Source organism: Bacillus rossius, chromosome 1 (genome assembly GCF_032445375.1).
Source record: "Bacillus rossius redtenbacheri isolate Brsri chromosome 1, Brsri_v3, whole genome shotgun sequence".
Classification (NCBI taxonomy): Eukaryota; Metazoa; Arthropoda; class Insecta; order Phasmatodea; family Bacillidae; genus Bacillus; species Bacillus rossius.
The window spans coordinates 345,350,444-345,564,896 of NC_086330.1; the positions used below are offsets into that span (position 1 = coordinate 345,350,444).

At 38.5% G+C, this 214,453-nt stretch overlaps 4 protein-coding genes and 1 long non-coding RNA gene across 11 annotated transcripts; 2 read left to right on the forward strand and 3 right to left on the reverse strand.

Moving 5' to 3' along the window:
• Positions 1-2,385: 2,385 nt before the first annotated feature.
• Positions 2,386-10,204, reverse strand: LOC134528154 (uncharacterized). Its single transcript, XR_010074357.1, has 2 exons — positions 9,379-10,204; positions 2,386-7,133 (listed from the first exon to the last, which is right to left on the reverse strand). It is a non-coding gene; the product is annotated as an uncharacterized LOC134528154 (long non-coding RNA).
• Positions 10,205-14,325: 4,121 nt separating this feature from the next.
• Positions 14,326-35,159, forward strand: LOC134528168 (uncharacterized). The gene is made up of 5 exons (XM_063361540.1): positions 14,326-14,624; positions 21,137-21,348; positions 23,888-24,039; positions 31,575-31,762; positions 34,281-35,159. The coding sequence occupies exons 2-5, from the start codon at positions 21,137-21,139 to the stop codon at positions 35,064-35,066; spliced, it is 1,338 nt and encodes a 445-aa protein (XP_063217610.1). The 5' UTR covers positions 14,326-14,624; the 3' UTR covers positions 35,067-35,159.
• Positions 35,160-42,611: 7,452 nt separating this feature from the next.
• On the forward strand, positions 42,612-100,236 carry LOC134528171 (lipase member H-like). 4 transcript variants are annotated; one of them, XM_063361547.1, is made up of 8 exons: positions 42,612-44,073; positions 53,291-53,349; positions 76,536-76,653; positions 94,990-95,126; positions 95,701-95,946; positions 97,237-97,425; positions 99,577-99,733; positions 100,067-100,236. In XM_063361547.1, the coding sequence occupies exons 2-8, from the start codon at positions 53,301-53,303 to the stop codon at positions 100,119-100,121; spliced, it is 951 nt and encodes a 316-aa protein (XP_063217617.1). In that variant the 5' UTR covers positions 42,612-44,073; positions 53,291-53,300; the 3' UTR covers positions 100,122-100,236. The 4 variants fall into 4 exon arrangements, with proteins under 4 accessions (XP_063217617.1, XP_063217615.1, XP_063217618.1 ...); XM_063361545.1 differs by lacking the exon at positions 42,612-44,073 and adding an exon at positions 48,408-48,465; XM_063361546.1 differs by lacking the exon at positions 42,612-44,073 and adding an exon at positions 49,413-49,684.
• A 2,897-nt stretch (positions 100,237-103,133) lies between these two features.
• Positions 103,134-134,732, reverse strand: LOC134528166 (dymeclin). Its single transcript, XM_063361538.1, has 15 exons — positions 134,367-134,732; positions 134,025-134,199; positions 132,122-132,268; positions 126,191-126,318; positions 125,735-125,816; positions 125,555-125,659; positions 124,985-125,124; positions 124,197-124,385; positions 122,961-123,142; positions 121,117-121,242; positions 116,631-116,744; positions 116,325-116,531; positions 112,102-112,284; positions 107,496-107,609; positions 103,134-103,416 (listed from the first exon to the last, which is right to left on the reverse strand). Exons 2-15 carry the CDS (start codon positions 134,162-134,164, stop codon positions 103,258-103,260), a joined length of 2,016 nt encoding a protein of 671 aa, XP_063217608.1. The 5' UTR covers positions 134,165-134,199; positions 134,367-134,732; the 3' UTR covers positions 103,134-103,257.
• A 20,948-nt stretch (positions 134,733-155,680) lies between these two features.
• On the reverse strand, positions 155,681-206,425 carry LOC134528155 (zinc transporter foi). 4 transcript variants are annotated; one of them, XM_063361501.1, is made up of 11 exons: positions 206,234-206,425; positions 195,211-195,288; positions 189,625-190,045; positions 188,595-188,671; positions 187,790-188,018; positions 183,768-183,937; positions 181,293-181,466; positions 172,815-172,932; positions 170,791-171,204; positions 162,023-162,210; positions 155,681-160,299 (listed from the first exon to the last, which is right to left on the reverse strand). In XM_063361501.1, exons 2-11 carry the CDS (start codon positions 195,211-195,213, stop codon positions 160,153-160,155), a joined length of 1,941 nt encoding a protein of 646 aa, XP_063217571.1. In that variant the 5' UTR covers positions 195,214-195,288; positions 206,234-206,425; the 3' UTR covers positions 155,681-160,152. The 4 variants fall into 4 exon arrangements, with proteins under 4 accessions (XP_063217571.1, XP_063217569.1, XP_063217568.1 ...); XM_063361499.1 differs by lacking the exon at positions 206,234-206,425 and adding an exon at positions 205,981-206,218; XM_063361498.1 differs by lacking the exon at positions 206,234-206,425 and adding an exon at positions 205,977-206,218.
• Positions 206,426-214,453: the final 8,028 nt, after the last annotated feature.

A 214,453-nucleotide genomic window follows, 5' to 3' on the forward strand; every position in this document is an offset into this window, starting at 1 on the left:
GAGGGACATCAATATACATTTATATTTCTCTGTTTATTTTAATGTAGCTATACTAACCTAACTAACCGTCCATAGAGTTTTAAAGTGATTTAATGTAGCTAACCTAACAGACCACTTTTAATATTTGAATTAATTTTCCTGCGCAAAAATAAAACAAATCCCGAGGTTGGCCGAAGAATATTCGGGCATGTTCGGGCAGGGACAGAGCTTGATGTACATCTTAGGCTTCTCATCTAAGTATGCTCAATGCGCAGTGCGTGCACCTTGCAAAGATTGAAGACTTCGATAACGAAAGGCGTGGAAAGAGAACACCGATACCTTTTTTCGACTACGAAGAATGTAGAATGAGAAAACTGATACCTTTTTACGACTACGAAGAATATAGAATGAGTAAACTGATACCTTTTTACGAAGAACGTGGAATGAGAAAACTGATACCTTTTAACGATGGTGATGACGGGACGGAGGATGTGTAACCTGTAACGAGAATGCTGATACCTTGTTGCTTCCTGGGACAGCTACTGCTTAGCTGATACAGAAGTATCAGGCGGGGTCGGGGTCAGCCCCATGTATCAGGGTCAGTGTGACAATAAAACCAGCAGTCGCCCGTTGAACTTGGACTTTGTCATTACGAGCACCAGGTTAGCTTTCCCCGGAGACCATGAGGACTGAACCCCCCTCTACCACGAACAGTCGGGCAGCTGTACCTTTCTCAGGGAATAGCCTGGACGACGACAGATTGATAGAGTTAATTTGACATATTTTCTGGACAAAGGCCTGAGGGCCATTCCATACCCTCCAAGCCTCTTGGAAAGGCCTCTTTTCAAAATATTATGCCCCCATAAAAATTAAATGATCCAGTGTCCTGCAAAGTGTAGGATTGCTACTGGTATGAAGTGTTCTTAGGAAACCGAGAAAATATTGCATCAGTATATTTAGTATTGCTTTACTCCGCACTATTTACATGATTTGCTAACATTTTAATATACTGTTTTTAGCTTAAAGCTGCTTAGTACATTTGAGGCATGGGCATGGAATTGCCTGCATACACTGAAATGGCATGCAATCTTTATAAAACATGATAATGGTGGTTCTGTATACCTATAATAATTTGATGTTCTAGAATCTAAAATTTCTTAGTCAGTTAGGGTTTCCATTTAAATAAACATGTAAATACATTTATACGAGCAATGGAGAAACTGGCAAAAGTTCATATAATGCACAGGACTGTAGACTGTTACTGAGTCCATTCCTGTAGTTGATTGACAGAGTTAATCCTACAAGTCTTTACCAATGTTTTGTGGTTTCTTAACTTTTACCACTAATGTATATGGAGTGTATCCAGCTCAAAAACGAAGGAGACCATTTTCAGGAATTAAATCTCTTTTGTGAGGTAGTAGGGTGCATGGTGTCATACAATAATTGAAATAAAATTATGAACATCACTTACTAAAATAGAAAGACTTTTTGAACAGTAGTTAGTGAGAATTAGTTACAAATTTTCTAATTACAATTACTTGTTACTCGTTTTTCCTCTGTGGAAGGGGTTAGCTGCTCCCCTGGCCAATCCCCTCTTGGATATGTCCGTAGAGACTTCTGTGTCTTACTCGTTCTTGAGGGATTGCAAACTGTTGTTCTGATATTATGTATTTTCACTGATACAAGTGGAATTCGTGTGACCTATGTGTAAATTTTCATTGGCAGTTAAGGGCACCATCTGCTCTGGCACACATACAGTGTGCAGAGCTTCTGTAAACACAACACAATTTCAAAACTACTCAAGTTATCCAAGTGGGGTCTTCTAACGAAAATCATTTAATTATTCGTTGACAGCCAAAAATTACTTTTGATATCGGATTAAGTTTTTAAACTGTATTTTTAGAAGAGTGAAAATGACTAAAAACACGTTTTCAGAGTAATTTTAGGTCCTAAAACAACCGGTAGTTACGGTACAGATTCTTGAAAGCACTCAAGGGCCTTGCATTACACCTTTATTTTAATTTTTCCACCATGTAATGTTACAGTCTCCGCTCAAATTTTATTATTAATCTTGTGATGATGAGAAGACTACGCATCACTATAGCTGTTTATTTATTTTTCAAACAAATTTCGGTTCCATTCGTGAAGTTGACACATTTTTAATTTCCTGCCTACTGTAAAAACTGCCGTCCGCCGCGGTCTCGTGTTCGAGATCGGGCGCAGGTCCTAGCGGGGTGGCTGGCTTTCTTAGAGATTTCTGTTCCGGGAGGGCGCCAGGCTAGCTCGGTGTCTAACCGTGTGATGGTCGTGGGTTCGTTGCTCCAGCGTGGTCCGCTAGAACCGTCGGCGGTGATGGAATTTGTTTCCTGATTAGGTTGGGTTGTTTAGGTTAATTTACATACACTGTTCTGGTTGTTCTACGGGTCGCACGTCGCGCACGGGGGGTGCGGGGTGGACTTTTTATTGTTCACGATTGACACTGGTTCATTACATTGGGCGCGAGGTTTACTCGGCGGAACATGACTGCCAATGAGGCGTCGGAACACGTAGAAGTTTTGATTACACTATTATTATAATTACACTTGATAAAACGGCACTCGGTGGTGCTTTTACGTACACGATTACACTGCACACGTTATCTGAGAGGGACACCTGCGTGCCTCTACGTGCATTTACTTAAGTCCTCACGCCAGTTGCAGTCGAGGGAGAGCGTTCGATTAGCATCGGCTAATCTCGTAATCTGTAACTTGCGACGCGCGGGCCCACCTGTGCGGACCGCGGCTCGCTACTAAATTAAAAACACGTTTGAGTTTGAATGTAGCCTGTGCCTGTGCACTGGGCGATTAAATAAAGTTCTGGGGTGGCGGGAGACGGCCCGTACCGTATACTGCACGGCCCCACGTAATGCTTTGTGTGGGGCGTGTTAAATTGACGTGGCTGGGTTAGGCCCTTCACCGGAAAAGGACCCGGCGCACACGGGGAGTATTAAAGAAAAGGTTTTGGTTGTGACTATAATTACCAGATGGACGTTCGGTGAAACAAAGAGATGCTGGCTCCCCGTGGGACGTGCGTCCGTCCCGGTCCGCGAGTCGCGCTGTACTGGCGTGCAGCCCTGGCACGAGGGGAGGGGTGAGCTCCCTGTCGTGCCAGAGTTTCTAAAGTTCCGTTATTCGTAAAAATCTATATAACTAACTAAATTTAAGTGGCTCTAAATTCACATAATAAAACATAATGATTAATTTAATATCTATATATGTTATAGAATTGACATTTAATAAGTTTGTCTAAAATAAGTTTGAATATTAGAGTCAAGCTGGAGACTGTCTGTTTCTTGATAACTACTCCATTGGCGAATGATAATGCTAATTTGGGGCGGTTTGCGTTATGTCACACGTTTCACTACTGAATTTAGGCTGAAGGCCGCAAGGGTTGCACTCACAGCTGTTTTAGTAGAAAACTACACGTGAGTGACGGGCACTCCTACGTCGCACTTTATTAATTAGGGGCTTTTGTTTGTTTTTGATTACGTTATTATTGTGTGGGGAATTTTGTAGGCACGGGGAGTGCATTGCATGCGTAATTAAAATGGTTCGCTATTCTCTACCTTGGGCTGCGGTCCGCTCACTTGACTCGGGTGGGCCATGGCTAGGGGTGCTTTCCGTTAGCAGAGCCGAGTACTGGCGGGTGCAGGTCGGGCTTTGGGGTGGCCTTCGGTCATACGATGTCAAAACCGTCATTTCATTTAGTTTGTAATTCAGTAGCTTGGAGTGTTTTACGTTTAGATTTCATTTATCTACAGTACGTCAAAAGGACTTTCCAGGTAAAATATTTATTGCAGGTTCGCGTTTTACATTTCGTTACCCCTCAATTCTAACTCCGGACCACACATGAGGTACCTATATATTGTCACGTGCACCTAGCCGGTGCCACCGCCATTTCTGTCACGTGCACCTTCAGAGGGGGGAGAGAATCGTAGCTCTTTACATAGAAACAACTCGCTTGGCATCAACTAGTCTTAACTTCATAAAATACTTTACTGTACCTAGGATCATAGGTTCGTCATCCCGTACAGGATGTCTGGTGAGAGCTGAACTAAGGAGATTTTGCAAAATAACATAATACTTAATTAAAATTATTTTATTCTTAAAGTCAAATACTCAACATCATTTTAAAGAACATTTAAATAGCGGGATTACAATTTAAAACAATAATCTCTTTACTTCCTTAACGATTGAACGACCTTACAAGAGAGAGAATGAGAGAACTTCACTAAACACTTCCCTAGTCCTTCCGAATACCTCAAATCATAATTAATACTTAAAATTAAAACAAAGATAAGTCCATACTCACATTTTCCGAAAAGCCTTTCTTGATCGATTACTTTAAAAAAATAACGTAGGGGCCTCTCCTGCCCTTGAAATCCCGAACGAACATTACATTTTAAAAACTATGACGCGTGACCCCTGACGAGGGCCATAGCCTCCGCCCGAAAGCTTGACGACTACATTATGACCTAACTTAAATTAAACGACTCGTGGCCTCTGGCGTCGACCATAGCTTCCGCCCGAAAGCTTGAATTCCTACATCACGAACGAACTAACAACTCGTGACCACAGGTGAGACGCATAGCCTCCGCCTGAGTGAGCCCCGAGTCACCACTCACTTGCGCTTAAATTCGCGCGCCCTGCCGCGCCTACCATAACAAAAGCTCGTTATTGAAGTCAAATTTACTAAACAACTAACTAGAACATCTGGGAAGACTACCCCCCCTCTACCCCAATGTGCAGGCCACACCGCGCGGCTTGTTACGACAGCGCGCCCCAGTAACTGCGGCCCGTGGCTGCGCCAGCGCGCGGCCAAACAAACAAACAAAATTCTGCAAGCCCGCAGCGCGCCGCGCCGGCCCCGTGCCCCAATTACATGGTCACGCCACTTGCGCTGACGAGTGAACAGAGCAGCCAGCCCAGAGTCCCGTCAGTAAAGTCCCTAAATTTGATTTCAACAACCCTGCAAAATTTCAACCCGCGACATAACCCTCCCCTCACAGAGCTCGAGCCCCATCGAGCTACCTCAAAATTACAAATTGTCTTTTTCCATTAAACCATAACTATAAATTCCTCATTTCACAAAAATAATAATTTTCTTAGTTCCTTGCTGTCTGAACATACATCTAGATTCTGCATAAGATTTATTTTAAAACAACAAGTATTCATAAAATTAAATGTAAAACTTTTATCTGGTTTGTTCTCACAGGAACCTTCAGAGGCTCGAGTTCTCAATTCTAAAAAAATTGTTCTGTTAGTGAAGCTCTCTTTACAAATTAAATTACTGTTCTTAGTTTCTCAGTATTCGTTAAACAATGTGCAAATTCTTGATAATTATTATTATTTTTTTTTTTTCGGTTTCCGTTTATTACCATACTTCTTTCGTTCTTAAAAAAAAATTAAGTGTCCTTACAGTGTTTCAATTAATTAAACTCTTATCTCGTGAAGGTTGGTGCAACTCCTCGAAGTCAGTGTTGTCGAGAAGAGTAGCTCCCTGGGCTGGCCATCAGCAAACACCACTCAACTCCAACAGCTACTGGACTGGCTTCCAGGGCAGCTCACAACTTCTCCCCACATCTGCTTCGGAGTTGTGCCATCCTCATCACGAACAGATTACAATTCTGAAACATCATCAACAGGCATTACCATCACGCCTGACAAATACAAAACTAACTACTAAACTGCAATCGATGGGCAAGGATGCAAACACACAAAAAAATAAAATTAATTAATTCAACTGCTAACATAAAGTATCCCACCCTTAGCATAATCTAATCAGGCAAATAATTTGATAGGAAAAACTTAAGGAAGGGAAACATGACCTCCAATGATTTTCCCTAACTCTTGAGTCTTGATCTTCTCTATACAGCAAATAGTCCCCACGAAGTAACTGGGTTGAAGGTCAGTTCACATGACCCACCCATAACCTCTTCTACTCTTCTTTTCTTCTGGGGGCAACCACAATGCCCACCAATCTCTCTCCATGGTGCCGAACCAGCTATCCCATGAGAGTAAACAACGTAGTCAATAGAAGCGCAGAGGGGAAACACCAATCTCTGGCTTGTCGAGTCATAAAACTGCTTTATCTTCTTCTTCTTCTGAGTAAAAATATCTGACTAACCTTGCTTCTATTCTTCCAAACAGTAAAAGTTCATCAGGTATCTTCATGAAAGAAACATTCTAACTAATAATTCTTCATTTTTCTTCTTCTTTATTTCTGTTAGTTGTAATAGAAGGCCATGTTAGGGAGGTTATAGGGAAAAAGAGTGGCCAATTCCCACCCCATCACCCACCTAGATCATGACTAATTAACTTTTAAACTTTCTATTTCAAACAAATAAAAAAAAACCATTTTTATTCAAATTTTTAAATTATAGCTACTTTTCCTTCATAACCTCAAAAGCTAATCAATAATTCTAAATGAAATTGTGATTTACTGCATCCTTGTTCCATCCGATCTGTTTGTTTATAACCTTTCTTGTAAAGTATAAAATTTTCAAACATTACTAATTCAAAAAAAAATTAAATTCTGGTGTCCTTTGAGTTACAATTAACTTTACTATTTCTTAGCTTGAAATAATTTAAGTTTTCAGAACTATTTCATTGTCTAATTCACAACACTTAAAAATCAACTCAAAACAACAAATCATCAAAATCAATAAGATCATCTGACCTACCTATCAGTACTGTGAACTTGAACTGTTCGTACACATTTATAATAAGCTATTGTATTTAAATTCCAACCTAAATAAGGTTTTAAAAAAAACTACTAATCCCTCTGTAAATTAAGAAAATTAACTTTAAAAATTAAACTTAAGGTATTAGTTCTTTTTGACAGCTACCACAACTCACTAGTTCCATTACATTACTATAACCTAAAAAGTTCTGTAAATAATGTTTATAACAAAAAAAAACTCCAGTTACTGTCTTCCATAAAAAAAAATAAAACTTTACATGACCTTATTAATCTCCACTTGTAAGTCCATGGCTGCCAGCTTTCTCTTCTCTTGAATCTTCAGTCTTGGCTCTTGTTTCAGTGATCTTGTATCTTGTCTCTCGAACTCTTGTCATCTTGTAAACTGGACTGCTGCTCAGCTCATCTTAAGGAATCTGTAACAGTTTCAAAAATACATGTTAATTTAAATTACATAATTCCTGTTCTTTGGTCCTAAAAAAAACAATTGTATTATTAGTACACATTACCCTGAAACAACATTATTATTCATTGTTTATTACTTAAAAAAAATGCTTTACCATAAAATCCTTTTTTGTTCTTTTCATTAGGCCTATTTATTTTCCTTCTTCTTAATTAAATTCTGCTTCAAATGTTAATCCTAACTTAAGACCTACCATCTATTTATTATTCATTACCTACATTATTTATGTTACCCTAAAATTCCCATAAGTTTCTAATACTTCCTATCAAAGACATTCTCTCTCAAAAAAAATTTACTTATGACTCTTAACTTAACAAACTTAAAAAAAACTTTTACACTAGACTTAACTTATTATTCATTCTTAGTTACTAAATTTCTATATGTAAACTTTAGTACTTACAAACAAAAACTGCCTATTTCTCTCTACCTCTTAATCTCTTTCAATTATTACAATAATAATGTTACCTTGCATCTTTAAACTTTCTTCTTTTCAATTAAATTAGACATCTCATAACAATAAAAATTCTGCCTATACTCTTCTTATGGGTGTACAACCCAACAACAAAATTTCAAATTCTCAAGTTTCCTTATATTTAAATTATGCAATACAAATAACCTCTGTGGTGCCTGTACCCTTTTAGGCCTACCACCTTCTCCTCTCACAGCATGACAACTCTTATTCCTCGGGGTCTGTATTCACTGTTACAAATCAAATATCTCAAAAAAATTAAAAACAAATTTATTATTTTAAGAAAACAAAAATTTACATTGAATTTACTATGGAGCCTGGAAATCTTAATGTCTCACAGCAGCTAACATGACTAAATCCCATGGAACCCCAGGTTTACATAACCTGTGCCCAAAAATTTAAGCATACCAGGCTTTCTCTGCACTGGTTTTACAGCATCACACACTATTTAGGGCCCCTGATCTGCCATCAGTCCCAAGGAGTTTTCCCACAACCCCTCTCTACACAAGCGCCTACCGCATTCCTCTCAATTGGCTATCGGTTTTACGGCATTCTTTTGGGATCCGACCATCAAGTTAGGGCTAATCGAACACTAAACCTCCATACTTCCAAACTAATGTAAATCAATTAAATTTTCTCTGTAAATTCTAAAAATCAAAAAAAATTATTCCAACATGCCAAAGAAACTTCCAAAAAAAATTCATAATCTTATCTTCAAACCATTAAAATAAAAATAAATAGATTACTCTGTTTTCTCCTTAATAACTGTAAACTGTCAACAAATATCATGTCGTAAATTTTAACTATGCTTACTGACTCTTAATCAAAAAATCTCATTTGTCCTAATTAATAAACAACCGATTTCCTTAAAATCTCACTGTATCTCTCACACTCAAACTTCACTGGCTGAATATCTCAATAAATTCAAAAACAATTATCTAAACTCTTAAAGAAACTCCTCCCCAATTATTCAAATTACTTCACCTTATTTTATTTCATTACTTAAAACACCTTACTCAAAAAAAATTAATTAATTATCTAGCTATCTTCCATTATTATTTATTTACCGAACAAAACTTTCTCCTAAATTAATTTAGTAAAATTCAATTTCACATTAGGCAAGTACACTAACTCTCTACAGCAATGTTTCTCATTTCCCTCCTTCCTAACTGAATCCAATCTTACTTAACCTCCAGGGAATTTACCTCACAAAATAACCAAAAATTTCACTGTAGTGCCTATCTGCTATAGGCCCACTACACAGCAAGGGACTCTAACCCCACCAACAAACTTCATTGAAATGGTACCCTATCCCATACAGGATAGCCACTTCGGTACTACCATGGGGAACTCCTGCCCCAAACTACTCACAACTCTCAGGATTCTCCTGACCCTTAATTCCGTAGTCAGCCCATCTCCTATGGTCTGCGCTACAATTCCCTTTCTTCCCAGGGACACAACGCCTCACCTTAGGGTCCCTCGCCCTAATGAAAACATTAATTTTGTCTCTCTGTTCTTTTGGAGTAAATTCCCTCTACACACAAAATCTAGCCTTCCCAGTTTTCTCAATGCTTATCGATTTTATAGTGTACCTCCTTAATAATGTTTACAAATCCCAAAAAAAATATTTTTAAAACCGAGGTAGAATTTAACTAACAAAAACATAAACAACTTACAACGAAACACTTCTAGCCTATACATCATACACTTCTTAAATTAAATTACTTACATACTGAAAGTTCCTCTTCTCCTAAAACACACTTAAATTTAAATTTATTTAACCAATAGTCTATTTTCTTATCGTTAAGTTACCGTACAGCTGATCAAAACAAGGTCACGGCCTGTCCACGTCTCCGTATGAGCCCGTGACGTCACCGAATTCCATCAGGTGCGCCAACCCTCGCTTGCGGTTCCTCCGTTCTCCGCTAGGTCTCAGCACCTCCCCGTCACGTGTTCACTCTGCCACGTCCACTGACGTGTCGTTCTGAAACAACTCTCAACATTTTTCTAATTAAAACAAAACATCACTATAAATTCTATAACTCTCTTTTACATAAACTCTCGTTTTCTCTTTAATTCCTTTCTAACGTTTATCCTTCCCTCGACTGATTTAATTCGTACGTCTCGTCTCCTACGCGCACGACAACTAAACAAACTTCTCTTGAAAATAATTCCTATTTACGACAAAAAACTTTATTTTAAATTATAATTCTCTTAACCTACAATCTTAAAATGAACTTCAATTAAATTAAACCACTTGCATTATCTCTAATAAGCATTTAACTTATAACGTATTCTCCTCACGTAATAATCCCCGATATAAATCTACAATAAATTCAACGACTTAAAACAACTTATCACTATAAACTTTATCCTTACAAGTATCCTCAAATAAACATCTGTTACGTCAAAAAAAAAATCTCAAAGACTTCCTCCACTATAGACTAAAATTCCGTAATCCTCTCCTCAAGTAAACTCTTAATAACCTGCTATCAGAAGCTGAAACTAACTTAATAATAAACATAAAAATCTACCTCTCTCTCTCTCCAGAAATAGAACCTACCCGGCGCCTCCACCATTTCTGTCACGTGCACCTAGCCGGTGCCACCGCCATTTCTGTCACGTGCACCTTCAGAGGGGGGAGAGAATCGTAGCTCTTTACATAGAAACAACTCGCTTGGCATCAACTAGTCTTAACTTCATAAAATACTTTACTGTACCTAGGATCATAGGTTCGTCATCCCGTACAGGATGTCTGGTGAGAGCTGAACTAAGGAGATTTTGCAAAATAACATAATACTTAATTAAAATTATTTTATTCTTAAAGTCAAATACTCAACATCATTTTAAAGAACATTTAAATAGCGGGATTACAATTTAAAACAATAATCTCTTTACTTCCTTAACGATTGAACGACCTTACAAGAGAGAGAATGAGAGAACTTCACTAAACACTTCCCTAGTCCTTCCGAATACCTCAAATCATAATTAATACTTAAAATTAAAACAAAGATAAGTCCATACTCACATTTTCCGAAAAGCCTTTCTTGATCGATTACTTTAAAAAAATAACGTAGGGGCCTCTCCTGCCCTTGAAATCCCGAACGAACATTACATTTTAAAAACTATGACGCGTGACCCCTGACGAGGGCCATAGCCTCCGCCCGAAAGCTTGACGACTACATTATGACCTAACTTAAATTAAACGACTCGTGGCCTCTGGCGTCGACCATAGCTTCCGCCCGAAAGCTTGAATTCCTACATCACGAACGAACTAACAACTCGTGACCACAGGTGAGACGCATAGCCTCCGCCTGAGTGAGCCCCGAGTCACCACTCACTTGCGCTTAAATTCGCGCGCCCTGCCGCGCCTACCATAACAAAAGCTCGTTATTGAAGTCAAATTTACTAAACAACTAACTAGAACATCTGGGAAGACTACCCCCCCTCTACCCCAATGTGCAGGCCACACCGCGCGGCTTGTTACGACAGCGCGCCCCAGTAACTGCGGCCCGTGGCTGCGCCAGCGCGCGGCCAAACAAACAAACAAAATTCTGCAAGCCCGCAGCGCGCCGCGCCGGCCCCGTGCCCCAATTACATGGTCACGCCACTTGCGCTGACGAGTGAACAGAGCAGCCAGCCCAGAGTCCCGTCAGTAAAGTCCCTAAATTTGATTTCAACAACCCTGCAAAATTTCAACCCGCGACAATATAGTACTCTCTACTTATTTCTTAAAAAATGACATTCGTATTGATTGATGACTTTCCTTGGTACCCCTGTCCATGGTGACTGGTTATACTGACGCCGACCGCCAATGCTCCCCTATGTCGCATAGACCGCTATGCCTCATGAACATCTCGCAAAGGCGTGTGCACCGAACGCGCTCGTGCGCGCATTAAAGTGTAGTTCGTGCAACGAGGCGAACGCCAGGCAACGAGTGCTACATCGGTGGAAGGATCCGGCCAGGTGTGGCATATCCCTCCGCCGAACTACAACAAATGTAATTGTCGTAGCCACAGATATCACCCCCCGTAATTTAGCTGGTTATGTCCTATTCTCGGGTCGGGGTTCAGGCCTTGTGGCAGGGGGAAATTATCACTACCCGTGCTACAATGAAAGTTCGTCAGTTTGTGATAAAATGTTTTACTTAATCTTTCACAAACTCCCTTTACATGGGCTGCGCGCGGCTCAACACCCTTTCTCTCCGCGGAGTGAAGCTCGGCTACACGTGTTTCGGTGGGCAGGCGCCAAGTGCGGGCTGCCCCTGTGGTCTCGCGATACGTGCGTTTGAAGAACTTATTATGCTCCTCCTGAATGATAGCGAAAAACAAAGTCAGTCTGATTGCCAGCACCGAAAACGTGAAGACCGTCTCGTTGCGGTATGCCCGTGTCCGCTGATACGCGCAATGTCTGAATTCACGGAAACAAGAAAAACCCTTATATACAATTTAACTATTTACAGAAACGATAAGCTGCGTAACCCACGTGGTCGTGAAGTTGCAATTCCCCTTGACACGATCTCACCCGTCGGTGCTCTTGGCTCTGCGTCTCACCGTGCGATTGCCTTGTCCAGCCGCCAGATGCCAACTGCCCCCTCCTGCCGCGTCTCTGCCTCTCCGCCCGTCCCCCCCCCCCCCCCAACATAGCGAAACACGTGCAGCACTCGGAGAGATTCCGGGTGTTGGCCTCGGCTTCGACGCCCGGTGACAGTTAACGTAAAATATCACATGATATTTTAGTAACACGCATAACAATAATTACAAAAGTTTACAGAAAAAATAATACATAAAAATAATACACATGACTCGTTATTAAATATAAAAGTATGTTCCTTAAAACACACAATCACTGCACGGGGCAGGGTTTCGTAGCCACGGATATCACCCCCGTGATGCGGGTTGCGTAGTATTCTCAGGGAGGGTTCAGGCCTCGTGGCAGGGGAAATTAACACTATCCGAGCTACAATGATGTTTCTTCGTCAAGGGGAAGATCAGAGGTTGGCGCAGCATAACGTACTTTATGAGCAAAGGAGACACTTGAGTCGACGTCATAATTATGTATATTCTTCCACAGGTTTTTATTAGACATTATTTTCATCATATAATATTTCAGTCCTTTCAAAATTATGTTTCACTGTGCGCCTTGTCCCGAACCTGGCCGGTTCAGTTTCCCGCGAAATTCACACGTTTCCGCGTGAGGGGTGGCGGGCGAGGGGGGTCGCGCCCGTAGAGAGCAGCAGTGTCCTTCAGGAGCTTGGAGAGGCCTGCAGCTCCGTGCAACACTGAACCAGCTACTTTCGTTATCACCAACATGTAGTTTCAATAGTCGTAATGTTTCTCAATCTTTTTCGTACAGTTCTGTGGTCGGCCTCAATTTACCATTAGGTATTTTACTTAAATTAATCAGTGTTCTAAGACGAGTGTTCAGCATAATACGTAAGTACTGTGGGGAGTCTACGAGATGTTACGTCGACGCTTCAGAAACAACCTAGCCGACCGGCTAAATAGTTTCAGCCCGCTCTGGGCAGCCAATAGGCGACACGTGCCACCAAACTTATTAACGAGTCAATATCTGGGACAAGTCTAAGAGTCATGTAGAGGTACCGGAGTTACGGGCCTACGTGTCATTAGCCCAGTGTAATACGTAATATGTAGTAGTGAAGTGTTTTTAGTCGTCAGGGTAAAATATGTCATGTTAGGGTTTATTCTGTAACTGCCGCACGGTATCGTGCCAGCAAACTTACTAACGAGTCAATATCTGGGACAAGTCTAAGAGTCAGGTAGAGTCGCCGGAGTTACGGGCCTACATGTCATTAGCCCAGTGTAATACATAATGTGTAATAGTGAAATGTTTTGTCAGTTAGGGTTTAATATGTCATGCTAGGGTTTATTCTGTAACCGCCGCATCATGTTCAAGAGTACGTCCTTCACGCGTAGTAAAATCGTTAGCCGCCACTGAGGAAGTGGCTGCGCATGTGACTATTCAATTCGGGACAACTGTTACGGCCAGGATGGGCAGCACTATGTACAGGGCTGTGCCGTAATAAATTCATCAGGCATCAATCAGTAACTTTGTGTTTTTCTTCAGGCGTCCCGAGTGGCCATAACAGCTCGGGGGGCCCTGCTGCGTTAATCCCTACCTCTAGCCACTAGGCCGAACCTTCCCTGAGATCACGAACTGTATAAAAATCACGTAACAATCAATGGAGGTAGAGGGAACATCGTCAATACATACTAATGATCCTACTCCATGGCCTAATCCTACAATTGGTCAACAGGTCTCGACCACCAAGATAGGTAGTCGTTAGTTCTTTTCAGGTATTCCTATTCTTTCCCATAAAAATACTTAAAAAAATTGGCTCCGTCCATTGCTCGTTGCTCAGTTCCTGTTAGTGAAAATGCTTGTTAAAGACCTGGTAGTGTTAGCTCATCGTTAGGCAGTTCACTCCAGTGTCGTCGACCTTGTTTGCATCTAGTGCTGAGTGTGGGCTGAACCCAATAACCATATAACCACTTGAAAAAATAATATTGCAGGCAGGCTTACGCCCCCTTACTTTGGTTATAGCCAATCACTAGCAACTTCAAACTTTGAGTTAAATTATTTATTGTACCTAGATTTTACGTGATCAAATATACTATACAAACTATGAAACATTTGTTATGACATATTTATGAACAAAAGGTGTTGATTTAAAGATGGCTACTGATTTTGTCTCCTCTTCCAGAGTAGTAGTTTGATATATTATATACAATTCTAAATATTTATTATTGTCTGAAAAATTTTTAGACGTTTATATTCCACACTTGTTTATATGCTCATTACGAAGTCCGAACATACTGTGATTGTAAAGTGTTGTCATTTACATTATCGTATGTAATATAAAATATTTTCTTAATACTTAATTTATCTGCTTATGTCGGCATAAGACCTTCAAATTGACCGTTAGTACCATATAGTTGCAGTTCTGATAAAAACGTAAGTTGTCCTGTAAAAAAATTGGTTATCTGTAAAGTCGGTTTACGGACGATAGTGTAACGTGACAACGTCATAATTATTCATCATCATTTCATTTCATTTCCGTTGGGCTATGCAGTTTCCCATCCTGCCCCTCCCTCCTTCTCCACATTCCCATCACCCACCTAGCCGCTCTGCGCTGCACCCCTTCCAGCTCCTTCACCTCAGTCACCAGGTAGGGGTCCCAGACCGCCGCCGCATACTCCAACATTGGCCTGACCAATGTGGAGTATGCCTTCTCATTTGTCCTCCTCCCAGCTCCCTGCAGGGTCCTACCAAGCAACCCCAGCGCCTGCCTTCCCCTCCTGACCACCCCCTCTATGTGCTCCGCCCATCCTAGGTCATTTTTCAGTGTCACCCCCAGGTACTTATATCCTGCTGCCTCTCTTATCTCCTGCCCCTTCCAGTAATATACATTTCGTGTGACTTTCCTCCTCTTTGTAAATCTGACAACTTTTGTCTTACCAACATTCCAGGACATTCCATTTTTCTCCGTCCATTGCTCCAACCTTATCAAGTCCTCTGCTAAACATCCCCCTTCCCCCACAACCTCATACACTACACAGTCATCTGCAAATAGCCTCCATCTGGCTTTCATGCCCTCCCCCAGATCGTTTATCATAATTGTGAACAACAGAGGCCCCAGCACACTCCCCTGTGGCACCCCCGACGTCACTTCCCCCTCCTCGGAGCTTTCCTCACCCACTCTCACTCTTTGTCTTCTATTCCTCAGGAAATCACCCACCCAGTTTACCACCCTTCCATCCCTCACCAGCAACTCAACCTTTTCCATTAACCTCCTATGGGGGACCTTATCAAACGCCTTTTCAAAATCTATAAAGATTGCATCTATCTGCTTCCCCCCGTCCACCGCTTCCACCAGGTCTTCCAACAGCCCAGCCATCTGGGTCTCGCATGAGAACCCCATCCTGAATCCATGCTGCCTGTTATCCACCCACCCCAGATCTTCCATTTCCCCCTTTACGTACCTTCCTACCAACCTCTCCATCACTTTTCCTACACAGGACGTCAAACTGACCGGCCTGTAACTTCCTGGCTCCGCCTTATCATTTCCCCCCTTGTAGATGGGAACTACCACTGCCTCCTTCCATTCCATTGGTAGTTTCCCCTCCTCCAGAGACTGCTTGAAAACCTCCAACAGGTACTTCCCAATCTCCCTATCACCCAACTTATCATGAGGACATTGTAATACTTGAGGTAGTTTACCATTGTAACAAGTTATTAGGTTAGCAATCTGGTGAGTAGGGGGCAGGGGAGAACTGGTAGGAATGGAGGGGACTAAGCCGGGCTTGGCTTCCCCTGGCCTGTTGCTGCCGTGAAGTATCCCCACAGGTATGCTGCCTGAGGCTCCCAGGCAGGCTGGGTTGGGCCTGATGTGGGTACCTCGACGAGTAGAGTTGCCTTCCGCCGGGTGCGGCGGCAGCCGGAACGCTTCCTCATCAAACTCACGGGAGGTAGAAGGAGGAAGGTGCCCATGGTCTCGCTAGGAGTCGCTAGCGGGTTAGAAGTAGGAGAGAGGGATGCCCACAGTCTCACCAAGAGTCGCTAGCGGATGGGTACAAGAGAGAGGGAGAGAGAAGGGAAGTCCGCGGTCTCACTAGGAGTCGCTAGCGGAGGAGGAGAGAGAGAGAAGTAAGCCAATAATATCACTATTTATCGTACTGGTCTTTATTCTCCCAGATTGGCCGGGAGAGAGTAGAGCTGCCTAGGGTTGTTAGCCCGTATAATTTATACAGTTCTTTTCTACATTTGTTCATGTTAAAACTTTACATATTGTTATCCCTTCGGATGTTTTGCATTTACAATGTTACTTACAAGGCTACGAAACGTACTTACACTACACACTTAATAGTCTTCATAAATATTTACAATCATAACATGTACCTTTTAAAGTAACTATAATACATTGTCTGTTAATATTCACAACTGCCATCTCGTTACGAGTAGTGGCACTACAATGGCCATGGCCGGAATGTTGCGCAGCAGCCAGGACTGTGACTTGGGTTTTAGTTTAAATAAAGAGGAGGTACGACGTCAACCTAACCCCATGTTGACTTTTTTTTTTATGGATCATTCCTAACCTAACCACTTGTTAAACAGTAGGTATCAGATAAGTACACTTCACACTAAAAACAATTCTAAAACTCTGGAGAAGGTGTTACTTACTTTCCGTAATTATGCCGGATGATTATGTGATAAGGAATTGTGATATATATGAAGTATTTATACCAGTAGTTAATTTTTTTTTAGGTTATGTGGAACTATTCTAGAATATGATACCATACATTTTTCAGCATGTCACCAAAATGGTGTCACTGACGTCATTACCACTTCCTTTCAGGATAAGCGTGGACATATTGTATTCCCTATTTTTCGCATATGTTGTTTATTCTATATTATGATACCAATAACAGATTTCCTTGAAATTTAGGATTTGTTTACAAACTAAAAACCGGTATCAATATTTTGTTCATAATTAAATACTGATATCACAAAATAGAGTAGCCCAGGTTGGACTGTACTCTACTTCACAATTTCAAAAAAAATATTTTTGTACATTTTTCACACATTTTAATACCGGTTTCGCCAAATAGAGGTAGAACTGTATTCTTACTTCACAAAACCAAGAAAAAAATTTTTTTGTACATTTTTCACACATTTACTTAAATACTCTATCGCCAAATCGAATACACGGTGTGGGACTGTACTCTACTTCATGATACAATGAAAAACATTTTTGTACATTTGTAATACATTTAAATACCTACTTGTATCGTCAAATAGCATACACCGGGTGGGACTGTTACTTTTTGATTCCAAGAAATTTTTTTTTATACATTATTCACACATTTAACTTCTTGATACCAACAAAAAAAAATTTTTTACATTTTTTACACATTTAAATACCAGTATCAACAAATAGAATACACCAGGTGGGACTGTACTCTACTTCGCCATACCATGAAAAAAATGGTTGTATGTAAAGTCGGTTTACGGACGATAGTTTAACGTGACAACGTCATAACAAAACATTAATGAAATGATTGCATACTTTTATGAATAAAATTGAATAATTTTTATGGAATTATCACTATTTATATGGATACAAGGGAGTGAAATTAAATCTACAATTTAATTGATAAATTTACTTTTATTTGCACTTATTAATTCAAATAAGTTTATTACTGTAACGAACAGATTATTTTAACTATAACTTTTATACAAAGAAGGAGTAAAATAAAATCTACAAATTAATTGATAAATTTACTTTTATTTGCACTCATTAATTCAAATATGTTTAGTACTTTAACGAACAGATTATTTTAACTATAACGTTTATACATGTTTGCTATTTAACTTCTTTTAATCTGTGTTATTCTGTTAAGGATAGGACGATGATAGGAACAGTAGGAAACAAATGGGAGTGTTTCAAGTTTAATGTGCTTCGAAAAAGTCAAATCGATGGTGGTTCCAATCGAGTGGAAGAGAGATAGATGCGGCGCAAGCGTACAATGAGCGTAATGGGACAATGTGTGTAACGGGACAATGAGTCATCCTTTTTCGTACGTGCAGCCAGCATTCATCGATTTATTAGACGTCACGTCAAAAAACGCGATAGTCGAATGAACAAGGTGACCTATCAAAAACGGGGCGCTCCGGTATCGTGTATCGTATTGTGTTCGTTTCGTGTATAATTTGTTATTACTGTTGTAATTGTTACAATTTTTTTTTCTTTTTTGTAGAATTGTGTATTGAGTGGTAGGATAATTCGGAGCAGAAAATTTGTTTCAACGTTATATATCTCGGTTTGCAAACGTCTTGTGCAGTGTGAGTTTTGTATGCTGCATTAACACACTTCTAACGTTTCTTTTCTTTTCTTTTTTTTTCAAAAACTATATCTAGGTAAGTTCAATATTCACATATATTATTTTCATATATAATTATAATTGTAAGTGAAATAACTCAGATGTATTAGATGTGCATAGAATTTCTATAAATTTTTGGTTATTGATTAATTATATGTTGTTTAATAATTAATTATTCTTTATTAATAATTTGGTTTCAATTAGTATTACTTTATTATTGGTTAATAAATTCAAGAAATTAATTTTTTATTTTTAAATATTTTAATCAATTTATTATTTATTTATATATTATTGTTTAAAAATTTATTATTTTAATATAATTATAATAAATTATATTAAAATTTTTGATTGTAAGGAATGAATTTTTCATTACAAAATTTGCATGAAGTTGAACGTTCTATGAGCTATTTTTTTGTTGATATTTTAGGAACGTGGATACATTTTGCTCCGCTTCTATTTTACGTGTGGTTGACACGTGGTTCTCAAAAAAATTGCTGTACGCACATGTTTTTATATTGTAAGCAGGACCTTTGTATATTCTGTTATGTCTACAATATTCTAGCCTAGACATTTTATTTATCCTGTTTATTTTAGTTTAGAAATCTTAAAGTTTCCAAAAAGAAAATTGGTTGTCTGTAAAGTCGGTTTACGGACAATAGTTTAACGTGACGTCATAACAAAATATTGATGAAATGATTGAATACTTGTATGAATAAAATTGAATCATTTTTATTGAATTATCACTATCTTGTATGGATACAAAGAAGGAGTGAAATGAAATCTACAATTTAATTGATAAATTTACTTTTATTTGCACTCATTAATTCAAATATGTTTAGTACTTTAACAAACAGTTAATTTAACTATAACGTTTAAACATGTTTGCTATTTAACTTATTCTGATCTGTGTTATTCTGTTAAGGATAGGACGATGATAGGAAAAGTAGGAAACGAATGGGAGTGTTTCAAGTTTAATGTGCTTCAAAAAAGTCAAATCGATGGTTGTTCCAATCGAGTGGAAGAGAGATAGATGCGGAGCAAGCGTACAATGAGCGTAATGGGACACAGCGTAACGGAACAATGTGCATAACGGGACACTTTTTCTTGAGTGCAGCCGGCGTTCATCGATTTATTAGACGTCACGTCAAAAATTGATTGTCTGTAAAGTCAGTTTACGGACGATAGTTTAACGTGACAACGTCATAACAAAACATTGATTAAATGATTGCATACTTTATGAATAAAATTGAATCATTTTTATTTTAATAATGAAAGAATAAATACTTTAAATTATTCTAGTAATCAGATTATTAAAATGCAAGAATAATTAACCTTTATTGCCGAAATTGTTGTTGTAATAAGCAATGAAAACCACATTAACTTTTCACTTCACTTTATAAACAGTAGACGAAACAGTTCACGTGTAGATGACTTGTAATTAATTTTAAAAACTGGTGTTTAGCTATAAAGTTAAAATATAATTATGAACAAGTTTTCATATAAATAAACTGTAATCAAATAACTATCATCAATTATATGAATCATCATAATTTTTTAGTCAATTGTAACATAACCTATTATTACTGCACTCGCCGACAGCGTAACGGAACAATGAGCGTAACGGGACACAGCATAACGGATCAATGTGCGTAACGGGACAATTTTTTGTGTGTGCAGCTGGCGTTCATCGATTTATTAGACGTCAAGTCAAAAATTTTTTGTACATTTTTCAAAATATTTAAATACTGGTATTGCCAAATAAAATACACCAGGTGGGACTGTACTCTACTTCACAATACCAAGAAAAAAATTTTTTATACTTTTTTTCACACACTTTAATATCATGACCATCTTTCATTAGCTTTATGTACATTCAGAAACTGTTGTTGTTTCTCTTAACTTGATTGATGTTTGTTTGTTTATTACTCTTTAAAAAGTCTACCATTTTATTTACTTTTTTCATGTCATGAATAGGTTGCCAGTCAAATGAATTTAAAACCAAATATTATGAAAGATATTCCCCTCTACTGTAGTCATGAGTTGAATATTTTATTTTATTTTATTTTGTTATTTTGAAAACATAAGTACCTACAAATTTCTAATTATTATTTTGGCTAATCTAATTTGTTAGCTTGAATGAAGAGTGGACCAGAACGAGTTCTAGGTTTTTGAAGTACCAGATTGGAGCTAATCAAGAGTTATTTTTTGTGTTAAGTCTTGTTTATGTTATTGTAATATATTTATTTTAATGGAGCTAGCATTAATTATTTTATGTTGTTTACTATACATGGATTTGGCATTGATATGTTCCTGGAGCCTTGTCTTAGAATAGGGCTTCCATGGAAAACAAACAAATAAAAAAAAATACTTCTTACATCCCTACACTATTTTATAAAATGTATGATTTTGCTAACTACGAAGCAAGTTGTGTATGTTTTAGGAAGGAATGATTTAAAAATTCTTTTGAGAAAAATGTAAGGCTATGGTTCTGAGCGAGGTAGCCCAACGTCGCAGCAGGACCCTCAGTGGTAGTTACCTCGAGGGAGTTGCAGGCAGCCGACCCCAGTGCGCTGTGTCTCGCTGCAGATGAACACGGTGGGACGAGGCAGGGGCTGGCTGCACGGAGAGCCGGACCCGGTCCCGACAAGGCGTCCTGGCGGGCTTGGGGACCGCGACCTGTGTGCTCTCCTCGCCTCGAAAGTAAGCGCCCTGGACGTGAACGGCCCGAGCCTGCCCAGCGACTTGGGCTCTTTCTTGGAGGATCTGCAGCTCCACTGTCGCGACAAGGACTCGCTGAAGTAAGCCATTTCCACATGCCTCGTGACGTTCATGGGCTTTGTTATCCTATATGTGAAATTTGCTCTTAGGTTTCCAAACATGAAGTATCCAATGAAACTGTTGTTGTCGCTATTCATTCTCTCTGGAATAAGGTTCTATTTTGTAAAATGAGATCAATTAAAAAAATTGAAATAGATAATTTTTTTATTTGGCATAATGTTGAAAATTTTGGTCAGTATTTCGTCTAAACATTTTTTTTCAAGACTTCATACCTATAAGAAATGTGTTAAAATAATTTTATGCCTAAATACCTAAATTACCCATTGCTAAGAGCTCATGAAGTTGGACATGGCTGTGTTTTCAGTGTTAATTAGTTTTTATATTAAGTTAAGTAATTTAAGTTGCTTTTTAGTCATGGATCTAAATGGCTCTAAATGTAACACAAAATTCACAACAGTTAAAGAAAATATTCTTCTTTAAAAAGCTCCATCTGAAGTACCTACTTTGCAATTTAAGAGCAAAGTGTATATGGTTCTGAACCCTCAATCTTTGAATTTGTTAAAAAGAATGAAAGCGGTGTAGGTACCAAAAAAATAATACCTTACTCTGTTCAGTAAAATGTAACACTATTCATGAAATATAAATCTCATTCTTCTACAAGTATGACAAGTACACAGTCCCCAAGCACTTAAGTTTAAGGTCTTAAACTCAACTTTATATGGTTCAGTACGATCTGTAATTAATTCGACACTAATCGAGCTGCTCACAATCAGATTTTTCGGGGTGGATTCCGGCTGTTTACCTGTACTGCCAGGTCAAATTTTGCGCTGCTGGCAGTTTTAGATTGCTTAGTTGATCATTACTGCCAGTTTTCATTTCAGTACATTGTTCTCTGTTTTCTTCAGGGTTAAATTTCACAATTTCACATTTTGCATTCCTCTTAAAACTATAATGGTATATTTGATAATCTAACAAGATCGCTAATCAAGCATGAATGTGGTCCCGAATCTAACGTGTTAAAGACTGAACTATGAACTATGAAACCGCAATTTGAAAAATATTAATATGATTTTCTGCTAATCATTGGTTATAAAAAAACTAAACTATGTCCGCTTTATTATGAATAAGCAGGTTTCTGTCATAATGATATCTCAGAAACTTGTTATTTTCACATCCTCGTACAGTACACATGAATAGTTTAGGACCATTATGAAATTTACAAAAGAGATTCAAGTCAAACATTTAGTGCAATCATTTTCATATATTTTTACAATGTTGTAGGAGTTAACACACATTTTTATAAATTAAAATTACTGAGATTGATTTATTAGTTTGCAAGTTGTGATACTGTACAGATTAAGAAAGATTTCTCATATGGAATAAAATTTAGACGGAATCGTTACCTCTTGATATGTAATTCAAAGAAAAATTAAAAAAATTAATCTAAAAATACTTGAAAAAGAAAATTATATATATATCATATCAACTAAGCCAGAGAGATGAGTTTTTCAGTGTTCTTTAGTTCTTTTGTACTCAAGAAAGTACATTAAAACCTATTTCACTAGTTCAGAAACATATATGTACAAATTTTGTAATAATCCTAAATTATTGATGTGCACTGTAGTCAAAAAATATTAATTCATAGAATTCACTATAGTAAAGTTAATCTAATAATATATATACAACCCCACATGCGAATCTTTGCTCACTCACTCACTCACCGACAGACAGACAGACAGACAGACCGACCGACCGACCGATCAACAGACAGAGCGACCAACCGACCGACCGAGATCTATACAAATTCTAACCTACTTCCAGATGAACTAGTTACTTGAAATTTTCAGGCTCATAGATCTCAGTCTGTTATTTTCAACTCTGAAAAAATATTCCAAATTGCAATGCACCTTTAAAGTTGGTGCAGACCTTTTTTCGGAGGCATGTTGTTGCTAAACGGTAGGCCCTTTCAAACTACTGACTGAATCATTTTATCAGCTGTTACTATGTCTACAGTTTTGGTACTTTTACTTTGTTTATTGTATCTTCATCAGTTATACTTTAGAATACAGTTAGAAACTGAGTGTAAATTTTCACCAATTCTTTTATGGTTTTCCATACTTATATGGCTGCTGTAAACCATCAAATTGGCCATTGAATATGTGAATATGCCTGCCAAATTGTATTATGCTAGCTGACGTAGCTGTAAAACAATTACATTTATATCTAATCTAATATATATACTTAAAATTTAAAATACATCACACATTTTGACATTTAACATTTTATATCTTTTCTAGGGAATTCTCCCCTAGGAATATTTTGAAGGCAAAGCATTCATTAAGAGGTAGTTTGGGGGTGAATTATTCTGAGGGGGTCTTAGGGGATAAAGCTACGCCAGGTCAATCTTGAGAGCATTTATGAGGTCAAAGATACCAATGGGAATGTTACTGGATGGCATAACCCCTCCCTACTGGAGGTTTAAAGGCGAAGCCTCCATTGACATTCTCCTTGAAAGTGGAGCGAAGTTAATTTTTGTTGAAATATAATTGTACATTGCAGCTCCATTGTGAAGCAGCTACACGACAGAAGTTTGGAAGACAGGCAGTTTGGAATCAAGGCAGCGAAGGCATTTGCTGCAGCTTCAATGTTTGAAGTGGACGACACAAAACTTAGAGTCTCAGTTCTTTGTTGCGTGCAGAAGGATTTTGAAGGTATTGTGAAATTAGCTTTTTCATGCAATTTATGAAACTCAACATTAACATCCCAAATGTTTAAAGATAAAATATTATACAAATTCTTACAAATGACACACACTTTTTAAGTGATAAAAATATATATATTTATTAGTCAAATTATACATGTGCATGTGTCCCAGACGATCTGCAAAGTATGAATGTATGTTATGGTATAAGTATTGTCATTTATGACTTGACAACGTCTAATAAATCATTGAACGCCGGCTGCACGCACAAAAAAGGATGACTCATTGTCCCATTACACTTTGTCCCGTTATGCTCATTGTACGCTTGCGCCGCATCTATCTCTCTTCCACTTGATTGAAACAACCATCAATTTGACTTTTTCGAGGCACATTAAACTTGAAACACTCCCATTCGTTTCCTACTTTTCCTATCATCATCCTATCCTTAACAGAATAACACAGATTAGAAGAAGTTAAATAGCAAATATGTATAAACTTTATAGTTAAAATAATCTGTTCGTTAAAGTACTAAACATATTTGAATTAATGAGTGCAAATAAAAGTAAATTTATCAATTAAATTGTAGATTTCATTTCACTCCTTCTTTGTATCCATACAAAATAGTGATAATTCAATAAAAATGATTCAATTTTATTCATAAAAGTATGCAATCATTTCATCTATGTTTTTTTTTATGACGTCACGTTAAACTATCGTCCGTAAACCGACTTTACAGACAACCAATTTTTTTTTAATAGAGAGTGTAGTTGTGTAACGATACGTCTGGAAGTCAGTGTTGTTTCTTTCCTAGTTCAAAGGATACATTTTGTAATACAATTCTGAATATGTTCAATCAATGAAGTAGCATTTTTGAGGCATTTTGTGTTGGGGTATTTTACAGATTAACATATTTTATATCATATTTAGATAATAAAAAAAGTGAGGCTTGCAATTATAAAACTAGAAAAATTAGCATTGATGTTGAAAATTATTTAAAAATAGCATCTAAAGCAAGTTACTAATTTTTCCGACCCTACAAATACTGTGGATACCAATACTGGGCAGTTAAATGCTACCAACGCAGGCAAGTGTGTGACAATAAATAACCAAGTGGTTGTTATGAGTAACGCTATGATGATTTTTTATTAGTTAATAAATACATACCTAATGTATTAAATATCTGACAACAAACATATTTCATTTTTGTAGAAAATTTAAAGCACTGGAGGTTTACTTTTACAAAATAATTTGTATAATGATGATAAAAATATGTTTTGCTAAGAGAAAAGCCAGTTTTTTTACTGTCTTTAGGTATCTTAAATTTTAAAACAATACTATGCAATATTCTGCTTGTTGGACTAGTGTGACACACAGGCAGATTTCTCACTGAAAAATCATGAGGCTATCCTGTATTGGTTTCAGGTGTAATATCTTGTATTTTGTCTCTTCTGTGCTTCAAAAAATATTTGAAAATCATCAAATAAAACTAGTTTTTTTTTTTTTGGTGTAATGTGATAGAAAAACATTTTGTGATAATTTTTTTTAAATTTATTACTGGTTTATTAGCTTGTCTATTTAGGTAAATGTGTTGCAGAGTATGTACAGTATAGCATACAAACGTTGATATTATTGAGAATTAGGAAGTTTTTATTATTATTGTGTAAGTATAAATAATGGAAGTATTATACATATTTATGCTATATTTCATCTTAGCTTTATGCTTTTTAGCTTCTAATAATATATGTGTGTGAGTATAGCTCCAAACCCTATTGATTGATATTAAAAAATTGGGGTAAATTGGTGCTCAAACAACCAAAAACTTTATATAAAACACACATTCACTGGGGAAATTTTTTAAAAAGAAATAAAGAACAACCCATAGCTAAAAATGATAATAGGCATTATTTTTGAAAGATTTGTGCAATGGGAGTGCATGACTTCATGTAAGCTTTTGGACATACGCCATTGCTAAGCACATGTATGTCTGTAGAAGAAAACTAAAAAATACCCAAAAGACAAAAACACAAATTAAGCAAAAAATTGCTGTTGTCAACAGGATATAAACACCACGTAATATTCCATAACAGGAATATGGTCAACAAACAAAGAAAAACAAAGAAAAATGGACTAAGAGAACGAAAAAATCCCCACAAATGATGACAGCACAAAAATATTGAACCCAAAAAAAAAAACAAAAAAAAACACTGAAAATAGAAAACAATGATACCCTGGTGAGTTTTGACGTCCAAAGCCTCTACACTAATGTGCCAGTAGCCGAAACACTCAGCATTGTCAAGGCAAGGCCAAATTGGAAGCTGATCCAACCCTAAAGGACAGAACTATAATACCAATCCCATCCATCATGGAAATGATTACCCTCTGTGTCACCACAACATATTTCCAGTGCAAGGATATTTTCTACAAACATACCGTTGGCATGGCAATGGGCTCTTCTCTTTCACCATTTATGGCCAATATATTTATGGAAAACTTTGAGCAAGAAGCACTTAGCAAAAGTAATAGCCCTCAAGTCTGGCTCCGTTATGTGGACGACACCTTCACTGTCTGGCAACATGGACTTGAAACTTTGGAGGAATTTGTGAACCACCTCAACTCTCTGTGGCCATCAATAAAGTTCACCTATGAAAAAGAAACCAATGGTAGCATTCCTTTCCTGGATGTACTAGTCAGCAGAAAAAACAATAGCCTGTAAACTAAAGTATACAGGAAACCTACGCACACAGGCCAATACCTTAATTTTGCATCCAACCATCCCAAAACAACAAAAACTGGCATAATTCACACACTAACCAACCAAGCTGAGATTATTTGTTCTGATGAGAAATCTATTGCGGTTGAACACAATCATATAAAAAAGAAACTCATAGCCAATGGTTACCCTGTCAACACCATCAAACAGCATATGAAATCCAACAAAACACTCAAATCCACAGAAACAGAGAAACCAGCAGGAACCCTAGTCATTCCGTATGTTCAAGGGCTTTAAAAAAAAAATAAGACGCCTGGGAAACAAATATAGACTTAAAACAGCATTCCGTTCTAAATCTACTATTAAAAGTATTGTTACCAAGGTGAAACCAGCCACAGAAAAATTACAAACCCACAACTGTGTGTATCAGATCCCCTGTGAATGTGGCCACATGTACGTAGGTGAAACTGGCAAAGCTCTGTCTACCCGAATCAAAGAACACAAAAACAACTGCAAGAAGGGTGAAACCCTAAAATCCAGACTTGCTGAACATACATACATGGAAAATAGCCACAAAATTCTCTGGGAAGACTCCACACCACTCATACAGGAACCCGATAAAATAAAAAGGAAAATCAAAGAATCAGCTTTCATTATTAGCAATAAAAATATTTTCAGCCAGCAGAGCATTGAATTAAAAAATATGTGGATCCCTTTGATTAAGAGAGAAACATCCCTGCAGCACAAAACAATAGGCAATACTCAACCTACCTGTTTGATGTTGTGTATCAATAATGGTGATGGACAGACTGTACTGGCAGAAGAGGGTCAGGCAGGGGAGGATTGAAACCGGTTTTGAAGGGTAGCGGACAGAGGGGTGCCGTGAAGCGGGAGCGGGAGAGCTCGCGAGGGGACAGTGTGTCTGTAGGCTCTGCGTGTGACTGCACACAAAGATGCCCAGTAAATATTGCAGTGAACAATGTTGTTATCATTTCACAGCCCTGCATTACAGTAAGCTTGCAACATTTTGGTCCTCCGGGCCGGATCGGTACGACAAGTGAGTGTTTACCGGTTCCGCGCACTATGAAAACACGACTAACAATACAGTGGCGTAATTTATACAAATGTAACGAACAGTCAATGTGTTTGTGTAAGAGACTTGGTGCAGTTTGGGAGCTTCCCGTGTTACGTCATCGCAATCATTCCCGGTCGCGTCCGCGCATGTTTCCGGCGAGGCACGAGCGGTAAAAACGCAACTACGCGCGCATCTGAACTAGCGTTCATCCGCGACAAGTATTCCCAGCAATAAAGTGCAGATGCCAGCGAACAAGCATATGGGGCCTGTCTGTACCTAAGATCTGTTTCCAGTTGTGGTAACGTGGCAGTGAAGTTACTGGTTTCCAAATCTCGGGTTGCTCCAGTTAAACACACAACTCTTCCTCGATTGGAATTATGTGGTGCAGTACTACTTGCAGACCTATTAAGCAGGACATTGCCAGTTCTAGAACTCAGTGTTTCCAGTATCACACTTTGGTCGGATTCCACAATTGTCCTGTCCTGGTTAGACTCACCAGCTGCAAGATGGAAATCATTTGTTGCAAACAGAGTAGAACATATTCAGGATTTAACCAATGGATGTCAATGGAGACATGTAAGATCGCAAGACAACCCTGCTGACTTAATCTCTAGAGGAGTTGATCCAGTGACATTGCATCACTTACATCTATGGTGGTATGGTCCATCATGGCTTCTGCAGCAACCAGATGCTTGGCCCTGTACAGCCAGCAAGGATCAAGACAAAAATACTCCAGAACAACGAATGCCAGTGATCTCTGCAATGGCAACAAAACCAACCATGAACTGTTTTCAAAACACTCTGAGAGACTTTTCCTCACTAGCTAGACTGAAAAGAGTAATTGCATACGTCCAAAGATTTGCATACAATGCAAGACATACAGTGAACAAAAAGACAGGCTTCTTGACAGCTGAAGAGTTACAGAAATCTTTGCAAACCTGCATCAAGATTGCACAACATGAGGAGTTTCTAAAGGAAATAAATGACTTAAAGGAAATTAATGTAGTCAACTCTAAAAGTGAGTTAAAGGACTTTAATATCTTCATTGCCACAAAGGGGTGCTTACGTGTGGGTGGACGTTTACATCATTCGGAGCTGCCTTTCGGTAACAAGCACCAACTTATCCTGCCACCCAAACACCACATTACAAGACTCATAATTACAGCTGAACACAAACGTCTGCTACATGCGGGGCCTCAACTTTTGATAGCATCATTGCGCCAGGAGTTCTGGATACCAAAAATTCGTCAAAATGTGTGCTCTTTCATCCACAAGTGTGTGACATGTTCAAAACTGAAGGGAGTTGTTACCCAACAACTGATGGGCCAATTACCAGCAGCAAGGGTTCGGCCTGCTCGTGCATTTCTGAACACTGGTATTGACTATGCAGGACCCCTGGCAGTAAAATCTGGTAGTGTCAGGAGCAAATCTGTGGTCAAGTGCTACATAGCTGTTTTTGTCTGCTTGGCAACAAAAGCGATCCATTTAGAACTGGTCAGTTCTCTTACGTCAGAGGCTTTTATTGCGGCACTCCGGCGGTTTATAGCTCGCCGAGGCAAGGTGTTAAATCTTTATAGTGACAATGCTACCAACTTTGTTGGTGCTAACAAGGAACTACAACAACTTCGGAAACTTTTCTTTAATGATGAATCCAGCCAAATGCTACATGGGTTTGCATCATCAGAGGGTATCACATGGCACTTTATTCCCCCAAGTTCCCCTCATTTTGGTGGGCTATGGGAGGCTGGAGTGCGATCATTGAAGCATCATTTGAGAAGGGTGGCAGGAAAATCCCTTCTTACCTTTGAAGAGCTGACTACATTGCTCGCTCAAATAGAGGCATGTCTCAATTCCAGGCCACTGACAGTGTTGTGCGACGACCCTAATGACCCTAGTTAACTTAGTCCTGGACATTTCTTAATTGGTTGTCCACTCATGTCCTTTCCTGAGCCTGATGTGTCTGACTTACCAATGAAGCAGCTATCTAGGTGGCAATATGTTCAAAGGTTATCTCAACAGTTGTGGACCCATTGGTCTAAAGACTATCTGAACTCACTACAACAAAGAAGTAAATGGCAGTCTAAGAATGCCAACATTCAGTCAGGAATGGTGGTCCTTGTCAAGGAAGACAACATGCCTCCTCTTGGATGGCGACTAGCAGTTGTCCAGGAGACATTTCCTGGAACTGATGGTGTAGTCAGGGTGGTGAATGTGAAAACTTCCAGTGGCATCTTGAAGCGACCTGTTCAGAAACTTGTGATTTTACCTACAGACTAGTTTTTTGTGAGTTTGTTCTCAACAAATTGTGTGTGTACTTAGCATTTTAAATTTGAAACCAATGGTTTCAAGGGGGTGGAGAATGTTTGATGTTGTGTATCAATAATGGTGATGGACAGACTGTACTGGCAGAAGAGGGTCAGGCAGGGTAGGATTAAAACCGGTTTTGAAGAGTAGCGGACAGAGGGGTGCCGTGAAGCGGGAGCAGGAGAGCTCGCGAGGGGACAGTGTGTCTGTAGGCTCTGCGTGTGACTGCACACAAAGATGCCCAGTAAATATTGCAGTGAACAATGTTGTTATCATTTCACAGCCCTGCATTACAGTAAGCTTGCAACACTACCATAACCAATCCGCTTTAACTCCATGGTGCAAGATATAGTCCATTCTCCGTTAAATACCCTCATTTTTCCAGCCCCTACTCAGTCGCACCTGTGTTTTCGTACCATGTGCGTCTCTGCTTGAGGACGGGAGCAGATAGCAGTTCCCGAAACGTCGCTTGTTTCTGTTTTGGAAAACTATTGTGTTTGTTTCGTCTTTTCTTTTTGTCGTGTTTTTGTCTCGTTTCAACTGTTGTGCTTAATTATTTTGTGTTCAATATTTTTGTGCTGTCATCATTTGTGGGTTTTTTTTTTTTCGTTCTCTTCTGTTTTGGAAAACTATTGTGTTTGTTTCGTCTTTTCATTTTGTCGTGTTTTTGTCTCGTTTCAACTGTTGTGCTGAATTTTTTTGGGTTCAATATTTTTGTGCTGTCATCTTTTGTGGGTTTTTTTTCGTTCTCTTAGTCCATTTTTCTTTGTTTTTCTTTGTTTGTTGACCATATTCCTGTTATGGAATATTATGTGGTGTTTATATCCTGTTGCCAACAGCAATTTTTTGCTTAATTTGTGTTTTTGTCTTTTGGGTATTTTTTAGTTTTCTTCTACAGACATACATGTGCTTAGCAATGGCGTATGTCCAAAAGCTTACATCAAGATAATAGGCATTATAAAAAAATTATTTACTAACTTTTTTTTGTCAATTATATGGTGGATAACTGAACAGAAACTTAATTTTTGTTGCCAAATGTATAAGCAACGATTTAACATATTTTAAAATTATCTAAGCTGTATAATGTACATATTTTTGCTTTTCATTTTATTTTTGATTCACCTAGCATCAATTAACTCCATCCTATGCTAAAAGTATCTCTCCCTTACATCAAACAGCTTGTTTGCCACTACAACTGTCGGAACCATGTTTCTGGTGTACCCCGCTTGTAAGTGTGGACATTATGATATTGCATAGTTTTTTGTATAGTCGAGTTTCAACCTTGCAAGAGCTTCATATTTCGTCTCTTTTCCAGTGCTGGGAGTATAATTTCAGCAGAGCGTGTCTTTTGTGGGCAAATGTACGTGTCATTTGCTTACATCGGCTGCCGTGAGTGGTTCCGCTGGCAGTTGGCGAGCCGGCGCTCGCACTTGATGCACCGCGCTTGTATTGGCAGAGCGCTCCCAGCTGCAGACGTCCAACAACGCCAAGTTCCTGAACTCGGTGGCGCTCATGGGGGAGGTGTTCCGCAGCATGCGCCTGCCGGGCGACATGCCCATCCACATCCTGGTGGAGCCCTTGCTGGAGTACCAGGACATGCTGCTCGCCGGCGACGAGCACGAGCTGGAGGTCTTCACGTCGCAGGTGACCGCCACAGCCTGTTGTTGGGTCGTCCGGGGGAATTTATTTCAAGTCCTGGAAAAGTCATGGTAAATTCCCCAGTGATAGTTACACAAAAATAATGTGACCCCAAACTTTTTGATCATGAGTTTATGAAAAAAAAAACCATGGATTGAAAACCACATTTTGAGTAATCGAGTAATTCAAGTATTTGGAAATTATTTTGAGTTATTAAATTTATTCCGTATTTACTAGACCCTTTCCGGTGCCACTTTTGTTTAGTAGAGTGATTTATATGCGTGGTCTCTTTTGAAACACCAAGCAGTAGTTAGAAAAAAAAAATTGTTTTTTATGACTGTAGTCAAAAAGTGGCCGTTCAGAAAGCAAAGCCACAGTAAAGAGCAGGGGTAGCTCCAGGATTTATTTATTGGGTAGAACCATATTAAATCGCAGGGGCATGTGCACAGTTTTGGGAGCCAGAGCTCTACCGGGGGCCTGGGAGTATGGAATACCCCCATATCAGAGGAGGGTCTGGTGAGTATGGAATACCCGCTGTATCAGAGTAGGTACTGGGGGTATGGAATACACCCATATCAGAGGAGGGTCTGGGGAGTATGGAATACCCCTTATATCAGAGGAGGGCCTGGGGTTTATGAAATACCCGACAGAGTAGGTACTGGGGGCATGTAATACACCCATATCAGAGGAGGGTCTGGGGAGTATGGAATACCCCTTATATCAGAGGAGGGCCTGGGGTTTATGAAATACCCGACAGAGTAGGTACTGGGGGTATGTAATACACCCATATCAGAGGAGGGTCTGGGGAGTATGGAATTCCCGCTGTATCAGAGGAGGTACTGGGGGTATGTAATACACCCATATCAGAGGAGGGTCTGGGGAGTATGGAATACCCCTTATATCAGAGGAGGGCCTGGGGTTTATGAAATACCCGACAGAGTAGGTACTGGGGGTATGTAATACACCCATATCAGAGGAGGGTCTGGGGAGTATGGAATACCCCTTATATCAGAGGAGGGCCTGGGGTGTATGAAATACCCGACAGAGTAGGTACTGGGGGTATGTAATACACCCATATCAGAGGAGGGTCTGGGAGTATGGAATTCCCGCTGTATCAGAGGAGGTACTGGGGGTATGTAATACACCCATATCAGAGGAGGGTCTGGGGAGTATGAAATACCCCTTATATCAGAGGAGGGCCTGGGGTTATGAAATACCCGACAGAGTAGGTACTGGGGGTATGTAATACACCCATATCAGAGGAGGGTCTGGGGAGTATGGAATACCCGCTGTATCAGAGTAGGTACTGGGGGTATGGAATACACCCATATCAGAGGAGGGTCTGGGGAGTATGGAATACCCCTTATATCAGAGGAGGGCCTGGGGTTTATGAAATACTCGACAGAGTAGGTACTGGGGGTATGTAATACACCCATATCAGAGGACGGTCTGGGGAGTATAGCATACCCCTTATATCAGAGGAGGGCCTGGGGTTTATGAAATACCTGACAGAGTAGGTACTGGGGGTATGTAATACACCCATATCAGAGGAGGGTCTGGGGAGTATGGAATACCCCTTATATCAGAGGAGCGTCTGGGGTGTATGAAATACCCGACAGAGTAGGTACTGGGAGTATGGAATACACCCATATCAGAGGAGGGTCTGGGGAGTATGGAATACCCCTTATATCAGAGGAGGGCCTGGGGTTTATGAAATACCCGACAGAGTAGGTACTGGGGTTATGTAATACACCTATATCAGAGGAGGGTCTGGGGAGTATGGAATACCTCCCATAGCAGAGGAGGGTCTGGGGAGCATGGAATACCATGACATGACTAAGCAGCATTGTGATAAGTCTAGTGACTCGTAGGCTTGCTTCAAACAAGTATAAAAGGTGTAATTGTTACATTGTTGGAATTATAAAAATGTGGCCATCACACTTAATCTTACACTAGTGTACTTATGATGACTTAAGGATCTTAAATAAGATGTAATCGCTAAAAAGTGGTTAGAATCTTGTTTTGATTCGACTTTATTCGGTTAGGACCTTAGGAGTTCAATTGTATGTGTTCAGACGGGTTGAACCTGGATATTTCGCAAGTGAGAAATGTGAATGGTGTTGCAATGTGCCAGTGCTGCTCCATTCTTGTTGCTTCACCCCTTATCATCTTTAATGTCCTTGATGTCGACAAAACATTAAACCGCAATTTATGCATTTATTCCGTTTTACCTGTATATGTTGATGGCGATGGCATATTTTGTCACTGTTACTTGTTATGACCAATCATCAAATGTAATTTTTAAAATCGTAAAACATAAAATAATTTGCCAATTTAATTAATATCCATATGTATTCCTCCTCTTATCTCATCCTGCATTCTCCCATAATATACTTTTTTTTACTCTAAATAATTATGTAATTCTCTTGGCAAAGCTATGAAGTGTTTCCAGATGTCGTTAACTGTGTGGCATCCGCACAAGACTGGGCACAGCGTGACTGTTTCCTGTGGTGTGTTGAGACAGCTGGCGGTGAACGGGAAGGCTCTGCGGGAACGCGAGCCGGCCAAGATGGCTGTCCTGATGAGGAGGGTGCGCACGACCCTGATGTCCCGCAACTTGTGCGGGCGCAGTCGCTGCTGGTTGCTGGTGGCCCTGGACCTGGAAGCAGTTCAGTACGGCCAACTGCCCGGAGACCTGCTGGAGTACTACCAGGTGCACCTCGGCCCCAGCATGCTGTCGCAGCTGCTGAGGGTCAACGTGAACCAGCTGCCTTCGCCGGTGCCCCAGGATGACGTGCCGAAGAGGTTTCCTCCCGCCGTGGCCCCGCCCAGCAAGCGGTTCCCTCCTGCATCCCCCATCAGCAACGGAACGCCTACGATCGTCCCTTTCAGGGAAAACCTGAAGACTGCCAAGAACGTCAGCCCGAAGGAAGCGAAGGAAAGCATGCCTGTGGCAAGGCGGGAAAGCTCCAAGTTCCCGTCCTCTGCCAACTACCCCCCGAGGAGGAGCGGCGAGCGACGCTGGGAGGAGGGCGAGACTCTGGAGTCGGACAGAGCCGCGTGGGGCATCTCGCAGCCGAGGAGGACTGGCGCGTACGAACCCGAGCATGATGATCGTCTCAGCAAGAACTATGACGGCGGAAGTGCCAGAGCGAGGGTCACCTCCGAGAGGAACTGGAGGGAAAAGAAGCAGGAAGACTCGTCATCCAAGTTGGACGGCAGGAATACCTACAGCAGGACCAACAGCAAGAAGGAAAATTCACCATCGAACGTGTCGTTGCCAAATGACAGTGAGGAGAGTTGGGACTAATCCTCTCATTTACTGTTTATGATTGTTCACGTTATAAATACTGGTTATGTACTGAACTATGTAGGGTAAGTGATAAATGTTCGTTCTTTACAATTTTCCAGGTTTTTGATTGCATGGCATTTCTTTAAAATGTACTATGTTAAATAATTAGACATTTTTAATTTAATGTGAAAGCATGACTTTTAAAAGTGTGCCTAATAGCAAAACAAACTGCAAAATTAACGGCAATCAGAAAAATAGTTTGTTGCTTTATAAGCAGCATGATGCCTGGGAATTAAGAAGTTGACTTTTTCAAGTAAGGTATCATCAGCAATTTAAGTTTAGTAATAAACATCAAAAAGGGCTGTTCTTTGATAAATATTGAATATGATTTCCCATTATTAGGTAGCCATTATTGAAACATAAATTAAATTTTATATTTAGTATATAGTTAATTAATGTCTAATATTGAAACTCTTGTTATTTTAGGTTAACATCAAATATCAGTACAAGATTCTGTGTAGCTTAAAATATTGAATTTGAATTTATCTTCTGAAAAAGATGCTAAATTTAAGCAGATCCTTTTATTAATCTCATGTAACCAATACACAAAAAGAAATTTTCTGAAAAGTAAAGTCAAGAAACTAAAGATGCAGTCACTGGTAAATTTATGTTAGGTTCAGAAACAAAGTTCAGTAGATACTTGTAGCAGCCCTCCTGATTTTCATATATAATCAAAACTAAATTCATGAGAAATAAACCTGTCGATAGATAACTTTTTTGTTTGTGTTAGTTCATTGTAAGCTTGCGAAAGTAATAAGTGTGACGGAGAATTTAAAAGAGAATCAAAGAGGGAATTTCAGAATCACAAATACTTGCATCTAGTTATCTGAGTTTTACAGGCAGTTTGTATTGTTTTTATGAAGTATGTATGTATAACCCCTATTTAAATTGAAATATTTTAAATATTTTAAATTTTCCTGCTTTTTACACCATATTTGCATCCATGCAAGTGCAGTATAAATTTCTTTTTCCCCCAAAGTTTCCATTTGCAACAAGAAGTGTATTAGATAAATCCTAATCACATTGATATACGTTCAAGGAGATAGGCTGTGTTTTGTCAAAAATCTGTGAAGGCACCTTGTTATTCTGCCAGGCATCGCTAGCCAACAGTCCTGTACCTTGACAGACTGGCTGTCTGCAATGCATTCATGGAACTAATGAGGATGTACCTTCAGGCTCAGCATTTGAAGAACATCTTGGTTTTCAAATCAGATGAAAACTGTACAACAATTCCCCTATCCTTATGAGTACCGTGTTTTCTCGCATAATCGTCGCACATTTTATTCTAAAATCAAGTTTGAAAAGTAGGGATTCGACGATTATGCGGGAAAAAAAAATTTTTATTAGGTAAAGTTATTCATAAAAAAACTTGTTCATGAAAAGTAAGTTTATTTAAAAAAAAATAAAAGTGGAGTATACAAGAGCACGCCAAACAATTTATGTTAATAATTCATTAAACAAAAACCTTTCTTCAACTATATATAGAAAACCCAAACTGTAACACGAACGCAGGCCACTTGAATCTGCGACGTGAACTAACGCGTTATTGCCGTAGTACACATTTACCACGACAGAATGCGGGCCATCAAATGTAGTTAACTCGGCACTCGACAGAGAGAGCGCGTGCTGCATGCAATCGGCGAGATATTGATATTCAACTATGTGCGCGCGCTCAATACGGGAAGCAACATAACCAAACATGAATTATGCCTACTAGCGCTGGCTACATGTTCATAAGCGGTACACCGCAGCTACGCAGACGATCTGATAAAGGAAATAACGTTTAAAAAGTCTTTAAAAGAAAATTTACACGTCAGACAACTTCGTTTTTCCGTTAATTAAATAAGTAAGTTGTAATGTCCGAATAAATATTAGATTTCTACTTTAAAATACATCTTTTTATACGGAAAATATATCTACACTGGTACACCGCGGCGACGCAGACGATCAGATAAATATAATAACGTTTAAAAACGTCTTTAAAAGAAAATTTACACGTCAGACAACTTCGTATTTTCATTAATTAAATAAGTAAGTGGTAATTTCCGAATAAATATTAGATTTCTACTTTAAAATACATCGTTTTATACAGAAAAGATACCTACACAAAGCACTCGGCATCTAATAGCGGGACCAAAAACATCATTCGATGTTAAAGCGAGAAGTTTTTTTATCCCAATTTTGACGGCCAAAAATATAGGTGCGACGATTACACGCGTGCGACAATTATGCGATAATGTGACATTTTCAGTCACATTAACTTAGTGGCACATCCTGTGGAAGTATGATAATGTTATAATGTAATTTTGGAATTTTTATGAAGGTACAATAATGTTATGATGCAATTTTTATGCTATTTTAATTGTGTTTTATTGTGAAAAAATCCTAATCCAGCTTAAATTTTATATAAAATTGTCATGGTGTATCTTCTAGTTTTGATATTTTCAATGTGATTTTTACTAGGCAAGTCTTCTGTATTGTTAGCTAATGTAATGCACTTATAATATTGACAAGCATCTGGTAATGATTCAGTGCATGTTGGTTTAAGTATATTTTATTTGGACTACATTTACATTTTTGGGATTTATAGGAGGAGGAATTTGCTCAGCCAAGTTTTAAAAAAAGTTATTGTGGAAGCAAGGTTTATCAAAGCTGGTTTCTAACTGTTTGTAAATTTGTAACACGAGTTACTAATGGAATGTTAGAACTTTCCACCACACGACTGTGATATTTTTTTTCTTCATAACATTCTCATTCAGAACACATTTTATGCTTTAGTGACGTTCCAGCTTTTCTCCGCCAAAATAGTTAGGTTAAATGTTAATTTGTTGCTAGTAATGAAGTCGTCTTTAATTATTATTTGATACTCCTCTACATTATGAAGTTTCATATCATGCAAAATACTCGTCTCATCTGAAGAAAGTGTAGAGCCATGGTTCTATTGAGGTCATAGAGTGCATACGCAGATGAGGATCCGTATCGGTTGCTCACTGACTCGCGACCACACAAGACAAGGTACCTGCAGCAGGCACATGCTCTATCACTCACCATTTAAACTGCATTTTAAATTAGTATGCTGCGTAATTCAGCCATGCTCTTATTGTGTGTATGTTTTTAACTTTATTTAAACGTTATTTCCTTTATCAGATCGTCAGAATGAATGGGTGAAGAAAACTGGAGTAGTGACATCCGCCTCGTTTCCCACTTGCGAAAAATCAGTGAGTCGAACACGGACCACCTTGGTGGGAGGCGAGTGATTTGACCAATTGCCAACTGTTGCCTCTATCACACATATATCTTAGATGTGCAGTGCCATTTTCCCAGCCAAAATGTTTGTATCAGCTAGTCCCTTTGAAAAAACTATAAGTAGGCCTATGTACTGTAATCTAGTTAGTTTGAATACATTTTAATCTGAATTTTTTCCCTTCCAAAATGTAAAATAAATGCGGTGGGAACTATGTGAGTAATATTTTAACTTCCGTGTATAGTATAGAAGTGTAGTAAAACGAAATTTCTCTGTATAGTAATCTGGACATTCGGTTACGTGAATCACATAAATTTGTTTGAATGTAGAGTTTCCTCTTTGTACAGAGTCTGTAGCAAAATTCAGGGAAGTGTGAAAAAAAAGTTGGAAAACTATACTGTATGTCTATGACCTATGAGTATCGCAAGAGACTTTTGAAAAGTGACGTGTTAAATCAGGCTGTAAATAAGGAATTTTAGTGTGTGCTTTTCACACCATAAAATCTAAAGTAAAAAGAAATTAGAAATTTAACGATACCAAATTTTGCTATTCAATATTTGATACTGTTTTTAATTTGATACTTTTGATACTTCTAGCCTAATAAAAAAAATTTCATTATGCATTCAAAATTTATATTTTTATTGAAGAAAACGGAACATTCAAATTCTCTCAGGATCAAGCTTGCTTCTTTTCTTGTCGACAAGAAGTCCAGCTGTTCTGAACAACTCTTCAATGGTAGCTGTTGGAATGCTCAAGTCTTTCTTGTTAGTTTGTTTAAGGGAAGAAATGCATGTTGGTTCTTCCAATACAACCTTAGAATGGGAAATTTAAATTGATACACTGGATTATAAATTCAATGAAGATTCAGTAGGTATTGAGGAATAAAAAAAAAAACTTAAATTTGTGGTGAAAAGTTGATTACCGCCTTTGTAGTTATTTCTTCTTGCCATCAAATTTAAGTCTTCAAATTTATCTACTGAATGCATCTTTAGACCTGTTTTAATTGTGACTCAGACAAATATTTCTTACTTTGATATATCATAATAAGTACCAGGTATGGAACTTTTTTTCTAAGACTGAGGAAAGAGTAATGCTTTTAATTTAAAAAAAAGTATTTTGTGAATATGTAAACAATTAAAATTTAAAAACAGCTTTTTGAAAAGTGTTGGACCTGTAGAAAGTGTATGTGCAGAACATGTGAACCCACTTGTTATGAGAAGGTGAAAGTGCTGCTAATGAGAAGTTTAATTCTGTATTTATGTCTATTGTTTTCTGGCCCTTAACATCTTTGGTTACGTACTAGTATCTACCACCATATTGAATTTTAGCCTTTGTGCAGGAGACATGATATTTTACCATGAGTTTTAGCTTTAAGCTGAGAACGTATTTTATATTTCTTTACATTATTTTTTTATTTATTAACATTGCTTTGTAGTTACTGATACAGCCAGACAAAAATTTTTTTTGCAGAGGAGTCATTGTGACAAAAAAAAATTAATATTCATCCAGATGTGCATTATGTTAACAGTATAATATTTTTGCCTAATAATCACAAAACAAATTGGTTAAACAGATTTTATTTTTACTATAAGAACTTTTATTTTTTGCATTGCTATATTTATCATTTTTAGGCTAAAGTTTTAATTTATCACTTTATAAGAGGTAGGTTTTTTTTTTGTTTGGTTCTTATTTGTTGGAAATATGTTCCTAGTAAATTTTAGTTGCACTATAAACTATAACTATAAGCTGTGGGGTCACACACAGTCATTTTTGTAATGTACGAGATTATTTTTAAGCATTGGTGGGGGGGGGGGGGGGGGGGGGTTACAATTCACAGGTACTAGGCCTATGCAAATATCAAACTTTTAGTTTCTTTTATATTCAAGTACATATATCAAAATATTCTCGAATATGAAAATTTAATTCAAATAGCAAGAGTGGGATTATTTGATTATTTTGCATTTTTTTTATGGGTAGAAGTCAGATTTTTAAAAATATTGGTATGCTTTGTATTGGCAATATTTATTACTTATTATAGTTATAAATAACATTACATCACAACCAATAGTAATTTTAATTTTTAAAGACATTGAAATTCCTCATCTTTAGATGTATTGAAAAGTGAAATTTCAGTATGAAATGAAATGTGCATGCACCAGTCAACAGAACTTGTAATAGATTGTTGTCTGATCCGCATGTGATTTTGTTCACTTGTGTTCAAACACAAGTTATGCATTGTTGCATGTGGTTTATTTCCAGAGTATATGAAAAATAAATCATGCAATAATTTTAAAAACATTTGCTAGTACTATCTATTTTTAATATTGAAGTGTTAGGTACAACTACTAATATCAATTTTTCATAATGCTAAAACCAGTGAACACAGTTTTTGTGATTGGGTTTTCCATATACTAATAATATACCAACTGAGAAAATTGTGTTAGTACGTAATGACAAAATCTGTCCTGGTGTTTCTTTATTTTGATGCACGAAGACTGGATGCTTACTTGGTTTTCTAATCATGCCAAAGAAGTATATCTTCCGAAGTGTGTACGTAAGTGCTTGCACCCTTTTTTTTTTTGTAGTGGCTGCAAACTGTTTATAGTTAGCTGTTTTCAACTTCATAAAAAAATTTACATATTGCAGACTGTCCTGTCGTTTGAACTTCAGTCATTGTACACATGTAGAAGTGAAGTACACTATTAAAGTTATGAATGAACACATTTATATTGTTTAACAGTAACTGCCAGCCTCACTGTAAAGAGTTACACAGGGTGATATGTAACAAGTTCACTGCTCTGCGAATACCGTTGAATATTAGTCATTTAATGTGTGATTCCTTGAAAGTCGAATTTAAATGAAATAATAAATCATTTGTTTTGTTTGGTATTTGAGGTTTTGAATACCTGCACAGGTCAAACGAAAAGACATTTTAATAGTGTTGACCTGCTGATTTACTTCTGTTGGCTGTGAGATTTATTTTTGATTATAAAAAAAATATTAGTTTGTATATTGACTTAACGCTATGGACTAATTTTACAGCTTTTATGAACTTCTGTTAAGTAACATTAATAAATACTGGCAGTCATTTATTGGGTTTGATTTTTGTGTTGAGGGAAGCACTGGAAGTAATTTTAAAAAATGTACATACCAAAGTACACAATAGAACTTATACCTATGCTCAGAAGTGGCCGGTATGTGCTTGTGAGCATGTTTTTATATATATATATATATATATATATGTGTGTGTGTGTGTGTGTGTATGTGTGTATATACATATATACACATATACATATACACATATATATGTATATATACATACACACATATATATACACGTACACATATACATATACATATAGAGTTTCTAACTGTATAAATTATATACTACTGTAGTGTAAATAATATTTAAATAATCAGGCATATTAACTCTGTACTCCAAAGCATGATATTGCAATGCTGTGATGCACATAAGTATATGTGATGGTCACTACAATAATCTGTGCATGTATAACATGTAGCCAGTGATGGGTCAAATCATTTTTTTTTTCTCAAATATGAATTTATAAGTCAATGTATTTAAAGAAAGAATCGAAACTGAATCCATATCTGAAGAGTAGGAATAAGATAATATATGAGCAAACAACACAAAATTATGTTTTGAAAAACTATTTATTAATCATAAATTTTTTATTTTAAGATTAAAAAGTGTAATATATTTTCAGGATTTAAAAAATTCATTTATTTATCACTGATGTTCCCTGAAGTGCTAATAAAAAAAAATCATTCAGAGTGCGTTGTAGCTGGTGGATTACGTAATTATTTTATTTTACTTTGTCAGGGAATACGAGCACAATCTCTACACTCAACTACTGAGTGAAGAACCCACACACCAACTGTCTGGATTAAATTTTACCATTGTGAACATTTACCAAAATTTAAATTTTCAAATTATAATTTTTTTATTAATACTAATTACCTTCATTTTCTGAAAATACAGACTGTGTATCTTCAGTCCTGGAATCACACTACCATGTACACTTTCACCACACAATTGCTAAAAGATTTTCCAACATTTTCTGCAGTCTTAACAAAATACTGAATACGATGGAGGAGAAACACTAATTTCCGAGACTGAGACACAGTTTTTGAACTAGTTTTAGGCACACCTGATAGATAGTAGCTTTCATAATAAACGTATTACTAACATAGCTACATTTATTGTGAGAAGTAATTTCATCCGTTATTATAAGGAAACTAACTAGTGAAAATTAATTTATTTTATTTTGTACCCCTTTACAACTTCTACAGATCTTTTGAATACTCTAGAGTTAATGGTATTTTAAGAATTTTTATTGGCCCAACCCTAAATGTACCAGTTTCATTTTTAATGACCTTACATCTGTTGACAACGAGGTCATTCGGCTTCCTGTTTCAGACGCCAACAACTTCCAGAATTTTGGTCGCACCGCCACACTTTAACTAGGTTTGAATGTTAGACCGCACCATGTTTTAAGCAAACCAGTTGGCATGTGTCACTGTTAAACAGGAGTGGGTAGCGGGCGCTCTCAAAGACAAGCCGGCACATGTGGACTGACTAACCGTTCTGTGAGCCAGATTTGAGAGGGTTCACGTCAGTTTCCTCAAGACGTATTCATGTCAAGTTGTGATCAGTGCATTAAGTGATGGAAAATTACATCTAAGAACAAGATAAATGTAGGTCTCATCTGCCAATGCATGATAGCTAACATTGCTATAGTAAAGTAATTTTATTTTAGATATAATTTTTTTTCCTGTATAATTGTTTGAATGATACAAAGTTTAAGAATGTGCAGGCAAGAGTACTAGACAGCTGTACAGAACTCTAGTATCAAGACATAGGGTTCAAAATAACTTGAAATCTATGACAAGTAAAATGAAGTAGTAGCTGAGATCTAGTGCATGGTAAAGGAGGGAATGTGAAGGCTCACTGTAAATTCAACCTTTCATTATCCTATATACCACCTTAAATCTTATATACCAAAAGGAGGGTAAACAACTATGCCTTTAAAATTATTTAGGATTAGATTATAGCTCTAAAATCATTTTATAATATCTTGTAATGACTTTTTTTTTTTTTTTTTCAAATACATCAATATAAACATTTTGCTTCTAAGTAATATTCTTTGGTGTTGAGGCACACAAAGTATATTAAGAGCATGGTGACCTTTGGGTTATTCCTTACAGAAAATAATACGAAAACATATTCTCCACTTTTTTCTTTAAGAGATTAAGGAGGTTATCAACATACCCATTAAAAATCAAATTTTTACATAGGTGACTGCTTGCAAGTAATCAGCGAATAATGTTTTTTGTTAATGGAGATCTTATGCTTTTTACATGTAATTTTTCACACTTCTTCTATTTATAATGTTTCACTTCTATGGTGGCCATACCGTAAACTGGGGTGAATAGGGACAAAAACTGGAAAAAAAAAAATTAAATATTTTCTTCATACTTACGTGTATTAAATTGGGAAATAATGGAATAAGTTTTAAAAATGTTTGTGTATATAAAACAGTAATTTTAATTAAATTTTTTAGCTTTTATTTGTGTTGGTAGCCCTATTTATTACCTATTGCATTTGGCAGCCATATTGTAACATCACAAATGTTGTTTGGTACAAGCTTTTGGCAGCTTCTGTGTTTTCTTGGAGTAAATGTCTGTTTTTAATGTTGTTTGGTAAGTATTTACTCATAAAAATATTTAAGATTCCTACGTTTTAAAAAAGACTGATTAATTTTTTATTAGACTTGTAATTTCTTCATGAAAATGGAGTGATTAGGGACACACATTTTATTTACACACATTACTTATAAAAGTATTATAGCTGCATTTTATATTTATTTATAATATTTTGTATTACATTTATTATAACCTAACCTCATTCCGTCTTATTTTTTGTTTTATAAACCTAAAATAGGAAATGTCTCTTTTTCAGTGATTAAAATGCCAAGAAAGTATAATCTTAAGGAAAGAAACTTCTCTTAGGTGACAACTTAAGCTCACACTTAGGTATCTCCTACAGTTGTCAGATTATGCTAGGAAAATGAAATCTTGTTTGTTTTCCTTCCTCCAAACTCGAAACATCTGACGCAACCTTTAGATGTCAGTCTGTTCAGGCTGCACAAGATGAGCTGGAGAAAAGTTCTAGAAGAAATACAAGCCATTTGATAAGAAATATTTACCTTCTCTCCTGAAAAAGACAAAGAATTTGATGGAGAAGGAACTTGAACATAACATCCAGGCTGGATTTGATAAGGCAGGAATTTTCCCTCTCTATCGGAAGAGATTGCTCGACAAACTTCCTTCTGAACATCCTGATGATCAAAAAGAAAATAATGTAGACAACAGTTTAACAGAATTCCTTAAAACCATGTGATATGGGACTACTGATGTGGAAATGACAAGAGGCACAAAAAAAAAACTAAATGTCCCTGCAGGGCGTAGTGTAACGGTAGCTGATTTAGGGGGCTCTGATTCAAGTGATTCTGAATCAGAACATGAGATGTCACTACATGATGAAGAATTGGTTTCAAATAGGCCTGCCTCTAGTGAATGTGAGGTAACTAATTGCTAGGAAGGAGAAAAAGATTCAACAGAAGGTCATTGGGTAAAAGTCAGATTAGCATATGATAGGGGCATTAGGATTTTCATAGGAAGGCTAGTGCATAAAGCCATTATAATGGAACATTTCTGCAACAATCATCCAAGGGCTCAAGCATTTTTGTTTTTCCCAATGTGCCAGATGAATATGAATTCTCAAAAAATGACATTGTAGTTCTGAATGAAACAACAGTGCTTAGGGGATGTTATTCATTCACACCGAATCCGCCCTTAACTTAAACTCAGTGCACTATCGATACCAGTTTCAAAATTCTTATTACCTATTATTGATATGTGTTACTAATGAAACATTTTTTATGTGATTTGATCTATGTTGTAAAGCTTTGTTTGTAAATAGCACAATATTGTAAACATTTCTAGAGAGCCTTCATTTGTTACAAAAAAATAATACACTTCAAAAGTAAAGAATTATTATCATTATTTGGTCTAAATGAAACTTTTTTTTTTAAATAATGCCCCTTTACACTCCAGCAGTTAGAAAACAGGGACTACCATTAAAGATGAACTGACGTCCCTATTCACCCCTACCTTGGAGTAAATAGGGACACCTACAAAAAAAATAACATTTTTGCAAATAACTGTGGGTAGAAAAAATTTTTAACGGGGTATGTATAGCTTAATGTTAGTGACACAAAGAAAATATATCGCCCAAGAACAAAAATATTACATTAAAAAGTTACTTGCAGAAACAACCAAAAACTGTGCCTATTCACACTAGTTTACAGTACTTTTTTTATATAGTGGTACTTCATGCCAGGGGCGTAGCCGGGGGGGGGGGAGGGGGGTGTTAGGGGGTTCAACCCCCCCCCCCCCCCTTAGCACCAAATCTTTAATTAACTTCTTATTCATCACTCAAACAAATTTCATATTAAAATTAATAAAAATTTTACCATTACAATATTTAAATTTAAGTACTGAAAACTGCTAAAATAGCACTATTTTGCACCTTAAAATCCAAATTTTCCCGGGGGAGAACCCCCAGACCCCCCACTTTAATACGGGGGGGGGGGGGGGCATGCTTCTTAACACCCCCCATACACAAATCCTGGCTACGCCACTGCTTCATGCACTATTGATAGCCTGAAACTTAGAGCACTCGCTTCTCTGTGTTTTATCTGAGCTTTTCTGAAGTATGGTAATTAATTATTTATTCAGAAATTCTTCAGTATTCTGGATGACCTGTCTAAAGTGGACATGCTCAATATTTCTGCAATGCATAAAATATAAAAATGAATTTTTTGCTTAATGGTAGCACATAAGAGCCTAAAAGTAAATGATTTTGCCTCATAACTGCTATTCCTAACATTGTAGCTCTTGGTATACTGCATTTGTTAGGAGCAATTTCATGAATGGAATAGTCACAGGGAATAGAAATGTCTAACCACGGTGCTGCCATCTGTGGCCGATTGCGAGAAACAAAGTTCACAAAGCCAAAGGGAAACTGTTAAATTAATTTTGACAAGATGAGCAGTATTTTAATAAAATTCCTTGTGAAAATCAAGGTTTAGTATTTATATATATATATATATATATATATATTTCGCTTTAATCGGAGCAGAGTTATTAAATTCGGTCTGCAAATTGACTTATTCAATAGTTGAGGTAGCTGCAGCTGTCCCAGCAGCAAATTCTAGCCGCGGGCACTGAAACTACATGTGATTCGCGTCCAAAAATGTAGTTGAAAACAGTTTGAATTTTGTGTCCGAGTTTCGTATTACCGGTATAAGTGCATTTGCAACATGAGAACACATGAAATTGCTTGTTACTGAGGTTAGATGTTGCACATCTGTGACGAGTACTGAAAGACACACACTTTTTTTTTAGTCATTGGAAAGAATTTGTAAAGAAGAAATGAATGATGTTAAGCACCAGCAGCTAACGTACCGTAAATGTGATGGAGTTTGTTGAAGCAGTAACTTAGGGCAGGCGACTGACATCTGTAGACAACACTCCCAATGCGTCAGCCTGCTGTGACTGCTTCATAACTGTTGGGTAACTACATACGTAGCTGAACGAGGCCATGAGCTTGAAATAAGATAGCACCAACACTGTGTTCCAGATGATGTGAGACTTTGTAACTGTCGCTGCAAGGAACATTCAGACTTTGACAACAAAATAATTATTCATGCATGATTAGCTAGTCTGGTGCATTGAAATCACTGAGCCATGTCTCATATATCAGCAACTGTTGTGGAAATATTGATTGGTGTACACTTTAGAAAAGCTCGCATGATGCGTATCCATACAAGCGAACAATTTTAATGGATGGGTCGAGTGGTCCGTAAGTAATTTCAAGCCGTGTTATGATATACATTTTTTTTTATGTGTAACATATTTTCTCTCAGTGTACGGCATTCGGTAGGAGTAATTTTGTGAATGCGACGGAAATCAAGGCCCGGAAATGTTTAACAACCACGTCTGCGGCGGATGGCGTGAACGAAAGTTCACAAAGACAAAGGTAAACATTATAGTATTGACGTCGTACCTCCCGCGGCAGGAAAGCCCGGTTCCCCACCCCACCTCGAGTCGAAGAGACAACTATGTCGACAAGGAAGGGAAGTAACCAGTGTTGTGGTAAGCGGCTATCTGTTGTTAATTATTCTTTAATTTCCGTGTGTTCTCGTGCAATGTGCCTCACTTCCTTTTCTTCCCACAAGGGATGTTGCGTCATAGAAGTGTGATAGCCCCTTAAGGGCACCATGTTCTGTGAACGCCGGTGTTTCCCCTTACTTAATTCGTAGTTACGCTTGTTCACACCACCTTAATTTTAAAACCATCTTAAATATTTTTACGGGGAAGTTCAAAGAAAACACTGACAGTCTTCATCTTGAATAGTAATTGTAACTTTAATTTTAACATAATATTTAATACAACATTTGTAGGTCTTCAGCCACGGCATTTGTCATATTGTTTATTCAGGGTATTTGTGAATTGTCTCGTTATTAAGTTTCACATGAAATTTGTTTTATTGTGAAGTAAAAACTTTTGAATTGGACGCATACGCCCTCCCCAAAATTCGACGCTGCCGCATCCGCCACTGGGGAGTGCCCGGCGTTTCGGCATGCCTTATTCGAGCCGTCTTACAGGTCGATCCAGTGGGGATTTCATCCATGATTCCCGACGTGTTAAACGCTAGGAAACGGCCGGCAATGAACTGATACGATCGACCCATTCTCGCGCTCACTCGACAATTGCCTGCTCTAACGAGGGGAAGCATGCAATTATACGAGGTCCGGTCCATCGGGGTCCTTTTTTGTGTGGCGCTTCTGTGGTCTCGCTAATTTCATTATTCTTTTAAGTTCATTTTATTTTCTAGTGTGTGCGGCCCCCGAGGTCGCGCGTGGTTGATGCCATCGAGTTGGAGCACGCTGACGCGTCACGCGATGTCTCGCGGTAAATGTCCGCCGAGCGCCGCCGCCGCAGTTGTCGCCGGTAGCAACGACCGAGGTAAGCCAGGCGCGCCTTTTTTCTCCCAGCATTGCTTTCAGGGGAATAACAGTTCCGTGACAGCCACGAAATCATTTCGTCAGTATAGATCCCATCAAAAATTTGCTGTCACCAGTAAACCTCTTCCTGGACTCTGTGTAAAAAAAATTGTATTGTTACCACAACTTTTTTTAGGGTTGAGTCTACATATCGACAAAATATATTAGTAGCAGTTTTTTTTTTTTTTTTAAGGTTTCATTAACTGTGATGTTGGCACTGTTAAAATAAATTGAAAAGTGTTTCGTTTAGGACTTGAGTCGGTACCTGTGTTTAATTTTCATCGAATACTGAAACTAACATCATGTGTCTGTTACTTGGTCATTAGATGTAAAACTTAAAATTAAAAAAAAAAATTATTCGTCGAAGAGTACATCAAAAATAATACAAATCCTCTAAGCTATTGTACCCACCCAGCAAATTTGTCGACTATATCAGTAACTATAGTTATATTACTAATAAATCATACAACAAACTATACGTTATTAACTCGTTATTACTTAGAGTTTTCTTTAAGGAAGGTCGTAAAGATAATGTAACTGCAGTTGGAAATGTAATCCTCACAAATAGTTAATAACCATTAGGTACGATTTTTTTTAAAAGAGGTTTATAACGAGCGCGCCAATATTGACAAAACGTTTTGCGTTCATGTAAAATTCTAAAGTTAACAGTGCGTGAAAACTGCCAGTGGCTACTTTTAATTTCATATGCGCGTAGTTACTTCTGTTGCCTGCAACTAGTGTCGTAACAGTATCTATGCCCGTGTAGAGGACTTCTACCATAGGTGTGTGTTCTCACCACGGTCCGATGTACGCGGTGTAGTTAGTTATCGTGCAGGATATGTGATGACGCCACACGCTCGTTGGGCAACGGCTCACGAAACCAGGTCGCGGATGGTTGTGTATTGTCCCATTCTTTGGTTGTGTTCGGTGAGTTTGGCCACTGCCACGCGGGTGCTAGAACCCACACGCGTGGAGGGAGTGCTATAAAATATGAGTGCGCTTAAGTTTTTTTTAATGAATTATAATATTTCTGATGTGTAACATCTTAGCTGTCGGTATACGGCATTTGGTAGGAGTAAATTTCGTGTGAATGGAACGAAAGTCGCATGGAACGGAAATGTGTAACCACGGGTACTGCAATCTGTGGAGGATGGTGCGAAATAAACTTCACAAAGACAAAGGTAAACTGTATAATATTAACTGTTTAGTGAAATTTAACATAATATAACATTTAATAAAATTCCTTGTCAAAAATCAGGTCGAAAGCCGGGTTTTATTGTTTTTTTTAAAAGTATTTTTCGCGTTTGTCGGCGCCGTTTCATTATGTAGGTTAGTTAAATTTCGCTCTGCAAATGGAATGATTCAATAGTAGACGTAGCTGGTCCGGCAGCGAATTCCAGCGGCGGGTGCAGAAACTACGTGTGACTCGCGTTCAGAAATGTAGTTGAAACACGATTTGCGTATACTTGTCACACTCGGCATTATTTTAAATTTCATGTCCGAGTTTCGTATTTCAAGAGTATTTTGTAACATGATAACACATGAATTTTCTCGTTATCGAGGTAAGATATTAAACATCTCTGGCGAGTACTGAAAGACTCGCTCGTGTTTTTTTAAAATCAATATTTCGTTCTTTACCTTTTGAGTGTATATGTAATGATTCACTTATTAATTACAATTTTTGTCTTTTTTTTTATCTTTTGTGTCGACATTATTGAAAAGGCTCCGGCATACTTGCCTCCAACATTCTAGCTTCTTGTGTTTGTCTTCGTGTGCATTATGAAGATGAATACCGCAGCTCAGGGTGTGCTGACACGTCTATAATGAAACCCCCCACTTGAAGACCCTCTGTGCCTGGTGGCGGTACGCGAGGCCTTCTCACCCGTCTCGTTTCTGCCCTACTTCCGTGCAGGTCTCAGCAGGAATGTAGAAGTAAACAGAGATTTCACTCCCAGGTTAAACATAATTACTTAAATTTTTTTCCTCTAAAATCGGTCACTATTCTCACACTACTAACCACACAGAATAAAATCAAAGAAATTTAGTTTCATTCGGAACATACGCGGATATAGATAGCTTTAGAATGCTTCGGTTTCAGGATCTTGGTCTCTTTAATACATTTATACGTTTTAATAAACATCGTCTAATTTTTATTTTAGTATCTTGATATTCATAACATTAAAATTAAGGATTTTTATAAGATTTTATTAGAGACGGAAGGTGGTGTTCGTTTGTGTTCTAGAACAATGTTAAGTTAACCAAGTTGCTTCACAATACATAACAACCTTTGACTCGTAAAATCGCGAAATCAAATTAAATAAATGTCCATCTAATGCAATAACACAAATTGGCTTTATTTGAAGTGGTAGCTACAAACACTGCAATTACGTAAATATGAATGTACCATTAATTAATGCCTTCAAGAATCAACTGATTCATTCAAACATATATGGTCACACAAAAATTAACAGAAATGTTGCTATTTAAACATAAACCTTTACCGAGGTCTCTTGATTCATTTACATTTAGTCGCGACACATTATTCAATAGTTATTTATTTTTAATATACATATTAGATAAGCATATGCTAAACACAGCAATCCTTTTAACGAGCACGATTAAAAAAAACTCCAACCTGGCGGTATGACATTTGTTGATTTGAACATATTTGTTTTAAATATAATTTTTAAGGGCTTTTCTCAACATTAAAATGCTGTATGAGTAAAAAGTAATTATATTAAGTAAGTAAAATCACGGTTTCTTCAAAAGTCACATTATTTTCCCTTTCACTATTTAACTTTTTTATTATTATGCGAAATTCTTCAAAGAAATGCAATAATCACGGTAATAAAAAATTACTGACAGTGTTGATTAATAAAATTATGACTTTTTTTTCATGTCCATTGAAATGGACATTTCTTCTCAAGTGTTACAGATGACACGATAACTCACTACAAGTAACAGTTTATGTTTGACATATTTTATCAAATAGTCACTTTTGAAAGAAAATGCGATCATTCTATTCTTATTTTCTGTGTAAGTCCTTGAAACAATTTCTGCCTTTTACAAAACATAAGTGGACATTGCATGACACAATATACATGTGATTTTCCTCTGCAGTTAAGTTTTTGCAATATGTTGCCTCTTTTTTGTCATAATATTAGGACATTTGGTCAGTCAGATTAGTCTGAACTTCTTGTATTGCTGCTTCACAAGTGTCTCACCCAACCTCAGCTTGAATTGTAGAAGATCCAAGAAGTTTGTCATGTTTCTTGTCTTGATTGCCATTCTTTTACTTAAACCAAGAATTTTCTATGGTCATATCTATAGCATTAAAAAACATACTTTTTTTCAAGTATACTCTGTACAACAAAATAAGCATATCGGATTTGTCGACACCATCCATGCTTTCATTGTACATTTTTACTACTTCCGGACACCTTATTTTAATATAATTTTTCTTAGCCTTGTCCCATCTGTTCACTTCATCAGTTGTACCAATTCCAACAAAATTGGAGGCTAAGTGAACAGTGCGGTTTTCACTCCACTTCACCAGAACTAATGATCCATCCGACTAACCAGCACTTCACAAAAGCTTCGCTCTTTCTTCACACATTCTTTGTCCGTTTTGAATGATAGTATACCAAAACTGCCAATGCGAACAGTTCTAGCAGTGTGTATCTTCTGTAGCTTTAGTTTTTTTCCAGAAGACTGTATATCATGAAATAATTATCACAGAAGAGAAGGTGATGTTCTTTCACAAGACGTGCTGACAAATGTATCACAATTGTTGCACAGTAACCAAACTCCTTTAGTTGCTGTTGGTCTAGCTACCTCCTAGATACAACACAAAGTCATAGCTCAGACCACTTTTACCACAAAGGATCTTGAACCCCCAAGGATTTGGTTTTCCTCGGAAATACTGCTTTGTCTCAAGCTTTCCTCTGAATGGAACCATTTGTTCATTCACACATACAGGCTGATCTACTTACAACTCCAAACAACTCCAACGCACTGCATCAAAGATTGGACTGACTAAAAAATCTGTCCGTGTTTCCAGTTGGACTGTGAACTGTGGACTTGACAGATATTTAGTGATTAATGAACAACATTTGTGTGAGTGATTTTTGAACAGACATTATGTGTGGTGATTTAATTAGTAATTTAAATACAAGTAGTAAATGAAATTGTATAAAATTAATTGGGTTATCCTTACGAACCCGTTTTCTCTACTCGTAGCAATATATATTACTAGATACATATTGCTACACCACAAGATGTAGGTACTGTGCTGCTGTACCTATGTAGTGAGACGTGACGCGGTTTGTGGTCAGTTTGTGGTAAACTGTGGTGCTAAGTCATATTAAAAAAAATTAAAGATGCCACCTAGCAGGACATATTGTATCTTTGCTGTGACAGGAAATTGTGTGGTGGTTACCGTGGACTGATTTTTAAGAACCGAAACCAAATTAGGAGAAAAGTAGAGCCGACACATCACTAATTTTTACCGAGAAATAAGTTAGAGTAGTTTCGAGATAACTAATACGGGGAAAAAACGTGAGCAGAAGTATGAAGATTTCTGGGTACATAGATATATTGTTTTTCAGCTATTCGCAGGAAAAAAAAAATATCTTAAGTAACACTAGACCAGATATTTCTGGTGAGCAATTAAGTATAAAGTTACTCCTCCCCCTTCTCCTGAATATATTTTTAGATAGTCTTGAATGTTTTGATATTATTATTTTTGGCCATTAAAAATGTGTTCATATGCGATGTTTCTGTTTCAGATTACCTACGATGAAGGTGCACAGACTGTTTATAAGTGCCATTATTTTCTGCACGGCAGGTGAGTTGTTCAAATGGCTGGCTTGATTTCTGCTTCAGTGAGTGCATGTTAAGGGGACCTATGCATCAATATTTTATAATTTGCAAGTTGGTGGCCCGCCATTTACTACATACGGTTACTAAACCATGATTTTTAATTCAATAAATGTTTGATAAAACAAAATTTATTATAAGCGAGCAAATTAGAGCCACATAAATGTCGATGCTCAGTGGGTTCTTCTCTTTTACTGTTTCCGAATACCTCCTTAAAGAGCCTTTCAGTCCAAAGGATTCTTTAAAATCTTAAAGCTTGTCAGCTTTTTTTTTTTGACGTGATAACGTCTTATAAATCGATGAACGCCGGATGCACGCACGAAAAAAACCTGACTCATTGTCACGTTCCACCTGAGCCGATTTTGCAAGAACCGGCCAACCACCGTGCGAGAAAATCTTCTATAATATCAAACAGGTTAAGGCGGGATTTAAAAGCAGCACTTCAAAAAAAATTGTTTATTTGTCCAATCTCGTCATTTCAAATTAACAATTTATTGACATTGATTTGATTTCAGTTTATTTCTATATCTAATTGTTTGTGATTATATTTAAATAAATTATTTAAATTAAATTTGCAAAAACTGTAGATAATATTTGAAAATTAAAAAGTATGCAATTTTTCATCAAAGTAGTACGTGAATGTATTTTCTGGCACAGGATTCAGGATGTGGTTGTGGTGTCGGTGTCCGCCATCTTGGATCGTGACGTCACAGCGGCCATTTTTTACTCAAAATTCCTCCAAAATGACTCAAAATTTCCCGTTTTCGTGGGAAAATTTCGTGTTTTCGAGGGAAAATTAGGATTTCGAAAAACCTCAAAACTCGTTTGCCTTAGAAAGAACACAAATTCCTAAAATAGGCTTAAGAATCCTTGTCTACAGCCTCCGGAAAGCCTCTTAGGATTATGACGTCACCGTTGAAACTTCCGTTACGGTCGCCATCTTGAAAATCTGTAATTTGTATGTTATAAAATCGGGAAAATTTTTAAAAATCATTAAAAAATTATTTAATCGAATTAAACAATAAAAATCTTAAAAAACCACTGTTGCACTTATAGTTACGTTCGCCATCTTGGATTATATAAATGTTGCATGTTTCGTTACGGCCGCCATCTTGGTTGAGTACTATGTCATCGTTACACTTTATGTTACAACCGTCATATTGGATTCTATTAATGTTGCATGTTTGGTTACGGCCGACATCTTGAAAATTTTTATATAGGGAGACCGGGGCTGGTTGTAACAGTTTCGCTATTTTATTTTTTATCTGATCATGGATAACATAAACGGCACTTCTGACTGAGCTAACTTATTCAGTAGTTATTCTACTTTTACAAAACAATTTTTACATAAATTTTCCTCTAGCATATTTTTATGTACAAATCTAAAACCTCGGAGGTGTAAAGTGTTACAACCTGCCCCGAGGCGGGGCTGGTTGTAACACACATTGGGGTAGGTTGTAACAACATTACTACAAGGTAAAATATAATTTTTACTGGGATTACTTATAAAAAATTACTACTTATACAATATATTTCAACAAAAATTATTATTTTTTCACTTGTTTAACTTCAGTTTGTCAAATATTAAATGAACAGTGGTCCTCACTCAGAGATTTCATCTGATTGGCAATTATGACAAATATACATTTTAGATTTTTTTGCACAAGAAAAATGCGACCATAACTGGCAGTTTAGACAACGAACCCACTCCTCTCCTGGTTTGCTTGTAGAGAATGATTCCAAACACACTAAACAAAAGCACTCGCTTTCTTCCTCTGATGAGCTGCACTCTGCTGATCTTCGTTTTAGAGAACGTTTGAGCGTGGATTTTGCAGGCATGCGCGTTTGTGATACATTCCCTTTTATCTTAATCAAGCCTGGTGTTCCTCGTTTCGCAAATTCTTCTTCAATGGCTTTCTTCTCTGGAGTATCCGTCAAAATGGCACTTTTCCTGGTCTTTCTTCCTCCTTTCCTTTTCCTTGGAGCGACTTTAGGAAGAGGTAGAACCACTTCTGGAGAAAACTTCTCTGGTGTGTGGGAACAGTTAGAAAATGATTGAACTGGTGTTCCTTGTGAATCCCTGGACACATCGTGTGAACAACTTGGTGCTAAGTCTGGATCAGGCCTGTCTGTCACAAACGAAGGAGCGAAATCGGCATCCTGAAATATTTCCCTATTATAAAGATGTATTCCACATTTCTCAAATCCTTGTTGGATATTTCTTGGCGTTGTGGCAGTGGGAAAAGCTATCTTTAAGATTGAGGGAATATCATAGATTGACATAGGCTTAACTGTGCTCTCTGGTGTTTTGTTGTTCCTCAACCATGCATCCATTGCCGTATTGATCTGTTTTTTGAGTGGGGCAAAAACACTTCGATCAAGTGGCTGAAGGCGATGAGTGCAGTGAGGTGGGAACGATAGCATTACAATGCCATTTTCTTTGGCAAAATCTAAACAGTCAGGAGCTAAATGCGACTGATGATTGTCTAGAAGGAGGAGGATAGGTTTCTCTGGGCTCGAACGAATACAAGAAACAAAATGCTTAAGAAAAAGCAAGAACTCTACCTCCGTAGTCCAGCCAGACTTATTTGCAGCACCTATACATCCAGTTGGACCATCTCTGATGAAGTGATCATAATACCTTACCCTAGGAAAAATAAACATAGGAGGGATAGCATTTCCAGCAGCATTTACTGCTACAGTTAGAGTAACTAACTGCCCTCGTTCAGATGATGTCATTGCTCCAATTTGTTTTACCCCCTTTCTTGCTACGATTTTTGAAGGATTCTGGACAGTAGTGACCCCGGTCTCATCTACATTCCAAATGTCATTAGCTGTGAAAGAATGGCGATCATAAACTTCAGAGAGTTTGTCAAAAAATTTGGAAACGTTGGCACGATTAAAACTAGAAGCCCTTCCCAAACTAGTTGCCTCTGGAGTCCGAATGGAAAGGTCTGGGTGGCGCTTTAAAAAGGAAGAGAGCCAATCTGCACCTGCTAGTTCTTTGTCACTCCATGTGTTTGGCATGGGAACATTATACTTCTTCCCACATAAGAATGCAAGATGACGTACATCACGTGGAGTGAGTCCAAAATATATGTCAGAACATGTTTTTATGTAGGAAACAAGAGCGATCTCTTGCAAAGGTGTAAATACCTGTCTGTTCCCATAATAACCAGCCAAAGGTTTCCACTCCTCTCGAAAATTAATATCGACTGCATTTAAACCTGAAACAATAGAAAAACCATACAGGCCTATGTTAATTTTGCTCCTGTTTTCACATAAGAAAATCTTAACTACGCAAAACCATATTTTTGTACTAATACAATAAAAAACGTTTACAACCCATTGTTGAGACGTATTTATGTTAGAAATCAAGCAGATGTAATTAAGAAAATTCATTAATGAATGCAACTTACGTTTGTTTTTCTTTTTTATGTACCTCCCAAGTGTCACATGGCAGATGTTGTACGTTTTCGCAGCATGCCTAACAGATCTTCCTTCTCTTACAACTTCAGCTGCTTTCTCCAACATGTCAATAGAATATTTTCCTTTGTCGGTTTTTCTTTTGTAGTTACGCATCTGAAATTAAAATTTGACTGGAAGTTATTAATTACATCTACAAGATAAAACCGTTTAAAATGTATTTTTTTCTTTCATAAAAGACTTAAAAGGAACAATAAATTAGGTAAACGTGGTCACGGGGTAGGTTGTAACAGTACGTGGGGCAGGTTGTAACAGATTAATTTCGCTGTTACAACCTACCCCATGTGACATCATTATAGAAAACATTTAATTTTACCATATAGTTTGTATTTGTTTCCAATGCCAACAAAACATATCAGAACCTAAAGCTTAGGAGATTATTTTGCCCCGAAGACATTTTCTAAACTCCCTATACATTACGTACAATACGAATGTCAGTCAAACAAACAATATTTACTTACCTCGTCCAAAAACAAATTTTTCCTTCTTGTCGCCAGTGAAATCGTCCGACTGCCACAGTGTTACCACTCGCACTGAAGGCATCATAACGTGCCTTGATGGCTGAAACGGTGATACGCTCTTGTGGCTGGTCGTGGAACTATTCGCCCTGTTACAACCTGCCCCTGTTACAACCAGCCCCGGTCTCCCTACTATCCGATTTTAATGAAAAAATTCCAAAATTCATCAAAAAATTAACTTATTAAAATTATGTTTGATTAGATCGATTTCCGTCCTTGGTTCTAATCCGCAAGAGCAAAAAAATCTACAGATCCTTCCTCCACAGAAACCACATACAGACTGACCTACCACCAATACCAAGGTATATATAATGTCAACTGGTATGACGTCATGCCCACCATCTTGTCTTCGTTCGCTAGAGGCCACCATCTTGTTTTTGCCTGCTAGAGTGTGCTGGTGTCATGTCAGTATAATTTTCTGTTCACCATACCTGTAACCTCAACTGTTGACATTGGACTTTGACCTTGACCTTGAAATTTGACCTTGATCTTGAACTTTTACCTTGACCTTGAAATTTGACCTTGAACCTTGACCTTGACATTGAACTTTTACCTTGACTTTGAAATATGACCTTGACTTTGAAATATGACCTTGACTTTAAAATATGACCTTGACCTTGCAATTTGACATTGACCTTGAAATTTGAACTTGACCTAGAAATTTGACCTTGACCTTGACGTCCATCATGGATCCGTCATTTTATGTTCAGTACATGCTACCAGGAGCTACCACATGCTAGTGGTCATTGCCACCATCATGTTTTCGTCTGCTGGAGGACACCATCTTGTGTGTACTCGTCTTACCATCATGCTAGTTTTATTCTAACCTGCTACAGTGCAGTTATCATTTATTATTACTGAGGTGCCCGCCATCTTGAAATTCGGCCGCCATCTTGAAATCATGTAATTATTTAGCTAGAAATGCGGGAAAAATTCCAAAACTCTCCGAAAAAATCAATTATTAATTTACAAATTGAATCGATGGATTCCTGTACACGGTTAGATTCTACACCAGTGACAGTTAAACTAATTATAAAATAAATTAGATTCTGTTTTCCATTACCTTTCGCGGAGTTTATTAATCATTCACTCTATGAAAAACAACTCAAGTCAATATACCTGACCAACGAATTGATTCAGTGCCGATTAGCCTATTATGAAAGTCTAATTTTTCAATAATCTGAATAACCTATAAGCCGTTTATGTACAAAGCCACACATATAGAACAATTGTCTTCAGTCCATGAGACCGAGTCATGTCATTATCAGACGTATAGTAGGCTAGTCATTTCAGGACCGCATAACCTTCGTCGTTAGCTAATTATATTCAATAAATCCATCATGACATTTTTTATACATACTAAAGACCAAGTGACCTTGAAAACTATTATATTGACACCAAGACGTTTTAAACTAGTAAATATTCAATCACTACGCGCAATCAACAAAAAGGAAGCACCGACAACGAAAAGGCAGCACATTTGGAAGCACCGACAACGAAAAGGCAGCACCGCCAACGAAAAGGCAGCACATATGGAAGCACCGACATCGAAAAGGCAGCACATTTGCAAGCACCGAAAACGAAAAGGCAGCACCGCCAACGAAAAGGCAGCACATTTGGAAGCACCGCCATCGAAAAGGCGGCACATTTGGAAGCACCGACAACTAAAAGGCAGCACCGCCAACGAAAATGCAGCACATTTGGAAGCACCGACAACTAAAAGGCAGCACCGCCAACATAAAGGCAGCTCATTTGGAAGCACCGACAACTAAAAGACAGCACCGCCAACGCAAAGGCAGCACAATTGGAAGCACCGACAACTAAAAGGCAGCACCGCCAACGAAAAGGCAGCACATTTGGAAGCACCGACAACGAAAAGGCAGCACCGCCAACGAAAAGGCAGCTCGTTTGGAAGCACCGACAACGAAAAGGCAGCACCGCCAACGAATAGGCAGCTCATTTGGAAGCACCGACATCGAAAAGGCAGCACATTTGGAAGCACCGCCAACGAAAAGGCAGCACTATCAACGAAAAGGCAGCACATTTGTCATTGACTCCAATATTCATTGGCTCCAATATATTGCATCCAATATTCATGGGCTCCAATATCAATTGGTTCCAATTGCTCCAAATGCTCCAACAGTCTTTGGACTCCTATAGTCATTGGCTCCAATTGTCATTGTCTACAATATTCATTGGCTCCAATAATCATTGGCTCCAATATTCATTGGCTCCAATATTCATTGTCTCCAATATTCATGGGCTCCAATATCAATTGGTTCTAATTGCTCCAAATGCTCCAACAGTCTTTTGGCTCCTATAGTCATTGGCTCCAATAGTCATTGGCTACAATATTCATTGGCTCCAATATTCATTGGCTCCAATATCCATTGGCTCCAATATTCATTGTCTCCAATATTCATGGGCTCCAATATCAATTGGCTCCAATTGCTCCAAATGTTCCAACAGGCTCCAAAAGGCTCCATCAGTCTTTTGGTTCCAACAGTCTTTTGGCTCCTATAGTTATTGGCTCCAATAGTCATTGACTACAATAATCATTGTCTCCAATATTCATTGGCTCCAATAATCATTGGCTCCAATATTCATTGGCTCCAATATTCATTGGCTCCAATATTCATTGGCTTCAATATTCATTGGCTCCAATATTCATTGGCTCTAATATTCATTGGCTCCAATATTCATTGGCTCAAATATTCATTTGCTCCAACAGTCGTTTGGTTCCAAAAGTCTTTTGGCTCCAAATATATTTGGCTAGAATTCTTCGAGTCTAAGAGACTATGAGTCCACATGGCTACGAGTCTAAAATGATCTAGCTGGTTATGAGTTATCCATGGCTTGAGAGGCTACAGAGCTACGAAGCTTCTAGTACACAAGTTTACGTGACTGCGAGGATACAGGACTACAAGTCTGCATGAGTACTTGACTACGAAGCTACTCGTCTACAAGGCTGGAGTTGCCGCATCTGTCTTCGTCGGTATTTTCTCTTTTGCTCCAACTGCTCCATCAGCATTATGTTATAAGATTACAAGGCTGCTTGCTTACGTAGCTTCAAGTCTACGAGGCTCCAATGCATCATGACTACGAGACTACGAGCCATGAGGTTACGAGTCTATGCGATTGCGAGTCTTCAAGGTTACGTGATCGCGAGGCTATAGGACTACGAAGCTTCCAGAACGCATGGTTACGAGACTGCATGACTAATTGGCCGCGTGGCTACGAAACTTCATGTCTCTAACCGACTACAATAGTACTATTCAGTGGTGAGCGTTAATTTATCTCATGCAAAGGTACTTGCTGCAAGTAGTTCCGCTTTTCAACATCAGATGACGTCACGTGTTGCTTGCAGGTAAATAATATTTATTTCTTTTATGCGGGATGCGGGATGCTCACTGTCGTTCGCATAAGAAGGATGGCTTCGATAGTCTCCAAGGAGAAGGAAGTTCGTCCTTCCTGCTAGTGCTTCTCAGAGTACTCACGTTCCGCCATCTTCGATTGCGATGTCACGGCGGCCATCTTGAATGGGTGTGACCTTGATCTTTGACCGAAACCGCAGGAATGACCGCAAGCACACGGATTAACCATCAAAATATTAATAAGAATAATCAGGAGCACACGGAGAAAACCACCATAATATTGACAAGAATAATCAGAATCACACGGAGAAAAACGACACACGTTTTATTTGATATCATATAATTACAGAGAAAAAAATATTTAAAAATAAAAATTAATTAATAAAAAAATTAAAATAAAATATAAAATGCATAAAATTCTGGCTTGTACTAGAACTCTATCTTTGCTCAACAATGATAAGTTTACAAGCTAGCAGAATCTGTTTATGTATTTTTTATTTTATTTTAAATTTTTTATTAATTAATTTTTATTTTTAAATATTTTTTCCCTGTAATTAACTCTCATCACTGAATAGTACTATTTTAGCCGGTTAGAGACATGAAGTTTCGTAGCCACGCGGCCAATTAGTCATGCAGTCTCGTAACCATGCGTTCTGGAAGCTTCGTAGTCCTATAGCCTCGCGATCACGTAACCTTGAAGACTTGCAATCGCATAAACTCGTAACCTCATGGCTCGGGGTCTCGAAGTCATGATGCATTGGAGCCTCGTAGACTTGAAGCTACGTAAGCAAGTAGCCTTGTAATCTTATAACATAATGCTGATGGTGCAGATGTAGCAAAAGAGAAAATTCCGTCGAAGACAGATGTGGCAATTGGAGCCTTGTAGACGAGTAGCTTCGTAGTCAAGAACTCATGCAAACTTGTATTCCTGTATCCACGCAGTCACGTAAACTTGTGTTCTAGAAGCTTCGTAGCTCTGTAACCTCGCAGACTCGTAAACTTGAAGATTCGTAGTCACGTAATCTCGTAACCACATGGCTCGAAGTCGCGTAGTCATGAAGTCTTGGGACCTCGTAGAATTGTAGCTACATATCCAAGTAGCCTCGTAGACTTGAAGCTACGTAAGCAAGTAGCCTTTTAATCTTATAACATAATGCTGATGGTGCAGATGTAGCAAAAGAGAAAATTCCGTCGAAGACAGATGTGGCAATTGGAGCCTTGTAGACGAGTAGCTTCGTAGTCAAGAACTCATGCAAACTTGTATTCCTGTATCCACGCAGTCACGTAAACTTGTGTTCTAGAAGCTTCGTAGCTCTGTAGCCTCGCAGTCTCGTAAACTTGAAGATTCGTAGTCACGTAGTCTCATAACCTCATGGCTCGTAGTCTCGTAGACATGATGTCTTGGGACCTCGTAGAATTTTAGCCTCGTAGTCTCGTAACCATGCGTTCTGGAAGCTTCGTAGTCCTATAGCCTCGCGATCATGTATCCTTGAAGACTCGCAATCGCATAGACTCGTAACCTCATGGCTCGTAGTCTCGTAGTCATGATGCATTGGAGCCTCGTAGACTTGAAGCTACGTAAGCAAGCAACCTTGTAATCTTATAACATAATGCTGATTGAGCAGTTGGAGCAAAAGAGAAAATTCCGACGAAGACAGATGCGGCAACTCGAGCCTTGTAGACGAGTAGCTTCGTAGTCAAGTACTCATGCAGACTTGTAGTCCTGTATCCTCGCAGTCACGTAAACTTGTGTACTAGAAGCTTCGTAGCTCTGTAGCCTAGCAAGCCATGTATAACTCATAACCAGCTAGATCATTTTAGAATCGTAGCCATGTGGACTCATAGTCTCTTAGACTCGAAGAATTCTAACCAAATATATTTGGAGCCAAAAGACTGTTGGAGCAAATGAATATTTGAGCCAATGAATATTGGAGCCAATGAATATTGGAGCCAATGAATATTGGAGCCAATGAATATTGAAGACAACGAATATTGTAGCCAATGACTATTTGAGCCAATGACTATAGGAGCCAAAAGACTGTTGGAACCAAAAGACTGATGGAGTTTTTTGGAGCCTGTTGGAGCATTTGGAGCATTTGGAGCAATTGGAGCCAATTGATATTGGAGCCCATGAATATTGGAGACAATGAATTTTGGAGCCAATGGATATTGGAGTCAATGAATATTGGAGCCAATGAATATTGTAGCCAATGACTATTGGAGCCAATGACTATAAGAGCCAAAAGACTGTTGGAGCATTTGGAGCAATTGGAACCAATTGATATTGGAGCCCATGAATATTGGAGACAATGAATATTGGAGCCAATGAATATTGGAGCCAATGAATATTGGAGCCAATGAATATTGTAGCCAATGACAATTGGAGCCAATGACTATAGGAGGCCAAAGACTGTTGGAGCATTTGGAGTTATTGGAACCAATTGATATTGGAGCCCATGAATATTGGAGGCATCGAATATTGAAGGCAATGAATATTGGAGCCAATGAAAAATGTGCTGCCTTTTCGTTGATGGTGCTGCCTTTTCGTTGTCGGTGCTTCCAAATGAGCTGCGTTTTCGTTGGCGGTGCTGCCTTTTCGTTGTCAGTGCTTCCAAATGTGCTGCCTTTTCGTTGGCGGTGCTGCCTTTTAGTTGTCGGTGCTTCCAAAGTGCTGCCTTTGCGTTGGCGGTGCTGTCTTTTAGTTGTCAGTGCTTCCAAATGTGCCGCCTTTTCGATGGCGGTGCTCTATATGTGCTGCCTTTTCGTTGGCGGTGCTGCCTTTTCGGTGGCGTTGCTGCCTTTTCGTTGTCGGTGTTTCCAAATGAGCTGCGTTTTCGTTGGCGGTGCTGCCTTTTCGTTGTCAGTGCTTACAAATGTGCTGCCTTTATGTTGGCGGTGCTGCCGTTTAGTTGTCGGTGCTCTCAAATGTGCTGCCTTTTCGTTGGCGGTGCTGCCTTTTCGTTGGCGGTACTGCCTTTTCGATGTCGGTGCTTCCAAATGTGCTGCCTTTTCGTTGGCGGTGCTGCCTTTTCGTTGTCGGTGCTTCCTTTTTGTTGATTGCGCGTAGTGATTGAATATTTACTAGTTTAAAACCTCTTGGTGTTACTAAAATATTTTTCAAGGTCACTTGGTTCTTTAGTATGTATAAAAAATGTCATGATGGATTTATTGAATATAATTAGCTAACGAAGAAGGTTATGCGGTCCTGAAATGACTAGCCTACTATACGTCTGATAATGACATGACTCCGTCTCATGGACTGAAGACAATTGTTCTATATGTGTGGCTATGTACATAAACGGCTTATAGGTTATTCAGATTATTGAAAAATTAGTCTTTCATAATAGGCTAATCGGCACTGAATCAATTCGTTGGTCAGGTATATTGACTTGAGTTGTTTTTCGTAGAGTGAATGATTAATAAACTCCGCGTAAGGTAATGGAAAACAGAATCTAATTTATTTAATAATTAGTTACAACTGTCACTGGTCAAGAATCGAACCGTGGACAGGTATCCATCGATTCAATTTGTAAATTAATAATTGATTTTTTCGGATACTTTTGGTATTTTTCCCGCATTTATAGCTATATAATTACATGATTTCAAGATGGCGGCCGGATTTCAAGATGGTGGGCACCTCAGTAATAATAAATGGTTACTGCACTGTAGCAGGTTAGAATAAAACTAGCATGATGGTAAGACGAGTACACACAAGATGGTGTCCTCCAGCAGACGAAAACATGATGGTGGCAATGACCACTAGCAGGTGGTAGCTCCTGGTAGCATGCACTGAACATAAAATGACGGATCCATGATGGACTTCAAGGTCAAGGTCAAAGTTCAATGTCAAGGTCAAATTGCAAGGTCTAGGTCAAATTTCAAAGTCAAAGTTCAAGGTTAAGGTCAAAGTTCAAGGTCAAGGTATAAGTTCAAGGTCAACATTCAAGGTCAAAGTTCAAGGTCAAGGTTCAAGGTCAAGGTCAAATTTCAAGATCAAGGTCAAGGTCAAAGTCCAATGTCAACAGTTGAGGTTACAGGTATGGTGAACAGAAAATTATACTAACATGACAAGATTACACTCAAGCAGGCAAAAACAATATGGTGGCCTCTAGCGAACGAAGACAAGATGGTGGGCATGACGTCATACCAGTTGACATTATATATACCTTGGTATTGGTGGTAGGTCAGTCTGTATGTGGTTTCTGTGGAGGAAGGATCTGTAGATTTTTTTGCTCTTGCGGATTAGAACCAAGGACGGAAATCGATCTAATCAAACAGAGTTTTAATAAGTTAATTTTTTGATGAATTTTGGAATTTTTTTCATTAAAATCGGATAGTAAATAAAAATTTTCAAGATGTCGGCCGTAAACAAACATGCAACATTAATAGGATCCAATATGACGGTTGTAACATAAAGTGTAACGATGACATAGTACTCAACCAAGATGGCGGCCGTAACGAAACATGCAACATTTATATAATCCAAGATGGCGAACGTAACTATAAGTGCAACAGTGGTTTTTTAAGATTTTTATTGTTTAATTCGATTAAATAATTTTTTAATGATATTTAAAAATTTTCCCGTTTTTCTAACATAACAATTACAGATTTTCAAGATGGCGACCGTAACGGAAATTGCAACGGTGACGTCATAATCCTATGAGGCTTATCGGAGGCTGTAGACAAGGATTCTTAAGCCTATTTTAGGAATTTGTGTTCTTTCTAAGGCAAAAGACTTTTGAGGTTTTTCGAAATCCTAATTTTCCCTCGAAACGGGATTTTTTCCCTCGAAAAAGGGAATTTTTCCCTCGAAAACGGGAAATTTTGAGTTATTTTTGAGGAATTTTGATTCAAAATTGGCCGCTGTGACGTCACAATCCAAGATGACGGACACCGACACCACAACCACATCCTGAATCCTGTGCCAGAAAATACATTCACTTACTACTCATCAATGTTTTCTTATGACGTTATCACGAAAAGTTATCGTCCGTAAATCGACTTTACAGACAAACACTTCCCCCCCCCCCTTTTTTTTTTTAATTTTTCGAACGGTCTTACATAATCGCCAATGCAGCCTTTAGTGAAAGAACGAGTCCCTCACGTCCTTACGTTCACCCTTATGGTTTTTTACGTAGTCAGCCAACTGCTGTCTGTCTACACCCTTTTATGTGTACTTATCCATTACCAGAGGTGGCCCTAGACTTTGCACCGCCCTGGGCCATTTCCTTTTGCAGGGCCCAGATATTTGGGAGAGCTCTTTGGTGGTTATAAATGCCCCCCAGAAAGTATTTGAAAAGTAAACTCTTTAAAATAACGTCTGTAAGCCAACAATTAACTTGAATTTTAACGATGGTTTTTATAATTCATTAATATATCAAAAGTGCTAAAAATTAATAATAAAAAAATTGGTTGTCTGTAAAGTCGGTTTACGGACGATAGTTTAACGTGACATCATAACAAAACATTGATGAAATGATTGCATAATTTTATGAATAAAATTGAATCATTTTTATTGAATTATCACTATTTTGTATGTATACAAAGAAGGAGTGAAATGAAATCTACAATTTAATTGATAAATTTACTTTTATTTGCACTCATTAATTCAAATATGTTTATTACTTTAACGAAGAGATTATTTTAACTATAACTTTTATACATGTTTGCTATTTAACTTATTTCAATCTGTGTTATTCTGCTAAGGATAGGACGATGATAGGAAAAGAAGGAAACGAATGGGAGTGTTTCAAGTTTAAAGTGCCTCGAAAAAGTCAAATCGATGGTTGTTCCAATCGAGTGGAAGAGAGATGGATGCGGTGCAAGCGTACAATGAGCGTAACGGGGCACAGCGTAACGGGACAACGTGCGTAATGGGACACTTTTTCATGCGTGCAGCCGGCGTTCATCGATTTATTAGACGTTTTCACGTCAAAATGAATTTAGCTTTATTAAGATCTGAGTAAATGATGTTTACTTAATGCAATGAATATGATTCTATAACTTAATGACGAACATTTGACGTGAAAGGTGCGTCGGTGTGTCGGTTGCCCGGCTTGGAGCAGTCCCTGTCTGTTGCTCTCAGATAATTAACTTAAACGTATAAAAGTTCACAATTTCTTGAAAAAATAGTTAAGAATTTGTAGACGCAATCAAATGACTGCCGGAAAGGTATTACTTTGTTGATACCCCAGGTTGTGTTAGCGTCGAAACAATTCAGACAGCTTTCAAAGACTAGTTTCCAACTGAATGCAGCCTTGAAATTAAAAGATCCTTTGGCTAAGGCTGCATCGGTAAAGTACACATCTTACTATTAGGAAAAAAGGATTTGTTTTTACTACTGCATTAAACCCCGATGTTTGTGATTCGTGTTTTTAGAATGGTCGCGAGTCTCGTGTCCTAGGTCCTAGACTCGTGATGCTGTCTGTGTTGGATGATTTCGAGTCAAAGAATGATGATCTCTTGAGAGAGTACAAGTCGTTGGAGAAAGTTTTGGCCCAACTTGAATATTTGTGGGGCACACAGGAACATGTGGTTCAAATTCTCCCGTGGGATAAGAAGCGCGCGAATTTGGATGTAGAGTAGCGCGCAAGCCAGAGGCTAAGGGAACGATCCCTACAGTCTAGCGAAGGGCAAGGAGAACGGCAGTTCTTTCTATGTTCCCGTTTAAGGTGGATCTACGGTTTAAAATTAAGTGTTAAGAATTAGTCGTGTACTTACGACATGACAATGTTATACTAGTGGAATGGTTTTTGGTTGTCGTGTAGGATTTTTCTCGGGTCGTGTGCGAATCATATTTTGAATTAACAGAGATGGTTATATTTTATATCTTTCCTTGAGAATTACGGGAAGCAGCAATTAGAGCACAGTAGAATGTGTTGTTGGCGAGAAGTAATGTTTCCTCGGGGAAAACAGGTTATGAGAAGGTACGAAAGAAGTATGAAATAAGTAAGTACTATCATAATTTCAAGAAAAGAAAATTTTATTAGAAGAAAATTGTAAGATATACTTTTAAAAAAATTGGTTGTCTGTAAAGTCGGTTTACGGAAGATAGTTTAACGTGACAACGTCCTAACAAAACATTGATGAAATGATTGATCCAGAAGAAAATGAAATATCATATTCGGCCTGAGACTGACCGGTAATAGGTTTTTGCAACCAAACCATTTAGGCATTAATAATATTATATTCTTTGAGGTAGAAAATTTTTTAAAATTTTTCTATCTTTTGTATGATAAAATTTACCTCTACATAATTTTATGAATAAAATTGAATCATTTTTATTGAATTATCACTATTTTGTATGGATACAAAGAAGGAGTGAAATGAAATCTACAATTTAATTGATAAATTTACTTTTATTTGCATTCATTAATTCAAATATATTTATTACTTTTGTAGTGTTGCGCGCGCCGTATTTAGTTTTACAAGTACAAAAGAAAGTGTTGCAGCGGCCGGGATTCGATCCGTCAACCTATCGATTGGTAGTCAGCGATGCTAATCGCACGGATACGAGGCCATATTGGAAACAATTGTTTCAGATGTTATATATATATATATATTTATTTATTTATAAAAATTTTGTTCTGTGTTGTGGAAGTTTTATAAACGTATGTAGTCCGCCATGTCTATTTCTTATAGTGGTAGGCGGGAAATTAATAACCGTACCGATTGTGCTGAAAATCGGTGGACGATCGTTAAGTTACATAATATTAATAATTCAAACGACGAAAATATGATTGAAAAGTCAAATCGATGGTTGCTCCAATCGAGTGGAAGAGAGATGCCACGCATGCGTACAATGAGCATAACAGAAAAACACATCCGTAGTGGGACATCCGTAGTGGGACAATGTGCATTACGGGACACTTTTTCGTGCGTGCAGCCGGCGTTCATCGATTTATTAGACGTTGTCGCGTCAAAAAATAGCTTTGATCGTAATTTTTTCTTCTTCATGATTTCAAGAAATATTTTTCTGACGTGGTTCTGGTTATTTTGGCTATTGTACGAGACTAAAAATTAATTTAAACTTAATGAATATATTTTTTTAACTGTACAGCCATTTTATATTGGGTCGGAATAGATGATAGTAACATTACATTAAATAGTGTTTCCATTATAGTTAAATAATTGTGATTCTTTTTTGTGAACGAAATTCAAGGTTACGAGCTAAAATTTATATATCTGATATTTCAAGTAAGTACATAAACAGTTTCACCTATGAAAAATAAATACATCATCTATCGGCAACGATACCTAACCAAAATGCACACGAAACCTACAAATTCCAAAATTCAGAATATAGCTGCGCTCTCGCCCGTTTTCATTGGCTGGAATTAATGACCACTGCCGTGTGCTCGTCGTACAGGTTGAGTTTATAATTCTCTTAGTTTTTCAATGGTAAACCCACCTTAGGCCTCGCTCCCACGCACTGGCTGATCCAGAAAAAGGGGGGGGGGGCATAGCGGCATACCCATCCCTCCCACCCCCCAACAATTTTAAAATTTTCTTCTTATTCCTTATAGTATACCAAACTTACTAAAATATTCTTTACTACAGGACTTTTTAACCACAAATAAAATGTACTCAATATTTCAGTTCTAAATGTAGTAAAGTGTATTATAAAATGTAATTTGGTCCTTCCCTCACGTCGGCGAATGCCACGACTTCAAGGGATTGTGGACCCGTCCACCGAGGCGAGATTGTTTGGTGTACAGCGTGTTTTTTTATTTTTAACAGAATAGGAATATTTATGTACATTAACAGGGAAACAATTGTATCTCTACTAAAATAGTATTCGCAGTAATACTGGGGGGGGGGGGGGGGGGTTCGAATTATTACCCGGGCATTTATGCTTAGTGTTGTTCCAGTACCTCCAATAGTTAAAAAATATTTGTAAACCGTTCCCTGAATAGCTGTCAGTAGTATAGGAATGACGGACCGGGCACAGGGTCCAGGGGCGTGGAGCTGGAGCCGGGTCAATGACCGAATGCTCTGACGTCACGGCGGCCATCTTGGATGAGAGTAACGGGACACAGCATAACGGGACAAGTAGGACATTGACCTTTGACCCTCAAAACTCGCCAAAATTGCGCAAAAATTGCCCAAAATTCCTCAAAAATCGCCAAAATTTCCATTTCTAAGGAAAAAAATTCCGCCAAAAATCTCAAAAAAAACACAAATTAAAAATTTCTCTTTTCGAGGGAAAAATTTCCCGTTTCGAGGGAAAATTTCCCGTTTTATTCCTTAAAAATACCAGCAGCTAGAAATGTCCATATAGAGGCTTAAGCATCCATGTCTACAGCCTCAAATAAACCTCTGACGTCATCATGGAATATGACATCACCGTTTCAATTTCCGTTACGACCGCCATCTTTAATTTTTTAATTTATTATCCGATTTTAATGAATTTTTTTTTAAATTTATAAAAAAAATCAATTAATAAAATTTTAATAAAACTATTTTAAAAACATACATTAACGACATGGAGCTCGGAGTCCTCGGTTCGAACCCGACGAGGGCAAAAAAAATTAAAATAGCGACCGATCCTTCCCCCCGTGGTGGCTGCTGGCAGACTGACTCCCACCACTTATGTCAAAGTATATATATATCTTCACCTAGTATGACGTCATGTCCGCCATCTTGAAAATCCGTAATTTTAATGCTAGAGATTCGGGAAAAAATTTAAAAATCATTAAAATAATTAATCAACCTAATTAAATAATAAAAAAATCCTTAAAACCACCGTTGCACTTTTCGTGACGGCCGCCATCTTGAAATCACCCACTGGAGATCACCATCTTGTTTTCATCTGCTAGAGTGTGCTGATACCATGTTAGTATAATTATCTGGTCACCACACCTTTGACCTTAACCTTGAAATTAGACCTTGACCTTGAACTTTGACCTTGAACTTTGACCTTGAACTTTGACATTGACCTTGAAATTTGACTTTGTCCTTGTCGACCATCATGGATCCGACATTTTATGTTCAGTACATGCTACCAGAAGCTACCACCTGCTGGAGTACGCCATCTTGTGTGTGTACTTGTATTATAGAGTACATTTCCATCTGGATAATTTTATTCTAACCCGCTACAGTGCAGTAATCATTTATTACGGAGGTGCCCCCGCCATCTTGAATTTCGGCCGCCATCTTGAAATCATGTAATAATGTAGCTAGAAAAGCGGGAAAAAATCCAAAATTCATCAAAAAAATCACTCATTAACTTACACATTGATTCGATCCGCTCCAGTCCTTGGTTAGATCCTCGATCGATGCAATAATGTTTAATTTTATGAAAAAAAAATAATAATTTCAATAAACCATGTTCAACATTCTTAAAGAGACTTTAAATCCTCTACTACCATCATCCTATCAGACATGAAGACCACCATATTGGAAATTCGTAATTGTAATGCTAGAGATTCGGGAAAAAGTTCAAAATTCATTAAATAAATTTGTAATCTATATACTGATTGATTAGATCGACTAAGGTCCTTGGTTCGATACCTGGCCGATAAAAAAAAACTTTAAGTACCAGAAAAGTGTAAGGTTCGAGAAATAAAACACCACAAAGTCTTTTACAAACATAATATTTATTACACAATTTCTATCCTACTACAGAATCACTTGCGAAAGCCAAAAATCTTATAAACATTTAGCCCTGCATAGACGTGCAACGACTACTTCTTAGCTCCAACAGCTCCAAATGCTCCAAATGGCTCCAACAGCTCCAAATGGCTCCAAATGCTCCAAACGGCCTCCAAATGGCTCCAACAGTTCCAACAGCCTCCAAATGCTTAACACAGCTCCAAATGGCTCCAAATGCTCCAAACGGCCTCCAAATACTTGACAACTCCAAATGTCTCCAGCAGCTCCAAATGCTCCAAATGACTCCAAAAAAGGCTCCAAATGCTTCAAAAGGCTCCAAATGCTCCAACAGCCTCCAAATGCTCCAAAAGGCTCCAAATGCTACAACAGCCTCCAAATGCTCCAAAGGCTCCAAATGCTCCAAATGGCTCCAACAGCTCCAAAAGGCTCCAAATGCTTCAAAAGGCTCCAATTGCTCCAACAGCTCCATCTTCAATTGGTTCCAACTGATTCCAATTACTTTTCTTATCGAACTTGGCATGATTACTAACATGTCTTTATTAGTATACATTTTGACTGGCAGTGGTAACGTATTTTGCACCTTTAAGTTATAAGTTTTATTTAGAAATCAGATTTCGATAAATGGTAGATACCATTTGGAAAGAAAATATATTAATTTATCTTCAAGTTTATACACATACATTTAATTTAAGCCATTCTTGTATGTAGCCAGCTTCCCTCAGTTCTTTGAGTATGAAGGATATTTCTTTAATGTTCGAATAGTTTCCTGCACAAAGCGATCCATGTAGTAGTCGTAGCCTGTCAACCAATATGTTAGGATCTTCCCATGAGGTATAATCAATCTCTTCTGCTGCGTTCATCATCATCCTTGCATGTTTATAATAAATATTATTATCTCTGGTGTCTATCGTTTTAACACCAACCACAAGGTCACTTTCGTCATCGTGCCAGTGATTATCACAAGCTTGATCAGGATAATTTATTTTATTACGACGTTTCCATCGTTTTGGTCTCAAACCTCCATCACAGTCTTCACTCTTGCATGCTTTTGGTGCTTCAGCACAGTACTCAATCATGTCAGCCTTAGATGTGTCAGCACAGTCTTCGTTCATGCCAGCTTCTGATGTGTCACCACAGTCTTCAATCATGTCAGCATCACAAACTTGATCAGGATAATTAATTTTATTACGTCGTTTCCATCGTTTTGGTCTCAGACCGCCATCACAGTCTTCGATCTTGCCTGCTTTAGGTGCTTCAGTACAGTACTCAATCATGTCAGCCTCAGATGTGTCACCACAATCTTCAATCATGCCAGCTTCAGATGATTCATCAAAGTCTTCGACCTTGTAAGCTTCAGGTGGTTCTCCATCTTTCACATTTTCATGGAGACGACTAGATATTGGAGTAAATATATTTTCATTTCTAATGTGGTTACAACTTCCTTCGTTTGTTTTAAATTTTAAATTATTATCTTGATCTAGATCAGTAATTTTAGCATTAGCTTTTTCGCCTTCGTTCCTCTTCCGCGATGTTGTTGCACAGTCTTCGTTATCTTTATTCATCTTAATTGTACAGGTCTTGTAATGTCTATCCAAGTAATATCTTCTACCAAAGGATTTCTGACACTGACTGCAATGAAATGGTTTTTGACAAGGACCCAAATTACACTCGCCTCTCTCATGTCGTTTAGCATTCTTTCTCAAGGTAAACACCTTGCTACAGTATCTGCAGTGATAATATTTAGTTCTTTTATGCGGGATGTGGGATGCTCACTAACGATCGCAAAAGAAGGATGGCTTCGCTAGACTCCAAGGAGAAGGAAGTTCGTCCTTCCTGTTAGTGCTTCTTAGATTTCTCAGAGATTATAATTTGACTGAGTAATGATATTTTTTAAATTTCCACCTGATAAAAATATTACAAGTGTTGATTAAGTAGCAGAAATTCACTAATTACACGTAACCTTGAAAAAAATGACATATGCCTCATTAAGTAAAAAAAAATCATTCATGCAGAGATCAATTTCTCATCTGTAACCAGAAGCCCTCGGAGAAAACCATCAGATGTCTAGTCAGGAATAATCAGAAGCACCCAGAGAAAACCATCAAAATATTTTCAAGAATAATCAGAAGCACACGGAGAAAACCACCATAATATTGTCAAGAATAATCGGAAGCACACGGAGAAAACCATCAAAATATTCTGCTAGCTTGTGAACTTCTCTTTGATGTGAAAAGTTAGAGTTCTAGTACAAGCCAGAATCAGTTTTTGAATTTTTTTCGTTTTTATTTCTAATTTTTTTATTATTTGGAGCTGTCAAGCATTTGGAGGCCGTTTGGAGCATTTGGAGCCATTTGGAGCTGTGTTAAGCATTTGGAGGCTGTTGGAACTGTTGGAGCCATTTGGAGGCCGTTTGGAGCATTTGGAGCCATTTGGAGCTGTTGGAGCCATTTGGAGCATTTGGAGCTGTTGGAGCTAAGAAGTAGTCGTTGAACGTCTATGCAGGGATAAATGTTTATAAGATTTTTGGCCTTCGCAAGTGATTCTGTAGTAGGATAGAAATTGTGTAATAAATATTATGTTTGTAAAAGACTTTGTGGTGTTTTATTTCTCGAACCTTACACTTTTCTGGTACTTAAAGTTTTTTTTATCGGCCAGGTATCGAACCAAGGACCTTAGTCGATCTAATCAATCAGTATATAGATTACAAATTTATTTAATGAATTTTGAACTTTTTCCCGAATCTCTAGCATTACATTTACGAATTTCCAATATGGTGGTCTTCATGTCTGATAGGATGATGGTAGTAGAGGATTTAAAGTCTCTTTAAGAATGTTGAACATGGTTTATTGAAATTATTATTTTTTCATAAAATTAAACATTATTGCATCGATCGAGGATCTAACCAAGGACTGGAACGGATCGAATCAATGTGTAAGTTAATGAGTGATTATTTTGATGAATTTTGGATTTTTTCCCGCTTTTCTAGCTACATTATTACATGATTTCAAGATGGCGGCCGAATTTCAAGATGGCGGCCGAATTTCAAGATGGCGGGGGCACCTCCGTAATAAATGATTACTGCACTGTAGCGGGTTAGAATAAAATTATCCAGATGGAAATGTACTCTATAATACAAGTACACACACAAGATGGCGTACTCCAGCAGGTGGTAGCTTCTGGTAGCATGTACTGAACATAAAATGTCGGATCCATGATGGTCGACAAGGACAAAGTCAAATTTCAAGGTCAATGTCAAAGTTCAAGGTCAAAGTTCAAGGTCAAGGTCTAATTTCAAGGTCAAGGTCAAAGGTGTGGTGACCAGATAATTATACTAACATGGTATCAGCACACTCTAGCAGACGAAAACACGATGGTGATCTCCAGCGGGTGATTTCAAGATGGCGACCGTCACGAAAAGTGCAACGGTGGTTTTAAGGATTTTTTTATTATTTAATTAGGTTGATTAATTATTTTAATGATTTTTAAATTTTTTCCCGAATCTCTAGCATTAAAATTACGGATTTTCAAGATGGCGGACATGACGTCATACTAGGTGAAGATATATACACTTTGACATAAGTGGTGGGAGTCAGTCTGCCAGCAGCCACCACGGGGGGAAGGATCGGTCGCCATTTTAATTTTTTTTTGCCCTCGTCGGGTTCGAACCGAGGACTCCGAGCTCCGTGTCGTTAATGTATGTTTTTAAAATAGTTTTATTAAAATTTTATTAATTGATTTTTTTATAAATTTAAAAAAAAATTCATTAAAATCGGATAATAAATTAAAAAGTTAAAGATGGCGGTCGTAACGGAAATTGAAACGGTGACGTCATAATCCATGATGACGTCAGATGCTTATCTGAGGCTGTAGACATGGATGCTTAAGCCTCTATATGGACATTTCTAGCTGCTGGTATTTTTAAGGAATAAAACGGGAAATTTTCCCTCGAAACGGGAAATTTTTCCCTCGAAAAGAGAAATTTTTAATTTGTGGAATTTTTTGAGATTTTTTGGCGGAATTTCTTTCCGCAGAAATGGAAATTTTGGCGATTTTTGAGGAATTTTGGGCAATTTTTGCGCAATTTTGGTGAGTTTTGAGGGTCAAAGGTCAATGTCCTACTTGTCCCGTTATGCTGTGTCCCGTTACTCTCATCCAAGATGGCCGCCGTGACGTCAGAGCAATCGGTCATTGACCCGGCTCCAGCTCCACGCCCCTGGACCCTGTGCCCGGTCCGTCATTCCTATACTACTGCTGTCCAGTATTAACTGTGCTTACTAATAAGCGTGGCGTGATAAAACAAAATAAATCCCAATTATTGAATATTCTAATATATTTTTCATGGTTTGAAAATTTTATGCTTGAATTAAACATAAATGAAAATAACAAATTACGCACCAATTTTCGTAAGAAATACTCAGTATTATCTAATAATAAAAAAAATAAAAAATATTACATGCATGCAAAATTATCGTTAACAATGTGTTGTATAAAGTTACAATATCTCTATTGGCAACTGGTTTCCAAAGGAATATTTTGTAAAAGTACAGAAAATATTTTTCTGTGTTCTTTTATATTTATTTTGCGTCTTGTGTTAATTTATAAACTGGTATTTGAAAACGTCGTTATTTAACTTTCTTTTCGTTTACATACCTAGCCTCTTATAGGCCACACTAATACTCATCCCACATCCCCTCGCCTTTTTTTTTTCTGCTCAAGTAAATGCGCCGGACTCGCATGCTATATTCAAAATATTGCGCGCTTCGTTTAACCCTCCTGATTTCTTTGGGGGGGGGGGGGGGGGGATGTTTGCAGATACGCAAATTTGTCAAGTTTGGTCAGACAGCACCTAAACTCTCGTGTCTTTCATACTCAAAAAACTACAAGTTTTCTTTTTTCATCCACGAAAGTGAGCTTTATGTTAAAGTTGAAAGTTAGTTGGCATTTTAACGAATGAAGTGCTAACAAAATTTTATTCGTGACGTTTAGACGCGTTCTTTGTGAGCAAACTCCAGCGACCATTTTTCTACTTTCGAAAACAGGGCTGTGCACAATCGACTTATTTCGTGGTATGGACAGCTAACGTCAGCGGTAACAAATCAGAATGTTTGAGACCGTCAGAACTGGCGTTGAATGAGTTTGGACGTGAACTTTTTTTTTTTAAGTGTCGTTCGGTGTCGGCCTCCGCCAGTCGGCCAGGGAGAGGCGAGCGCCGAAGACGATGCCGTCCAAGAGTTCCATTGAGGAGAAGATGCAGTCGGTCAACTTGCTGCTTTACACGAGGTGACTTCTCTTACCAGCCCACCTCCAGGAGGATCATTGTTGCCACGGGGAAATAAACAAGGAAGCGCCAAGGACCGAGGGCGCCCATACCCAGCCACCCTCCACCCCCTTAGCACCCTGGGAAAAAGAAAAACATAGTGAAGTCAGGTGGTTTTTATTTCAAGGAAATGATATAAAAGTACCGTGGCCTAGCATTTTAGTAACGACAAAGTTTGTAACACGATCGGAACTGGAACTTTTTTTATGGCTACATACAAGTCGCCATTTGTCTTCCAATATATTAAAAATACTCTATACCCCCAAGTACAAACTATCACATGGGTGCCCTTGCCAAGACAACACCAAAGCGCACACATGGCCGTCGGTAATTTCAGGGAGGGAGATATCACCTGGCCCGGGTACTGGATAATATTAAATTGATTTTTAAAGTCGTAAGGTAACACTGATTATACTAAAACGTTACAAGTCTATTGCTAATATAATTAATTAGAACTCAGAATATTTATGCGATACACGTAGACACCCACATTTATGGCCGATAACGTTTAGTACCTATTTAGATTTTATTTTATATTTAGTTGTGACGGGTTTAAGAGATGGTATATTAAGTAATGGGGAGGGAACCGAAAAAAAAATTTTGGTTCCCGTTCCCTTAGTTTTACTGACGGCTGTGCACACACGCACTACACATGGCAATGTTAAAAATTACTGCTAACTAGAGTAATCTAACTGGAAAACTGGTTAAATTGTTTCTTACAGATTAAAAATGGAGCAGTTTCGATCATTTCCCAATGAAACCCCACTGATTCGCAGTAAATTGTTTAACATTTTCATATTTGGTGTGCATGAAGTTCTCAGTAGCCTCTTGAGACGCACTTAGGTCCCTCCCTAACCCGGACCCCTCCCAAATACACTTAATTTAGTTAGGTTAGGAAAAAAAAATCTGAAAATTGGAGTTTCAAATCACCACTTCTGGTTTCTATTGCGAATGGCCAACTCTTAACATGTCTGCCCACGGCTCGTCCGCGCAGCTTTCCAACATCATGGCGTTGCGATCGTGCGTCCGCACAGCCACTGAAGTGACACCGAGTTGCGCGGGAATTTCAAATGTGAACGCGTTTGTTAACTGCTGCAACTTGGCAGGATTGCGCTACGTTTTCGAACATATTTTCCTTAACAGAAATTTCTTGTTTTAAATTACCTTCCAACCAATAAATTCCGAACTTGTGTGTGTGTGTGTGTGTGTGTGTGTGTGTGTGTGTGTGTGTGTGTGCGTGTGTGCGCGTGTGTGCGTGTGTACCTTAATCCTTTTCGTGAACTACACAAACATTTCGACCATAGTAGGGGGAGCACGCCGGTTCTGGGACACTGTAAACAAAGCGACAGGTGCACCTGCACCTGTCGTGACAGGTGCAGGTGTGACAGGTGTTTTTCCGACAGGTGTTTTTCTGACAGGTGCATGTGTGACAGGTGTTTTCCTGACAGGTGCTTGTCTGGGTTGGTGACGTCACGTGGAGGGTGGTTGGGTGTATTGATCGTGAGCCAACTTCGGTAGGATCGATATATCTCGTCGGGTAACTTCGGGCGTGTTCGTTGGTGGTGGAGGGTGAGGGTGTGTGTGTGTATATGTTTCTAAATGAGGGAGCTAGGTAGCGCTAGTGTCGCGCGCTGGAATTATTTTTTACAAGTATAAAAATGTGAGGGGTGGCGACGGTTGGATTCGAACCTTCGTTTCTGTATCGTTAGTCCGTCATGCTAACCACAGGACCAAGAGACCATGTTGGAGAAAATAATTTCAGATGTTGTATATATATGCTTATAAAATATGTTTATTTATTTTTAAAGAGAAGGTATATATTTTTTTATAGTGCTAGTCGGCAAATTTAAAAACGGGCGGCCGCCATGTTTATTTTTTTATAGTGTTAAGCGGTAAATTTAAACGAGGCGCATCGGCTGCTATGCGGCCGCCATGTTTATTTTTTTATAGTGCTAGTCGGCCAATTTAAAAGGCGGGAAATTTAAAAAAAAATATGTATAGTGTCGGCTGCTAGTCGGTCGCCATGTTTTATATTTTTTTTATATTGCTAAGCGGGAAATTTAAAAAAAAAACGGGCCGGCCGCCATGTTTATTTCAACATTGGGAAAAAAAATAATAATTTCGACTGCTAGGAAGTAACCAGAACAGTCAACTTTGGGAAAAAAAATTAAATAATATTATATATATATGTATGACAATCGATTGCTGAAAGTCGCCATCTTGTAGTACAGCATACCAGGCCGCCGTCTTGTAGCATAGCACACCAGGCCGCCATCATCTTGTAGCACAGCATACCAGGCAGCCATCTTTTTTTTCTTCCCCATTTATAGTCATTGTTTTTGTTTTTTGCATTTCTCTCAAGTTTGAATATAAAAGAAAGTATTATTTCGTCAGCCACTACTCTATGACTATAGTAGTAGTAGTAGTAGTAGTAATAGTAGTAGTAATAGTAGATGCCAAATTTTGAAAAAAAAAACACACACTGAAGTGTAGCTATGTTTTCTTATAGTACTAGACCAGTATAGTTATAGTATGCTTAATTTGGTGTGTAGCATGTCTGTCTATAATAATAATAAATAAAAAAAGCTATAGGCATTACTTATGCTTATAGCGTGATGATAAAAAAAATTATACTTTACGTATTTCAGCGAATTAAAACTAGGATGGGGGGTGTTGTGTGTAGTAGGTGAAAAATATTATAGTATGTATGGCGCCACCGGTTGCCGGCTCAAGATTGGGATTGACTAATCGATTGTGAGCCAACTTCGATAGGATCGATAAAAAAAAGTATGCTTATTACGTCACTTGTCATTTAAAAGAAAAGGTATTGTGCATTTATAGGCATTATATATTTAAAAAAAAAATTAAAATATATGTTTTCCCAAGGGGTGTTGGAGCCGCGCAGACGACGATGGCGCGTACTCCCAACGGCCCTTTCGTTCGTCCCCCCCTTGTGTAATTTTTTTTATTTAAATAATGACTCAGACAGCCAGGTGTCCGCATAGGGGACGCCGCTCGCAGAGGGGTGCCGGCTGCAACCGAAGACCGCTTCGAACCCTTCGTCCTCCATTGTCAATTTTTTTATTTAAATAATGACTCATACACTGGCAGCTGTCCACTCGCAGAGGGGTGGCGGCCGCCGCAGCCGAAGAGAACTGTATACAAATGTAATTTCTTCCAAAGTTAAAATATAAAATTTATTTTCCCCAACACTTAAAAAAAATATTACGTCTATCTGGTGTGGTAGTTACCTGTACCTGCCATTTGATTAATACCAGGTAAAAGTAACTTGTAATAATAATAATAATAATAATATTTTGCCATAGTCTCGGAAAATATTACGTCTACCTGGTGTGTTAGTTACCTGTACCTGCCATTTGATTAATACCAGGTAAAAGTAACTTGTAATAATAATAATAATAATAATAATAATAATAATAATAATAATAATAATAATATTTTGCCATATCTCATTTACGTAAATGTTTCTGTTCAACTATAATGCATGTATGTATGTATGTATGTATGTATATATTATTTTTTCACACAGCAGTTTTTTTTTTACGAGTAGCGCATTGCTACATAAATTATATTAAATAGTACGTTTATTTTTCCAAACAAAAACAGAGTTTTAAACATTAACAGCAGTCTACCATGACCGCATAGTTCTTTACACGTATTACCAATTTTCTGCATACTAAGTTACCAGCCACAAGTAACACATAACAGTAGTCAGCGAGACGCCAAGCGGTTAACACGTAAAAATATACGCTTTCTCAAGAAACTAGGATTCAAAGTATTCCAAAATGGATTCCAGCATTCTCCAAGTCGACCAGCCAATTCAATTTGAAAATGATATCACGAAAACGGAAATACATAGCTACCGGCCATTCATTTCGGGTCCTTATGATTTAAATTCCGAGATACGTATCGCAATCCAGAATTCTGATATTTATTGTCTGCCTTGCAAAAGCCTGTTAAGAATCCGCGGAAAATTCGTCAAACCGGATGGCCAGGCCGCTACATACGCAAAAATTGTCAGAAATGGAATTTTACACATGTTTAACAGAATTGCGTACGAGGTAAATAATTTACAGATAGATGAATGTCGCGACGTTGGATTAGTCACTACGATTAAAAACTATCTTTCGCTAACGCCCAGTGAAAAAGCCGTTTCCAAGATGGCCGGCTGGGGCTTGACTGAAGACTATAGTGTACCCATTAATGCAAACGGCGATTTTGAAATATGCGTGCCTTTGAGTAGTCTCATGGGATTTTTCGAAGATTATAAACACGTTTTAGTTAACGTTCGACAAGAATTAGTGTTACTTGTTTCAAACTCTCAGAACAACGCAGTGTTAGACACGGCAGCGCAACCGTTGCCTGTGACACTAACACTCACGAGCATCGATTGGCTAATGCCTCATGTAACCGTTTCTACCGCACAGAGGATTCGTTTGCTTAAAATGGTTGAAAAAGGAAAAAACATAGACATTGCTTTCTGATCCTGGAGCCTCGAAACGTATCCGGCCCTGCCGCAATCTCAATCGGTACATTGGTCCGTGAAAACATCATTTAATACGGAAAAGCCTAGATATATAATAGTCACATTTCAAACGGGTAGGCAAAACAACGTCGCCGGTGATAAATCAAAGTTTGATCATGTTGACATTAAGAATGTGAAAGTTTTTTTGAATTCGGAATCCTATCCGTACACAAACCTGGATAGTAATTTTCCTAATGATAGCTATCTGCTGGTGTATAACATGTACGCGGAATTTCAACTCATATTACGGTCGTCAATCATCACCACTTCTCGATCCGGAGAAATTTAAAGATATGGCTCCTCTCTTTGTGTTTGATGTGTCTAAACAGAACGATAAGATGATTGGAGGAGTCGTGGATTGTAGAATAGACATTACCACAACGAGAAATATTCCCGTCGGCACTCAAGCATTCGCACTAATTCTGCACGATCGATTGGTTTCGTATAACCCGAGAGACAAATCTATTAAAATTCTAATGTAATGTAAGTGATAACGCAGTCTTCCCTGGGACGTCATGCTGTATGCCAACCTCCAGGGATGCTACTCTCAGCACGGTTTCGTCTTAAAAGAGATAAGCCTGGCTAATGACGATGGGGAGATAATTACGAGAACATTTCAGCCGCCATACTCGTGGAAGTACCTCCACAGAAATTACCAGAGAACAAATTCTTGGTTAACTAGACATTTCCACGGCATCCATTGGAATGACTGTCTGTTTCCGTATACTTAGTTGCAAAACATCCTGTCAGGACACATCAGCGGAACCGTAATGGTGGCAGGCGTAGAGCAAAAAAGGTGGCTTGCAAAGTTGTGTAAAAAACATGTTAATATTCAGGATGCTCAGACCGAGCTCGGATGTCCGTCACTGAAAGAACTGAATAAAATGTATACGCAAGATAATAGCCGTGCACGGCCCGTTACGTCACGACATAACGCCGCGCTGCTTAGGGCTTGGGCGTTGGAGAATTGCCAAGCGACGCCAGACCCTGCTTGCTTCCCCCCCGATACAATAAATTGAAAGCGTCGCTCGTGGGGAGGGGGAGCCCGGTGGGGTGGGCACCCTCGGTGTTATAGCGTCGCTCGTAGGGATGGGGGAGCCTGGTGGGGTGGCCACCCTCGGTGCTATAAATGTAACGCGTCGTTCGTAGGGGAGCCTAGTCACCCTCCAAGCCACTCTTCATACAAATGCAGTTTAATCCGGAAACGCTGTATCGGGATGTGTTGCTCGGCTGCGGTCGCATGAACTTCGAGACGGCGGACGGTCGCCAGTGGTTGCACGTGTGCACAGCGTTGGGACACCTGGTTCGCGAGGACGCAGACAAGGAAGTGATAGAGCTGCCTTGCACTCAGCAAAGCTGCAGCGTAAGACTCCTACGGCCGGACACACACCTCCCATGCTCTCCGGAAACTCTGCTCGTCGAGGCCGCAGATGAGGTGGTGCAGGTGTGGCCCGGCCAGGAGCAAGGTTTTGTTGAGTTCGAGGTGCTTCGTCCCAACGGCACGGTGGTTGCCTGGAGTGAATCGTGTGATTCGTTCACACACGCAACATTCCTCGACGGGGGCAACCACTCATGGAGTGTGCCGTGCAACCCGGACATCTGCGACCTGCACACCGCGGACGGCTCCGACGACGAGGAGGAGGACGGCCGCCGTCGCGGCTAGACATCTGCCGCCAGCCGCCAGCCGCCAGCTGCCACCCGCCCGTCTTCGCCAGTAACAGCTCCGGTGAGTGACGTCCGCCATGTTCCCACCCATCTGGGGCCGAGACCCCATCAAGACCAAGAGGGAGAAGTCTAGACACATCCGCGGGCCGTATCCCGCAGGCTTAAGACTAGCTTCCGGTGAACATCTGGACGTTCCCATGCCGCTGTTCGAGGATGTTCGTTATTTAGATACGAACCCAGAACAATTGTCAGATGATGGTTTTAGTGATAATCAAAGTGACCGAAACTTCTATGACATTCCTATTTCTTTGGCTTCACGCCGATGGCGAGAAAAAGCGAAGAAACACAGAATAGCGGATCCTAGGTTAACTCACACTTTACCGCAGCTAATGTACGACTGTCAAGAAACTAGATATCTTTACGTGCATTCTAGCCTGCACTGTGTCGAATACCGTGTTAGATATTACGACATTGAGAAGAATTGTGAACGTCTGCCTGTATACTTTGAATCGTGTCGCGATAATATCCATTATCGCATGTGTTGGGATAAATCATTCCCATATACTACCATGAGACTGTTAACATCGTTTCACTGTGAAGATAAGAACTGTTACGTGCACTTATGCCATCCGCTGGCTAAACATCCAACAACCGTTGATGAACTCAGGACCTCTAGAGTTAAAAATGATGAAACTTTCATAGAGCGCTGTACCGGAACCGATCATTGTCGGAAGAAAACGTACGATGTTTTGTTGGGAGACGATGACGACCTGAACACACCGTGTGTAGGACACCTATGTCCTATTTACCGTGCAAAAGTAATAAAAGAGTCAAACTTTTCAGTGTCTAAATCATTACCTCTTGCGCCATATGTCGGATTCAAGCTATCGACGAAACGTAAACTTTTCTAAAAAAATTAAATAAATAAACAAACCATGAACTGTTGTGAGTCAGCGTGTTGTAACACCCTCTGTGAATACATTGCAAGTTTATTTATGGAAGCCAAACGTATAATTGCTATAAGACAAACAGAGTCTCAGCTCAGTGTGGAGTGAGCCTCGGTCGAGTAAACATGTCGTTTAATCCGGGTAACCATTATGAAAACCTGTCTCGTGGTTTATCAATGGTGGAGTACTCAATCTGGAATAATGGCATCCTGAAGAACTATGTGGAGAGTTGTGACGGTCACTTTCACACTGTTCAGATTATAAACCCGGACACTAACGATTTACCCCTGGAAGTTAATCAGTGCAATTCGTACGGACGTTTTGCAGTTAATTACATGCGAAAAGACACGCCATTGCCTTGCAGTGTCGACGAAGTCTACAATCACGCCTTGCAAATGCCAGAACTACATTCACCCGACTGTGCATCAGCTATCATCGAGCCTGCGAAACCAGCGCGCAAGAAATGTCAGCGGAGAGCGCCCGCAACGTATGCACCGCGCAAGACTCGAACCCGAGACCTCAGCCATCTGGGACCCGTCAGTCAAGATGGTGATCTCAACGTTCAGCAGAACCAGCACGAAAGAGACCTAAGCAATGCCAAAATAGCCCTACGTACTGTACTCATAGAAATGTATAACAAACTGTAAGTTTTATGACTTGTGCTTTATTAATTTAATACGTGGTTTTTGTGGAAAAAACCTCTTCATATCAATTATTTGTTGTAATTTAAAACACACATAAGTGTGGTCTATTATGAACTGTTTTATACGTAATTTTGGACTCTGATTAAAGAGTCATAATATATATTTTTTAATTTAATACGTCGTTTTGTGAAAAAACGTTTTAATGTAATTTTATTGTTGTAATTTAAAACACACATAAGTGTGGTCTATTATGAACAGTTTTATAAGTAATTTTGGACTCTGATTAAAGAGTCATAATATTTTTTTAATTAATACGTCGTTTTGTGAAAAAACGTTTCAATGTAATTTTATTGTTGTAATTTAAAACACATATAAGTGTGGTATAATATGAACAGTTTTATAAGTAATTTTGGACTCTGATTAAAGAGTCATAATATTTTTTTAATTAATACGTCGTTTTGTGAAAAAACGTTTCAATGTAATTTTATTGTTGTAATTTAAAACACATATAAGTGTGGTATAATATGAACAGTTTTATAAGTAATTTTGGACTCTGATTAAAGAGTCATAAATTATTTTTTTTAATTTAATACGTCGTTTTGTGAAAAAACTCTTCATGTAATTTGTTATGTGTATAATTTATTTATTGTATGAGGAGTGGTTTGAAGAGTGACTTTTGAATAAAAACTGTAAATGTTATTACTTGTTATATTATTTGAATACTAGCCTGTTCATTGTGTTACTGGGGTGAGATCCGTCTGGAGGGAGGGGTGGTAAGTTGTAAAAAAAAATTACCAGACGCAACGCGCTGCGGCGTGAGGGGTTCCCAGAGTTAAAAAAAAAAAAAAATGCTGGCAGCCATCTTGCCACATTAGTTAAATATATATAAACGCCACAGACTGTGAGGGGCCACAGTCTCTGATCAGTCGCCGCACTGCTGCTGCCGCCGCACTGCTGCTACCTCGACGAGCAGAGCTGCGCCTCCTGTTTTTTCCAGCAAAGGTAAGATAGATAGATACAATTTACTGTAAATGTATTTACTAAGCTGTTTGAAATGTTAGGATGATATTATTATCATCTTGAATGGAAATATTCTTTTTTTCATTTAACGTGAAAATAATATCTTACTAAGCTGTTTGAAATGTTAGGATGTTATTGTTATCATTTTGAATAGAAATATTCTTTTTTTCATTTAACATGAAAATAATATCTTACTAAGCTGTTTGAAATGTTAGGATGTTATTGTTATCATTTTGAATGGAAATATTCTTTTTTTCATTTAACATGAAAATAATATATTACTAAGCTGTTTGTAATGTTAGGATGATATTATTATCATTTTGAATGGAAATATTCTTTTTTTTCATTTAACATGAAAATAATATTAAACTTCAACTTTCTTCACCTTTTACTACCACACAATGTTTTCGCATTTACCATCTATAATTTATTAACGTTTCCTACTTCATTAATACGTAAATTTTTTTTTTTAGAAAATATTTCCATCTAGAGATATTCTCTAAAAAAATTTATTTTAAAATCTTGCAAACGGATGGGAGATTTCGTGTACAATCTATCATAGTTTTCTGAAGAAATAAAATTAATTTAAAATTATTATGTCAAACCCATACTCCATAAATACGTCTACTAAATTTTATTCTTTTCTTTTTGTTTTAGCTTTGTGCTCACTGTTGAACGTAATTTCCCTCTCTCTCTCTCTTTCTTTATTTTCTATCTCTTTTCTCTTAATATGTCTTCCCGTTCTTCTTCCCCCGAGGCAAAGCGACTCCGTCTTAATGAAGCTGGGCCTTCTATCCCTGAGTCTCGCGATGGTGGGCGGGGGTCAGGGGTGGAGTTGGCGCAGGGGCCCGACGTCTTGCCTCGCCTGGAGGGTGTTACCTTGAACACTGCATTTGCTAACAAGATAGTGGACTTTCGAATTGGAAATTATATTGAAAATGTCGATCCGGACTTGGACCGGTTTCTACAGAGATGTAGGGTTCCCTTTCTGGACTTAACTAACGAATTAATTCGCCCCTTTAAAGTTTACGTTTCACTCTCGGCTTCATTTGTTAAGGAATCTGCGGAGGGAAACGAGAGTGAAACTTTTCATTTCACAACTCACTCAACCGCGATACTGCACTCTGATGAGGTAGGGGAAATCTACGATTCAACATTCATTCCGGAAATCAATAAACACGTTAGTGATTTCGGTGCGCGTGGCAGTGGCTGGGCTCTAAAAAGATTGATTAACATGGATGTACATGTTTCAAGCTATAGAGTTTTCACGGTTGGCGCAGCGCACACGAAATTGCCGGCGTTTTTGTACAATAGGAAAGCTTGTGTTAACATTGAGTGTCCCGAGCAGCACTGTTTCCTGTATGCCGTCATGGCAGGTGTGTCGACGGTGGAAGGCAATGTTTCTCGAGCCACTTCGTATCCAAATCCAATCGTGTATTTTAATACGAATGGCTTGACGTTTCCCTCCACTCTGCATCAGATTAAAACATTTGAGAGGAACAATGATATTTCCATTAATGTTTACGCTTGCGTAGATTCTAAGGGGAATATCGTTGACGAATGTTTTAGTGGCAAATCTGAATCCTCGATCCAGCCTCTTCGCGTATCCTCTGAGCGAAGAGAGAGACATGTAAATATATTGGCGATTCGTTCGAGTGGCGCGACAGAGCACCTACATTTTGTTTACATAAAATCAATGTCCAGATTATTGCATACACAATTGTCCAAGACGCAACATAAGAAATGGATTTGCGAGCGCTGTCTTCAGTATTTTACAAGCGAAGACAGATTAAATTCACACAATGTTCTCTGCAGCCAGCATCAGGCAGTGTGCACCTGTTTCCCTACAGAAGAGAACAAGTATTTGCAATTTACAAACTTTGCAAAACAGGACCGCCTAGGCTTTATTGCGTACTGTGACACCGAGTGTTACCTGAAGCCTTTCTCCACCTGTTTGCCCGGTGACGAGTCTTCTAGCACTACGCGGGTAAACGAACACGTGCCTTATGCATGTAGCATTTTGTTAGTATGTGGGTACGATAGCTCTTTGACCAAGTATGTGCAATTCGAGGGTGATAATTGTATTGCTGAAATGATCGCAGAATTAGTTTCAATGACACAGTGGGTTTGCGATATTTATTCAAAGACCATTACTATTAAGACACCGACCCCGGCCGTCTCTGCAAGGCTTGCGAGTCAAACACATTGCCATATCTGTCAGAAAGTATTGGCTGGGCAGACGGTGCTCGATCACTGCCATTTTACTGGTGAAATACGTGGTTATGCCCATTCTAAATGCAACCTGGCTTTCAGGATGCAAAAGAATCAACTCGTCGCGGTTTTTCATAATTTACAAAATTACGATGCCCACTTTTTAATGCAACATTTAGTTTCGCGGCGGATTGCACAGCCGGACGGTTCCTTCGTTGTGGAGAACCCCGGCAGTGTCAAAGTCCTTGGAGTTACAATGGAGAGCTACAAGTGCATTACAAAATACATACCCATTTCAGATAATGCGCAAGGAGGCATGCGCGCTGTGCGTCTTAGATTCATAGATTCACTTAACTTTTTAAATTCATCTATGGAAACTCTCGCTGGCAATCTCACGCCAGATAAATTGAAAGTCACCCGTTCAATGTTTCCAGATGACGCACAGTTTCAGTTAGCTACTTGTAAAGGTGTGTTTCCCTATGATTTTGTTAAATCTAGTGAACAATTGCAGACTGCCTCGCTACCCCCTAAGGAAGCGTTCCATAACGTAATGAGTGGCACGGACGTGAGTGATCTGGACTATACTCACGCTCAAAAGGCTTGGGACGTCTTCCATTGTGCCACATTGAAAGAGTACGCATTTAGTTATCTTAAGGTGGATACTTGTTTGCTGGCCGACATATTCGAATCGTTTCGTTTCGTTTGCTTACAATATTATTCATTAGATCCTGCCCATTACATTACCGCTCCCTCGCTCGCATGGGATGCACTTTTATTTAAAACCGGTGCGCGTCTTGAGCTGATAACCGACCCGGATATATACCTCTTCCTAGAGTCAGCCGTTCGTGGAGGTATAACAAACGTTAGTCGACGTCACGCAAAAGCCAATAATGTTCACATGTCCACTCACGACCCGAGCCTTCCGTCTTCGTACATCTGCTATTTCGATGTAAACGCTTTGTATGCTCACACAATGTTAGATAAACTTCCTGTGGGCAAATTTGAGTGGGTTCCCAGGGATGGGTATGCGAGTTGGGATTTCAACGCCATTGACATAGATGGCGATACGTCATATTTCGCGGAAGTGGATTTGACCTTTCCCGATGATTGTCACGACCGCCTATCAGATCTGCCTCTGGCCCCTGTGAATGGCGTACCGCCAAACGGGCGAATGAGTAAATTATTGTTAACTCTCGCGCCGCGTAATAATCATGTTGTTCATGCTAAAACACTGCGGCACTACGTTCGGTATGGGGCGGTCATCGGCCAGGTTCACCGCGTGCTGCGGTTTGAACAGGCGGCCTGGATGAAAGATTACATAACCTTTAATGCTGAGCGTCGTGCCCAGGCTGCGAATCCCTTCGAAAAATCGTTTTATAAGTTACTATCGAATGCTGTTTACGGGAAAAGTTTAGAGGATTCTAGAAAACACAGAGACATTCGCATCGCTTCGTGTTACAAAAGTATTTATGGGGCAGCCGAGCTGATTGGTCGTCCGACATTCAAGGGTCGGCAAATCGTCGATGAAAATCTAGTTCTCATAGAGTTGCAGAAAGGTTCGATAACCTTCGATAAACCTTTGTACACGGGTGTCGCCATTTTAGATTTGTCAAAATTGATTTTATACGACTTTCATTATAACTACATGCAAAAAAAATTCCCTCCACAGTCTCTGCATCTCTTGTACTCGGACACTGATTCGTTAATTTACCACGTTCAGTGTGATAACGTTTACGATTCCATTCGACCCGACTTAGCTTCACGTTTCGACACGTCAAATTATGCGCCAGGTAATGATCAACGCTTCCCCTTAGTCAACAAGGGTGTAACAGGGGTGATGAAAGATGAAGCCGCTGGCAAGATCATTACGGAATACGTGGGTCTTCGCTCGAAACTCTACGCATACAAGATGGAGGATGGTTCTTGTATGCGTAAAGCAAAAGGAGTTAAGGCCAACGTAATCCGATCACTTCTGTTCCCTCATTACCTGGATTGCTTGCTTAAAAATTCACGGATTCTAGGCAGTCAATACCATTTCCGTTCGCGAGGCCACGCCGTATATACGGAGCGAGTGAACAAGGTAGCACTGTCTTCAGGAGACGATAAGCGTTGGCTTTCTGAAGACGGTGTCAGCACATTACCTTGGGGACATAAAGATCTGTGTCCTTTTAAAACTCGTGCCTCGCCCGATCCCTCCTAATCATTGTACATATTTCCATTTTTTTTCCCCTCTGATTACGTTCACCAGTGAGACGAACACTGCTGACGTAACCTCCGAGCAGTGGTTGCAGGAACACAACAGCGCTCACCACTCCTCCCCTGCTCGGAGGGTTTTCAAGCGTGTATATATATATGTGTGTGTGTGTGGGGGTTGAAGGCAAACAACAGCGCTTCTTCCGCCTCCCCCCACACACAAAAGAAAAAAAACTTATCCCGAGAGGGGTGTGTTCACCTCCCCCCACCGCACCGTGCCATGATCCTTTCCATTATGCGTGTGGAGAGAAAAACCGTCGGTATGTTAAAGAAAATGTGTAGAGATGTTTTTGAAAAAAAATATATTCCCTGTTACCATGTTAGCTTGCATATTATGCAATCTATCATGATTTAACGTAAAAATAAAAGTTTGTTTCAAGTTGCCTCTCAAAGTATATGCAATCTATCCTGATTTAACGTAAAAATAAAAGTTTGTTTCAAGTTGCCTCTCAAAGTATATGCAATCTATCCTGATTTAACGTAAAAATAAAAGTTTGTTTCAAGTTGCCTCTCAAAGTATATGCAATCTATCCTGATTTAACGTAAAAATAAAAGTTTGTTTCAAGTTGCCTCTCAAAGTATATTCAATCTATCCTGATTAAATGTAAAAATAAAATATTCCCCTGTTTTTTTTTAAATTTATATAAATCATCCTCTTGATAAGATGCCTGAAATTTGTGTGACGTTCTACAGATCTCCCCAACCCCAAGACAAATGGAAAGGATACCATCAGTGTTGGCGGCCTCTTTCTTCGAGGAAGAGGTGGAGGAGGGTGTGGGGACCAGTATACCAGCCGACATTGCGGCGGCCTTCTTCGCAGAAGACCTGCTGGAAGGGCCGTCGTCTCCCCCTCCTCCTCCAACACCGCCGGCCAAGACTTCGCCGCTGCTGTTGGTGGCGGGCCCCTCTGGGACATGTCCCTGGGGTCGGCCGCTAACAGCCGACGAAAAAAGAGGGGTCCGGCTACCTGCTACGAAGCAGAAGGTGCAGGCTCTGCCTAGCGGCGAAGTCGTGGCCAAACTGATGGCAATGGACGCCCAGCGGGGTAGGGGAGGGGGTAAAAAATAAAAATTTTTTTAAACTAAGTAATATCGTTGTGTTGACTACATTATTTCAATACCCATTATGTGTTACTTGTGGCTGGTAACTTAGTATGCAGAAAATTGGTAATACGTGTAAAGAACTATGCGGTCATGGTAGACTGCTGTTAATGTTTAAAACTCTGTTTTTGTTTGGAAAAATAAACGTACTATTTAATATAATTTTTGTAGCAATGCGCTACTCGTAAAAAAAAAAACTGCTGTGTGAAAAAATAATATATACATACATACATACATTATAGTTGAACAGAAACATTTACGTAAACGAGACTATGGCAAAATATTATTATTATTATTATTATTATTATAACAAGTTACTTTTACCTGGTATTAATCAAATGGCAGGTACAGGTAACTAACACACCAGGTAGACGTAATATTTTCCGAGACTATGGCAAAAGATTATTATTATTATTATTATTATTACAAGTTACTTTTACCTGGTATTAATCAAATGGCAGGTACAGGTAACTACCACACCAGATAGACGTAATATTTTTTTTTAAGTGTTGGGGAAAATAAATTTTATATTTTAACTTTGGAAGAAATTACATTTGTATACAGTTCTCTTCGGCTGCGGCGGCCACCACCCCTCTGCGAGCGGACAGCTGCCAGTGTATGAGTCATTATTTAAATAAAAAAATTGACAATGGAGGACGAAGGGTTCGAAGCGGTCTTCGGTTGCAGCCGGCACCCCTCTGCGAGCGGCGTCCCCTATGCGGACACCTGGCTGTCTGAGTCATTATTTAAATTAAAAAAATTACACAAGGGGGGGACGAACGAAAGGGCCGTTGGGAGTACGCGCCATCGTCGTCTGCGCGGCTCCAACACCCCTTGGGAAAACATACATTTTAATTTTTTTTTTTTTTAAATATATAATGCCTATAATTGCACAATACCTTTTCTTTTAAATGACAAGTGACGTAATAAGCATACTTTTTTTATCGATCCTATCGAAGTTGGCTCACAATCGATTAGTCAATCCCAATCTTGAGCCGGCAACCGGTGGCGCCATACATACTATAATATTTTTCACCTACTACACACAACACCCCCCCATCCTAGTTTTAATTCGCTGAAATACGTAAAGTATAATTTTTTTTATCATCACGCTATAAGCATAAGTAATGCCTATAGCTTTTTTTATTTATTATTATTATTATAGACAGACATGCTACACACCAAATTAAGCATACTATAACTATACTGGTCTAGTACTATAAGAAAACATAGCTACACTTCAGTGTGTGTTTTTTTTTCAAAATTTGGCATCTACTATTACTACTACTATTACTACTACTACTACTACTACTATAGTCATAGAGTAGTGGCTGACGAAATAATACTTTCTTTTATATTCAAACTTGAGAGAAATGCAAAAAACAAAAACAATGACTATAAATGGGGAAGAAAAAAAAGATGGCTGCCTGGTATGCTGTGCTACAAGATGATGGCGGCCTGGTGTGCTATGCTACAAGACGGCGGCCTGGTATGCTGTACTACAAGATGGCGACTTTCAGCAATCGATTGTCATACATATATATATAATATTATTTAATTTTTTTTTCCAAAGTTGACTGTTCTGGTTACTTCCTAGCAGTCGAAATTATTATTATTTTTTCCCAATGTTGAAATAAACATGGCGGCCGGCCCGTTTTTTTTTAAATTTCCCGCTTAGCAATATAAAAAAAATATAAAACATGGTGGCCGACTAGCAGCCGACACTATACATATTTTTTTTATAATTTCCCGCCGTTTAAATTGGCCGACTAGCACTATAAAAAAATAAACATGGCGGCCGCATAGCAGCCGATGCGCCTCGTTTAAATTTACCGCTTAACACTATAAAAAAATAAACATGGCGGCCGCCCATTTTTAAATTTGCCGACTAGCACTATAAAAAAATATATACCTTCTCTTTAAAAATAAATAAACATGTTTTATAAGTATATATATACAACATCTGAAATTATTTTCTCCAATATGGTCTCGTGGTCCTGTGGTTAGCATGACGGACTAACGGTTTTTAAACTTTCCTTTAAATAACATCTGCAAAACTTATGTAATTCTGTAAATATTGTTGTGTTTGTGTTTGTAAAGTGTAACCGTAATTGATAAAAGTATATTTTTTTTGGCAAAGGAGCACCTGGTGCTGGCATGCCACACTGTACTGAAAATGTAAAAATGTGTCAATGAAAAATAAAAATCTTTTGAATTGAATTGAATTGAATTGACTAACAATCCAGAAACGAAGGTTCGAATCCAACCGTTGCCACCCCTCACATTTTTATACTTGTAAAAAATAATTCCGGCGCGCGACACTAGCGCTACCTAGCTCCCTCATTTAGAAACATACACACACACACCCTCACCCTCCACCATCCCCTCCGCAACGAACACACCCGAAGTTACCCGACGAGATATATCGATCCTACCGAAGTTGGCTCACGATCAATACACCCAACCACCCTCCACGTGACGTCACCAACCCAGACAAGCACCTGTCAGGAAAACACCTGTCAGAAAAACACCTGTCAGAAAAACACCTGTCAGAAAAACACCTGTCGGAAAAACACCTGTCAAAAAAACACCTGTCGTGCACCTGCACCTGTCGGACAGGTGCACGACAGGTGCAGGTGCACCTGTCGCTTTGTTTACAGTGTCCCAGAACCGGCGTGCTCCCCCTACTGACCATATAATGTGATTCAATATTTACTGCACTAGTCCGTCATTCTCAACGAGATTATCTTCGTCTTGGAAAACGGTAGCTTTCACAGTCCGTCCTTGAGTCAAGTGAGTTTAAATGACGCCCCGAAAATTTGAGAATACGTGTTACAGTGGCATTATGAACAAATTTGCTAAGTATCAGCGAAATACATGTTCTGTAGGCCCATATGTTAGTGTGTTAAGTGTCAATGGTGTCCGTTTTTTATACACGTGCTCAAATTTTATTTTTTTTTCGGTTTTTCCAATATACTCCTCAACTTCCCTCCAAAAACAATTCCTGTATCCGCTGGCTATTGTAATTTGTCACCACTTCAAAGAGATTGTCTTCAGATGATATGTCAGCCCTATGTCATTTATTATTGGTAAAAATTTGATTTTTATTGGCATCTTGGAAACCCAAAAAAAACTTTTGCAAAGCAATTTAATATAACTAGTATTATGTTATATTATTCAAATCATTACAGGAATGTTTCTAGCCATACACTATAGCACTTTACTTTCATCATTCTTACCGTCAAATCTTCGCTGTTCTTCTATTATGGGTAATCACAAAGGTAACAAGTTGGTCTATAGGGCCTCTTTGATAAAGCACCAGCATTATGGAAGTGACTTACCGAGTGCTGTACTTCAAAGATGAACTCCCGTAAATGTTGTAGCCACTCAACCTTCAGGCAGCTTAAAGTTCTGCAGCCAGCATAGTCTGTCCTAAGGATAAAATGTCAGCAAAAGAGGCAGTAATGAAGTATGCAACATTTTATTTTCACTGATAACAGTTTTGTGAAGAATTCTACTGGAATGTTTTAATGGTTCCACCTTTCCATAGAATGTTTGGTCTAACTATGGTCGCTTATGTGTCTAAGACCATTTGACAAGGTGTATATTTAAATCTACCTACCATAATTCCACTAGTAAATTGTATCAAAATACTTTTTATTGCTGTCCGAAAGTCAGTGTTTACTGATGAAGTTTGTTCCTATTTGGTATATTGGGCTTTCAGGCAGTTGAGTAACCTTCAAAATTCCAGGTACATGAGTAGTTTCTTAGAAAGTATACTTACCCATTAGATAAACAACACATAATGCAAAATTTTGTATTATAATATAATTAGTAAATTTATTAGTTTTAGCTATTATAGTTTAGTAATGAAATTAAATTTTGTATTTTATTTGTATATGTATATTTTTAGAAACAATATCGACACTCCGCTGCTTTTGAATCCAGATGATACTTCAACATTGCAAGCAGTGGATGTACAGAAGGAAACTATATTTTTGATTCATGGATGGCTTTGCAACAGGACAACATTTATGGCAGTAAAAAATGGTATGGAAAATTAAATTATTTTAGATAAAAAATTTTCCTTTATATAATATTCATACAGTAAAAAACCTTTAATAAGGCATGTTCAGAACCACCAAATGTGGAACTAGCAATCTTGCTGGATTATCAAACATAAATAGTTTTAACAGGAATGTTGAATCAAAATTAATTTTACATACAATTGTATATAAAACAAGTTTCAATAAGCTGATCCTTAGAAAGAAAAAAAATTTCAGTTGAGTGTTAGTCTTCTTCAATAAAATCATTACGAAAAATTACCGGTGAAATATAATCCACCAGAAAACAGGAACAATTGTACTGAAAATAAAACCGACAGTAACTAAAAACTTTGAGCCAACTGAAAATGCCATCAGCACAGTAATGCAACGTGGCAGTCAAGATAGTCAGCTTAAATCCACAACGGAATGTTTTGAACCATAGAATGCTGGATAAAGACCTTTTACTGTACTTGGTGCCTATGAGTCAGTACTGATACAACTTCTCTTTAGACGTTTATCATAGCGTTGTGTACGGACAGACGAAACGTGTCGGACGCGAGTGCTTGTGTCGTGGACAGCCTACCTGAAGAGCAGAGACGCGAACGCGGTGATCGTGGAGTGGGACAGGCTGGCGGCCGGCATGTTCACCAAGTCCCGGAAAGACGTGGAGGTGGTGGGGTCCCACCTGGCCCAGCTCGCGGACGCTCTGATAGGGGCGGGCCAGGACCCAGCACGCCTGCACATCGTGGGCCACAGCCTGGGGGGCCACATGGCGGGCATCGCCGCCAGCAAGGTCACCAAGGGCACGGTCGGCAGAGTCACGGGTCAGTACTGAGATGTGGTGCGTTTGTAGTTTTGTTTTATTCAAGTGGTGACGTCACCAGAGCATGAAAATAAGTGTAACAATCTGGAAATACATTTTTGTTTCACTCATGGCCATCGAAAGAAACCAAGGTCCCTGTTATTTACTGCACAAATTTTCAAACCCTACAAGTAAAGAAAAATCTAGACTGTACTGGACTCACATTTCAGAGGGTTTGAGTTTGAAACTCGATCCAGTCATTCTGTTTTTAGTTTACTTAAGTTTACCTAAATTGCTCCATGCAAATTCTAGGATGGTTCCATATTGTTACGAACAAGATTTTATCGCTTGATTTTTAGGCTAGTTTCATTTTCAAAGGAGATTTAGGTGTTTTTATTTTTTAATAAACTCTTTTATTTATAAATATGGCATTATATTAAAAAAATTTAACACTTAAATGTTTCAAAATACTTCTTCCATAAAAACAGTTTATTTTGACTTAATAAATGATGCTTTTATGATATAATAATTTGTGATGAGATTTTCTAACTACTCGGAACAATAGAAATAAATTTGCAAGTAAAGTGTGTTTAAGAAATGTACCAATGCCTTAATGTAAAAATTAGTTATTAATTACAGTTAAAAGGTAAAAAAAAATTCAGTCTATTTACTACATTAATTTGGTAAAACCTTCATGCTAAATATCACTTTCCATCAGTTTTTGTAATCAGCGTGAGTTAAATTTTTTATCAAAAATGCTGATTATTTTGTGATTTCAGTTGCATTTTGGTTTTATAGTGTGTATCGACATGCTTTTCTGTGTTATTTTGGTTTTATCGCAATTCATCATATAATATTGTCCCTACATACTGTAACCCGTGGCCGATTTGTTCCTCAACATCAGTGATACTTGTTGATGGAATGAAAATCCCAACCAATAAATAATTACTAAATGAAAAAAATAAAAACCTATCAATTTACTGTGAGTATTTGTAATAAGACTTCATTTGGAATGGAGTAAATATATAAATTAAAGTTTTTGTTATTTCTATTTGTGTGGAGTGAGACCCTAAAAGAGACTTACAGAAAATATTCTAGTCTTGCCTACATTCCTGAAACTGTACAAACATTTTGTCAAATTGTATTGGTCCAAACCAAGACACAAAAATTTTGCTGTAATCAATCTATTGAATAATACAACCACATAATGCATGATGAAATTTAGACAGGTATTCCATACAACCTGTTTGAAAGTTGGTGAATTTGTTTGATGTTGTACAGCTATGCACAGCTTGTTGCCTGCCTGTTGTAGCTCTGGATGCCGCAGGCCCTAGCTACACGACCCCTGGCATGGAAGACAAGGTCGACTCCACAGACGCAGCTTTCGTGCAGTTAATTCACACCAATGTCGGGGGCTTGGGCATCAGGAAGGCTTTGGGTCATGTCGACTTCTACGTCAACGGCGGGAAGAGCCAGCCAGGATGTTCAACTTCGGACATGGGTAACGTACAGACTTTCCGCACTCTGAGCTTCATTTTACCAAATACAAAGTCATGCTTTCTCATTGCATATATTGCCAGTCATTTTAAATATATATTTAAATCAGTTCATTGTTAATTATTAAGCTTCTTCAGTAGGAATATTCACGTAAAGGCTTAAACAAGTTTACATAGAAAAAAGTAACAGATTAATTACTGTAACTAATTGTACCCTGGTATTTGCATGACATTTAATCCAACAATTTTTGGTTGGCTAAATATTTAATAGTTAATAAATAAATTTCCAGTTAAAAAAATTATGAGCAAGTCTGTCAGTGCTCAGCAGTGATGTGTAAACATGTTTCGCAAATATCGGCAGAAGTACTAAGGGTATTTTGTGTGCCAAAGTAAACATTATGGACTTATGGTAGTAAAACTACCCGAGAGTACATTTTGTGAATAGAATAGAAACTTAAAAAAAAAAACCTATAATTTATTATCCAGGAAAATTGTGTTCGAACAAACATTGTATCAAAGATATTTAACATTTTGTCATTTCTCTAAAGCATTACGAATGCAGGGCTTTCTTTCAATTACTTTTCAAAATAAAAGTTACAGTCCATTTGAAAAACTAAAACAATATTAAACTGAAAGATTTTAAAACACATTAAACATTCACAGTATGTGAATGTATATTTGTTTATGCCTAAATGACTGAAATCAGTCTGTAAATACGTACTTCCTACATGCTTAACCTTATTGAGCTGATTCAACATTTAAGATTTAACAGTAAACTTTTCATCACAAAATTCTTTTATTCAACTTGGCGTCGAATAAATGTGGACAAACAATTTATTGTGTTTCTACAGTATGATGAATGCTGTATTTTTTAAGTTGTCATTATTTCTTTTTTTGACTATACACTGTAATGTAAAGTATTAAAGTATAGTTGTACTATTATTTAACATTTAGTTTGGCACACTTATACGCTTATTAAACCCCCTGATGTTCGTGAAAGTTAATTTATACGAATGAATCACGTGGGTCCGCCATCTTTTAGATTTCTGAAACTTCCACAGATGGCAGCATCGTTTTTACACATTTCCATTCCAATCAACTTTCGTTTCATTCACGAAATTACTACTATCAATTGCTGTACACCGATAGCTGAGATGATTACACATAAACATAATAAAAAGGTTTCAACACATATGATTCATTGTTCATACAGAGAAAAAGCTGCAGGTATAAACAATTAAGTGCTTGAGTGACAAAGTTCCAAAAGGGCATGAAAATGGATCAGAGACAGTGTTTCTCTAAATTATGTACGATACAAACTAGACGGGGCCAATTTCAAAAAAAGGGGGAGGAATGCACAAGCATAAGAGTTTAGGTACTTGTAATTTAATTGGAAAAAAATATAACCCGGTACCACATGGTGTGAAGATGATACATTGATTTAAACTGTTTAATTATATAAAATAAAAAATAAAACATTAATAAAATGAGGTTCTCGCAGGCACAGAAAATCTGGGGGGGGGGGGGGGGGGGGGGAAGAAAATTCAGGATGTTGGAAAGGTTTCTTAAAAACCTGGAAAACACAGGGGAATCAACAAAACTTTGGTTGCAAAACAGTATCAGTAACTTTTGATACTATGTAGTATCTTAATGTCTTAAATTTGGTATGTACATATTTTAAATTTTAATCAAAAATTCTTGAGCCGGTAGAAATTCGTACCACTAACATTAATTAAACATTAAAATGTTAACAACATTGTACTTATTTGAAGCAAAACTATATCAGTTTGATCAAACAATAATTATGTTAGTTTTATTTTTTAGACTGACGGTAATGGTACTTTGAAAATGAGAACTGTGCAAACTGTGCATTGTAATATATTTGTTATATTGCCAGATTGACTTAAAATGTTAAAATGCATAAACAATAAATTCTGACCTTACTATATTTTTTTAACTTCTCAACAAATCAATACAGATCGTGAGCAATGTTCAGCACCAATTAAATACGTAGCAGAATCTTTGTTACAATGTGTTTGTCCCACCCGTTAGCTCCATAGCGACAGGCTGGTGAGCCAATTTTCAATGTCCACAGGATGGATGATTTCTGACAGATACTTGTATATCAAACTGGTGTGCTACACTCCACTTGGCAGGTATTTGCAGCCACATGAGAGCAGTAGACATTTACGAGCAGTCGGTCACAGACGGGAAATCCTTCCCTGCACGTGAGTGTACTACCTGGAAGACATTTTCTAGCGGCAAGTGTGACGAAAACCCCATTGCTTACATGGGCGAATCTTGCAGCAATAGGTGAGTAAATTCTTCTGTTTTGTTAGGTCATGAGAGAAAAAATTACAAAATATTAAAATAATTTTCTTCTCTGACATGGAAACATTAAAACTGTACTTAGATTCTGAGGAAAAAGAAATTGTACTTTGGTGATTTGCACAAATTCCAATTTTGTTTATACTAAAAATATTTATTTCATTCTAAAAGATTTTTTTTTCTGAGAGTACGTATAACTATTAATCTAAGGTTTAGTAGTTATGTGACTGTGATCATACCAAAGATACAGTACGTTCTGATAGACGACATCTTTATTTGTTCAATACGACTCATCACGCCCACATGTTTTCATTTCAGCACAAGAGGCATATATTTCCTGAAAACCAGTTCACTTCCCCCATATACCGCCTAGGATGAGAGCCTTTCAGCTTCAGGAAGTGAACGTATGGCTTGATTTTCTGAATGAAAAGGTATAATAATGTCAGTGATTTTAAAACTAATAAAACTCATTTGGATTTTATCTAAAATATTAATGATTCATTTCTGAGTGTATAACAAAATACAAACTAGGTATATAAAAATAACTGGGTGCTTCCAAAACCACTAATGGTACCTGTCTTAAACTGGTATATTGTCATACTGTCTTCAGATATGCACAAGATTGCCACTAGTATAGAAGATAGGTAAAACCTGGAAAAGTCATGGAATTTGGAAGTGGTCAGGAAAGACAAGTAAAACTAAGAGTTTACTGGAATTTTTTCACTCAAGTACTGCTAGTACCAACTAAATAGCTTGTATAGATTAGTATTATAAGGATAAAAGGGGTTTTCTCTAAACGAAAACAATTTAAAAGAACCCACATATGGCTTTTATACATTAATACATCAGAGTCCAATATCTTCAAAACCAATTTTTTTGCTATGAATAACTATTATAACTGAACTGAGAATAGTTAGTAGAAAGTGCAGGATTTTTGGGCAAGGAATTTCATACATTTCAGTTTTTCAATGATAAGCCATTCCGATATAAATGTCTACGTAAGCAAAGAGAGCTAGGTCTGAATGGGAGACCTAGCTCATGTCAATAGCTTCTAAAGCCTGAGATGTCCAATATGTTTTAACGGGTGCCTTGGCACATGTATGGTTCAAATACCGAACCCCCACCAACCCCAATGGTGTACGTTATCAATGTTATAAGAATAGATACAAGGGTGTAAATCAGTTTAATGCTTAGAGATGATGGAAAACTTTTAAATAATGTAGCCAACACTAAATGCTGCAAACACTTCTATTGGCACAACAAAATGTTATAGTATCACTGACCAGCAAATTCGTGTGAAACAGTCATTTTCATTATCAAAGCATTATCTTTTTGCATTTTGAACCCATGTCAAAAATTATAAATCTGCTAACAAAATAAAAATGATGCATGTCTTACAAACCTAACGTATGCTATTTAAAGCATTCGTGGATTCAAGTATGGTTAATAATTCTACAACACGTGTGATATTTTATCATTCTTGCAGGGCTTTTGACTATTTACAAAATGAAATCACTCTTGTTTACAGTAATCCTAGTTTTTAAATAATACGAGGTAGGTTGTTTCAACTTCTTGATTGTTATAAATAAAAAAAATAAATAAAAAAAACATTTCTATCTAGCTGCATTTTTCACAGTTTCCAACCTCATGTTGTATTTAAGGCCATATTTGAAACAGTGCCTAATTAATGGTTTGCATTTAGGTTGTCACAGAATGTGAATTAGTGCTCGCTTAGCAGGGCTGTATCGTATGCCAACTCCATATAATTCTGACTCCAATTCTCAAAACTTACACACCTTAGTACATACTGCCACATAAGATGACCTGCCATAAAAGACAAGTAACTCTTACAACTTGTATAATACTATTGTTTTGTGGGCAGGAATAAACAGACTGTATAATGTACATGAAAAGTACACAATTTTGTAATTAAATTCTGGATAATGTTCTAACTGTAAAAATCAAATACAAATGTTTATGCAAGTAAACTGCTGCTTATATAAAATACACATATTTCAACACTATTAAAGATTCACAAAGTAAAGCTTTGTTGTGTGCTCAAACTAATAGTATAAAATATATTTTTCAATTTTTTTTTATGTTAGGCATGAAAGAATTTTCCAAATACAGTAGAATCCCGCCGATGCGACCCCCCTCTGATGCGTCCATTCCGTTTATACGACCGTTTTTTTTGAGAAACCGTGAAAAATTTGAGCAGAGAAAGTCGAAAATTTGAGTAAAATCGGCTGAAAAACAAGTCTGTTACACTTTGTTGGGGGCTGTGTGTTCACGTTTATCTTGGCGGGAGCTGTACTGTAAGCAGGCAGGCATACAAAAGACGGCTAAAAATAGATACCACCCCTCTAGACTGTTCACGCGGCAGTGTCTAGCCGAGCTCAGCGCCACCACTATCGCACGAAAAGCCGTCTCAGCTGTCATGTTATCTTACCCGCCCGACGGCTTGACGTCATACGTGATGTGACGCTTACCTCTCCCATCCCCTGCTAATTAATTCTTCAAGGCACATCCCTCCCAGAGCCACAAACATTGTAAAAACAACCCCCCCCCCCTCCTTTACCAACTAACATTTCAACACATTCCCTCCCTTATTATTTCAACCTTCTGCGTGAGAAACTGTCAGCATCCTCCTCCCCTCCCACACCGCGTGCGGCAAAAGCCAGGTTGTATAGTCCATTCTAGGTAAAATAAATATTTTTATGGGCTTATACGACTGTCCTTCGCCGCTAATAAATACTTTATAAGTTTAAGTTATTATGATACAATTTGTTTATAAGTCACACAGCAGTTTCTGCTGAAAAATCACTAATACCTCGAATTTTATTGAATAGAAAAATTTAGCAGGGCCGTAAATATATTTATTTTACTGCATAGTTACTTTTCCATCTGCATTCCGTGTTTTTTTTTTTTTTTACGCTGTGAAGGGGCATGGAAAAGATAATTGCTTGAGCTGTCAAAATAAACATCGCTGACGGCAAGGGCGGGTGCGCATCCTGTCAGTCTGTCGCTGTGATTATCTACTCCAAAAACATGTCACAGCATTTCAGGATAGCATTGTTCTTATATCTTTCGTTTATAACCAGATGTTTTCTACCTAATCCACACAAGTTCCTTCGCCACGTTTTGAACGAAAATAACAAAGCCGGCCAGCATAGCCGAACTCGCGTGACGCGAATTCATTTAGCGAGAGTATTTTATGTACTTGGATTTTTTTGGGGGGGGATTGGCCCGAATTCTCTATTGCGACCATTCCGTTTATAAGTCCGTTTTTCCGGGAACCGTGAGGGGTCGCATCAGCGGGATTCTACTGTAATCTCCATTAGTAAGATTCTTTAATACAGCTATAGAAATGAACTGTTTTAAAATCTTCACTTCTCAACATTTATTTTTCTATAAATAACAATGATGCAACATCCTTGTTGCACTTCACTTCGGCCTAGCTGCAGAGAGTAGGAATCAGTTTTTAAAAAGAGAACAAAACGGCGATCAGGTCACACAACAAGCAGGCTGGGCTCAGAAACAAAGATCTTGATGTTGTTAGGGTTCCAGTAGAGACCAGATGATCGACAGACTAGCGACCACACGTACGGGATGAAAAAGTCTTCCGGGTGATCCTCCTCCACGTACTTGAACTTCAGGTCAGGAAATTTCTATAAGCGAAATCAAATATTTTATGCAATACTACTTTCAACCATCCCACAGTATCAGATAGTATATTGAAACATGTGTTGAATTTTTTTTTTAAGCAAAAACTGCACTTAAGTAAGTTCATGCACTATATTAAAAAAAAACAATTGAAAGCATTTCAAACAAAACACAAATACAAGTAATAAAAGTATTTTTCACTACTCTCTTGAGAAATGGCATTCGGAAAATTATGTGGTAATATGAAAACAGGAAAACACAGACTATTTTTGACTTGAAAACAAACTATTATTTAGATATTCGTATGTTTCATTACATACACCAGTATCTAGCATGCAAAATTAATTGACAGGATGGCCACACAAAACCTCAAATGAAATTCCCCGACTTTTCCAGGTTTTCCCTGACCCTTCTTTTGCACTGTTACACTACTTCACTTTTAAAAATTAATCAGCATTCTTTTTTCAAACTGCAAGTATTCAACAAACAAATGAGTAAACAAAGAGTGAACTTAATTTTATTCAATGTAGGGCAATACAAATGTGATATGTATTTCTAGTTGTTTATTATCCATGTCCAAAACATTATGATATTATGTAAGTAACCCAAATTAATTGTAGCAGACAATTAAATTACCAAAATATGAGGCAGTAATTCTAAAGCAGAGCAAATTTTCAGCAAAAATTATAATAAAAATTCCTGTTTCTTTTTTTTTTTTTACTTCCAGACATGTGTTCCAATTATTCTCTAAGAGGGCATTGTATTACTACAAGTAGTTTACCAGTAATTGACCATTTTAAAGAGTGATTATGTTAGATACATTAACCAAGAGTAAAATTGTGAGAATGGATTGTTAGTTATTAGGTTAGCTTCATTAAAAACATTTAATAGGGTCAATCGTTGTTTAGGTTAGTACAGTCTACAGTATGCTTACTGTAGGTTTACTTTTAAATTAGATGCTATTACTATAACTATAACTATAGTAAAGATGTTTGGTTAGTTTCAGTTAGCTACATTATATTAGTAATTCCCAACCAATTTTTCAAACAATATCTCAGGATTTTTAATGTAGCTAACCAAACACAATTTTCACACCACAATATTTGTAATATCTAATATGTAACCTAACCTCTTCACCTGTATCACAACACCCTCTTAAAAAATGATTGTAAAACATGTCAAAAAGTAAAAAGAAATTCTATTTGGAGTTCATAATTAATATTAATACAGAAAAGTGGCTATCCTTTAGAATTACTTAAATAAGCATCACACCCCTGATATTTAGACCATAACCAAAAATATATATGATTATAATAAGCCTCACACGAAACTTGTATTACATTAGACCTAGAATTATATTTAAACTATGTATTACTTTTTTTTATTCCAGACTAGCATAATCATTCAAAATTATAACATGCCTTAAAGGTTTGCTGTAAAATAAAATAGCATTCTCAGTGCAGTGGTAGACATCTGCCAGTTTTTTTTTTTTTCACACTACATACTTGTCTCAAGAATACTATTAAAAGTTTCAATACTTCCATCAAAATTCTTGAAGTAAATTGTACATAAACATCTCTACATATATTAGGCAGAAAATATTTTATTTATGGATTAACTGTGAATAATAAGTTTACCTTGAAGAAAGGAAAAAAAAAAATGTTCATGAATGAAAAATGAGTACCGTGCCAACCAAAGATGTTTTGTTTACTCTAGTGAAGCGCCATTTAAAGTTTAGCCACAATCTTATTTTTTCCTTCCAGTCACATATATGCTGACTTTCTTCCCATAACATGATTTCCCATTTCCTTATCAATTTTCATTATTTTAGGGGGTTTCAGCCACCTTAGAATATCACAACTGCATACTCGGTAATCACTGCGCAACATCTTTTTTAACAAGTATATGCACTTTCCAACTACATGCAAGATGTATGTTGTCATTTAACCAACAGCAGGTTAACCAACATTGGAGCTTGAAAGAAATTTTGCTACACAGCATTGCCTTGCAGTTTTGTCATATTTTGAATAAGCCGTGCACCATGTTTTAAACACACATTTAAAAAATTGGTTGTCTGTAAAGTCGGTTTAGGAATGATAGTTTAACGTGACATCATAACAAAACATTGATGAAATGATTGCATACTTTATGAATAAAATTGAATCATTTTTATTTTAATAATAAAAGAATAAATACTTGAAGTTATACTAGTAATAAGATTTTTAAAATGCAAGAATAATTAACCTTTATTACAGAAATTTTTGTTGTAATGAGCAATGAAAACCACATTAACTTTTCACTTCACTTTATAAACAGTCGAGTGGAAGAGAGATGTGTCGCAAGCGTACAATGAGCGTAACGGGACACAGTGTAACGGGACAAGGTGCATAATGGGACACAGCGTAATGGAACAATGTGGGTAACGGGACACTTTTTAGTGTGTGTGCCGGCGTTCATTGATTTATTAGACATTGTCACGTCAAAAATTCCCAATTTTTCCAGGTTTTCCCCGACTAGTTTCAAATTCCCTGACTTTTCCCAGTTTTCCCAGTCTGTGGCCATTCTGATTGACTATCAAGGATAAATAACTAGGGTATAAAATAGAGGTGGGACGATACCACACTTTCGATACTCGATTCTGTATTGTTTTTTCAGTTCGATACTTTCGATACTTCGATACTTTCGATACTCCAGGGAAAAATATTTTCCCATTAAGTAACAATTATTACAAATAACATAAATTAGTTTTAAACTATATGAATTCAATCTATCATACCAGCATTATGTCAGATTAAACTTAAATACATAATGTGTAAATAATTGCATTATATTAATGAAAGATATGAATTCATCATTATATATACATATAAAAAAACCACCAGAAATGTAAAATACAGTCCATAATCAAGTAAAGCTGACATGAGAAACAGAGGCCTTACAAAATGTTTGAAGTCCTTTCTTGGAGGGGGGGAAAAGTTACCAAGCCTAAATTAGAAATAAAAAAATTAGGCTATTGTAAATAGAAAATCAGAAATTTTTGCTCGTTTGTTTCATTTTACATACAACTTTATGCAACAGAACGATTTTCAATAAAATTTTAACTTGAGAAACGTAAAATACAAAACAATCCGATCGTAAGGAAACATTAACAAACGGGTATATTCAGTTCAAAGATTAATGAATGCACAAAATATGAGATCCGTGCCTTGGTAAAGCGTGTGCACCATTTTTATAATCATTGCTAGTTTGCGCCACTAGTCTCGCTTGGTGCTGGCCATAGATGCTACTAGCGAAGTGCAGTCTTCCAGATACTATCCATATCTATGGTGTGATAAAGTTATTTTATTACGTTTGCAAAGGTAAACAATGAACATTTTTCAAAATAAAAGCATTAATTAAAACGTAATTTATCAGAAGGAATATATATAACACAAAAATTTGTGAATTTTAGGACTTTTCCGCTTTGTAAAAACGTATGAAACGGGAAATTAATGATTTTATAAGTGTATGTTCCGGGAAAGTAAACCATTGTAATTATAGTAGTACTTTCGGCGGGACCAAAATTAATCGGCGCATGACACGGGAAAATGTATGAAATGGGAACGTATCATCGAGGTTCCACTGTAGTTGTATTTTGTACGATGGCGACTGAAAACTTAATTCAATACAAATGTATCGAAAAAATGTATCGAACTTACAGTTTCGATACTCGATACTTTGCGATACCGTCAAGTATCTAAGGTATCGAGGTATCGAAGTATCGAAAATCCCATCACTAGTATAAAATGTAAATATGAGCTTATATCAACATCTCATGAACAAAGCCACTTTTTTAAAAATTTAACTTTTTTTTGGTGAAATTGATGGAATTTACAGCTATTTTAAGTTCCTGATAATTTTCTGCTCAAGGGTCTTTGTTACCTGCTTTATGCGATTCCCCTAGAAAACCCTCTGGCACAACTGTGTGATCTCCTGCGAGATCTCACCAAGAAAAATTAGGTAACAGTTTTCACAGACAGTATCCGCTGCCTTATCAGGAATGTGCTTAGCGCACACTGCACACGTGAGCAGATGTTCAACGCACCTTGAGCCTGTCGGGCGGCCACTGAAGTGCTCCCTGCTGGATCGTAGAGAGGACTTCGCTGACGCTCAGGTCCTTCTGCACCTGGTCCAGTTTCCTCGAGAAGAACTGAATCACCTGTTCATCGCAACCAATACAAGATGCTTAAGCATGGTGTCTACCTTTTAATTAAATTATCTGATTTATTGTTTATATTACAATATCATTTTCATATATAATGAGCAACATAAAACATACATACATATATAAATATATGTACATTAAAAACTACTATTCGCAGGTCCATGCTGATTTTAAGGTTAGAGAGCAAAACACCTTTTTTAAAGATAATTTCCACATGATTTAAATAGTCTTTCTCCAACCATATTTTTTTAATGTGCAACTATGAACTGAAGGGAGGCATAAAAAAAAACACTACTGAATATTAAATTTTCATGACTTCCAGCACCGTCACTGTTCCTTTCGGGAATTTTGTGACAAGCCTTTCATTTTCAATACCTTCTCATGACTTTGGGCTTCGTGACCTGTAAACACCATAGTAAGTAATTTAAGGTAGTCTGATAAGTTTACATCTATGAGAAGAAATGGAATCTAAAATTGTATGACTCATAATATTTAAGTTCAGAGATATCATTATACCTTAAATTAAACCAAGGACAATAGATCATCGTCACACCTGCAGGCCAGCACTACAGTTCAACATGCAAACTCTGACAGCAAACAGTGCTCTGACAATAGAGTGTGAATACTCTCACACAGAATATTTGGTGTTCCAACTCAGTTAGGGGCTAGATTATAATTATGGTGAATTGCGATAGCACTGAAAAACAAGTCAATACACCACATAACACCAAAATACAAATTAATACACCATAATAGCACCAAAAAGAAAGTTATATCGTGGAACTAAGTTAACCGAAACTTAATTCAAATCACAAAACAAAAATTATATTTTAATGTTTTAAATTTAAGGAATGTCATTAATTGCCGGACAAAAATTGTACCAAAGTACACACCCTCTTTTATCGCATAATCGTCGCACTCGCATAATCGCTGCACCTTTATTTTAGGCCGTCAAAATTGGGATGAAAAAACTTCTCGCGTAAACGTTGCATGATGTTTTTGGTCTCGCTATTAGATGCCGAGCACTTTGTGTAGGTATCTTTTCCGTATAAAACGATGTATTTTAAAGTAGAAATCTAATATTTATTCAAACATTACCACTTATATTAATTAACGGAAATGCGAAGTTGTCTGACGTGTAAATTTTCTTTTAAAGACGTTTTTAAACGTTATGTATTTCCTTTATCTGATCGTCTGCGTAACCATGGTGAACCGGTGTAGGTTTCTATTCTGTATAAAACAATGTATTTTAAAGTAGAAATCTAATAATTTAATTAACGGAAACACAAAGTTGTCCGAAGTGTAAATTTTCTTTCAAAGACATTTTTAAACGTTATTTCCTTTAACTGATTGTCTGCGTCGAAACGGTGTACCACTTATAAACATGTAGCCAGCACTAATTGGCATCATTCATGTTTGGTTATGTTGCTTCCCGTATAGAGCGCGCGCACGTAGTCGAATATCGATATCTCGCCGATTGGATGCAACATGCACTCTCTGTCGAGTGCCGAGTTAACTACTATTTCGTGTAGGGCTGGGCCGATGCCGATTCCGATTCTTAAGTATCGGCCGATAGTCAGAGTATCGGCATCGGCAGCATCTGTAAAATATTTGCCGATACTTCGCGCCGATACCTCAGTCCAAGTTCTTAAACTGTGTTATATTGTTTTTGTTAGAAAAAAATCACTAAGGAATAGTATTTCACGCAACTAGTTTTTTTGTAAGTCAAAACTAATTTTTAAAATAATTGCCTAGTTTTGTAATTTATGCACTATTACCCTAAGTTTCCTTCCCACAGCTCTACTGTTTGAAAGAAAACCGGTCGTGATGATTGTTTTAAAAATACAATGGAGCCCGAGAACCATACAGACGTGCATACTGTAAATGTCCTAAACTTGAGTTTATACCATTTCTTATGTACCAATGTACTTTATAATGTTTAATAATTGTATTTATGCAGTATGTATGTATATATGTATTATCTGTATAAAATTGACTTGACTTGTTCTATATCCCGGAGTCCTTAACTCCATATGGGATCCACTGAACACAAACTGAATAAATAAATAAAAAAATATTCATTGCCAACTGTGGAGCAAACACAGCCTCACGTTACGTTTACCAGTTCTCGCGATAAAGTAAATTGCACTTGTGATCACGTTTACAGCACTCGTGATCATAGAAACAGTTGCTGAAGAAAGTCTAGCTTGCCCCATCTCCATGTTATTTATATATCTATGGCTTTGCTGATGTTATGTTGTTGTGTTTGTTTACATTTAGTATTTAAGTTAGCTTGAATTGTTAAAGTGATATTTTAAAGATTTTTCTGAGAGTGATGAATGATGATATGGCTGGGAAGAGAAGTGAAGTTTGGAAATACTTCACTCTTCAATCAAATTAAGATACCAAGGCTACATGCACTTTCTGCCATGTAAAAATATCACGAGGTGGGGCAATGCTTAAACATGTGGGCTGAAAATAAAGTATTTGTGTGTGTTTTATTATTATTGTAAGATGCATGTTAGTAAGTGTTTTGACCGTTTTATGGTACTCTGTCATTATAATATGAAATTAAAAAAAATACTTTAAAAGTAAAATATCCTTTCATAACACAAACATTTCTTTGGTTAGTATCGGCATTGAGTATCGGCAGTATCGGCCCATAAGAATCGCTATCGGTGGAATCGGTGAAAAGTGGTATCGGCCCAGCTCTAATTATGTGGTATGTGTATACTACGACGGTAGTTACGCGTTAGTTCACGTCACAGATTGAAGTCGCCTGCGTTCGTGTCACAGATTTTGTTTTTCTATTTAAAGTAGTGCTGGGTCGAACCCATTTATATCTCTCGAACCGAACTCGAACATATTGAATAACAGTTTCTCCGAATCCGAACTTGAACCGAACCTTTAACATTCATCATCACGAACCGAATTCGAACTGAACACTAGTCCAATTCATCAAACTCGAACCGAACTCTGAAATACAGTAGTTGGACGTTTTAGAGAATAGAATGAAGTTATTTTCAGATTTTTTAGACTTTTCTTTCTGACCAGCCGCTCAAATACATATTTACCTTATGTTGAAATAATGCAAGTTTTGCACACATAATTGATGTACGAAAATGTTGCGCTCCCTTTGTTGTGCAGTTCTTTATTGCGCCCACTTTCCTAATAAATGAAATACACCCAACAATAATTGCCATGCAGCCAAGAAATATCAAGACTTTTCGTTTATCCATTCTATTTTCGTAGGGGAAGTATTTCCGAATAGAGCAGAATGACAAATCACCTGTTTGTGTTTATTTAATTACGTCTTTATTTATTTCCCGTGAGCCAATGTCGCGACCCTCATAACATGCAAATATAGAGCGAATCGAAGTCGTTTTCAATTGGATCAAAATAATGCATGGAAACGAGTATTGTACACAAACTAAATTAGATACCCGAAACATTTTAAACCCGACATGGAAACGTGGTAAATACTATCTGGACAAAAAAAAAAGTATCAGCAATTATTTTTCTCGTTTTGGTGGATCCTGAATACGATCCGATACACAAAAATATTGGCAATATCGGTACCTGCCGATCCAGATCGGCACAGCTCTAGTTAATATAAAGAAACATAATTTTACTGTGGGAAGCTACTTAAAAATGCACTTACCTGTAGGTACACAATGAAAACGTAACAACACAATATTTTTGTAAGGAAATCTATGACATCCGCATGAAATCTTTACATGCAAAAATGACAGACGACGCCATTTTTTTTTCTGCTTACAACTATCGATAAATAATCAATTTTAACCGTAATCATTATGTGACCGATGTTGGCAACAGTAGTTCACCTTCTGTTTTACCAAACAAATACGAATTGTGGATGTAAGATATTTTTTGTGTGGGTTCGCTTTAAAGTTCGTTAATTACGTTCAATTTCGAACCGAATACGAACTCTTTGTCAGTATTTCGAACTGAACTCAAACTGAACATTTGTTATGAAATTTTATCCGAACCGAACCGAACCTAACCCTAAAGTTCGGGTTCGGTTCGAAATTCGAACGTTCGACCCAGCACTAACTTAAAGTTGAAGAAAGGTTTTTGTTTAATGAATTATTAATATAAATTGTTTGGCGTGCTCTTGTTTACTCCAACTATTTTTTTTTAAATAAACGTACTTTCTATAAACAGGTTTAGTTTTTATGAATAACTTTACCTTGCAAAAATTTTTTTCCTGCATAAGCATAATTGTCGCACCCCTACTTTTCAAACTTGATTTTAGAATAAAATGTGCGACAATAATGCGAGAAAACACAGTAAATCACTTGGAAATTTAATTTTATTGTTCTGAATGTATCTTTTTTAGACAGATTTATTAAAAAAATTATTATTTAGCACAAATGCAGCATACAAATACACTATTTTGGTGGAGTATTACAAAACAGTACTGATAGCTGGCGGAGCCTGGCTTCGAGCCGAGGCGAGGACTCACCACATCAATGTTCTGCACTATGTCCTGGAAGGAAGGGTGGGCCTTGAACGGCGCGAAGACGTGCTTCTTGTAGAGCAGGGTGTAGATGAGGTTGGGGTTGTGCGCCAGCTGGTGGGACAGGCAGGAGTTGATTATCTCCAGCACCATGCGCAGCACCTCCTCCAGCACCGCGAGGTCCGTCACCTGCCACAGCGGTCTGCACCGTCAGCTCCCGACACCACGTCACCAGCTACGCTTGTCGCCAATTCTTCAGTGACCTCCGCTCCTGGAAATCTCACGCGAATGACCTTCATCAACCTTAAGCTTAAGGCTTGTCCCGCGACGACGCGGAAACATAAAAACGGAAACGGATATTTACGTTTCACCGCCCGTCTGTCGCTTCCACAACTACGGAAGCATAACAAATGGCAAACAGTAAGATTGAATTTAATGTGATCGCACGGAGTAACGTAAATGGAAGATCTGGGCATTGCCAAGCTAATCTGTATGGGCAGTCTCCGCTTTTGGGTAAACTGACTCAAATTTGACAAGTTTTTAAAAGAGTTACAGTGATACCCATTTGTCACTTGCAAATAAACACATTAAGTGGTTTACTAACACTGTTTGACAAATCAGTAGCAAAAGTATACCATTGGTACTACTTTTGAAAACTGTCAAATTTTAGACAAGTTACATGAAGCAGACTATACATAGAGACCCAGCCATGTGCCAAGCTCTAATATTAGTGAATAAAACATGGTTGAGCTTCAATTAGAGCTACTTACAAAAACTAATCTGTACACTGCAAAGAGAATAACATTAGTACAAAAAAATTTTGGAAAATTTATTGAATCATTTGTATTTCAGAGAATTTTTTTCTTTCAATTTTATTACCTATTTTACTTGCATGCATAGAAATTAATGAATGCCCGATATTTGATATTCTATATCGGAGATTGGTAATATCGGCACATTTTTCAATATCGGACATCGGTAAATACTTGTGATGTTTTGATAACCTATGTTTGCTCTCGCCAATAATACTTATCACATAACCTTAACAGTAATTCCAAGCTTATTTTCCGTGGGCGTAATTTATCTTCACGTCACCATATTACCTAGTAATTCCAAGCATATTTTCCACTGGAACAATTTCAAGCCGATTTCTTCTTTCTGATACTGCAATGCATCCCGACGGTACAATTCTTCCATGTGTACACAAATCCCAGTCATTAGAGCATATTTATTAGTTTCAGATATTCGCAAAATGTTTTCGCTTGATGAATTTTCGAAGTCCACTAAGTATATATAAATTGAAAACATAAACGAAAATACAGTAATTACAATATTTAATTAATTTAATAAGCGGTGTAGCCGCAAGTAAACATGAAGAAGAATAAAGTTGCTGCTTGATATAACAGGCATTTTCTTTCCGTGTTGTTTCATGGTCGCCAACAGCTGTTCTATACAAAGACGTTACGTAAGTTTTACAAAAGCTAAAATATGAAACGTGTTTAAGTAGGGCAAGTTGCAGCAAAGGTATTATGTTGGCTATATTGAGTGCATTGCCAACAACATAAATAAAGATGTGTGGTTTTATAAACTCTGCAGTACGTTTCAAAGTTGTAATGAAATTACTTTTCCAGGGTGTCTACCAAGTTCCAAAAGGAAAAATCATTGACTTTTTGGGACCTTTAAAAAAATTTTTTATGACCGAAAATTTTAATATATATTATGCATTAGACTCTTTTGAAATAGAGTACACAAAATTTTTTCAAGGTTATGCACTATCATCTAACCTAAATATTCTATATTAGGCTATTTACAGACACTAAAAACAGTTTATACGCTTTTCTTGAGTTTTTTAAAATTCATTCTCAATTTCTAATAATTCTTCTTTTTTTTCTCTTCAAGCAAATTTTCCTTTTTCATTTTGAGTAATTTGATTTTATGTGCAGCTCTTTTTCTTGCATTTAACACCTCATCCTGTTTGTTATGTTTCCTTCTTAGGCCTTCCTTCCGTCTTGCTGAGGCGTGCGTGCTATAGGTAAGCTGAATACTCTAACACAGCTTTTTGAACTATTAAAACTTCACATGCAAACACCCAATGCTAATAAAAACAATATAAAAATGTTGAAAACACAATTTTTGTAAACACACGTCCAGAAAATACTTCTAAATCTTACAGAAACACTTGATAATTTTTATTGGTAATCTTTTACGCAGAAAATTTCAATTAACCAATACATTACATCGTATATCCTTTTACTGCAAGGATAAAAAAGTTACTGAATAACTGCATAGCCATCACGTATAACACGTTCACGGCGCCATTTTGTCAACAAAACGATACATTACCCATCATGCCGCGTAAAGCGAGACACTTGCATGACGAAACATATTTGATGTTTACATTCTTTGATTACGGTATTTGTTTACATAAAGTAGGTTAGTTTTCGCTGAAAAGTTGAAAAAAGAATGAAAATTTTAATATAAAAACAAGCTTTAACGTATGATAAAAGAAAAAAATACAAAACAAGCACCTGTAGTTGTAGACTGGAAATTATTATTTCTATTACGAAAAAATATGTGACCCATATGGCCACTTTCGTGACTTATCCGTGACCATGTGTTCAATTCCGTGACTTTTTCGTGACTTACGTGACCTTCACATATTTTTAACGTGTTTTCGCACCAATAAATGGAGTGATACACTTGAACAATGGTCACAAAATTTGCTACTTGAAGACCTTCCTTTCTAGCGTGTCGTTTAGCGTGATGAAATTTTACAAAGGTTACAAAAGTTTGATGTTTTTCGGACGGTATTTTTCGTAGATTACAGTTGAGACACTGGACTAAGTACATGCAGTGACTTGTGATTCATACATTATAATTTATAAGCAAATACACTAGAGACTAATACCGGACAGCTACAAGATTTCACAACATTTCTCCACAAAAATCTGAAATTTGTTTCCTTGTAGTTACAATATGTTTTTTTGCATACTGTAGGTAATACCTACACCAGAATATTGCTTTATCTGGCCTTGAAAAACAATTTAATTTTTTAAGACCTTGAATTTAGAGAGCTTATTACCTAGGCCATTATGATAATTTCATTATTAGCTTTCATTTAATGTGAATTTACAATATTTTACAATTAATAAAAATAATATACATTCACATGTTTTATTAATATTTAACATTTTTCATTATTGTCTCTAACAATACTCCAGAACCACAATTTTATAGAATCAGTGTTAGAAATGAGATAGGCCTATTATCGGAATATCAGGTATCGGGTATTACATCGCTAAATTTGGAAATATCGGAATCGGTATCGGTATCGGGTTTTTGGATATCGAGCCATCGCCCATTACTAATAGAAATGCTAATAAAAAGAATTTTCCTGTATTTTTTTCTCCAATAATGATTAGGTATGCGTCAACTCCACATCTCTTTGATTCCGATTCTAAAAACCAATCTCACTTTCTTTCTGAATGAAATTATGGAAATTATGAACGCAGACCTGGCAGCAACACACGCCAGGTACAGAGCTGGCTGGCGGCCCTGCCAAGCCACAGGCGTCATACGCAGTGTCACGAGTGGTCCACTGACGTAAGGCCTACCACACGTGCCAGGCCAGAATACAAGGGTTGTCGCTACCCTCCAACCCACACCTCCACTCCCAGCACATTGTACTCCCTTGGCGCTGTTATCTATCGCTGAGCAACCTAGGGAATCCTGCGGGCCGCTGCACGGAGTAGCGAGAATGGACGCAGCCCTTCCGGACTGTTCTGGCGTCGGGTCGGCCCAGGATGACGCGACTCGTCACAGCCGCTCTCATAGGTTTTGGAAGGACGACGCACGACTACTTAAGCAGCGATACCGGCCTCTATGGGAGTTCTGAGCGAGTCCCGCGACAGTTCCGAGAGCAAAGGGAAGTGCGTCATGTCATTAGGTTTCTCGGTTTCCATAATAAGCAACATTCCATTCTGTAACTGGACGCTAATCAGTATAATTATGGAACATCTTAAACTAATACTTGGCAGCATCAACTAGAATGACAACTTTAAAGGGGAAAATAGAAAGAAATAAGAATTCAGGTTATTTCAAAACTTACCTACTACTATAAAGTTTAAAAATTAAAATCATGTCATAACACACAGCTCAAGTGAAAACTTTATAGAGCAGAGTAAAAACAAAATGAGCCTGAACATTGCGCACCCTTCCCGGCCACTCACAAGGTTGGACTGGGACTCTGTGTCGTCGAGGTCGATGGCCACCTGGTCTCCCGTCTGCTGGTGGATCTGGCCGGCCAGGCGGGCATGCTTGCGAGCCAGCGTCTCGAACAGGCTGACCAGCCGCTGGCTCACGTACGGGTGCAGATTGCGGAACTGGCCGGACATGTTGGCCAGCGCGGCGAGGCAGTTGGTGTGCAGGTACTTATCCTGGGGACACCACACGGCCATTAAGTCAAGTCCGTCAAACATCCAGCTCAGTGATTGTAAAGCTTAAAAGTATGAAAGAAGAACCAGTCAATGACTTACTCTCATCTTCAGCATGTTGTACTGTATGGTTCTTATAACCACAAGCACCAGCAAACCACCCAAAGAGATCTCGGAGATGGCCCGTTCTGTGTACCACGTGACACCTTTTAAAATCTGCGTAGTACACAAAATACAATGTTGGCATGTAGCACATAAAACTCAATTAGGTATTAAATCCTATATGCCTAGCATCTGCCTACACACACCCTACAACAAGCCACTTAAGTTTTGATAATTGCAACAGAACAGCAACAAAACAGCAACAAAACTGTTTTACTGTGTGGCCAAACTTGCAACAAAATAACTCACCAGTTCTTAAATTATCACAATTTTAATTTAACAATCATGCTGAATTCTTGGTTGTGATGATGACTTTCATCCTGGCACAATTCATTTCATGTAGTGCAAAGTTATGTGAGTTTTTCATTTGGGGTTTAAAAAAATTAACAGTGCACTGTGTGGTAAAAAAAAACTATTAAATACTATTCAAAGCTATTAAATAATGGGCCTGTGTTGGTTTTTTAAAAAAAATATTACGAGTAAGTATAAATAGTTTAATTAAAATATCTCAGCAGTGTGTGAAAAGCATAATGAACTGTGCCCTTCTGCTGCGTCTGCCACCTGTCGGGAGGCTACCCAGTTGCCGGCAAGTGACGTGGCCGTCTACCATGTTCGGCAAGAGGGTAAGAAAGAGAGGGGTGTGCAAGCATGTGTGTTTGAGTGCATGTGGCCATGAAGCAGTGTTTATGGTTCTCCCTCCCTTCTCTCGTCATAAATGTCTGTGAACTGGCGCCGCCGTACACTATCACCACGTCTATTTCGACAGGTTTTTTGTGTCACAACTGTGTCTAAACGTTGTTTCTGGTGAGAGATTTCCGTAACCTTTTGCAACGTTCCATGACAAAGCTGCTGTAAAGGGCATGCTTGAAGAGAAAAAATACACACACACACACACACACACACACACATATATATATATATATATATATATATACATACATACACATATATACAAGGGTCATAAAGGATGGAGAGCGGAGAGACGAAGGATCAACATCAGTGCTGTATTTCTTACACGGCAATAAGCTGACACACGGACCAAAAAGACTTTACTTATATTCTACTGGTGTGACCCACATTCAAGGGTGACCCTTAGAGTGAAAATATTACATTTTTATGCCCAAAATTATAGATGCAAACCCATTTGCAGGGGCCTAATATGGTAACTAATTGATATTTCCACACAGAATCAGAGAAAATAAATTAAATGTAGTGTTGTGAGGTTCCGAGTTTTATTGGTCAGTTTGTTTCCAGCTTGATTTAACATTAAGAAACTTTCTTTTTGGTTCTGGTTCTTATAAAAAAAAACTCATGAATGCATGGTTGCTCTGTGTGCTAGAAATTTAACAGAATGATTGTAGTTCTCTGTCAGCTCACTAATGGCTGCTGCTTGACGTATCCGCAGCCACAAGCATTTCACACCCACTTGTTTTGTTGTAACCTTAGAAGAGCAAGTGGAACAAGCATGGAGCCAAACAGCAAAGCAATTACTCCACACTCTTCTTGATCATTACACTTACATAGTGCTCTCAACGTTACACCTTTTTCGTTACACTACTTTTTGTTGCCCTCTGATGACGTCATCACCTTGTCTTATCATACGGCTATAAAGAAGTTCAATTGCAGAAACTTTTATTCTTAAGCGCTAAACTAAAAATATGAGTTATGGGTTTGTTATTCTTGCTCGGTCATCAAAAGGTTATTGAATATAATTCAATACCCAAGGGGAGGATTCTCTTAACAGTGCCTTAAAACTTTTAATACAGTAAAACCTTTTTGTTGCGACCCCATTTATTGCGACCACCTCTCTATTACAACCCGATTTCGAGGAACCCTGAAAAAATTGCCAAAAATCTGAAGAAAATCGGACAGAAAATAAGTTTCTTGTGGTGAGTAGCGTGTTACTGCGTTTCTCTTGCCGAGTGCCGACTTGTTTTTAACTGCCGCAGCGATGTTTATTTTGACAGCTCAAGCAATTATATTTTCCACGTCCCTCCTCAGCGTAAAAAAGAAGAAAAAAAAACCGCCGCTACCGCCAGCCTGGCCGGACGAGTACGGATGAGTTAGCCTTGAAGAATGTGAACGAGGGGAGGGAGGGGTGAGCTTATGCGTCATGAAGCCGCTGCCGCCAGCCAGCCGGGCGAGCTTCGTGTGCGCCCACTCGCGTTGCAGAACCTACAGCTGCCATATTTTTAAAGGAAATGTCCCATTATTTTTTTGTTATTCTTACATTAACATTATTGGAGGTATTAAAGCCGACACAAAAATACGCTGTGTGTTAAAATTAACAGATTTTAATGATCTTTCATTTCGTTTTTTTCTTTTCTTTTCTGATTTTCACATTTTGTTCAAAATGTCCAATTTTTTGACGGTTCCCGAGAATGTATTCGTAAAATCACTGCTTCGTTAAATCCGGGGTTCGTGACATCGGGGTTCTAGTGTATTTAACTATGGCAAGCAGAAAACGTACATGTAAACTAACCAGTAAAAATAAACTGTCTTTTGACATATTTTCTTTAGAGGTGGCCTGTAGGGCGACGGACTTGTCATGAAGGTTGAAGTGGGTTTAAAGCAAAGCCGTCTAGCATTGTGAGTGACAGCTATTGTACGGCTGGTTTCTTAGCGTGTAGCGGTTTGGGAGGGGGGGGGAGGGGCTGAAATGAACTGAAAATTTCAGAAAACATCTATTACGACCCCCCCTCTATTACGACCCTATGCCTGGGAACCGTGAGGGGTCGTTTCAGAGAGGTTTGACTGTATTTTGAAGTATGAGTAAGCTTACTTCAAACCCTGAATGAGGCAAATCACTGATGGCTTCTAGATCATGACGGCCAAGATATTTTTTCATTTTCTAGTTCATCATTTCCGATACTCTTTATATATTTTTTTCTCTTACAATTATAATGAATTTTGTTTTTAATTGTCTACAGCTTTAAAGCAATACATTTTGTTTCCATCCTTTATTTATGTAGTAAGCTTTAACATGCATAAACGCCAGATATAAATTTCTGACTGCCAAAACAATAGTACTATGACTACCACTTAAATATGTGTACAAGTACAGTAGAACCCCTGTCATACACTTTTCAACGGAGGGCACAAAAATGGTGTATGATGCGGGAAAGTGTATGAAAAGGGAATGGCAATAATAAAATTTTTTTCCAATCTAGCATACCAGCACAATGTCAGATTAAACATAAATACATATGTGTAAGTAATTGCATTATATTAATGAAAGATATGAATTCATCATTATATATACATATAATAAAACCACCAGAAATGTAAAATACAGTCCATAATCAAGTAAAGCTGACATGAGAAACAGTGGCCTTGCAAAATGTTATGAAGTCCTTTCTTGGAAGGGGGGAAAAGTCACCAAGCCTAAATTAGAAATTAGAAAAAAAACGCTATTGTAAAAAAAATCACAAATTTTTGCTTGTTTGTTTCATTTTACAAACAACTTTATGCAACAGAACAATTTTCAATAAAATTTTAACTTGAGAAACGTAAAATACAATACAATCCGATCGTAAGAAAACAATAACAAACGGGTATATTCAGTTCAAAGATTAATGAATGCACAAAATATGAAATCCGTTCCTTGGTCAAGCGCTTGCACACTTTTCATCATTGCTAGTTTGCGCTACTAGTCTCGCTTGATGCTGGCCATAGATGCTACTAGCGAAGTGCACAGTCTTCCTGATACTATCGATATCTATGGCGCGATAAAGTTATTTTCTTACGTTGGCAAAGGTAAACAATGAACGTTTTTTTTAAAAAAGAAAGCATTAAAACGGAGTTTATAAGGCGGAATATAAAAAAAAAATTGTGAGTTTTAGGGCATTTCCGCTTCGTAAAAACGTATGAAACGGGAAATTAATGATTTTATAAGTGTATGATCCGGGAAAGTAAACCATTGTAAATATAGTACTTTTGGCGGGACCAAAATTAATCGGCGTATGACACGGGAAAACGTATGAAATGGGAACGTATCATCGAGGTTCTACTGTAAATCCCATACACTGTAACAGATAAAAAAGTTAACTAAAGAATCCTAAGAAATTGGTAACATTGAAATAATGTGTTTACCTTTATCTTTACCATAGCATAAATTCTTATCATGAAGTTAACAGAAACACCAAAACAGAAGATATCTTAAGTAGATTTTGAGTCAAGTATTTTGAAAGAATCAAATCATAACCAAAAAAATCGGGGAACTGCACAGATCTCATTAAAATTTAAAAAGTGATTTTCATTAGGATTACCTTTTTCTACAATATTCAACATTTTACTAGAATAAAAGAAAACATTGTAATCTTATGCAATAACTTTCTGCTGGAAAACAGTCTTGTGGTTTAGTTCAATACAGATGACCCTTAAAACAGTTAAAACCGACAAATTATTAAAAGTACTGTAAACTTACAATGCCATGAACAGCCTTGTTGAAGAGGTCATCCTCACTGAGAATCAGCAGGATGATGAGCGACATGTAGATGTGGTGTGAATTGCTGTCCGGAGCATGGTACAAGGTCTGCAGTATCAGCACCACCTAAAAAACAACTAACATCAGGAAAACTGTAATCCATCTCTATAACTACAAAATAACAGTAGTAGAGAGTTCACACAAAGATAACTATATCAGTAAAAGGTCTTGAATTCGCCACATTCGGAACTGCTGTCATGCCGGCTTAATGATTTGGCTGGATAATCGCTAATTTAGCAGGAATACCAAATTTAATTTGTAACACCTGCTAGAACAGGTAACACTGTACTGAAATGAAAACCAATGGTAACAATAAACTCTGAGCGAACTAAAAACATTGGCAACACAGTAATGTGACCAAATGGCCTAAGTCAACACCCAAAACCGACCCGAAAAAATCTGAGCAGACCGATGCAACTGGAGCAAGATTACAGAATGTCAGATTTAAGACCTTCCACTACAAAATATTCTTTTTTTTCCCCTTCATACTATCACTATGCTTCACTTATTTATCCAAATGTTGGCAAAAAATAAAACAGGAAGGAAATAAAAGGTGTCATTGTAAGAAATCTGCAACAAGAGCATTCCATCCTAGTAGAAATTAACAGAATTAATTGTCAAGCTATTTATTCACAACCTTTTTCTGTGGTTCCGCATTACTTTTTAAGTCTCGTAAACAACGAGGTCAGTATAATACGTCTCGTACGACACGAGTCACGGAAACTGGGGAACGAAGGAGCCCAGCATTCACCGGGAGAGATTTAGGGAAACGACGATATTTGAAAATCAGGATAAATGGACTATAATACAAGCCTAGGTTCTCCCAAATGCAAGTACAATGCCCAATGTTATCATTGTGCTGTCTCGCTCAGCATTTTATGTGATCCAAATGTACGAAATATATCCCCCTTTTATTACTCATCTTTTTTCAATGCCAACATCAGGCCTTATTTAAATATAAACAAATAGATTTTTTTTAGTAATAACTTTACATTCATTTCAATGTAAAATATAACCACTTGTTGCCCATCAATTTTGTTGATTTTATGTCATACAATGATGTCTATGAGAGTTGTGTTTTCATCATTCATTACTGGTATTTATATGGTCTGTGCTGGTTTTAATGCCTTATGTACTCCACTGTCTTGTGTCTTGTCTGGCCTGTTGTAGTTCCAGCAGGTATGTAATGTCTGTTTGTGTGTGGTGCCTACTTGCAGGTGGTGCCAGACAGTGCAAGCAGTGCCTTCCTACCTGAGAGCGGGACTTGTCCACTTGCAATGTCTACACTGTCCTTTGTATCTTTATGTCGTGCCCACCTCAAAAGTTCCCCAACTGTTATAGTCATGTAACAAACACAAATAAACATATATATATATATATAAAATGGATGTTGGTACGTGTGAGATTGATAAACTACAACGCCTTTTGACCGATCGCCATGAAAGTTGGCATATCGAAGTGTTTTTTAATGGTGCAGGTTTTTATGTTATCCATTTTTTTTTTGTAACTCGCCACTACATGGCACTGCAGCGCATAAACTTCTAAACCATTCAACCGATTGCCACGGGTTAAGTTCATTTTTATAACAGAAAATCATAGATCATAGACATAGTAATCTTGTGTCATTTCTCTATGTCCACCACTGTCATATAGCGCTATCCATTTTGCTTTAACTTGCAGACAATACACCACCCTGCGTTCCGCCCGGACAACCCTGGGTACTGTAGCTAGTAACATACAGAATCTGCAGTTAGTTTTGGGATGTTAGTAACGGTTTCACTAACCAACTGTTCAATGTCCGACCGCGCCAGCACGTAGCTCTTCACCATGTGGTTCCTGTGAACCAGCAGGTAGAGCAGCAAGGTGGTCTGGTCACTCTTGAGCTTGCGACACAGCGTGCCGTACAGCCGGCTGAAGTCCAGCTTGAACGTGGCGGCCGCTTTTGTCGGCGCTCCGTCCCCCGTCTCTGCACAACCAGTCAGTCTCACGAGGCTCACTGTGATTCCTAAGACACTGAGGTTTGTCTCTAACTTCGCCGTTACAGTAAAAGTCTTTTACCCAGCATCCTACGGTTCAACATTTTCTGTAAGCCACTTGCGTTCAGATTTTTTCGGGTGGATTCAGACTGTCGACTTAGGCCGCCAGGTTGCATTACTGGGCTGTTGGCATTTTCAGTTCCCTCATAGTTTAAAGTTACTGATCGATTTTCATTTCAGTAGAGCTTTTACTATTTTATACCTGGTTACTGTTCACATATTACAATCCAGTTTAATCAAATTGGCGTTCGATAAACCGGCAAAATCGCTAATCCAGCACAGACATCATCCTGAATAAGCCGGATTAAATGCATTTTACCGTATCATTAAAAATGCAAACAGCAAATAGCACTACATCTTCTTAGGTGTTATTGTAAAATGTGTTGTGGAAAGAAGTGGTAAAAGCTCATTTAACTTTGTCAGGCAATGAACAATATAAAAATTTACCTGCAGGAAAGCATCAGAAAAGTGTAAGCAAAGGCAAAAAATACTTTTGATCACCCCAGGGTCACAATAAACCCTTATTTCTTTGGCTCCTCTATCTGTATTCAAACAGATTTAAGCTCATAAACTGGGTATGATTTTGTACATACATTACTACTTTACTCTACTGCTTGAAACAGAATGCATGAGTCAATGAAACATCATTAATACATTTCTGAGTGTAAAAAAAAAAATATTGGCATGGCACTTAATATATAGTTCATCCAAACTATTATACAACTAAAATTAACATGTATGCCATTTTTAGCAATCATATTATGTATCTCATTTCAACAAGTTTGCAGTTGTTAGCATTTATACTATAATCTCAACACATATATACATACAACATGAAAACATTAATCATATAAAAATGTATATGCAATTTCTGCTTATTTGATGGGCTTTAAAATCTTTTGTATTGTTAATGCCTTTACTGAGATTTCACTGAATTCTCACTACCTTACATTACATGCCAGAATATACATAATGTGCACAGACCTAGGGTACTGGTAAAGGAGAATAACGCCTGTCTGTAAGGGTTGTTGAGGTTTTTCTCGCCGGTGCAGTGGTTGGCCAAAACCAGAATGAGCAACAATGACTGGTTGGCCAGAGGAGCTTCTTCCGCCGTGGTTACCTCTTCCGAATGCGAGGATGCCAGTCCCAAGGTCAACATGTTCCACAGACCAGCTGCAACATAGTCACACCAACATCTGTGGATGCACCTTCCTGCTGCGTGACAACTAGTTAGTCGTTGCAATAGCGTTGTGCAAACACTAGTACCCTATGCATCTACGAACCATCATTAAGGTTTTAAGTTAAAACTGTACTTACTCGTTTATAAGTTGTGCCTATTTAGCTATAAATATAACTGATGATATTGCACAGTTGCAAGCAAACACAGCAATGGCAGAAACCAAAATAATATATAGATGATCTGATTACTCATTGATACACCAATTCACAATGTTGAAGTCCACAAAAAAAATACTTCAAAACACAATTAGGCTAAGTGTACAACAAACCAAGTCTGTACATAATATATGTCAAAAGCAAAATTCATATAAAATAAGTATTTTTAAGTTGCAAAGTTTTTTTTATTAATAGCACCATATTTCACATTTAAAAAAAAAGTAGTATTTGCATAGGCCTATAAAATTGTAAACCTCCACTTTGAACCTCCAATGAGTAGTTTGTTGTTTAGTTTCATCGTTGAAGAGGATTATTTAAGTGTGAGATTTCACTTCTAACACACACGGTGACCATGCCATTTCTTTTTTATTACATACATGCCAAACCAAACACGATGCTGCCTCCTGCCGACTGTCCCAGCAGGCCTGCTGGTGCCTTCTCTTGATCGATGAAGTGCTGCAGCAACGTCTTGATGAGGAGAGGTGAGTGGATGGAGTATCGCCCCTGCATCAAACTTCTGAAATAGTGGAGAGAAAAAATGCACCCTTTAAGGCAACCAAGCTATCCCACAAACTTATCAATAAAGACGGTTGATAATATTTACACACAATTAAGGTCTACAAACTTGAACGGCATGGAACTCTCAAATGAACAACAGCAGAAAGATGATGGGTTGATCACAAACACACCAGACAACTTTCTTCAACCCAAGTAAATCAACTGGACTAGTAGTGTGTTGACGGCTGATTTAATTTATTTTTAACAACATCAATAAATAGGACCTAAAACACTTAGCAATACAAAATTTTAGCTGGTAGGGAAAATGCAGTCCACACAAAGAAAAGCATAAAACTGCATCATATCTAACTCCCAAACTAGTGAATTATGCAGGGATATAATTACACATGTCTTACAAACTACAGTTTTAAATTCTTCTACCAAGTTACCTGTAAATACAAGACTTTGCAGCTGGAGTTTGTGAAAACATCTGAACTGACAGCAAAACTAGAAGACAGTTCACAGCTTCCAGGTGGAGAGGGTAGGTGAAGTCCCTGGAAGTACATAAGTATTTAAGTAAAGCACACATACTGAAATGCACAGTACACACATGCACTGACAGTACTCACTTCACTGGCACGTCTACGATTATCTCGATGAGAGAGTCCATGAACACTTCCAGTCTGTTTACGTTCTCGTCATCACGGATACCTGCAAAACATACATTACGGTACAGTAATTGTTCTAGACACTTACTATGTATTGTATTTTAAGGTGGTCTACATGCGTGTAATATTTTTTCTTCAATTTATGTAAATAGCAATTCATGTGCAAGTACATATATATTAAACTGTACTATATCTCGAAGCCTTGACTCTATGTGGGATTCACAGCACAAAAATTAAATAATAAATAAATAATAAATTGTTCCACTGTTTCATTACGAAACAGTGTACCATGCTACATTCATAATAAAATTTATTTTACATAAAGAATCTTCCCATAAATAAAATGCATCTAGAGATGCACACTAAAAGGTACACTCTTAAAAATGACACACATCCACAAAAAGTTCAATTTCTTACCATCAGTAAGTTTCGGGCGAGCCTCAAACTGCCGAACCAAGTCATCCTCTTTAAGATTTTCCACAAAATATTTGGTGAGGCAGCGCAGAATGAATAATGCATTATATGACTGCCAGCTAAACATGTTACTGAAATACAAAAACATAAATAAAAAGTATGACAAGACATTAAATCTTAGAAAACAAAAAAAAAAAATGTTTAGTAACTTTATTACACATTAAAACATATAAGTACTATATAGAACTCATGAACTAAAACACAAACAGAAACACAAACGCAATGACAATCCCACTCATCAGTGCAAAGTTCCGGGTTTGCTGTTAGCACAATTTGTATCAGTATTCACTTTGTTACGAGTGGGTAAACTGGTCTGGAAAGGACAACCCAATTAAATTAACAATAATTAATATTTACACTATAAATTCAATTACAACACTTAAAATGTCAGTCCACAAATTAATCACTTTCATTAAGTCCATGATTCACTCTTCTCACTGAAGCTCGGCTCAACAGTGGCTGTCTCTAATGCTCGTCTATTATTGCGCACCTCTGTACCAATACATTGTCTCGCACTACTCACTCATCCATCACACATACACGGATGATTCAGTCTCAGATGCACCAATCTTTGCAAACGGAGCCCGTTGCTCGTAGTCCACTTTCGCTCACCAAGGGGTCAATCACACTCTTCATTTTACTGTCCTCCCAGGTTAACCTCGCCATTTTATATACCTCTCAGCCCCCGCTCTGGAAAGGTCTCACAGCCCTTCGAAGTGTCACGTCATTAGGCCGGGCACACACAGAATAAGGCACAACATGACACACCATTTTTTCTGATAGTATTTGACATCCATGTATTTATATTTGAGCAATGCACACAGAATCAAATGTGGCAGGAGGACGCCACAAAACTGTTGCTATCAGACACAAGGCAACAACATTGAATGACTGCTCCAAGTTCATCACAAGCAGACTGTCTGATGGCTGCAGTGTTCACACATGTGCAAGGATAAAAAAAAATTGCCAATAAAGGCATGCCATAGTACTATTATATTGTAATAGTTAAAGACTGATTTTCTGTGTTAATTTAATTTGAGAAAATATTCACTCATAAATTATTTTAATTGAATTTTCGTCAATACTGAGCTGGATGCAGATTGATTAGTTTGTTTTGTAAAGGAAAAACCTATTTTATATAATCTGTCTTTGAAGGAGTATTAAGACAACAATTACATTTCAAGAATGTGGAAAGAAATAATGTAATGAAAATACTGTTGTACACAAACGTGTACTTGAAGAAATTAATATTTTCTTTTAAAATTACGTTGGAACTCTAATACAGAAATTAATAACAGGGCGCCAGAGGTATACCACATGTGAAAGTAAAAATAATATACTTAATATTTTTTTTTATTAAATTAAACATATCAACATGAAGAACCTCGAGTCATTATGTCACAAAAACAAATATATATACAGCTGAATTAGTCCAGTCTATGGGATTTCGTAGATAATCTGACTCTTAAACAAAATAAATAAAAAGTATTTAAGTTCCTGGAAGTGTTCACAACGTAAAAGTTTTGGGGTTGCTCCGGCTTGCTCGAGCACTAGATTCCTAGCTTCTGGACCTCTGGTCCTGTGTGTGATTAATTTGTAGTTTGAAATTAAATTAATGATTTTTGCCGGAAAGTTAATGTTCACATAATTTCGTAAAATATTAAAATTTGTCCTGATAATGTTACTGAGGTTGACGGTAAAATTACGTTGGCGTCCCTACACAAGGACGATGCTTGTATCTGGACGAATATGACGTCCAGAAAATCCGTCGCAACTCACGTAAATTGAATGACTGGCATCTACATTCAATATCAGAGCATCTCTGAGAATTGCCCTGGATGTAGACCTAATTTTCACAGTAATAACGCCGAAAATAACCTCGCCACGTATAAATATTCCCCGAGGGAATAAACTTCACCACGCACTAAATGGCGTCATTTTCCACTCTTTTTCTCTTCTCTATTGCTTGAATGTATTGTTACTTGAAATAGGCCAATCACGGCCGCGACACGTTAGCGTCCTTTTTACCTAGGCCAATAAAACGTCACTTTTACACAAGCATAGGCTCGTCGAAGCTGTTCCAAAACCGTGCGCTTTATTTACATCGGCAGTTGTCATGACGACGCAGCACAAGCTGCGCGCGCCGCCATGCGAGAAACAAAACAAAACACTGCTGAAAGTCCGGGAAGCGGTATTAACCTCGAACGTAAAACAATAACAAACAGTTTCAGTTAGTCTGATAATACCGTAGTATTACACTGTGTTAAGCTGTCGCGAGACATTGTGTGGTTCGTGCTGTGTCGCGTAACATTGTCTGACTGTGTGTGAGCCCAGCCTTAGGGTCGACTTGACATCCAAATCTCCCAGAACAATGGCATTCTAATTAAGCCACTTCAGGCAGACAGGCTGGCGTGCAGGCTGTCAGGCCAGAGTCGTCGCTAAGCCCATCGTATACGTTGCAAATCATTACGCTGCATGGACACAGGCTGCCAAATTATAAGCTGCAATTCCCCTTACGTGATAGCTGATCTATATCAAGCTATGAAGTGGAATAAGCGAAAATCCATCCCACAAAATAACGCGGTACTTGCACTCTAAACTACTGTTGTTGTTCTTCCTCTCGCAATGTTTTTGATGTTGGACAATTTACAAGGCAAGGCTCAGATAAAACTCATGTTACATTGAGGAAATTCACATTTGTTTCGAATTTACTCCACAGTTGCTCTTTGTTAGTACTCAAAGATCCAAAATAGAATTGCAAGAGCCCCTTTTAAAATGTATTTATGCAGACAGACACACACATACTCACAACACTACTAAGTCTTAAGGTGTGGAAAATAACATTGGCTATACAAGCACTTATCTTTTGAAATACTAAATAGAGCCCTTAGTGTCAGACATCACTGCAAGGGTCTCAATCTCCTGGCACGCCTCAAATTTAATAGCATCAAAATGATACTTGCATGGTTCAATGCCTACTAAAAATCTTAGATCTAACATAATCTCATGTGTTTAAGTGTCTGCGTTTGACATAAAACCATATCCTAACCTTTATTTAAATCACTTTCTGAATAAATCATCTGGCAACAGTGAACATCTACTCTTATGAGGCTACTGGTCTTTCTTCACTGTTACCCGAAGTGACTGACGTCTTTAGTTTGCCACACTGCTACCAACTCCGCGGGCTGTGATACACCCAAACATCAGCAACTGAAATTCAGCTGCAGTGCAGATTTGAAAACGCTATCACCAAGCAATCATTTACAAGACATGTAACCAGAATATCTTTTCGGAGGAACCAGGGGACTACTGCAGTGAAATTTTCCCCACTGATGACCTACCATGAAATACACCACGAGATGATGAGTCAGAAACCATTCACAAGTGAATACTGAATAATATTGTGGCGAAGACTGCATTACTGCACAGTCTACCTCAGGGCCGGTGCAAGGTAAATTGGCGCACTAGGCGAAACACCTTAATGCCCCCCCCCCCCCCCCCCCCCCCCCCCGGGCCGGACACCCCAAAAAAAATTTGCCTTGCCTCAAAATACAACACGTAAGCCTAAGATTTTGTCAACAATCTAATGTAAGCAGGCTTGTGTTTTTTTTTTACTTTTTTACTTATTATAAATCATAAACAGGTCACCGTGGACTTTAAATAATGACTTATATCAATATAAACATTCCAAACTGTTACAAAAATCCATTTCATCTAGTTTCAATAATCTTTAAACATATTATATCAGCTGTTACGTGTCGTTCTGCGCCGCCCCCCGCTACTTGGTGCCCTAGGCGGTTGCCTAGTTCGCCTATATGGACGCGCCGGCCCTGGTCTACCTAAATTACAGTGGCCCCCTGGCTGGGTCACAAGACTGCGTGCAGAACTCCAGGTGTTAATGCGCCATTCACAAACTGCTTAAGATTTATTAAAAATATGTAATTATGAATAGCAATAACAAGTCAGTCATTGCACTTGTCTGTAGAATTCTTCAAAGGTTTTTTCTAAAACGTGTACTTCTTGGACAGTGAAAAAAAGGGTTTTCACAAACCTTTTAGGTATGAAGAATTCGACACACAGTATTTAAATGGTATATTTTTAGTATTACATCATACAGGGTCACTGCTACAAGTCTCATAGAGGTGTGTTGCTGATGAGAAGACTGTATGCCAGTTCTGTGCCTGGCGCGTAGAGGCTATGAGGCGTGTGATGCGCCAGCCAGTGTCGCCCTTAGTGACCTCGGGCTCTTAGAGCTCGTGCACAAAAATATTTTCATTACTAATAAAATACCACACTTGACAAGTAGTAATAAAACAGAAACACACACACATACATAGTTAAGAATGAGCTACTGATTTTCTTACATTAATACATCACTCACCTATTAATGCAAATTTCTAATTTCGCAAATTTCTAATTTCTCAAGTGTCTAGCAGCAACTTTCAAACAATGTTTTTACAGTAAATAGTGGAAGGTCAGTAGTATTGGAAAACACCACTTTCTGAATACTATGTTTTTTTTACATGAGCCACTAAACGAGAAATTTACCCAAATGTGATCCACAATAATCCAAATTAATCATTACCCTACCCTGAATAATGATGATGGGGAGATCAGACAACAGGCTAGTTTTGTAACCCCCAGATACCACTACAGTCAAGGCATGACTAGGGTAGACTAAGCGAGGTGATTCTGCAAGGGTTCACCATTGACTTTCGCAGTGTGGAGGCGATATGGCAAAAACAACACCCAGCTCTGATAAAACAAAGTAAATTATCTACCAGTGAAAATCCCTAACCGGCCTGGGAATTGAACTTGAAAAAACACAGGGCTGTCGACAGGGGGAAGGGGAGGGGGAGGGAGGAGGGGGGAGGATAGAGAGAAACTAAGAGATAGAGAGATTAAGAGAGAGAGACTAAGAGAGAGGGAGTGAGGGAGGGAGAGAGACTGAGAGGGAGGGAGTGAGGGAGAGAGACTGAGAGGGAGGGAGGGAGAGAGAGACTGAGAGGGGGAGTGAGGGAGAGAGAGACTAAGAGAGAGAGAGGAAGTGAGGGAGGGAGAGACTAAGAGAGAGAGGAAATGAGGGAGGGAGAGAGAGAGAGACTAAGAGAGAGAGGAAATGAGGGAGGGAGAGGGAGACTAAGAGGGATAGGGAGACTAAGAGAGAGAGGGAGTGAGGGATTGAGTTACTAAGAGAGAGAGGGAAAGTGAGGGGGAGAGAGACTAAGAGGGAGGGAGGGAGATAGAGACTAAGAGAGAGAGGGAATGAGGGGAGAGAGAGACTAAGAGAGAGGGAGTGAGGGAGGGAGAGACTAAGAGAGCGGGAGTGAGGGAGGGAGAGACTAAGAGACTAAGAGAGAGAGAGACTAAGAGAGAGAGTGACTAAGAAAGAGAGAAACTAGAGAGAGAGAGACTAAGAGAGAGAGTGACTAAGAAAGAGAGAAACTAGAGAAAGAGAGAGTGAGTAAGAGGAAGAGGCATTCATTATTCATGATATTTTTTAATTCATGAGTTTACACTGATAGAATACAAACAAAATAAATCTATTCTTAATAGAATACATTGGATACCTTACAAATTATGCAATATGCTAACACAAAATTTTAGCTACGGCCAAGGTAACATTTTAAGTCTTAAATACTGTGAAGGCTTGGAAAAGTTTTGCATTACGTTATGAAAAGAGGACCTGACCAAATTATTTGCCTCCAGGCTCTTAGTTTTTCTTGACAGCCTTAGTGACAAGTATCTCACCAGCTAGAAACAACTCTAACCAATGAGTCAAGTCGGACCTAACATAAAAACAAAACAGAAAGTTTTTTTTTCGCCAGTAATAAAAAAAATTTAAGGTAAAAATAAAACTATGCCGATACTCACTTATCTGTCTGAGCTGAAGCCAACAGTTCTGATGCCCGACTAAGGAAGACATGAAGCAAGGATCCAAAGTTCCCAGACTGCAAGTTGTTTACGGTCAGCTGCCGACATATTCCTTCTATCCGTTCGTCCAGAGCACGATGTTCCGAACTGTAACATTTATGAGAACAACTTTCTTTTCAGTTAACACCATCCTGAATATCAAATGCCTATCTACAATTAAACATGATTCCATTTATTGGCAAAAGGACAAACACTATTTTTTTCTCATTAAATTGAAAAATATTGAAATATTATTTTCCTGAACTATCTTTGCACTGTCCAGTAACTGGTACCTTTAGTTTAAAACAGGAAATAATATAAATATTATTTATAATTATACATTTTGGGCTTAAAGCTGTCATAAAAATAACTTTTAGCATTGTTCTTACAGCACCCATGAATAATAAAAAAAAATATATTTTAAATTTTTTGTTAATACTAAGTAAAAACCTTACAAAAAAAACCTTCACACAGGCCCCATATTCAATTTTTTTTTCTTTTCAAATTTGATAATAGTGAATTGACTGTTTTAAATTTTACAACAAACTTTTAAGTACACCTACATGTAATAAACATTTTCAGCAAAAAGGATTTGTTTTTTGATGGAATTCCCAATTTTTAAACAAGTATGTCTTGTTCAAAATTATTTTTTATTGTCATATGATCATGTAACTGTATTTTAATGGTATGATGCTAAAACAAACTAAGACATAAGTAATGAAGAGAACTAAAATGTTTTTACTATGCACCAAGCCATACAACTCCTTTAAATAGCCTTGACTATATATATAATGTATTTGGAATTACTTGGATTATAGGGTTTAGTGAGTGACATGTAATTTATGAGCGACACCCTTAACTAGAGTCAGTTATGCTAATGTAATGTAGTTCCACAATCAAGCCACACTACATTTTGACTGTCATTAAAGACGTACCAGTGAAGAAAAGATATTGAAAACAGTAGTCCTACAGACTTTACACATCCACACCAAAATATTAAAGAGCACACACTGTTCACTAACTTCACTGATGACAACAATCTACAATACCAGTGATAGATGCAGCAAGGAGAGATAAGGGTGCTAAAACCTCTCTTTCAAAAAGTTATGAAAAAATTGGTTGTCTGTAAAGTCGGTTTACGGACGATAGTTTAACGTGACATCATCATAACAAAACATTGATGAAATGATTGCATAGTTTTATGAATAAAATTGAATCATTTTTATTGAATTATCACTATTTTGTATGAATACAAAGAAGGAGTGAAATGAAATCTACAATTTAATTGATACATTTACTTTTATTTGCACTCATTAATTCAAATCTGTTTATTACTTTAACGAACAGATTATTTTAACTATACCTTTTATACATGTTTGCTATTTAACTTCTTCCAATCTGTGTTATTCTTTTAAGGATAGGACGATGATAGGAAAAGTAGGAAATGATTGGTGTTTTTCAAGTTTTATGTGCCTCGAAAAAGTCAAATCGCTGGTTATTCCAATCAAGTGGAAGAGAGATAGATGCGGCGCAAGTGTACAATGAGTGTAACGGGACACAGCGTAACGGGACGAGTCATCCTTTTTCGTACGTGCAGCCGGCGTACATTGATTTATTAGACGTCACATCAAAAATTTGCAAAATATCAGTGAAGACAGTATGATACTAAATGAGAAACCTACGGTTATTATTATAGGCCTATATGACAGTGTGGTTACTATCAAAAGTGATGTAAGTTAAAATAATAAATTTTTTCAAACCCCTCCACCTCCCTCCTTTGAAAAAAAAAATTCCTGTATCCATCACTACAAAATACCTATTTTAAATGTACAATACATTTACTGCAGTTTCTTCTCATACTTACACTGTAGATGGCGGTGTAAACGAAAATGAAAGAAATCTATTCCAAAAGGGATCATTAGATGATATTGGTTCTTTTCTTGCAAAACGTTCCAGGTATTCATTTGATGCCAAATCACCATGATGACGAGAAGAGGTCCCCATTGTCAAAAATTTTATTTTCTTTATTTTCTTTATAGCTGAAAATGGATAGGTACTACTCACAATATCACTATATAAGGACAAAAATTTGTTAAGTAAACATACACAAATACGTGCAACATCAAGTAAATTAGAAAAGAAACATGAATAACAATATACAATCACTAAATATTTATTGAAATGCACAAAAAAAAAAGCATTTTACCTCAATACACATACAAGTTTGCCACGCAATCATTTTGAATGAAGTGATTCCGTGATAAACAGCGGGTGAAAAGTACAACTTATCTCACCACGTTACAAATTACATTTTTTTTTTTATGTCTGCCAGTAAACAAAATATATTATTTAAGAACGAAGACAAAAGATAGCAAATGGGTCAAAAATCAAGAAATCTCTAGGTTTGAAAGAAAACCTTTTTAAAAATGACACTATGATAAATAATTCCAAATACATTTGTGTACATGAAGATCCATAGAAAATAATATTACTAGAGCTGTAGCAAACCGTATGTATTCGTTACTGAGTAACGGGTGCGGCATCTAGTTACGAGTAACGAAACGTTACACACGAATGCATTTCGTTACTCGCATCTTTCGTATGTTTTACGCATGCGCGCGCTTATTCGTTACAAAGAACGATGTTTGTTTATTAATAAAAGTATAATTTGGAAATTCGTCGTCCCAAGTTTTTTTACTGTTTATTAAAGGTATTGTGTGTGTAGACAAAGTTTTAGATTCGAACAGAAACAACGTAAAGTATTTTTTACAAATTATAAATATGTTTGTTTTTGTCACGGTCTAAGAAGTAGTGATGGGTCGTTCGTTAACGATTCGTTCAAAAAGAACGAATCTTTGAGAGAACGAAATCTTGCGATTCGTTCGCGATGTAAAGAACCGGCTCTTTGAGAGCCGGTACCTTGAAAGATTCGGTAGAACGAAAATGCGGAGAGAACGAGAGAACCGGCTCTTTGAGAGCCGGTACCTTGAAAGCTTCGGAAGAACGAAAACGCGGAGAGAACGAGAGAACGAGATGAGAGAACCGGCCACGCGCCCGGTCTGATTCGTTCGTGAAATGATTCATGACGTCAGGAGTCTGAAGAATTAGTAATCACAGCGTGAGCATGTTCATAAGAGCAAACGATAACTGATCAAATAAAATAGGGTAATATGAAAAGTATCTATACCTGAAAATGTCAACTGTTAAGTAGTGGTTTAAAATTGCGTTTTCACATTCACATACACAAATTTGGGGGGAAAAAAAACATGAATTAAAAATAACAGGGAAAGTAACTACAAATGTTCACACTTACCATTTAGGTGTTAATTAATGTACCTACTTCATTTTTCTCTCTTCATACTGAATCGCAGTAGTAGTATTCAATTTTTGTCTTTTTTTCTCTAAATGTGTTGGTCTACATGTAAACACTTTACTCTCTCTAGAGTGTAAATAGCCTGTATATTAATATTTGTAACTTAAAAAGTAATACAATATAAATAATCTTGTTTCATATACGCAACTGTGATTCACTGGCTACGAAAAGCAATGTTCAAGTACTAGCTATAATAGTGCGATTACAAATTAAAGTTAAGAAAGATCACTTTCGTACCTAACATTCTTAGATTTAATGCTCCCGTATTATATAGAATCACTGCATGAAGCATTTGCAGCGATCAACAGTCAATAATTTTATAACAGTCAGTATACAACTAGACGTTTGAAATTTCATTTACCCATGCAGAGTAGATAAAGATAACCACCCACGCGATTCAGCCTCCTCTCGTTATCAGGTCACGCGATAACGAGGGGAGGCTGGAAGCAAACACGTAGCCAATACTCTAAAGGATGAACGAGTTACGACACCTGATAAAAGAGCCAGATCCTATTCACAGAAAAGAACGAAATGACCGAGATGAACGAATCGTTCTGAACGAATCTTTCACGGAACTGATCCGAAAGTACCGGTTCGGTCAAAAGAACCCTGGACACTCCCCAACCAGGCCAGCATGCAAAAGTGGCACACCTAATGTCTCCGTAGTTCCTCTCCGCTCCACCATCTGACCTGTAGCGCTGGTTGTTCTGCGGTGGTATTTTAAACTTTGTTGTTATGAACAACTCAACATAATAATCATTTAAATTTTCATTTAAATGTTAAAAATGCATTAATCTCCAGATATCGATACAGTATTAAATTGGATGTGTTTATGTTTTATAATTTTTGGAATTATTTCATAAATTAGGTAAATTAGGTTACGAAATATAGTTTCCACATTGGCATTGACGGGAAGCCAGGAACTTCATTGTGAGCAAGGAGCATTGATTGTTAGTAAAGAGAATAAGCGTATATTATTTTAATTGTGAAAATGCCTAACCATTGTAAAACCATTGCAAAACAAATTATTAGGCAAAGTCGGACGAGAAAGTTGCAATATTCCGAGTTCCCAATGATGACAATGTTAGGCAATTGTGGCAGAAAGCAATTCCACGAGACAAGTTAGTACTTAAAAGATCCCATTATGTATGCGAAAAACATTTTGTGGAAGACATTCTCACAAAAAAAGGAACACAAAGATCATTTCGGAAACGTCATTGGAACAGTAAGTTAAATTTTATTATTTGTATGAATGTAGTCTAAAGATTACTTATTTTTGTATAGGCCCGACTTTTTTAAAAATGTATGTATGATGTCGAATTTTATTAATGACCAGCACAACCCTGATAATACCTGTTTGTAAGTAGTTTGTCAATACACCATTTTTTTATTAAAATACAAAATTTGCCAAACGAGTGCGGTCTCTTCCTAAAAAAAATAATAAAAATCCCAAAATACTTTTATTCAGTGCTCTAAACTTTCCTTTGTTATTTCAAAAAGGCGCAGATACGGTATTCCAACTCGTTTAGGAGTAATCGCCGTTTGTAATTTACATTACAATACCTGTGCATTCATGCAGTCGCGACATTGTTTTTGCTTGCTGTGTATGTGCGTGTTGTTTTTTTTTCGACAACTTATAAAAACGTATATATTTTTTATTTGAATATTGTAATTCCAATGTAAATACATTTTTTTTAAAAAAAAATACGTCTCTACTATGTGAAGCGTCAACCCTTGATATGAGAGACAAAACATTGACGATGGCACTTATTTGTGTAGCAAATAATGTATTGTAAATGCAGGTTTGGTATTGTTATTCAAATACGTAAATCAGCCAAGTTATGTAATTTGATTCAGCCTTTAATTTTAAATGTTAAAATATAGTGTAATTATATTAAAATTCATTGCAGTGCATCAAATACTGTCGTAACTCTCTACGTTTGTAATTATGGAGTAGAGGGCCACCATGGAAATAAAAAAAGTAAAAAAAACTTATTTTTACTTCCTTACATGATTCCTGATCATTCTGCAAAACGGCATTGCGATATTTCCAGTAATTTACCTAGAATTACCTTTTTTAACGAGTGTATTTTTTTAAGTTTTATAGATATTATCATATTAGGTTGCGGAAACGTGGCCCTATGCCCGATTATCACGTTACTGTGCGTCCTCCGGCCATGATTTTAAACTATCGTTGTATCGTATATTATTTACCTATTGTTTGTTTTTCACGAGAATTGACAAATTCATCATAACGTCTAGTGATATATTTCCACCGCAAGACACCTAGCGCTCGAGTTGAATAGCGGACGTTGAACGAACTATGGAGACAGTAAGTGGTCACTTTTATCTGGCGAGTGTCCAGACCTCCCCTTCTTAGACCGTGGTTTTTGTTTTTTATTATCGCGTATTTTCACGTTTTATAATCTTATCTTAAAAGATACATTATAATAAAGCTGCTCTAATGAGATTTAATTGTTTCTTGGTTAACAAAAGCTGTTAATGATCAAATATTTTTAATTGTTTATATTCGATTTATTTTTATTTACGTGACGTCATACTGTACGCGTACGAATTACGACTCGATTCGTTGCTGTTACATAACATAGCATGTTATGCGGTATCAGAAGTAACGAGTAACGATACGAAAGTAACGAGTACTAATTGTTATAGTAACGAATACATACGGGTACAAATTTTTTCGTTACTTTTACACCTCTAAATATTACAAAAAAGTGGGCGAACACCATAGAACCCAAGACAATAAAAATTGTCAGCAGTAACATTTCCATACTGTAACGCCCAAGAAATTGTGTATTAAAGGATGTACCACGTTTGATGATAATAAGCATATAGGTAAGAATTTTCGATGTTAAACAGTCAATTACTTAAAGAAACTGACGCCGTCCCCGCTACCTCTGAGTATTTAGACGTGATTTTGTTCAGTTCGTGATCTCAGGGAAGGTTCGGCCTTGTGGCTAGAGGTAGGGGTCAACGCAGTAGGGCCCCCCGAGCTGTTGAGGCCACTCGGGACGCCTGAATAATAACACAAAACTTCTTCAGATAGTTCGTGAATTTAATACAGCACAGCCCAATACATGGTGCTGCCCGTTCTGGCCGTAACGGTTTGCCCGACGCGACTAGTCACACGCGCAGCTCACTTCCTCAGTGGCGGCTCACGATTCTTATGCGCGTGAGGGGCAGACTCGTTTACGTGATGCGAAAGTTACAAAAGACACTCTGACATGGCACACGATATTTTGAAGCACAATACACTACACTAATACCTAGCTCGGGATTAAGTTTGGTGGCGCACTGCCGTACGACGGTGATACATAAGCCCTGACATGACGAATTACACTTAGGCGAACAACTATTCCACTAATACATTACACTTGATAAACTGGGCTAGCAGCACGTAGGCCCGTGTCTCCGGCGACTCTACGTGGTGTCTAGGTGTGTCCCAGGGACTGAATCGTTATTAAGTCTGATAGCACGTGTCGCCTGCTGGCTGCCCCGTGCGGGCCAAAACTAAATAGCCGGTAGGCTAGGTTGGGCGTGAAGCGCCGACGTGAAACCACATAATCTCCCCACAGTACTTACGTATGACGTGGAACACTCATCTTGAGCACTGATTGAATTAAGTTAAGTACCTCATGGTAAATTTAGGCCGACCGCGGAACTGTACAAAAGGTTGAAAAGAAATTACACTATGGAAAACTACATGTCGGTGAATGCAAAGTTTGAAGGTTACGCGTTGCGCGCAGGCTGCCGGCCTGGTTGAGCTCTCGAAGGACACTGGCGGTGTCGCCGCGCGCGACCCCCCTCCCCCGCCAGCCATCCCGCGGAAACGTGTGAATTTCGCGGGAAACTGAACCGGCCAGGTTCGGGACCAATCGCACATTGAAACATGATTTTGCAAAGACTTAATTATTAATTAATAAAAAATAATGTTTAATAAAATCCTGTGGAAAAACATAATTATAACAATTTGTTGTAGTGCGGCGGAAGGATATGCCACACCCGGCCGGATCCTTGCGCCGGTGTAGCACTCGTTGTATGGCGTTCGCCTCGTCGCACGAACTGCACTTTGCTGCGCGCACGGGCGCGTTCGGTGCACACGCTTTTGCGAGACGTTGATGAGGCATAGCGGTCTATGCGACAGAGGAGCATTGGCGGTCGGCGTCAAAACAAACAATAATTTTGGATGATGTCAAAAATTCAAAAACTAATCATCTACTCATGTTTTGGGGGGCAAGCCAGCATGTTGTTTGCCATGACTTAATCATAATAATAAAAAAAAATTGGTTGTCTGTAAAGTCGGTTTATGGACGATAGTTTAACGTGACATCATAACAAAACATTGATGAAATGATTGCATAGTTTTATGAATAAAATTGAATCATTTTTATTGAATTATCACCATTTTGTATGGATACAAAGAAGGAGTGAAATGAAATCTACAATTTAATTGATACATTTACTTTTATTTGCACTCATTAATTCAAATCTGTTTATTACTTTAACGAACAGATAATTTTAACTATACCTTTAATACATGTTTGCTATTTAACTTCTTCCAAGGTCGGTGGTCGTCTCTCGGGGCGTGCGCATCTCTCTCGCGGGCTGTTGGCTGGGAGTTCCCTGCGACCTATTGGGTAACCGAAGGCTGGCAGTGCGTGTTGGTTTTGTGTGCGTGCTGGGGGCGGCCTAGCAGCGCCAACTGCTACCGACCGCATCCCACGGGTGGCGGATACGGGAGCCCAGCTCGAGAGTTGCAATCTCGCTGGGGTGGCTGTGAATAACCAATAGCAGTCCGCGGACCAATGGCCGGCCTGCGGAGTCGTTATTACGGCTGTCGGTGTGAAAGGTAGCCTGAATGCAGCTCGGCGCGTGGCAGGAAGCAGCTTCGTCGGCGAAGGCCCGCAGGGGAGCTCGATGTGCTGAAAAAAGCGAAGTGTAGACGAACTGCGGGCTGGAACTTGCGGAGCTGTGAACTGCTGCGCGCGCAACGGAATTGAAATGCATCGGAACTCTGAAGGAAGACATCAGGAACCTTCAGCTGGGGCTGCTGTAGGTGTGGCAGCAGTAGCCTCGAGCGGCGCGACCTTAAACCGTCTCGGGGATTTTGGGTGGCGAGGTTGGTTCCCTCCCCCCACCCTGGCTTGAAAAGTACTGCTGTTGACCTGAAGAAGGAAGATGAAGATGGCGCAACGTCAGGCTGCCTTTCGCTCCGAGAGCCAGCAGTTCGAGCCGGTTTACTGGCTCGTCTGCCCGCTTCTGTCTTAACTGTGGCTGCCTGGGCAGCTGTGGCTGGGCTGACGTGAAGTCGCCCGCCCCTGGGGGTGCATGCGCCCCTGGCTAATAATAACCCAGGAGCTCCCAACTTTAAATGCGGGCCGCAAGGCCCAAGCACCCAACTCCACCAAGGTTGATTTTCAGCCCCTCCAACTCTTCTTACCTGGACCCTTCTTCCTCTTGTCCAGTAGTTACCTGCTTGCTTAATGCATGTTAATTAATACCCACATGAACCGGCCCAGGGTTTTCCCTGTGTCTATGCAGGTTTTACATGGGTCACACTTAGCTAGCTTGCCGTCGTCCGGGGTCTCGGGCTCGAGTCCCGGTGCGGTTCCTAGCGGGAGTGGCTGTTGCGAATGTAATGAGTCCGGGTGGGCGCCAGACTAGTTCTGGTGCTAGTCGGTAGTTGGGTCGTGGGGTCGATTGCCCTGCGTGGCCCACTAGGACCGTCGGCGGTGTTACGTGGGTCTGAGAGATTCCCTACAGCAGCAGGTTTAAAGAAGCGTACGCTGGAGTGAGTTAATAAATGACGTGTGTCATTTATTCAGTCGACAGTGGCTCTGGTGTAACGTTGTCGGTTACACGCCACGTCGCACAATAGGTGACGTTACAAGATACAAATTACACAATTACACTCAACTGAGTCTGAGAGTTACTGAATTACCGTAGCACAAGTTTACAAAAGAAATGTTACACGAGGTTGCGTTGCACAAGTTTATAAAAGAATGTTACAACGTCAGTAGTTGTTCCGTATTATCGTGTCCCTAGGCGTTTCTGAGCCTGACTGCTCAACGAGGGGTGAGGGTGATTGGAGGCGGCCAATCCCGTAAATCTGCGTACTGAGGCGGTGCTCGCGTCCACGGCAGTGGAGCGCGGACCGCAGCTAAATTCGCTCAAGAGTTCCCTTACGGGGAGTGTCAGCGCCGGAGCGACTGAGATTAACAAAAGTTCTGTCCTCGGGAGTCGGCCCGTACCGGATAGTGCACCTACCCCGCGGACCAAGTGTGGTGCAGGGGGGGGGGGGTGTGATATTTATGCGGCCGGATTAGGTCCTGGACCGAAAAAGCTGGACCGGGTACACACGGAGAGATTATTAAAAAGGTTTTGAAGAATGACTATAGTTACCAGAAGTGAACTCGGTGTGGACAAAGGATGATGTCTCTCCGTGGGACGTGCGTCCGCCCCGGTCCACGAGTCGCGCTGTACTGGCGTCATGTCATGGCGTCCGGCCGAGGCTCGGTGGCCCTCGCGCCAGGGTTGACCTCATTACGTTAATTTCTGATCTGATAAGTTAATAAGAGAATTTAATGATGTTAAATTCTTATATAAATTATAAAGGCTGAATTAAGGTTGCCGTCGTCCGGGGTCTCGGGCTCGAGTCCCGGTGTGGCTCCTAGTGGGAAAAGGCGGTTCTTGATCTGTGTTGTCCGGGTGGGCGCCAGACTAGCTCGTTTCTAGTCGTGAATTTGGGGTCGTGGATGTATGTGCCCCTGCGTGGCCCACTAGGGCCGGCGGCGGTGTTGCGTGAGATGATTTTAAATAAGAGACGTGGAGTTGAGGTGGTGGTGTTGTACCTTTTATTCAGAGGAGCGAGTCATACACAATACAACACTCTACAGAGGTCCCCGGGGGGTTTTTACTTGTTATTCCGTGGCGCCTTATTGTTTGTGTTCCGCGTTACGTGGCCTCGGATGCTGTTATGTCTCAGACGTCTCACTGGGTACGTAGGTAACGTAATTTCGTAACACAAAGGCGGGACACAAAATACACTGAATTAAGGGGGCGCGTACAGGTTACGTGGCACTCGTTACTCGGGTAACGTAAGTTAGCAATACAAAATACGGGATACAAAAATACACTGAATTAAGGGGGTGCGCACAAGTTACGTGGCACTCGTTATTCGGGTAACGTACGTTAGCAATACAAAACACGGGATACAAAAATACACTGGATTAAGGGGGCGCGCACAAGTTACGTGGCACTCGTTACTCGGGTAACGTAAGTTAGCAGTACAAAATACGGGATACAAAAATACACTGAATTAAGGGGCGGGCGATTGGAGACGGCCAATCCCGTATGCAAATGTCTCGGCGCGGGTGTTGTGCCCACTGTGGTGAAACACGCACCGCAATTAAGTTTGTCCAAGTTCCCTTGCGGGTTTGTGGTCAGCGCCGTGCGCGTGACCTTAAACAAAGTTCTGTACGTTGCGGGAGACGGCCCATGCCGTATGCTGAAGAGCAGCCCCACTGACCAAGTGTGGTGCGGGGTGTCCTTAAGTTGATGCGGCCGGATTAGGTCCTGGACCGTAAAAAGGGACCGGGTACTCACGGAGAGGTTAAGTAATAAAAGGGGTTTGGTTAATTAGTGACTATATTTACCGGACGTTACTTTCAATGTAGACAAAGGATGTTGCCTCTCCGTGGGACGTAGGTCCGCCCCGGTCCATGAGCTGCGCTGAACTGCCGAACTGGCATGGCGTCTGAGGGAGGCTCGGCCTCTCTCGCGCCAGGCGTGACCTCATTACGCTAGACTCCAAACGGGTGTGTCTGGAAGAGATTTTATTGTCGCTAAAATCCTAATTTAATGTTTTAGGAGGAATGGGTACGGTTCTTCTCTTGTCTACTCAGGTTTCCGCGGCTTTGTCTTTGATTGCTGTTCGGGTCGCCTGACTCGGGTGGGCCATGGCCAGGGGTGTGTTCCGTTAGCGGGAGCGTATACTGGCGGGTGCAGGTCGGGCTCTGGGGTGGTCGTCGGCCAGACGACGTCAAACGCCCCCCCCCCCCTGTGAAGCCCGACCTTGCGCCGCTTATGGTCCCGCTAACATGGGGCCACCCCTAGCTCCGGCCGCTCCATCCCGGCGTGGTTCGCGGCTCAGCAGCTGGTTGGCTCCGCGTACTGGACCTGGTGATCAAGGCCGACTGGGCCAACGTGCGCGCCGCACCGGTTGCCGTCGTGGCAGGCGTGCCGGGGGCGGCGTCGTGGCGTCTGGGTGGGGTCAGCGGCTGATAGGGTCAGCGCACTGGACCTGGTGAACGTGGCCGACTGGGCCAACGTGCGCGCCGCCCCGGTTGCCGTCGTGGCAGGCGTGCCGGGGGCGGCGTCGTGGCGTCTGGGTGGGGTCAGCGGCTGATAGGGTCAGCGCATTGGACCTGGTGAACGTGGCCGACTGGGCCAACGTGCGCGCCGCACCGGTTGCCGTCGTGGCAGGCGTGCCGGGGGCGGCGTCGTGGCGCCTGGGCGGGGTCAGCGGCTGATAGGGTCAGCGCACTGGACCTGGTGAACGTGGCCGACTGGGCCAACGTGCGCGCCGCCCCGGTTGCCGTCGTTGCAGGCGTGCCGGGGGCGGCGTCGTGGCGCCTGGGCGGGGTCAGCGGCTGATAGGGTCAGCGCACTGGACCTGGTGAACGTGGCCGACTGGGCCAACGTGCGCGCCGCCCCGGTTGCCGTCGTGGCAGGCGTGCCGGGGGCGGTGTCGTGGCGCCTCCTAGCTCCGGCAACAGCTCCACCCGGGTGGTGCTCGCGGTGGCCGCAGTTGGTAGGGCCCGAGCACCTGTCCCGGGTCGTCCCACGCCGAACATCCGGGGGTTGACTCGTCGAGGTAGCCTTGTGGCTGACAGGCCCTGCGCCCTGTTCCCAGGTCGAAGTCGGCCAGGCGAACTGGAGATCTGTGGGCCCGTCGGGGTCGTTCTGCGGGCTCGCTGGCGGGTTCGCTTGTCCCCAGTCGATGTCCCGGTCCGCGGAGGTGTTCCTTCGGCGGCGGTTGACAGTTCGTGGACTGGTACGGAGTCCGTTCCCGTTCGGGTATGGCGGCTGATGCTGAGGCGGCGATCTCCGGGTCGGTCTCTCCGGGTTGCGTGACGATCGGCGTTGGCCCGTCGTCGTTGCCCGCATCGGATTGACCTATGCTGTGCGACAGCTCGGCGATCTCCACGGCCTCTGCTTCATCGCCCCGTGGGTAGCATTGCGGTGGGGGGCTCTCGTACACCCCGCTTCCCTCCCAGGGTACCACTGCCGTCTCCGGTGCGTTCTCGTGGACCTCTTCTGGTTCGTCTGGCACGTCGTGGGCGGGGTCGCCCCCGGTGTCCCCCGTGGCCATGCTAAGGGCATAATCGTCGAGGTACGTGGGCGGGCGCCGCCACCGCCGTGGTCGTGGCATCGCCTCGTCGTCTGACGCGGCCTCTGCGGGTGATGTCCCGGGCGTGTATGCAAGTTCGTCGCGGGGCCTGTTGGACGTGGTGTTCGTGAACACTAGGGTGCGTTATGGGCGCGGTTCGGGTCGGCTCCTAGCGGGGGTCGCTTCTGGCGAGTTGTCCTCTTCCTGGACGGCGTCGCTCTCCGGCGTACGGCGTCCGTTGTCGTCCGGAGTGGGGGGTCCTGCGTCCCCGTCTGGGTTCCTCTCCCCAGGCAGGGCGGTGAGCCGGATGTCGTCCCTGTGCACCTTTTTCAGGCGCCGTCCCTCCGTGCGGACTAAGTACGTCGTCCTGCCTAGTCGTCGCCGTACCGTGTATGGCCCGCCCCAGCGCGGGGCCAGGCCCGCGCAATAGTTGCGGGGTGCGGCTGAAAGTGGGTGTAGTCGCGCGAACACCTGATCGCCGACCTGCACGGCAGGTGGAGGATGATCTGTGATTGGGGTGATCCGGTTGGCGTACCTCTCCTGCCTACGTCTTGCCTCGTCGTGCAGAGTCACCCGTCGTTGGTCGCGTTCCTCCGTCGTCTCGTCGGGGTGTGGAGTGCCGTGTGTGGCCCATTCTCCCGGTAAGGGCAGGTTGTGGCCCTGTATCATTTCGGCCGGTGTGCGGCCGGTTGCGGCGTTGGTGCGGCGTCGTACACAGAAGAGGGCGTCAGCCACGTGCAGGTCCCACTGCGTGTGGTCTGCCCCCAGCCGGATTCGGAGCTGTGCCTTCAGTTCCTGGTTCCGGCGCTCTGTCGGGTTCGCTCTCGGGTGGTAGGCGGGCGTCGTGTGGTGCTCGATCTGGTGTTCGTCGCACCAGCCCTTCCAATGTCGCCCCAGGAACTGACTGGCGTTGTCCGTCAACACCGACTGGGGGTATCCCCAACGGGACAGGAATTCCCTGGTCAGCAGGCTGATGATGGTAGGTGTGCGCACGTTCCCGCATGGATACGCCTCCGTCCACCGCGTGAAGAGGTCCGTCACGACGAGGAGGAAGCGTTTGCCGCGCGGCGTGCGGGGGTAGGGGCCCATTACGTCTAAGGCTATCGTTTGGAAGGCGGTGGTGGGTTCCCTGGGTCGCTGTTGCTCCTCGCTGTCACGCCGCCTCGCTTTCCTCGCCTGACAGACCTCGCATTCGCGCACGTACGTACGTACGTCGTACGTGACGCGGGGCCAGTGGTAGTGCCGGGTGACTTCTCGTCGTGTCTGATCGGTCCCCGGGTGTCCAGCGAGGTCGTGGTCGTGGAAGAACCGAAGGACCGCTTCTCGGGCTTCCGTCGGGACATAGGTCCTCCAGTCTTCCTGGTGTCCGGGTGTGTGAGTCTGAATCAGGCCGTCTTGCACGCGCCACGCCTCGTGTCCGGCGGTCGCTTGATGGCGGCGTCTTGCCGCGTCTATTGACGTTTCCTGTGCTCGACGTACCCGGTCCTGGACGTCGGCCACGGTGTTGGGTGGGTCTTCGTCCCCGTCCGCGTCGGCCGTGATTCGCGCGCATGCCGAGTCGTGCGATGCGTGTCCGTGTGGTGTGTCCGGGGGTAGAATCTCCTCCCAGTCGTCCTCGTCCGTCAGCTCTGTTCGGTCGTCGGGTTTCCGCGACAGTAAGTCGGGGAGCTGGTTCTCCGTGCCGGGAACATGCTCGACGTCGAAGTCGAACGACTGGAGGAATAGCGCCCATCGTATGAGTTTGCCTTTCCGCCCCTGCATCGTACGCAGCCAGGTGAGGCAGCTGTTGTCCGTCCTCAGTGTGAAGCACTTCCCCTCCAGGTGGGGCCGGTACTTTTTCATGGCCCAGACTACGGCTAGGCACTCTTGCTCGTTGCTGTGATACCGGCGTTCGGCCGGTCCGAGCTTCGCGCTAGCGTAGTCGATGACCTCGCGGACCCCGTTCGGGTCCGTGTGAAAAAGCACCGCGCCCACACCGAGTGCGCTGGCGTCGGTCTGAAGGTAGAGGCGGCGTCCGGGGTCTACTCGTGTGAGGGTGTGACAGCGAGTGAAGGCGGCTTTTATTTCTTCGAAGGCGCGTTGCGCGGGTTCGCCCCAATGGTACCGTGCCCGTGGTGACAGGAGGTCGGTCAGTGGTGCGATGGTACGGGAGAAGTCGGGGATGTACCCCCTGAGCCAGTTCACCAGGCCGATAAACCGTTGGAGTTGCTTCCTCGTCCGCGGTGGTGCCGCTTCAGCGATCTTGCGCAAGTGAACGGGTTGGGGTCGGTTGCCAGCCGCGCTCACTAGGTGGCCCAGGAATTCGACCTCCTGGGTCCCGATATGACACTTGTGGTGTGCGGCCGTGAGATGGTGTGTGGCCAAGCGTTCTAGGACCAGCGCCAGGTGTCTGGCGTGGTCCTCCCACGTCTCGGAGAAGACGATCACGTCGTCGAGGTACGCGATCGCAAACCGGCCCAGGTACCCCTCCAACACTCGGGTCATCATTCCCTGGAACGTGGCCGGTGCGCACTTTAGCCCAAAAGGCATGGCGCGAAATTGAAACTTCCGCCCGTCTGGTATCGTGAACGCGGTTTTCCCCCTGTCTTCCGCCCGTATGGGCACTTGCCAGTACCCAGCCTTCAGGTCGAGCGTACTGAAGACTTTCGCGCGGCCGAGTCCGGCTACGGCGGCGTCGACGCTGATTTGAGGTGGGGGTGAGCTAATCGTGATCGCGTTTAGCGGCCGAAAATCGACGCAGAAGCGTAGCGAACCGTCTTTCTTTGGGGCTAATACGACACAAGCATTGTAATGACTGTTGGACGGCTCGACTACCCCGTCGCGAAGCATGTCCGCCACTTGCTCCCGGATGGCCCTCTGCTCCCGGAACCCGTAGCCTCTCGGGGCCTCGTGTACTGGGTTGTCGTGGGTGGTCGGGATGTGGTGTTCGGTGATGGTGGTGCGTTTCAGTGGGTCGGCTACCGCGAAGACGTCCTGCCTTTCTGCCAACACGCGTTCCACTGCTGCTCGGTACTCGTGGGGGACGTTGTGGCGGAACTGGTCTAAAGTTACTTTCTCCCCCTGACTCTCGGGGGTAGTGCCTATGGCGTACACCGTGAGCCGCTCGCGGGTGCCAATGTAAACTCGTCTGGGTTTCATTTCGATCACCGCATCTTGTCTCGCTAACCATGGTTGGCCTAGTACTATCCCTTCGTGTAAGTCCTCTACCACTAGGGCGGTTACCGTGGTGACGTCATCCCGAATGCGTACCTCGAGTTCGGCTTGCCCCACTGTCCTTCCCGGTTGCGTGCTGGTTGCTAACCGTAACTCGGCTTGGTGGGGCTGCAGCGCGCCGGGGGGTACCAGGTGGGGGGCCACGAACACGTGGCTCGCGCCCGTGTCTACCAGGGCCGCCGTGGGTTGCCCGTTGACTTCCACTGGGATACGGAGTAGGCCGTCGCGAGGGCGGACTAGCTGGTTTATCTGCGGTGTGGCTGCTTCCGCGGCGGGTGTGGGTTGGCTCGGGTTGCTCGGAGGCGCGGGTTTTACCGCCGTGCCCCCGGGTGGGCGTTTCCCGACGTGTTGGTGAAGGGTGGTGTTTGCCGGCGTGGGCAGTCGACATGCCAGTGGCGGGTACCTGCGGGGCAGCCCAACTGGCATCGCGGTAGTGGGGGTTCCTGCTGTGTCGATGACCCATCGGGCCTACCAGGTGGTGGTGCGTCCTCGATGGCTCTTCGTGGGCGGTCGGGTGGGTAGCCCCCTGCTTCCCGGTTCTGGACGCTGGCTATTCTCTGACCCATTGGGCGTCTGGCCAGGTCCCGGTCGGTGTTCGGGGGGTCGTAGTGTCGCAGTCCCCGGATGTTCCGTTCCGTGTCTATGGCTTGTCGGACGTAATCCTCGACTTCCTCTGCGCGGTAACACCGCATGAACGGTTGCAGTTCATTGTGTAGGAGGGTGGTAATGGTTGCGAGCGCGGTGGCTGGCGCGGCGCCGGGTGCTACTCGATTGAACAGTTGCATTTTCTTGGCCAGAAACTGCTCGACGGGTTCGCCGTCGCGTTGGCGTTCGCCATAGAACTGTGTCGTGCATTGGACCAGTGCGTGTTCCGTGTCAAATCGGCGGTTGAATGATGTGGCAAACTCCTCCCAGGGCATGCCGAAGCGTCCCCAGATGATCCACCATTGGCGGTCGGTCCCCTTCAGCTGTTCGCTCGCTCGCCCCGACCATTCATCGGTCGGTATTCCGGACCGTGCCAGTCTAACCTCGCAGTGTGTTAGGAAGTCTCTGGGTACTTCGTGCCCTATTCCGCTGAACTCGGGTAGTGCTAACTTCCCTGTGTAGCATGGGTTGCGTGTATGCATCCCCGTGTTTGGTCCGGTGATTGCGCTTGGTGGTGGGATGTATTTGGGTGCCAGATTGGTCCGGGCACTCGTGAGGCCCATAGTCGGTAGTATGCCTCCCAGTGTGACGTTAGCTTGTGCCTCCGTCTTAAGCGGTGCCCATGACCACGGTAATTGGGTGTGCGGCTCGCCGAGTAACGTCTCGCTCCAGGGCTTGCCCCAGGTCTGTTCGGTGACGTTGTCCCGGGTGTTCGCGCATTGGCATGTCCTGTACCACGGCAGTGATCCCGTCAATAGGTCTATTTCCCTTGGTAATAGGCAACGCGTGCACACGAGGTCTGTAGGTGGTGCCTGCATGTTGAGCTGTATGTTGTACGTTCAAGTTCGCCGTCTGTGACGGGCTGTTCGTAGTCTGGGCGCGTGTTGTAGCGCGCGGGTTTGAGATCGGCGGCGGGCAGGTGCCCGGACAGCCGCACAAAGAGGAGGCGAAAACGGTCCGCGCGGAGTGGGGGTATCGGGATGGTTGCCCGAAGTGGAGAGCGTGAAGCGGGGTGACGAGGTGGGGGTAGGTGCCCGGACAGCCGCACAAAGAGGAGGCGAAAACGGTCCGCGCGGAGTGGGGGTGGTGACGTCGCTCCGTTGCTCGCCTCGCCGTGATGACGTGCGGGGGTGGGGGTGGTTGGAGTGTCCTTTGTCCGCTCGCCTCGTCGCGCCGGTCTGTCTGGCCTTCGACCCTTCCTGTGTCCAAAATGGCCGTTTCGTGTCTCCGCTGTCGCCTGTTGGTGAATTTATTTCGAAAATGTCCAGAAGTGAAAAAAAAAAATTTTTCACGTTATTTTCTGCCCCACGCAGCGGGCGCCAAATGCCGTCGTCCGGGGTCTCGGGCTCGAGTCCCGGTGTGGCTCCTAGTGGGAAAAGGCGGTTCTTGATCTGTGTTGTCCGGGTGGGCGCCAGACTAGCTCGTTTCTAGTCGTGAATTTGGGGTCGTGGATGTATGTGCCCCTGCGTGGCCCACTAGGGCCGGCGGCGGTGTTGCGTGAGATGATTTTAAATAAGAGACGTGGAGTTGAGGTGGTGGTGTTGTACCTTTTATTCAGAGGAGCGAGTCGTACACAATACAACACTCTACAGAGGTCCTCGGGGGGTTTTTACTTGTTATTCCGTGGCGCCTTATTGTTTGTGTTCCGCGTTACGTGGCCTCGGATGCTGTTATGTCTCAGACGTCTCACTGGGTACGTAGGTAACGTAATTTCGTAACACAAAGGCGGGACACAAAATACACTGAATTAAGGGGGCGCGTACAGGTTACGTGGCACTCGTTACTCGGGTAACGTAAGTTAGCAATACAAAATACGGGATACAAAAATACACTGAATTAAGGGGGTGCGCACAAGTTACGTGGCACTCGTTATTCGGGTAACGTACGTTAGCAATACAAAACACGGGATACAAAAATACACTGGATTAAGGGGGCGCGCACAAGTTACGTGGCACTCGTTACTCGGGTAACGTAAGTTAGCAGTACAAAATACGGGATACAAAAATACACTGAATTAAGGGGCGGGCGATTGGAGACGGCCAATCCCGTATGCAAATGTCTCGGCGCGGGTGTTGTGCCCACTGTGGTGAAACACGCACCGCAATTAAGTTTGTCCAAGTTCCCTTGCGGGTTTGTGGTCAGCGCCGTGCGCGTGACCTTAAACAAAGTTCTGTACGTTGCGGGAGACGGCCCGTGCCGTATGCTGAAGAGCAGCCCCACTGACCAAGTGTGGTGCGGGGTGTCCTTAAGTTGATGCGGCCGGATTAGGTCCTGGACCGTAAAAAGGGACCGGGTACTCACGGAGAGGTTAAGTAATAAAAGGGGTTTGGTTAATTAGTGACTATATTTACCGGACGTTACTTTCAATGTAGACAAAGGATGTTGCCTCTCCGTGGGACGTAGGTCCGCCCCGGTCCATGAGCTGCGCTGAACTGCCGAACTGGCATGGCGTCTGAGGGAGGCTCGGCCTCTCTCGCGCCAGGCGTGACCTCATTACGCTAGACTCCAAACGGGTGTGTCTGGAAGAGATTTTATTGTCGCTAAAATCCTAATTTAATGTTTTAGGAGGAATGGGTACGGTTCTTCTGTTGTCTACTCAGGTTTCCGCGGCTTTGTCTTTGATTGCTGTTCGGGTCGCCTGACTCGGGTGGGCCATGGCCAGGGGTGTGTTCCGTTAGCGGGAGCGTATACTGGCGGGTGCAGGTCGGGCTCTGGGGTGGTCGTCGGCCAGACGACATCAAGGTCATTTGTCCCTTCTATGAATTGAAAGTTATTATATTTAAGAATTATTGTGTTTGAATTTTTTACGTCACACCAGCGACTGTTCGTTTCTTGTCAGATTGTTCTGGTGTGGTTAATGACGCAACACAAGGTTTGAATAATTATGTCATAAGGTCTGATTGATTGATTCAGGCAGAAGGCCGCCAGGGGAACACTCACACGCGTATTTATGTAGTTGCACACGTGAGTGCCCGGGCACTCCTACGTCGCACTTCTGTCAACCGACTTTAAATTACTACGTAATATAGTTTAATAATTAGTGTTTGTTTTTATACGTGGTTGATTGAAGTGACGGTCTGTTTATTTGGGGAAGGCCGGGTTCTACCTTAGTTGTTGGTGGCTCGCCTGACTCGGGTGGGTCATGGCTAGGGGCGCGTTCCGTTAGCGGGGTGAATACTGGCGGTTGCAGGTCGGGCTTTAGGGTGGCCTTCGGTCGGACGACGTCAAGCTTTTAAGCTAGGCGACCAATGGGGCGTCAGTCATGGCGCCAATCGCAGCCATGGCTGGCCAATAAACCCCAATAAGCACATGATGCACGCGCCCTTGTCCTGCATGGTTAAAAACCCGCATGGTAGAGTGTATAGGCTTCGGCCTGAGACACACTTAGGTCCTCCCCTAACTTGGACCCTCCCCTACACACTTAGAATTAACTTAGGCTAGGAAAAAAAAATCTTCCAATCTGTGTTATTCTTTTAAGGATAGGACGATGATAGGAAAAGTAGGAAACGAATGGGAGTGTTTCAAGTTTAATGTGCCTCGAAAAAGTCAAATTGATGGTTGTTCCAATCAAGTGGAAGAGAGATCAATGCGGCGCAAATGTACAATGAGAGTAACGGGACACAGCGTAACGGACAATGTGTGTAACGGGACACTTTGTAATGCGTGCAGCCGGAAGTTCATTGATTTATTAGATGTTGTCACGTCAAAAAAATTGGTTGTGTGTAAAGTCTGTTTACGGACGATTGTTTTAACGTGGCGTCATAACAAAACATTGATGAAATGATTGCATACTTTATGAATAAAATTGAATAATTTTTATTTTAATAATAAAAGAATAAATACTTGAAATTATACAACTAATCAGATTTTTAAAATGCAAGAATAATGAACCTTTATTGCCGAAATTTTTGTGGTAATAAGCAATGAAAACCACTTTAACTTTTCACTTCACTTTATAAACAGTCGAGTGGAAGAGAGATAGATGCGGCACAAGCGTACAATGAGCGTAACGGGACACAGCATAACGGAACATTGTGCGTAACGGGACTCTTTTTCGTGCGTGCAGCCGGCGTTCATCGATTTATTAATCACATCAAAAAATCTTCATCCTACTACCATGTGATCAAGCAGACGAAACCGGACTTCAGATATTTAATAGATATTTCTTAACTTCTGTGAATAAGAATATCAGACCTATCAAAAAGAGACATAGGTTTCCACACTTGCATTTTTTAAATACAAATTTACCTAAAACAATTAGTATGATTATTTAGTATTAGGTGTTAATTTAACAAAAAAATTTAAATGGTATTAGTAAGGGTATAAATTATTGCATAAAACTAAATATTGGTTTATTAAAAAAAGGCTAGGTACCTATGCACACAACACCAGCATAACGTGAAACATTTTATTAAAGTATTAATTAATTTGGTTTAAGATTAATTACATAAATATTTAGTCTCTAGTATTTTTAATCAAACTATCGCTACATAGTCACTTTTCGATATAATAAACATGATTTATTTTTAAAGCAGAAATTACTTGAAAAATGTAATATTTCGGCAAATACCTACCCACAAAATAGATTAATATACAATTTCAAACTCCATTCCTTCGCCAAAAGTGCCTTCTTACTCTGATCTCATGGGCTCAATTAAGTAAATAACCATGTAATATTTCGGTCAAGAAACATACATCTTTACCATACGGTCCAGAGATCAGATGCCCAACCAACTATTTAAGAGTCTGGAAGACCACAATCCCCAGACTGCACTAAATCCTGGTAGGGATGTTAAGCGCGACAGTTTACCCAATCATGACAGACCCAATGTGCACTGCCACAGCTCTCTAGCCATAGTGGTGAACAAGGTGACATTGCAGTCAAGCCACCTCCATCACTATCTTTCTCAGATTCCTTTTTCCGTATTTCCTGGCAGGGTCTCGAGTACTTGTGCTAGTACTAGTATCCACCAGTCAGAGGAGCCATTCAGAGGCCAACACACTAGCCAGTAAGCACTAGAGCAAAAATAATCTTGGGGCATGCATTATAATGCCAAAAGAACAGTAATCCCAACTTCAATAACTTAAGGCATGCAAAGACTTAAATCATCATAATCCAACAGGCAGTATGGGGCATCAAAATTTAGTCACATTCAACCTCTCTAAGACCCTCCTAGAAAACTCTGGAAGAGAATCCAACACTCTCTGTCAATGTGACATCTCCTAGGCACCATTATTTTTTCAGGATCTTACAACTTAATGGTGCCAATCGAGAACAACAGTCTATGATAGCTCGATGACTGATGGGTAACATCTGTCTTGCACCAGTCCATTAATGCTGTGTGCGCACAAGGTCACATTCAGGTAAGACTTGCTTCACCATTCTTTTGTTTCCTCTAGGAATAAATAAAATTTCAATCAAATATCCTAGGACTTGGGGATAGGCCTTACTACAGTATCACATCGCATATTTTTATCCGAATATACATCACATAACACGAGGTGAATGTTATTCCTGGTTTTAAATGTAGCTAACCTAACACAACTAACTGCCCACACTATTTTTCAAAATTTAAATGCAGCTAACCTACCTAACTATCCATATGATTTTATAGTTCAGAACCAAACCAGAGCCTCCATTTTGAACAAATCGAATTTTCAAAGAACAACAAACTCTCAAATCTCTATCACAAATATGATTCCACCTGCAAAGGCGATGGTGGAATAATTCCAACTGTTTGGGACAATTTTGATAGCAAGTGTTCAGGAATAGGGCCCAAGGTACAACCTCAGCCACCACTCTCATAGATGCTCACCAGGTACAGCCCCAGCCACCACGCTGATGGGCATGCACTAGGTTAAGCCCAGGCTACAGCATCAGGAAAATTATTTAGGTACTAGCATACAGGCCACACATTTTAGTTTGAACAAAAAGAAGTCATGCAATCCTTATGCAAATGCACAATTTTGAGTAAATTTTTTTTATATACGTATATTATTACAGAGTCATTTAAAGTTTAAATATCTCTCCAGTGTAGATTTTTGAGTATGTCACAAGCAATTAAATATATTTAGTTAACATATATAAACAGTGCGTGAATGTTGCCATTGTGCTCATTTGCCCAGCTGGAGGAGAAATATGTCAAACAAACCAGCCAGTTTGTGTGTGCTTTCTGCGTGTGGGGGCATTGAAGCAGTATGGAGGGTTCTCCCCCCCCATTTTATGTAAATGTCAGTAAACTGCTCCATACCCATACACCATCTCCATGGGTCTACTTGAACCAGTTTTTAAGACCAAGACACAACTGTGATACCATTTTTTTTTTCGCGCAAGATTTCTCTATTTTCAAATGCAACATTCCATAACTGAATAACAACCATCGTTTGTGCTTTTAAAGCTGCACTTCAAAACACAGCTTTTTATGTTCTTCCAACCCCCCCTCAACACAGCGCTGTGAATTTCCTTTACTTGCATGCTATTTTTTTTTTATGTAAATGACTATTTTGGAAGAGGACTGGTTTAAAAAAAAAAAAAAAAAAAAAAAAAAAAAAAAAAAAAAAAACCACCACCACCTTTCTTACAATAAGAAAGTTCGATTTTTATAACCCAAATTCAAGGGCGACCGTTCTGTAGGGAAATATGGTATTTTTTGTATATTTATCACACTCGACATTATTTTAAAGAATTCTAAGTGTCAGACCTTTGCATATTAAGTTCCTTTGCAATATGAGAACAAATGAGTTTGATTGTTGCAGAGTTTAGATGTTTTTACATCACTGGAACCCGCTGACTTTTTCTTATATGTTAATGGTCATCAGAGCTGCTTAACATGAAAACTTGTCTACAAATAAATTCCATGAAATAAAAAACACAATATTTTTTCTCTTCTAATTTTGCTCTGTATTTCTTTTAAAAAAAATTACACAAAGATATACAGTGTGGTAAGTACAATAAATGCTAAAAAATTAAAATTACTGAATGATGCAACGCAAATCTGTCAAGGTATTCAACACATCAAAATATTAAAATATCCAAAAAATAGTTCAAACTTTTGCTGGTATAAAATTTATTTACATATAATGGATGTTCAACTACGATAATAACGAGAAACTGCCAAGCACAAGACCAAGATAGAAGCAGTCAGTTTTTAAACTTCAGAAACTTATTCCAAATAACACGCATATCTAAATCCATTCCAATAACACAAAAACACATAAAACGCTTTCGCAACTTACAAAATAACTCAAAACATTTTATTCATGCAGTAGTTAATATGTTTATGCTTAATAAGGTATAGACTTTACAAAGAATATACAAAATTTTAAGACAAATTCTCCGCACCTAACAAACAAAACAGTGATAGTTACTAATCTAATCAGTCATTTGGTTAAGCTGCTTGTAGAATGTTGCAAAACCAGGCAAAACATCTTTCACAATAAAGCGCAATGCATTCATGGAAGCAACAGTCCAAGTTTGCAGAAATTTTACAAGCTACAATAAATACAACATTTCTCTTTCACTTTTTTTTTAAGTAACCCAGAGCAAAAAAATACTGTACTAACCACTGATGATGCACAACTCAATTTACAATACAAACATAAGTGCAATGGTTACATATACAGTTCACAATGTCACAATGTTATGAAGGGCAAGATCCTTTAAATTTTATTAATAGCACACAATAAAGTATTTTAAGAATTGGTAATGTAAATAAACATTAACACGTATATTCTTCTCTGATGCATTAATTTATTATTAATTTTTAGTATGAAAATAGCACTGAAGAGTACCATAATTCCTAGATTAACACCTTTAGGGTCAATAGGCCAAGTTTCAGAGAAATCGGCCACTGTAGGGATGTTTTAATTATGGTACCAAGTAGGTAAAAATTTTTGAGGGAAAAATAGGCAGCTTTTTTAAATAGTCAAATGGTCACTGGTCAGCTTTTTCATAATCGATAAATATGTTTGAAACAATGTAAATGATAAGTTAGAAAACAACACCCAATTTTTGCAGCACCATGTAAATTTTAATCTGCAAATTTGACAAACTATGATACTTTTTTTTTCCAGAAAAAAATTCCAAGCCAATCATTGCTTATACTAATTTAAAATTATCATAAAAAGAATATTACTTCAGAAAATTCTATACAAGTTTATACTACATACAGTCAAACCTCACTAATAAAAACCCTGTTCATACAAAACTCTCATTTATACAAAGTGTTTCCACAGTCCTTAGCATAGGCGTGCGCACGGTAGGTGCCACAGGTGCCTTGGCACCACCATTAGGGTTAACGTTATTTTATTTTTTACAAGCAGAAATAATACATACGTACAAAAATCTGTATGATTTCCAAAAAAAATATGTTTTCCAATCGTGTCGAGTTACAGATATGTGCTCATAACACTATCAGTATATCAATTATCAATCGAACCAACTATACACACAGAAACAAGCCAGGTGCAATTACTTGTGTTCTACATGCGGGCCGCGGCTACGAAACTTCTGAAATGTAAATACTTCTCATAGTTATCCTCGAATTACATAGAATGAGCGCTCTGTGTCCACTGTTCACTCCACTCGGCAGGCGCACGGAATAATAGCCGCCGTCCGCCAGGGTTTATTTAAAAAAAGAGAGAGAGTTTAGTTAGTTAAAAGGATAGGCTTACTCGATGACTTATATGCAGTCGCCGACAAAACATTTTTGTTGTATTCCAAAAGTTAAAACTTTTGCCCACTCTTATTTGTGTATTTTTATTATTTTAATATTTTACATATTTAAGGTATGTTACAAAAACTCCCTTGATTCGTTGATTTTAAAACTTAACATTTCAGAATGCTTTTTCTAGCATTTATTTGGCATCTTCAGAAAACATGCATGTACGGTATTTCAAAGCCACCAGCATGAATTCCGTGCAAACAATTTGTGCTATTTACTTTATGGCTCAACAAAGCTTAAAACTGTAAAATATTAGTAGTTTTCCTGGTGATTATAACGTTCAAAGCCATAATTTGTCATAAAATATGTTAAAATTTTTACATTTGTGTATTTAATGTTTTTGTTCGGAAACACCTTAAATAGCACCATTTTGCGCTTTCAAATCAAAAATTTTCCGGGGGAGGACCCCCGAACCCCCCGCTTTAGGCTCGGGGTACGTGAATGACAGGGCTGTTGTGTAATCTGGCACCACCAATACTGAAGTCCTGCGCACGCCTATGGTCCTTAGAAATTACATTGGGGTTATAGAGGTAAGAATTTTGTTTAATACAAGAGAACAGGTTGACGTTGACCAAGTGCTACGCACCTGACCCTGTGTGAGCCATCAACCACCGCTGCTGCTTCTCACCCCTTTCCCTTCTCGGTGCTAAAGTGTCCCGTGTGAGTTTTGATCCCACGCCAATGTGCGTGAGATCAGTGCTTTGCTCCCTTAAGTGTGCCTTCCTAATTGACTGTAACTTATTTTATTTCCCCATCCAAAGCAGACCCAAGTTACCACTTAAGATGGTCTTTTATTTACTTGTATCATAATAAGTTATCAATGACTCCAGCGATGTTGAGCTATGTCGAACAACCCCGAAGCGGACCATATTTACATATTTAGTTTGTTTTAAATAACTCGGTTAACTGATGTTATTGTTTGCAGCCATTCGGCAAATTTAATTAAGATAGCACGTCCCCCACCGAGGGTAGACGTATTTAAGTGTTTTTAACCTTATATCGGGGGTAGAAGTCTCACTGCCCTGAGACAAGAGTTGCTGGGCCCACATGACCAGGTATACATGGGATGGTGCTCTAGGCATAACGTTATTCTTTATTAAAAATAAATACCACCCCTCCCCCATGGTGCAATAACAAGTTACTATGTAATACAAAGTTTTTTGTTACAAGCATAAATAAGTAGGAAAGGATGGTTAGTTAGTAGAATTATCCCAGAAAAAGGTAAAGAAACAATGTGAAGTTTCAGCTAAAATAATACTGATTCCATTGCTTTGGTTCAGTGTAGGTTGGGGAAAAAAGTTTAGAAATTACATAATTCTCTCAAAATAATGGAATGTTTTTTTTCCAAACCTTTCTTTTACTACTGTCTTAAATCCTTTAAAAAAATTAGTACAATAATATTTTATAAGGCACAAGTGTAGCCATTCTAAAATATTTCTTTACAATACCTAAAAAAATACACTTGGTTCTGAATCAAATTGTGTGCAAGTTTTCTTGAAGCATATTCTATATTTTTAGGTGTTACGGATGTACTAAATGAGAAAAAAAATTACTAAATTTATTTAAATTTTATTAAGAGATTACATTTAAATTTTGAGAAAATGTGATGGTCTGGTTAATACAAACCTCACTATTGCTAAATGACAAAATTACGGTTCCTTCAGAATTTTATTATTGAGGTTTACTGTATATGTGTATAAGATTGTTATTTGCTATGTATTTGAATACATTAAAGTGGAATTTCCTAGAAAATGCATTTACATCAAATGTAGATTTGTTAAAAATAATTAATTTCGACTAACTTAAATTTCTGTAAAAACTTCATTTTTTTATGACCAATTTAAAATTTTGTATACATTACCTAGGATACATTTGTACTTGGAAATGCTAAAAAAAAAAAAAAATTATAAGATTCACATTTAAAATTTGAAGTTGACTAGTTTTTCAGATAAAAATTACTAAAGTTTTTTATTTTCAACAAAAATGATTTACTATTCTGCCATGAACTTAGCTATAGTGAAGTTCCTTTAGAAGTAATCACCACAGGGTTTCACTGATTCAGAACTATACAAACAGAACACAATAATGGAGATGAATACGTACTGTAAACTGGTATAAAAAATTCATTTGTCAGTTATTTGGGTGGTACATTTAACAGTACCTCGATGGAGCAATTTCAAGTCTGTTTTAAGATTCTCCAGCCTTATATATAAATATTATAATGACAATAATTTGCTTCAAAACATAAGTAAAAATTTAAAAATTATTGCTACAAAAATAATAATGGTCCTTATGGAGCCAGAATTTTATTACTGCAGTGGCTACTTTAAAAAAATTGCTAGCTTAAAGTAGACAGTTCTTGGTTGCAGTCAGATTATAAGTTATACTTTGTTTTGTATAGTAGCCTTTAAATAAATAAAATATGAGGTTTCATTTTATTCATGAACACCACCTGCCTTCAATGAAAATTTCATTTAAACTGAAATATACCAGTCAAGACACACACATACACACAGCTTTCTTACCCTTTACTTATCCCAGGGAACAATTCATGTCTGAAATGTAGGCAACACCAGTACTAAAAGTTATAGCATTAAGAAGAATAGGAAACACATTTTTCTGATCACTAGTGAACGAACACAGTTTTCAAGTCATGCTCGTAGTTCGCTATCAGCAACATCAGGCCTATCCCTAAACTCAGGCCAAGGAACTGCAATACCAGTTGGAACATGGAGCCTCCTTCCTTCGAATGATTCGTCGTCAGCTCTGGAATCTGCAACATGTATGTATCATGTATCAATGACCACTCCCTTACATAACCACACAACACTATTCCTAATGCATACGCCCACGTGAACTCAGCTCATAAGGCTCTTGCTATTATTGATTGTACCTTTGTCAGTTGTTAAAACAAGTCCGGTATGAGAGTTGAAACTATCAGATTTCGCAAACAAAATTTTAAAGGATGAAAAAAATTTTGTTTGATAGAGAGCAAACAGTTAAAGTAAAACCCCTTATTTAAAATTTTCAAAGACCACTATAAAACATACAAATTGCAAGGATGTGTAAATTGGAGGAATGTCCCAATTGCTGCTTTATATCATGATATGCATGCAACTTCATTTTAATGTATAAAAATACAATCATTTTAATATATGAATTAATACCATGTGCTGTTAGAATAAAACTTTTCCAGCAATTAGATGGTTTAATGTTAACAATTACAGTAACTAGTACAAAAATATGTAGTAAGCCAGTTGATAGAATCGCTATTCTTTGGGGTTATATACATAGTTAAAGGGCTGATCAATGTGTAAAACATCTGTATATGTCACCTAGTGCAAGCAAAGAAGCTATTATAAGTCACCACAGTGCACCAGTTGACTGGATATAAATACAAGATGTGCTGAGGGTGCAAATGCAGTCGACCAACATCCGAGACTAGCTGGGATCCCAGACAGCTTGTCGCGCAAGCAACAGGGAGTTACACCTAGAAGAGAGAATCCGTCAGCACCCAAGTAGGGAGCTGAGTCGACACAAGAGTAACTTGCTGGTGAGTCTGCAAGTTCGTCACCTACGTTTAACCGAGGCAATTAACCCTTGTACTGTTAACTGGTGGAGTCAAGCAGTCAGGATTTTGATGTCAGCAACGATTGGCCCACCTATTCCAAGGTTTGAGTTGTTTCAAAATACTTAAATAAAATTAAAGTTAATGCAAAGTGTGTATGACCCTTTACCAGTGTTTTTTAAAATTATTTTTAATAACCAAATAATGACCCAGTTAACCTTATTCATATTTAGCGTAGCTCCAAGATTTCATTTTAGGCTCAGTAAGAACAGTATCCGGAAGGGAAAACTGAGGTACTTGATATAAAACCGAACCAGGATCAAAATGACCAATTAAAACCAGAATTGCACAGCCCTAATGTTTACCCTAAAATTTTTTATTCTTTAGGCTATGCATTAAAATATAAGAATCTCTCAATAAAATTATATCTACACATGATTATCTTCATAACATTCACAAAAAGTCAACAAATTAACTGAAATAACTTATGTTTAAGGTAGACATATGGTAAATATGAAATATAGCAGCAGAACTCCTTGCATCTGGCATAAAAAAGGCAAAACAAAATTCAACATATCAAAAAAAATTTTCCAGCATTACTAATTTATAACATGATGGTAATACTTTCAGAAACAGTGTCAATTAATTTGTAGGAAATAATTGTATTCTGTATTTAACTTATGTTGTCACAAAAATGTTGCCATTAGCAAAAAAAAACTATAACCCACCCCCTATTTTCATAATATTCCCCAAATTCGTGCATTGTCATTTTTTAGAGACCCTAATTATAACAAAGGAAATTTTAATTTCTGGAAAAGTAGTCAATAATGATTAATAATACTCTTCCTAAAATATTTTTTTAAAGTTGGCATTTCAAGACGTTTCAACTATTTGCAATTTGAACCGTAGAATGAACGAATGTTAATACCATGTCAACAAGTGCTATGTAGAGGAACATGCCAGCCACAACTGAAAATATCCACTCAGATGCCGTCTCAGTTGTCCCCAGGAATATGCCCAGGATCATTCCGAAGAGGCAAAGGATGGAAGACAACATGTTGTAGAAAATGGCCTGTCTTGCACTCATCCCAGCTTTCAGCAGTACAGCAAAATCTCCTGAAACACACAAATAGGCAATACTTTACAATTCATGAATGTTGGAACTGAATTTGCACACAATGTCATTTTATCAAAGCTACCAAAGAATTAGTGGTTTTCATCATTTAATATTATTAAATAAAAAAAGAAATGTTATCTAATTAATAAAAGGCTACTGCAAAAAAATATATTTTAACTTGAACACATGAAGAAAAAACACAATGTTGCCTTTTTTTTTTAAAAAAAAAAAAAAAAAAGTCTGAACATTTGAATGAGCTAATAGGCAACAAAGGACATATATAACCTTCCACTATTGCTAATGTCGCAACACAACCAAGTACATACTTTTATAATCTCCATTTGTCATTGCTACTTGCAAAAAAAGAAAGCATAAAGACAGAAATTAATTTCCTGGAAGTTACAATTAATGACCAAATACAATGTTTTAGTTTGGTACAGCCATTTGTTTACCATTTATTATCTGCACACAATTTACAAAGCAGTCCTAAATGCTTTTTTTGCAAAATATGTTTTCTTCATTTACAGTAGTTTTTATTTATGTCGTCAACTTGTTATTCAGTAATTTAATTATTCACACTATAATGACAATTGTATTTTAAAGACAATGCAATTGTTCAATAAACACTGCTTAAAACTTGCTGTGACTGGCATGACATCATCCCATCATGCATTATGTACAGCAGTGACATGTGGTACGTATTGTAGTTTGGTTGATCATCCAGTGTGTGCTGAGCTGTCTCCCCCAAAGCATGCCCCTCTATAGGGAAGCTTCTCTCCACAAAAGAGGCAACAAAGGGTCGAGATGTTAGTTGGAGTGTCGTTGGCTACTACACCGCAAGGTAGCAGTCACGATAAGTACGGCCGAGTCACAAATGCCGAAAACACTTGCATAACTTTCGCGCATATTTATGAGTAGAGACATGCATTTATCACATTTGCAATGGTAAATTTCTATGTTTTTAAAATACCTGAAGAGCCATATTTTTAAAAATTTAAAAAAATACTGAGAACCAACTTCTAAAAACTTCAAATACAGTGAAATTGATGTTTAAAAATGAACTTACATTGATTTATATGATAATTTGGATCTGAAAATAGTAAGCAATGACAAATGTCACATACATTATTGGTGTTTATCTGTTCATATCACATGTTTAAAAACATGGCACCATCACTATTAATACATACATACATATTCGTACATGAATACAAGCAACTAGAAATTCAACAAGTGTAATATAATAGGTAGAGCCAAGATTATATGGTTTTATGCGAAATCGCGAATTTTCACGCGAAATTCATCCCAAACCGCGAAAAATGTGAAATGTTTTCTAACCACAAATAAACACCTCAATATTGATTTAAATCGTTAACTACCGACTATTGGTTGATTGCCAAAATTCCGTATCTGTTTGTAGAAGAAATGGTCGTCATCCAACTGCAGTGTGGTGGTTATTTAATGCGTTAATTATTCATCTTAAAAAATTACAAGATATCACAAAAATTGATGATTTCACGAACAAAAAAAAGATAGTTATCGCAGTTAGGTTAGGGTTTTTAAACGCATCTAGCCACTAAAGATCACGCAATATTAACAACTGACAATCGTAAACTTAAAATTATCAAGTTAACAAACACAACAACGTGAAAAATCTCAGCGCCTTGTTTGCTGTATCCTTTGAAAAATACACGTGAAAAAAAACTGCATTCATTAAATAAATACGTATGAAAATAAAATAAAAGCGAACATTGATATTTAATGATCACTTAATATTTAATGAAATTTCACTGTAACGCAATTTTGTGTGCTTGTTGAATAAGCAGTTTACCGTGAGGCCTTCATTTTCCGTAGGTGGATAATCTTTGATTTTCATTTCACACTTCACAGGCGAGAGTGCCAAAATCGTAACATAATCGAAGTTTTCCGATCGCTAATGAAAAAGCACCATATTGCAAGGATTTATTTATTTTACGGTCATTAAATATTTTAAATAACGCTTACCTACCCAACCCTCCCGGAAAATAAATAAAAACATTTATTTCACTGACCTGACAACCTAACCTTTTACTTCGGGTTGAGTATATGGCTCTCTCGCCTGTAAAAAGTAGGCTTCCCGCGGTTTATTTTTTCGCTAAAACTTCAGTAAATACTAGTTTTTGGTACCTCCGGGCTTTGTTTACAAATGACGTGCATAAATGAAAGCTAAATTTCTTAATCATGCCAAAAAATAAAGCTACTGCGGCATCACGTACTGACGAGTTCAAGAATGAGAGATTATATGTGTGACGGAAAAATACTTTTCTGTAAATATTTTAATTGCCGTATGGAGCATGAACGTAAGGACACGGTAAACAAGCACATAATTAGCGACAAACATGTAAAAGCTAAACGATCCCCATGCACTTTGAAACGACAGCTTTCTATCCCAGAAGCAGGAGTGGCGCAAATATGCGCAAAAAAACAAAAGGAAGATTTTGTTCTCGAAACTGTTGAAGCCTTTGTAGCTGCAGGTATTCCTCTTGAGAAACTTGACAACAGCAAGCTGACTGCATGGATGCAGAAGCATGTAAGTGGTGCTGGTGATCTTCCAACAGCGGATTGGATGAGGAAAAAGTACATTCCCCTACTTAGAGAGAAAAAAGAAGTGGAAATCAAACAGCAGCTCTTGGGGCAAGATGTGGTCATACTTGCAGATGAAACCACTGACAAGAGTAATAATTGTGTTTTCAACATCTTGTTTAAAATTCTGAAACCAGGTGCTGAACAAGATGTTATCTTAGGGGCTTCTTGTGTCCTTGATGCAACAAATGCTGTTTGTTGTTCTCGGGCAGTGATTGATGTATGCTCCAAATATGAATTCAAGGAAGAAAACATAATTGCGTATGTTACAGATAGTGCCAGGTACATGACAAAATCTGCTGGTACCCTTGAAGGTGTATTTGGTGACCACGTGTACCACATACAATGTTGGGCCCATAAAGTAAACAAAATGAAAGCGGATTATCCTGAATTTGCAGCTGCTGCTTTAAAGTTAATATGGATACCTGCAACGAATGTGGACTCAGAAAGATCTTTTTCTAAGTATTCTGTAGTTGTAAGTGACAGAAGAAGATCTCTAAAACCAGAGAATGCTGAACTGCTGACAATGGTGGCTTTTTCCTGAGCTTAATTATATTGCATTTATAGAACAAAAGTTTAACTGTAGTTTCTATTTTAATTAATTTAGACTCTCTCCTGAACTCAGGAACAGTACTTACCTGCATAAGAATACGGAATATTTTAGTTGTTAATTTTTTATGTACTCTCAACATAGTATTGTTTAATGTGCATATTTTAAGTCTCTAACCACGAATTATTGAAGCATTTGATCAAGGAAGCTCTGCTAGGTGTGTACATGTTATTACATGTGTTTTAATTTTTTATGACGATAAAGACGAAATCCACAATTCTTAATGATGAAAAGTCCTTTTTCATAACACCATAATATCTTGGCTCTAATAATAGGTATAAAAAGTAGCAAAAGTGATAATTACTAAAAAGTGTGCTACTTTTTACACTCCTTTAATTACACTTAGTAAAAAACTGTTAAAAATATTTGTAACAGATCAAAATGCAGAAGAGGAGGTATTATGTTATAATTTACAGAAATAGCCTTTAAATAATACTGTAATAATACAGACAGAATTGTGACGCGTGCCAGGTTCGGAGCTGGCTGCCGGTCCCGCACTGCCACTTACATCAGTCGTCATCCACTGATGTAAGGCATGCCATGCGTGCCTAGCTAGATTACAAGGGTCCTCGCTACCCCCTCCTTCCTTCCACAATCCATTGCACCGTCCCGTCTCAAGCCATTGTTAACGACACTTATAGCGGCCTGGGAATTCTGCTGATTTCCCGAGGCCGTCGCATGAAGTGGCGCGAACAAACACCACCTTTTTGAACTTTTTGGGCGTCAGGTCGGCCCAAGGTGACACGCCAATTACAATTCCCCCCCTCCCCCCCAGGTCGCTTCCAGAAAGTCTACCAAAAGTATAAAAGCAGTGATGCCGGCCTCCGCGAGAGTTCTGAGCGACGAGCAGAGCAGCGGAGAGTGTCTCCCCTCAGGGACTGATAATGGTGATACTTGTGCAAGAGGTGAAGAGGGCAAGTGACCCTTCATGAGCGAACCGGACCTATCGGGAGGCGATACCTGAGAGTGAAGGCCTGGCGACTGATAGTTGAGGACTGTAGTGCGGCGCGGTGTGGATGAGTGTGCGAAGGAAGCGGACAGAGGCGGACAGAAGAAAGAGATAACAGTCGAGCCAAGCTCCTGTGGAAAGCGTAATGTTTCAATGACCAGTGTAAAACTAATTGTTGTGGACAGAAATCTTGAGTGCATTAATTCAATTAATGGTGTAGATATTAGTAAAAAATTTAACTTAACCAATTAATTTGGCTATGCCTTACGAACCCAGTTTTATCCCCACATTTCACTCATAACAACAACGCGTTTTATTGCGTAATCAAACATTTTATGCTGGAATCAAGCATGAAAAGTAGGGATGAGACTTATGCGAGAAAATCATTTTTGTTAAGGTTATTTTTCTTAAAATCAAAACATGCTGCATTGAAAGTAGATTTAATTGAAAAACTGTTTTGACAAGTATCATCGTAGTGCACACTAACCACGAATGAGTGTGGGCTATCCAACGTAGTTTAGTCAACACGAGAAAGAGTGCACACAGTCTGCGGGCTATCGACAATCGACTACGTGCACGTACTCTATACGAGCATCAAAGTAACCAAACAATATTATGCCCATTAGTGCTGGCTACATTTTTATGTGCGCTACAAAAAGGTGACAAAAATCTAAACATTAGTTTCAAAAGTCTTAAGAAAATTTATACATCATACAACTTTGTGTATTTCTGAAAATTAAATAAGTAAGCTGTAATATCCTAATGAATAATGGATTTCAACTTTAAAATACATAGATTTATGGAGAAAAAAAAAAAAAGATATCTTACGGATAACGTGGCAGGACCAAAACATTTGACCGTATTGGATAGGAAATCGTATTGTGCGGCTACATCTTAAATGAGTTTTACCATAATTGTAATTACTGTATTATACCATTTTAAGTACTACACTGCCTGACAGCAACTCAAAAACAGATTGCTGTAGCACGGTACTCAGTCCTGTGATCTTCGACAAGGTCATGTTTACTATCTACACAAAGTACTCTGAATCTAACATCGAGACATAACATAAGGTAATATCTGTGAGAATTTTTCCACCCAAGTTTTGATGTTTTAAAATACTGGCATGATGATTATGTGATAAAACACAGTGGTAATAACATGAAAAAATAAACATTGTTGCAGTCTAGTAGGTGTTCAGATTTATTCGTGAAAAATGCCTGCCCCTAATTATTAGGGACCGGAAAAATTCGCGGGTTCAATGACCTGTAGGATGAACTCCATAGTTCTACGTACACTCGGTCAAAAGTCACCCACTCATTGGTTGCTGTCTTGTGAGACGTCCCAACGTAGCAGCCTGTGATTCGATACAGCTTTGGTTGGGTGTTTCTCATTGGCTCAGTCATCCAGATGTAGGGATGGGGCGACCGAATCCAATATCCGCCGAATCCGCCGAATCCTAGGGATTCGAAGATTCGGCGGGTCTGATATAGGATTCGTCAAAGGATTCGGTTTTTTACTATTTACGGGGAAAAAAATACAGTAAAACTCACTTACGAGGTCCCGCATGGTAGGTTTTTCCGTATAAAGCGTTTAAATTGCCCGAGGTCTCATCATTTACGCCATTAAATGTGTGATATAAAGTCCGTTAGAATTTTTTCTGAAACTTTCTGTCTCAAATAATTGCGCACGTAAATATGAAGAAAAGACAAATGAACAACAACATACGAAGAAATATGGATGATGTACCATAACTACAGTACAAACCCAATAGATATTTTAAGATAATTACCATAATAAGAACTAAAGATTCTTTGTAGAATACCATAATTACTACAGAAGCATGATAGCTACCATATTTGCACTATATTTACCGTAACAACCGAGATGTATATTTACCGTGATAGTAATGTATTATTTATTTATGACATATTAAATTAAAGAACATTGTTGAAAAAAAAAAGGATGTTAAACTTTGATATGTACGGTTGGCACATTTTGCTAAGAAATAATGTGATGTGAAAGAATGCAGTACTACTACGAAAAGTGAAAATGGTACTCGTGGATTTTTAGGTTATGTCAGTCTCTTTCGTTTTTCAGTAATATCGGCCGAAAATTAACAAGCGTACTGTATCGGAAGTCGGCAGAAATGCCGATTCAACTAAATATTGGCAAAATCGGCTTCTTCAATACAGCTCTACATTTAATGACATGAGTAAACATATTTCAGATTTCAGGATATTGAAAAAGACTTTCATTTCCATGTAGGTTTATGTGTGTGTGTATGTTTTTTTTGCAAGTGTAAATTGAATGAAGTAAAATGCTTTTATTTTTATTACTTTCAATTGATTAAACTTTAATGACCAGTTACAGATATTTATGACACTAATTTTGAGGTTAAGCAATTTTACTAAAGCATTCCTGCCAAGCAGGTTGTCAGCGAGAGATGCTTCTCTTCTGCTGGAAACACTATCGCCAATCGTAGAGCTAATTTAACTCCTGAACGTGCAGAACAAATTATTGTTCTGCATGATAGATTAAAGAACAGAATTTAATACTCTGTGACAATCTCTCTCAGAATTATTGTGCTGAAAAGTGGAAATGTTGAAACAATGTGAATGTACTTTTCAAACAACATGATTTTTGGTGCTAAGTTTGTTGAAGCTCAGTAAGGACTCCAGAAAAATTGACAAGGATGAAATTTTCCCAAAGATATGTTACATTTACACAAACATATACTTGGTTATGTTAGTTGGATGATATCAGTTACTAATGAACCAATGGAAACAGGTAAAATTCAATGGAAAAAAAATGTTATTTTTTTCTAGCAGTGCAAAATGTAAACACACACTGTCAATACTTACCCAAAATTAATAAGCCCACTTCATTTTAATACTTTATTCAAACATTATACTAAGTTTAAGATAAAAATAATTTCCCAAAAGTGTAACTGTACCACAAAAGCTCGAGCTCGGCTCGAAGTAAAATTCTTAGGCTCGCAGACCTCTAGCTTATTTATAGAAAAAATCCTAACCGCTAATCTGTACTAAAACTAAAATTTCTCAAGAAAATTTTTTGTCTTTATATACACTTAGGCTATACCAGAAATGTACCAAACTACATGTGATAAAGTCAAGGGACTTTTAGTGCAAGCAGAATACATCTCACTTACATTAGATATGTGGACATCATCTGTTAAAAGATTCGGATTCGGGTTCGAGATTCGGCAATTCCAGTCGAGGATTTGAGTTAGGATTCGGGGAAATCAGGATTCGCCCCATCACTATCCAGATGAGTTGTGAGCCAATAGCAGAGGCAGAACTAAGGTATAACTACCGTGTTTTCTCGCATAATCATCGCAGATTTTATTCTAAAATCAAGTTTGAAAAGTAGGGGTGCGACCATTGTGCGGAAAAACTTTTTTTGTTAGGTAAACTTATTCATAAAAACAAATCCCGTTCATGGAAAGTACGTTTATTTAAAAAAAGGCGGAGTATACAAGAGCACGCCAAACAATCTATATTAATAATTCCTTAAACAAAAACCTTTCTTCAACTTTAAATAGAAAAACCAAAACTCTAACGCGAACGCATGTACTAACGTGTCGTAGTGTACACACTTGCCACGAAAGAATGCGGGCTATCAAATGTAGTTAACTCGGCACCTGACAGAGAGCGCGCGCGTTGGATCCAATCAGCGAGATATCGATATTCGACTACGTGCGCGTGCTCTATACGGGAAGCAACATAACCAAACATGAATGATGCGCTGGCCACATTTTTATAAGCGGTACGCCGTGGTAACGCAGACAATCAGATAAAGGAAATACCGTTTAAAAACGTCTTTAAAAGAACATTTACACGTCAGACAACTTTGTATTTCCGTTAATAAAATAAATAAGTGGTAATGATCGAAATTAAATTTTAGATTATACCTACACCGCGGCGACGCAGACGATCAGATAAAGGAAATAACTTTTAAAAACGTCTTTGTAAGAAAATTTACACGCCAAACAACGTCGTATTTTTCCGTTAATTTATTAAGTAAGTGGTAATGAACGAATAAATATTAGATTTCTACTTTAAAATACATCGTTTTATATGGAAAAGATACATACACAAAGCGTTCGGCATCTACTAGCGGGACCAAAAACATCATGCGACGTTTAAGCGAGAAGTTTTTTTTATCCCAATTTTGACAGCCTAAAATATGGTTGCGACGATTACGCGCGTGCGACGATTCTGTGATAAAACACGGTATTTGAGTGTGGCACTGAGCCTTAAGACTAAGAGTAACACCAGAAATAGCCAGATAAGGTACACATTAAGCCTTCAGCATGGACATTATTTCTGTTGTAAGTTCACTCGACTGTGAAGTCATGTGTCCAGCTGTAGTTACCGATCTCGTGGGGTAGCTCATGGCAGAAGACGGCGATGGAGGTGGAGAATCCGCCCGCTATGTTGGCTGCGAAGGCTGCGCCAATGGCCATGCCGTCGGTGAAGTTGTGCAGCCCGTCGCCCATGATCACCATCCAGGCCACGGAGGACATGTTGTGAGGCGGCGCGTGCACGTGGCCGTGCGTGTGAGAGTGGCCGTGGTGGTGGTTCTCGTGCTCCCGGATGATGACGGTGTAGCTCTCCGCGTCGCCCGGCAACCCGCTTGCGTCGCCGGGCTCGCTCTCCGCCTTGCCGTCGCAGCAGGTCCCCTTCGTGCAGTCCCCTCCCTCCGCCGCCACGCTGTTGTGGTTGTGGTTGTGGTTGTTGTGGTCCTGCAAGCCGCTCTTCTCCAGCATGTGGCTCTCTTCCGGCGTGTCTGCCCATACGGTCCGTCAGTCATTACATGTCAGCAGTTCGATAAATGAGGGAATGTACGTTACACTACCAGGAACCAAGGGACAAATAAATATAGATATGTATTTTAAGTACAGTAGAACCCTGTTACAAGGTTTCTGTTAAACTATTTTCTATAGTAAAAACTTTTGTGCTAATATTTTACACACATAATACATAAAATAATAAAATTATTCATTATTTTTAAACAATGATTGATATCAATTTAGTATCTACATCTAGGTACCTACTGTTTTGTATCAAATCTGTAAATTAATCCAAAGAGGAATTTGTAATAACTTACTTTGATTTTCAAGAGAATTCACTAGGAAATCATGCTGCAATAAAATAAAAAATCGTAAAGCACAAATTTATTGTGAGTTTACTTACAAAAATTCTGGCTATAAGAAATTGAGTCAACATGTCTAAATAGTTCCAGGGGGAAAAAATTACTCATACTAAATAGCTAATATAAATAATACTGTTTTAAAGGCCTGGATACTAGCAACCCGCTGAACACCCAGCTGCTTGCCACCTCTCCAGTGCCATGGAAGGAGGGGTGGGCAGAGCAGTGCCGGAGTGCACCGACCTCTGCCCTCCTTTTCGCTCACACTCTGCATTCCCCCCTCCGGCCAGGACGGTATAAAAGGTAGCGACCAGGCAGCCACTGGCAGTTGTCTTAGACCCACAAGCCCTACTGAGCCTCCCAGGCTCTCGCTGCCTCCCGTGGTCCAGACGCCGATGCCACTACAGTCGAGAGCTAAGACAGTTTGAACACCAAGGGAAGGTACAGGGAACACAGCTTGGTGACTTGGGTTCATCCTAAACACCCTGCCTCGTTCCTCGCTGGAATAGCATTGGGGTTGGTTCTCAGTGGCAGCAGTACTCTGCAAAAGTGGTCCACCAAGATAAAAACCCACTGCAATGACCCAAACGCTTGGGAAGGCCTAGAAGCACCCCGCAAAATTGGTCCACCAGAAAAACAGTCACCTGAAGATGTGTCAACAACCCCTTCTCCCTGATCCTTATGCCCTTTAGAAATATGAGAAAAAAAGGGGGGGAGGGGTGGAATAAAGCGGCAGGAATTCCTACACACTTGGCTGGCTACGGAGAGAAACCCTGCACACGTAAAGAAGAACAACCGAGCTGCGGAAGTACAGAATGTAGGACCAGAGATACTCCAGCCTCCGCTCCGGCCACTATTTACGCCACCCACTGGAGGGGACACATTCGGGTGTCTGCACCTGTCACACTCTACCACTGATGCCACCCAAGCAACCTCAGAAGGCACGAATTGGCACATCAGCTACTCTTCAGTCATTGGCCCATGTGGAAAATTTCTGCCCTGTCCCCGCTCTCCACCAAACCAGTCGTCAGAGCCTCGGCACCTGGCGGCAAGCACCTCTGTAAGGTACCAGTCACAGCCTTCCACTTCCCATTTCCTGTGGCAGGACAGCGTAAAAGGTCGCCCACTAGTTCCATCACCCTCAGATGAGAACCCAGAAGGGCGACAAATACAAAGTGAAAACTGACTATTCATTTTTTAAATTTTAAAAAATTTATCACATATGATACCAGAAAACCAAAACGAACCTGTAATCTCGCCATAGCAGTAGGGGTACGAGCTGTACTTGTGTTTGCAAAGTTTTTCTCCAACAACCCCATTGCCCACTCCATCATCACGCATCACATGCACATGTGAATGAGGAGCCTAAAAAAACACCAGAAGAACACAAATTTTGTCAAACTTAAGTTTTTCGAATGACTTGAAAATTTAAGCTTATCTCTAACTATGCAAACATCTTGAAAGGGTTCTATTAACTACGTGTAAGGCAGAATAAATGAAAAATTAATAAATTATACTAAACTAACTATGCAAGATAACTTATAAAATAGGAACTTTCTAAAGTGTTGAAATGTTTTGTATGAAAATGGTTTGAACATATAATTAATTTTTTCAAACTGAAGGCAGTTGTGTACAACTTAAATGCAAGTAGAAGATTTACATTGCTAAATTTCAAAAGTTAATTTGTAAAGCACAGTAGAGTATTGAAGGGCAACTAATAACTAGGGATGTGCGAAAGTGACTTCATCCACACTAAATGAAAGTGAAAGAAAATTTATCAAGTTTTGCGTAAGTGAAACGAAAATGAATTTTTCTATGAGATAAATAAATCTATTCTTAACGAAAGTAAAGCGAAATTTTTTAATTAACAAAGAAAAAAAGTGCCCCAAAATTTGCTCTTCAGTAATAAATTCTATTACATAAATCATTTTGGTGCCTTTTGATGTATCTAAAAATGACAAGTTCATAAACTCATGTTTGAAGACATGCTAGCAGGATATAATATAACCTCAAATGTTATTTGAAATTTTCTACAGATGACGAACCAATAAAATGCTTGTGTTACTCCAGTTTAAGGTTGAGATGCACTAAAGCTACATGAAAATGTTTCAGATTTAAAATTAGGCTTTTCTAATCACGTGCATGGTACTGAAGAAAAAACACGTAACTACTGCGGAACGGCCGCCATCTTGCACCGCTGTCACACATGGCTAGCTCAGGAAACTGTAGACCAGGCAAAGGGACATCGTCAAAACAAAACATAACAAATGGTTGCTGCCGAGTGGTCATTACACGCAGTGACTTGTTGACCTTTTTGTCTAATTGGCTGTATATTATGAGGATTTCATATGCCGGACAGAGTATGTAAAATTTAAATAAAGCCGACAACAATGTTTTTTTTGGCCGTGCGCGAATAAAAGTAGGTACGTTCTTTGTTTATGTGTATACGGTAAATACTAAATAGTGTACTAACAGTTCTGGAATGTATGTTTTACGAATATAGTACCTGCACTACTGTTTGAAAGCAAATGAATCAGGTAATTTTTCAAATATTGCATGATTTTGTTTTGATACTTAGACTTACTGTAATCACGTTTTAATTTTGTTTATTTTATCGGCCATGTTTGTTCACATTATGATTTTACCGTATTTTCATTAACGTGAGTTTTTTTCATCACCACGTAAATTAATCTTAACGGAAATCTTTTTTTCTAATAATGTCTTTATATGATTTGCATATGTTATTACGTTAATAGTACATAATAACATATGCAAATCATATAAAGACATTACAGTTTTATTAAATTACGAGTTCTTTTTCAACTAGAACAAACGAACTTCGGTAAGCTATTGAACTTTCGTTTGACTCGAAATATTTCGCTAAAAACGAAATTCGACAGATGAAATTCTTACCGAAATCAAAATGAAAGTAGCAAAATTTCGATTTTGTTTTCAGTATACCGAACATTCGCACAACCTTACTAATAACAAGAAGAAAATCTGTGTATGGACAGGCAAAATTTTTTTTACACATATGCTAAGAGAAATTTTTCAAGTAGCAATTATTAAAAAAAAAAATTTACAATAAAAAATATAAAAAAATTACTGACTAGTTTAACCCATTTGCATCCACTCACTTTAATGTTAGACATACCATGGAATCCATAAACTTTTTTATGTTACTATTATTAAAGTTATTTTCTATTTTCATTATATTTTTATTCTTTAAATAAAATTTTAAAAATAGTTTAAGTTTCACGATAATATACCTTTATTATAACAATACTAGCTACTCTGAGGGTTTATATTCATTTTAAAGGGATTTTTTCAAGTTTTTCGGGCAGATTAGCCATTTTGTGTACCAGTACGCCTATGGTGTTATCGGCCAGAAAAACAAATGCGTACTAGTACGCTTGTAGATGCAAATGGGTTAAGTGTAAGAATGACAAAACTATTGTTTGTAAAACAGTTGGCAAAACTAACTGAAATTATCAATATACAAGCAACAAACAACATTACAACAATGCAGATTGCTGAAAAATAATAAAATAATGTTAACATAAAAATTTTTTTTTATGTTAATGTTGAAGGCATGGTATAAAATAAATATTATAGTGACGTGCTGTCAGTGGCGTAGCGTGCCATCTCGGCGCCTGGGGCGGGAGACCCATTTTGCCGCCCCCATTCTATAGGTGCTTAATTAAAATTAAATTTCACATGCAATGAGGTACCTTTTATTGAAGTTAAAATAGGATGAGCGGTTTTACAAGCGGATTCTACGGGCCTTATGAGCAGCGAAGTCAGAAATAACTTTGTCAAAATCAATATTAGCAGCCAATTCTTGTTCAATCGACAATATAGCCAAGTTTGATAGTCTAGCGGAGCTCATAGTAGATCTGAGGTAATTTTTTATTAGCTTCAACTTCGAAAAACTTCACTCACAACTTGCAACACTAATCGCCAAAGTCAAATATATACGAATCAAGATGACTATATTTGGAACCGAAATTCCGAGATTCAGTTTTTGAATGAACTGGAGGAGCTCCAGTGGTCCTTTACCACTTATATCTTCCTCTGATTCAGAACAGGCAACAACAACAAACTGCTGAAGACGCTTCCGCTCCATCTGAAACTCGTCCTTGTCGATGTCTTCTAATACATGGGAAAGATCACACTCGAACTTGCTGTCCAAAAGTTTCGCTGGCATAAAAAATCCGAACTTGTCCGATATTTCTTGAATTTTCTGGAATCGAGTCATCATTTCTTGAATGATCTTGTCGAATGATGCGATAATCTCTCGACGGATTTCCTGTTCGTGAGACAAAGCTGCATCTTCAGAAGATTCATCGCCATGCATGCGTTTTTCCCTGCGAATTCTTCTCGTTTTGAGTTCGATTCCGAGTTTTTCGCAGAGAGTCTTAGCAAAGTCAATTGCTTCTTGCACGAAACGGTCTCTACTTTCCACTAAGAGGGTTTTCAAAGTGCAGAGTTTCTGAGCACACTTATCCACACTTAGTCCTCGTTGCTGCAGGTAAATCTGTGCGTCATCTACTTCAGGTAGCACTGCAGCCCAAAAGCCAAGAAAAGTTAGGAAGTTAAATGACTGCATGGCTGTCAGGAGAAGACTGGCTCCCGATCTTGTTTCGGAAGTTTGAGATGAATCTGTTAATTGTTCCAGTACCTCAAGAACTACCTCAAACTTATTTTTAAGCATCTTGACAGCTACATGTCTAGCGCTCCAGCGCGTTTCACTGACTCGTTTTACTGCTTGACCTGTGATGGCAACCAAAGCGTTCCATCGAACAGTTGATGCGGAAAAGAAGGCAAACAGCTTCTCCAGAGTTCCAAAAAACGTCACGGAATCCACTGATTCAGAAGCAGCGTGTACCCCAGCCAAGTTTAGTGAGTTGTTTGTGCATGCAACGAATACAGCGAAACCCCTTATTTACGTTACCGTTATTTACGTTTTCCCGTTATTTGCACTATATTCTTCAGGTCCCGGTTAGTTCCCATTTAGTCCAATACAATACTTTCCCGCGAATTACGTCTCAAAAATCGAATCCATCCCGCTATTTACGTCACGTAACAACTGTAAACAACCAGAAAATACCGTGGAGCTAGTAGGCTTAAAAACATCGTGAAAAACGTAACGTTTATAGTCGGCAATGAACATTTTAAATCGCAAAATATACATATTTCATAACATGAAAAGTTGCTTTTATTTCTAACCATGTAATAATTTAAGCCTAGGCGTATAAAAGTACGAGTAATTATAGAAGACAATCTAAAATGCACGAGGAAAAAACGTAAACTCACGAATGTACAAACATGGCTGCGTCCTGATACTGTATTTATGTCACAACTTAGCCGAAATACTGGTACGAGACATAAACTTCACAAGATAAAATGAGCGAAGTCTTGGTAACTGCTTTATACATCTTTTATAATTTCGGAAGTATTGTACATTTGACGAATATTTTTTAAACTAACCATTTATTTCTGGGGATCGTAAATAATTAATTATTGGTATCAAGACATCACGATAAACGTAAACTTGAACATGTCACGGCAGCGAGAAAACTGGTGCGTATACCAATCAACTGGTATTAGAACTCGATAAAATTGGTACACGGGAGGTGGAGCTTATATTTTTTTCCGCTAAGCTCGCATCTATTGGCTGGCTGCTGATGGCAGGTCATGAGTCTGGGCGGAGCATAGAGTGCGCATGCGCCGCCGCGTCGTTACAGCAGCTGACCGAGTACAATGACCTTTCTCCGCGTACGGCGCGCTATTGACGGTAAATTTTAATCAATTTGCGGCCTTTTTTTTTTTTAATATTTTTTTTTACTGTGAGCAATGTGTATGTAGCCCGTATTTGTTATAAACCCTGCCGGTTGCAACTGTATTTATAATTTGGAGAGGCAAATAATCTCCTTAAACAGCCAAAAAAGCAAGCAGAAGAAAATTTCAGATTTTTTTGTTAGGAAGTAATCAGAAAAACATATTGGCTTTCATTCTTTTTTTATTTTTGTCAAATGTGGTAAATTAATAATTGATTAAATACTAAAGTAAAATTTGTTGTTAGTGTGTTTGTACCTGCATTATAGTATGTGCTATTAAACAAAAAGAAAAAAATTCTAAATAAGGTAAACTGTACTCCTTTTTATACTTTTCCCTTTATTTACACTTTCCCGCTTTTTACACTTTTTTACTTTGTCCCCATGAAAAGTGCAAATAAGGGGTTTTGCTGTATAGCTTTCGGATTCAGTGCTTTAATCCGGGCTTGAACTCCATTGTGGATCCCTGACATTTTGGCAGCATTGTCATAAGCCTGTCCTCTCAGATTCTGTATGTCCAGTCCGTCTGATGTTATCTTCGCGATTATATCGTTGCTGAGATCTTCTGCATTTTTTCCTTTTGGTTCGAAGAAGTCAATGAAAGATTCTACCACGGCGACTTTTTCTCCTTCGATATGTACGTATCGCAGAACTTGGCTCATTTGGTCATTGTGGGAGATGTCTGGTGTACTGTCGAAGATTACGCAATAATATTTAGCTTCTTGAATACGACGGATGATGGTGGATCGAACTTGCTGTCCCAGTAAGTTTATAAATTCATTCTGGGTTTCTGGAGGTAGATACGAAACTGAGACTCTTGCTCCCAGCTATATCTTTGTCAGGTGTTCTATTAGAAGAGGGTCGTATTTAGCTAGGAGGTACACTAACTCCAGAAAGTTCCCGCGATTGCCACTATCATCTCCTCGAATGTCTTCTCGATGTCCTCTGAAGGCCAGATTCTGTTTGGCTAAGAACTGGATAATATTCAGCAACCTGTACAGTACATCCCTCCACTTCTTTTCCTCACTTTCGAAAACTTCTTGTTGTTTCTGATCGATGGTTGCTTTACAGTTCAGGCGCTTCCAACTCCTTCCATTTCAAGAAGCTCTGTTCATGGCCCAGGCTATTTTCATGGTCTCCTATTCTTGGATTTAGCTTCCACCATTTGTTGAATTCTTCTTCAGATGCGAAGTTAGAGCCGGAATTGCCAAACAGCTTGCAAGAAAAACAATACAAGGATTGCTTCAAAGGCAAGTACGCCATCCATGTTCGGAGAACCTTTTCGCCGTTAGATAATGGTTTGTAGAACCACTCTTTGGTTAGTTTTCGGGTACCGCCTTTCGTTGAAGTCCCTGAGCGAACAACATCGGCAAATTTGGAATCGATGTGCTGTACTGAGTCAGATCCGCGACATACTAGAAGCGTTCTTACTTCGTCGGTCATAGGAGAAGGCCAGCAACCTACATCGTCGAGATTCACATCTTTGATTTCGGCAGGAGCAGAAGGCACGATTTCAATTACAGTCAAACCTCTATCTTAGTTTTTTTTTTTTGCGGAATTCCGCACCGCTTTCTTTGACTCTTTTCATTTTAAAAAACTAGTTCAAAGATTGGGTAAAGTTCTAAATGTTTAGTTTTAGAAGATTCAACAGTATTTAAAAGATCGAAAGACAATCAAAACGACTTTCGTTCCGTATCCGAAACACTCGCGAAACAAACATACGAGTAAAGCGTGATTGCGTAACGGTACTTCACGATGCACTAAAACAAACAAAGATCAGTACTGTAGCATGTGTGCTACAGCTGCTACCTTTGATAATGTTTATGTTGGCAGAAATGGTTAACGTATTTTATTAATCTTTCGGATGCCCTGGTAATACGAGTTATTTTGGATTTAAGTTTGTTATATGTTGTTTTAAAAAAGAAATTTGTAATTCTTGTTTAGTCTTATTATTTTTAAGTTTAAGATTTTAAGTTATTAAATTGGTCTGGAAAGTTCGAGGACACTACCGAATATGTTGGTAATCGCTGCGCTAGACGGCGCGCGAGCAGAACAGCTGATTGTGTGACGTCAGGTGAGACGGGCGAGCGGAGTCGCCTGGTAGGCCCAGGCGGGCGCGCACGTGAAGTAAAACGCGGGTTGGCCATGGTGATGGTTCCACATCGAAGTAACTGTATACGAGTGTTCCTTTTTGAATATGAACGGGGTTCATTATATAATTTAGAACGCTTTGGTACGATGAACGCAAGTGGTTGGTGAGCGTGTGTGAATATCGCGAGGATTTTCCAAGGATGAATTATGTGCGCCGAAATAAACTCCAAGACGGTATGGCGAAGGATTCGTCATATCCGTACAATTACCTGCAGCTACGGTAACGTATAATGGCAAGGGTTTGCCATTAAAAACACTCGTGAGCAAACGAGTGTATTTGGTGATCGGACATCAAGATGTCAAAAAGCAAGTAAGTGCCAGCCGTGCCACTGCCCCGTTGACCCCTTTGACCCCTGGTGCGAAACTATAATTTGTGGATTTTTGGGATTTAAATTAACGGATTAATAAAACTGAAACTGGGATTTTACGTTCAGCGTGTTTCACCCAATCCCTGCCAGACCTAGAAGAAAAAAGGCGTCGACCGTTAGAAAATGACTTAACTGAGAAGGGCTTGTAAACCCATAATTTGTAATTTGCTAAATGTTTGGTATATTTATTTGTATGTTAACGTGTGTCAATTTTTTGCTAGAATTCGCCTATGTTAATTGGTATTTACAGCGGTGATACGCCCGGTGCGTATCTATATTTGTATTTGTATTAATATGTTCTTATATATTTTTAATGCCTTTTTGGTAATTATATTTAATTTTCGGAGCTCCGAAGTATATGATCAAATTATAATTTTTGGGGGAATTGGTAAAGTATTTTTTTAGTATTATTATACAGCTATTTTTTTATAAGTAGTAATAGGGTATTTATTTTATGATGGATGCGCCGATTTGTGATGAAACGATTTTATGATATATATATTTATTAAATGTTGTCATATGAATTTTGAGTATTTTTAACTTGCTGCCTCCTCTCACTGTTCGCAACCTTAGTAGTATTTTTTAAGACTGCTATTAGTTTGGGTTTTAATATTTTTTTGGGTTTACCTGCGCTCACGGTACGGGGCAATATAGGAGTTTTACTGTGTCCCGGTTTGCGGAAGTTGTTTGGTTTGCCCTGGGTTAAGGTCAAACTTTACAGTACAATGCGTAGTACTAAATTCAATGAGTGGGAAAGAGAGGCTTCGACACGGGCCGACGCGTGAAACAAAAGATTTTGTATGAGTAATTAACATAATAAGGAGTGCCGCTCAACTCGGCTCGCGCGCGCCGGGCGGCGCGGCGTGATGCGATGTTGCTGTTCGTATGTAAACAAACAAACGTTATAAAGAGCTCTGTCAGTGATTTCGCAGTTTTTCTTTTAAATAAATATTAAAAAGTAGTTGGTGCCCAAAATTTTAGATAAAAATGGAACATTATTGAGTGTCTGACACATGTAATGAATGAATCATAGATCATATCTCAACCCGCTTCACCGGCGACCCGCCCCCCCGGGCTGCCGCCCGGGGCGGGCCGCCCCCTCCGCCCCACCCACGCTACGCCACTGCGTGCTGTTACAGATTGTCATGAACATACATACTAATCAAATGTTTCTCTTAAAATGTAAGTGTAATTCATCATTTTCAGCAATTCCATTCCAACCTTAATATATCTGGGAGAGAAATAAAATGTGCTGAAATAGCTGTAATGTCAAATGTAAGACTGTGTACGATCAAGATGGGTAAACAGAGGTTTCTTTGTAATAAGTTTGTAGAATGCACATTTTGACAAGACTAGTTGGGTTTCTCACCTTCCTCTTCTTCTGGACGCCCTTCCTCCATTCGGCCAGCAGCGTGAGGCACTTTTCCGTGACGAAGAAGAACACCACACCCAGGGCTGCTGCCAGGCCCTTCCACATGTTGAGGTCGTGGCTGCTCGAGTGCTCGTGGGCGTCGGAGTGGCCGTGAGATTCACCTCCCATGGCCTACGGGAAGAGGGATAACATTGCAAGCTGATCACTATCTGCACCAGAGACTATCGAAATACACAGATGGAGCACTAGCAGACTGAAATGAAGCTACATTTTTCCTCCCTCTTACCGTATTTACTCGCATAATCGTCGCAGCAATTTTACCAAATTTTATGAAGAAAAAAAAGTGAGGTGCGACCATTATGTGAGGAAAAATTGAAAAAAAAAAAAAAAAAAAAAAAAAAAAAAATTTTTTTTTAGTAAAATATTTTTTGTAAATCACTTGAAAATGCTAAATTAAAGAAGTTAATATCTAGGTACATGGTACCTATACATAATATTTATTTACAATACGCGCAAAATAAACAAAACAACTTTTGGTTACAAGAAGTTTGGCAAAATAAAAATATAGTATAAACACATTCAGTCTCAACACTCACCAAGTTTATCTATTCATTGTCTGAACTAGATTCTGATGCACCAGATTCATTTGCCGGGACGTCAATTTCATCTTAGTCGCCGCTATCATCACGTGTTATTCAAATTGTCTTTTTGTTTTCGCCAGTCACGAACAAGTTTTTCACTTACTGAAAATTCTCTTTCCGCGGCCCAATTTCCGTGCTCTTCTGCAAATGTGATTACGCACAACTTTAAAGCAGCAGTATACGAATTGTATTTACCCATATTTTCACAAAATGAACTTTCTCAAACTCTGCAATTACCGGTACTTTCCACTCCAACGTAAAAGAGATAAAACAATGCCATCACAGCATCTTATCTTCCACACACATTCCTTCCTCCCACATGGCCAATTAGGACATGCTGCTCAAGGTTGGACCAATGATAAGCGCCACACGCCACGTGAAAGCAGGCTGTTCCATTGTGTTTACGGCTGCTCCATTCGTGCCTCAGTCGCCGTCAATAAATTTGGGTGCGACGATTATGAGGAGAATCTTAACTACCAAATTCATTGTCTTAAACAATAGGTGCGACGATTAAGCGATGGCAACGATTATTCGAGTAAATACGGTATTTTATCTGTTATTTTATACACCAAAAAAGCAATTACTCATTTACAACATCAACAATCATGAATAATGCACGTAAAATTTGAACGTACCACAACTGCCTACAGACGTGGAGATCCCCCTACTCCCCTCTTCATCACTCTCTCATCCAGACCATTGCATCAGCCATTCACAGAGTAAATCTGTCCCAGTGCATCATGTAGCAAACAAAATGAGACTGTTTGTAAAATAAGCACTAAGAAATATTTTAGTTTCATATTTGTTGAGTAGTAAATCTTTATAACTAAATAAAAATAGTAACCACCAAAATATTCTGTTTTATAAACTAAATTAGCCTAAAAATAAAACCATTAAATATTTGTCTCTAGCGATAAAAAAAATGTGTGGCAGCCATGCCAAAGATTAGACAGGAGAAATTTTCGTTCTCATTGCTTCCAACCTGTTTATAATATCACTACGTATCTTGAAAAGCTAACACGACTATCTGTTTCCAGACATGTAGTAGCGCATAATCTTGACAGGTAAACTACTCTTAACCATCAGTTTAAAGACATGTTCCCTTCGTCTTTTTTTACTGACGCCTTTCTGCAGCATAGTGCGGGTAGCACAACTGAAGACTGCAGGATCAACGCAGACAGTTCCGCTTTCCATCCTGTCTCCTTTTCTCAGAGTTGTGACTATAGGGGGCAACTTTCAGTGTGCCAAGGTGGTAAGATTTGGTTGAGTAAAATAAATGGCCTTATACTGGAATGTGTCTCGGCTTGTCTTTTACGGATGGTATATCTTGCACATGCTCTGGATGGAAATCCCTGCCTCATTAAGACTGAACAAGCTTTGGCTGTACCTACCGTGACTCCACTACCTAGTGGTGAGGTAGCCATCAAGATCCTAAAAGCATCTGAAAAATTTGCTGCCCGCTTCCTTTCTGAGGAGGGGAGCCCCCGAATAGAAGAACAAGTGTCGGAGAAGGAATCTCTCATTTATCAAAATATTGCTTTACATTACTTCGCACCTAAATGCCTGAAACGAATGAGTTACGGCTTAGCATCTCATTAACATCACGGTCATTGTATACAAGGATGATGCGATGAGAATGGAACATTGAAAAAGTGCAAAGAGTACCCCACGAAAAATCACCAGCTCACTGCAAACGCCTGTTTTCACACTTTCGAAAAATCTGGATTAAACCCTGTGGGGAACGGAACACAGATCTACTTGGCGGCAGGCGAGTAATGGATGATCACTGCAGGCATGTGCACTGCCCAGGAGCAGGACTCGTCGAGCGTACGTGGGGCAGAAGGTGCAGCAGGGCGTCGCCGCACAGCGTGCCGATGGCCAGGGCCACCAGGAACTGCAGCATCTTCTGGTAGAATGCCTTCTGCATGAACGGTATCACCACCACCCCCAGCAGGCCGCACAGGCTGATGCCCAGGATGCTCAGCGAAGAGTACAGCCACACTGCAAATGGGGGGATCACCAAAATGCTTCAATTTTACATTGCTAGAAGCCCCAAAAAAATTTAGGTTAACTTAACTTACAAAGAGTTAAAAATTTCCATTAACTTTTTTCACTCAGAGGCTTGGTTGTGTAGCGTACAAATTAATATAATTCCATAAATTAAATTTTAAGGCTTAGAGAATAATAAATGTGATTTTGAATGCATGGATGTACATTTGCTTGGACATTCATGTGTTTAAAAATGGACTTTTTCCATTGTACACATAAATTTAGATAATGCCGCAAAAAGGACGGAATTGTTTAGGTCAGGAGCATTCAACGTCTTATTTAGAACTACAACAAAAACTAAACCAAAGATTTTATGTCCACTGTTGCGAAAAGCTCTGAATGTAGATGTAAATCAGCAAAAATTTTTGGACAGTGAAAATGAATTCAATTCAAACTTCTAAAAACACACATACTCAAATGTGCTGTTAAATGATATTTTTCGAAAGCCAAAATGCTTCTAATAATCAGGAGTGGCACACTTTTCTGGTAAATGAAACTAGCTGATTTAGTCATAAAAATTTATTGATTTAAAAATAAAAAAATGTCTAATTTTGATACAAAAACATTTATAACTTGTTTCTAAAAAGGTAATACATACTTAAAAATTTGGACGAAGTATCACAATAATATAATTACTTGCAAAATTAGTAATTTATCATTTGATAATATAAATAAAACAAATTTTAATAGTCAGTTTTGAATTAAATTTTTTAGACTTACGCATGAATCTAAATTTATTGCTGGACACTAATTTCAATACTGTCCTGCTAAACGGTAGGGGAAAATCGCAATGGCAATTGAAAACACAAACAATTTTTGATGTTTGAAATTTAAAATAAACAATTACCAAACTATGAGTATTTGTTACGTCATGTGTAGAATTTAGAATGGAGAAATAAGCAAAAATCTATGACCATGGACTACAACAGACAAAACTGCAATTTAATTAACATGGACATCAATTAAAAAAAACTACGCTGTAAAAATCAAAAGACGCAATAATCTACCACCATGTGAGACAGTAGCAGCCCTCTCACTGCATTTATCTATGAAGAGACTTTACGTATAAAAAATTTATTTTTATACACGTCAGTGCTCGATAATGCTTGTACTCTATATATCGAAGGTTCGTAATGTTCACAAGCTGTGTGTGTGTTAGCACCCTTGTCTTAAGAAAAATAACAAATCCTTAGTTTCCTTTCCGGTGTTTTTTTTCAGTTTGCCAACTAATTCCGTAATGAAAAAAAAAAAAAAAAAGAAGCTAAAATTAATGTAGATGCAAAACTCGGAATTGCAAAGAGTAATTTAGAATAAGACATTAAAATATAAAGTTAACAATTTTGATAGTTTATATAATTTAAAGAAGAATATTCTTTATACTGCATAATTTAAAACAAAACATTTCATAATTTAAATATTTTAACAAACATTTTCCATATAATTATTTTAGCTGACTTAACCAACTTTCACTTTATTATCTAATTTTTTTTTTAGAAATATTTACAAAACATGTAAATATTTTTTAGTGAGATTTTAACTTTCATTTCTAATATTTTAATTCAATATTAGTATTTGATTCAAACTAACAAACTAATATTTGCACAGGACTAATAATAATAGATACAGTGAAACCCCTTATTTACACTTTTCAGGGGAACAGAGTCAAAAAGTGTAAATACCAGGAAAGTGTAAATTGAGGGAAACATATTTTTAAAATGTAACATACCTGGTTTAATGCACTCCTTTTACTTCAGTAGTCAGAGACATCAAAAAAAGACACAGTGAACGAAATATCTTAAAAAAATCCTTCATTAGGCCTATGTAAACCAAAATAAATTTACAACATATAACTTATAAAATTGTGTAAATACAACACTGAAGCAATGTGTGCCATGATAAAATGTTACCATAAAAAAGTTTTGTAGGCTTATGTGCAAAAACTTTCATGCCTAACTTAGGTCTATTTCTTTGTAAAATAATCAGAAATCTTGGTTTGCTTGCATCTTTGAGTGTTCATGCACATGATCTGCTTCTCTAAAGTATAAAAGTTATCAAAAACACCATCACAGTTTTCACCAGCAGATACTCCAATGTAGTCTCGCAGAGTTTGAAGAGCAGCAAGAGCATCTTTACTCGTGGGTGTTGTCACTTCTTCATCATCATCATCATCTTCGTCAGTATCCTGTTGAGAAGTACTGACATGGCTTTCTACAATATCTTCTATACATTGCACTTCCGAAGTGATCACCTGACTGTCCACATCCACGTAATCTTGAAATATTTTCTCCTGCAACACCCTCTCATGTAATGCAATGCAGTCAGCAGATTTATCTTCCATCAAAGAAGGGTCTTTTCCAACATCAAGCATTGTTACTGCCCTTGAAACTAGGTATCTGCGGTACAAAAACTTGAATGCCTGAATGATACCCAAGTCAAGGGGCTGTAGCTCACTCGTGCAGTTTGCTGGGAAGAAGACAATATCAGTGTTGCGAAGCTGGATGGTTGCTTTGTGAGCAGAGCACTGATCTATGAAAAGAAGAACTTTCCTATTTTGCAAAGCCATTTTTGAATCAAATGCATGCAACTGGCTCTGAAACAAAGCATTGGTCATCCAGGCTTTGGTGTTTGCTTCGTACTTTGTTGGGAGTGACTTGATGTTTTTAAAACATCGAGGTTTCCTCACTTTGCCAATGACATAAAGGGGGAATTTTTCACTTCCATCTGCATTGGTAAGCAATAACACAGTAATCCGTTGCTTGCTGAGCTTACCTCCGTGACACGTTTCCCCTTTAAAACTAAAGGTTTTGTCTGGTAGAACATTGAAAAACAACCCTGTTTCGTCGGCATTGAAAACATTTTTTGGGTCGAACCCAGCAATTTTTTCCTGTAGCATTTCCTTCCAATGTTCCACAGTCTCCACATCCACACTTTTGCTTTCGCCACAAACCACCTTGTAAACAATATTGTGACGCTGCTTAAACCGATCAATCCATCCATTGGAAGCTGAGAAATCTTGAATTCCCAGCCTAGAGGCAATAACACGTGCTTTTTATCTCAGTATTATACCATTTATTGGTAAATTTGCGGCACGTGCACCAGAAAACCACTCAAGAAGAATATCTTCCAGCTGTTTGAATTTCGAGTCCTTCACATATTTACGTTTTTTAGCACTTGGCCCACATTGCGCGGCATTTGCAGTGATGGTTTCTCGGCTTTTGATGATGGTATTAAGAGTACTCACAGGGATTGAAAGTTCTTTCGCAAGGTCCACACGTGATCCAACATATTCGTCGAATTTGCCAATTATTTTGATTTTATCGGCAACTGTAATAGTTTTTCGTTGTTTCACTTTCTCCATTTTCTCACAGATATTAATAACGACAAAGAGTTAAAGATGTGTCAAATACATTTACCGCTAAAGCCAATGATACTACCAGCGCTCGTAGCGGAAAGCTGTGGAAATAGAAGTACTGTGAATAGTGCAAGGTTACTTGCACTGTTCACGACGCGAACGCATTCACATACGCAGCTTTTGATGTATCTTTCTTCTATGGCGGCCATGTTTCGGTGTTTGTAAACACTGAACGAGACGTTAATAACGGGAATGAAGCAATTTTTCCGACGTAATAAGCGTGAAAACGACATATACCGCCTTATGGAAAATAAATTGGGCCAAAAACAAAGGAGGTAAATAACGGGAAAACGTAAATACCGTTAACGTAAATACGGGGTTTCACTGTATTAAAATTCACAGTTTCATTATATATTTAATAAATATTATAAAAACAAAAACTAAATAAGTACCTGATTTCAAATCAGTATCTATTGCCATTTTCACAACTTCTACTTGAGCATGGTAGAAAGGCCCGTCTATGCAGCCTGCTAGCCTCTCCATCTTACTGGCCGCCACAAGCTGATACAGCAGACTGGGGCAGAGCAGCGAGAAACTAGACGGAGAGAGTACATCCATGGAGGTTTCCCCCTTCTGCAGCGAGCCGGAGAAGGATGAAAACAGGTCATGACTGTTCAGACACTGCAACAACACATCAAGAAATGTTTACGAACAAGTTTCAAACAAACACTGCAATGGGTTTCATTGAAAGCTTTTCCATAACGCTACACTAGCAGTTGTAACCAAATATTTTTTAAAAAGGAAACTAAATGGAGGACAAGTAGATAATTTATGACAAGTAAGTTGAAAAAGCTTTTCAAAATTGCTGTTACTAGTCAGCTATAACTCTTAACAGAATTTATTCTCAAACCACTGAAATCACAAAACTCTGGCTTTCAATAGTAAAGCAATAACATTCTTAAGCACTCAAGTACAGGATAAGCTTATTATATTAAAAGTTAACAATAAATAAATATCAATACATTGACTCAGTTTAGTAAATAATAAAATTTTCACACAAATACAATACAGGTACAATGTTTCAAATCAAAACTGCCACAGGCATTGTTTCTGTATAAAGTGACTACGAGATTACTTAACGGTGGCCTCATAAAATAATTTATACTGCTTTCATGCAAATATACATTATTTTATTGAAAATGGTAAAAACACCTTAATTATACATAGTATTTAAAAATGGCAAAATGAAGTAAATACCTTTGATTTTGAGGAACCATTGGAAGACTCTGTAGCTGGCACAGTAACTATACCCACTCTTGCTTTTGGCACAGTCGCTGAAAGTATGTAATGAAGATACATGACAGAACTTGAGGTAAAATAACTGAGTAACATGCCATATGGTTACATGATACTTCAAGAGCATCAATGTATTGTTTATCATCAGAATTGTCTCCAGATTTATTTTATATACTAAATGATAAGGTGAAACACAAAACTGAAAACACAAGCACAAATTTTGTACCGAGAATAAATACACTAACCTATATAACTAAAAAGAAGGCACTACATTACATAACACAAGTGACTGTCTTTAACCCTGTTATTAACTGAGGCAATAGCATAGGAAAAGTGATAAGTCTTGTTCACGTATCAGCTCCTGCCACAATTAGCTCTGATCCCAACTTACATTTCTGCATCATGGAGAAACCTATCAGATGTTGCTGATAGTGCTACCATATTTGAAATATTCTGAAAATTAACACTTAAGTATGCTTAGTAACCAGAAAAATTTATTTAAAAAAAGGTAATCTTCTAAATTATAAATGATTGTTAACCAGGAACATTAATTTCTTAACACAAATCTTCTTAAGGTGTCATGCTAATCAAAGATACAACAACAGTGACATGATAGGACTGCAGCCTGCTAACTTCAAAACACTAATAACATTCTTTACTTAATAATTGATATAAGTGTTATAGTTTTATTTTTATAAGTAAACGAGGAAGAAAACATTTGATGAACTAATATTGTTGAAACTGAACCCGCAATTTTACAACAGAACTAAGAAGACCGGTCTTGCAACTGGAATCGCACACGAAAACTGCGTGTGGCTCAATAATGATGCATTGAACACACCAGTAGCTCGCAATGGCTAGTTACATCTTATAAAACGCTCCTTTAACAGAGGAGACGGTAAAGTTTCCTCTACATAGATAATGAGCTTACTAAGCAGTGCTATTAGTAAATGGAGTACTTGACCCAAGACATCCGGCATTCTATACATACCATTGCTCTTGTCACTAGCAGAGTTCACGAGCAACACCCCCTCCACACTATCAGTCCGGCCCACCGCACCCTTCGCGGCGAGCTGCTCCAGTCCCATGCTCCTCAACAGCTGCTCGAAGCCTCTCAGAGTCATCGTCTCACCGTCGCCAAACTTCTCAAACACTTTCCTGATGAAGTAGGACTCCCCGGGGCCTGCCAGATCCGTGGGGAGGTGCGCCTCGCGGCGACCCCTGCTGGCGACCACCGGCGGCAGGCCGGCGGCCGGGGGCTTCAGAGGGTTTAGGTCTTTCGAGCCGGCGACAAGTTTGTTCTGTCTGTGAGACCAACTGGAACTGTGTAACGAGCACTGTGAACGGCTGGTGCACAGGACACAAAACACGCACACCGTCATCAGCTGATGTCCCATCATGGTGCAACGAGTCTAGAACAAACACCAGGTCGCCTTCAGGGAGTGTGGAACAACATCTACGCAACACCATTTGTACAAGCATTAACCCTTCTAGGCCAGAATCTTAAGCCACTAGTTAAAATTCACTTTCAAAAGTTTTGCCTACATGCAAAAGGCTACCTTCAAGTACTACTAACACATTTGTGTTCCTGGACTACCAAAAAGCATTACCATTCTTTGAAAAGTTTAATAATTGTTTGCAAAAATTCCAACTCAGAATTTGGGTTCTGATATAAAGGTAAAGCTGGTATGAGATATTTAAAATAAATACTAAATAAAGTATGAAAAAGGAGCATAAAAAACACATAGGAATTTTTTTCACTGCAATGACACATTTTAAAGGTCTAATAAAAGAGCTGATTACAACTTTCAAGTTCCTTTTGCTAGAAAGATACCTTGGTCTACTTATTAATTGATTATTTTTTTTGTTAGAAAGATAAAAAATTATACATTCTAAATAAAACATTTTTTTTTGCTACTGTTATGTGATAGTTGTAAAATAACTGATTATTTTGTTGTAATTTAAGGTGTTGAGAATATCAAAAGTTTTCTAACATTTTTCTGCTAGTCCAATTGTTTTATGTTTAAAATTCCAATAGTAGCAAATTTGTTTTTGTGTACAGTAACAAACGACTTAAAACCTGTTCCTTTATAAATGTTTGTCGAGAACAATCTGTCCTAGCAAGCAGACTGGCAATTAAGGGAATACATATGTGTGGCTTGCTTATTCCTGCACCAATCTATGTGAAAGTATAAAGTATTAAGGTCATTTCACACCTCTATCTTATTTGGCAGTACCAATTTGGAAAAACTAGTTGCTCAGGTACTATATTTTAAACATTTACATCATTTAAATTAGATTTTGCTTAAGCATTGTATTGCTCTAATTCTTGCTTTGCATCTTTCTACTAGCCCTTAAATTTGTTTTTAGCTACAACTTATTAATTTTTTTTTAATAAAAATAATCTTGCATAGTTATTTAACTGCTGTGATTTTAAAAATAGAGCTGAGTGTAGGACTTGGTTTTTCAATTTTGCCACCAATAAGGTTAAAAATAAAAATATTACACTATTAAGCAAACTGAAGTTTCTTATCTGCAACTGGGCTGCATGATTTGAAGAAAAAGTCAAACAACTTGTTTAAGCTGCTCGACGAATGTGGCAGCTTGATGATGCAGCAATGTCTTCACCTCGCCTTGCGAGGCCTGTGGCCCAAACACATATTGCAAATAAGGTTCTACGCCAGACCAGCGAATTTATGCACTAATCTTAAGGCTACGTCCACAGACACCATTATAGTTATCTTATTTTATCTTTGCTATTTTCTATTATTATGACTCTTCCCGTGAATTTATTGTGATAGCTCTTTTGAGAATTTGTATTTTGTCACAAGGTACTGTAACGTTGCAAGAAACCTGCCCTCCTAGCTAAATATTTTTCTTTTAAACTATTTTTATGCATGTAAATATTTCTTAAAAAGTCTTTCTAATGATATTTTACTGTTTTTATGTATTTAAGAGTTGATATTTCACTTGCTATGTGTTTTAAGAATTTACCTTGTATTCTAACAGACATTTTCAATCATTACTATTTTTTATGTAATTATTCACAAATAAATCGCTGTACTGGATTTTTGCCTGTTTGGGCCTACTTTTTCAGGTTTTTTCTAAATAAGTTTAATTTTTTAAAGTAATTTGTATTATCATTGCTGTTCTTAATTTTCATTAACGGGTTGCATAATAGTTATAGAACAAGGGACTGTGTCTGGGATAATGTGTAGAAAGAGAGAGGCATAAGAGGCCTCTAAGTGCAAGTGAGAACGAAACAGTAATTCCCCTCAGAGAGAGATAAAAGCTGGGATTCCTCCACTGCGTGGGAACTGAGTGATAACTGCTGTCTCACGGTGTGGGAGAGAGAACGAGAATGGGAAGTCCCTGTTTCTATGTACAAAAATCGTTTTCATTGTATCTTTGCTGTGTTCTTATTGGCTTGTATCTGTAAGTGTGAATGAAGCGTGCGTGTGATTGGTCGGTGAGGTCATGTGACTTCTCCTCCCTGCGTGGAGGAAACGGTGGCATGACTTCGTCAGTCGCTGGTCGATCGCTGCTAGACAAGGGCGCTTTCGGCGGCTCACGGGTTTTCGCCAGGTGCGGCCGTGTATGAGGCCGCACAGATTTAGGATATTTCCAGTAAAAGGTTACTGAAGAACTTGATCTACGTGTGTTTTCCTTAATTTTCATTGCCCGAGCCGCAAGCATTTTTCGACAGGCGAATATGTGTTGAATGAGTGAGCAACCTATTTTGGAAGTGTTTGGATTCGTCTGTGCATTCTATTTGAAAATAAAACAAAACAAAACTAAAATTGACGCAACATATTTTAATTTTTGTATATAACGAAACATGATAGTACCTATTCATTAAAAAAATATTAAAGCCCACGCAAGTGTTCACAACAATCACTTGTATGAAATTTTACAGCTCACAAATAATGTTCAGTAAACATCTAGAGACAAAATTTGTTAGACCAAACAACAAATGCAAAACAGACGACATAAAATTGAAATAACCAAAATGGAGTGTTAAAAGCCAGCCGTAAGAGAAAAAATATGGTTTTTACAAAAGATGTTTTACTATATAAGAACCAAAACTAAGAAGCTATACAATCTGTACACTGATTCTATCAATCACTGTACTTAAGTTCAATATGTATTTCATTATGTATTCACCTATTATATTTTAAAGGGAGTTTATTTAAAAAAAAAATACAACTTTTTACACTTGAAGCTGCACTAACAGACATGTAGTGTGGTATCTTGTATGTATGGGGTGTAAATTGTAACAAAACTATTCTATGAAAGGGTGTGTGTATATACACACACACATATTATATATATATATATATATATATATATATATATATATATAAAAAATTGCTCTTCAGCGCTGTAATGGTATAATTCTGTTGCAACAGTATGTGGGTCATGAGAAATGCTTGTGAGTGAAGAGAAATAGTTAAAGACCACCACATGATTTACAGTAGTTTTTGTTATATCACGAACAGATTAATTTGGTACAAAAATCTCATGTTAATGCGTACATGTATTGAGTATCATTCTATTGTGTCATGGTGATTACAAAAAATAGTTAGATAAATTACAAATTATCACATTGCCATCCCAAATCAGCTAAGCAGTAGTTAGGATACAGGCAAAGGATACCAAACAAAATATAGTATACAAAAACTAAGGGTGCTGTTACATTCAGAAACACAGATAGGTCTGCACAAGTGTTGTGTAATGTTGTCGAGGGCCAGATATTATTTTTTTTTTTTTGGAATAAATTGAGGGCCCGACAGATAGAATTAATGTAATATTTAATTTATTACAAAATTTTGTAATGCATTATTTTGTAGAATAAACAATAAATTCAATATGTGATATATGGTGGAGGAATAAAAAATAACTCTTTTAAAGAGGGTGTATAGTAGTTACAAATAAAGGTTTGATTAGAGTTATTCCATGAAACAACCTATTTTAATATATATATATATATATATATATATATATATATATATATATATATATATATATATATATATATATATATATATATATATATATAATATTTTCAATATTTCTGTGAGACACTGTATGCAGGCAACTTATAATACATGCATGCAAACAAAGATGCTAATACATGACAGTAAAACTGATAATATTTATTAGTTGGAGGAAGATAAAATGGGCCGCAGTGGAAGATGCAGCGGGCCGGATGTATATAAGCTGTCTCTAAAGTGGAAAGAGCAGATGGTTATCACCCCTTCACCTTTAAATATGACCTGACCTAGACCACAGTAGCCTGGTCAGAGCTTACGACAAGCTCATGGAGGGAGTGCATGGTCCTTTCAGGGCTTAAGCCACGTGCTTCAGCAAAGAACTTTTTACAATTTTGCTCAGTGTAGTCTACCTACTAAGGTTGATGTCAAGTTTGCGTTTGCCCTAAAACTGCTGTACTACAATGACAATGTTGGCCAGCATGAAGCCTCCCCAGCTTTGAGAAGGAGTGTGCACTTGCAGTGATAATAATAATGGAGTACATAAACTACTTCCTCATTTAAATGGCTATAACCAATACCACAAAACTCATGTAGACCAATGATGACCAACCGGCGGCTTGTGGGCCACATCCGGCCCGCTGCATCTTCCACTGCGGCCCATTTTATCTTCCTCCAACTAATAAATATTATCAGTTATACTGTCATGTATTAGCATCTTTGTTTGCATGCATGTATTATAAGTTGCCTGCATACAGTGTCTCACATAAATATTGAAAATATTATATATATATATATTAAAATAGGTTGTTTCATGGAATAACTCTAATCAAACCTTTATTTGTAACTACTATACACCCTCTTTAAAATAGTTATTTTTTGTTCCTCCACCATATATCACATATTGAATTTATTGGTTATTCTACAAAATAATGCATTACAAAATTTTGTAATAAATTAAATATTACATTAATTTTATCTGTCGGGCCCTCAATTTATTCCAAAAAAAAATAATATCTGGCCCTCGACAACATCACACAACACTTGTGCAGACCTATCTGTGATTCTGAATGTAACAGCACCCTTAGTTTTTGTATACTATATTTTGTTTGGTATCCTTTGCCTGAAATTTAACTACTGCTTAGCTGATTTGGGATGGCAATGTGATAATTTGTAATTTATCTAACTATTTTTTGTAATCACCATGACGCAATAGAATGATACTCAATACATGTACGCATTAACATGAGATTTTTGTACCAAATTAATCTGTTCGTGATATAACAAAAACTACTGTAAATCATGTGGTGGTCTTTAACTATTTCTCTTCACTCACAAGCATTTCTCATGACCCACATACTGTTGCAACAGAATTATACCATTACAGCGCTGAAGAGCAATGAGAAAAATTTCAAGACAACAGACAGAAGATAGTATACCATGATAGGCACTGTAAAGGTGTGCTATGGGTTTCATTTACCCCCGTGAAACCATACACTGAAACAACTTATCCGAGATCTGGCAGATAAGTATATCAGGTCAGCCAAGGTCGTCACGTACTCTGATAGTACTGTAGGCACACTCACCATGATTGCACATATGTTGGCACCACTAATACTGCTCTAACAAACACACTGTCCATTTACAACTACCATGACACCAACCTGAAACATAAAAAAGAAAAGAAAATGGACTTAACATACATACTATTCATTTGCAACACAAACAAAAATTAAATAATTTATTCACTATAAATAAAGATGAAATTACATGGTATATGTGTATGCAAAACTGAATGCATAAAAAATATTTTTATCAATATTTTTTTTCACTGCACTAAAACTAATTAAGAAAAAAAAACTTTTTAAACTACAGCACTATCATTAATTTTAAACAACAAGTATAGCAACTTCAATTCTACAATCAATAAAATAGTGTATCCAATTGCAAGCAGTGATCTGTTATAGTGATATGTAACCTTACAACAGTAGCATTTAACACACATACATAAAGTTGTATATTCATTCCGCCATTGCATAATATTTCTACTAATTGTTATAGTGCCCCTTTTACAGGACCAGTGCTACCAACTTCCAGGCACATTTCAGTAATCACATTTATGCATTTAAAAAACACACGTAAAGCAAACATGTTAAAGTTCAGGCAAACAATAGACTCCAAAAATAATAAACACAATTATAAATTAGCTAATCCATCAATTAAATAGTTAAAAATTTCACAAGTCATAAACCAACTTCATATTAAAAAAACTAAAATAAGTACAAAAATTTGTATTTAAGTTAGGTAGGAATTTACAAAATTCTACCTTCTAATAAATTAGCATTCGAAAATGCAAACATTGCATGCTTGGAAATTAAAAAAACAAAAAAGCTTTGTTTTTATAGCACACCTGCAAGATAAATGAAATTTAATCAAAATGTTTTGACGTGACGTCTAATAAATCGATGAACGCCGGCTGCACGCACATAAAAGTGTCCCGTAACACACATTGTCCCACTACGGATGTCCCACTACGGATGTGTCCTGTTTGCTCATTATACACTTGTGTGGCATCTCTCTTCCACTCGATTGGAACAACAACCGATTTGACTTTTCAATCATATTTTCGTCGTTTGAATTATTAATATTATGTAATTTAACGATCGTCCACCGATTTGCAACCGACAATATATTTTTAATTTCCCGCCTACCACTATAAGACATAACCATGGCAAACTACATACATTTTTAAAACTCCCACAACACAAAACAAAATATATAATCTGAAACAATCATTTTCAATATGGCCTCGTAGCCGTGCAGTTAGCATCGCAGACTACCAATCTAAAGGTAGACGGATTGAACCCCGGCCACTGCAATTTTTTTTGTACTTGTAAAAATAAATATGGCACGCCCTACACTTCAAAAGTAATAAATATATTTGAATTAATGAATGCAATAAAAGTAAATTTACTAATTAAATTTTAGACATTTCACTCCTTCTTTGTATCCATAAAAAATAGTGATAATTCAATAAAAATGATTCAATTTTATTCATAAAAGTATGCAGAGGTAAATTTTATCACACAAAAGATAGAAAAATTAAAAAAAAAAAAAATTGTTTCTCAAAGAATATAATATGTATTTAATGCCTAAATGGTTTGGTTGCAAAAACATATTACGGCTCAGTCTCAGGCCGAATATATTTCATTTTCTTCTGGATCAATCATTTCATCAATGTTTTGTTATGACGTCACGTTAAACTATCGTCCGTAAACCGACTTTACAGACAACCAATTTTTTTCCCCCAAAATTACTGTGCCATGTATGTGCAGAATTTATCATACAAAAGCCTAATAGACACACAATAATTCTGTCAAGTTATTAAGTTTCTCTGTTTCCGTAAAACTAAATAACACTCCATAGTTCTAAAACTGGACGTCTAAATCAGTAACCATTTCGAAAAATCTTCAATACTTTACAGCACTGAAAGACAAAACGATCACCCTAGCATATTGCGAGTTGCCTACTCATCAGGAAGTTAATATTTTGTATTTGGCACTATCTTTGAATATATATACTGTATAGAAGTCGCGAGTGGATAGGATTTACTCTACGTTTTTCAGAAGCGTATGATGAGCAGCTTGGGAACTTCACCGCTGCAGTGTGCTGCCGTAATGCCCTGTATCGTCTTAGTTGTTATTTATACGTTAGAGCGCAGCACTGTCGCCCGCTGTCATTCCCCGCACCCCCCACCTATCATTCACTGCAGCCAAGTTCGTTCCATGGGAGGGGGAAGGGGTGTTTGAAGAGTTCGACACTTGTCCGCTAGGGACCACCACAAGTCGATGCCCTAGAGATGGTGGCGATTGCGTCGGTGATTTAACCAACTACCTCAAAACCGTATAAGAAATTTTAACCTGGGCTGGCGACTTCTATACAGTATATATATATATATTCAAAGGCACTATTGAAAGCAATGTCCTAGACCGTGTTCAAACCAAGATGATTTCTTACGCTTACATTGCAATACAGAATAAATGGAGACCACTGTTGCCAGATTGTAACTACCTAGCTTGTTAACCCTAACAATCTTATTTATACTATCTTTAAACATAATAAGTTTTATAATTTTTTTAAATTTTACTATTTGATTTTCATTAAGCATTCTCTCACAGTTGTAGTAATTCTGACAATAAAAAACCAATGCCACACACCAATTATTATTTCACAGGAGAAACTATTTTTAACATTAATTTACATTCTGTTGATCCCACATGAGCATAGGCTCTGGGATGTAGAACAAGTCAGTTACATAATATATAATACATGTAAGATTTGTAGTCAGTCACTATAAATTACAAGGCATTCAATTAAATTATGTGCTATGCTCAAAAGGGCAAAAATTTAAACATTAAATGTTATAAAAAATTGCTGACAAAAACAATTGAAGATGGCATCTTTCAATAACATCTCCTAAGAAACTAAACATTAATATCAGATGACACTCTTGATTTGAGAATATAACAGGAAAATGTATTTCTAAAATTCTTATTCATATTTTACTTTACAAAATAGGCTACAATATTTTAGATAGGTATATTTTAATACAGTTTTTTTAATTTAATATTGTGTATAAAAAATTTTTGGTGAATGTGGGGAAACAGAGAACACTGAAACAAGGACAGTTCTAATCGCAGAAATTGTATATTGGAAAGAGTAAGTAAATATCAAATTAAATGCACACTGCAATCTAAGGATGAGTAGTGCTATAGGTTGTTACAATGTACCAATTTATACCATTATACGAAAAACTGATTAGGCCTACAGTTTAGTTTTATAACTACAGTACACTCCCGATTATCCGCGAAATTAAGTGGCAGGGCTACCGCGGATAGTGAAAATCGCGGATAATCCGCAAAAGAGCCGAAAATGGGAAACAAAAAAGGAAACATTAATTTCTACTTAAAAATCTAAAAATTTGTGTTCAGTAAAAGTTACAATTAATAAGTAGTAAAAATATTTATAATGATGCTAAAATGTTAGTATTTTACTGAATACACTGGCCAACAAAAAATATTTTTGTTATGTTTCCTTCACTTCACGAGTCAAATCTTACTAATTTTGGGTTGAAAAAATGAAAATGACAATGAAACAATTTTATTAGCTCTAGTTTCTGTGATACACCATGGGTCAAAATATATAACGTTAACAAATTGTGGCAAATCTGTAAATTTTAAACCATAAGTTTATCAACATTATAAATTAATTTGGATTTATTAAATAGTAGTTAAATTTTTTTAAAAGTTGAAAATTAATGGCAGAATACTTGGCAGGTTAGATATTATTCCCATCACGTGGATTTCATTTTTCTTTCGGCCTGTCTCTTGTAGGTGAGTTCTGGAGCATCCCTACACACGCACCAACAGTAATCTGCAAGCATTGATTCATTCCAACGGCCCCGATATCTTTGTTCCATTACAGAAATAGCCTGATGGATTCTCTCACCGTGTTCATCACTGACCTCACCACAACTAGGAGGGAAAAAGTCTAGATGAGAGTGGAGAAAATGATTTTTCAGAGACATGTTGCATCCAAGTTCATGATATTTTTGTAGAAGTATCCTCACCAACTGAACATAGTTTTCTCTTTTGTTCCCCAAAAAAACCTTTAATAACTCCCTTGAACGCATTCCAAGCTTCCTTTTCTTTCCCCTCCAAAACTCTGTCAAACGCAGGATCCTTCACAAGCTCCCGAATTTGTGGCCCAACAAAAACACCTTCCTTAACTTTTGCATCACTTAAGAAAGCAAATTTTTCCCTCAAATATCTAAAGGCCTCTCCTTCTTTGTTCATGCATTTGACAAAGTTTTTCATCAAACCGAGTTTTATATGTAGTGGTGGAAGAAATATATCTTTCGGGTCGACGAGAGGCAGGAAAACAACATTTTTTCCCACTAGGGCCAAGATTTCTTGCAGGCCAGTCTGTTTGAATGTAATGTGATTTCCTATCCCTACTGTCCCACATACATAAAAAGCAGTAGTATTTAGTATACCCCAGTTGCATTCCTAAAATTATAGCGATGACCTTTAATCATCACAGATTTTCCACTTGTGTTCAGCATATTTAATTGAGTGGAGGAGGGTTTTCATGTTTTCATAAGTCTCTTTCATGTGAACTGCATGTCCAACAGAAATAGAAGGAAGACGGTTACCGTTGTGAAGTAATACCGCTTTCAAACTAAGCTTCGACGAATCTATGAATAGCCTCCATTCAGTAGGATCATGGTTCAAATTCAAACATTTCATCAAGCCATTATCGTTGCAGCATACTACAAGGTTGTTTTTCTTTTTTAAAAAAAAGGAGAGAGATCCTTCGAACGCTGTCTATACTGTGATACCCTGGATCTGGAGAAGATCCCACTGCTGTAGTTTTGAGCCTAGAAGTTCTGCCTTATCCTTTGACAAATCAAGGTCTCGAATGAGATCACTTAATTCCGCTAGACTCAGTCTGTGCGGTTTATCATCTGTTTCCTTAAAATCAGGGTCGTGAGATGTGCTAGGCTGGCTGAGTTCTTCTGCACTATCTTGATTTTCCACTTCAAGTTCATAACTGTGGGGGTGGGGTAGGTATTGGTAAACCATCTGAATGTGGAATTGGTCAAATATCCGAAGGAATATTTGGGTATTGAACTGTTCTTTTTTTCTTTGTTGACATTCCATATTGGTGGAGTCAAGCAGAAATAGCAGTCATTTATATGGTTTTTAGGCTCCCGCCAAACCATGGAAACAGCAAAAGGCATAGATCGTTTTTTATTTTTCAGCCATTCTCTTAAAGTAACTGAACAAGAGTTACAACATATATGTGGAGCCCACGACTTATCTTGGTCACCTATCACAACTCCAAAATAATGCTGATAAGCAGTCTTAACAGCAAGAGTAAGATTGCGTTTCTGTGATGAAAATGTTACTTCACCACAAATGTAACAAAAGTTATTCACTGAATTCACACAACTTCATGGCATTTTGGTTTAGTACACTTAAATATCACTCCAAAACATTAAATTAAAATAAGAAAACAACAGAAACCACATCGAGCACTATCTGAAGAACAGAAATCACATATAACCTCAAAATAGCTGTACAACGTTTGGTTTTGTCAGTTAACAGGTGTACCAACATCCAAAAACTAAATTTCTCAACAAAGTGAAAGTTGAGCATGTAAAAAGTGACATGTTACTGTATCTTGAAAACAAGAGCTAGTTGGTTATTTTCGAGGTGATTTTTGAACTCAGGGGGTGAAAATACATAATAATTGGGTATTTTTAAGCCCGAAACATATTTATTGTTGGCCAGTGTAATTAACACAATACATTTCAGTAATGTAAACATAAAAGTGCTCGGTATCCTACTTGCTTCGTAACAAGGATACAGTACTGTACGTACTCAGAGACTTCATTAGACACTAAAAAAGCAACCATACGACTATAAACAAAGTGCGACAGAGACAAAAATAGCAACGCATGCCAGCCTACTGAGTGAGTTCCAAGACGGCCTGTGGCGTTTTACTGTATACTGCACACAAAACACTAGTCAGGAGAGTTCAAATTTGCTCACTTGTAATAAAATACAGATTTACATATGTGCTGTATTTTTTCGTAGCAGGCGCGGATCATCTGCCCGCGGATAATAGGGAGTTTACTGTACATGCAATAACGTGCAAACCCCACTGTTTATTAATGAATGTAAATTTATTGCCAACATTGTTTTTAAAAGAAAAACATCTACACTATTAGAAATAATTTTTGCTGTTTCCTTGGTTGCAAATAGTTTCTGAAATTTATTTCATATGTCAATTAATATGCTCAAAATTAAACAGTAAATGTAATGTGCAATTTGTAGAGTATTGAAATTCGAGTTCTAATTTTTAGTCTAAGTAACAGCACTCCAACAATGAGACTTATTTCAAACAATCAACAAATACATTTTTTAAATTGTTTTTTGTAAAATATATTTACAAGCAAGGAGCTATTATGAAAAATTAATTCCTAAATTATTGCAAGCCTACATTTATAAAATCTTATTGCATTATATATTATGACATAGGTATTGTACTGTAATAACTTAATACTTTTTTATTTTTTACTTAGATAAGATAATGCACCATTTTACTCAAATCTAAGCCCAGTAACTGAGCCTATGTTCTCATATTATATCTCATGCAAATTTAATGAATAAATGAGATCATAAAGTGAAGTTAGCTGCATCATAATAAATACTATCTACCAAAGAAATGTAAAAAAAAGTGAGAATGTCTTTCAGTACTTCCCAGTGATGTGTCAACATCTAACCTCGGTAACGAGCAAATTCATGTGTTCTAATGTTGCAAATAAACTTAAAATGTGCGTTACTTGTGTTGTGTTTCTTGGGTAGTTTATAAACCCGGCCTTAGAAAACCCACATGGAAATGTGTCCTGCTGATAGAATTTGCTGCCCAAATCGTAAACAGTAATTGCCACTATAACATGCAGATTGCAACACGAACAGTGCAAAAACAGAATTGGAAAAATACAAAACCCCGGCTTTGGACTTGCTTGACAATAAAGTTTATTAAAATAATGCCCATCTTGTTAAAATTAATTAAACACTTAATACTAAAACATTTCTGCACAAATACGATAACTATAAATTATAACTAAGATTTAAAGGATAGTTATATTATTATAAAATTTCAACTTTTTAATACCTATGCAAATTCATGGGCATTAATTTATTAGTAAATTTAATTTATTTTATTTTAGGTAAAAATAAAGGTTATAGGCTTACCTAGTATGAAATAATACAATGGACTGAGCTATGTATTTAATAATATTATAACAATAAGATAAACCAATAAAATGTAATTATATACACGAAATTTCCAGGGGGGCCCCACGCAGCCCGTGTCCCAGGGATCTACGCCCATGTTCATATATATATTTGCTTAAAGCCCAATTTGTATAAGTCAGTAGTAATCTGTTATTAGAATTTTTTTCAGTGACGAGGTTTGAACCATGTCAAATATTATCTCTTGTGCTTATCAACCGAGCATTCTTCCTCTGCACCATCAGTATTGGGGGTTGGGAAGGAGAATTTTCTTATGTACATATTTTAAAACTTGGGATTACTTTCTACTATGACTATTCTATTTTACCAAATATATTCCAAAGTAGTTTTACTATCAAAGTTTCATTCGGTACACTCATACATTTGGTACGTACCCTAATGTTTACAAAAGTGGCTGTATGCTGTGTTTTTTTTTTTGCTGTACATGGTTCTGCCATCTTTGTGTAACATTTCCTTTCATTGACTTTCATCTATTTTCACAAAATTACTCCTACCAAATGCTGTACACCAAGAACCAAGTAAGATGTTTACACATAAAAAACTGAATCAATTGACAAAACATCTTAAAAACAATATTTTTTCAATGATTATGGATGGTGTGCACAGTCAAACCAGGAAAATCCAGCAAAATTCTGCAGGAATATCAAATGGAGTGACATTTTACATGTCTGCCAATGATTAGCATCTGATTGGCTAAGCTGCCTGTCACATTACAGCAGGGCAAGGCCATGCATACAGAATTTATTAATTTTAATTTGGTCTGTATGATGGTCAGCTGCTAATCAGCACTGGTAACACTGGTGGAAGTTACAAATGATGAGAGCCAATCAAAGATGTCGCAGATGATTGTATGTGCAGGAACAAACAGCAAGTCTGATTTTATTTGTAAATAAATGAAGTTTTTGATAGTGGAATTTTATTACAATACTGTAATATGTTAAGCTACATGAATAAAAGTACAAAATTTTTATTATTTCCAATAAAATGATAAATGTGTACAGCTGCGGCTTCTGGAAAATAAAGAGAAAAATAACTACAGCCGTCGCCAGACGTCTTAAAGTGCCGCCGTCCTAGTGTTTGGCTTCCTCTTCTTCTTGTCGCATGGCATGAACTAACCCGCTGGGCCAATCATATCCCTAGTCAAAGCCAGCAAGATACTAGCATTCCTGCTAACATTTGGCTGCCAACTACTAACTAAAATGAAGACTGTTCTTGTGAAATAACTTTGTAAAAGGTAATTTACGTTATGAGTTGAATGGATAGTTTTCTTTAAAATAATGTTAATTAATACTGGTTGATAGAAGATTTGTTTATAAATGTATATTTCACAGCTATCTAACTTATTGCTTACTATTAAAAGTCAACACTTATTTTTGATGTCTTCATAGCTTTATATTAGATTGCTCACTCAATGTGTATAACATTATAAAGCTGGGTGCACAGTTATAAAATATGAGTACATAGGATGGCAAGCCATGCACATGACTGTGCACAAAATATGTGTAAAACTGGTCCACAATTTAATTTTACACATAAATAAAGTCAGTGAAAGTTTGCATTGAATCAACATTTATTGGTAGGTAATGATAAGTATTTTCCTCTCATAATTGCTAACTAGCAGGCTTATAAATACTATTTTTCTACTCAAAAATTATATGAGAGCATGATAGCTTATGCAAAAATTTTAGTGAACAATATTTAAGGAACCATAAAACCTTTATAGTATTTTCAATGTACATTAATTACGGGTCACTTGTCTAGATAATAACTATTATTCTTTTTTATAACAGGAATTACCTAAGTAACAAAGATCATATCATGACAATTTCTTGTCAATATATGATGACAGTTCCCACCTCCCGCCAAAAAGCCAACCTACTCTGCTCTCATTGACTGTTGTGTCATGCGCTTGTAACAGAAATAAACTGTATTAATTTCCTTCACATGTTCAGAACCTCCATCTCATGCAGACGAAGATACAATTACTTAGTTTATTACTTATTACCTTATTACTTATTACTTAGATTAACATTAAATACAATTTCACACTTTGATGAACATCAAAATTAATTACTGAGAACCTTATTCAGCAAAACAAATTCAAATGATTTATAATGGCACAAAGCACCGAGGCAGTGCATGGCTCACTTATTTTCCTTCACTTCTACTTGAACCCTTCTGCATATGGTCTATCTCACCTCCATGCAAATAACCTTCAAGGCATTTGATGACAAACAGGAAGTGAAAGTTTAGTTAGGTTAGGTCAGCTAAATTTATAATTAAAAAAACCTAACATAACTAATCTTTCACTTTAGTTACTATTTTTCTTATTTTACAGCAGCCCACGATTTAACATATTAGCCTATATACCCATTAAAATGCATAAGCCCTAAAGCTATTACTAACTACTACCTAGTAATAAAGTAACGCTCACTCCAACTGTTTTATGCCAACTGCAGAACGTCGGCAGTCTCTCTGTGCCATGATCCAACTTAATTCCAACTTTGTTATGTTTAGAAGCAAGTTTAAAACTATACAATCACTGGCAAACTAATGACAAGCCACAATTCATTTAAATACATTTTGCAACCCTCAGGTAAATATGGGCCACCAAGTTCATGATTTTAAAAACTGCACCATTCAAATGTAAGTTTTTACGAGTGACTTAAATGATTTGTGTATACTTATAACAATATTAATTGGTTTATACTACCGGGAAAGACCAAACATTTAGCAGGGCACTTAGATGAGTAAAAAAAAAAAGGAATGTAAAATACATTATGTGCAAAAGATCAATACGAATTGGCTGAACACTTTCTTCCAGCACCTCTTAAATGTATGGGAATTCGTTAATGATTACTCCAATCTAAGATATCAGAAGAACACAAATATTTCAAAAAAACCAAAATAATCGTACATGAAGTGACCATCAACAGTACCCGTTGGAAACCAATGAAACTCTGCAATTAGTAAAGCCAACAAGTTTTTTTTTAACCTAACCTCACTGTTGAAAACAAAACAATTAACATTAAAGTTATTACATACTCTATATATTTGTTACTACTAACTTTAAAAACCCACACACAAACACACACACACCTATTAAACGCCAATATTAATGTTTTTAATTGGAAACACATTCGTATACTAAAGCTTCATTTCACAAAAAACAAGTAAATTGCTCACGCCTTTACAACAAATATCCATACAACCAAGTTTTAAACATGCATTAACTTCCCTTGGTAACAATATTTGTACATTTCAAATCACTTACAAATTCAAAACATCAAACTCACTAACTGCCCCATTCTCCACCAAACTTCAAGGCAGTGCTTATCGGCTTAACTTTCTTTTTTATAGACTACCCGCCGTTATTTATAATTATAAATTAAAGCATCATCACCGAGAAAATAGTGATTATACGAAAATTACGAAATAATAAAATCCTGGTCTAAATAAAGACTTACCCACATTTATAACACTTTACACGGCGCGGTAATTTGATTTCAATCCCAGCAGCAACTACGAAACGACGAAAGAGCCGTATGCAATGAAATAATAACATGGCGGCATGCAGAAATCTTGGTCTGATCTCCATGGGTATAATTGGTACGTAGTAAAATAATAAATGTAGATAACTGCGCTTTTAAAATGTCAGGACATTCAAATTAAAATTATCACCGAAAAAATTTACAAAAACTTCAGAAAAAAAATAATTTCTCACCCGACATCACCGAAGTTTTTTACTAATTAACACACACAATTGTAGCAAAAGTGAAAGGTAAAATGGGGAAGCTCTTCATTTTAGATGGGGTGGAAATAAAATATTAATGTAGACTATTTTAAGGAAAAAATCAAATAAGAAGTAATCATACATGTTCTAAACTGTCAAGTATTTTGCGCCAACTATCCTTTTAGCAACGTGTAGGTATGTAATGAAAAAAATGGACTAAATTGATAGAAAAACTTTAAAAACACTACATCATATCGAAAGCAACAAATTTTATTTCAAGCTGATTTTTAAAGGATACTATAAGTAATTCATTTCATGAGGTGTAATAAATAAATGGTTTTAGTTATTAAATAAATAATTTTGATTTTAAAAACAAATAAATAACCATTTCCGTAGCCTATACATATATTAAATTATATTAACAATTATATAATTTTAATAATATAACTAATACAATATAAAGTTATAATATATATAAACATCACTCAAATCACATACAATGTTTCAGAAATGTAATTGGTGCCTGTATTTAACTTTGTAATGTTTCTAAAATACTACATAAATGTATCTTGAACTTTTGTGGAATATATAGTAATATTATAACTATTTCCATACCTGATTATTTAAAATCCGTTTTTATTCTCGAAGATGACAACAGTTAGTTCTTCTCGATTACGAATAAACACTTTTGAATGAATACAGTTGTTCGTCGAGCACTACCTGTTGCTTCCACAAAAAGGAGACAGTAACAAGGTCAGTTCTTGAAACAACCGAACAAACCTCCAATCGCCTGTAAGAGTACGGTGTAAGGAGAATGGTTATATATAACAAGTTTTTCAGAAAAAAAATTCCATTCAAAAATAATTATTTTATTGTTGAAAGTTCTAATAAAAGTTACAGCACACAAAAACTATGTAAGTAGGTAGCTACTCGACTAAATAAGATCATTCTAAAAATAAAGTAAAAGGGTTTAAATAAGGTTAGCCTGATAACTTCTCTAACTAAATTGGTTTACTTTTATTTTCATATTTCTGAGTTTAATCGTGAATGAAGAGTTATAATAGATTAACACATATGTTTATGTACTACCATATTTTACTGCCAAGCACATGTTTATTTAAGATTACAAATCAACATTTATCAAGTTTTCTTTTAATTTTGTTACACTTTCTGAAGTCAAATAATATTTTTCTACACTTCTAATATTATAGTTTTCACATGGTAAGCCATTCCAAAATAAACTGGTATTGCAAAAGTATCTTACATCTATAGCAAAAATGGTCTATAGCATTTTTGTTGAATGGAAATGTGAATGTTTTGATTTTGATATTTATAAACTTTAAAAATTTAAATTATATCAAGGGGAAGGTTAAAAATAACATAGCTTTCAAAAAGTGGTTTTCAATACATTATTTTGGTAACATTGGATGAACTTACCACAGCTTAACCCACAGATATAAGAAGTAACCAGATAGAGTTCATGGTTGCGAATGTGTAACCAAACAAACTTTGACGTGGAATGTACCAATATGACGGCCGTATTTACATTCTGACGAGCCACGCCCACATTGACAACCAAAACATTGCATTGGTGCTACGTGTTTTGATACGCAACAACATGGTTTTGAATTAATTTGAGTTCTTATACGAGTATATGAAGTAATATTCGATGAAAATGAAATCACACTTGAATAAAGATGCTTTAAATATTCCTGTGGTTTATTTAGATCATTTAAATGATATGTGTCGCTCTTTGGAGCACAATGAGATGTAATAGTTTTCACATTTTTTAGGCCTATAATATGGCGTGTTCTTAAATTTGTGTTGGTATCCACTTTAATGCTTTAAATAACTGCTTGTTGAATTATGCAATAGTTTGAAACTTGGAAACTTAAATTTTGAGTTTTTCGATGATTATTAATGTGAACTCGGTGACAACCAGGGGCGCAACAACTAAATTTCCAAAAGGGGGGGGGGAATATACCTTTTTATAAATAATCATCGATCCCCCTATTGAAGCGGGGGGTCCGGGGGTTCTCCCCCGGGAAAATTTGTATTTCAAGGTGGAAAATGGTGCTATTTAAGCAGTTTTACTATCGAAAAATCGATTACACAGCACTTTCTTTACCCCCGTTTGCTCCCACTTCAAGGTTTCAGAAGGGGGGGGGGGGGGGGGCAAAATACCCCTCCCCCCCCTTGTTGTTGTGCCCCTGGTGACAACATAATAAAGTTGTAAAATTACAAATAATTACACAATTGGATGTCCGGCATGTTGAACTGGAATAAAATATAGCAAGAAGTTGCTAAAATAAAAATAAAAAAATATATTGGTTATTGTACTTCTTACTAATGTCTCGAAAATTCGTTTTGTTAGGTATGACATCAGGTTTTGTCTTAGCACTGCACTGTAAACTCAAACTAAAACCTACCCATGTCTTGCACGTGAGAGAATGTCGTGAATATGTATAAGTAATGATGTCTGTAGAGTTCCCATCTTTCCAGATGAAACCAAAACACCATTGCTTGAACTACTTATTTTCATTGAAAAAATAATGTCAACGTAAAACCCTAGCATACACTGCCTATGTTTATCCTGGCAAATAAATAATTAATCATTTAATAAAGACTCTCAAAAACACTTAAACAATGTCTTATGAATGGTACCTAGTGGCCTTGGTTTCTCATGTAACGTCACTTTAAAAACACGCAAATAAATTTAAAAATAACAAAAACAATATTTCATTCTAAGTAACTTGTAAAAGATACAAATTCAGACTATGAAGAAACCATCTCACAACCACCATAATGTTCTACGAAGTGTCAATAACACAAACGATATGTACAAAATTCATAAACAATTAAAACTGTTGTTGAGCAAACAAATGTAACACAGAAAGACAATGCAGTCATAGGACACGAATGTAGGTATCACACAGTAAAAAAAAGATGAAATGCATGAATTAATACCCTTTGAAGAGTGTTAATTTGTTGAAAAATTGTCTCTTACTTTCTACTGCCCTCTTGCAGATGTAGTGCATTCTCACTGTAATGTACTTCTCACAAACACTTTTCAGCAAGTCACTAGCATGGAGGCAACTCCATGAAAATAATAATTAAGTACATGTGTTGAATCACACTTACGTTGAGGATGCAAAATGTATTTGGGGGGGAGGGGGTGTATAATTAGGAGCATATAACCTTTTTGTCTGCTGTTTTACTTTTACACTAAATGCTCCAGATGGTAAATGATGGATGGGCAGTTGCTTTAAAATTATTTCCATTTGTTGGTTGGAATGATAGATATTTTAGGATTTTAGTTGGTGTGGGTGGGATATATCCGCTTAATTAAAACATTCTCTCTCTCAATCAACATACAACTCTAAGAATCTCGATTTGCAGCCCATCCAGGATTTTAAGATTGAGACTTTAAGACTTAGTTTGATAGGCATAATATTCGTATGTTAGAGTAATGCCATACAGTAATGAGAATTGCGATGTGACGTCCATCCAGTTGCTTTTAAATACGGCTATTAAGCGGGGATTTTAAAATTTAGTTTGATAGGCGTAATATTCGGGTGCCAGAGTAATGCCACACAGTTATGAGAATTTACATGTGATGTCCATCCAGTTGCATGTAAATACGGTTTTTAAGTGGAACACACTGGTATCCGGGAGTCAGAGAGACGCTACACGGTTGCAAAAACCTGGACGGCCCGCCTGTCCTGAAGACCGGGGGATCAGCCTCCTCGCGGGTAGGTCGCGCCCTCCACCCTCCTCCACGTGACGACACCGCGAGGGAAGGTCAGGCTCCAAGAAAAACAGTCGAGCCGCGACGTCTCGGTCTAAATAGCGCGAGGGAGCCGGCCCAATCAACGCCCGCTTCAGGTGTTTTAACTGGGCCAGGGTCGATCATCCTTGGCGGCTACTCCCCTCATGTACTCCCTCCCGTCCGCCGAGCCGTTCCCTTTTCCGTTTACCCGCCCGCCAACCACGGCCATTTCCGAACTACTGAAACATTTTTTTAAAAAAGGAGACCACGCCCCGGATTTCGTCTCGCCATTTATCTCGCCCTAATCGCCTCAAAGAAATGTCTCTAGTGCAGTTGGAATGTGGGTCAAGGTAGTTAACAATTGCTCGCGCTTTACAAAGAAGAAGATTGAACAAGAGAGACAATTAGTTTAAAACCACTATTTACTCTTTGAGGTTGAAAAATCAAGGTCCAAAGCTCATTCCCTCCCCCTCCCCCTGTTTCTCCAACCCCTGCTTGAACAATACGATTAAAATTAAATCGATTTGTAAGAATCGATGATTTTTATGTTTGTAGGGTTTACATTGAAAACCACTAGGCTTAGCGCGTTTACATATTAAGGTACATACAATTTTTATTCTACGAGTGGTACGTTGGTTATTAATGAACTAGTGCATATTTTTATATCATGAGAGTAAATAAGTAACGCAACGTACTTCATAAAATTATAAGAATAATAGCATTATAAATAACTGCGTTATACATCGTATATACATTGTCCAGAAATGTTTACTGTAAGTTTGGTTATTTGTGTTGAGGACAGTATTATGATGACCAGCGCAAGAGGTAGGTACAAGTGCCACAAGTCCCGTTTTTTTTTTCAAGGGTAATACTACTATAACTTTGCAGCTATTTTCAAATCTGTTTCTGAGACCCTCATTTAATAATGTTTAACGTAACAAGTAAGGATAGACAACGTTGGAGTGGAGACTATTGTACTAATTCGCACTACGAAAGTAACAATTATTTTGGTACTTACATTGTGATTCCGTTTTTCTTTATGTTTGCAAACAATATTGTTTCACATGAATCCCATAATGATACGCTTTTAGGGCCCATATACAAGACAAAACACCCTCTTCCCCCCTTTTTTCCCATGTAATACGGAAAAAACTTAAGCCGGCACAAAATTTTCACCCTTTGGTTATTGTTCGACTATCTGATTCAGATATAGTAATCGAAATACGTTCTGATAAAAAAAACCTTAAAAACTTAAGTCAATATTAAGGTTCAGCTACGGTCGTCCCTAAACAAAGTCTGCCGAAACACAGTGGGCACTGCTCTGAACAGTAATTTGGTTATGTACGCGGTTCAAAATATCTACTTGGTGCAAGGTTGTTCCTTGCGAATAGTTTATCAAAGGTTCGTATATTATTTAAAAGGAAGATGTGCTCTAGCAATGGAATATATATTCAGTGAAATATTAAATTTGATTATTTTACATCCTAACTGAATAGGAGTTTTTTATGGGTAAACAATGACATATGTAGGGGTTGACACCTTTTTAATTAAAAAAAAAGAAAGTATTTTAATGTGCTTGATTTAACGACGTGAAAGTCCAAGAGACCTTCGAGTAAGTCAGGATAAATGTACCACACAGAAACAGAACCGCGGGATACGGTAAGGTACCTACGTCTTTTCTTTCATAGATAGGAAGGAGGCAGGGACGTCGGAACAAGGGCGAGGGGGGGGGGGGGGGGCATCAGGGGCGAGTCGCCCCCGTGCTGTTATGCATGGGGGGGAGGGGGGGCGTGAGTAGCATTTCGCCCCCCTCCTTTTCCCAGAATAAATGTTTGGTCCTAGTAGTATTTTTCTCAACCAGTAGTTACAAACGTTGCATTGGTGATCACATTGAATATAAAATCAAATTTATGATTGTCAATATACTGTAAAATGATTGCAAATTCATAGATGGTATTTTATTTAAATTGTGCTACATCTACTGTCAGAGTATCAAGCCATACCAATGTTCACAGGTTAAGGAACCAAAAAAAAAAAAAAAATCTATTGACATTAAATTCCAAGACCGAAGCTAAGGGGTAGATCACATGGGTTAGGTTATTTATCACCCACTACCCACGACATTATAATCCATATTTAATACATACTACGTCATCAAATTCTTGAAATGGTATATTTTATATTTTGGTTCGGAAACTCATTAAAGAGCACAATTTTGCATCTAAAATTCCAAATTTTTCCGGGGGAGGGCCCCCGGACCCCCCCGCTCTAGGACTGAGGTTAGAGTGATAATCTTTTCGCCCCCCCCCCCCCCCCCCCACTCATGAAAACGTTCCGACGTCCCTGGAAGGAGGAAATAAGTGAGTTTTACTCTCACTCGGGCTTAACTTCTCCCCAACCAGGTCGTCATTGAAGATGAATAATCCCAGCTGCACACTTCGAGGCAAAACACGGAGAAGCACTCGGTCGTGGCCTACAGCCAGTAACCGTCCTAGCAGCGGCCTGGCGTGGTCTCGAGGAACCGTTGGTGTCAGTCCGGTGTCTTCGCCAACGCGTCACCACGCGTCACGAGGAGGGAGTGGACTCGCATGGTCTCTCTGCGCGTGTCGGTTGCGGCGAAACCACAAGGGGTGCTGTTGAAACTTACAAAATACACAAGATAGAAATTTATAAGTTGTGCCTGTTCGAAGTTGCGTGTTTCTAAGTTATGACGATCAGGGGCGCAACAACTAGATTTTCAAAGGGGGGGGGGGGGCGGGCAATATACCTTTTTATAAAGAAAAATCGATCCCTCCCTATTGAAGCGGGGGGTCCGGGGGTCTTCCCCCGGAAAAATTTGTATTTCAAGGTGGAAAATGGTGCTATTTAAGCAGTTTTATTATCTAAAAATTGATTACACAGCACTTTCTTTGCCCCCGTTTGCCCCCAATTCAAGGTTTCAGAGGGGGGGGGGGGCCAAATACCCTTGCCCCCCCCTGTTGTTGCGCCCCTGATGACGTTTAAAGTGTATGTGTTTCAGCGTCGTGTTTTTATAAGTTATGTAAGTTCTAAATTATGTTTTTATAAGACATGATAGTTCTAATCTGTGTGTTTCTAAGTTATTACATTTCTAAGCTATGTGGTTCTACGTTGTGTGTTTATAAGTTACATTTTCTAAGATATGACAGTTATAAGTTGTGTGTTTCTAGTTACGAAGTATTTTGAGTTGTATGTTTCTGCGTTATGTGTTTCTAAGTGATGATCGTTATAACTTGATTTTTTCAAGAATTTATAAAAGTATATATTTTTTATTTGAGCAACATACCTCTCCTTGAAATGGGCTTTAGTAAGAGTTAATTTTAGGATTTTCTTGGAACACCGAATAAGGAAGGCAGACCGGGGTTCGAACACAATGTGAGTTCAGTTTTTTTTTTCAATCGCGTTATTACCATTAAATTATTATCTTTTTGTCCCACGTCGTGTATACATTGTCCAGTAACTTCCGAAATGTCCCTGCATGTTGTTCGCTTTATGCAGACATAATGTCACTCACATAAATAAGGCCGGGCTACGCTAGGAAAGCAACGTCGCAACAACGCTTCAAGCAACAAACGCAAGAAAATCACGGTCGTTTATAAAGCACGAAAGTTGCAAGACGTCACCAACCATAGAACTTGAAATTGTAAAGTTCAAAAACAGCAGAAAACAAATTTCTTTCTTGTTTGATAATTCGTGTTTAGAAGGTCGTAGTCAATATTTTGTGGAGAGTGGGGATCCGGTATAACCATTATATAATTTTTTATCAATAAGTTTTCTTTATAATTGAATCCCCCGAAATAATGGGCTTTTATAACTCCAACGTTTACACACATAAATATAAGCAATGATTTGTCTTGAGTAAATAAAAACAGAACATTTTTAATTTTGGTGTTTATTTAATCGTTTTAATACTTTGTTCTTAAGTAAATTATTTGAATAATTAGTTCAACCAAGTCATAAATACATACATATATGTGTTATTAAATATATGAAAAACTCATGTCAAGTGTGTATGAAAGAAATGCTTACAAAAACACGCGTGCAAACCGGAATTAAATACTGACTAATTAGAAATACAATTCCTGCCGCTTTTGTGTGTGAGGCATTTCGTGTATAATGTGTGTGTGTGTATATGAGTGTGTGTGTATATATATGTGTGTGTGTATATATAGGTGTGTGTGTGTGTGTGAGTGTAATCCACTAAGGAGTAAAAAAAATCCTTTCAAAATAATATCGCTGTAACCTTGTGTAGCTAGGTTGCTATAACTGTATTATTCTTCTTAGCTTGTTTTTTTATCTTTTAAATCCTGGAAGGAAGGGGTATGGGACTTCCCGGACAACAACCTCGCCCCCCCCCCCCCCCCCCCGACACTGTCATGGTGTTTATTAGGAAAACATTGGAAATTGTCAATAATTTTCTTTAA

Excerpts from the sequence above, each read along its gene's own strand:
- LOC134528168 (XM_063361540.1), top strand. The coding sequence starts at position 21,137 with ATGAACACGGTGGGACGAGGCAGGGGCTGGCTGCACGGAGAGCCGGAC. Across the intron at positions 21,349-23,887 it reads CGCGACAAGGACTCGCTGAA|CTCCATTGTGAAGCAGCTAC; the intron begins GTAAGCCATTTC and ends TGTACATTGCAG. Across the intron at positions 24,040-31,574 it reads CGTGCAGAAGGATTTTGAAG|AGCGCTCCCAGCTGCAGACG; the intron begins GTATTGTGAAAT and ends TTGTATTGGCAG.
- LOC134528171 (XM_063361547.1), top strand. The coding sequence starts at position 53,301 with ATGAAGGTGCACAGACTGTTTATAAGTGCCATTATTTTCTGCACGGCA. Across the intron at positions 95,127-95,700 it reads ATTTATGGCAGTAAAAAATG|CCTACCTGAAGAGCAGAGAC; the intron begins GTATGGAAAATT and ends TGTCGTGGACAG. Across the intron at positions 95,947-97,236 it reads CACGGTCGGCAGAGTCACGG|CTCTGGATGCCGCAGGCCCT; the intron begins GTCAGTACTGAG and ends TGCCTGTTGTAG.
- LOC134528166 (XM_063361538.1), bottom strand. The coding sequence starts at position 134,164 with ATGGGGACCTCTTCTCGTCATCATGGTGATTTGGCATCAAATGAATAC. Across the intron at positions 125,125-125,554 it reads GCAAAGTCTTGTATTTACAG|AAGTTTGATGCAGGGGCGAT; the intron begins GTAACTTGGTAG and ends CCACTATTTCAG. Across the intron at positions 112,285-116,324 it reads CAGAGTCCCAGTCCAACCTT|GTGACGGACCTCGCGGTGCT; the intron begins GTGAGTGGCCGG and ends CCGCTGTGGCAG.
- LOC134528155 (XM_063361501.1), bottom strand. Across the intron at positions 188,672-189,624 it reads TGCTAGTGACAAGAGCAATG|CGACTGTGCCAAAAGCAAGA; the intron begins GTATGTATAGAA and ends ACATACTTTCAG. Across the intron at positions 188,019-188,594 it reads ATGGTTCCTCAAAATCAAAG|TGTCTGAACAGTCATGACCT; the intron begins GTATTTACTTCA and ends GTGTTGTTGCAG.